Raw genomic sequence first — 205,097 nt, 5'->3', positions numbered from 1 at the left:
ACTGGCCTCTCTAGGCCCCTGCTTGGGATGTGAAATCCAACCGGATTTATCATTCATGTGCTCATGCAATATGCTTTTGTGCGATTTGCAAAGGAACATCACAGATCCTCCCTTTGAAAGGCTAATGGTTGCAACAGTAGGTCAGGAGAATGTGTGCATGCCAGGAGCAGCAAAAGTGGGACGTTCTGAGGGCAAAAACAGGAGCAGAGGTTCAAGTATGTGGGACTAAACTGGGCTGAGAGGAGAGATAGAACTTTAAAAAGAGGGGTAGGAAACAGCAGGTCAACCTTCCCAGCTGGGTTCCTCGGGCTTCAGACCACAGTCACCCGAGGTGTGAGAAGCAACGGTGAAAACTAAACTTGCACTAGTACGAGGGAGGATCTTCAGGCTACACACGGAATCTGTTTAAGCACCTGGAGGACAATAAAGGCCTTTGGCAAAGTGCACACTTACACTAGTAAATGCAGAAAGACGAAGGAATGGCAAGAGGAGAGAGTTCACGCCTAGAGACTATGCAAGAGGGTGGTCCACAGGTCCAATCGAAGCAAAGGGAGTGGAAAAAGGGCGACTAAACGAGTCATCGGGCCTTGAACTCTAGGTGTGGGGAAGACAGTGGGAACACCTCTTGAGTCAGAGCTCCCCACTCGGAGGGGCACCAGGAGGAGCCAAAGTTATAAACACCTCCTCCAGTGACGCCAGGTGGTCGGCTGTGCCTTCCGATTAGCCACTCCGGCCGCCAATCCCGCAGGAGGCGGTGCTGTCCGGGCCGCTCGGGGCTCCGAGTGCGGCTGGCGCGGGCTGAGAGCCCGGGAAGCCGGCGGAGCCGGGTGGCAGGCGAGCCGGGACATCGGGCGCCGCCGCAGAGGTGGGCAGGTAGGCAGTGCGCCGGGTCTAACGGCCTGGGAGGCCGAGCCTCCCCGGTCCCTCACCCCGGGAACCATGCAGTCCCGGGTCCGAGCGGCCGGTCCGGCTGAGCGGGACCGGGGATGCAGCGCTGAACGCCGCGCGCCTGGCTCGGCCCGGGTCCCGGGTGGCCCGCACGAGCTGGCTGGGGACGGCTCTACGTACCCTGGGCTCCTGTGACGTTCTGTTATAAAAGCGGGGCCCGGACTTGTGGCACTGTCGGGGGTCGTCGGGCAGGGGAGCTGCGGGGCAGCCCCGCGTCCCCGCGCGCCGTGGGTCCCATAGGCGATGCTACTGTTTGGCCTGCGCTTCTGAGGAGTCGTACTGTGAGGGGACCCCGGGACCAGCTTTTCATTTTTAACACCTCCGCTTGCCCGATCGTCCGACCGCCCGACCGCCCGACCGCCCGACGCCAGAGCGCCCTAAGGTGACATGCCCCGAAATGAAGCTGCCCCCGGAGGAGTTGAGGCATTCTGCCTTGCAAAAACTCTCCTCCTGCCGGACTACGTGCGGGTCACTGGCTTCTTTTTGGAAGTGCCAGTCTTTCCAAGCCTGGACCTCACGGCCCTGAGTGTGTGTGTGTGTGTGTGTGTGTGTGTGTGTGTGTGTCCAGGAGGAGTGTGGAACGAGGAGTAGGCTGTTCAGGGCAGTGCCACAGAAGGGCAGGGATGGCCCAAGTAGGGCTAGGTGGTGGTAAGGTTCTTTAAACAAGGCATGCTTCAGTCTAGTTACGAAAGACATCTTTTCTGCATTAGGGGGGAAAAAGACATAACCCACAGCCCAAACTGTTATAGAGAATATATGGGGTTTAAGGGTTTGTCGAAATTTCAACAGTGTGAGCCTAGGTAGTATCCTTCTTTCCTCCCTGTCTCCCTCCCTCTCTCTTTGCTTCTCTCTCTCCCTCCCTAGGACTTTCCTCTTTTTAAACCTCCCCCCACCCCCTTTTAGGATTTGGAAAAGAAACAGGAAGTCAGAGATTCAGAGAAAAGAGCGTTCACTCCACAACTATAAACAGTTTATTTTGTGCCAGTAAATATTTCTGAAGTCACTGGAGGTCTTTGGAAAACCTCAGCTTTTGTCTGCCCCCTGCAGAGAAGGTAGATCCCCTTAGAGTTCAAAATTTAGGACATTTTTAGGAGTGGATTATAGCCCCAAAGCCATTCGTAACCAGCCAGGTGGTGCTCTGCTGTGGTACAGCTGCCTTCCACATAGTTACAGAATTGCAGAGTGACCCAGGATATCTCCTGCCTAGACCTGGAGCCATCACAAAACCAAACTCAAGTTTTGAATTTCTTTTATTATGACTTAATTATTGGGCACCAAAGATGTCAAATGTGTGTTTGGTAATCTTAAAGCTTTTCTATTTCATCATAAACATATGTAGCCACCACAGCTAAAGACAAATAGATGTATTTCATTTTGAATTTTCTTGTATCATTTTCGTAGCAAAGCTCTAAGTAAGAGATGTGCACTGTACTTTCATAGGTGAGGTTAACAGTTACTTCTCTATTATTTATCGGTGAGATTCCTGGCAGGGATAATGACTAATAATAAATGGTTAAATCTGTAAATGTGGTCTTAGCATATACCCATTCTTTGTTTGTATATGCTTTTAATTGAGATACAATTCACAAACCATAAAAGCGACCTTTAATGCTGTATAGCTTAGGGAATTTGGGCATATGTGCAAGGTTGTGCAGTCGTCACTCTCCAGTTCTAGAATAGTTCTTCCTCCCCACCAAGAAACTCTAGACCAGTGCTTCTCAACCTGTGGGTCCGAGACCCCTTTGAGGCAGAATGAACCTTTCACAGGGGTCACCTAAGAGCATCAGAAAACACAGATATTTATATTATGATTCATAACGGTGGCAAAATTGTAGTTATAAGTAGCAATAGAAATAATTTTATGGTTGGGAGTCACCACAACATGAGGAATTATATTGAAGGGTCGCAGTTTTAGGAAGGATGAGAACCACTGCTCAAAGCCTGTTGGTAGTCACAATTGCCTTCTCATCTCCTTGGCAACCATTGACCTGCGTTTTGTCTTTGGATTTGTCTGTTCTGGACATTTCATACACTGTTTCCTGGAAGTGTGGACCATAACATAACCTGAAACCTCTGAGGAACATCTGTTTGACTATTTCCAATGTAGCTATGACATTTTAGAGCACCAGTGATATGCAGGAGTTCCGCTCTCTGCACGGTCTCATCAGTCCTTGTTGGTCCATGTTCTTTTCTGCCTCATGTTGAGCCAGATGGGGTGAAGTGGAGTGACATCATGACTTGATTTTTACTTACTCTCTGAGTTTTTTTCTCGTAGTTAAAGATACAGAGAAGTTTTTGTGTGCTTATTGACCATTTATAGATTTCCTTTGGAGAGCTTCTGTTCTCATTGTGCGTTCATGCACATGTTCATGTCTGCACGTGTGTGTGTGTGTGTGTGTGTGTGTGTGTGTGTGTGTGGTGTGTGCACATGCGTGTTTGTACTAGTTAGCTTTATATTGCTGTGATAATTACTATATCCAAAAACAGCTTGGGGGAGGAGAGGGTTTATTTTAGCTTACGGTTATAGTCCATCATGAAGAAGAGTCAGGACAGGAACTCAGGCAGGCAGGAACCTGTGGAGCAGGAACTAAAGTACAGACCAAAGAGGAAAACCTCATCGTGGCATTCTCATGCTGTGCTCAGCCTGCTTTCTTTTCTTTCTTTTTTTTAACTTCTTTTTTCGGAGCTGGGGACCGAACCCAGGGCCTTGCGCTTGCTAGCCAAGCGCTCTACCACTGAACTAAATCCCCAACCCCTCAGACTGCTTTCTTGTACAATTCAGGAACTGTCCAGAGGTAGCACAGCTCCCTGTGGGCTGGGCACACACATTTTTTTTTTTTTTTGGTCAACCCAACACAAAACCACATCACTACTAAACCAAGGCCTTTCCTCTCTTGCCTCCACCCACCATGGATAAAGAAAACGCCCCACAGACTTGCCTCCAGGCAGTCTGTTCGGGGTCAGTTTTCTCAGGTGAAGTTCCTCTTCCCAGATAACTCGGCCTTGTCTCAACTTGACAAAACTCAAGAACCCAGTTAACGCCTTGTCAAATTGACACAAAACACATCACCATTAAACCATAACCTTTTCTCTCTTGTCTCCAAGATGTCATGTTACTATTAAAATGAAACATCCCCACTTCTAAATGTCCCATAGTCTTTAAAATATTTCAACACTTAAAATTCCAAAGTCTCTAAAATTTTCAGTCACTCCAAAAACAAACAAACAAACATCCCAAAGTCCTTTAACTGTAGGTACCTATAAAATAAAAAATGTTATGCACTTTCTTACTCCAAGAAGGGAGAACAGTCACATTCAATTCACACCAAACCACAGTCAAACCATGTAAAGCTCTGTATCAGGCATGTGTCACTCAGCACGTGTCACTCACAATCTTCTGGGCTCCAGAGGGCATCAGCAGCTCTCCCTCTGTGGCTCTGCCGTTCACACCTCATGAAGCACGGTTCAGGTTGAGGCCAGTTCACAGCCGCTGCTGTTCCTTGGTAGTTGCCCCTTAGCACAGCCGTCTCCAGTAGTCTGCTGCAACAAGCACAAGCCTCGCCCAGCTTGTCTCCACGAAGACTTCAATTCTGGTGCTTCTGCTGCAGCTGACGCTGCACCTTGGCAAGGACCTCTCGTGTCTTCTCCCAGTGCCCCGCCTCAGCTGCTCTCCCTGACCCCTCAGCCTTCAAAACCAGCACTATCTGGGTGACTCTTTATACATTACCATGTCTGCCAGCATGAGTGGCAGCCCTGACCTTCTTTGGACCACAGCTTCGGTGCGCTGAACCTAAGGAAATATTCCCGGAAAATTTTACCTCAGTAATGCTGGTGTCTTCATCACTAGTAAGAGCCTCAGCTCTAGCTAACCAGCATTGATTGTCCAAGTAAAGCAAAGGTTTCACTTCGGTGGTTCTGGTCCTTTCTATCACAGCTGATTCTTCAACCCCAGCTGCCCAGATTCTTAATCCAAAGTATTGAATGGCCCCAATGAAGTTTTTAAGGTATTCTGATAGTTGCAATTTATAAATGTTTGTTGCAGTTTTCCTCTTAACCCAGGAGCTCCCAAATAATTGAGACTTGACTATTATATTTATATGACAATTTTTTTTCTTTTTTTCGGAGCTGAGGACCGAACCCAGGGCCTTGCGTTTGCTAGGCAAGCGCTCTACCACTGAGCTAAATCCCCAACCCCTATATGACAAGTTTTAAGGGCACATCAACTAGGCAATATTGCTCTATTTTAATCCTTTAAAATAATCAGGCTTTCTGTCAAAATTCCAATGATACTTGTATTTTAGTACTGATCAGGCTCTTTAGGCTCTCAGCGTTTTCTCATGGCATCTCCTGAACTCTCTCCCTACTTTCTGTTCCCTCCTCCCTTCACTGGGAAGAAGTCCAGCCCCATTTTCTCCCCTGCTCAGTCATTGGCTGATCATCTTTTTCATTGACCAATCAGGGAACAAATGGGGAGCAATGCCTATACAACATTCAGGCACCAGATACTTAGAATAAGGATTGTAACCAGATATGGGGCCCAGAGATCCGCATTTGAATGATACAAGGATAATTTTAACACAGGGCACAACAACGCCATGCCTACTGTACTCTCAAACTTCCGTCTGGAACTGCACAAGCCAGGCCTGCGCTCAATGGCTTTTCCAAACTCCTTGCACGATCCTCCTTTAAAAAACAAAGAACAAAAAACCAAAAACCAAACCTGTGTAGCTTAGAAGCAAAGAACCACCAGGCCAAACTCAGCCCCGAAGGAGAGGAGTCAGAAGGTTTGTAGGGAGCAGAGGGGTCAAGGACACCACAAGATCACAGCCCACATAATCAACTAGGCAGGGCTTTTAGAGGCTCTCAGAGACCAACAATCAGGGAACCCGCGCGAGTCTGAGCAAGGTCCTCTCCATGTATGTTTCAGTTGTATAGCTTGGTCTTCTTGCAGACTCCTAACAGTGGGAGCAGGAGGGTGTCTCTGTCTCTTTCAGCTGCTCCTAGGACCCCTTTCCTTCTCCTGGGTTGCCTTGTCCAGCCTTTATATAAAGATATACACCCAGTCTTATTGTAACTTATTATGCATGTTCCATTAATGTCCCTGTGAGCCTGCTCTTTTCCGAAGGGAAACGGAGGAGGAGGAGTGGATCTGGGAAGGTGGAGGAAGAACTGGGAGTGGAGGGAGAAGATACTGCAATTGGGATATAATATATGAAAGAAAAGATAAATTGAAAATATATGACCGCGTCGATCATAGCAATAGTCCACGCTCTGGTCCAATTTCTGTCTACCTGTCTATTGCTGTGATAAAACACTGTGACTGAAGGCAACTTGGGGAGGAAAGGATTTTTTTCAGCCAACAGTAGAGAGATCATACAATCTGTCTCTGAGGAGCCTGGAGATAGGACTGAAGCAGAGGCCATGAAGGAATATGGTTTGTTCCTCATAGTTTGCTCAGACTGGCCTCTTATACAGCTCAGGACCACCAGGGTGACCTTGCCCCACCCCCATGGCCTGAGCCCACCCATGTCAGTCATCAGCCCAGAAAATATCCTACTGCTGGCCTACTGATCTAGGCATTTTCTCGTTTGAGGTTTGAATCAGCTTCTCAGGCCTGCAGGGCAAGCACTTGGGCAAGCAAACCATCTTCCCAGACCCTGATTTTGCCAGCTTTTGGGATCCTTTTTTTTTCCTCACACTGAGTTGCCTCATCTAGTCTTAATGAGTGGAAGTGCTTACAACTTGATAGGTCTTACTACAATTTGCTATGCCAAGTTTGGTTGATATCCAGGCGAGGCTTGCCCTTTTCTGAAGAGAAATGGAGGAGTGGGTTTAGGGAGAGGCAGAGGAAAGGGGAAGAGAAAAAGTGGGGGAAGGGCTGGGAGGAGACAAAGGGAGAGGCAAATGCAGTCTCAGATGTATAAAGTAATAATAATAAAAATTAAAATTAGATTGTCCTTTTTTATTACTTTTTTTTTATTAACTTAAGTATTTCTTATTTACATTTCGAGTGTTATTCCCTTTCCCGGTTTCTGGGCCAATAGATTGTCCTTTTTGGTTTTGATTTTGAGACAGGGTTTTAAAAGCTCTATAACTCTGTCTGTCCCGGAACTCCCTCTATAGACCAGGCTGGCCTTGAACTCACAGAGATCTGCCTGCTTCTGCCTCCTCCGTGCGGGGATTTAAAGGCATGTGCCACTAAATCTGGAAGATTGTTTTTGTTGTTAAGTTGTTTGGATCATTTCCATATTCTGCACATGTTTTGACTTTTCTCACATGTTTGACTTTCAGAAATCTGTCCGTAGGCTATTTTTTTTTCTTTTTTCTTTTTTTCAGAGCTGGGGACTGAACACAGGGCCTTGTGCTTGCGCTCTACCAATGAGCTAAATCCCCAACCCCCGTAGGCTATTTTTCTACAAGTTCTTCATAGTGTCCTTAGAGGCACACAATTCCCAAATCTCGATGATGTATCATGTATCTATTTTCTGAGTTCTTAGAGCTTTGGGTTACATTTAAGCCTTTGATACATTCTATGCTAATTTGTGTATCTGGGATGAGGGAGCAGAGACTACATTCACTTTTCAGCATCTGGAGTTTTAGTTGCACCACATCCTATGTTGAAAACACTATTGCCTTTCCTGTTCAATGGCCTTGGTACTCTTTCAGAAACAGGTTGATTGTGATCACGAAGTTGTATTTCTGGGTTCAACCTTAATCTGCTAATGTCTTTCTTCACGTAACTGTCTTGGGTACTGTATTGAGTTTTGAAGTCTGGATATGGGACTCTTTAAGCCCTTCTAGATTGTTAGGTGCCCTTAACTTCCTAGGTGGATTTCAGGATGCCCTGCCAGTCCCCTCCCTCAGGTCAGTCGGAATATTCAGTTACTGTGTTACTCAACCATTTGCAAGTCCTGCCATCTGCAGATTACAGTCCACAAACACTCCATTCCTTCAGTTCTTCAGACCCGACATATATAACAACATTGCTGCCCTTGTAGAACCATTCGTTTGTTTCTAAATCACGGGATGATAATTTCATTATTAAGGTGAAAGCTATCATAAGCACAAATCATTTATTTTTGTGCTTAAGGAAAACAGTTGTCAAGCTGGTCTTTTGTAGGTTGCAGGATTTTTGTTTGTTAGTTTTGTGGGTTTTCTTTTGAGATGGTCTATCTATGTAGTCTTGGCTGGCCTGGAACCCGGAACTTACAGTGTAGCCCAGGAGGGCCTTGAATAGGCTATAACCTTCCTGCCTCAGCCTGTCCCATGCCAGGATTCCAAAGGGAGCTTGCAGTGCAGGTTTTACGATTTGGCATATGCTTAGGGAACGGGCTATATTTCAGTCAATACTGGGGAATTCTGGGTATTCGTGATCATGTGTTCTCCTAGACTGGGGGCTTGGTTCCTTTGGGAAATCCATTCCTAATGCAGATTTCATCACTTCATGGCAAAGGTCATTCAGAAATACAATTAGGCCCCAAACCGTTAAGAAGTGTCCAGGTTGCTGATGTCAGCAGTCCTTCAGACTTGCAAGATAGCTTCCCTGACCTAGATCTGCCTCCCTCTGAAATTAACCTCCTTCAAAATGACAGGTGATGGGGGTTGGGGATTTAGCTCAGTGGTAGAGCGCTTGCCTAGGAAGCGCAAGGCCCTGGGTTCGGTCCCCAGCTCCGAAAAAAAGAACCAAAAAAAAAAAAATGACAGGTGATATAGAAAACACTGAGTCAGCCAGATAGACTGTGCAGGTGGCACATGCTTTTGATCCCAGCACTCGGGAGGCAGAGGCAGGTGGATACCTGAATTTGAGGCCAGCTTTGTCTAGAGAGTGAGTTCCAGGACAGCTAAAGGTTTTTCTTGGAAAAAAAACCAAAACCAAACCAAGCCAAACCACTACGTCCAGATTTACTAAATGCAGATGATTCTAATTTTCATCTTTATCCGTTTCCTCTTTCTCCCTGAAATGAAAATGTACTTGTCAGATCTCTAATAACTTCCCTGGTTAGATAAGCGAGAGGCTTTCTGGCCTGAGAGACTTCGCCTGGGCCCAGACAAATCCAAAGTGGTACCAGGTTATCACTCTAGTGCAAATCTAAACCATAATTCTAGCTCATGGATGGTCTTTCCATAGGTTATTTTGTCCTATTACCAACACGTTATGGTATGTCTGCAAATCGGAGAGCGAGTGTGAATTATGAGTGGATAGTTTGTCTTCCGTTGGGAAGAGTTATGCACAATAGTCTGTGTCTGGGCTGTGCTCTCGCAGGCCAGAGTTCTACTGGAAGCAATGCCGTCTCAGAACCTAAGACTTGTGTGTGGGGGCTGGGGATTTAGCACATTGGTAAGGTCCTGGGTTCGGTCCCCAGCTCCGAAAAAAAGAAAAAAAAAAAAAAGAAAAAAAAAAAAAAGAAAGAAAGACTTGTGTGTGGACGGCGTTCAGTACATTGGGTCATTTCTTGCATTATCTTCAAGAATAATGTGTGTATTGACTGTTCTCTCTCTCTCTCTCTCTCTCTCTCTCTCTCTCTCTCTCTCTCTCTCTCTCTCTCTCTCAGAACTATGGAGGAGTCCTCTGAGCCGGAAAGACCCATAGATTGGAAAGAACGCTGTGTAGCTCTGGAGGCTCAACTAATGAAATTCCGAGTTCAAGCAAGCAAGATCCGAGAGCTCCTAGCAGACAAAGTAAGCCTTCCCCAGAGTTTTCACTACTGTTGGTTATCGAATCCCTGTTTAATGTGCATTAAGTGACCTCATTATTCCTGGGAGGGCAACACTTTTAAAAATAATGAACGTAGTTTAACTTTTTATGAAGTATTTGAAGCTACACTTGGTCCAGTCTTTCACCAAATATGGGACAAAAAAACCCCCATTTGTTTGTGACCACCAGTTGAATATGGGAATATTACATGTTTGATGAATACAGAGTTGATTCATTCCAGAGAGAAAGCTATAATTCATTTGATTTATTAAAGGAATTTAATAGCATTTTGATCTGCTTTCTGTTGAAGAATACTTTTAAGCCTGGTACAGTGCCACAAGCTCGTAATCCCAACACGGAGGCGGGAAGGTCACACGCTTAAGGCCGGCCTGAGCCACACAGCAAAATACCATCTCAGTAAAACAGAGCAGACAAAAACGATTTAAAAGTAATTATAGACGAAAACTCTCCACTGACAGTAAAATGTGCTTATAATATACGTGAAAGAATTCACCTGCCTAGGAATTTCTAATTATATCTTAAAAAATTATCATTGGAGCTTGAACTGAGTGTAGTATACTCATATTCTTCTATTAATAGTAATATAATTAGATTTTTGTCACTATATTTTATACATAAATACATACACATGCGCGCGCGTGCACACATACACACACACACACACACACACACACACACACACACGTCTCTGATTCCTGGGAACTTGGATTCTAGACTTTGCTGTCTGAAATAATACTGATTTCCTTTCTAATGCTATGATGAACACCATTGCCAAGAGCAAAGTAGGGAGGAAAGGGTTCATTTTGTTTGTGTCTGGATCCAAGTCCATCACTGAGGGAAGTCAGGGCAGGAATTCAAGCAGGAACAGGCAGGGACCACGGAGAACTGGGACTTCCTGGCCTGCTTCAGGTTCACGTCCAGTTACCTTTCTTATTTCCCAGGGCTACCTGACCAAGGTGGCACTGCCCTTGGTTGGCTTGGGCCCTCACATTAATCAACCTGCCTATATGCAATCTGATGGGGACAGTTCCTCACTGAGATCCCCTCCTCTCAGAACAGTTTGTGTCAAGCTGACAAAACAAATCAGTGCAGATATGCGTGCCACATGTGACTGCGGAACATTTTGACTAGGTTTGTTCAAACTCAAGGATGTAGCAAATGTAAAATACACTGTGGGTTTCAGAGATTTTACATGGGGAAAAAAAAGATAAAACGGTTTATCGATAATGATTATATTGACTGTGTTGAAAGTATTTTGAATATTGAGTTACTTGAGCAATATTATATTTTCTTTGGCTCTGTATTGCATGTTCTGGAGAATTTAAAACCAACATGTGATTCTCATATTTCTAGATAATGTTATCTCTCTATCTATCTAGATATTCCTAGTAACTGATTGGGAGAATTTACAAGTGTTTTTCGTCTGTTTGTTTTTAAGATTTTAAAAAATTTTATGTATGTGAATGTTTTATCTGCATGCACATCTGTCTGTGCACCAGAAGAGGACATCTGATCCCCTGAGACTCCAGTTAGAGATGGCTGTGAGCCACCATGTGGGTGCCGGGAATCGAACCCAAGAGTAGCCAGTGCTCTTAACCTTTGGGCTAACTCTCCAGACCCACAGGGGTTGTTTTAATCTTGACTTCACATTGTTTTCGGATAGAGACTGGCACTTGTGTCACTTCTCCATCAAAGCCTTAAATCTTGGTTTCCTGCTAGGCAGGCATCCCTTAGAAGTGTCTTAAAAAAGTCCAGTGGAACACCTTTCTGTTGAAACCTTTCCATTTCTTTTTTTTTCCCCCCCACCCCGGAGCTAGGGACCAAACCCAGGGCCTTACGCTTGTTAGGCAAGCACTCTACCACTGAGCTAAATCCCCAACCCTAACCTTTCCATTTCTTATCCTTAGCCTCTCTCAGGTGGAAAGACTAAAGTGCCCTCCTCAGCCCTGTTCACAGACGACCCAGTGACAGGCTCCATGGAATGGGTCCTCAATGTTAATGTTGTCTCTTGTTAATTTTAGGGTAAAGATTAAGGCTTGAAAAGATTCCAGTTTGAATATCTATAGCTAAGGGAAACTTAACTCAAAAGTTGATTATCATTCACGGGGTGTTATTTTTTTTCTCGTTTTGATATAAGAATCATTTCTCATGTTGAAAGGTAATTTATATAGTATTCTCCACAAGCCCAACTACCTAGACATGATTTTGTTTACCTTATCAGTGATTTCCTGGGACTAACCCTTGTCTTCCTAGTTGTTACCTTTGACATCTGACCTGCTAACCAACGGACTAAATAGAAGTTCTGTTTGTTGGTCTCAATTAGTTAACCTTATATTTAATTTGTATAGCAATTTTTGTTCCCCCACCACCCACTTTGTGTGTGTGTGTGTGTGTGTGTGTGTGTGTGCGCGTGCTCACTCGCGCGCGCGTGCACATGTGCGTGTGCATGGAGGCCAGAGAACAACCTCAGATTCACAACCCGTGGAGTATGACCCCATTGGGGTTGCATATCAGATGCCTGCATATCAGATATTTACGTTATGATTCATGACAGTAGCAAAATTACAGTTTTGAAGTAGCAACGAAATAATTTGGGGAATCACAGCATGAGGAACTGTATTAAGGGGTCACAGCATTAAGAAGGTTGAGAACCACAGATCTCTCAGCCTTGTTTTTCTGAGACAGGATCTCTTCACTGGGATCTGGAGCCTACTGACTATTTTTGCTGGATGGCCATGGAACCCCAAGGGTCTTCTGGCCTCTCGCTCCCAGGTGCTGGGGTTATAGAGCACACCAGCACACCGCCAGCTTTTTATGTGGATTTGCTGGACCAAATTCAGGTCTTCTTGATTGCATAGCAAGCATTGAGCTATCTCCCCAGCCCCTATTTTGTACTTTTAAAAGCCATTACAGCAAGGTCCTTATGAAGATTTTTTTAAAAAGATTTATTCATTTATTATATATAAGTACACTGTAGCTGTCTTCAGATACATCAGAAGAGGGCATCGGATCTCTTTATAGATGGTTGTGAGCCACCATGTGGTTGCTGGGAATTGAACTCATGACCTCTGGAAGAGCAGTCGGGTGCTCTTAACCGCTGAGCCATCTCTCCAGCCCCCATGAAGATATTTTTTAAATGTATAAAGGTATTGTTTTCTCTGTAAGTACGGTTATAAATTGTTCTTTTGATTATCTGTATACTATTATATTTACTTTTTAATGAATGATTATTAAAAGAAGCATTGGTTTAAAATCACCGTCCTTTAAAAACAGTGTCTAATTTATAACTCTGGCTTCAGATCCAGGAGATGGACTCACTCAGAGGTGTTTTCCTCTACTTTTTTTTTTTCTTTTTTTTTTCGGAGCTGGGGACTGAACCCAGGGCCTTGTGCTTGCTAGGCAAGCGCTCTACCACTGAGCTATACCCCAGCCCCCTACTCAGAGGTGTTTTATACATTGGAAAATGACTGAGTACCAGTAACTCTTGGCTCCCAGTAATCACACTCAACACTACAGTGAGACTAAAAACTTTCACAGTGTTTCTTTTTGTTCTTATATTCCATTATGAAATATTATTCTCAGGTTTAAAAACTATTTTTGATATCCATTTAAATTAAAATGCCAACTATTTATTGACTTATGTGCTGAATATTTTATAGGTAAAGTGTACCAAATTCATCTGGCAACTTGCGAAGGTTTAGATTTTGTCTCTATTTTATGGATTGGACAACTGATGCTTAATATGGCCCACGTTTATCCTAAGTAATTTATATCTTTAATCTTTGCAATAATTTATTTTCACTGTGAAATAGGTTTTAATATTACCCACACTTGTACAAGGGGATAATTAGATATAAAAAGTTACTTAGCTTGCCTGAATTTATATCAGAAAGAAAGTGATAAAGCCAATATTTAAACCCAGATTTTCTGTCTTTTAAGCCTGAAGTGAGTTATGTGTCAACTTGGGTTGCTTTCTGGTCTGTCTGCCAACTCTTCATTCCCCCGTACAACAGATGTAGCCATCTCTCGGTGTTGGATGTTTATGTGTTTGCAGCATTTGCCATTTATGGAACAGTCCACATTTTTAAAGTAAGCCCCGTGGCATCGTGGGTAAGTGCCAGAGAGAGTCAGATGTTGCATTCCTGAGGCTTGTCCTCTCCACCTACATCTTTAGCTTTGCGTTGGGACGTGTGCTCAGAGCTCCTCCCTCACAGGTCTCCATACCTTCTCCCCTCATGGAGGTAGCCCCAAGGCTGAAGATTCTTGAGAGAATACTAATTTGTTTCTTTAGATCTTTGCCAGAAGTCGTAGCCAACTTTCTCCTGGAACAATGCTTGTTCTTAGCTTTCTTTCTTTGTCTGTGGCATACAAGCAGCCAACTCTTACACTAACCGTGGTTCCCAAGCTTTGACTACGGCCTTGAGCTTGTTTAAACCCTACAGGAAGTCTATGGCGGTGACTGTCATTGGCTCTAATCTAAGGGTGCAAACATTGGGGGCTTGGAATAAATGGTTGGCCTGTTCGCTGACACATAGCTAACCAATGGTGAGCTGTCTTCAAATCATGCACCTTTCAGATCTGTCCTGATACAACTCAGAGTATTTGGTGCATGGAAATAGCCTGCTGTTGCTTTCTCCCATCTTCCCCTCTGTCCCCTTCCTTGTCCTGTTGAGGATTGAACCCAGGACCCTGCAATGTTCAGAGCTCTGCTGTTGAACTAAGCCCCTACCTCCCTTAATCTCTATGAACAGATTATACTTGTGACATTCAGGAAGACATTCAGGTAATTACAGATCAATACCAAACTCATTTCTGAATTTTTTAGAGGAACGGTCTGAGACAATTCAGAGTGTTATATGTAAGTGAATAGAATACAATATGTGAGAGGTTTTCTTTTTTTAAGAAAGATTTTTTGGCACCTATTTTTTAAATCACGATTTTCAAGTAACTTAGAATATTGAAGCTTGAGAAGGAAAATAGCCTTATTGAAGTCTTGGGCAAGTGCTGCTGTAAACGGGAGAGGTCTTTAGAGGAATGTAAGGAATGGTGTTGGAAATATCCTTAGTATGCCAAATATAAACTCTTCAGAGAAGCTGAGGCGGAACCAGCTTCCCCGCTTACAAGTTCGTTTTCTGAGGCGGGGAGGGAAAGGACAAGTTTGTCTCTGAGTTAAAGTGAAATGCTACTTTCTATGAATTAGTTTCTCAGTGAAAAGGGAGGAGAGACTATGAAGTGGTTCCCCTTTAGACATCACCATGGCAACTGCCTCCTGCTCTAACCTGACGTAGCTCCAGCGTCTGGCATCTCCCGACAACGGTGGCTTTCTTTTCTTGAGTGGGATTCCCCTGAAGCAGTTTAGGACCTTCTAGGATTGAGGAGTCACCAAACATCAGAGCACATCCAGGACAGTGCTGCCAGCAAAACCATTTAAATAAGACACCCACGATGGCACCTCACGATGCACAATGCTGACTGGAAATTCCACATGTGATAGTGAGGCTTCCTAGGCCATTTTAAATGTCACTCTTCAGGGCTGTTGGATGAAGATGCTATGAGAAATAAAAATGTTTAGTGATAGTCTTTAATGAATTTTATAGGGAAAACCCGGAAGACGCCTGCTGAGAAATTGTGTCCATATCATTACGTGTGGACCCCTAAAGCATCCTGCCTGAATTAGTTTGTGGGGCCATTTTATTCGTTCACAGGCCTATAACAGAGAGGACTGCTGTATGTGTGGCTCCAAGTTTAATGGCAAGATTCTTGTCTGCTACTTGTTGCTAAGATCACTGTGGCTACAAAGAACGGTTTTTGAGTAATAAATCAAGCACAAAGCTTAGAATTTGATGCCAGTTTATAAAATGTTTAACCGTATTTTCAGTAAAACTTTATATGGGGAAATCTGATCATCTCATACTGGCTTGGTATGTGTTGAGTGGACTTGACTAAGGATTACATTAGGATTTACACCATGAAAGTAAAATCGGTTGTGAACGTGTCCTGTGGGTTTTAAGTATTCTGCAACATTATTTCCCAGCTCAAATGATTATAAAAATGAAATAGGCAACACGAAACTGTTTCTGTCAGTTTACTACTGTGTTTGAACCGGCTTTGAGTAGATTGGACATATATATACATATATACATATATATATATATGTTAGTGAAATGTGAAGTGTTAGGTACTTATGGTCCATAATTTAAATTCTGAATATTAGCAATTGCTTTTTGTAAAAGTTTATCCTTAGTTCTAAACCATTTTGAAAATTCTATCATTCCCTTTGTTCATTATTAAGCAAACACTTCTTAATGTTTTGGGGTAATATTCATTATCTTTGCCTTAGCCATTATTGTATAAATATATAAATATATGCAATAGAGTGGGGCAGAGGTGGGGGGGAGAGAGAGAGACAGAGAGAGAGAGAGACAGAGAGAGAGAGAGAGAGAGAGAGAGAGAGAGAGAGAGCGCTAGCCAAAACTATTAGATTATAAATGTAGGTTTGAGTTCTAGGACAGCTAGGGCTACACAGAGAAACCCGGGTTGTATCTCTATCCTTCTGTTCTTTCTGTGAGCGATTCCCTGATATATAACTTATAATTCTTTCTATTGGGAAGATGACGCCAGTAAAGTTACTTGCTGTGCAAGTATGAGGACTGAAATTTGGATCCCTAGCGCCCATATAAAAGTTGGGGGTGGGGAGATCAGAGCTAGACACATCCCTGGAGCTCACTGGCCAACAGGCCTAGCCATTCAGTAAGAGACCACATCCCAAAAGATAAGATGGAGAATGAATGAGGGAGACACCTGTTTACATCTGGCCTTCACAAGCATGTGCATTTATGCATGCACACACACACTCACTTACACACACACACACAACTATACCAACAAGTATGTACACCACACACACACACACACACAACTAAACCAACAAGTATATACACCACACACACTAACACACACACACATACACAACTAAACCAACAAGTATGTACACCACACACACTAACACACACACACATACACACACATACACACACATACACACACACACACACACACAACTAAACCAATAACTATATACACCACACACACTTAATTATCCCTGCCGTCGCGTGACTGAAGGTTACTTTATTATTTGCTTTGCTGTGATAAAACACCATGACGTAGAGGAGAGATTATTTGGCTTGTGGCTCCAGTGTTGTAAGACCATGACGGTGGGGTGCAGTCATAGCGACAGGCAGCAGGCATGGTGGCAGAGACGGGAAGCTGAGCATTGTCATGTCAGAGTGCAAACATGAAGAAGAGACTGCGTGCAATGGGGGTAGCTCTTTGCTTTCCAAGTCTGACCCGGGTGGGTCTTTCTTCAGCCTGGCCACACCTCCTAAACCTCCCCAAGCAACAGCATCGACTGGGAACCATGTGTTGAAATGTCCGAGATTGAGTGGGACATTTCTCAAACCAGCACAGTTTACCAGTGAAGAGTTCCTAGGCTCAAGGCATCATGCAGGATAGAAGTAAATGCTAATGGTTTCGGTTACGATCCGTATGGGTTTAGGCTTGGCAGCGTTTTCCTGTGGTTCTGCATTACTCTGTATTGTGTGGGCGGTTGATGTACAGCTGCGGTTCAACCAGGGAGTGGGAATAAAAAACTGATTGCCAGCACCACTACCAGCTAGAAGTGTGATTCTGCACACAGCGAGCTCACTCTAAATGCAAGCTCCTGTTTCTTGCTGGGAACACTTTCCACTCCGTACAGTGACTGCAGCACCGTGTATTTGAAAGTTCTTGCTTCTTCAACATTTTTAGCATTTCTAAAACGTCCTCTGGAGTCCCTTATCTGTCTTTCCTCTGAGATTATTTCCCTCTTTCTGTGGTTGTTGCTTTTTCAAGAGGCAAGCTCTTCCCATGTGTTGGCTGATCTTTGGTGGTCTGTTTACATTTAAGAGCGGGACATCTGGGAACCTCTCTGACAGCTGTGTATACAAGGCTGCTGCTGGTCCACTCTCGACTTTGTTTTCTGGTCAGTGTTAGGACACTGCTGTGAGCTCGTAAATGTGACAGTTGTTGCACGAATACGCTTCAAACAATTTATTCAACTTTGTAAGGGAAGAAAGTTTTAGTTGTTTTTTTCTTTTTAAACAGGAAATGAATCCTTAGTTGATGGATGTTTGGTATACGTGAGTCAGTGAGACATCTAAGCAGTCACATGTCTTCATGAATACACCCTCTTTATCAGCACGATACATATTTTCTCTCTAGTCATTGCAGGGTTCTAAGGAGCTGATGGCCTTCAGGAGGCTCAGGACCCTCAAATCTAGGCTGTTTTGCATCATTCCGCTTCATACTTTCAGGGAAACAAGCAGGTAGCCTAGAGAGGACCAGGAACTGGAAGCCTTTTAAGCTTCTCAGAGGCAGCATTAGACGATAAAAAACCAAAACACACACACACACACACACACACACACACACACACACACACACACACATATCATGGTGCATATGCTGAGGTCAGCAATTAATTGCTTGCAACAATCAACTAGTATTCTCCTTCAAGCATGTGAGAGCTGGGGAGAAAGTTGACTGAAAGTACCTTTATCTACCGAACCATATTCCCCCAAATATGAATCTTGTCTGAGAGGTCACAGGATATTTTTAACACATGTTGCATCACATGTAACCATTCTGAGAGACTTCAGGAGAATGGGTCCCATTAAAAGGAGGAAGTAAACTCAGGCTCCAGATGACAGAGTACAGGGAGCAGGTGACCCAGGGCAGAAGAAAGTGACAGACAACTCTTTCAAAAAGACAGTTGGGCCCAGACCGAGGCTAATGTTCACACTGGCACGTTCAGAGGCTTTGGGTGTGGCTTCAGAAGAAGTGTAGAAATCCAAGATCTGAGTGAGCTCTTTGAGACATAGCTGGGACGGTGGTGGGAATTTGGAAGTTTCATTTTAAGGACTACGTAAAGAAAAAAATAACTCATCAAATTCTAGGAGAAAGGCTATTTAGTAAAAGTAAGTACCTCGGTGACGCGTGGCTGAATGTCACATCAGTCACATGCGTGCTATGGCTCTCATTCACTGAAACCATGACAAGGATCTCAGAGTGCGCTTTAAATAAGGGACCGCATGAAGAAGCAGAGGCAACAGGAGACGTGATGTGGATCTAGACTGATGGCAAGAAATCTTTATTTTCCATTAAGGAAATAAGTGGGAAATCATTTTTAAGAAGGAAGGTCAACAGAAATAGAAGTGTGCTATTTAGAACATGTGGCAACTATGAAAAGAATTGGCTAAAAATGTCCACTGTGCTTATTAATAAGCCTTTTGGAATTAGTTGATGTATTTGTATATTTATAGCCTTGATAAACAGAAAAGTAAACAGAAAAACCAAGTTGTGAAGTAAATAGATGTGTTTAGTCTTTTGATGGGAAATCTGAATATTTCCAAGGATATTTCCTTGGAAATTATTATTTAAACACAATCATTTCTTCTGACTTCTCAAAATATTTGAACAAAAATAAAACCTACGTGACAGTTTTACACATCATATATAGTATACACACACAATACACACACACCATACATATACACATTCACACACTTTCACACATACCATACACACACACACCACACACCACACACACACACACAATACACACATTCACACACACAATACACACATTCACACACACACACTACACACATTCACACACACATATACACACACATCCACACACACACACTACACACATTCACACACACACACACTACACACATTCACACACACATATACACACACATTCACACACACACAATACACACATTCACACACACACAATACACACACACACCACACACACACACACTATACACATTCACACACACAATACACACATTCACACACACACACTACACACATTCACACACACATATACACACACATTCACACACTTTCACACATACCATACACACACACCACACACCACACACACACAATACACACATTCACACACACAATACACACATTCACACACACAATACACACACACACACCACACCACACACACACACACACACTACACACATTCACACACACACTACACACATTCACACACACACACTACACACATTCACACACACATATACACACACATTCACACACTTTCACACATACCATACACACACACCACACACCACACACACACACAATACACACATTCATACACACAATACACACATTCACACACACACACACTACACACATTCACACACACATATACACACACATTCACACACTTTCACACATACCATACACACACACCACACACCACACACACACACAATACACACATTCACACACACAATACACACATTCACACACACACACTACACACATTCACACACACATATACACACACATTCACACACTTACACACATCACACACACACACAGCTTTCCCCTGGCTGGGGATGGAACCCCAGTCTCATACTTTATTAGTCTCATACTTTATAAGTATTTGCTTTACCACTAATTCCACCCCAGCTCTCCTGTATATGTTTTGATTTTTGAACACTTAGAATTATGATTGTTATATTTTCTTTTTTTTTCAAGATATATTTATTTTATTTATATGAGTACACTGTAGCTGTCTTCAGACACACCAGAAGAGGGCATCAGATCTCATTACAGATGGTTGTGAGCCACCATGTGGTTGCTGGGAATTGAACTCAGGACCTCTGGAAGAGCAGTCAGTGCTCTTAACCACTGAGCCATCTCTCCAGCCCCATGATTGTTATATTTTCTTGATGAATTATTCCATTCATAACTTATCCTATTACTCATAAAACTTTGGCACAGAAATCTCCATTTTTAAAATATTCTTGGTAAGTTTTTCATCCTTTTACTTACATCTGTAGCTGTCTTCAGATACACCAGAAAAGGGGCATCAAATCCCATTACAGATGGTTGTGAGCCACCGTGTGGTCCCTGGGAATTGAACTCAGGACCTCTGGAAGAGCAGCCAGTGCTCTTAACCACTGAGCCATCTCTCCAGCCTTACAACATCTTTGTAACATTTTATTTGTTTGTTTAAGACAGGGTTTCTCTATACCTTGGCTATTCTGGAACTCACTCTGTAGAACCAGGCTTGCCTCAAACTCACAGAGATCTTTCTGACTTTGCCTTCCAAGTGCTGGGATGAAAGGCAAGTGCCGCCAGGCCTGGCCCATGATACTTATCTGAGGTATCATCTTTAAGCATCTCTTTAAATATGTCTGAAATTATTATAAATGTGCCTTATTTTTCTTTATCTCCCTTTATGTTTAACAGCTGCCAGCATAAGCAGTAGATGAGGAACTGGTCTGACAAGGAGATACTGGGGAGTTGGCTTATGATTAACAACTTGGCAGAGCACCACATTGGGGCTGATACTGGGTGCGGGGTGGAGATCCAGAGGGATGGAAGGATCCAGAGAGCTGCTGGAACCGTTAGGATGGTCACTAGCCACTTGTTTGCTAGAAAGCCCTCTTCAGGAACTGAATGGATTTCCAGAACAAAGACTAGTCCTCAGAATTTAGGTAATGCTGTGGCTTTGTTGGGAACTAGAAGATACTGTACGTTTAAGCCCATTCAAAGCCATAGAATGGGAAAACGCCAAGCAACGAGACTTGCTTTAGCTGTCTTGCCTTCAAGAAAACTAGTAGTTTTTTCCAGTGTTACCACAAAACCACGGGCTTTGAAAGACTGTGGCGTGTGGGGGTGGGCTGGAGTAGGCACAGTGAGATGAGCGAACACAACTGGCTGTCTTCCCTTTGGAGAATAATTCACCCACAACAACTCTTCGGGCTACCTTGGCTTTGCAACAGCAAGACTAGGGGTCTGGGGTGTGCACGGACTTGCGGATGCCAGCGATCGACATCAGCTTCTTTATCACCCTCTGAAGTGGAAACCGAGGGGTTCTTTGGAATGTCAGTTGTGTTGGATGGTGTTTTTTTAGGACAAACATGTGAAGGGACGTTTCCTTGAAGCGGACACAGGTGAAAGACTACGGCAGACTCGTGAAGGAATGTTTCACTGAAGTAGACAGGGAGAAAGAGTGTTCTGCTCAAGCACACAGGCGAAAGGACACATGGTGAAGGATTCTTTGCTGACAGCACACAAGTATTGGTCCACCTTACACTGGGTAATTGAGCTCTATTTGTCAGGATTCCACAGAGAGAAACGCACCAAAAACTTTTGGTGGCATGCTACAGTTTCTTGTCACTGCCTCAGACTCAGGCTGATTGACAGAGTGATGCAACCGAGACAGACGCACAGGCTGAGGAGGACATGTGATGTTGGAGGGAGTCTAAAAAGGACTTGACAGACAGTGGTGGAGACTGAGCTTAACTTGCTTACAGAGCTAGCTATTCAGTGCTTGCTGCTCTCACTTCTTCGTTGATCTGCGTTTAGCTGAGAGACACACGGCCGAGAACTTTCCCGAGGATTCCTGTTGGCCCTGGTCCCTCCTGTGGACCCATGGTCAGGCTGAGGCCTGGCTGTCTCTGCTAAGTGGTGCCACCACTGTTAACTTGCGTTTACTATCTCATCTCTACCGAACTAGACTTTTGGTGTAGCTACAAAGTGTTTGCGAGTGGATCAAGCTTGTCACTGTTGACCTGTGAACTGAACGGTCAATTTTCAGACAACACAGATGGGAATTATTCTAAAGAACCTTTCTAAGCAGGTCCCTTTCCCCCATATCCTTTCTTTTCTACTACCTCTGGTGGTTGGCGGGTTAAAAGGGAGATTAAAATGTTTAAGAACCATCAATAAGAGTAGACTTTTAAAAAAAATTAAGGTTCCAACCCTCCATCTTCTTTCTTTGAACTGGCCTCTTCATTCAACCTGGAAGTCACCAATCCTGTTATTGTCTGGCTATCGAAGTCTGGGAAGCATCCTACCTCCACTCAGACCCCAGGCATGGAGCTGCAGATACCTACAGGCCCACCCCTCTCTTAAATTGCTCAAGGTCCGAACTCAGGCCCTCACACCTGCATGGCAAACACTCCACTCACCGAGTCATTGCTCAGCGTACGTACAAAAAGAAAACGTATAGATGGTCTTTCAGTAAACTCTTCAGGGCTGGAGAGATGGTTGAGTGGTAAAAAAAATACTTAACTCATCTTGTAGAGGATTCTGGGTTGTTTCCCAGCTCCCACACCACACAGCTCACAACTTCCTGTAACTCCAGATCCATGATTTCCAACACTCTCTGACCTGCATGGACACATACATGCATGTGGTACATATGTGCTCACACAGCCACACATACATATCCATAACAAGCAAATCATAATTTTTTTTAAAAAAAAAGAAAACTGTTGACATTAACTTATAATAGTATTATCAGTAGTTATCATATGTTTAGCCTGGAATGCATCCTGATGACTTAACCTAACATTTTTTTTAAAGATTTATTTATTTATTATATATAAGTGCACAGTAGCTGTCTTCAGACACAGCAGAAGAGGACATCAGATCCCATTACAGATGGTTGTGAGCCACCATGTGGTTGCTGGGAATTGAACTCAGGATCTCTGGAAGAGCAGTCAGTGCTCTTAACCACTGAGCCATCTCTCCAGCCCTTAACCTAACATTTTTAACCATCAAAAAAAGCACTTATATGAGGAGGAAAGTAGACATGAGGTTCCACCCCTTACCAAAAAGCTATTTGTAATTGATAGCCACTGGCAAAGGGAAAATACATGTTCTCCAGTGGAGTGCTGTTAGATTCGGCCTGTGTCCAGTAGTCATTGACCAACACAAAATGAACCCCATTTTTTTTGGACTTTTGTTACGTTTTTGCCTTTTTTTTGTCTCATTGATATTTTACTTGTTTGTATTGATCTTTCTTTCTTTCTTCCTCTCTTTTTTTTTTTTTTTGGTTGTTTGGTTGTTTGAGTTTTTGGGGTTTTTTTTTTGTTTTTTGTTTTTTGCTTTTTGAGAGACAATACAAAGTTGGGTGAGTAGGGAGTTGGGTAGAGTTTGGGAGGAGTTGGAAGAGGGGAAAGATCATGATGAGACTGAATTGTGTGAGATAATGTTTAAATAAAAAACTTCTAAAGAGAAGAGGAGAAAGAGCACCTGCAGCTCTTCTTAATCCACTGATCTGGGGGCCTCTCTGTATGAATAAATTTTATGGACTGGAGAATTGGGAGAGCTCTGTGATTTTCATGATTATACTTGAAGCTGAAACATTACTTTCTTTATACCACACACGTTACTGTAACTTTTATTCTCCTTAGTTAATTGTCATCTCTGAGGTTTATTACCTCTATCTGCTAACCTAGGCCTAGTTCTGGAAGGTTCTAGCTTCTACACATTGTTATCTAGGCCTAGAATGTTTTCCGCCTCTGAGACTTGCTACTGAGTAAGCCCACCATTTCTTGTTCTGTATGAACTCTGGCTGGCTGGTTCAACTCCGCTCTTTTGGCTCAAGATTCCTCTCCAAGCTGATTGATCAATCTGGCTTCTCTCTCGGCCTCTCTCTCTCTCTGACTTTTTGCTCTGCTTGGCCTCAAATTAATTTTTGCAATCTGTTCTGATCCTCTGGCTCCTTCTCATTCTCTGCCTCCTTCTATCGTCGTCTGTGTCTAGATTGTTCTCTCTGCAGCCTGTCGGTGTACAACTGTCTTCCCCTCTCCTTATGCGCTGTTCCTCTTATGTTGCCTCTCTTTTCTCTCTCTTCTCACAGAGTTGGGCATTTCCTATTTGTCGAATCTTTCTCTGATCGTCCCCCCACCGACTCCCGTGTGTGTGTGTGTGTGTGTGTGTGTGTGTGTGTGTGTGTGTGTGTAGGTAAGTAGTTGATATGAGTATAGGTCCCTCTGAGGTCAGAGGAGTCATCCCCCTGGAGCTAGAGTTATTGAAAGTTGTGAGGTTCTCTGGAAAAGCAGTGTGGGCATAACCACTGAGCCATCTTTCCGGTCCTGTAAATATAATTTTTATCAATTAAGAAAGATTTCAGTGGTTTTATAAGAGCATTTGTTTATGGTTCTATTGTTGGTCTTAGACTGTTTGCTGTATAATAGGGTCTCTCATGTAACAGCATTCACTTGCAGATAAACTAGAACTAGGGTTCAGCAAGGACACAGACATGACAGCTGGCTGGTATGTTCAAGATCTACATACCTGACACTGAGTTGGTTGTAGCAGAGTAACTAGACACAGGTGCCTCCCTCTCTCCCTTTCTCTCTGCAGCAAGGTAGCTGCATCTTTTCCCATGATGCTCCGGGGTTCTAAGAACAGCTCAAAGCTTCAGGGCCAGCCTCGGCAGATACAGTGTTCTAATGGAGTCAGCTGCCAAGCAGCCAGTGTTAACAGAAGGAACTAGTCCATGCCTCATGGAAGAGAAGGTACACCTGAGACAGGAGCGACCCGACCACCTTCTGAATACAGCCTTGTCTGCCTGTCTGTCTGTCATCAGTCTGTTGGAAACTGAATTTCTTTTCACCTTTGCTTTCTCATCTAGTCTACTCTGAAGGCTGCTGTCTGAACTTTAAGAAAATGAACCCATTTCTGGGGAAGTTGGTGTCTCCATGTATTCTGCGTCACACTGGAAGATGCTAGGCAGAGTGGCTGGGGTGGGCCAGGTTTCGGTTGATGTTTTGGATGTGTTTTTAAAATACCACTCACGTATCTCTCTTCTGTAATATGCACCGTCGTTTCTACTTTTCTGTTTAACACACATACGTGACATGAATTACATAGCCATTCAGTATCATTTCCTTCCTCACGAACAAAGGACTTTACAGTCACTCAGCTCCTTACTGAACACCTCTCCCACTCCCCCTAGACTAACATCTTCAATTTCTGTTCATCTCTTAAAAAGCAAAGCACTCAGCTTTAAGGTTACTCTGGGAGGGCTGGAGAGATGGCTCAGCGGTTAAGAGCACTGGCTGCTCTTCCAGAGGTCCTGAGTTCAAATCCCAGCAACCACATGGTGGCTCACAACCATCTGTAATGGGATCCGAAGCCCTCTTCTGGTGTGTCTGAGGACAGCGACAGTGTGTTCATATAAAATAAATAAATCTCTAAAAAAGATTACTCTGTACGGCACGGGGCATGACTGTGAAATGCCATCGTGCTACTTCTCCTAGTGACTCTCTTCTTTCTCCCTCATTCACCTTCTTCTGTTACCTCCATTACTCTGGAGCCCCATCTGCACATATTTTCGCCCTCTTTTGCCTTAAACTTTACTTCCCATGTTGCATGCGTTCTTTTCTTCTGGTGCATACTTTATTATGTCTGCCTTTACATATCTATTTCGTGTCGACAAATCACTCCAAACTTTCAAACACTACAGACACTCATTATCTCGCATAGTTTCTAAGTGTCAGAGACCGTGGGAGTAAATTAGCTCATCCCTCTGGTGAAGCTGAGTCAGCGTGTTGGTCAGGCTTGCCGGCAGCTGACGGTTTGAATGGAGCTGCCAAAAGAGTTTACTCGATGGTTGTTGGGAAATTGGCTGGTGGTAGGAAGCCTCAGCTGGTCAGCCTTGGAGACACCTCAGCATGGCTACCTGAGAGCAGCGAAGGTAATCCAGGCGAGTTCAAGGTGGAAGACACGGTGTCTTTTATGACATAGGCTCAGAAGTGAGTCTCCATCATTCCACAGGAACCTGTCATCACAAGGGTTAGCCCCATGTAGTAAGGAAAGGAGCCAGATAACCACAAGGTGAGGCTGTTGTGGGGCCGTACGAAGGCTGGCTTCTGACCACCTACTCGGTTTTGAATTATTTTCCTACCCATTTAGTCTTTAACCTCTCCCTACACCTTTTAAAGTTACTGTCCTTTTTTTTTTTTCCCCCGGAGCTGGGGACCGAACCCAGGGCCTTGCGCTTCCTAGGTAAGCGCTCTACCACTGAGCTAAATCCCCAGCCCCTACTGTCCTTCTAATAATAGATTCTATTCCCACTTAATCTCTAACTACCCTGCACGTAGTCTGAGGTTTCTCACACAGTATTTCCATGTTTACATTTGTCTAACATTTTTTATTGGATATTTTATTTATTTACATTTCAAATGTTATCCCCTTTCCTGGTTTTCACTCCACAAACTCCCTATCACATTTTTCCTCCCCCTGCTTCTATGGGTGCTTCCCATTCCCACCTCACCACCCTGGCATTACCCTACAGTGGGGCATCACGGGACCAAGGGCCTCTCCAAGGCCATCCTCTGCCACATATGCAGCTGAAGCCATGGGTTCCCCCGTGTGTAATTTTTGGTTGGTGGTTTAGTCCCTGGGAGCTCTGGGGGCTCTGATTGGTTGATATCGTTGTTGTTCATATGGGGTTGCAAACCCCTTCTGCTCCTTCAGTCCTTTCTCTAACTCCTCCATTGGAGATCCGGTTCTCAATTCAGTGGTTGGCTGTGAGCATCCGCCTCTGTATTTGTCAGGCTCTGGCAGAGCCTCTCAGGCTTTATCAGGCTCCTGTCAACAAGCACTTCTTGGCATCCATAATAGTGTCTGGATTTGGTGTCTGTATATAGGATGGTTCTAACATTGCTTTTGTTACATTGTTATAAAATTGTTACATTGTAACATTGTTACAGTGGTAACACTGGATTGTCTAAATCAATTCAAAACATTGATTTTTGCTAGCTGACTTCACGACTTCTTTGTATGTTTTAGAGTTTGAGGCTATTTGATATTTAAATGGGGGGGATCAGCTTGATATACATATGGTAAAAATACACACCCAGTCTCAACCTGGAGACGTTTCCTGTATGTTATCTCAGTTTCCTCCCCACATTCTAAGTCCTAGAAGCCACTTGTCTGCCTTCTCATCCATGACAGGCAAGAATGCTAACTTCACCATATATATCTAGATTTGATCTGTCAATATTTTATTAAGGATTTCTGGCATTGTACCCATGAAGATATTATTGTTTTGGTTTTGGTTTTGATTGTGGTTGTTTGGTTTCATTTGCTTTTGGTTTTGAGTGGGAACACAATAGAGAGGTGGGGGGACTTGAGGGGTGGGGAGGAATTGGAAGAGGGGAAAGTTCGTTAGGAGAATGAATTGTATGAGATAATTTTTTTTTGGTTCTTTTTTTCGGAGCTGGGGACCGAACCCAGGGCCTTGTGCTTCCTAGGCAAGCGCTCTACCACTGAGCTAAATCCCCAACCGAGATAATTTTTAAATAAAAAAATCAAAAAAGAGAAAAACAGCACCCGTGACTCTTTTAAATACATTTATTTGAGGACCTATGTGTAATGTATATAATTTATGGAATGGAGAGTTGCAAAAGGTCTCTGATGTTCATTATTATACTTGAAGCTGACCACCTGTTTCTTTCTATAACACATACAGACTGGGAGCTAAGCGAAAATAGCATTCCTGTAGCTGGTCTGGTAAAGTGCACTGGGAAGCAGTAGCCTCTTAAAGAGGGTTGTTTAGTTTTGAGTTTGTTTTCGTTCTTAGACACACCTTTACTAGCAAAGCTATGCACTCTTGGAGTTTTCCTTTTGTAATGTTTTAAATAGTCTGATGCATTCCTTAGAGACAAGACCATTAAGCTAACATTTCTCCCTAATCTTTGCAATTGTATGTCCCTAAAAAAGATTGCATGTTTCAGCCAAGCTGTCCAATTATTTTTGCTCACAATATTGTTATTTCTGCCCCCCAAGTTCTGTTCTATATTTGGGCCCTTTGTAGGCTTAGATTTTAAAAAGCTCCTTTTAATAAAGGGTTTCAAAGACGTTGACCCCTCTTCTAGCCCCCTGTCCAAAGGTAGGGGAGAAAAGATGGAGAGCAGGACAAGGGGATGTGGACCTGTTTAGAAGTTGTTCTTTGGAGGTGATTCTGATCTCTGTTTGTCAGGACCCCAGCTGTCCAGTTCAGTAGTGTCAGGATACCAAACAGGAATCAGCAGCAGTGGCCTGATCCAGCAGAAACAGCCAGGCCCCTGCCAAATCGGCACGAGTTAGCTGGAGCGACCAGAACCAGCAGGGATTCAAGGACACCAAGAGAAGTTCTCTGCTGTGCCTCCCTCAATGAAGTGAAAATCAGTGAAGACTCAGACCAATGAAGTGTTGCAAGGCTAGCAATGCAAGCACCCCATCACTGTCCATTGAGTCCTATTTATCTCTTCAAACATCACAGGCCCTCCCATGGGTCTGCTTCAACAAAACACCACGTGAGTCTGTATCACATGACACAACCAGAAACCTACTCTTGAGCCCTTCTTGAGTTCCTGACATCGGTCATTTGTGGTTTTGATGTGTTTGCTTTATCAGTTGTATTCTTCTATGAACGGTTCCTGACTGTATTGTCTTTGCCTTTTCTCTCCCCACTGTAGTCTTTACCAGATTTCCCTGTTTTGTTGGCCTTAGAGTTTACTTTGCTCCTCTTCCTGGTTAATTTAGTGTGCATAGACTCTGGGTTATAAATAGTTACCTTGCTGTGATCTCACAGAGATTACCGTGACCTCATAATCCTCAGTGGTGTCATCCCAGGTGGTATCTGAGGTGCCCCACCACTCAGTCCTTTTCTCTGTGTGCATTATCCATTTACGCTTTAGTCCCATGAAACAGTTCAGAATCTTTTTCAATTGTCTACTTTCTCTGAAGCAGCAAAGTTACCCAAAGGTAATTAAAGCCATTACAAGTAACTGTTGTTTCTAATGCAAGGTACTTCTGTCTTTTCCAGTATACTTTTTTTTGTCTTTAGTAATGAACTCTGCTATGTAAAATAGCTGAACACCATGTCCATCCTACATACCAATGCTTGTGCGGCCATGTTCCTGGAGAAACTGCACACTCAACCCAACAAAACATGTCCTGGCAATCATCCAAATATCTGCATCCCGTATCCATTAGCAACGGTGTTTTCTTTGGTAGATGATGATGAAGATGGTGATGATGATGATGGTGGTGGTGGTGGTGGTGGTGATTTCTATTTTGACAGTGTCCCCTCCCTCCCATCCTCCCGATCAGCCTATCATCAGAGAGGCTTCTTCCAGCAACTGATGGAAACAGATACAGCACAGGGGCAGGAGTCAAAGGGGTCAAGAACACCACAAGGAACCCACAGAATCAACTCCCCTGGGCTCACCTGGGCTCAGAAACTGAAGCACCAACCAGGGAGCATGCTTGGGACTGACTGAGGCCCTCAGCATGCGCGCGCGCACGCGTGTGTGTGTGTGTGTGTGTGTGTGTGTGTGTGTGTGTTACAGTTGTGTAGTTTGTTCTCCTTGGACTCCTAACACCGGAAGGAGGGGCTGCCTCTCACTCTTTACCTGGCTTTAGGGACCTGAGTCCCCATACTGAGTTGGCTCCTCCAGCCTTAATTTGAGGAAGGTGCCTAGTGTGATTGCAACTTGATCTGCCATGTTTGGTTGATGCCCCTGCATACCCTCTTCCGAAGAGAAATGGAGGAGTGATGGGGAGGGCATTATACTCTATTAAAATGGAATTAACTCCCCATTACTCATCCCTTGAGACACAAATTACGTGACTCACAATTCTATTATATAAATATGGACAACTAGACAGCTCCTGGGTATGTGTATCTCATTCCATAAAATCAAACACACATTTTTCCTATATAAATAAAATTAAAATATTCATTAACTTTTTTTTTTACAGACTTTCCCAGTAACATTATTTACAGGTCATTCCATATATAATTTATATCTGTCTCTTCTTTGTGGCTGGGAATCAAACCCAAACCATTCGGTATGCTAGCTGAGCTCTCTACCACAGACACAGGCACTCTGCCCCTGCTTTGTCTTTAAATATGTCACGGATACCTTTTCACATAGATGCTTAAAAGTTCTTATTGGAGATATGTTTTCAAACGCACGGAAGTGTGGCTCATATGTGTATCATCTAGATTTAATGCTTATCAGCCAATCCATCTGCACACAGATCTGTAGCTCCCAGAGTATAAAATTTCATCCATCTACACAATTTATAGTATCTGTGTGAATGTGTTACTATTTATATATATAGTTAGAGAAAAATTCCTCGTTTTTAGGCAGATCTCTTTCCTCCTTTCTCTATTCCCCTTTCCTTGGGGTGCGTGCGTGCGTGCATGCGTGCGTGTGTGTGTCATTGGAAGTTAAACCTAAGGCCTATGCATCCTAGGTAAATATTCTGTCATTGAACTGTACCCTCAAGCTGGACACCATCATTTTTGTCTTTCAAAGTATAACATTGCAAACGCTATAATCATGGGTTGTTAGTTAGTTGTTTTTGTTTTTTTAAGGGGGTTAATTCTTTGAGACACGGTCTCTCGGTGTGGCTCTGGTTGTCTTAGAACTCTCTCTGTAGACCAGGCTGGCCTCAAACTCAGAGATCTGCCTGCCTCTGCCTCCCAAGTGCTGGGATTGAAGGTGTGTACCCCCACTGCCCGACAAACATGTTTTTTATTACTGAAAAACCTAACCCCCTTTCACATTGTGGTCACCTGTTCTCTTATTTTTAGCCCCCGCTTTGTAATAGAGAAGGTTGTACTATCACCATTTTACACATAGGAATTATAGAACCTAGAGGAAACTGTTGGGAAAGTAGTAAGAACTGAAACCCAGACCACTTGAGTGGACTTTGCTCGTTTGAACCTGAACCATCCCAACTTACGTTATTTGTAAAGCAATGTTAGTGTATGCTAGAAATGTAATGCTATAAAAGGTATTGTGTAAAAGTTGAACACATCCAATGTTATGCTAAATGTCTTGCCACTCAGTTTTTATATAAATATACTAGGATAAAAGTTATTCCTTTTTACTGACCAAGAATGCAAACTTGCTATATTAAAGAAATTACCTGTCACTACACCATTCATAGATAGTGGGATCTGGGTTCTAACTTAGATCTCGCCTCCAAATTCATTGCTTTTCCTCTTGTCCTTTCTACCTTTCCGCTAATATTTCATAGACTACTCTTTTGTTTAATTAAAAAATAACAGAAATGACCTTTGAACCTGTGGTTTTGCTTCATTCATTTAAAGACACATACATACATCTTTTCAAGCCTAGCAACAAAGCTTGCTGTTCTGGACCGCTTCCAAGTACTCTGAAGTGCTGAGTTTGTATGTGAGGGAGCGCAGTCCAACCGTCTCTGGAAGTAACTTCTCAGACACTAGTATGTTTCAGTAGTCTCCTTGGCGTATCTTTATCCAGTCACATTAACAATCAGAACTCACCATCACAGCCATTCTTTGAATACACATACTTACAGATCTTTGTCATTTCATCAATAATCCACGGCACTCGATGTCTACTGTGTATGAAGACTTGTCCTAGGTTCACAACAGTAGAGACTGAACTATGCCCTTCCCGTTATCACTAGAAAGCAATACTTCTTAGTGACTCTTTGTGGGGGTATACGTATGTATGTGATGCATGTGTATGTTGTCTGTATGATGTATGCATGCATGCTTGTAAGTGCAGATGTATGTGTACTCCAGTGGTTGGGTGGAGTTTCAGACCTTGTCTCCCATCTTGTTTGAGGTAGAGTCCTTTGTGTACCAGACTAGCCACACCAAAAGCTTATGTCTGCCTCTCATCTCCCTGTAGGATCACTGTGCCCAGCTTTACATGGGTATCGGGATTTCTTTTGAAATGTTGAGGCCGTGGCTGGGAAGTGGGCGAAGGTCTTCTGAGAGACCCCATGTTAAATGTGAATCTGGATAAAGCCCAGAAAATGGTCCCAGTCAACGGACCCTTTAAGAACGGAGTGTTGCTGGCTCATGCCGTGCTCCTGAGGTTGAGAATCTTTAGTGGGGTGGATAGGAAGCGTGGGATGAAGGCTGGTTTGGGCTGACTGACCCCTCTAGCCAGACAGACACTTCTCGGTGTTGCCGGGAGAGGGTGGGGCTGGCTGCCTGGTCCTCCAGGGTCCGCCTGGGGGTGCGGAGAGTTGGAAGTTAATCCTGAGATCTGGACATCCGAACCAACAGTCCTGGAAAAGAGTGAAAGTGAGCTCAGACTGAACAACAAACCGCTCTAAACTTGGTCAAACTACGGCCTCTAGAGAGAAAGACTTGAATTTCACCTCGTGGCTGTGTATTCAACACCTGGCACACACATTCCTTAATCACTACCGGATCTTCTGAGACTTTTATATTGTACTTTCTGTATTTATTTAGGTATTTGTGTTTACTACTCTTTCCATCCATCTAGAAGACTACGTACAGGCTGCCACAGCCTTGACTTAAATATACCATCCAGTGAGGTTGTGAGAATGTGTGCTTTCCCGGTTTGATGGTGGCTTTATTTTAAAACAAACGAAACAAAACAAAGCAAAAAACCAAGCCCTGTCTAGTAACGCATTCTGTCTTTTTATTGTTCTTAATGTGTATGGACCAGTGACTTTCTATCCATTGACGAACACTCTTGTATATAAACTACCAATATTGAAGAAGGAAAACGTGAATGATACCAATTCTGCGAACTAACAAACAACCCTCACTCAGCCCCCAGTTAGTGGGCTGCAGTGTTCAAAGTACGAAGACTTGGGCAGTTCATCAACTTTTATTATCAAGTGCTTTTGGATGTTGCTAATTGTAATTTATATACAGTGAACTACTTCGTTTATTTTTAAGAGTTGATGACATTGTGGGATTTAAAGTCTTTCCCCAAAAGATAAATATAAATATTTGTGTATTTTATCCCCACCCCTACAGATGCAACAATTGGAGAGACAAGTCATCGATGCAGAACGCCAAGCAGAAAGGGCTTTTCAAGAGGTAGAGTACACGTCAATCTTTCCCTGCCTGCATGCATACAAAGATGGTTTAGTCAAGACAAAATAGGATAGCCGTCGACCTTCCTGGATATTTTATAATTTTGTTCAAGAGCTCGATTCATAGAGTGGAAAAATGTATTCTGTTCCGCTCCTATATAGACTTTTCCTAGAGGGAGAAAAGGATTTTGATAGATTTTAGAAAGTCATTTTTAGAAAGTCAAATGTGACTGTTGACGGGAATCCTAACAGCAATTAGATTTTCTATGTGTCCATACCCACATCCATTTTATGTGTAGTAATAAAGGGCTGAAAATTATGTGAATCCTGTATTGTAGAAAAATGAATGGGTAAACGTAAGGCCATGAACAGCACTCGCTCCAAAACACTATTTCAAATCCTTTTACTGAAAATGAATAGAGAAACTTGCTTATAATTAGTAAAAATATGTACAAAATTAATATTTTATATACTAATGTTTATGGGTAAGGAAAGTCAAATCCAGAAGTTTAAGATTAGTCTGAGAGGAAACTGCAAATCTGTTTGAGTTGTGGTGTTAAGATGAACAGGTTCTTTTGTACTTTGATTTTTTTAATATTGCTCTGACCCTTTGGATGGTGATTTGCTAAGTCACGTGGCCCTCTCTGGGCCTTGAGAACAGTGAAGTGGACGGCGTGGGTGAGCACACTCAGCCTGGGAGTTGGTGGACGGCTTGTATGCACACTCCCAGTTCTTCACTGTTATTAAATCTACAGCTTCTCATTCGATGGAAGATCCTTATCACAGTTGCTCAAAGCCACAGTTTCCAAAAGCAAAAACCTCCAATGCAAAATTCTTTCTCAGAAATGCATAGTATAGCCGAGGAGGTGGCTCAGAGGCTAAGAGCACTGGCTGCTCTTCCAGAGGACCCAGGTTCAATTCCCAGCACCCACATGACAGCTCACAACTGTCTGTACCTCAAGTTTCACAAGATCCAATATCCTGACAGACAAACATGCAGACAAAAGACCAACACCAATACACATAAAAATAAATAAGTCACTCATACACATACACATACACATATGTATGTGCATACACACACAGAGAAGGAGGGAGGGAGGGAGAGAGAGAGAGAGAGAGGCATAGTGGCATAGTATGGCAGCGTACGGTTTTTAGCTCCGCCATCTGTCTTTGGTGTCTTTTCCTTGCTTTAGTGGTACCAAGCAAGTTTCCTCCTTTAAGCTCGAGACTAGATTAGATTTCACATAGCAAATTGTTAAGAGTGGCTTAACAGATTTCTGAGCAATACCAATTTTATTTATATTTGATTTCTTATTTATATTTGATAAGAAATCTTAAAATTCTATGAATGAAACTTCCACCACATATAAGAGTAGAGAAAATAGCCTAACAGAGTCTCTCGGGAGTCTGTTAACCTGCAGTTTGTCTTATCTATAGTCACTTGATCCCTCCACTTGCCCCTACACTGGATTATTTTGAGGAAGCCAATACCAGATATCATACAATCGTACCCGTGAGTTGAGTGAAATCAAAGCAACTAATCTAAAGGACTGTTACAAATCCCAACCACACTACCATCGCCGTGTCAAAAACATTAGCAAAGGCTTCTCAGTATGTCACAGAACCAGATACCATTCGAAATTCTCCAAGTATCTCATTGTCGCTGCTGGTTTTGTTTTTTAATATTAATTTCATTTGTGTGTGTGTGTGTGTGTGTGTGTGTGTCTGTGTCTGTGTCTGTGTCTGTGTGTGTCTCTCTCTGTGTGTGTGTGTGTGTGTGTGTGTGTGTGTGCGCGTGCGTGTTTGCTGGTGCCCCCAGAGACCAGAGCTGTTAGAGCTGGCTGTTGTGAGTGCTGGAACCTGAACTGGAGTCCTCCGGGAAAATAGTATAGTCTACTGGCTGCTACCATCATCTCTCTAGCCCTGCGTTTCTGGTTTTTAGTTGGGTGAAGTTTGTATAATATAAGGCTATTATTTAGGACAGATAATTCACAGCTATCACGTAATCAGCATCTCTGTTTAGCTCCATTGATTATTGCCACCTTTCACAATGAAGCCTGTCACTGTCACTCCCTCTGCCCTCTGCCCTCTGCCCTGGCAGTCACAGACCACACTCTGTGTTTGTGAGTTTACCCACCTCGCATAGAAAGGTGAGGCCCTGCTAGTGGTCCAGACTGGCCTTAAACTTATAGTCCTCCCGCCCACATATCATCACAGGTATGTGCCACCACACCTAGATTGGCTATTTCTTACAGAATTATTCTTATGTTATCTTTGTGTTTGACTTCTTGTATTTAGTAGGATAATTTGAACATGTTCCATATATGTGTGTGTGTGTGTGTGTGTGTGTGTGTGTGTGTGAGTGTGTGTTGCATTTTTGTTTATTCAACTATACATGGGCATTTCAGTTGCCTCGACCTTTTGGTCAGTAGGACAAGAGGGCATGCACATGTATTTGAGTATTTGTTTTTATTCCTTACTATATTACTTATATATATAATATGATATATGATGTAATATTTATATACAATGCATTATAATATAATAAGAATATTATTAAATTAATAAACCAAAATTTTAACTATTAAATTATATTTATATGATTTGTATTATGTTCTATATTTATGTATGATATAATATTTAAAGTAGCATATATGTATATGCTGATTTTTTCATTTCTAATGATTGCCTCAAGTTGAGATCAGAAGTAAATTGACACATTTCACTTGCAACTTAGACTTTATTCTGTGTGGTTCTTTTTCTGTCCTTTGTTTCAGTATTTGTTGGAGAGATTTGTTGGTGAAGTTTTTCCTTTCAAGCTTTCTGCCTCCCACATTTTCCTTCCCATGGTGCTATTAAACATGCTCTTCTGTGTCGTTTCCTCTCCAATATAATTAAATCTAAACACTTACCCTCACTCTTGGCTCACCTTTTTCGTTCTTCCTCTCTTGGTTCCAATACCAGCTCTTGGGTGGTGTTGCACACCCGTGTCAGAGGCACACAATGTCTACCTCTCTTTCTCTGTGATATTAAGGGTTTGCATACTTACACGTCTGTGGATGTGTTCTTAGTTTCTTATTCCTATGTCAGCAGTTGGCTAGTAGTCCCTTTAGTAAAAGGCGGCAGAGGAAGTCTAGCCGATGTGTCAGACAGCATGCCCGCTGGCAGTGGATGAGAATTCTAAATGCCAGCAAGGCCAGCATTTGGCTTCGCTAATTCATTTTAACTAGCTACCCCTGCTTTGTTAATCTGGGAAGAATTGTAATCTGAATTCTCATCACTGGCTTAATAAATAACCAAACATACATACTCCAGCTCCCTAAGTCAAATCCATCGTGTTTGGAACTTAATCTCTTGATATTTCATAATGGACCTTGCCTATAAAGTAAATAAATGTAGCCCATTGACTGTCAAGATAGGAGAGGATGAGGATGGGCCGACCCATGAGAAAGGCCAGTGTGACACCATTATAGACACTCCTGTACCATTGTGATCCAGGTTGGTGCAGAGACTAGTTCTAACTCAGTTGTTCTTCACAATTCATGGAGAACTGTTACCTCAATTTACGTACAACAGTGTCGTAAACACAGTGAAAACTCAGGGTTTGAGGTGAGCAGTTTCCCTCTCTTCCCCTCCTCCCTCCTCCCAGAGACAGTGGGAAAGAGGTGGGGGAATATGAGACCAGAGTTTGCCAAGGAGAATCTGTACGGTCAGAAGGAGATACAGAGGGAGTTCATGGTTCTCTGCCTTGGAATCAGACTTAAGTGTCTGACTGGGTTGAAATCCAACATTGTGACTGTAAACCTTTCTTGATTAGAGTATCAGGTTTATCACTTATAACATGCAGCTAATATTGACGGCTGACAGCTTCTGGTGGACCTCGAGGTTTATGGCAGATTGATTGAAGAACACAGACTCTGGAGTCAAACTGTTGGGTTCAGTCAGCTCTCACCTCTGACTGCCTCGTGTCAGCTTTCTGTCTATGAAATGTGTACAGTCGTGCGCCTGTCTCAGGATTGTGTAGACATTGAGTAGGTTGCTAGATGTAAAGTACTTGGAATATTTCCGAGCACATATTAGTGCCCAGTAGGAGTTCGCTATTGTGAAGATTGAAGTTGATGTAATTGATGTGCCTGGCAGTCAGCCCACGGTGGATGACAGTGGCAGAAGCAGTATTAGCAGTGCATGGGTTTGTGTGCCTTCCATATAGTAGGATGATAAAAATAGCACTGGGAGTTATGGGTGGCTCCCCAAACTACCCTCGAGTTCAAGTCACGATTGGAAGCATTTATAGGACGCAAGAAAAACAAAAAACAAAAAACAAACCACGTTACACTTGCGGTTATGGTTATATGCAGGGAAAGGAAACATTTAAAATCCATTTTTTAAAAAAGGGCACCACAGACACTGTCCAGGAGCACTGGTCCAAGTTTCCAGTTACTGTCTTCCAGTGACATCACTGTCTTCCAGTGACATCACTGTCTTCCAGTGACATCAGCAGGGATATGCTTGCTCTTCCCATCAAGGGTGCATGGGCAAGATTTGCAAAGCACTGTCCATGCCCAAACCACAAAGCTTGGTGTATGGGATCAGCCTGAAGTACTCATGCGACGGATCTTAGTTTCTAAGACTCTAGCTTTTCCCATTCCTCTACCCCTGTCATACTGGTATTGTGTGGCTGAGACCCTGTGTGAATAGCAATAGATATTCACCACGTAATGATTTGAGTGAGCCTATGCACCCATTTGAACAGTTGGTTCTGGGTTGGTGATGCTGTTAGTGGAGGCTTAGGAGGTATGGCCTTCCTGAAGGAGATATGTCACTTGCAGTGGGCACTGAGACATTAAGACCTCAGGATACACACACACACACACACACACACACACACACACACACACACACACACACACACTTTATGTTTTCAGTTCTAGATGTGAGCTCTCAGATTACTACTCCAGTCACCATGGCTGGTGTCACGTCTCCATGTTGTCATGGCGATGGACTCATGCCCTTTGGAACCATAAGCCCAAATAAACCCTTCTTTGTATAACTTGCTGTGGGTGTGGAGTTTATCACAGTGATAGAAAAGTAACTGGTAGCACCCAGCAAGCACGCTGTTGACTCTAATGTTCTGATGCACAAGATGGCCGGGGCCAAGGTGCTTTTATTTATAAGGATGTCTGTCCCAGGGCTCAGAGGTTCCTTTGCCTCAGACCAGTCAGAGCCCGGCCCCGTCTTTGGGAACTGAGCAGTTCAAGTCTGCTTAAGGTAGTTCTTGATGAAGAGTAGCTTAGGGATTTCAGGAGCTAAGAGGTTTAGGGGAAGGTCGAAGGACATAATGAGAGTAAGCAACTAGGAACTTACCTGAAGGAAAAGAGAAAAGTCCCCTGAAAGCAGGGTGTATGTGTAGATGTTTGCCTGGGTTCGTTTAAGCTAGTCTGCATTTGTCGGTGTTTTTCTAAACAACTGATTTATTTTTATTTTGCGTGCATTAGTGTTTGCCTGTGTGTCTGTGTGAGGAGGTATGTCGTGTGAGGATGGCAGATCCCCTGGAACTGAAGTTACAGACAGTTGTGAGCTGCCATGTGGGTGCTGGGAGTTGAACCGGGTCCTCTGGAAGAGCAGTCAGTGCTCTTAACCTCTGAGCCCTGTCTCCTCAGTCGGTGTTTGTTACTGGTCAGTCTGAGTAGCTGAAATTCTTGTATGGTTAAGGTTAAATGAATGGAAAAAGAACCGGGCTGTTTTCCGTGTGCTTGTGGTAGGATATTTTAAAAGATGGCTTGTTTCTTCTGTAAACTCTTAGCATCCTGTAGACATCTTATTCATAGTGATTACCAAGGAAGGCTGGGAACCCTGGTCGTAACAGGGCCAGCTGGCAGGCCGGATGCTGGAGACTATTTTGTGATTCTTTAAGAGACTTTGCGCATTTGCCAATATTTTTCTTGCCTCAGGAAGTTGTTTATCCAAAAGTAATAGTCACCTGAAAAGAGTTTCAGATGACAACAGTTCAAGGATCTCTGTCATGTTCGTGCATAACACCAGAACACCTTCTGTGGTTCCAGGAACTGGCTGTCCAGAGCTATAGGAATATGTAATTAACCTTCCCTAAGTAATGAAAGGGCAGTTTCATGTGACATCTAAGTGTGGTCGCTCTGACTTAATAAAAGCCTGTCTCTGTTCTCACATGGTTCTGGGTGCTCAGACCTTGCATTGCTGTGACAGAAAACCTGCGAGCAACTGTTTTCAGGAGAAAGGTCATTTTTGGCTCATGGCTTCAGTCTGTGGTCAGCTGGCTCCCAAGATGAGGCAAACAGCATGACGGGGTGCGGGTGACAAACAGAGATGTTTATGGTATAGCGAGGAAGGGGACAGGCCGTGGGGTCGAGGAGGAGATAGCAGGGAGGGGCTGAGGGCAGAGCAGAGACAGACACACAGGGAACAAGAGCTTCAGATCCTTGCTCTCTGATGAGCCTTGCTCCAGCCATGGCCTAACTTTCCACAATAACGCCATCAGATTCCTCTCCCATCAATGGCTTAATCCATTACTGAAGTTAGAGCTCTCAGGATCAACCACATCGCAATGGCTGGGTCTGGGGTTAGACCAAGCCTTCTCTAGATGAACATTTTGGGAGATACTTTTTATCTAAACTGTAACTGTACTCACTTCATATTTCCCCTCTTTCTGGTATATGTACATCCCATGTGTGGGTGTGTGTGTGCGTATGTGTGCATGTGCGTGCATGTGTGTGTGTGTGTTCGTGTGTGTATGTGCATGTGCGTGTGTGTGTGTGTGCATTTGTGTGTGTGTTCGTGTGTGTGTATGTGTGTGTGCATGTGTGTGTTTGCATGTGGAAACAGAAGGTCAATCAATGTCAGGTGTCTTACTCAATTACTCTCTTCCTTTAAATTTTTTTTTTTTTGGTTCTTTTTTTCGGAGCTGGGGACCGAACCCAGGGCCTTGCGCTTCCTAGGCAAGCGCTCTACCACTGAGCTAAATCCCCAGCCCCTCCTTTAAATTTTTTAAAAATGTGTTCTTCAGTAGTTTATAGATACACGTGTGGTTAGATCATGTCCACCCATCCCTACTTCCCAATTCCAGTGTCTCCTGGGCCTCCTTCAATAACCCCTCCCCTAACTCCATCATGTCTCCTCGCCCCCCTCCTTCTTTTCCTTCTCCCACTCTCTGTCCAGTTAGTCCAATGACACACGTGGACCACAGGCATCCACCCATGGAATCCACACATGGAAAACTGACTTTCCATCTCCTAGTGGCCGCCAGCTGTTAGTAGTCACTCAGCTAAAGGTGGAGTCTAGTATAGCTCTTGGCTCTCCACATTAGACGGTTGCCTGACTTGATCTTGGGGCAGCAGCCACAGCAGCTATGGCAGGAGTTAATGAGTCTGAGGCATAGTCCTGCCCAGAGGACACATCTCACTCACAGCCATCTTCCAGGAGCTCTGCGCTTGCCATCCTCCCTGCCCTCTGAGCCTCGGGAGGAGGGAGGGTGTATAGACGCCCACTTAAGGCTGCACACTCTACAGTTACTCCCTGCATAGTCGTGAGTCTCTTAATCTCAGGCCACTGCATAAAGAGGTTTCTTTGATGGGGTTGACCTTGTTTTTGGAAAGAGTCTCTCATCGAACCCACAGCACATGGATTTGGCTAAACTGGTGGGCAGTGAGCTCCTGGGATCTACCTTTGACCTCTTCCAAGCACTGGGAGCTGCCCTGCCCAGCCTTTATGTGGGCGCTGGGATCCGAACTCAAGTCTTCATGCTTGGGCAGCAGGCACTCAGCTGACTGAAGCTCTAACCCATGGCCTTTCTTGAGGTCTACCTTCTATTACTTTATTCTCAGAGAGGGGCTGACATTTTAGGCGCTACTCTCTTCAACTCCAAGAGCTACAGAATTTCCTGCTAATAACTGGAAAAACTGTTCAGAGATCGAGTGTTTGCTGTGTATTTTCCTCCTTCTGAACTATTTTTCATGGCAGAACTGTTAGGTAAACCTTTATCATTGGTATGAATCTTTATGGCTCATCCAAAACCAAACCAAACCAAACAAAAAAGATCACTGCTTTGTGTTAGTTCTTAAAGCATCTAAACCTAAGGCCACTTAAATTATTTAAAAAGAATGTTTTCTGCCTCTGCTTTTGTTTTCAAAGTTTCCTGCTGTGTATGTGTGTGAGAATATATATATATATATATTGCCATATATAGTGTGTGTGTATGTAGTATATGTGTGTAAGTGAATATGTGCAGATGTGCTGTATTTGTATACGAATGTATGTGTATGTGCGTGTGTGAGAGTGTGTATGTGTGTGGTGTATGTGTATATGTGAGTGTATGTATGTATGTGTCTCTTTCTCTGTGTATGTGTACTGCATGTGTGTCTGTGTGTGTGGTATGTGTCTAAGCTTGTGTATGTGTATATGTAAGTGTGGTATGTGTATATGTGTGTGTTTGTGTATGTGTATGTATATGTGTCTGTGTTTGTATGTGTGAGTGTGTGTTTCTATGTGTATGTTTACTCCATGTATGTGTGTGCTGTGTGTATATGTGTGTGTGATGTATAGTATGTGTGTATATGTATGTGGTGTGTGTGTATGTGTGAGTGTATGAGTACTCCATATGTGTGTGTTGTGTGTATATGTGGGTGTGGTGTGTGTATTTGTGTCTTTGTCTATGTGTCTGTGTCTGTGAGTGTACGTGTTCTCTGTGTATATGTGCTGCATGTGTGTCTGTGTGTGTGTAAGAGAGTGTATGTGAACATGTATGTGTGTGTATGTATGTGTGGTGTATATATAAATGTGTGAGTGTGTATGTGTGCATGTGTCTGTTTGTGAGTGTACGTGTCTGTGTATATGTGCTGCATGTGTGTCTGTGTGTGTGTATAAGAGAGTATGTGAACATGTGTGTGTATATATGTGTGGTGTATATATGTGTGAGTGTGTGTGTATGTGTGTGTTTGTGTGTATGTGTCTGTCTGTCCGTGTGTGCATCTGTTATTTAATTAGAGCAATTTTGGCATCTGATTCCTAGTTACACATGTCCAAATGGCAGCTGACTTTAAGGACTCATTACAGTTTTCCCTGATGTTATTAAAATGACGGAAAGATTTGTTATGTATGAATTATCAGCTACAATTTCTCACATTCTTCTTTTTCTTTATGTCTATAATCATTGAGCTTCTGATAAAATAACTTCTTACCTATTTTTGAATATTATGCTATTTATTTCTAGAATATTGTATGAACACCTTCCTTATTTAGACCCTCCTGAAGTCTCAGGTGAAGCTTCCAATACGTTAGGCTCTCGACCATGCAAGAATTGGGTTTGTGATCTGCAGAAAAAGGACAGGGCCAGTTAGAAGGTGGTGACAGTAAGTAGACTTCACTGAGTTGGGGAGATTCACAGTGTGTGGGGGTGAGCAGACACTACACACGCGTCCTCTGAAGAATCCTTACGTGTCAGTGTTCTCTGCAGAAGACGTAAGCAGAGTCTGTCCGTTTTAGACATTAATGTCGCTCGCCCACCTGGCTCGCACGTTACTGTTACTAACCATATATGTACTGCTGAATCATACAGTCTGTTACACTTACTGCCTCTTGTTTCCACTAGACTGTAGCTTGTATGCAGGAAGGGATTTGAGCGTCTGTTTCATGCACTGATGCCTTCCTAGCCTGGAACTGGAGAACATTAGCAAATAAACAATGAGCCCCCATTGAATTCTTTCGACTGCCTGTATCTGGTCTGGACTTACATTGTGTTGTTGGTGTTTTCTTTTTAATGATTTTGCTATTTGGGCTTTAAGTTTCTTTGGTTTTCTTTTTTCTTCTATTGTGTTTCTTTTCTTTCCTTTTCGTTTTTCTTTTCTTTTCTGTAAGCACAGTTTTCTCCCCAAAATGTGTTCATCTCCAGGCCATCTAATTGGAATCTTATCTTACACTATCTTTCTTTGTATTCTTTCCTTGCCTACATATGGAGGGACAGCTAGAGGCCTTTGCTTCCATACGGACACTTTGCACGCTGTCATTGCTCTAGTAGACATGTGCTTTACCCTGTGTAACTGCAGCAGTCTGATGATCTCTTGTGCCCGTCCTGAAGGTAACACCGCCTTGTTAAATAGTCTTCATATTTTGTAATCACCCCAATACATTACACCTTACTGTTTATTTAATATTTTCAGTTTGTGATATGATTTAAGAGCCTAATGTTAAAGTACAATTCTAAGCTTGAAACTGACAAATTAAGTCCGGTACAATGGCATAATTTACCCTCTGAATTTAGGTACAAGTTATGGAAGAGAAACTAAAAGCAGCTAACATTCAAACCAGTGAGTCAGAGACACGGCTATACAAGAAGTGTCAAGATCTGGAGTCTGTGATGCAGGAGAAGGATGACCTCATTCAGAACTTGGCTCTGCGGCTTGAAGAGCAGGTTAGGAAACTGAATTGCCCATCTTATTAATGTGTGCTCATTGCTGTGTAGTTTAAAACAAGGCTTAGATATGGTACTCTGGAGACTTTTACTCACAGGATTATGTCACATGTGTTGGTAAGAGGTACAGAAAAAAGGTCTTGGGTAACTCAAGGCAAGATCTAGTACTTTTTTATTATGTGTGAGCTCATGCGTGTGTGTATGTGTGTGCACACAAGTGCATGTATGTGTGCATGTGCGAATGTTCATGTGTATGTGCATGTGTGTGTGCACATGAGTATGCATGTGTGAGTGTTCATTGTGTATGTGTGTGCGAGTGCACATATGTTGCTATGTCAGAGGGCACTTATAGGAGTTGGCTCTCTCCTTCCACCACATGGTCCTGGTGATAGAACCCACGACATCAGACATAGTGACACATGCCTTTACCCATGGGCTGTCTCTCTGGCCCCTATCTAGTAGTTTTTTAGATGCATGGATGTTCTTTAACATTCAGACTTTAGGGTTTAAATGTGATGTTTTTCATTTGGAAATACTCAGTTTATAACAATCATAAAATATTTGCAACCAAAGTGGGTATGGTGGTCCATGCCTGTAATCTCAGAATCCTGGAAGCTGACACTGGAGGATCATTAGTATGAGGCCAGTCGGGACAACATTTAAGACTATATTTAAAAAAAGTTAAATTGTACATATTTGTGTGTGATCTGATCCTCCTGCCCAGAAGTATTCAGTTTTCAGCTGCTCCTTATGACCAAGTAGAGTACTGTCAGTTGTGTGGCAAAAATTCACCAGGAGTGGGGTGTAATCATCCCCATCATCCCAGCATTTGAGAGGCTGATGCAGGAGGATTGCCATGAGTTTGAGGCTAATCGGGCTACATACTGAATCAAAGCCAGCCTGGGTTACAGAGTGAGACCTTGTCTCCAGAATAAATGACATTCAAGTAGCCATTTAATGTGACTGCTATGTGTGTTAAATGCATTAACATTTTCATTTCTTTTGCCCTTCTCTGTGGGCTCAGTGCTTTAGGACAGTGGTTTTCAGCATCCTAACAGCCCAGTCCCCAGCCGATGTGACTTACGTGCTATTCACATTCTTTGAAGTTTTGTGACCAGAGCCAGGTTTTAAGGTTGTTAAATGTAACAAACTAGAATTTCTCTGTGTTTGTTTTTCTGGTTTTGCTTGAAGGAGAAAATAACCCTGCTCCTAAGCAGATTCACGTTCTCTACCTGACTTAGTAGATCCAATTCTCCTGGTCCAGAAATAGTTCGTTTTGTTGATAAATTCAGAGGCTTCACTTCAGTGTAGGAGTATCTGGGAAGCAGGGGAGAGGGGTAGCAGGGTATCTGGGAAGCGGGAGGTGGGGGGACCCTGCTGCTGGAATGAACAATGCTTGTGGTACTAGGTAGGTACTTTGTCTTGCTTCAACAAAATACCTGACAGAAGCCACACAAGGAAGGAAGGGTTTATTTTACTGACAATTTCAGCGTACAGCCATCACCACAGGGAAGACATGAGGCAGGGATGAGGCAGCTGCTCACCTTGTGTCCACAGTCAGGAAGGAGAGAGATGAATGGTTGTTCAAGACCCCAGCCCATGGAAGTATGCCTTCTGCATTTAAGGTCGAACTGCCTACATCAATCAACCCAGTGTAGAAAAATCCCTCAGTCACGCCCAGAGGCTTGTTTCCTTGGAGCTCTTACATCTTGTGAAAATGTCCGCCCGGTTATTGCCACATCTGCATGGCCACATCTGCATGTGCCTTTTGGTTTCTTTCTCTACTGAACAAAATCCTTTCTTCCCCTCCCCCTCTCGTCTTTCTGTTTTAACAAGATCTATTGTTCATGCTGGTCCACACCCTATGATCTTCCTGCCTCAGCCTCCAGTGGCTAGGATTACAGACATGTACCACTATGCCGGGCAATTTGGGCTTTGAAAAATCTGCTTGATTACTTGGAGGTAAATGTATTAACCCAGAAACAGGTTTTAAGTAGATTTGGCTTCTAGATTTTATGATACAATGTCTCCAAGCCAAGGCACTCACGTTTAAACTAACCGGCTGTTGATGTTATTTCAGAAACAAGTGAGGATAAAAGAAGCTAAAACAATAGAAGAAAAAGCAGCTAAGATCAAAGAATGGGTAACAGTTAAATTAAACGAGGTATTTACTGCTACATTTTCTCTTATTATTTACTTATTATTAATTAATGTTTATAATATACCACCCACCCTGAGTGAGACCATAAGTCCTGACCAGTTGGTTATTGTCCTGTGTTTTGATAAACTCGTGATAGACTGCTTTGATATTAATATCCATTACACTCATGATGATGTACACAGCCACATTGTAATGGGTTGCTTCTAAATAATTATGAATATTACATGTATATGTCATAAAGTTAATAGGTTTAGTATCTAAGAAACACAGACTAAATGCTGAAACAGTTGTCTTAAAAACAATTTTTTTAAATTATTTTGCAGTGGGGATGAAAACTTTTAGCTCTGAGCAAATAAATATTGATGACATAATTGTTAAGGGTGATAGCCAATGCTAATAAGATCACCATCTTGGGGCTGGGGATTTAGCTCAGTGGTAGAGTGCTTGCCTAGGAAGCGCAAGGCCCTGGGTTCGGTCCCCAGCTCCGAAAAAAAGAACCAAAAAAAAAAAAATCACCATCTTGCACACAGAGTAATATATATATTACTATATATATATATAGTATAATTATATATTGCTATTTTCTAAATTGTGTAATTTATTGATGAATTTAAAAATTATTATTTTATATTAAAGAATATTATTCTGCTCTTTTATTTAGCTAGAAGTAGAGAATCAGAATCTTCGTTTCATCAACCAAACCCAGACCGAAGAGCTAAGAGCAATACAGTCAAAATTGCAAGGTACAGATATTTTCACTAAGATGGGATCGGGGCTGTGCTGGTTGTATAGGAGTTTCCCATTAGTGTTTCCATAAGGTTCTGATTATGAATATCATGTAAGATGCTCACTTACTGTCAGTAAATGAAGAGAATTTCTCCATCCAAAGAGAAGGTGGGCTGAGGAGTCACAGGCAAAGAGACAAGTGATAAAATATTAATTTATCAAAGTGACTATTCCATAGGTCAGAGAAAGATGACTGCATGGTAGTTTTGCCTCCCTCTCCTAACGAGCAATCCATTTAAAGTCCAAAGAATCCAATCTGCTAAAACTACTACCCGTTAATGTCAGCCTTGAAGTTCAGAGATCATAGGCAGCAGGTCCGGTCTGCAGCAGGTCCGGTCTGCAGTAGGTCCGGTCTGCAGCAGTAACGGCATCTTGGTTCTTCCCAGCAATGTAGTACTACATCTCTGTATCGTGATGGAACACAGAGGGGAGTATGAAGCCAAAGGGTAGAAGTATTTGTACCAGAGGTTTCTTCTTCAGTATTCTGCGACTTGAACATGAAAGAGAATAGATGCCTTTAGTGGGGGTTAAAATGTACATAGTTGCACCTGTGTTGAGGGCTTTCATGGCTCCTTGGCGTCATGCATTCTGAACACGCCCCTGAATTTGGGGGTTTCTTGAAGGCAGCTGCAGGATGTTTCTGTGGATTCCCCAGTGCCTCCTCTGGTTGTGGCAAATGCCACACAACTCAATTCATTCATACGTTGTCAGTGCCCTAGCCTTCCTGGGACCAAGTCTTCCGGAAGAGGATATGAATTGTGCCAAATGGAGTACCCATCAATAACCCCAGGATGTCTGCAGTAGGTCTGACCTATTTTTAAAAGGATTCAAAGGCTGGGGTTTCAGTTCAGTGCTAGGGTGCTTGCACAGCACGTATGAGAGGTCCCGTCTCAGCCCCAGCACCACAAACATATGAAAAGATGTTTCCTCAGAGTTCTTTAGAAAACCTGGCTTCTTCCTGCATTGAAGAAAGTGATGTCACCAGCCATCTATGACCACTGACAGTAACGGACTGAACTTAAGCTGTCTACTCAATAGACTTTAGTTTAGTTTCAGTAGGTTTACAATTCTAGAGGAAGTCTAGACTTAGTCCGCCATGTCCTACAGATACAACTAAATGTTATTGAATAATCAAAACATGGTAATGGTGATTTCAGTATTTAATTTCAGATAGTTTTGCTTTAGAAAAGAAAATCAGTTGCTACTTTCAATTTTTTGAAATTTTCTTTTTGAAAGTTATCTTTTCTACATTTTGTGTGTGTGTCAGAGCACTCCCATGGCCGTGTAGATCTCAGAGGTCAACTTCCTGTCTCTTCTTTTATCACCTTTACCTTATTTCTGAGACAGCCTCTCCCACAGAACCTGGGGCTCACGAACGTGGTTAGCCAGGTTGGCTAAGGGCTCTGGATCCTACCTGTGTCTGCCCTCCCACCCAGGCCGGGGGTTAAAGGTTTGTGTACCACATTTGGCTTTTCTGTAGACACTGGGGATCCACACTTGGACACTCAGGCTCAGCAAGCACTTTACCCACTAAGCCAGCCTACCAGCTTCCTGTCTCACGTTTCTTGGCTGTCCTAGAAACTCACAGCCTGGACATTGCCCTTTGTGTAGTTGTCATGACAGAGAGTTCTGTAGACACTGTCCTGGTGGTAACCACTCAGTTGCACACTTGGATGAAGACAGGGTGACTCCATAGGGGTGCGTGCGTGCGTGCGTGTGTGTCTGTGTGTGTGTGTGTCTGTGTGTGTGTGTGTCTGTGTGTGTGTCTGTGTGTGCATGTGTGTGTCTGTGCGTGTGTGTCTGTGTGTGTGTCCGTGTGTGTCTGTGTGTGTGTCCGTGTGTGTATGCATGTGTGTCTGTGTGTGCATGTGTGTCTGTATGTGTGTGCGTGTCTGTGTGTGTGTGTCTGTGTGTGTGTCTGTGTGTGTGTGTCTGTGTGTGTGTCTGTGTGTGTGTCTGTGTGTGTGTGTCTGTGTGTGTGTCTGTGTGTGTGTGTCTGTGTATGTGTGTCCGTGTGTGTGTGTGTGTGTGTGTGTGTGCGTGTGTCTGTGTGTGTGTGTGTCTGTGTGTGTGTGTGTCTGTGTGTGTGTCTGTGTGTGCATGTGTGTGTCTGTGCGTGTGTGTCTGTGTGTGTGTCCGTGTGTGTCTGTGTGTGTGTCCGTGTGTGTGTGTCTGTGTGTGTGTGCATGTGTGTCTGTGTGTGCATGTGTGTCTGTATGTGTGTGCGTGTCTGTGTGTGTGTCTGTGTGTGTGTGTCTGTGTGTGTGTCTGTGTGTGTCTGTGTGTGTGTGTCTGTGTGTGTGTCTGTGTGTGTGTGTCTGTGTGTGTGTGTGTCTGTGTGTGTGTGTCTGTGTATGTGTGTCCGTGTGTGTGTGTGTGTGTGTGCGTGTGTGTGTGTTGTGCTTACTCGGCTTGTGCACAGATTAGACTAGCTCAAAGCTCTACTACGTGATGGTCCTCAGCTCTGCAGACTCAGCCTCCCCATTTCTTTGTATCCTCAAAACCACAGTGCACTAAGAACAAACTGGTGTGGCTGGAAGAACATGACTTTTGGTTTCTTAGAGGCTTTCTCTGTGTAGCCCAGGCTGTCCTGGAAGTATCTCTGTAGACCAGGCTAGCCTCAAACTCAGAGATCTGCCTGTCTCTGCCTCCCAAGTGCTGGGATTAAAGGCATGTGCCACCATGCCCAGCTGAAGGGCAATAAATTGAAGACAATTTTAATGACCTACTTAATAGTAACCATGTTATAACTCCAGAATATTTAATATCCTTATATTAATAATGTTGTGATTGTGACAGCAGCACTGCTTTCCCAAAGCAATATATAAAGTTTTTGATTGACAGGCTCTCTCTCGCTGTGTAGAGCAGGCTGTTCTGGAACTCACTTATGTAGCCCAGGCTACATCTTCCTTCTCAGCCTCTTGAGTGCTGAGATTACAGGTCCACATATAGAATTAAGGCTTCCTGTTTTCATGACACTCGCCGTCACTGAAGTAGGTTGGATGTACCATTTCTATTTCTAAAAGATTGTCTCTTTCTCTGCTATCTCCGGCTTGCAGTTCTAGCCTTCAGTAACAGTCTCTTGGGTGTTAGACCTAAGTGGAAACTAGGCTTAGACTGGAGCAGACATACCATACAAATGTCAGATTTAGTGTGCTTACAAAATATATATGGATACATTATAAACTACATACTCTATGTATTGTACACATAATACAAGATATATGTATATATTATACACATACATATACACACTCATTCAGACATACATACACACACATGCAGTTGTTTTTAGGACTGAGACTCCGATCCCCACAAATGCCAAAGTCGAGGATGTCCCAGGTCCTTCAATAAAATGGCCCAGGGACTGCGTACAATACGATGGCCTGCACACTCTCACCTGTGAGCATCTTCAGGTTACTATAATGCTAAGTGATAGGTAAACATTGTATAAACATTTGTTAGACTATTTTTAGAGATCCATAGTAAAATATCTGTATACATTCAGTAGAGACAGGTTTTTTCTTTTCCTAAATATTTTTGATTCACCATTTGACTCCACAGATGCAGAATCCGTGGAATTGAGGACCAATGGGACATAATTAAAACTATATTATTGTGCATCCGTTATGTGGTGGGTGATCAGCATAACATATTGGAAGATAGCTCTGAGGAAACATTTGTCCTCACTGTCAGTTACTATTTAGGGTGACCCACCTCACCTTCTGTTGTTTACCTAGTGCCCTGAGGTTAATTCCTCAGGAACTTTTCTTCCTAGGACCTCCATGCTCTGGACCTCACAAGCAACAATGCCAATTATTCTGAAGACGGACTAAACCCATAGTTAGCGATCTTCGGCCTGAACCCAGGTCACCAGGATTGACAGCAGACACCTTTACCCACTGATCCACTCCCGACCACGCCCTGCACCGTCCACACACCAGATGTAGGGTTCTATGCTTGATGCAGGGTTTCCATTTACTTATGTATAATAAGTGTAAGAGGAATCTTTTTTTCCCTGGTATTAAGGGTGGTTTATTTAAGTCCTTTCATGCTTTTGTTCATCTGATAAACCGCTATAAAAAAATTCAACTCCATTTTGCTTGATGACCTAACAGAACTCCAAGAGAAGAAAGTATCCTGTGTCTCCAGCCCAAAGCCCTCAGAAGGGCAGCGTCTGAGCAGTTTGACGTTTGGATGCTTCTTGTCCCGAGCAAAGAGTCCGCCTTGTGCAGTAAGGTCCGAGGAAGCGAGCAAGATGGCCTCAAGCGAACCTGAGTTCGCCGAAGCAAGATGCGTAGAAGGTACTTAGAGCGACAGCAGTCTACTTCGGCGTTTTGAAAAAAGCAAAACCATCATTCACTAAGATCGATCAGAATTTACCTTGATTTTCCCCAATACCCCAATGCCTCGTGGGAATATTTAATAAGAGTCTTACAGCACTGAACTTTCTAATAGTTATGTTGTGTCTTATGTAGGTTTGTGCCGGTGGGGGGAGGGTGCAGAGGAAACATTGATTATCTACATGTTTTTCCCTACAGCAGGTGGGAAAGAGATTTAAAATATTAAGGTTATCATCCTAACTACGGGTTACACATTTTGGCTCAGTTTCAAATGGGAACTCTGCATTTGTATTCATAGCTTCTTGAAAATGTTTTACATTACCCAATATTAAACATGAAATTAATACTGGCCTACCAAACACATAAAAAAAATGAACACTTGGTTGGGGACACTTTGATAACTACTTTGATTCTTTGTTACTTCAGAGAAGGAACTGCTGCCTTACATGACCCAGCCCTGGGTGTGTGAAGATTTCTGCTCGGCATTTTTACAGCCTCCCTCTAAATTTTGCGCGCTGGCGCAGCCTGGTGGCAACACGTCAAGGACAACCTTGTTTGTTGACTTTTTCCAAAAGTTCTAGGGAAGCTTGGGTTTGCAACTTACCTACATCCTGTGCTAGTTTCCTTCCAAGGCCTGAGAAAAATGACGGAGGTAAAAGCTGCCTCTCAGCTGGGTTTTTGACATTCTGAAAACTACCCAGTGCTTTTCCAGTGGAAGGCTGCCTTGTTACCTAGTCCTTGTTGTTACTCACATTTTGTTACTTTTCTAAGAAACCTTTTCAGTGGTCGGCTCAGCACCACTGAGTTTGCCTGTGCCGAAGCTCAGCGCTTGAAAATGTAACCAATCCTGACCCATAACCTTGAAAATGTAACCAATCCCTGCAACAGAAACCTTGAAAATATAACCAATCCTGACTGCATAACCTTGAAAATGTAACCAATCCCTGCTACAGAAACCTTGAAAATATAACCAATCCTGACTGCATAACCTTGAAAATGTAACCAATCCCTCCTACAGAAACCTTGAAAATGTTACCACTCCTCGCTGCAGGACTTGAGAGCTCTTTCTTCCGCCCTTAGTTGTGAGGTTCATATTTATTGTTTTCAGAGTTCCTTTTCTTGTCAATCTGGAGTTTTAAGTCATCATTTATGACGCTGTTGGTGTGTTCCATTTCTCACAGTGCTAACGGATGGAATCCGTATCTAAAGGCATTAAAGAGGTTGTTCTTATTAAAGCACATGGTAGTTATAGATAGAGTAGAAGAAAGCTTTTTCTGTGATTTTTTTTTTTTACATATATCCTGTATTGAAGCGTGAACACAAACATGGCTTCTGAAATTACGGTTTTGTGTTTCTGTTTAGGCTTACATTATGATAATTTTGAAGGTTGGGGGGGGAGGGTTGTCATTTTCTTTACTTTTAAAATGGAAGTAATGTGCTCATGTTGTTGGCGGCTTCTTTCTTTGACGGTCAAATTCATCCTTCTTCACACTGCGCTCTGTCTCTCTTTAGGTTGTTGCCAACTTTCATTCCCTAACATACTTATTAGTAAAAGGCAATTTGCTTTGATACAATGAAATTGAAACGTCAGGATTATCTGTTTTTTATAACCCCTGCAGTTTTCAAACGTGCGTCAGAAGGCATAAAGCCAACAGAGAATAAATAGTATGATCTGACCTTATTCACATGACATGGCCAGCGTAGTTACTCCAGGCAGCGCAAATGCACACATGCCGTGAAGTTCTGTCATTTTAAAAGGCAACCTGCCAATGTGCTGTGTCTTCCTCTAGAGATGGAAATTGCAGAGAAGCCTGCTGACAACCAAGTGCAAGAGAACAGCAGGAGCCAGAGAAAGTTGCTCGAGACCTCTTGTGGCTCAGAACACAACCGGAAAACGGGAGCAAGCTTTGTAGCGGATGGTGGGACCCCCGAGCATTCTGGGCTTCCAGTGAGTGACTGGAGTTCAGACGATGACGACGGAAGCAAGGGCAGATCTAAGTCCAGGTGCACGTCCACTCTTTCCAGCCACACGTCTGAGGAGGGTGGCCAGTGTGGCAGGCCGGGCAGCGAAGCTTATCTCACAGCATCCGATGACAGTAGTTCTATATTCGAGGAAGAGACTTTTGATGCTAACAGACCACAGCACAAGAAGCTGTATTCTTGGCAGCAGAAGGCACCATGGAAAGCTCCCAGTAACCTTGCAAAGGGAAGTTCTCAGTCAGAAGTTAAGGAGCGAGATAGTTCCTCAGATGAACTGAATAAGAAATTTCAGTCCCAGAGACTGGATTATTCATCCTCATCAAGCGAGGCCAACACCCCAAGCCCTATTTTAACCCCAGCTTTAACCCCCAAGCACCCTAACTCACTCCCTGGAAAAGGAACACCATTAGTGCCTCCACCATTCCTGCCACCCCCAAAGCTGAGGATCCCCAACGTCTTCAGTATAAGTGTGGCACTGACCAAAAGGCACCTGAGCCAACCACAGTTATGTTCGGACCGGATGTTTGGCATGAACCGGAATGCCATCAGCATGATCCGGCCTCTGAGGCCTCAGGAAACGGACCTTGATATGGTTGATGGTGATAGGGCGGAAGCCGTGGACATCATGGACACGGGCTGCGGTGACTTATTTTCCTATGACTCCCAGGATCCTCCTTCTGCAGAAGACCCGGAAAACAGCGAGGCCACAAAGAAGGCCTCGTGCAGCAAACCCCCCACTCCTCCTTTGCACCGCTTCCCCTCTTGGGTAATTACATCCGGGTGCAGCATGCACTCAGGGGCCTTTTCTCCGCACACCCCGCCCCCGCCCCCCGCTCCCGCCCCCGTTTCTTTTCAAATCCAGCATTTTCAGAATTCAGTTTCCCCTTCTCTTCCCCAACCATGTTCTGAACAATTGAGAAACAAAACAGATGGGAATTCAAAATACGGGTGGGGATGGATTGGGGGGCGGGGGTGAGCTTTTCAATAGTAGAGTTATATTTGTTCGCTTAGGCCCAAGCTGGAGCTGGATAATTGTGACTACCTCATGGGGGAAGCGAGGCCAGGGCCCCTCTAACTCATCCAATATGAAGACAGATGTCTGTTTTCTGTGAGAGATGATCCTCTAGAGATAGGAGAGAGGGATGGGGCTGGGCTGTGCAAACTACGGAAGAAGAGTGAATGTGGAAGGCAGGAGTGTTCAGTGCCTGGAGGCCCATGACACCGGTCACATGATGGGGTGGGAGATAGGGTTTGTTTCCTCAACAACTGCACTGGAGTGCTTCTGAAGCCACACTTCGGTCTTTCTTACCGCTCACCGCTCTGCGCTTCCCTTCACGCTTGATTAACAGGTTTTGCTTTACTTGTCGTGAACTTACACATCCATTCCTTCAGCTAAATTAGCTTCCTACTGACCTAGAAGAGACTTTGGAAACATTGACTGTGACGACAAAACCAACCTGTCACTGATTTGATATTTCTTAGAAGTATCCATTGCCTGATTTAAAAAACAACAACAACAACAACAAAAAAAAAACAAACTCTTTAAGCTTTCACACGCATGTACTAACGGGAGGGGCGAGCATGCTACAGTGTACACGTGGAGGTCAGAGGACAACCTGTAGGGAGTCTTCCCCACCATGCAGGTTCTTAGGCTCAAGCTCAGTTTATCACCCTAACCTGTAGCCACTGAGCCATCCCACCAGCCCGGATAGTCCACCTTTAAAATTAAGCGAATTGCTCTGTTTTGTAGACTTGTGGTTTCCTTCCCAGATTGGGAGCATTTAACCTCTCGATTCAGAAGAAACATCTGGGTTACCAGGTACTTTGGGTTTTGGAGTCGTGCTATTTTACTGTTGTTGTGGTTATTTAATTTGGTAGCTGCTGTCACTGTAAGCGAATTACAATGGCCACGGCTTTCCTGATATAAATCCAGACTTAAAGATGTATCTGCTTGGGGTTGGGGATTTAGCTCAGCGGCAGAGCGCTTGCCAAGAAGCGCAAGGCCCTGGGTTCGGTCCCCAGCTCCGAAAAAAAGAACCAAAAAAAAAAAAAAAAGATGTATCTGCTTTTTATTTACTTTAAAGAGAACATTTTTTTTCCTTTCGGTTTCCACATGAAACCGCCTCTTGTTTATTGCTAAATTCTTCACTGCACAAAAAAGTAGAAGCAAATGGTGCGTGGCTCTCTGGAATTCTAGTTATGCTAGCTTTAGGCAGTAAGATGCCGAGATTTGGTCTGCTGCTGCTGCTGCTGCTGCTGCTGCTGCTGCTGCTGCTGCTGCTGCTGCTGCTGCTGCTGTTACGTTGAAGATCTTCAGAAATTGATGTTAAGCTTTCAAGTTCATTTTATTTGACAGTTTTACCTTTTCCTTATTTTCTTCTTTTTAAGCTTTTGGTCCTGCAAAAGTAGAATGCTTCTCAGACTTCTAATGTACTGACCCTGGGCAAAGGTTCAAAGGTTTATATTTTCAGGTTTTCGGGAGATGTTCTAGCTAACTCAGTCAGTCAGTAAGATGCTATTCTAAAGCAAGCCTACCCTGGTTGAATTAGAGTTTCATGCAGAATAATAGTCACTCTGGTGGGACAAGCTCTGACCCAGCGCTACTTCTAATGACCTGCTTTCTAAGTGCCCTGGCTTGTCTTCTCATCTGTGCTGACTCTCCGATTTCCTTCCTGCTTCCAGCTCTGTCTCGTGCTCACATGGACTCCAGCAGCCATGAAGCTCCTGCTTACACTGCCTTAGCACTGACCTCTGCAGTTCATCTCTGTGTGTAAATCCCTTCAAAGAAAGCAGTCCACTCTATTTGACACTAGCCCATCGAACAGGCCCCCTCATCAGTGTCATCAGTGATCTCGTGCCAGTTACTGTTGCCACTGGCCAGCCCAGTAGAAGAGCGTGACATCCGCTGCCTTCCGTGTTCTGGTCCAGGCAACTATGTTCAAGTCTAGACCTTTCATAAAAGGCAGGGCACAATGATAGATGTACTGGGAACCATTGGATCCTCCTTCTCGTTAGCCAGTGATGCTACCCTTGCAGTAACCATTTCAGAGATCTTTCTGGAGAAGAGGAGGAAATGTAATACGCTACTTTTGGAACAAGATAATCATTCCCACACAATTCTCGAATACAATTTTTATTCGACCCAAAGTCTTTTATTCTACTAAAATGTACATTGAAATAAGAAGGCAATAACATTTAGTGCTCTGCTGGGATTCTGAACGTACTTTTTTTTTTCTGTTTTTATCCTAGTTGTGGTGACAGATATTACAGATGGTGTCAGTGTGTAATTAGTGACTGTAAAAAGTTGGCTTCATGCTACAGCTAGCCATGGTTTCTCCCTTTAACCACATGTAGAATGTTACAATGTTGAAGAAGGGGTTTACCTAAAATCAGTGCTCGCCAGTAAGCTCTCCCAGGCTTGCTCTTATAACGCCTAAAGTCAAGATACCAGGCCCAAGTTTGGGGACCAAAACAAATAATAGAACAACTGCGGAATGAGGGGAAAATCTCTACAAGCTATTCACGGTGGTGCGTTTTATCAGCACTGACGAGTTCTGTGCTAACTAGAATTTTGCACTCTAGTAGATGTCTGAAGAACAAAGGGAGCGTGTTGTGTTCACTGTAATCATTTCATGGCTGTAAGCACCTGGTGCAATCTCTCTTTTATATTAGGAGAGCAGGATTTATGCAGTAGCCAAATCAGGCATCCGAGTGTCTGAGGCCTTCAATATGGAGAATGCTAATAAAAGTAAGTGCCTTCTTTGCATGTTGTCATGCGGGTGAACCTTCAGGACGGGGACGCCTGAGAGAAGAATGGGATGCAGCCACAGAGAGGCAGGAGCACGTGATTCTGTTAATGAATTCATTAAAGCAGTGAATAGCAGAGACAGTGTAGGCTGATGCTCAACGGGGAGCTGGGAAATTGGGGGAGGGAGGATGCTCTTTAGTGGGCACAAAATTTCAGAAGAAAAGTTGTAGAGGTCTCTTTTACAGCAAGGTGAATAAACTCTACCCTAGCAAATTATACACTTAAAATGCTTAAGACGGTAAGTTTTACTGTTTATAACTTTAAAAAACTATAATAAAAAGTTTTTTTTAAAACTACATGGTTTTTTATTGATCTTTCACTAAGCAAGACCTTCTAAATAGCTAATATTATTAGAATAATGGAAATATGTAAGTGTTCAGGAAATGCTTGGGGATTTGTGTTAAAACTGATGTTTATTTTATTTAGGATAAAGGCATGAATATATTCAGTCCTGATGTAGAAAGTACTTTACTGTTTTTAATCCCCGCAAGGCAAAGTAGAAAGACATGGGCATTTTATCTGTTTAAAGCTACAAAAATTATAAAAATATTAGTTTGCATATTGTTTTCCCCCTTTCCTTCAAAGAATTATCATAGAAATAGTCATTCTTACTATAGAAAATATAAGGCCAACACTTGGTAGGACGAGACAAGAGGATCTAGAGCTAAAGGCTAGCCTCAGCTACTAGTAGGTTCAAGGCTAGCCTGGGTTACATGAGACCCTGTCTCAAAATCATAAAACAAAATAACTCACACAGAATTGTCTAGAATAAGAAAAGAAATAATTCCGGTGGTTCCTTCTACTTCCCACCTGTCTGACGTCCAACTGGTTCATCTAGAGAGGTAGCACTGATGTTTTTAGTTGCTTTCTCTTCTTAATAGTCAATAAAGTATATTCTAACCCATCAACACTTGGGTCTCCTGACAGGGCTTAAGAATGAGGTTTTAGCACCAAGTCAGAGACAGGGGTCCAAATCCTCAGACAGCATCTTCAAAGGGACCACTTACAGAATCAGCCAGTGGTCCTTTTTGCTTGGCACTGCATGGCTAAGCACAGCGGAGAGGCTAAAGACGTAAAAAGCACGAGTCTTGTGTCAAAGAGCTTGCAGTTGGGGAGCTGGCACGTGTGACCCATAAAAAACAATATCTGTGCTGGGTATGTGGCTTCCAATGCCAGCAATCAGGAGCCTAGGCAGGACGATCCCCACTACTTTAGTGCTAGCCTAGGCTCCACAGAAAAACCCCATCGCAAATAAAGAGACCAAAAAAGTGTAGATACAGGTCTAGAAATGTCATAACTCACAAAGCAGAGTAATATTAATAACCAGCGCCTGTTAATCTGACTTCTTTTTAGTACATTTTCATAGGGAACAGACCAGTGTACTAGCTGGAAGGAACTTCTTTAATGTTGTTTTCTGTTTCAGATGCTGCAAGCTTACTTTCCCACTCTGTAGCAGGCCCTTACATGTCTCTCATATACAAGAATGTGACGACCCCTGTGTACACAACGTTGAAGGGGGTAATGAACGCATTTCTCGCTGTCAGACATATGGTTCTCCTCAGGATAGTCAGGGAAGCTTTCTTCAAGCTGCAGATTCCACTCTTGACATTTTTACATCAAGTGCCCCCTTTGTAGAGCTTTAAAAGGTCACATTAATATATCATAAAAAAAGAAGAAATGGGGAGGCCTGGAGAAGAAGAGTATGATGTGGTTTTCCTCACCCTCGCCCCGGGCCATTAGCTTATTATTAATGATGCAATGGAAACTCCTAATTTAGAAACGTCCTTGTGTTCCTGCCAGGGTCCCCTTCTTTGCCAGAAGAACCTAATTAAAACAAGGATTGTCAGATATTGACAGTCGCATGTTTTCAGGAATCTTTTGTAATTCAGAAATTCCTAGCTAATTAAAATCTAAGGTTTTGAAGAGAGGTTTTCATGATGTCAAAATACGCCATTTTCTTTCTTTTAAAATATGCACCAGTGACCAATTTCTGTAAAGCATTACATGTGTAGAGAGGACAGCGACTTTAGAGGTGGATTCAGGGGCTCTTTTGGTTTTCTTTAGAAGGCGACACAAATAAGTACCAGCCCTTTCCTGGATGATTCTTCTGGCTCAGATGAAGAGGACGGTTCTAGGGCCAGCTCCCGGAGTCAGTCGGAGTCAGAAACGCGCAGCCGCAGTGGACCGAACAGTCCCAGAGCCATGAAGCGAGGTGAGCGAAATGCGTATGTGCGGGAGGCAGCGCTAGCACGCTGTGAAAGTTGGTTCAATACTGATCTCAGCAGGATTTCTAAGACTACAAACCGTAGTGAAATGGACATTAGCCTAGGACAGAGACATTTATATTCTAGTGGTAATTTTCCACTCCATTCTTGAATCCACACAAGCCACTCTTTCTTTGTAATCTTATTGCTGATATTGTTATCAGAAGTAGTGTATGATATTATTATAAAAAGAAATAATTGGCCAAAATGAGGTTGGTTTTTACATGCCTTGTGGCATGTTGTCTAATTTGTGGGAAGATGTATTTACAATTCTTTCTTTTTCTTTTTTTTTCTTTTTCTTTTTTTTTTTTTCAGAGCTGGGGACCGAACCCAGGGCCTTGCATTTGCTAGGCAAGTGCTCTACCACTGAGCTAAATCCCCAACCCCTACAATTCTTTTTTATTTTTTATTTTTTATTTTCGGAGCTGGGGACCGAACCCAGGGCCTTGCACTTGTTAGGGAAGCGCTCTACCACTGAGCTAAATCCCCAAGCCCTCTACAATTCTTAAATGTCAGAAAACACCTACATTTTGTGTCGGTTACTCTGATATTAATGTAGAAAACAGCTGCAGCTTTACTTCACGCATACGTATAGCTTTTAAGAAAAATTTAAAACTTGTATTGTGCATATGTGCTTACTGCACATGTGTGAAACTCAGAGGACAGCTTCAGTGTTGTCCCACTGTGAGACAAGGTATGCTATTGGTTAGGCTTTCCACACGAGCTCGCTGGCCCATTTGTTTCTGGGAGCCTCTTGTCTCTTACTCCCATCTTGTGCTGGAATCACAGAATCACTCCCGTGTCTGGGTTTATATGGATTTGAGGATCTGAACGCGGGTCCTTGTGCTTGTGTGTACTTTGTCCTTTGTGCTGGCCCCCCAGCCCGGCCTTGAGTGAGCTGTGTGCAGAGAGAGGTTACAAAGAGATCTGATCTCAGTAAGGGGCTGGATATGTATTGATTTTCAAACTGCTGCATGGGACTGCTGCCATCTTCAAAGTCATGGGCTTCAGCCAGAGCCGCCAAGCTGTCTGTGGGTCCGCCAAGCTGTCTGTGGGTCCGCCAAGCTGTCTGTGGGTCCGCCAAGCTGTCTGTGGGTCCGCCAAGCTGTCTGTGGGTCCGCCAAGCTGTCTGTGGGTCCGCCAAGCTGTCTGTGGGTCCGCCAAGCTGTCTGTGGGTCCGCTAAGTTGTCTGGGGTCCGCTAAGCTGTCTGTGGGTCCGCTAAGTTGTCTGGGGTCCGCTAAGCTGTCTGTGGGTCCGCTAAGCTGTCTGTGGGTCCGCTAAGCTGTCTGTGAGTCCGCTAAGCTGTCTGTGAGTCCGCTAAGCTGTCTGTGGGTCCGCCAAGCTGTCTGTGGGTCCGCCAAGCTGTCTGTGGGTCCGCCAAGCTGTCTGTGGGTCCGCCAAGCTGTCTGTGGGTCCGCCAAACTGTCTGTGGGTCCGTTAAGTTGTCTGTGGGTCCGCCAAGCTGTCTGTGGGTCCGCTAAGTTGTCTGGGGTCCGCTAAGCTGTCTGTGGGTCCGCTAAGCTGTCTGGGGTCCGCTAAGCTGTCTGTGGATCCGCTAAGCTGTCTGTGGGTCCGCCAAGCTGGCTGTGGGTCCGTGTTTGGGCTTTCTCCGGTTTCCTTGCTCTAACTCGGTTATGTCACAAACAGCTGCTAGTGTTTCCATCCCCTCCTCTTCCCTTGGTCAGGGCTGACCTGACTGACCCTCTTTACAGACTTTTTTGAATGCCATTTTGTTTTGAGGCAGGGTCTCATGTAGCCCAGACTAACCTTGAATTTGCTCTGAGGCCCACATTGGCCTTCTGCTGCCCATCCTGCTACATCCCTCTCCTGAGCGTATTTATATGTGTGTACCATCATGCTTGACGCCCATGTTTGCATACCTGATCCTGCTCATGGCTCTGCTCAGACATGGCTGGCATCCACCCTGGCCAAGCTGTTCGGATGGTTGTCCTTGTCATTCCTTGGTGGCCTGCTCTTCCCACACGCTTTAGTCTGCTCCGTATCTCATTTTTTGTTGCATTTACCTATTGGGCGTCTGTTTCCCTTCACCGGACCCTGTTGCAAGAGGACTCAGACATTTCTTTTGTGTGTCACAGCCCTAGCACCTCAGACAGGGCTTGTGCATTCGTCCTAGGCTTGGAACCTGAGCTTTGCCCTCCAAAATCACCCCTGGCTAAAAATAAATAAATTAAATCAATCAATCAATCAATCACTTGGCTGCATAAATCCTGCCATCTCTGGATCTTTCTCTGCTTAAACAAGGAGGCATGAGCCAGGGTGACCTCTGAGGTTCTGTATGTCTGATGTCTGTATCAGACACAAATAAGCAAAGCCTGATACTATCTGAGTGACCTTTAGGAACCGTTGTTTTTACGTGCATATTGGCCTATGTTCTTGACTTCACTTAGTGTTTGTAAATCTCCACTCGTACTTACTATCTATATATGGCCTATAGCTTACAAGAAACTTTGTCGAGAGTCAGCTACTGTGAAGATGTTCCACTGCGTTTTGCTCCATAGCTGTTGGATGCATGAATAGCATGTTTGCGTCTTTGAGGCTTACGGCATATCCTTCGTGAAGGGTTTTTAAAGCCAGTAAGCTGACGAATAGTTTACTGGACTTTCATTAAAAAATCCTATTGAGGTTCAGCATCTGTTTGTCTGTGATCAATATCTGAATGAATATGCATATTCTAAATCTTTTAGTAAGACACACTAGTAAACTTGGGTGATATTTGATGTATGTGACAGAACTCACCACTCCAATCAGACCAAAATATCATTTATGTTCTTTTTGACGTTCATGGAAGTGCGTGTGACAGGTCCAACCCTTTAGTTCTGTTCCTTGCATTCAAGTTATCCATGGCTAGAAGAATGGGAATAAATCTCGTGACGGAGGTTTATGATGTAGGAGTTGGTTGCTGTCTGCAGGGGAACTCACGGCTGCTGTTGGCCGGCACCAGCACGAAGTAGTGACTTGGTTTCTGCTTTCCTAGGCGTGTCCGACTCTTCTGAGGGTGACTACGCCATCCCTCCGGATGCCTACTCCATAGACACGGAGTGCTCGCAGCCTGAGCAGAAACTCCTGAAAACCTGCTCGACGTCCAGTGACAACGGGAAAAGTGTAAATGTTGGGTCGGACTTTGAATAACAATAAATCTGTTAGTTTGACTTCCCAGAAGGGAACGAAATCTCATTTTTGATTGTTTCCTTTTTTTGTTAGGAGCTATTAGAAAAATCTGGCTACCTACTAAAAATGAGCGGACGACTCAAGACTTGGAGGCGGAGGTGGTTTGTTCTTAAAGGCGGAGAACTACTTTACTACAGGTCTCCAGTGAGTGGACAGGGCTCCATGTTGGGGACGCTCCTGCTCGCGGTTCTTGCCACTGGGGCCTGAATTCCTCACACCGTAAAACGGACTGCAAACTGTTTTTTTTTCCCTGTCATAAAAACATTAATTATGGGGTCGGCAGAGATAGCTCAGCACTGGCTGCTTCTGCAGAGCACCCTGGTGTCACTCCCAACACTGACACGGTGGACTCATGGCCGTGCGTAATTCCAGTTCCAAGGGATCTGACAGCCCCTCTAGGTCACACAGCCACTGCATGCTCATGATATAAAGACATAGGTGCGGGGTTGGGGATTTAGCTCAGCGGTAGAGCGCTTGCCTAGGAAGCGCAAGGCCCTGGGTTCGATCCCCAGCTCCGAAAAAAAAGAACCAAAAAAAAAAAAAAGAGTTCAAGGTTATCCCCAACTACAAACGACCTTGGAGGTAACCTAGGCTACATAAAGACATAGGTGCAAGCAAGACATGCATACACAAAAGATAAAAATGCAGGTTAAAAAATTAACGATGGATTAATGACACAAAACATCTCCTGTAGTTGCTATTATAGCTGCCAATCTCTCTCTCTTTTTTTTCCTCCTTTTGTACAGAGCGATGTAATTCGGAAACCCCAGGGCCACATTGAACTTAGTGCATCCTGCAGTATTTTACGGGGAGATAACAAGCAAACGGTTCAGGTACCTGTCTTTTCAGTTCATTGTTCTTCTGGTACCGTAAGAAAACAATTCTCAGTTGAGATTAGATTGTTAGGTACAGTTTTATTCAGTTTAGAATTAGTTTGATGCAAAGGACTGTAATAACCTGTTATTTTTTAGCTAACCCCGTATTTCAGACCGAATATGGGTATTTCCCACCACCACCTTGTTCCTTTTCTCCCCGAGTTCTTATTTAATCTCCTGAGCATTCCCAGCTCTCAAAATATCAGGCTGCTAGGGGCAGTTTATCCAGTAAATGAATTTCTGAGGTGTTTGTAACATAACGTACTATTGAATGCAAGAACCCCTGTATTCTAGTATAGAATCGGACAGTGACAGTGAGCTCGCCAGTGAACTTCAAAGAGGGGAAGCTATTGAATACAGAGACACTATATTGCCAAGTGTTATCAAAGGTGGCTGGTGCCCGTCTCACTCACACATAAATCTGCTAAATTTAAAACAGGCTCTTGAGATACTCTAAATTGGGACACTTTGCTTCTGAAATGTCTTAATAACAGTTGTTGCTGGTGGTGGTGGTGGGGGGGGAGTTGTTTGCTTGTTCTTTTGAGACGGGTTTTTCTGATAGCCCTGGAACTCGCTTTATAGACCAGGCTGGCCTCAAACTCAGATCTGCCTGCTTCTGCCTCATGTGCGGGGTTTAAAGTTGTGAACCCCACTGCTGGGCACCCAGAGTATTATTCTTGTTATCCTATGATTTTGTCTTGTTCCTCTGAAGGGTAAAAATTTGTCTAGAAGGTTCATGGTCGATGCTCTTATTGGAGCGGGGAAGCCTGAGGTTAAATGAGTGAATCAAGGAAAGCTTTGTGGAGAGCATGACTATAAAGAATTGAGTGTAAATCCTTGAAATATTGGGGAAATCGTCAACGCAGCTAATTTGAGACTGGAATATTGTGAGTTCTTGGCAAATGGTCATGTGTAGCACCAGGAATTGGTGCAAAATTCTTCTCATCCATTGCTTCACTTCTCTCCGTGAAAATCCCCTCTCGCACTGTTAGCTGTGCGTGCGTTCACCGTCATCTTCAGTCTTTCTGTTCCACAGCCTAGAGCTTGTCACACTGAGGGGAGAGAGGGAACGTGTGGCAATTACAGATATAAAACCACAACCCTAGATTTAATAGTATGAACGGTGTCAGACCCCCGTGAAAAGGATTTTAACTCACTGGCCGCCATTCTCACACACAGTGGCTAAAGGATTCTACATTTCCTCAAAACCAGACTCTAGGCGAACCATGTGCACTTCCCTGTCAGTAATGATGCTTAAGTGGACAGGACTAAGTCATCATTAGAGCCTCTCCTTATCCCCTTCCAGCTGACCACAGAGAAACACACATACTACCTGACAGCAGATTCTCCCAATATACTGGAAGAATGGATCAAAGTGTTCCAGAATGTTCTGCGAGTACAAGCTGCTAACCCTCTTTGCCTGCAGCCCGAGGGCAAACCCACAGTAAAGGGCCTGCTCACCAAGGTAAGGCCTTGTCCTCAGCAGCATCCTAGGCAGCCGCTTCTGTAAGCTCATGCACGCATCATGAACAGTGAAGCCCAGATAATACCTGTATTTAATAATTTGTTTGGGGGTAAGATGGCTGAACAGATAAAAGTGTTTTCTGCCTGAAGGCCTGGTGTGTGTATGTGCATGACTCTGTGTGTGTGTGTGTGTGTGTGTGTGTGCATGAGTGTGTGTGTGTGCATGAGTGTGTGTGTGTGTGCATGAGTGTGTGTGTGCGTGTGTTAGAGAGAGAGAGAGAGAGAGAGAGAGAGTTTGTGTTGGAGAGGCCTAACAGTACATCATGACATACTCCTATTGCACTAAATACTTACTGTGGGAGACAGTTCTCTCCTTTAACCTGTGGGTTCTGAGCTTAAGTGCAGACTTGGAGGTAAGCACCTTTACCCACTGAGCCATAGCACCGGCCTTCAATTTGTTCTTTGAGACAGAGGTTTACTAGGCTAGCTGGCCAGAGGCCCAAGGGATCCTCTTCCACACACTGGGATTAAAAGCACACACCACAGCGCCTGGCTTTTTCTGCGGATGCCGGAATGAACTTAGGTCCTCATGTTTAATAACAAGCACTTCATCTTCTGTGCTTGCTTCCCCAGCCCAAATATCAAATATTTTAGATATATTTCTTTTTTTTTTCCCGGAGCTGAGGACCGAACCCAGGGCCTTGCGCTTGCTAGGCAAGCGCTCTACCACTGAGCTAAATCCCCAACCCCTCAAACATTTTAAAAGCACAGCTATTTGGTGGCTTGGAAGATGACAGCTCAGCAGATAAGCATGAAGCCCAATGCCTTGGGTGTCATCTCTGGTATGCAGAGAACAGATTCCCACAAATTGTCCTCTGACCTTCACACATGTATTGTAGCATGTGTTTATCCGTCCAGACAGACAGACAGATAAATGATTTTTAAACATGTATAAAACATTTTATTGGAAGAATCTATCTTTAGAAGTCTTAATTTGCAAAGGACTATAGGGAGTTACAAAGATTGGAGTCCTGTACTGTTTTAAATGTTTTAAACATCCTCTTGGTCACTTTTGAGAATTCACAGTAAAATATTTATACATTCATAGTAATGTGCTTGAGTTCTGTTAAGAGGTGAACATTGTGTAGAATATTGTATATATACTACACTGTCACTTGTATCTAATGATAACATGGAAACATGGGTGGGCACTATTCAGTAATATTTATAAAATGTGATAGACTATGGTAACACTCAGCACCAAAAGTAACAATTCACCAGCATATTCAACAGGGACATATGCCAAAGTTGTGTGTCTGTGTGTCTGTGTGTGTATGTATGTATCTGAGTATGTATGAGTGGTGTGTGTGAATGTGTGTATGAGTGTGTGTGTATGGTGTTTGAGTATGTATGTATATATGTATGTATGAATGTATGTATGTATATGTGAGTGTGTGTATGTAAATGTGTATATGTGTATGAGTGTGTGTATGTATAGTGTGTGGTGTGTAAGTATATGTATATATATGTGAGTGTATGTATATGTGAGTTTGTGTGTATGTGTGAATGTGTATATGTGTGAGTGTGTGTCTGTGTCTGTGTGTGTATGTATGTATATGAGTATGTGTGAGTGTGGTGTGTGTGAATGTATGTATGTGTATGAGTGTACATGTATGGTGTGTATATATGTATTATGTATGTATTATGTATGTATATATGTATGTATGTGTGTATGTGTGAATATGTATATGTATGAGTGTGTGTATATACATGTGTGTGGTGTGTAAGTATATATATGTATATGTGAGTGTATGTATATGTGAGTTTGTGTGTATGTGTGAATGTGTATGAGTGTGTGAGTGTGAGTGTGTGACTGTGTGGGGTGTGTGTGTGGGGTGTGTGGTATGTGGTGAATGTGTATATGTATATGTGTGCGGTGTGTGAGTATGTATGTATATGTGAGTGTGTATAAATGTGTGTATGAGTGTGTTAGTGTGGGGTGTGTGTGTGCGTGTGTGTGTGTGTGAGTTAGAAGTTCAGGTCAAGTGTCTTCCTCAAGCGCTCTCCACCTTGCTTGTTTGTTTCTCTCACTGAGCCTGGAGCCAACAGGAGCCTAGACTGTCTGACTAGCAAGCTTTGGGGAAGTTCCTGTGTCTGTACCGCTAGCACTGGGATTTATGTGGCTTCTGGGATCCTTCAGCAGGGTCAGACACATGCAGCAAACACCTCCACTCAGTAAGCCAACACTCCAGCCCATGCCTGCGTTTTAAATGAGCTTAAATGACGTAGTTAATAACCGAGCCATCTGTGCTGATGGACAGGCTGCCTCTCAGATCTCTCTCCTGGTGCTTAGGATTGCTTTTTCGGGCAGGGTCTCTCTGTGTAGCCCTGGGGTCCTGTAACTCACTACGTAGACGGCTGGCCTTGAACTCACAGAGATGCACCTGTTTCTGTCTTCCATGTGCTCAGAATAGAGGCATGTGCCATTTCTGGCACCGAAGAATGTTTTTATTGAGACTAAAGCATAACAATTAACATGATCAATATTAGATGCGTACTGTGACGACATCTACGAAGAACTTGACTGTTTTAATTTTGACCTTGTCCTTGGCATGTTCGTGCTAATGTGTAAGAAGAACATTCCCTCTGCAATTTCTCTAAGAGTCCTCGGGGTTTTGTGCTGGGCATGTGGACATACGCATGCTGTTGACAGCTTGCTCGCCAAGGGCGATGAACTTATAGGAGGCGTGGTCTAGGAACAGCTGAAGTCATCCTGGACATGAGGCTCTGAACTGTCGTGGGAAACGAAACGGGAGGATGCGTTTAAGTGGGGGCCAGCAGTAAAACCAGTTTGTTTGGATTGGGGTTAGGAAGCAGACAGGATTTTATAAGTATCCAGATGAAAGATGGGACTAGGAAAGAACACTGGTGAGAAAGGGACAGGCTTCAGGAGATGCACAGGCTGGTTATTTTTGGGTCCCATAAAGACATCTCACCTAAGAAGCGTCACAGGCTAGCAAGATTGCGCAGCCGGTGAAGGTGCTTGCCACATGAACCTGCAACCAGAGTTCCATCCTTGGAGACCAGGTAGAGGTGGAAATTACCTCACGCAGTTGTCCTGTCATCTCCTGGTGGACAACACAACATAGTGTACTTAGGAGGAGAGAACTGGCTGAGAAAGGACAGCTTGGGGATTTGGCACCATTTAAGTGACTGTTAGAACAATGAAAATGAGCAAAAAGGACATACTGTAGGTCTTCAGAGTAGGGAGTAGAGACCGGCATACTCTACCATGGAGGACTGTAGAGGCATAGATGAAAAACCCTGAGACCAAGAAAACTGCGGACTGGAACCCTTGAGCAGGACGGTGGGGGTCTTTGGGTCATGCCTGACACGCTCCAGGAAGAGAGCACATTGCAGTGGGGTTGAGGGAAAGTGGGAGGCCAGTGTAGAGTGTGAGTTTATGGGCCGTCTAGACTCTCCAGTCCATCAGAAGGAATCCAGCTGGGGGGACGTGGAGTCAGAGAGAATGGGAAAGACCTGCGCCCGGATTTACAGGGAGGGAAGAAGCCAGGAGACTTGGGAGATTAAGATCTGGAAGTGAGCAGGTGGGAATCAGGGAAGGGCACAGTGGAAGGACTTGAGGAGAGCTGCAGACGGACATCTGCATTGGAGGGACGTGGAATGATGTCACTTCTAATGTCATTGGTTTTCTTGCTCTCCCTAAGACAAAAGTGGGAATAGGATTGCTTGTAATCACTAGAAATGTGGTGAGACACGTGGGACTTACACACATTACTAAGGGCTCACTGGACTGTAACGGTTGGAGTCCATGTCAGTTATTTTTCTCTGGTATCTCCAATCAGTGCACATGCTAGAAGCAGAAGCATTTTCGTGTAGGGTCAGGGGCATCTTATTTTATTAAATATGAAATATATTTGGAAGAATTTCTTCAGCAAACACCCATATTTCCATCATCTGAATTCCACAATTAAGTTTTTCCCTTGCTTTACTGCCTGCCTGTCGAGGCGGTGGTTTGAAGTGTGAGTTTTCAATGATAGAATTTCAAATATACAAAAATAAAGGACGTGAAGTCGCTTCACAGATTCACCATGCACTTCCACAGTCACTAACGATGGCTAATACTGTTTCCGGATACCCACCTACCACAGCTTCCTCCTTTCTCATATCCTCCACTGGGCTATTTAAAGGCGCGTGGAGGTGAAGTCTTGTTGAATGGATTTGTTAGAAACATAGGAATGCAATTTGGTCATGGGCCCTGGAGCAAGAATTGTTTTATGATCAAATCCCAGGTTGGCAGAGAGGGAGGAGAGACCAAGCAGGAAAGGAGACACTAGAAGACAGTCAAGTCAGGGGCCCTGAGACAGGAAGGTCAGAGAATAGCAACAGTGTGAGCTTGAGGGCCCGGGACTGGGAGGCTGTGGTGGATGGTGGCTGCAGGATGTAAGTTACAGAAGTGAATCCTTTCCCAGTGCAGAAGAAAGACAGGGTGTGAAGAGAAGGGCTGGGTGGGAGATGTGGGAGATGGCAAAGTTTATTGGAAATAGAAAGAACGCAGCTGAAGAGACACTACCGCTGAGGCAGCCAGAGGAAGAACCAGTGAGCCACACTGCCTAGGCACAACTTGTGTGAGCCCGATTAAATTACTGACAGGCCCCGTGTCTCAGTGTTCGCAACTGTGAAACGGGAGGTAGTCATAGTGACCCCCGGGGCTTAGAAATTTGAAAGATATTTCGTTTAAACGTGCAAAGCATGTTCAGGCAAAAGCACTCAGAAATGTGAGGTTTGTCCTCAGAGTTTCTTATAGATACTAAAGTCAGTCAGACAGGATTTCTATTGCAGATGCTATAGGGATAAGATGACAGGAAGGGAGGGGACCAGGGAAGCTTGTGTTTGTGTGTTGACAGAGGATTAGGGTAAAATCTATTTTAACACCAACGATATGGAAAGCCTTTATTATCCAAGGGCAAAATTCGGGTTTTAAATTGTTTGATTTGCCAAACCTTTGAGGTCCCCTTTACATCTCCATGGGGATTTGTTAAAGTGCTTTAGGATCCAGAGTTTGAAGACATCCGATATAAGATGTATGCATCTGGATGGTCTGTGCTTGCATTTGAAAAGCAAGCTTTGTAGTAGTGATAAAGGCTCCCACTTCTGGTCTAGGTGCAGTCATTGTTCTATTTTAAAAATAAGTCATTTCCAAAGTACACGAATTATGCTCCTGTTTTGAGGAACCTTCTTTTTAAAGAAAGAGGAAACGGCCCTGCAGCGTACTATTTAAAAGCCCAGGATATTCCTCTGTAAATATATGTTTCCAAATTTAATTAAACTGAGGGGTGCCTTGCCAAATGCATCTTTTTGTTGTTGCTGTTTCTTAAGGAACATTCAAAAGCCATCAAAGCATTAGGCAGAGTTATTTGTTTAAACCACAGCGTCGAATGCCACAAGGCTAGTTGGTTTTGTGGTTTTAAGAGAGGACATGCATTTGACTCTTTATATAGTGAGGAAGGAAGCATTTATTGTGGTCACTATTATATTTTGATTTTATGTGTTGTCTCTTGGTCAAAAGATAGCCCAGGGAGGTATACAATAATCCTACGTTGTGACAGGGTAGCTGGGTAAGTCACTTGCCTGAGGACACCAGAGCATGAATTTGTGTGTGTGTGTGTGTGTGTGTGTGTGTGTGTGTGTCTGTGTCTCTGTGTGTCTGTGTGTCTGTGTGTGTCTCTGTCTCTGCATGTGTCTGTCTCTGTGTGAATCTGTGTCCCTGTGTGTCTGTGTGTGTCTCTGTCTCTGCATGTGTCTGTCTCTGTCTCTGTGTGAATCTGTGTCTCTGTGTCTCTGTGTGTTTGTGTCATTGTGTCTCTGTCTCTGTGCGTGTCTGTCTCTGTCTCTGTGTGAATCTGTCTCTGTGTGTTTGTGTCATTGTGTCTCTGTCTCTGTGTGTGTGTATCTGTGTCTCTGTTTCTGTCTCTCTCTGTATGTGTCTGTGTCTCTGTCTCTGTGTGTGTATGTGTGTGTGTGTCTGTGTCTCTGTCTCTGTAGGTGTATGTGTGTCTGTGTCTGTGTGTGTATGTGTATATGTGCCTGTGTGTGTCCATGTCTCTGTCTCTGTATGTGTGTGTGTCTGTGTTTGTGTGTGTGTGTCTGTATCTATGTGTATGTGTGTGTGTGTCTGTGTCTCTGTGTGTGTGTGTCTATGTGTGTATCTGTGTCTCTGTTTTTCTCTCTCTCTCTCTCTGTGTCTCTGTGTGTGTCTGTGTCTCTGTGTGTGTGTGTGTCTGTGTGTCTGTGTCTGTGTATGTGTGTGTCTGTGTGTGTGTGTGTCTGTGTGTGTGTGTGTCTGTGTGTGTGTGTGTCTGTGTGTGTGGCTGTGTCTATGTGTATGTGTGTGTGTGTCTGTGTCTATGTGTATGTGTGTGTGTGTCTGTGTCTGTGTCTCTGCCCTTGTGTGTGTGTGTCTATGTGTGTATCTGTGTCTCTGTTTCTCTCTCTCTCTCTCTCTCTCTCTGTGTCTGTGTGTGTGTGTGTCTGTGTGCCTGTGTTTGCACACAAAATACTCTGGAATGGGAATAATGGAGCTTCATTTTAGGTTTGCCTACTGTTGGGACTGGGTTTCTTCATGTGCTTATACAATGGAGGATGTGGTGGGTGTAGACCTTGAATGCCTGTGCCGAGCATGTCTAGTGCAGATGGGAACGCCCAGTCGAGAGCTAAGGTCACCAGGTTCTGACCCTCACAGTACTCACCTGATCTGCCCCTTACCCTAATCCAGTGACCCTTTAGATTAGTTCCTTATTGTGGGGTGACCCCAACCATAAAGTTATCTTCATTGCTACTTCATAACTGTAACTTTGCTACTGTTATGAATCATAACATAAATATCTGATATGAAGGATATTCAACCCCTATGAAAGGGTCTTTTGACCACCCCCAGTAATAACCTGCAGGTTGAGAACCTCTGTTCTGGCCTGGAGCTTCACGTGAGACACACAGCAGACTCTCAGGAAGCGTTGCCTGGTTCACTGTGGAGCTTTGGGTCTGTGCTGTGCTGTCAGCTGCTGTCACAGGCAAACTTGGGCAGCGTTTGAGCAGTCTGCCCAGATTATCTGTCTTGAGCCAGCACCGGTAGAGCCTCACAGAGAATGGACAAAACTATACTGCAATTTTCCAGACTTCTGAACTACACTTTAATGCATTGAAATATAATTTCAGGTAAAACACGGCTACTCTAAGAGAGTCTGGTGCACGCTTGTTGGAAAGTGCTTGTATTATTTTCGGAGTCAGGAGGATAAGGTATGTACCCTTCTTAGCATCCCGAGGAGGAAAAGAATTTTGCTTGTGTTAGCTTGAAAAGCCTTTCTTTTTTACTTTTCTGTTGCTAGGGAAAACTAGAATTTTTGGTAACTAAGTGTCATTCCTTGGCCTTTATTTTAAATTTTATTGTAGTAGCCTGCACCTAATGCACCTTCTAAGAACTGGAAGAACAAATCCTTGATTTACTGCTAACGTTCACTTAGACGCTCTTCCCAGGGTTCTGACCAATTGGGAAAGCTACAAGATGTGAGCAGCTTGGGGCCGGGGAGTGGGGGGATTCACGCTCTTGGGTCTCGATGCCTGGGGGTCTCTTACCGGTCTGTCCACTTGCACATGATATCCTGTCTACTCATTTTTAAACTAATATCCCCCTCACTCCCAGGAGCTGGAGTACTCTTCACTTTGAAAGTAGAAAGATAGGCCCTCCACCAAAGGTGAAATGGTCGCCCGTCGATGAGGACACTCAGTCACCTTGGAATTTAGCCAATATCCACGAGCCTTAAGCTTGTGCAAGAGGATCGTGTCAGCAGCCTGAGGCTGCTTCCTTAATGACCCTAGACTCCATCCAGTGACCGTGTGGGTCAGTTACTTCCCTTTTCTCTGGCTGTCCTCTCAGGTCTACCAGCTGGATTTAACATTCGGGCCATTGCTCTCATGTGGCGGGTGGCATGGGAGTTAGCAGTCGCAGCCGTTAGAAGGGCTCTGTCCAGAGGAACTGGGAAGAGCTTGTATGACAGCGCTGCCTGCAGCTTTAGGTCTCGGCCCAGAGCACAGCAGCGTTCAGCATTCCCTGCTCAGCCGATGCTCAGAAAAATGGGCAGTGAAGTTCTGATACAGAATTAGGGGCACAGTTTTAGAAAGGTTCAGTAAGTGAGTTCATCTTGAACATAAATTAGGGTGTTAGAGGTCAGGCACTGGATACTCTTCAAGAGAGAACCAGTTTTGGTTCAGTTCCCAACACCCACATTGAGACAGATGCTCACAAACCTGGAACTCCAGTTCCAGGGAATCTGACAACCTCTTCTGGCCTCTTCTGGAGCTACAGACATGTGGCATACACAAAGAGAGACAAACACATGCATATAAAATAAAAACGACTTTTAAAAAGTCAAATACGGGGTTGGGGATTTAGCTCAGTGGTAGAGCGCTTGCCTGGGAAGCGCAAGGCCCTGGGTTCGGTCCCCAGCTCCGGGAAAAAAAGAACCAAAAAAAAAAAAAAAAGTCAAATACATTTCATGTATGTTTGATTAAGTAATCCTTATTATTAACCAGCCACCAGGGAGACAGAGCACAAAATAATCTTTATTTATTAAGGTGTCTTTGGTGTGCTATGTTCTCCAGCTTTTACTCAGAGTGAGACAAGACACACTGGAGGATTTTAAGCAGGGCCTCCATAGTCTCACCCTCTTTAACAGGAACCATGAGCCTTCTATTTAGGAACAGACCGGAGAGAACAGGGAAGAGTCTAATCAGGAGACAGCTGTGGTTGGTGGAGGTGATGGCTACCACATATTCTGGAGGTCTTGTTGACGGAATTTATGTCAGCAAAGCATGATGTCAACACTTTTGGCCCAAACTTTTGGAAAGATGAAGTCATTGAGGGCAGTGGGGACAGCTGGGAGGAGCAGGTGGCTAAGGTAGACGTGCGGAAAGGAGCTTGAGTGGCTGCTCGACATCAGAGTCCAGATCATGAGTCTGGAGTTAGGCATCTGGGAGCAGCTAGCGTAGGCTGGGACTTAAGCCATGAGCTTGGATGAGATCACCCACCGTGCGTGTAGGTGGTCAGGACAGGGAGTCCAAGCACAGAGTCTTGGAATGCACCGTGGAAATGGATGAGAGCACATGTCTTTGTGGTTCGGATGGGCTTTTTCAAAGAATCGTAGCCAGTACTCAAGAAGCTGATGCAGGGGGATGACTGCAGTACCTATATATAGTAAGGCATTAAAAAGGCAATCCCTGCAAACATTTGCAAATATTTGAGAAGCTATATATCTGGAGAATGCTCTGCAATGCCCTTAGCTAGCGTAAAAGTCTAAATACACATCTACTAAATGACTAACAGGGAGGACATGTTTATGTTGGTAAAAGAAGAAACTTTAAGAAAGTAAACTGTAGGACAGTTTGCTTGCCTTTCGATTGCCATGGAAAGAACCACCGCCTTTCCCAGGAATGTGTGACACACTTTGATAAATGCCTGAGAACACTGGACACTAACGGGGGTTTGAGCTGGCCAGTCTGTGAGGAAGACAGTCCACTGAGTATTTTGGCTAAAATATACCTATATCCTGAACTAGGAATTCGTCACTTGAGTGCATTCTTCTTGTTGTTGACCCTGATGTTAAATGTCCAGTGTTCACTTGGTGGTTTTATAGCAGTTAGGGTTTTGCTGATGTTACGTTGTAACAACATGAACACTTAGCGTTCAGCATGCCTTTTAAAGGGGAAGAGGCAAGGGCCACGGTAACTTCTACAGGAGAGACAGACTTCGCCTTCACTATCATCACTGGCCTCTGCTTCAGTTCCCTCTAGGTCAGATCAAACTCTGGGAGGCTAAGGTGGAGGAGGTGGACAGGTCATGTGACTCGGATGAGGACTATGAGACCAGTGGGCGCTGTCTGTTGTCCACTCACTACACCATCATTGTCCACCCCAAGGACCAGGGCCCTACTTACCTGCTCATCGGATCTAAGCACGAAAAGGTATTTCACTTCTTTGTGGTTCGTCTAAAGTGACCCATACGTTATACTTCGGGTACCGAGGGTCTCAGGACAATTTTATGGAAATAAGAACAGATTTTTTGGGGAGAAAAAGAAAGCCTTTTAGTTTGTGTTTTCTGCGAGTTTTACCCCTGGAAATAAGCCTCATCTAAACACGCCAGACTTCAATCTGTTGGCAAAAGTTGTGTCAAGATCAAAACTAATGGTGAACTGTGGGGACAGAAGCTCCTGTGTAGAGGTGTGAGCCTCACAGGCTAGGCACGTCTGTGAGTGTAAGGCCTCCGACAGCTTTTGTTTTTGTTTTTTTGTTTGTCTTTTTTTTGTTTGTTTGTTTTTCAGTAAATCTTTGGTTTAGAGACAACAAAAAGTGAAAAGTTATATTTGCTCTATGTGTACAACCACGTGTGATACAGGAAGAATCACAAATTCATGGGAAATGAATTGTGTGTTTATTATATGCACTATTATGTTTATTGTATTTTGATGAAATTAGCTATTAAGGAAACCGTAATTTTTCATTTTTACATAGTTGTCAAAAATTAATTTCTGGATGAATTTAAAGGGCTAAAAGAATTTAACGAATTTTTCTTTTAAAAGCTTTTTTAAAATATCTTTTTTAAGAAGTGCTTTTTTAAAAAAAAGACACAATGTAAGGAAATACAGTGGCAGCGGTGGAGAAAGTTTTAAAAATCTCAAACCCAGGGCTCGGCAGCAAGACTCTTGCACAGGACCCAGTTTGGGTTCTCAGCATCCACACAGAAGCTCACAACCCTCACAGCCATCTGTAATTCCAATTTCAGGGGCTCCAACGCCATCTCCACGGACATGAGGCACACAAGGGGTGCACTTACATACATGCAAGTAAAATGCTCATGCACATAAAATAAACAAGCATTTATTAAAATCCTTTATATCAAATAAGATTATAAATGCAATTAGGTTACTCAAAAACTCAAAATACTCCATGTGTGGCTACTGTGTCTTGAACATACAAACAATCATGTCTTAGTGTTAGTGGTTGTGTTTGAACTTGTGTATCAGGCAAAGTCCTCTGTAGATGCCTTTATCTTTACATTTACTCTTGTAGGAGATGGTTTTATTTCCACTTACAGAGAGAAAGACAGAAACACTTGCCTGCTGAGATTTGGACCCATTTCTCTGACTCCAAAATCCAGGCTCCCAAACATATGCATTTATTGTTTCCTGTTTGATTAAAAAAATTATATTTCCAATTGAAAAATGAGAAAAAGCTCACTTAAAGACTTACTAAGGCAGCTAATCATGAATAAATAGAATTTTGATTTTTGTAATCAAAGAGATGGAAAGTGTGAAAAATGACAGATTTTCAAATCACCAAAGATTTAAAGACTTTGGTGAGACCCCCTGGAGTGGGGAAAGCAGACACTCAGTGCTGGAGGGAGCACCTGGGAAGTTCCTGCAGCACCCACTAGACACCTTTCTGCCAGTCCCTAGAGAGTTCCTCATCGAGACCGGATTTACTTTCCAAGACTCTTCACTAGGGAGGCCACTGGTGCAGCTTGGTGGCAGACTGCTCGCCACACATGTGCAAGGACTGGATTTGATCCCAGAAGTTTCTTCAAAAGCAATATTATACAAAGAAAATTATCATAAATTAATCGGCTATATTATTTTAAAATCTTTATTTCAGAAATATTTTTAAAAGATAGAAAAAATATAACAAATGCCCCCCTTAACTAACAGGAATTAGGTGGGACAATATCTTTTATCTGAAAAGTTAATAATGCTAAGTATTAATAAATGCAGAAATTATAAGTCTGTTTCAGTATAGTATCAACTATTATAAACATTTAGTCTACATGCCAGGCGGTGGTGGCACACGCCTTTAATCCCAGCATTTGGTATGTAAAGGCAGGCAGATCTCTAAGTTTGAGGTCATCCAGGCCTACAGAGTGAATTCCAGGGCAGCCAGGATCAAACAGAGAAACCCTGTCTCGAAAAACGAAAGTAAAAAATAAATCAGTCTATACATGTATTTCTACAGAGGATAAACAGAAGTTGAAAAATTAGGTATTACTTTATTCATTAATTTTATTTTTACTTCTTCAGTATTTTGTATATCCTACTTTGGTAGTGAGATTTTAAATTAGCTAGACTTTGTTGTATTTCTTAGAATACAAGAATTTTACAACCTAAAATAACTTTAATTAGCTCTATTTATTCTAGACTCTTAAATTGTATTACACTCCTTAATTTTATCGTGCTTTTCTAAGAAGCCTGTAAAGAACAGTGAAAACTGAGTATGCCTTAAAAGAGTGAGCCCTCCTTGGAAGCTGGGAGCATGCCTTTTGTGCACACATGTGTGTCATGCCCCCACACACACATTCACACACACACACACACACACACACACATACACACACACACACACACTCTAAAATGTACAAATTAAAATTTGAAGAAAGTGGTTTCTTTTCTGTTTGTTGTTGTTGGTTGGGTTTTTTTTTTGTTTGTTTGTTTTGTTCTGTTTACTGTTTTTGCAGTTGTTCCTTCTGGTGAAATGAACAGGACATCTTGGCTAACATTTCTGTTAACATGTTCTCTTTTGAAGGAGGCGTGGCTTTATCACCTCACTGTTGCGGCTGGAAGCAACAATGTAAATGTTGGATCCGAATTTGAACAACTGGTTTGCAAACTGCTAAATATAGAAGGAGAGCCCTGTAAGTTCATAAGCCCATAGGCTTTGGAGTTTGTGAAGCTGATCCCAAACCTAATGGGGGCTTCACATTATGGGTTACTCTTTCCCTGTGGCCTGGCCACCTCGTCCCTGGCTTTGCTTGGAATGGGCCAGAGCTCTCAGGCTCCGGGAGCATTCCCAACCTTCATGCTCTGCTCTGTCATGCCCTCTGCCTCTGCTTGCATTGCTCCCCTTGTCTGGGGTGCCCCACCCTGGCACCCCTCTCTAACATGATGAAATCCTGGTTAGCCTTAGATCCCTCAGCTAGCCCATTCAGTGACTCTCAGAAGGTGCTTCATCGGTGTTGAAATTAAGGCCAGCTCGTCTCTCCATTTAACCCTTTTATAGCATTTGTAGCATTGTGCTGGCATTAATTTTACAGCTATGGTGTATTACATTATTACTACTGTGATCAACTTCTTGACAAGCAGCTAAGTGCTTCATTAGGTAGGAAGGTAAGGGAGGAAGTTACTTTGGGCCTGCACCTTGAGGGCACACAGCCTTGAGGTGCGGAAGGCACTGTGACAGGATGATGAGGTGACTACTGATCATATAGATTTCTCCTTTTTATTCACTCTAGACCCCCAGCCTGTGGAGTAGTGAGGCCCAGTGTTCAGAGTGGGTCTCCCTTCTCTGTTAAGCCATCTGGAAATGCCTCACAGATTTCTGAATCGTCCCATTAGGGTTGAAGATTAGCTGTCCTGTAAGGTGTCCGTTGAGATGCTAGATTCTGTCCCTTGATTTGCATACAGAGACCACATTCCATCCATGCTGACGAGTATTTAGGCAGTGATAGTTCGGGGTGGAGTTCGGGGCCTGCTGCATGCGCACCACATACTCTTCCACCGAGCTGCACACCCAGCCGCAGTGCTGGGATTTAAGAAGTTTTGGTTTCAGGAGTGACTCCATGTTCCTGTCTTCGTATCTCCTCCTGCTTGGCTTCTCTCTGGATCCTTTCCGAGATCCTTGTTGTTAAAGTTACTTTTCTAGCCGGCTCATCACCTACTGGCATGTGCAAGCAACATGATGCCATGTAGAATTGTGAAAGTCCAGTCAGTCAGGATGCACTCTTCTGCATTCTCTCTGCCAGAAGAGAAACATGGGGACCACAGGGGCCATGGGTGACAGAGAACAGCATTGCTTGGGGGGTTGGTTTTGGTTTTTTTATTTTGTTTATTTTTTTTCTGACACTTGGGAGAAAGTGAGCCAGGCCCGAATGAACTGAAGGATCATGAACCTGAATGTATGAATCCTCCTGCTCTGCTCATGTGTGCTCTGCTCATGTGTGTGCTCTGCTCATGTGTGTGCTCTGCTCATGTGTGTGCTCTGCTCATGTGTGTGCCCTGCTCATGTGTGCTCTGCTCATGTGTGCGCTCTGCTCATGTGTGCTCTGCTCATGTGTGCCCTCTGCTCATGTGTGCTCTGCTCATGTGTGTGCCCTGCTCATGTGTGTGCTCTGCTCATGTGTGCACTCTGCTCATGTGTGTGCTCTGCTCATGTGCTCTTCTGTGTTCAGCCTCCCAGATATGGAGACACCCCATGCTGTGTCACAGCAAAGAAGGAATCCTGTGCCCTCTGACCTCACTGCCTTCGGAAGCCCTGCAGACAGAGGCCATTAAGCTGTTTAAGGTAAAATTGTTACTTGTTGGCAAATTGTGTAATCATTTGTTATAATGTTTGATTCTAAGAAAATTCAGGCTGTGATGTGATGGTGGTGGTGGTGGTGGTGATGATGGTGGTGGTGGTGATGATGGTGGTGGTGGTGATGATGGTGGTGGTGGTGGTGATGGTGGTGGTGGTGGTGATGATGGTGGTGGTGGTGGTGATGGTGGTGGCGGTGGTGATGATGGTGACTGACAGTGAGAGAAGTGGACATCTTCCTCTGAGCTGTGTCCCCCAGCCTCGCTGGCTTTTGGAGAACATGTAGGATGAAGCTCCATCAGGAGGCTACTGTACTGTGGTAAAGGAAAGCATGGGCATTTTAAGGAGGGCAATGTTAAGTATTTAACAGGCCCAAGTAGAGCTTTAGCATGAAAATGTGAGGGTTAAAATGAATGGCCGACCTTTGAGGTAGATGTGTTTCAAAGCTGTTCTTAAAGAACACAGTGTAATTGTTGTGTCTTCCAGACCAAGTGATGCCTTCACCATTATAAAGTGACCCTCTTTGTCTTTTGGCAAAATCCTTCTGCTCTGAGCTCTGCTCGGTCTGCTATTATAGTAGCCACTCTGGATTTCTTTTGATTGGAGTTATCATAATACATCTTTTTTCATTGTTTTGGACAAAAAAACCTACCACTTAAAAAAAATTAGAAAGGCTGTGACTTGTGCAAAGTAAGCCCAGTCTTTTCTCAGTCCGCTGTATCCTCTTCCATTCAGACCTGCCAGCTCTTTATCAACGCTGTGGTGGACTCCCCCGCCATCGACTACCATATCTCTCTGGCTCAGAGCGCTCTGCAGGTCTGCCTGACACATCCCGAGCTGCAGAGTGAAATTTGCTGTCAGCTTATTAAGCAGACCAGGCGAAGACAGCAGCAGAATCAGGCCGGACCACTGCAGGTGTGTATTGATGCGTGTGCATGCAGTGTGTATTGATGGGTGTGCATGCGGTGTGTATTGATGCATGTGCATGCGGTGTGTATTGATGCGTGTGCATGCAATGTCAAATAATTCCTTCTGACCATAAGAATGATGTGCATTCAGTACTGACATCTGCAAATACCGACAGTAGGAACAGAAGATAACTACTGATATTACGATGTATATCCTTTGGGTTCACTTGTCTTATCATATGCTTCTATAGAAGTGTATATAGAGGGCTGGAGAGATGGCTCAGTGGTTAAGAGCACTGACTGCTCTTCCAGAGGTCCTGAGTTCAATTCCCAGCAACCACATGGTGGCTCACAACCATCTGTAATGGGATCTGATGCCCTCTTCTGGTGTGTCTGAAGACAGCTACAGTGTACACAGTATATAGAAATATAAGAAATAAATCTTTAAAAATAAATTTTTAAAAAATGAAAACACTTTTTTAAAAAAAAAAGTGTATATACATCATAAACTCCCTTGGGAGCATACTGTGCACATTACCTTCTAAAATCACAGAATATAATCACTTCTCCATGTCATTAAACATGCTTCAGAAAGTAAAAAGGTTTTAGTGGTCACGTTAGGGTTATAGAGGTGGTTTGGAGTATAGACTGCTTTTCCAGAGGACCAGAGTTCAGTTCCCAGCACTCGCTGAGGGCAGGTCACAAGCACCTCCAGTGGCTTTGGGAGCTGAAGGGCAGAATCTGATGCCAGGAGCATTCTCGCCCTGCTCCCTCAGCAGTGAACAAGTGGCCCACCCTCCTGAGCAGTGGAGGAGCCGCAGCCTGCCCTGTCCAGCAGGCACACGTGTCTTGTGCTGCTTCCACGGTCAGTCCCTGGCAAGGTCCCTCTTGGATCCCTCTCTTCCTTTCTACTTTAAATCATCCCAAACTATATCCTCTCAGGAAATCTTTTTTGGGCCCCCAGCCATTGCCTGAATGTCATAAAAGATTAATTCGTGATGTTATCTTTCCTTATAATTTTCTGTGGGTTTATATAAGTTCTTCCTACTAATTTAGATTTCTCAGGGATAAGACCCATATTTCTCTCCTTTTCAATGTATGATTCCTAAAAATACTGATGTTATACTTGTTTAATGAGGAAAAATACATAGAAAGGAGCACAGAAAAGTGAGGAAAGGGGCAAAAAAAAATCACACATGACCCTGTTACCCAAATCAATCTGTCAGTATTTTATACTTTGCTCTTATATATGTATGTATAATAAGATGTATGTATAATAAGAGATGTGGGTAGAGTGTATGGCTTTTATTTTTAGCTTTTTGCTATTTTGTAATCCACTTTTCTCAAAGTTATGTCAAATGGATACGTAAAACCTACAAGAGCAATAGAGAGTGAGGTCCCCAGTCTTTGTGTGTGACGTCAGAGAGAGCTGCTGAACCTATTAGTAAGCTTCCGTGCTGCAGCTGTAGACAGGAGGCACGACTGGGTGCGTCATGGGCACCGTTAACTGCCATGCCTTTAATGTAAATGCTCTGAAGAGAGTGTGTGTATGTGGCTGGGGCACACTGTGAGGACAAGGAGAGCTGTTCACAGCTCATCCCCTCCCACCCTCTGCCAGGCACACGGCTCCGATGTGTCCGTGTAGCTGGCACGGTCTCTAACGAACGATCCTTCTCCTCACGCAGGGCTGGCAGCTCTTGGCGCTCTGCGTTGGACTCTTCCTTCCCCACCACCCTTTCCTGTGGCTCCTCCAGGTCCATCTGCAGAGGAGTGCGGATTCCAGGTGTGCAGAACACGGCCCAGCGGAACTAGTTCTCTGGCCTTGAAAGTCTATGAAAAGCAGAAGTATTTAATAACCTGCCAGGCATAGCCTCCAAAGAATGCGCCAAGCAAATACTGGGACAGGAAGCCTTTTGCTATCATTTTTTGCAGAGCCTGGGAAACGTCCCCTTTGTTATGCTAAATGTCTTATGCGTGACTGCTAGGACAGCTTGAAGATGTGACAAAGAACATTCTTAAGAGAAGAGATTGTGTACGTTGCAAGTGTAGATGTCTCGCATCCCTGGGTAAAGCAGCTGGTTGCTTTCTGAGTCTCCCCTTTTCACCAGTTTATCCCAATTGGATTGTGTGTGTGTGTGTGTGTGTGTGTGTGTGTGTGTGTGTGTGTGTGTGTGTGTGTAAGTCTTCCCTCTTGGTCTTCTTTTGTTTTGAAATTGTATTCAAATTGCTTCTGTTTTTGTTTTGTTCGTGTTGGTATTATTGTGTTATTCTCTTAAAAAGATATTCAAGGGCTGGAGAGATGGCTCAGCGGTTAAGAGCACTGACTGCTCTTCCAGAGGTCCTGAGTTCAATTCCCAGCAACCACATGGTGGCTCACAACCATCTGTAATGAGATCTGATGCCCTCTTCTGGTGCGTCTGCAGACAGCTACAGTGTATTCATATAAATAATAAATAAATAAATCTTTTTAGAAAAAAAAGACATTCAAGTTCCATTATCAGCATGATCTTTTTAGCCCAGGGGCCAAGGCAGTTGGCTAAGGCTTTCCCAGGTTAATCTTGTCATCTCAGAGAGACTTATGGAGGTGACTTTGTTTGCTCAGCCGGTGGTGCTGGGGATCAAACCCAGGGCCATGTTGAATGCTGTGTGAGCGCTCTACCAACTGAAGTTCACCCCAGCCCGAGAGGTTCCGGTTAGTGTGAGAACAGACCTGGTGAACAGCACAAGCAAACACAGACAAGGAGGATACCCCTTAGTCCATAATACATTCTAGAGAAGCTGTGACCAAGGTCATGGACTATTGTGACTGAGCTGAGCTGCTGAGCTGCTGGCTAATGGTGGCACCATTGAGTCTGTCCCTTAAGAGCACTTGAGTGTAAGTGTATTTAGAAATGCCATTTCCTAGGAACAAAATAAAACTCGTGTTTAATTTTATGCTGAATATAAATAAGGGCAGATAAAACCTTGATCCCACTTTTCCACTCATGTCCTTGAATGTCTTTGCTCCGTGTACCGTTAATAGGGTGTGAGTTCTTGCATGAAGGCATTTTTCTTAACTTGTTCATCAGTGAAACAATCTTCATGCTCTTCAAAAGAGATTGCTCGAACAGCAGCAGGTGGGACTTAGAGGGAGAGTGCTTGCCTGCTGTGCCTGAGGCCTGGGGTCAATGTGGAGAACTCTGCCCTGCAGTTTTGCTATGACATATTATTCTTTATGCATTATCTTTCACTTTGTTAGCACAGTGACTATATGTTACCGTATAATTACTGGTGATTTAAAATTCAGCGTGTGAGTACAGCAGTGCAGAAAGATTGAGGAAAAACCTTCATGAGGATGTCAGAGTCTATTGCAAAAATTAAAAGAAACTGGAGGGGCTGGGGATTTAGCTCAGTGGTAGAGCGCTTACCTAGGAAGCGCAAGGCCCTGGGTTCGGTCCCCAGCTCCAAAAAAAAAAAAAAAAAAAAAAAAAAAAAAAAAGAAACTGGACTCCAGTAACCAGATATTACTATGAAAGCTGTATACATTAGAGCGTCTTAATTAGATCTATTCTTAGATTTTTATCCTAAGTTTTGTCTTACAGAACAGAATTTGGAAAATATGCCATTTACTGCCAGCGGTGTGTGGAAAGAACACTGCAAAACGGAGACCGAGAGGCCAGACCTTCCAGGATGGAGATCCTCTCCACCCTTCTTCGAAACCCCTACCATCATTCTCGGCCCTTCAGCATTCCCGTGCACTTCATGAACGGGATCTACCAGGTGAGTGCACCTTCAAAGAGACCCGGTCTCTGAAACAGAGAATGGCTCGAGAAACAAATCCGTGTGATCCAAACCCGAGACTGCTTTGGTGAAGTTTCCCCCATCTGTGGGCCTGCAGCTTAGTGAACTGGTCACTGACAAGGCATAGGCAAGTTTCTCCTCTTAGGGTCTTCAGATCTCAGGAATTACCTGGTAGTACTTCCGAGGCTCTCCCAGTCCTCTGGTCCAGATGTTCATTTGTTACGTTACATGTTACAAAGTTAGCAATTACTCGGCCTACCCATAAACCTTCATCCTGAGTTCAATCCCTAGACCACACAGTTACAAGTTGTTCTCTTACGGCCACACAACTTGTCATGTCACATGCCAGATACACACACACACACACACACACACACACACACACACACACACACATCAAATAAAAAATTAAATGGTTTTATATATAAAGAATAAACATTAAATACACAAAGGTGCTCACTGATTTAAATGAATGTACTTTCCGTCATCTACTTACTGACTGAATATTGTACTGTATTTCTTAGCTTACTTCCGATGGGAAAGCTTGACTAATGTCCCTACACTGTATTTGGAGCTGTCAAATTTAGCTTTGAATTTCTCTCTGTCTGTTGGCTGAAGCTGAAATTTCTGAACTCTTAGAGCAAGCTGACTACTTAAGTCGCCTTCTTTCTTTTCTCCAGCAGAGCGCTGGACGAAAAGTTAAAAGCGCCCACAGAGCACACTACCATTGGTCACGCATCGCGCGGGCCCTGCTTCCCCCAAGCCCGCTCAGTGGGTATGGTTTTCATTAAGAGTCTCGCTCCCTTTGGCTAGGTAGTTGGGTTCGACGCGTCCACCACGGTGGAAGAATTTTTGAACACTTTGAACCAGGACACAGGAATGAGGAAGCCAGCACAGTCCGGGTTCGCACTGTTCACAGATGACCCTTCTGGCAGAGACCTGGAACACTGTCTTCAGGGGAATATCAAGGTGAGACTTAGTCCTGCAAGGGAGCCACACTGAGCAGACAGCAAAAGACTCACTAGTCTGTGCACGTTTAGTGCAGGAATTTTCCAGAAATGTAAGAAACCTGATCAGCATATTTTTAAAAAATTGCCAAGCTTTGGCAAAGCTGTAGAATTCTTTTCTTTTCTTTTTTTTTTCCTTTTTTGGGAGGTTGGGCATAGAATTCTTTTCTTTTTTTTTTTTTTTTTTTTTTTTTTTTTTGGTTCTTTTTTTCGGAGCTGGGGACCGAACCCAGGGCCTTGCGCTTCCTAGGTAAGCGCTCTACCACTGTGCTAAATCCCCAGCCCCAGAATTCTTAAGATGCCACCTGTGCATAAAACTCTGCGTTAACAGAAGAAAAGGAGCTATAATGGTTATGATACTCTGAGTATTAGAATGGTGAGTCAGCAAGATGGCTCGTGGGTGAAGTTGTTTGTGTCCAAACCTGGCAAACCCTGAGGTGGATCCCTGGAACTCACATGGTGGAAGGAGAGAACTGGCTCCCACAAGATGCCCTTTGACCTCCGTGCATGTATATAGGTACAAATACAAAAAGATGAAGATGCGGGAGGCCCCTCCCTCTTCATCACTATTTCACAGTGGATTTCAGTATCCTGAGGGCTAAGTGGGATCCTGGGGGTGGGGGGGGAGACACGGACAGGCAGGACAGGACAGGACAGGACAGGACAGGACAGGACAGGGGGTGTTGGGCATGACACCGATAAGGCTTCTGCTTAAAGGGATCTTCAGTTTGCTTAGAAAAGAACAGATTTATATTATGATAATCTTACCACAAATTGACGGTGGCAAGTGCTTTAAGAGGTTTGTGACCCTTTGCTTAGAGGGGGATTTCAGCGTTGGGCCTATGGGAAGATCTGAACTGCAGTCAGGTAGGAAAAGAACCAATGAAAATAAATAGATGCTTTAAACATCCTTTTTAGCTCCTGGTATAAAACAAAACCCACAAGGTTTTCATGAAGTGATGACACCAGGTAGAAATATGGAATTACTCAACCAAGGGACCTCAGAGACATTGGCCCTTATTTCCCAACTGAGGAGACAGAGGGAGAAAGGTCTTCCCTGCTCTGAGCAGCCAGCCCCAAGTGGCAAGCACTCTTATCTCAGACTTCTTTGGGGTACCTTGTTGTTCCAATCTTGATAAATTCACAAGGTGGAAAAATTGCTTCTTCAGAGACCAAATCATGAAAAAAAAAATCCCTGGAATCTCTTTGTTTCCAGCCCCATGCAGTACTGCCTTAAGATTCCTTTCTGGGTAAAAATGCTTGGCCACAGTCCAAAGTTAATGTGTGTCCAACTCTAAAGCAGACCAAAGAAACAATGTATAATTAAGTCCTAAACTCAGAGCTCTTCGAAGCTAAAACTAAAAACAGTGGAGCGAGTGTGGTTGGTTTGTACTAACGGGAAGTTTTCGACCCCACAGATGTGCTAGTCTTTTCAAAGTGTTGCTTTTTAAAATTCCTGTGGATCTCAGATTTCTATTTCCTTTCTAGATCTGCGATATCATTTCTAAATGGGAGCAGGCATCCAAAGAACTGCAGCCCGGGAAGTGTGAGGGCAGCAGGACTGTCCGTCTGACTTACAAAAACAGGTGTGCAATGTAGGATTTGAGCGCCAGAGCTGAGCGTGAGGCTGTGGCCCGACCACAGGCCCTCGGGCTGGTCTCCTCCTCACTGGCCTTGAAGGCATAATATTCACATGTGTGCTTTTCTATAAGGAATAGCTGTTCTGGGAGAAACTACCACATGAGATTTTGTTTCTAATTCTTGTTCTTTCCTAGTCTCTCTCTCTTCTCTGGGTTCTCTTTCCTCCACCCTCTCCCATTCACCCCTTTACGTGTAAGCTGGTCGCTTAGATAAATGCTCAAGGTAAAATGGTGTAAAGTGGTGTTAGGAACAGACATGGAGCCAGTCTCTGACCTTTTGGGATTTCCTAGTTAGTAAGGATGACAGTGGCTAAGCATGGGTTCCCTCTAGTAAATCGATCACTGTGCATTGAGTAGAAAAAGCGGAGGACACAGAGTCACACCTAGGCTGGAGCCATCTGCAGTGTTGATGCTAAGGGGCTGACAGTGGAAACTCTAAAAACTGTATCCAGAGGGGTGGTTAGCGTCCACGGAGGGAGGCTCATGGTCTGTGTCAAGAAAGCACGAGCCCTCTCAGCAGATGAAATTATAACACACTTTGGCATGTGGTCAGAAACCCCATTTTCTTTCTTTTTCCAATACTTTTCCTTAACCTTTTCTTGGCAGAAGATGGCACTGAACTGTCCGCCTTACATTAAAATGGACCTCCAAAAAAGATGTTTTTCTATTTTTTTAATCTCATAGCTCATAAATTAATCTATAAAACATCAGGCCAAGAACCTGGTGGAATTACTGGCATAATGTTGAATTCTTTCAGAATTGCTTTTGGAAGATCTTCAGAGACTCGACATTGGAATGTAAAAAGTGGAGGCTTTATATAATATAGAAAGAACATAACAACCTTTCATCTGGTTCAGTATTTCTTTTTCTGATAATTTACCCTACAGAAAAAGCCACAAAAAATGGACAGAATATTCCAGTGTGACCCAGAGTCTTCTTTCCATAATTTTAGAATAGCGAAAAATAATGAGGGCTTGAATATTCATCAATGAGAGAATGGTTGGATTAAGGTGATGAATTCATATTTTAGACTGCACCACGCATACTCACCCTCCAAGGGCTCACTTGAGCAGACTTCTGTGACATGGCCAGTGCTGGCTGGAGTCTGTCAGAGCCTCTTCACGCAGCAGCTTGTGAGCAGCGATGTTTGCTCATCTCATCTCTCACAGGGTCTAGCTCAGTCGCCCAGGGATGTCACCACACAGAGGGCTGCACCCTCCTACAGCAATTAGCAATGAAGAAAAATGCCTGGCCATGCTCAGACCAGGTTTTCTCTTTGAGGTGTTTGACAACCAAGATTAGCCATCGCAATTGATATCCATAGTCTTAGGGCACCCATTCCTAGAGTTCAGCAGTATCCTTTGAATAAACGCATGAACGGCTTTTGTTGAGATCAAGCTGATGCCTGCCCTGAGTTACTCCATATTGTGTAAGATACTTTCCCAGGATGTCCCTTGTCCATTTTGCAAGTAGCTATTGACTCTAGTTTGAGGGTGTAAGATGTTTGCACCCTTGAGTGGATCCTCAGACCTCATGCACCCAGCACCACCCGCACAGCACAGGCTGATAAATGACTGCTTCCTGGGAATACGGAGGGTGCCCCTGGGAGTTTACTGAGGTGAATTGAGACTTTTGGGTATATTAAAATCCTATCACGATGGTTCTACTGATGCTTCTCTGGATGGCAGCCTTCATATATGGCTGTTTAGGGACTGGCAAAAGCAGCAGGCTAGGTGACCGCTAAAGCCTCCTGAAGTCTGCATTTTAGCAGCATCCTGGATAATCCATATACCCCTTAAGCCTGAGAAGGACCCATCTGAAGGTCCACATTTTGCCTTCTCCCCATCTGTTGATCTCTTTGTGGCTATGTCGAAATTCATTTTGACTTTGTTAGAACAAAATGGGAAGACCACCATGTCTAAGACAGTTCCTAATAATTAATACCTTAGGGTTGATTAGCACATTCTAATTCTAGTTATAAGGACCACAGCTGGGACAAAAATGAAATTTAGGTGAAATGGACAAAGGCGTTTGAAATACCTACAGATAAGAATAATGCCTTTAAAGCCTCATCACTAGAAAAGACCAAGACCAAGGTGGTAGCATGAGGAAGCCACATTGTTTAAACAACAGACAACTCCAATCAAGAGGATTGGTGCTTACACAGTCCGCAGAGCCCGGAGAGCCATGGCTATGAGAAAGAACACTGCTTCTGAACATGGCCACGCTTGGGCAGGTTTATAAATAGCTTAGACAATGAGCCCTAATTTCCAGTGACACAATCGAGAGGGAACTAGCTGTGATCTGTCCTGCCGCCAGGGATCTAATTCTTCCCCTGCCAACTTGCTTTGTAATGACTAAAATACTGATTTTTCCTTCGTCATGGAATCTTAAGTTTATATTTAGCAAGTTATGGAATTTTAATTATTTGGACTCAGGGGTCAAAAGTCTAATTAACTGCCTTTGAACATGCTCTCAGACACGACCACTTGGAAACTAGCATTTGAATTCTAACTTGCATGAAAAGACTCTTACTTAATTTGCTTTCTTGCTGCGTGCTTGCAAAAGTCAAGGTGTGGTGTTTTTTACAAAGCAAATTGGCAAGGGTCCTTCCTGCAGGGAATACTCTTCTTTTTCCTCCTTGAAATCAAAGCTTATTTTTGGTAACTGTCGGTTGCTGTTTTCTGGAAGATAGTCCGACATTCCCTGTTCCACAGTGAGCTAACCTTAGAGCACGCGCGTCCAGTGGCTCCTAAGGTGAAGGGGTCTTGAGAGACCATCTAGCTTGCCCTGTTTCACATTTTAAAGATCCTCGAATCAAGGATTTTTCTTACTGCTGGGATCTCAATGTGTAGGCCCTGACTCAACGTGCGCATGTCTACTGAGTGCAGGGATTGCAGGTGTGACACCCCCATGGCTGGCCTTCTTGCTTCGACATGCAGGCTCCTCTTGCTCACCTTTGCAATGCTTTCCTTGTTCTCCAGAGCTTTGCTTGGCTGTTGGGGCCCAGGCTGTTTCTCATAGGAGTCTGAGCCTGCCCTTCCTACATGCTGCATTCTTGGACTGCTCATGTCTAACCTTCCTAAATGCTGTGTTCCCGGACTGCGCATGTCTGCCCTCCTACGTGCTGCGTTCTCTGACTGCGCATGTCTGCCCTTCCTACATGCTGCGTTCCGGGATTGTGCTTTCCTGGGATGGGTTTCCCTGCTTTGCTAAAGCATTTCACTTTTCTTTCCCCGCTGGACACTTGCGAGCATGCTGGAAACTGTAGAAAATGCACCTGTCCCTTTCTCCCTGTGAACGTAACGCATTCCCGTTGTATTAAACTCCTGGTGATCACACTTTCCTTGTGGGCCATGGGAACAAATTGTGGCGTTTCCTACTTCAACTGAGGAAATGAGCCCAGTGTAAAGGCTTTGATTTTCCATCTCTTGGTGTCACACCACTGTCCTGGTGACGTTTTGCACTTATTGCCTCTGTCTGTTGCCTGGCTACATCCTTCTGTCTGCTTAACTACCCTATGTGTTTTGTGGATGGAAAGGGGGCCATGGATGATTTCTAGAAACAGCTATGATTGTCAGCCCGGCTTGGCAGGAAGATGATCAGAACTGGGTAGGATGACCCTAGCAGAGAATGCCCACCATGTTTCTCCAGATTGCAACCCTTCGCCCTCTCCTTCCCTGTTGTCCAGAGAAAGTTGCCATAACTAAGGGATATAACCTCTCCTGGACACACACACACACACACACACACACACACACACACACACACACTTAACAACTACTCTGCCAAGTGTCTCTTTCCCACCATTGTATTGTCACAGCAGCGTCAGGCTTCTTAGGGTGTTGCTTAACTGCCCCATCACCTGGGCACTTTGAGCGTCCTAATAGTTGTGGCTTATTCAGAAACCAGAACCCCACAGCACAGCCAGCATCACACCAGGCAAACAAAAGCCAAGTCCTAAGCCAGGCATGGTGGAGCGTACTTGTCTTAGCTACTTAGAAGGGTGAGATGGGAATGTCACTTGAGGCCACTCAAGATCAGATTCAGCAACAGAGTCCCCAACCCCCATCTCAAAACAAACAAAAGACTATGTCCTGCTTCCACAAGGACATGGTCTCTTTCTAAAGATGCTCATATGCATGTGACCAAACAAAAAACAAAACCAAAAACTCAAAACAGACCTGAATATACAATATTATCTTTTAGACATAAGCCTCCCTTGATGTTTGATGTTAATTAGAGTTGATGTTTTAATTAAAATCCTCATGTCCTATTTAGCATGTCCAAGATGTAAAAAACGATTGTGTGTTGAAAGCTGGGTTTATTCAATTCGCTGGAATGAAGCATTTGTTGCATCCTGCTTCCCTTATAGGGATAAATTTGATGTCCTTTGGCGTCCTATGCCCTTTGTAGGACTGGCTTAATTACTGTCCCGTGCTGAAAGACACCATGACCAAGGCAGCTCTTATAAAAAGAAAACATTTAATTAGGAGCTGGTTTATAGTTTCAGAGGCTTAGTTCATTGTCAAGATGGCAGGGGGCATGGCTACAGGTGTTGTGTCAGGGAAGTAATTGAAAGCAACATCTTTATCCTCCAGAAGCAGTGAGGAGGGAGAAGGGGGAACAAACCCAGGCACCTCGGCTTGGCATACATTTTTGAAACTTCAAAGTCCACCCTCAGTGACACATGTCCTCCAATAAGACCCCACCTCCTCCACATCCTTCTAATCCTTTCAAACAGTGCCACTCCCTGGTGACTAAGGATTCAGATGGATGAGCCTGTGGGGGCCATTTTTTACTATAAATACAAAGGTTCTTCTACTTCAAAGCAGTCTGCCCTGTGTGCTCCAGATGGCAGTGGTTCGCTTGTATCATGTAGTGGGATGGTAAAACTGTGTGGTGTATTTTCATTGTCTTCATGTGGTACAGCTCAGTGGTTGAGCATCCGCCTAGCTTGTGCCTGGTTCTGTTTCTGTCATAGATAAAAGGGGACAGTGAGGTCACACACACACACACACACACACATGCTCCCACACTTACTCACACATACGTATACATACACACACATTCACACTCACATACACACATGCACATATACACACATACACTCACATATACATGCATACACTCACACACATATACATACACACATGCATACACTCACACACATATATACTCACAAACATATTCGCACAATGCACACACTCTCACACTTTCACACATGTATAATCATTCATACATACATATATACTCACATATACACACATTCACACACTCACATACATATACATACACACATACACTCAAATACATATACATTTACACTCATGCACAAATGTAGAATTTTTTTAATCAAAAAATTAAAACACCATGAGACATTTTTCCTTTTTTTCCAGACTATATTTTTCAATGCAAGCTCGTGGAGAGACTGACAGAGAGAAGCTGCTGCTGCTGTATCAGACAAATGAGCAAATCATAAATGGTCTTTTCCCTCTCAACAAGGATCTGGCGTTAGAAATGGCAGCGCTCTTGGCTCAGGTAACTTCCGTGTTGTCTAAAATAGCTCAAAGAAAGGGAACGGTGCTGGTTTCCTCAGTTAAAAGCAGTAAAACAGGATACCTTCGGCGAGCCTGAGAATTGATTTTCCTGTGATTAAGAAGACATTAGGAACTGCAGGCATAAGTACTACATTATTATTTGACCCCTAACAATGCACTGGCATAGAACGAGACACTGCGTTCCATAAAGGGAAACACATTTCCTGGTTCTTTTGAAAGTGTTGCAGTTAATGAAAGGACCCAAGGGACCCGTGGTGGCACCAAAGACGTTTTGTGCAGCTGTCAATTGGATGGGAGAGCGCTTGGATAAAGCCAGAGCACTTTCTTTTGTATATCTATCGTACCAATTAGGAGCAAGTTTGGACTTCTTTAACACATACACACAAATGAGTAATAGTGAATTAACCGAACAGAAAAGTGTTTTATTCTGAGTGTGGTGAATACGTGCCGGTACCTGGGCACTTGGGAAACTGAAGTCATGCATTGAAGGCCAACCTGGGCTACCTTAGCAAGAGCCTATCCCAAAAGAAAAAGAAAGAAAACGTTTAAAGGTAAACATGTATCCTGATACCTCGGCAGAGCCGTCAGGACTTTGTCCTTCTACCCACTCTGCCACCCATGGGTGTCATCCCCATGGTCCTGGGGTGGGGGGGGCGTTAGGGTCCCAGGATATTCCAGGATGGCGGACTGAGATGGGCGTACCTTCCTAACTTAAACAGCCCTTTCCGGGGTTGGGGATTTAGCTCAGTGGTAGAGCGCTTGCCTAGGAAGCGCAAGGCCCTGGGTTCGGTCCCCAGCTCCGAAAAAAAAAAAAGAACCAAAAAAAAAAAAAAAAAAAAAAAAAAAAACAGCCCTTTCCATTTAAGCCCCGGATTATAACTGGAACCCACGGTCTCGCCTGCCTATGCGGGAGGCCAGGAAGTAGTCCCTGCCAGCCAGCAATGTGCCTAGAGCATTAAAGTCTTCATCCTCAAGACGAGGTTGTAAAATAAACACCGAGTCTGCCGAGGGGAGCGTAGAAGCTTCCCCAGGAAGTGCCACGTGGACAGATGCTTGGCCCTGAGTGTTGGCATTCTGTCTAAGCTCCACCCCCACAGCTACCTGGGAACAGCCAGCTATGCTCCGCCCCACAGTTGCCTGGCAACAGCCAGCTGTGCCTGACACTATAAAAGGGGCTGCTTGGCCCCTTCTCTTCCTTTTCCTCCCCTCTTACCCCCTCTTGCTCTTTGTCCTTCTCTGTTCTGGCCTCCATACTCCCCTCCATGTGCCCATGTCCGGCCGCCTTTCTGCTCTTCTACTCTTCTCTCATTAAACTTCTCCACGTGGAACCATAGTGTCTGGGTGTGCTCTGTCCCTGCACAGCCCCGATTTAAAACCTAACATTGGTACTGAAACCCGGGATGGAACCAGGAACCCTAAGCCATGGGACTTAAAACCTAACACCGATTCTATAGACAATGGATTCTCACCCGGCACATCATCCAATACATCATTCATTCATTAGCTCGTCCATGGGAGATGATTCCCATGTCTTCGCACTCCAGTTCATACCTGTCTAACGGCCATTGCAAACTCCTCCCCTTCGCTACATTCTGCGCCTTCATCATGTCCCCCCAGTCCTCCGGGGGGCTTCCACTCCAGCAATCCCCACTGCCTTTTCCTGTTCTCTCTCCCTTACCTCTTCTTTCCACTTTGACCTCATAGTTCTTCCTCTACTCACCCCTCTATTCGACCTCCATGGCTGTGGTTCAGACCTGCCTCACGTCCTTTGCTCCCCAACTACCGTGCATCCCTCCGTTGTGGTCCCCCACAAAGTTACCCTTCACACAGGTGCTCGAGGGATTTTCCCAGTTATCCCCTGATGCCTAACAAGTGATCTGAAGTTGAGGGTGGTGATGACTGCCTGTAGCTGATCATCCTAGCTCTTGAGAGGCAAAGGCAGAAAGATCACAAGTTCAGGGAAAGCCTGGGCTACATACATACAGAGACCTTATCACAAAACAAAGGGAAAAGGCACACCGCAACAATAATTAAAAGCTCCAAAAATAATTCGAGGAGATATGCTAGAGGAATTTAGTCTGTGTTCTGTGGCTCCAGCTAGCTTAGCCTGGGGACAGCTGTGCCACAAGGGTGAGGGCTGCAGTCACTGGCAAGTTCATTTATTTACATGTCTGCCTGCGATGCAGGCTCACAGCTGAGATTTCTGCAAGGACCATCCAGTCTACGGTGTTATACGCCATAAACACTACATGTATTCCCTTCGAGGAACTGTTTGAGCTTCCAACCAGGATGGTGATTGAATGGCAAAAGCTGTGCCCCAAAAGAGACATGAAGGGAAACCCGTTTTTTTCCTCAGGCCTCAGACCGGAGGCTGGCACAGTGACACTCCGTCTATGGCCAGTTGTTTACACTGTCTCTATGGCAAAGAGACAGAGCAAAGAAAGGTGTTGTTCACACCTAAGGCCATTCTTGATCTGCCCTGGCAGCTGCCTCCACAGCCCCAGCACCCTTAACTATCCCTACCTGGAGCTTGGGTCGCTGCAAACTCCTGGACTTGTTCACGGCTTCTGCTTCGCTGATACCGATACGATCTTTCTGGTTTGCCTCAGATTCTGGAATGGCTCTGCCTCTGCTCTGTCACTTGCTAATTTCATCCTGCCCTTTAGTTTCCCTTGTATCTATACTAGGGAACCTTTCTGAATCCTTCCGACTGGCTCCACTGGCCCTCTGGGGAGTTTCTGCAATGTGTCACACGTGTGTGTCCTGACGATGGTGGCTCATAATGACTCGTGGTTCTGCTTTCCATCAGTGACTGGGGCCTCCCCAAGGGCCACCACTGTGCCTGACCCTCCCACTTAGCAGTCTTTCCCAGGAGCAGTTTTCCCCACTGTTCTCAGAAGAATGGACACTTAGTAACTGAGTTACTTTTAGTGTATTTTTAAATCATCTGTCCTTGAAATCTTGCTTGCAGTACTCAGTGTTCTTTTGCTACAGATGGTAAAGAGGAGGGAAGGGACAGCCCTTATCTTCTAGACAATCAGAGAGATTCCATACTGCTGGCCGTTCTAGGTGTCACCTTTCCAGAGGCATAAATTCTCCATGAAAGTCACTCTTGTCTTTACTAGCGTTTAAGTTATCTTCCTCCCTTAGCTTTCAGTTTAGTAAAAAAAAAAACTTCTCTAAGAAAAATTAAATCGAATTTTTGAGATTTTGCTTTTTTATTTCATGCGTGTGACGGTCTGCCTGAATGTTATGTCTGTGTGCACCTCATGCATGACATGTCCCAGGAGACCACAAGAGGGCATCAGATCTTCTGGGGATGGAGTTACAGCTGTCTGTAAGCCACCATGTAGATGCTTGGGATTAAACCCTGGTTCTCTGGAAGAACAGTCAAAGAATGCTCTTAAAGTCTGAGCTGTCTCTCCAGCCCTAAATCCACCTCTTACAGATGTGTATTTTGGACATTTCTTAAATGGGTCAGAGAGATGAGACCATACACCACGAACACTTGGAGCGTATGAATAACAGGAAAAAGTATAATGTGTATAAAGAAAATTAAATACGTCCATCTTTCCTCAGAGCATTGTTTTTGGAAGGAGATGAGTTTATTGAGTACACATAAGGGCAGTGGCTGGGCAGCAAAGAGAGTGCTATCTGAAGTCACCTCCAATTTTTTTTGAAAGATTGAAACGTAATAAGGGGAGGGGGGCTGAGTTCAATTCCCAGCAACTGAATGGTGGCTCGCAACCATCTGTAATGAGATCTGATGCCCTCTTCTGGTGTGTTGAAGAGAGTGGCAGTGTACTCATAACGTAAAATTAAAATTAAAACAAAACATAGTAAGCAAGATAAGCAGTGTTGACGAATTACTTATTCTATTGCATACCCGACTCTGGGGAGATCTCATCGATGCTGCGTGGCTTTTAGAAAACTAAAACGTTGACTGAGAGAGTGAGTCAGAAGACAATTGGCAAGAGTTGGTTCTCGACTCCTACCAAGTGGGGCCAGGTGATAGGGGCCAGGTCATAGTAAAGGCCCTTACCCACTGAGCCATCTTACCATCTTACCATAGCTCAGTGATGCAGTTCTTGGAGTCCATCTCTGTGCTGGCTGATTTCAGGTCAACTTGTACAAGGCAGAGTCATCAGAGAGGAGGGAACTTCAGTTGAGAAAATGACTCTGGCAGATCCAGCATTTCTAAAATTAGTAATCGATGGGGGAGGGCCCAGCCCCTTGTGGGTGGTGCCATCCCTGAGCTGAGGTCCTGGGTTCTATAAGGAGGCATGCTGAGTAAGCCATAGGGAGCAAGCCAGTAAGCCACACCCCTGCCTCAGCTCCTGCCTCCAGGATCTTGTCCTGACTTCCTTTGGTGATGGACTGTGATGTGGAAGTGTAAGCTAAATAAACCCTCCTCCCTCCCCCAATGTGCTTTTTGGTTTGTGGTGTTTTGTGGCAGCAGCAGAAATCCTAAGACAATCTCTCAGTTGCTATAGCGTCAAGTGAAGCACATCTTGTGTGGGATGTAGAGGTTTTCTGAGTTGACTGTGTCCAAACACTAACTGTATTTGTTCCCTGCCATCTGGTATGTCTCCTAGATAGGGAGATCCTGAGCTTGAACAAGCCACAGAAGGCTCCCTAAGTAGTAGGTTGCCTTGAATGGTTTACTACTGCTGGCAGCTATTGTCAGAGGCTATAGGGCTGGTCTAGTTTTGCAGGTGACTGTGTGAATGCTTCCTGCTGATAGGCAGGGCAATGTACAATCCTTGTTGGGAAGCACTGTGGGTAGGATGCCTAGTAGGGCATCAGCCAAATGAAACCCATCCCATCTTTCTCTTTGAGCACCCTTTGGTACCCTATACAAGGCATTAGTTATAGTTTATCAGAGTGTTATGCCTCCTCCCAGACGGTAAAGGCATAGAAGGTGGAGGCGATCCTCAGCCTTTCCTCTCTCAGCATTACTGTAGCACCCGACCCACGGTGGAGTCTGGATTTAGTTTTGGGTGCAGGGATTGGTAGGTGAATTAGAAGAGTTGTGGGGCAGATAAGTAGGTTTCAGAGATGGCTGTTGTGGTCTATAACAGCTGAACACTTCGTCAAGGGAGAGCAGGGGATGAAGAGCTGTATTCCTCAGAGTATTGAGCTAACAGGAAGCCTTGGTGGGTTCAGAAACATTGACCGAGAAAACCTCAGGGAGCACAGTGAGCCTGTGTAGCCCTCACTGCCACCATATTCAAAGAGACCCTTACGGAATCCAACTGATATTGTTGCAAATTCCCTTAGTCTTTCTCCACTTGTACTTTAACTGGTATTTCACTGTATTTCCTAGTGATTAGATTAGCCCGTTACAATAAAAGGCTGCCCTGCGTTATACTCAGTAATAGGCTTGTTTTTCTCCTAGCAAACACTGCTAAGGAGGTTGTTAGTTTCTTTTCTCTTGCTGCGATAGAATACGCTGATAAAAGTGACATAAGGGAAGAAGGCTTCACTGGGCTCACAGGTCACATGACCACCACACTCCACCCATGGATGTCACGTGACCGCCGTGGCTTCCCTACTACGGTGGACTGTAAGACAGTACTAACTACCAGCCAAAGTAAACCCTTCTCTCTTAAGTGGCCATCACCAGAGTGTCCTCACAGCAACATGGAAAGAATCTTAGGACAGGAGTTCCAAATGGAAACGGGGCTGAAATGTTTGTCAGAGTTAAGTTAGATTTCAAGTGAAATTTGTACTTAAAACAGCAGCTCAGATGTGTGGTTATAAATTTGACAGTCGTACAATCATGACACACACGTAGACTTTTGTTTTACAGACACAAAGGATGTCTCGAAAAAGCAGAATGATTTTCCTTCCTGAACACTGTTCTCACTGTCCTGTGTTTTCTCCTCTGGGGATTTCCTCCCAGGTGGATATCGGGGATTTTGAGAGACCGTTCTCAACTCCAGCTGGGCATGTGACCAACCAGTGCAAGGCAAACCAAACCCTCAAACAAGTCGTGGAGAAGTTTTACCCTAAAAGGTACCGAGAAGGGTGCTCTGAAGAACAGTTAAGGTAAGACGGTGCTTCTGGCTTTGTACGGGGTGGGGTTGCCTTAGGAATTCGGTAAGGATTTCTGGATCCTTTCTTAGAACATTTAATTCCAATGTATCCCAAGAGGTTTTACATATATTATGGTGACATAAATAAGTTTGCATGGCTTTTTCTTTTGGAGGCCCAGGCTAGCCTCAAACCACGTATGAGCCTGAGATGACCCTAACTCCTGATCTCCTGCTCATACGTGGTTGAAATTACAGAAGTGTACCAGTAATTATCTAGTTTTCAAACAACTCTTTGAATAAAAATGACCGGGTTGGGGATTTAGCTCAGTGGTAGAGCCCTTGCCTAGGAAGCTCAAGGCCCTGGGTTCGGTCCCCAGCTCTGGAAAAAAAAGAACCAAAATAAATAAATAAATAAATAAATAAATAAATAAATAAATAAATTTTAAAAAATGACCGTAATTTAGACCGCCATTTTGTCTGACCTCAATCCTGGATTAATTCTGATCATAAAGAAGGTTTTAGCTATATAGCAGAGGTAGCTGGCCCTCGGTTCAGGCTGAGAATAATTGCAGTCAGCATTCCTCCAGACTGTACCATTAGTACACCAGTAGTGTTGAATTTTGAAAAATGAAAATATTCTCTGGAGGAATGACCTGGCCTCCTGACTTAGGCTGAGGTCTGGTGTTAGCCGAGTAGGTGATAAAGATTGACTTGCCAGCTTGTGTTGATTGAGCACCTCTGTGTCTCAGGAGAATTTGGTGAAAATTTTCCAGAAAGATGAGAGGGGTGGATCAAAGGGCTTTGCAAGGATGACACTCTACTCACGGTTTTGTTTTCGTGTCTTGTTTTTGTTCATTTTCTCTTTTTAGGCAACTTTACCAGAGACTCTCGACCAGATGGATGGCCCTCCGGGGACACAGCACAACTGACTGCATTCGCATTTACTTGACAGTAGCCAGGAAGTGGCCATTCTTTGGCGCCAAGTTATTCTTGGCCAAAGTAAGAGAGAATGGGAATAGGACTTGTAATAAAACCCCATGTACACGTCTGGCCACATTTACCCTGATACTCCACACTTGGTCTCATTTAAAAATGAGGAAATTCCCAGCAATTGAAGCCAGTGAAGAATGCTGGGAAATCATGTCCCTTCTCTCGTCCTCCCCCCCCCCAACCCCACACTGACCCATTTTGGGAGTCATCAGGGCAGTCTGTCAGGAGAGCTAGCTGAACTCCCTTACTACCCTCCACTCACGCCCCATTTACTCACTAACTGTATCACTAAATGGCTGAATTATGTGATGCGTGTTTACTGAGTCCTGCTTGGCAACCCTTGAGATAAACTCCAGGGACCCATAAAGCCCAGGGTTTGCAATGAGCTGTACCGGACTCAGGGCTTTTCTCAGCTTAGCCCCATGTTGCAACAGGCCTGTAAACAAGGCCCTGTGTGGGAAGTACCCTTTGAGAGAGCCGAGGAGAGCTGCAGAAGTACTGGGCGCTGACAGCCCAGCCTGGGAGGCAACTGGCCAGTGCCGAGGAAAAGCCTTTACCTTTTTTGGGGGGTCAGTTTGGCTTTCCGTTTTGGTGCTGGGCATTGAAGCCAGGTCTACTCTCCCCTCCAGCCATACAACCAGCCCCAAACTCTGCCTTGTACTTCTTTTCCTTTCCCTGTAAACGGCACCACTCGGGACTCTGGCTCCGAAGATGCATCCACCCTGTCTTGCGTTCTTTCTTTTTTTTTTGGTTCTTTTTTTCGGCGCGTTCTTTCTTACTAGTGCATGCGCACTCCAGAGAGTGAGCCCACAGATCTCCTCTGGTGCTCACCACCAGGGTTTGAAGTAATTATCACTTTATAAATACTTGCTAGACCTGGGTTCTGCTGGGCAGATTGGTCAAACTAAGTCTTCTCATTTTTTTAACAAACAGCGTGGGTAGAAAATTCAATTCCCAGGAAGCTTCTTTCACTGGCTGTGAAGGTCAGAAATTACTTTTGCTACCGGAACTAGAAGCCACGAACCAAGATGACAGAAAAATTATACCTGTTAGGATCATAACATCTATACAGTATATTTGCAGGGAATTCAAGGGAATTCATTCTCATTCTCACTTTCAACATGAAGAGTAAGCCTAGTATGGTGCTACACTCCTTAGTCCCAGCTACTCAGGCGCCTGATGCAGGGTTGAGAATGGTAATAAGAGACCAGCCTACATAACAGAATGAAACCATGCCGAGAAACAGACAGATAATTAATTGACTTGAGATGTGAAGTGTTTTATAATGACTTTTAACCCAACTTCAGCATGGGAAGTGCTGCTCACACACACACACACACACACACACACACACACACACATAGAGACACACGCACAGACACACAGACACACACATGCACACACACACATACATACAAACACACTCACACATACAGACACATGGACACACACACTCACATATACATACAAACATTCATACACACACACATACATACACATACACACTAACATACACACACTCTCACACATACATACACACGCACACACAGTTGCACACATATATCCACACATACATACAAAGACACTCATATACACACTCATACATATACACACATACACACACATATATACACACATTCACACACACATACACACATACATATACACACACACATGCACACACTTTCACACATACATACACTCACATACACACACACATACAAACACTTTCACATACATACATACATACACACACATACAAATAGACTTTCACACACATACACACAGACACACAAATAGACTTACACACACACACACACACACACACACAGTGCTCTTTCCTGGGCCATCATTAGCTATGGCGCGGTGTTTGATGTTACAGGACCAGCGTTTGTCTATCTTTAGACCAGGGAAGCACTTCCTGTCTGCTTCATGGTGCCCCTCCCCCCACTTTTCATAATTGTGGGAAAAATACACATGACAAATAATGGATAATCTACCCATATAGCAATTTTAAAAGGATGGCACTCCACTGTTAAGTACATCTCACTGCATCACAGCTATCCTGCCTCTGTAGCCCTGGCTGGCCTGGAACTCAGTGATCCACCTGCCTCAGCCTCCCCAGTTCTGGGATTAGAGGTGTGACCCACTGCCGCCTGCCTCTGAAACCGTTTTATCTTCCATCCTAACACTCTATGCCCATTAAATATTTGACTTTCCATGCACTCCCCCTCGCTACCCTGAAGGGCACCGTCCAGTTTCTATGAATTTGTCTTCTCCAGGAACCACAGATTACAAATTATTTTGTACTTAGGTAATGCCTTCAAGATACATCAGTGATATAATATATATCAAAATTTTCTTTCTTTTCAAGGACTGAATAATATTCCCTCACATGCCCACACCATACACCACACTTTGTTTATCCATCTGTCAGTGGAGCCTTAATCAAGAAGAAATCACAATCTTCCAAAACAATCTACTGTCTGCCTTTGTTTTATGGTGCTGGAGATTGACCCAGAGCCCTGTACACCCCACCAAGCTACCCTCCTTCTGAAGCCAGCTGTCATTCGAAAGCACCCTCAGTAGAGACAGTGGTACCCCTATAGCTGAGATCTACTGGATCTTCATACTTAAGATCTATTATGTACAACATAAGGTCCAGTCCCCTCCCCATCCACAGTCTTGACTCTCTTCTCTAAGACTTAACAGAAGTAGTGTTACAATTTTACTTGTTAATCAAGTAAAACAATCACTATAAAAATGCTCAAAAGCATGCTTGGATTTTGACTAGGTTTCTCTGATGGGAGATTTTTTTTTAATTAATAAAATGTTATTGTTTTGGGCCATAAAAACTTTATAGAAATTCCAGTACTTCTTGTTCCCATTAATCACACAGTTTTCTTCTTTCCTCTTTTTTTCTGTTTCTGTTGACATCGAGTATCAGGAAAAGTAAGCGTGTGTCACCACATCCTTCACGCCTCCTAGCGTGAGCACCTTAGAAATACTGGTGCTGTTTCTCTATGAGTGTGGTCACCACAAAGACCCTAAAATTGTAACAACTGTATAATTCATGAAACAAAATGATGTAAAAAAAATAGTGTTCTTGTGTGAGAGATGAGAAAACTGAGTCCCGTGGTACAAGAAGTTTGTCCAAATGCACACATTGCTAAATAAAGATTCAAGCCTGCAAGCCAGCTGGCCTAAAACAAATCCACTGCGCCCTTCAGTGCACCATACTGCCCTCGCTCCAGCAGAGACTTTCAGTGTTTCTGCTGGGTTTTAAAATGGCAGATCTTGGGGCTGGGGATTTAGCTCAGTGGTAGAGCGCTTACCTAGGAAGCGCAAGGCCCTGGGTTCGGTCCCCAGCTCCGAACAAAAGAACCAAAAATAAATAAATAAATAAAAAAAATAAAATAAAATGGTAGATCTTACATGCATTTAGATTATAAAATATAGCTGTGATTTTGCATGTATAATATAGAATATTTTCACTTCTCCGTAGCCCATAACACCGTCATCACTTGGCAATAATTTTATCTGGCTGGCTGTCCATGAAAACGGGTTGAGCATCCTAGAATACACCTCCATGGTAAGATCAAGCCTGATATCTGTAATTGAATCTTTGATTTTCACTGCTCAGGGTACAGTAAGCAAAAGGTAATGCTATTCTGAATGGCTATGTTCTGATTTTCCTCTGCGCTTAGAAAATAGTTTTCCTAATACTCTCTAACAAAGTCACTTTACAGGTACAATTATGTTACAGTCTAGGGTTTCAGAACAAGATGAGACGGGCTATGCTGAGTATGGAAAGCACTAAGGTGCTAAGGTTAAGTTACAATCATGGTTCTGGGGCATGTGTGTATATGTGTGTGTGTGCATGAGCATGCGAGAGAGAGAGGGGGGAGAGAGAGGGAGAGGGAAGGAGGGAGAGAGAGGGAGGGAGGGAGGGAGAGAGGGGTGGAGAGAGAGGGAGAGGGAGAGGGAGGGAGATGGGGGGAGAGAGGGAGAGGGGGGAGAGAGAGGGAAAGGGAGAGGGAGGGAGAGAGAGAGAGGAAGAGAGAGGGGGAGAGAGGGAGAGAGAGGGAGGGAGGGAGAGAGAGAGAGAGAGAGAGAGAGAGAGAGAGAGAAAGGAGAGTCAAGGGGAGGTCAGAGGATGACTTGCTGGAGTCAGTTCTCCTTCCACTCTGTGGGTCCCAAGGATCAAACTCAAGTGGCCAGTGTGGCAAGTGCTTGTACCCTTTGAGCCATAGAACTGGCCTCCTACAGTTTTTTTCTGTATAAAATAGGAATGTTTATGTTATTAAAAAGTAGAAACTTTACTTTTAAAGTTTACATTTTTAGTTTCATTTAAGTTTCTGTAGCATAACTTGTCTAATTTTCAGTAATGTCACCAATTTTACTCACATCCAGGTTACATAGCTACTAAACCTTAAGAGTACATGGTTTAAAATGTGGCACATGCTGGTACTTCCTGTCTCAGCAGGCACTGAGACAGGAAGGTTGCAAGTTCAAGGGCAGTCTGGGCTACATAGCAAGATCCTGTCAATTTTTCAAGATAGAAAAAAGCCCATCAACTATTCCTTTTGTGTTCATTTATTTATGTGAAATTATCATTTTCTAAATTTTATGGGCTATTTGGTAATTTTTATTGTACTGGGACCTCACACATGCTTGTGTCCTCACAATAAGCTACAAGCCAGTCTGGTGGGTAGTTATTGTGGCTTTAAAGATAGTGTGGGAGCTCTTTACCCTGCAACAGTCAGAGAACACTGAAAATTTCTTGTTTTTATTTTATTTTTGAAATAAAAATATAATTACATCATATCCCCTTTTCCTTTTGCTTCTTCTTTTTTTTTTTTTTTTCTTTTTTCTTTTTTTCGGATTGGGGACCAAACCCAGGGCCTTGCACTTGCTAGGCAAGTTCTTTACCACTGAGCTAAATCCCCAACCCCTTTTGCTTCTTCTAACCCCTCCCGTGGACCCACACCACCACTTTCTCACTCAAATTCATGGCCTCTGGCCTTTTTCTTCAGTTGTTGTTACACACTCATGAGTGTGCTTGAGCGAGCATGTACACACACGCGCGCGCACACACACACACATGCATGCATGTATGCACATGCACACACACACAGCACATTAGTTAAGGTAGCAACAGAATGGTTTAGCTTTTGAGCAGCCAGAGGGCAACTGTTGAACGTGATTTTCCACGCGTCCAGCTGTTGCCCCAGGAAGATGGTCTGGAGTGTTTTGAAGCACAATGCTGGGTACTGTGGATGATGCTGTTCTGTTTGTATCAAAGTCTGCCTACCAGGGGAAACATGGATCTGTCAATACAGTATTTGATCATTTGGGTCTTAAAATGATCAGTCTACTTTGGATCAACCTTATAGAGAAAAATAAGGGAATATATAAAAATATAGTAACAATGATTTTTCTTCTGGGTGCTGTGAATGCAAGAGTTGATAGTTTTCTAACTTGAGTTTCTCAGGGTCAAATGTATACTTGATTGTATAGGTTGATGATCCCTAAATTAACTTAATATGACTATTACTTACATTAATTGAAATAGATTGGATCTGAGAAAAAATTGTTTACATTTGCTGTAATGTATCAGAATCTCGTCACCTTTTTCAGTGGTACCATAAATAGCTCTCTTCTCTTCTCTTTGAAGAGGTTAGTGACTGGCTATGTGTACAAGAGTGTGATGACCTTTGGAGGCTATCAAGAGGATTTTATGGTAGTCATTAGTACACAGGCAAAAGACCGGCCAACAGAGAAGTTACTTTTCGCCATGGCAAAACCCAAGGTGAGTGGAACCCTTTCTGCCAGCTTCTTAGCCAGCTGCTTTTTCATGGGAAGACACTTTCTTACACATAGAGCATTCCAGGTAGAAACAGGCATTACTCAACCAATCCTGAGATCAAGTCCTAGCTTGTTTGATCTAAGTTCCCTTTTCTTTCTCTAATGTGGCCTGATACTACCTGCTTCTTTTAGCTTAAGAACTAAGTGAAAGCCAGGCGTGTTGGCACTTGCCTTTAACTCCAGTCCTCGGGAGGCAGAGGCAGGCCATCTCTGTGAGTTCGAAGCCAGCCTGCTGTACATAGTTCTAGGAAAGCCAGGGCTGCAGAAAGACCCTGTTTCAAAAGAAGACAAACCCAAAATAACTAAGTGAAATTTTCCAAGTGGGCCAATGCCTGGTGAAGGGGTGGGGTTGGGATGGGGTGTGGGGGTGTGTGTGTGAGGGGGTAGTGGTTCAATGGTTGCTAGTGTTCAGGAGTGAGATCAGGAGGGGTGGAGTTCACAGCAGCAAGGTTACTTAAGATCCCTGTCTCAAAAAAGCATGTGGGGGGAGTAGGTCAGGTGACTTATCTACTTGGGATTCTTTTACCAACTCATCACAATGTGGCAGAGTGGTCTCCTTAAGATGCTCCTGTTCCTTTGTTATATGTAACACAGTGTAGTTTCAATGTCTCTAAGTAAAGCAGCTTTTTAAAAGGCTGCACCCTCAAATGTCATTCAGCTCTGAGGGGGGAGCTCAGTGGGGGAGGAATGGGATTTAAGCTCTAGTACTGAAAAAACATCTAACTTTAGAAAAAAAAGATAAATTGCTTTTCCTAGAACTTTCTTTTTTTTATTTTTTTTATTTTTTTTATTAACTTGAGTATTTCTTATATACATTTCGAGTGTTATTCCCTTTCCCGGTTTCCGGGCAAACATCCCCCTCCCCCCTCCCCTTCCTTATGGGTGTTCCCCTCCCAACCCTCCCCCCATTGCCGCCCTCCCCCCATAGACTAGTTCACTGGGGGTTCAGTCTTAGCAGGACCCAGGGCTTCCCCTTCCACTGGTGCTCTTACTAGGATATTCATTGCTACCTATGGGGTCAGAGTCCAGGGTCAGTCCATGTATAGTCTTTAGGTAGTGGCTTAGTCTCTGGAAGCTCTGGTTGCTTGGCATTGTTGTACTTTTGGGGTCTCGAGCCCCTTCAAGCTCTTCCAGTTCTTTCTCTGATTCCTTCAACGGGGGACCTATTCTCAGTTCAGTGGTTTGCTGCTGGCATTCGCCTCTGTATTTGCTGTATTCTGGCTGTGTCTCTCAGGAGCGATCTACATCCGGCTCCTGTCGGTCTGCACTTCTTTGCTTCATCCATCTTGTCTAATTGGGTGGCTGTATATGTATGGGCCACATGTGGGGCAGGCTCTGAATGGGTGTTCCTTCAGTCTCTGTTTTAATCTTTGCCTCTCCCTTCCCTGCCAAGGGTATTCTTTTTCCTCATTTAAAGAAGGAGTGAAGCATTCACATTTTGATCATCCGTCTTGAGTTTCGTTTGTTCTAGGGATCTAGGGTAATTCAAGCATTTGGGCTAATAGCCACTTATCAATGAGTGCATACCATGTATGTCTTTCTGTGATTGGGTTAGCTCACTCAGGATGATATTTTCCAGTTCCAACCATTTGCCTACGAATTTCATAAACTCGTTGTTTTTGATAGCTGAGTAATATTCCATTGTGTAGATGTACCACATTTTCTGTATCCATTCCTCTGCTGAAGGGCATCTGGGTTCTTTCCATTTTCTGGCTATTATAAATAAGGCTGCGATGAACATAGTGGAGCACGTGTCTCTTTTATATGTTGAGGCATCTTTTGGGTATATGCCCAAGAGAGGTATAGCTGGATCCTCAGGCAGTTCAATGTCCAATTTTCTGAGGAACCTCCAGACTGATTTCCAGAATGGTTTTACCAGTCTGCAACCCCACCAACAATGGAGGAGTGTTCCTCTTTCTCCACATCCTCGCCAGCATCTGCTGTCACCTGAGTTTTTGATCTTAGCCAATCGCACTGGTGTGAGGTGAAATCTCAGGGTTGTTTTGATTTGCATTTCCCTTATGACTAAAGATGTTGAACATTTCTTTAGGTGTTTCTCAGCCATTCGGCATTCCTCAGCTGTGAATTCTTTGTTTAGCTCTGAACCCCATTTTTTAATAGGGTTATTTGTTTCCCTGCGGTCTAACTTCTTGAGTTCTTTGTATATTTTGGATATAAGGCCTCTATCTGTTGTAGGATTGGTAAAGATCTTTTCCCAATCTGTTGGTTGCCGTTTTGTCCTAACCACAGTGTCCTTTGCCTTACAGAAGCTTTGCAGTTTTATGAGATCCCATTTGTCGATTCTTGATCTTAGAGCATAAGCCATTGGTGTTTTGTTCAGGAAATTTTTTCCAGTGCCCATGTGTTCCAGATGCTTCCCTAGTTTTTCTTCTATTAGTTTGAGTGTGTCTGGTTTGATGTGGAGGTCCTTGATCCACTTGGACTTAAGCTTTGTACAGGGTGATAAGCATGGATCGATCTGCATTCTTCTACATGTTGCCCTCCAGTTGAACCAGCACCATTTGCTGAAAATGCTATCTTTTTTCCATTGGATGGTTTTGGCTCCTTTGTCAAAAATCAAGTGACCATAGGTGTGTGGGTTCATTTCTGGGTCTTCAATTCTATTCCATTGGTCTATCTGTCTGTCTCTGTACCAATACCATGCAGTTTTTATCACTATTGCTCTGTAATACTGCTTGAGTTCAGGGATAGTGATTCCCCCTGAAGTCCTTTTATTGTTGAGGATAGCTTTAGCTATCCTGGGTTTTTTGTTATTCCAGATGAATTTGCAAATTGTTCTGTCTAACTCTTTGAAGAAATGGATTGGTATTTTGATGGGGATTGCATTGAATCTGTAGATTGCTTTTGGTAAAATGGCCATTTTTACTATATTAATCCTGCCAATCCATGAGCATGGGAGATCTTTCCATCTTCCGAGGTCTTCTTCAATTTCTTTCCTCAGTGTCTTGAAGTTCTTATTGTACATATCTTTTACTTGCTTGGTTAAAGTCACACCGAGGTACTTTATATTATTTGGGTCTATTATGAAGGGTGTCGTTTCCCTAATTTCTTTCTCGGCTTGTTTCTCTTTTGTATAGAGGAAGGCAACTGATTTATTTGAGTTAATTTTATACCCAGCCACTTTGCTGAAGTTGTTTATCAGCTTTAGTAGTTCTCTGGTGGAACTTTTGGGATCACTTAAATATACTATCATGTCATCTGCAAATAGTGATATTTTGACCTCTTCTTTTCCGATCTGTATCCCTTTGATCTCCTTTTGTTGTCTGATTGCTCTGGCTAGAACTTCAAGAACTATATTGAATAAGTAGGGAGAGAGTGGGCAGCCTTGTCTAGTCCCTGATTTTAGTGGGATTGCTTCAAGTTTCTCTCCATTTAGTTTAATGTTAGCAATTCCTAGAACTTTCAACTTGAAAAATATGTTATGACATTTATTTATGTTGTGTGTGCCTATGTGCATGCCACAGCACAAGTGAGGAAGGACAGCTAGGGGGAGCCGGGTGGGTCCTGGGGATCCGACTCTAATCACCAGGGTCAGCAGCAGTACCTCTACCCTCTGGGCCACTTCTCAAGCCAGAGACATGTCTTTGTTCACAGTAGTTATCTTCGCTAACTAGGTCTGTGCTTTAAGTGAGAGCGGCTAACCACCGAGTGCCAAAGACCATGGCTCCTCAGCGTATTCATTTCAATAGAATTGATACAATGCTCTAACTCTCTAAATGCCAACCGTCATGTTTCCTAGCGTTGTCACTGAGCTTGACTGAACTTTGAGAGTCATGCTCACTGCTAACTGGAGTAACAGAAGAATGTCATGGTGGCTTCATGGTACCAGGCTCTCTAAACCTTTGATCTAGAGCAGAGGTTCTCAGCCTTCCTGGTGCTGCAACCCTTTAATAGAGTTCCTCATGCTGTGGTGACCTCCAGCCTCAAAATTATTTCCTTTCTACTTCATAGCTGTAATTTTGCTACTATTATGAATGCAATGTAATAATTCCATAATGTAAGTATCTGGTATGCAGAATATCTGACATGTGACATCCCCCCCAAAGGAGTCAAGCCCCTCAGGTTGAGAAGCTGCGCCCAGGTTGAGAAGAGCATGGAGCTAGGCTGACTGAATACAAATGAATCACCCACGGACAGTGGAGAGAAGTTCTCAGGAGCCTAATGGTGTTTTTTTTTTCTTCTTTTAGATTCTTGAAATTACCCTTCTGATCGCCAGTTACATCAACAACTTCTATCAGCAGAAGGCAGCATTTCACCACCTGTCTGCCCCGGCACTGCTCTCAGCCAAGGTTCAGGAGCCCCAAGCCAAGGCCATGGGCAGCCAGCCCCTTCTGTCCAACAACAGACCTACCAAAGGCCCCACCTTACTCTGAAGCTCCTGAGCCTGAACCTTCACTCCTTCTCCACTGCATGGCTGCATCCGCTGCAAATAAGTGTTTACACCCCACCGACATGGTGCATACACCAGCACTCCAGACTTTAGCAGTAATGGGTTACTCTCTTATCTGACTCCTAATATTTAGATAACAATAAACAAAAATGTGTCAACACACTCATTGTGTCTTAGACAAAGTAGGTTAGAATTTGCTCCCCCTCCCCCCAATCTCCGTTCTTGGCCTTCAGACATTGTGCAATAAGGCTTCCTACTTTGCCTTTAAGTACCTTGGCAATCTTTGGAAAGGGAGATTCCAAACTCTCATTTGGTAAACCAGTTGACTATCTGGAAAAGCTCACTGCCAAAGAATGCAAGTACTGTAATCAAATGTGCCTTTAGCTAATGAAGTGGCCTTTAGGGGAAGACTGAGGTTTAGCATAGGAATCAGCTGTGGGAACAAATGCAGGGGGTAAATTCTTACAGCAAGTGCAATTAATCATCTGAGGCTATGCGTCATTAATGAGACGACAGACCGCTAACCAGAGCCGCCTCAGTGGGGTTAGGAAGCATGTGCCCTGCCACCTCTGCGGATCACTGGACTGTCTTATTTAAAATGAGGTGGTGAGTCCTGTTAGCATCGCCTGAGATCACTGGAATGGCATCCCACATTCAAATGTGTTTAATGCTAGCTCAGCTTGATCTTACGTTGTTATAAATAGTGTCCTTGGGAACAGAGATGACCCTTAAAGCTTTGTTTTCACAAGTCTTCTCTGATCCGAGTTTAAAAAAATATATTCCAAAGTAAATTCTAATAGAAAATACTTCGGCCGAAGGAAGTACATTTGGAGTTGAAGTTGTCTCGAGATGCTGTAGTTATCCCATTGCAGTGGCAGAATACTTGGCAAAAATTGCTTAAGCCAGACATGATTGTTTCTGCTGTTTTAGAGAGGTCTATCCCTAATGGCTTGGCCCTGTGCAGTTTGGTGTCAGGACCATGTGCATAAGAGGTTTCTTCAACTCATAGTGGATAGGAAGCAGAAAGCAAGAAAGGTACCAGAGAGAGAGAGATAGATGCTAACTTCAAAAGCATGTCCCCGGTGACTCAGTTCCTCTATGTTCCAACTAAAAATTTCTACCACCTTTCAAACTAGTACTCCATCTGCGGTCCAAGTGTTTGACACATGAACCTCTGGGATCATTTCATAGTTAAATCATAATGTAAGTGGCCAATACATTTCAAGCTGTGTCAAGGTGATGTAATTAGTATTCCTGATAACATGAAACTGTGATAAGATATGAAAATTCTATTTTAAAAATGTTTAACCACAAGTCTACCTAACTTTATATTTATGTGTAGAATACTTGTATTTATTTTTAGACATATATTTATCACTTTGTGTGCTGTATTTTTTTAAGTCAATTTGAGAAAATGCTAGGTGCCCAATGAATTAATTGGCAGACCCCTGTGTCTTCCTCTTTGCTGTGGCAGTGTCCCGTTCCCACACTAAGCCTTTTAAACATGCTCTGCCCTTGGGAGCAAAGTCAGGAAACATGTTGCTCCAGCTGTACTGTACTGTCTTGGTAATGACAAAAATGCTTTTCAAGCCCCATAGAAGTGGCCTGCAAGTGGCAGTTCACCCTTCCATCTCTGAACCACAACCGCTCACTAAATGAACAGATTCATTTTTAAAGTGATTAACAATTTGGGGTGACCTTCAGAGTGTGTTTGACTGGGATAAAGTATTTTTGAATGCCCATAAGGCCACTTAATAATCATTAGTGGGTGAGCCAGAGGCTGGGACAGAGCTCTGACTTACATGTGAGAACTTTATTCTCAGCCAACAGCTCCTTCACCAACTGGTAAGCAGTCCCACCTGCCATATCCTGAGGTTTAAAAATAGTGAGTGCTCATCTTAAACCACGGTACCTTAGGCTTTGCACTTGTTTTTGGTAGAGCAGGAATAAAATATTTTGATGAAAAGAAGTCAGTTTTATGTAACCAGTGATGTGAAAAATTGATCTCCTGGGAAACTCCTTATATAGCCATTTTTAAATGCAAATATATTATTATGATTGGTTACAAGAGATTAGCGTTTCGTGTTTAATTGTAATATTTCTCACCTACCCTCTTCTTTCCTCTCAGTTATATCATTTATCAGTAAATGAGTGTTTTACGAGTCCCATTTTGAACATTATCTTTTGAATATTCTATAAAACATACCTAATGGTTTCGTTGTCAGCTGAGGCATACTGTGGAAGGAGAGGCAGTCGCTGCCCCCTGGTGCCTTCATTCTGTCTTCAGTGTGGCTCTGCTTCAGTCACCTCAAAAGAAGGTGCTTAGACCATCTGTAATTTTAATATGTGTGCATTTGGATACATATAGACTATGTAAAGAGAGAGGTAAATGGATTTATGTTTTCCAGTGATTTCATAATAAATCCCTTAAGAGAGCTTATTTCATTTAAGTGACTTTAGTGGATTGTGTTCTTAAAAATTAATTTAGGAGTTGGGGATTTAGCTCAGTGGTAGAGCGCTTGCCTAGGAAGCGCAAGGCCCTGGGTTCGGTCCCCAGCTCCGAAAAAATGAAAAGAAAAAAATTAATTTAACATGTTTCACTGTGTGTGTGTGTGTGCATGTGTGTGTCATGCGTGAGCACATGTGCGTGCATGCGTGCTCCCTAACAGTCAAAATGTGTTTCTGAGTCAATTGTTTGACCTCTTTTTCCATAGAGAAAAATACGGTGAGCAGGTTCCTAGAACAGTTCAGCTTTGACTGTTAATCAAACTGCAATATGTCCATGAAGAACTAACTGTCAAGCGTTACCTGTACCTTTGCAGTGGAGGCTGGTTCTGTGGGGCCCAGTGTGGGGAGGCCCAGGAAGGAGCATGAGGAGATGCTTCTAGGCTCCTGGTCAGCACAGAAGCTGAGATCACACATAGATATTTAGGGTGACGTGAACTGCGTCCGTATTTTTAAATCTTACCAAAGCGTTTTAGGCCATTTAAGTTAGAAGGTGGGCTCCACAACCAGGAGTTGATAGGACAAGGCCTGAAGTTGGCATGAGATGAGATGCCACTTGCTCCAAACTGTGCAATGTTTGCCAGATGTATTTACCTAAGTTGAATGTGGTGACGGTGCTCCTAGGGAGTGGGCGGCTGTCATCAGCCATGTCCCCTATTCTACATAAGGTAATCTTGACCTTATCCAGTGGTCCCTCGTGGGCCACCGGGTGCTCTCAAATTTACGTGCCCTCTGAACCTGGTTCTCTTCCTCTGTGCTGGCAGCTGGCTAGCAGGATTCCCATTCATCTGCTCCCCAAGAGAGAGGAGTTAACTTTTCTGCTTTCCAAAGCCCAACTCTAAGCTGTAGCAACTATATTAGATAGTTTAGGGTAAATTTCTAAAATTAGACTTTAACTAATTCAGAAAACAATGAGAAAGCATGCTTTTACCAATTCCATTACAAAGATACTAGGATGCCTCAAATAACTGAAAACAAAGGACTAAGAGAAAGACACAGAGGGCCGTTGGGAAGACCCTAGGGAACTTGGATCAGGACTTCTGTTCATAGCAATGTGACTGATTCGTGCTCTTCAACTACATTTAGCAGAACATGTGGTAATTTTCTCCGCAAGGGAATGGCTGCATTTTCCGACCATAGTTTGAAGAATCTCAGGGAAAGGCTCTGATTAGCCCAATTTACAGTTCATGCTTGGGCAGAGTCAACTCCACATAGAATGGGTGCCAAAAGAAATGATGGCGAAGAATCTCACGGCAGAAGAGCATGCGGCCAGCAAGTCCTCGTGCCATGAGTTTGTAACTGATTAAGTGGAAATACTCGCCTCAAATTCAGACTTTAACCACAGCGCAGGCTTAACTCCAAGAAAAATAACTAGATGATATACGGTATCAACATGTCGAACGCTTATTTCTTCTGGGTAAACTTACTTCACCAATCTTCTTACCCACTTTTTCATTTCACCTTTTCTTTTCTTTGTTCTTTCTCTTTCTAAGTGCTAGGGACTCAACACAAGACTTTCAACATACTGGATGAGAATTCCAGCACTGATCCTGCAACCTCTGTTCTCCGTGTGTGTGTGTGTGTGTGTGTGTGTGTGTGTGTGTGTGTGTGTGTGTGTGTGTGTGTGTGTGTGCGCGCGTGCGCACGCATGTTTCCTGTATATCAGTATACCAGTTTTTCCTGCGAGAAGCTTACATAACACTGAAAACAAAGGAGACATAAGAGCTCTGTCACTTTCCTGTCTGCTGTTGTTAATAGTCTCCATATGGCCTTCTAGGTTCCCCTCCCCCCCCCCAATCCTCCACACAGCTGCAAACAATTATGTCACTGAAGCACAGGACCAGTCACGGCCTGTTTTAAAGTCTTATGTGGCTTCTTACAACCAGCACAGGCGAACCCAGACTCTAAGACCCTTCCCAGCACTCCAGTCTACCTGCCCAGTGTGCACTTCCACCTCAGTTCCCCAGGCACTTTCTATCCTCCCAGACCATGCATAACTCTCCAAGCAGTTCCCACACGCGCCTAGGTTTACTGGAGTGGGCAGTGTAAAACATGCTCCTTTGTCACCACCAACTTCAAAGTCCTTGAGCCTTCCTGACGTGACGCAGAAACGGGCTCAAATCTTTTTGTTCCATTTTCTCTCTATTACTGTGACAAGGACCACGAGCAAACACAACCCGGGGAGGAAAGGGTTAATTTGGATTATCTATCCAATCACCGTTTAATCACTGATGGAAGTCAGGGCAGGAAGTCAAGCACAGCAGGAACCTGGAAGCAGGAGCTGATGCAGAAGCCATGGAGGAGTGCTTGCTCATTACTTTCTTAAACCACTCAGGACTACCTGCCCAGGGACAGCTCGTCCTATAGTCTGGGGCCTTTCACATCAATCATTAATCAAGACAAATGCCACCGACTTGCCTATGGGTTGATCTAATGAAGACTGTCCTTCAAGTAAGGTTTCCTCCCAGCAGATGGTCCTAGCTTCTATCAAGATGGTAAAAATCTAACCAGTACACTTTGCTATTGTGGTATTTTTAAATGAGAGGTCCTCCATAGTCTCGGGCATTTGAGTACTTGGTGCCCCATAGGCAAAGTACATTGTTTGGAGAGGTTTAATAGGTGCCGTCTTGGTGAAGGAAGATTACCTCCGGGAACAGTTTGGAGAGTTTAAAGACTCTGACCCCTGCAGTTCACTCTCTGCCCTGTGCTTTAGGGGTAAGGCGTGTGAGCTCTTAGCTCTCTGTTCCTGTCCCTTTGCCTGCGGCTAATTCCCGTGCCCCGCCCCCACTGGACTCCAACCCTCCGGACCTGTAAGCCAAAATAAACTAGTTCTTCTATAAGTTGACCTGGTCTTGATATTTTATCCTCACAGAAAGTAATGAATACAGCCTTGCACTTAAGGACAATTTCCATCTGTATGGGAAGGTTACTTCTTTGCCCAACTATGAAACCTCGGTACAAAATCAGCTGCCCAGTCAGATCACTGAATCCACCTTGAGTTAATGCAGGCGATCAAGGCCCAGACAGCTCACCCTTGACCAGTGGCTCTCAACCTTCCTGTTCTGTGTCCCCTTTAATACACCCCCTCATGTTGTGGTGATCCCCCAACCATAAAGTTATCTCATCACATGCTCGCTTCTGCAGTGCCCACTCTAAAATCTGAACAATACAGACAGAATTAGCATGGCCCCTGCACAGGGATGACACAGAACTTCATGAAACATTCCTTATTTTTCTATGTCCAGTCCTACAGTGACTTTATGCACCAGGATGCATTGGTACCCAAGGGGGCCTCCCTGTGCTCAGAAGGACAGAGGGACATGCTGGGGATGGGGGGCTGGGAGGAGAAGGGCAGCTGGGATGGGGATGTAAAGTGATTAAGTAGTGGAAGGAAATTATTTCGCTGCTACTTCATAACTGTGACTTTGCTCCTGTTAGGAGCCGTGGTGTAAATATCTGGAATGCAGGACATCTGATATGTGACTCCTGTGAAGAGGTCGTTTGTCCTTCCACAGGGCTTACAACCCACAGATCGAGAAGCACTACCCTAGATCTTCCCTCCTCCAGACTCCCTCCTCCAACCATCTCTCCTGGTTAACCAAGTACAGTCTCCAAGTACTAGTGGTGCCTGGCAAGCCATACTTAGGAAAAACCACTAGCCATCAAAGTTGTTACCGCGATGGTTATTAATACCTACCTAACTTCCTAAACAGCACGGTAAACCCAGAAACAGATGCTAAACCCAGGATCTCAAGTCATTACAGCAACAGTAGTTCACAAGCCACCAGCTGGCTGATGTCGGAGTACAGAGGGCAAAGCAGTGTGTCAGCCTTCTTTGAAAGCATCCTTCCTCTGCTGAACACTTTCACGTCGGCCCTCCTAGTGGCACAGCAGTACCTCCTGGCACCACAGTGTCGGGGAGATTTTGTTCCCAAGGCCTTTATCTGAATGGATGCTCTTTTACCAGCATTTTGCTTAATTTGCAGGAATTTATTCCTCCTGTCTCTCCATTCAAATCTGCCAACAGGGCTGAGGTTGTAACTCATGGTGTAAAACACTTGCCTGGCTTGCAGGAGACCTTGGGTTCAATCTTCTGCATGCTGGGAATTGAATCTCAGCTCATCTTATTTCAAACCCCATGTTCTTAAACATCGCACTGTAGAAACTGAGCCCAAAGGCTTGGAGAGAGTTTCCTTCAAACATTCAGGGATTTGGGGCCGAAATGTAGTCTATTTGGTCAAATAGCAAACCTGCAACGAATGTTTGGCCAACTGCTTCAGCTGTGGTAACTTTGTACCTCTCCTCCAACAGCTTGATTTCCCCGAGGTAAGATTACAATTAGCTAGCTACATCTGTTTTAAAAGTGTCCATATATCATATCTTACTCTGCACAAGGCCTTTCTTGTATATAGAAATAGTCTATATAATTTTGTGGCTATCTATAAAGAGCCCACAAAGTTCAAACAAGTATAATCTCCCTGCATAAAGCATGTTAAGTATGTAAGAGAGGCACGTGCTTCGTTGACTTAATAAATTATGCATTCCTTCAGAAAACACGACACCGCCAAATGCTAAGTAAAGGACACAAAGTTTGCACACCTTGTTTTGATTCCAATGGTTGAATTTTTTTTCTTCTAGTACTTATTAGGTAACAGCTCAACATTGTTTCAGCTTCTATTTCCAAATCATGGCAGAAAAGGTAAAAATGAAAGAGTAGAGGCCCTTGGCATACCGTCGGCACTCTATATAAATAAAAAATAAAAAACCTTCAAGCCCCAGCATTTTCATTCTAGATGCACGAGTAAGTTCACCATATCCTCTGGCATCCTAAGGGTTGGAGCTGAAAAGTGAGATGTAAGCCGAAGGTCGAGAACTACACTTCCCATGAGGCTGCTCTTCCGCACGCAACCCCGGCCCTGACGTCGCTGCCATGGCAACCAAGGAGCCTGCGTTCTCTGGGCCCAACTAGGAGCTTGCAGCCCCATCCGGCCTGGGTCAGGGTTGTCCCCCACGCGGAGCCCAGAACATCTGGGGCGGCGCAGTCACCATGCCCAGGTATTGCTGAACCGGCCTGCGGTCCACAACCTCCCCTCCTTCCCACCAGGATAGGGAAGGGGCACAAAAGGGTGGAGCGGAGGTACCCAGCCCTGTCGCTGTGAGCGAGACTGTGGGTCTGGACGGCAGCAGTGCCTCGCAGTGATCACCCCCCATCCCTATCTCACCTGCTACCCCAAACCTCCCAGAACCTCCCAGACCTAGGGCTTAGGGATTTTGTCACAAACTAGAAAAGTAAGCTATTAGGAATGATCTTCCAACTCCATCCACTCGCTGATTGCAGTGAAGTGTTATGAGAGCCACATGCTGTTGCTGGCTGGGGCATGCATAGTGGTGAACCGGACCACAGAGCCTCTTCCCCAGGGGCCCCTGCCTGGTGGTGCAGGGCTTCTGTACTTCAGAGGAAAGGGTAACATCTCCTTGAAGGCGCAGAGTTGGGGATCTTGATGGCTTGTGGAATACATTTGAACTCTTCATCTCTACAAGGTCCCTTTAAAGTACCTGAACCTCCGAATGGTCTACAAGATGTCAGGGAGAGGGCCAAGGGTCTACCATGGAACCGCATAGATCTTTCGCCCCTTTCTGGGTCAGAGGGATGAGCTACAGTAGAGTTTATGCAGTTCAGAATGGAACTGAGTCAGCTTTGCACCGGTTACTGTAGTTAAGCTATGGGCGCCAGGGTTTCGTTCGTTTGTTTTTGGCAGATTGAAGAACCCGTTCCTTCTACGGGGTACTCGAGAGACAGATAATCATATTTGGGGGAGTGGTGTGTAAACAGAGCAAGCAATGGACACAGAATTCCTGACCTATGAAATAAAAGAGTTCAGTTCATCGGGGATCTCGGTTTTGACTTTGTTTTCCTGTTTTGAAATTTTAAAGCACTCTGGTTTTGTTTGTGGGCTCTGGAAATTGAACATCCTAGGCAGTAACTGTTTTAACTTTATCACCAGCCCTGATTCGGGTCCTAGTCCGGTAATAATTATAGACCACCAATAGCTTCTCTAGTTTAAAGGGGCTTCTGTAGTTTAAAAACTAGATGAACAGTGACATCGTAACAAGCACTATGGCCCCCAAAGCAGATATTCTTTTTTCTTTTAATTGACATTTCAGAGACAAAGAAACAGACTGGAGTATGAGGATTAGCATAGAGGCTTGCGTGTGTTAACTTGCCCAGCAAGTACTTAGGACTGGAAGACGCCTCGGTACATAAAGTGCTTGATGTTCAAGCACCAGGATCTGAGTTGGTAAACGTAGGGTGTGGTGCACATGTCTGTAAACTCAGAGAGGAGAGGGAGGGGTGAAGACAGGAGAATCCCTAGAGCTTGGGGACAGCTGGACCCCTGGGGTGACTAGCTGAGACAAGCTGCTGCTGCCTTAACCCACCGCTTGCCATGAGTCCTGGAATGATGAAGCAAATGCATCCTTGCCAGTTGGGGTGTTGACCACGGCAGAGGGATGGATGCTGGGGCACTCAGTTTATAAATGTCAGTACTCGTCACGAACCATTTCCAGGTGAAGAGAGTTAGAAAAGAATCCTTTAGTTACTTAGCTATTGACTCAGGAAATAGTATTTTTATCAATCTTACTGAAGTAAAATTTCTCTGCCGGAAATAAACATTTCTAAGGACTCCTTTCATTTCTCTGCCGTTTGTGTTTCCTACTTATGCAGTGAAACTCTCTGGGAAATCGCGAAGGCCGAGGTAGAGAAACGGAGATGCCATGGAAGTGACGGGGATGGAATGGAGATCGGAGAAAAATCTGTTTTCTTCATTGGCAGTAAAAATGGGGTAATGCTTTTAATATTCTTCAGTTTTCACAGCTTAGCAAGGGACAAGTTTTACCATGATACATTGATAAAATTTACATATCTTTAATCAAATGTTCACCTCGATTTAGCATAAACTAGAACGGGCTAATTATTGATTGGGGGAAGGTTATAACCATGAACAAAATGTTGGAAGATTTTCGACTATTTTTATGTCATAATTCAACATATTTGTGCCTTCTACTTTGATTGTATACAAAGGCCAGGGTTCTCCAACGTCTCCGAGTCAGCACCTCAGTAAATCAGTGTCTTAATGGCGTTCACCATGCAGACTCAGTGATTTTGCTTTTAGGAATCTCTATGAAGGAATGATTGACTTGTGTTAGTGATATTATTAGAGACTTAGTCGTTGTGGAAGGTGTGCGGAAAATGAGGTGGTACTCCCCATCCTCTGTGAGGTCAACCAAGGGTACAGAAAATGTGGGATGTGGCCACCCAACAAGAGCAGGCCTGTCATGTCCGTGTATAGAATTCCTGCATTCCAGGAAAAGCTACTAGCAACATTATCTACAAAGGATCAAGGCTTTCAAGCTTCCAGATACTAGAGCCTGTGTAGCATCAGGGTGGTTTCTCTTTGGAGTTAGAGTTACTATTCATTCTCTGAGCTTCATGCTTGCACATGAGGGCACTGACAGGAAGAAAGTAAGTTCTGAACCGGTGAGGGCAGCCTGAGAACCCCTTTTCTCAGCACCTCCTCAGAATTGCCTGCAGAACACCAGATATCCCCACTTGGAGTTTTCATCTTCATTATTATATTCATTATACTTACTGGCATAGATGATCATATAACAAGAAATAAGTTGGGGCTGAAGAAATGGCTGAAAAGCATTGGCTGCTCTTCCGGAGGAGCTGGGTCTGAGTTCTATCACCCACATGGCAGCTTTTAACTAACTAGCTGCTACTCCAGTCCCAAGGGCTCTTCTCAGGCAACAGGCTTGCATGTGTATAGATATACATGCACGCAACACCCACATACATCTAAAAACCATAAATAAACAAATAAAAATGAAATTAAAAATTAAAAAAATGTGTTTTGGAAGAAACTAATGTAAATTAAAATAAGCAGGATACAAATTTTATATATAATTTGATCTGTTGTATTAATGTGTTATACATTAATTAGTATGTAAAAGATAAACAATTTATGATAGTAAATGTTTAATCATTGTATTTTCATTTTATTTTTTATTTCTGTTCTTTCTGAATGTTTTCTTATTGGCTCACTCACTGCAGTTTTTAATTTAAATCTGAACATGCACACATAAACACATACATCAGAACACACAGACACATAAGTAAAATTCTTATGGGAATTACTTATCTTTATAGTTTTTAACCCAACATGCTATATGAGTATCTCATGGATTTGCTGTTGTGAGCAGGCTTTCAAGCTTCCAGATACTAGAGCCTGTGTAGCATCAGGTTTTCTTTCTTTTTAATATTTTTAATTTAAAGAATGTTTTGTTTTGTTTGGAGACTGTCTCCACTACATGTAGCCTAGGCTAGCCTTGACCATGCTTTCACTTCCCAGGAGCTGGAATTACCACACCAGTGGCTTTAATACTTGAAGAGTTTCCTGTTAGGACAGATACATATAGATTAACCAGTACTAGTCCGTGATCCAGATAAACCGTGTCACATAAGACCTTCTGAATAAAGACTATCAGGAAGGGCTCTGCTAACACCACTCCCACACTGAGTGCCCACACCCTGACATCTTCCACTCTCTGCAGGTGGTAGCAATAAGTGACCTATGTAAACCAGTTTTTGTTCTTTTTCCCTAATGTAAATTTAAGTGAGATTTTTCTTTTGAAGTCTTAGGAACACCTCCAGGGGCCAGAAGTTTCACAGATAGCGTTCTGTGAATAAACACCTGGCTCTGGGGGTATTTTGTGAATAGATAAACATCTGACTAGTTTGTTTTGAAAGCTAAAGAGAAGAAGTAAATGCTTCTCTTGTTCTACTAACAGTGATCACCCTTTCTCAAAGTAGCAGATGAGAATGCCTTTCGGCCTTGTGTGGCTCCTTGTTCTCCTTCCAGCCACACCCTCATTCAGCAGCAAGTCTCTGCTGAACGCCTTCTGCACCAGCTGTGCAGGAGTGAAGGGCACAGTCTCTCCTGTGAGGGACTTGGTGGTAGTGTTTATACACCACACATGGAAACAGAGACAGTAGGGTTGGGGATTTAGCTCAGTGGTAGAGCGCTTGCCTAGCAAGCACAAGGCCCTGGGTTTGGTCCCCAGCTCTGGAAAAAAAGAAAAAGAAAAAAGAAAAGAAAAACAGATAGTGGAAAAAAAAAAAAAAGACAGAGACAGTGAAATGGGGAAGACCAAGAACGAGACTCAGCCATTGAGGCCGAGAGACCTTGGAAGCCTCCATGATCGTTTCTGTTTCCTACTGTCATCAACTCCCTGACAGTTGGGCTCATGTTTCAGAGAGTTCAGTCATCATGGTGGGGAGGGCACAGTGGAACAGAGAAGTTCACGTCATGGCACCAGGAGCTAGAAAGAAGGAAATACAGAAGGGGACAAAGGGGCATGCCCGGATCTACTTCTCCAGTCAGGCGCTCCGCCTCCTTTTCACAGCCTCCTAAGAAAGCCATCGTGTGATGACCCCACCAGGGGAGTCATCCATCCAGTGTCAGTCATTGACCCAAACTCTGCCAGTTGGCAATCAGGCCCCCAATACCTGAGGCCAGGGGAAACATATCATCCGAACCATGTCAGCACCTTAGAGAGAGCGAGGGCGAATGCTTGAGGGACAAGAAATAATGAAAATCATTGATTCAGACGAAGGGGTCAGGGCGGGTCCTGAGCATCCAGAACAGGAGTGGATCAGAGAGGGAGCGAGCTCGAGTGTGGTCTTCATGGTGGAGAGGAAGGTGAGGCATCTGGTGAGCATCACGCACTTGAGGGGATGCAGGCACCAAGGGGGTTGGCCGAGTTCCTCTAGAGTGTGTGCCACTCACATCATAGTGAACAGTTGCTGCTGCCGCCTTGAGAACAGAGGGGGCTGACGGTTTTGAAAGCCTGGTAGAGGACACACCCCAGGGTCAGCGGGTTTTTAAGACCTCTCCTAAGGTTGGGGAGGCTGAGGTGATTTCCTAGAGAATGGGAGTGGCCGGAGAATGTTTTGCATCTACAATGTGGGGAATGGATTCAAGATAAAACTCTGGACATGACGTGCAGCTGACACAGGGAGAGGAAACTGCAAACCTGTCCATTAGAAACACGTGTAACATGGTTATGTCCATCAGTGTATGCACCTGTGCGTGTGTAGACATGACACGTGTGTGCGTGTGTGTGTGTGTGTGTGTGTGTGTGTGTGTGTGTGTGTGTGTGTGTGTGGGAGGAAGCAGGAGGAGGCATTTCCAAATTGACCCCTTACCATGTAAATGTAGTTCTACATTACTGTACATAATAGCTGTATAGTCCTTGTGTGACTTGTCTTAATTTGTCTGCTACATCGAGGTTTCCAGTGTTTCAGCATTGACCATACTCAGTGTGTATGTGTGTTTTATAGTATTACGAAAAGGTATTCGATCTCACCGTATTGCACATATACTCTAGAGTGGTTTATTATGTAGCCTGTTTAGGAAGGAGCAGGGGAGGGGAGAAGAAGGGGGAAAGAAGAGAGAGGGAGAGAGAGAGAGAGAGAGAGAGAGAGAGAGAGAGTCTCTGTCGTCTTTTGCAAGTTTTCCAAACTTTTCCTTGGAGCCCAGGGACTTTCTGCTGTGGGGCTGCCCCTGCCGCTCTGCTCACACCGCTTCTTCCCAAGGGGTCATTTACTGTTTTTTCTCCACTGAACCAGTCTCTGGGTAGGATGTGGGTTTTGTTTCACAGTTAGTGGCCAGAGCCTATATTTCTTGACTCCTAAAAAGGAAGTTGGAACCAACACATCCTCTAGAATTGAAATCAAGTGCTCTAGCAGGATGTCTGAGCTGTCAGCCTCCAGAGTTCCTACTGCACATCCTGTGTTTGTGTGCGAGCTTTTGTCTTTTTTTCCACTTCAACAATTAGGATGGAAACATTTTAGAACACTCTCATCAGACTAACTAGTAATTAGCATTGCTGAGTAAAGACGGTTAAGACAGCTGTCAGGTGACCACGAGCGTGAGCTGTGATTTGCGGATGTTTGTCATCTCTGGACTTGATAATTATAACAGGAGCGGTGTGGTTACTCTGTGATAGAAAGTTGACAGCTCACTTCCCCCGTATCAAACTTTGACACAATTCTGAAAGTTTCTAGTTTTTCCTTTCCAGGTGATTTATCATTCAAATCATTTTAAAAGCTATTTTGGGCCACAGTTACAAACACTAATAAAGTTTTACATGTAGGTGGCATTAACACAGTGTTCTTTCTTTCTTGATTTCTAGGGAAAGACTACGATTATTCTACGGTGTCTTGACAGGTAAGTGTTCTGTCAACCTCTCTTACACCCCATTCACGTTTGGTCCAGCCGCAACAGAGCAAGTTAGGCATCCAAAGACGTGGAATAAAGAATAATTTTGAGACTCAATATATCCAATTCCCAATCTTAATTACAACTCTAAAGATAGTCTGATCTCGAATACAACCTTTAAGAGTACCTTTAAAGATAAGAAGGCCAAAAGCATTCAGGGCAATGCTGGGTTGTCCTGCTTGCAGAAGACATGTCACCACAGCAACACAACCTCCAAAGGCACTCGTTCTCTGGGGCGGGGCCGCTTTGGTATGTGAGGTCTTTTTATTCTGCCTAATCGATGAGCAGTGATTGTAATGAGTGTTCCCTATACTAAATCATCCAGTGTGACACTAGTTTAAGATAAAGAGCCACCAGCTGCGACAGTAGTAGAAATTGTTCATTTAAGCTCTCTTGTAGTGTACCCAAAAACGGGACAATTTGTCAAATTGTGGCTTAACCATGTTAGATGTTTTATTTTAGAAGAAGCATCTTACTTCCTAAAAGAGCTATATCTTTAAGGAAATATAACTAAATAATGCTTTGTGTGTATACCAAGAGTATCTGCCAAGATAAAGTTCAAAATGCTCAACAAATAGAAATATATAGGTCACAGGTTTTAAATGTGTGGTCTTTGTTCTCCTAGCTTGAACTAATTATAATATTATTCAGCCTCAAAGGAAAGAAATCCAGCACAGGACAGAGCCTGCTTCTCTTGCAGAGAACCCAGGGTTGCTCCCCAACATCTACATGGTAGCTCACAACTGTCTGTAACTCCAAGGAATCCAGATCCTCTGACCTCCACAGGCGCCTGGCATGCACATGGTGCTCACACATGCATGCATGCTACACACACATGCACATGGTACACACACATGCACATGATACACACAGATATACATGGTGCACATGCATGCATGCTTATGATACACACACATGTTCATGGTATACACATGTGCTCATGGTACACACACATGCATGCATGGTGCACACACATGCACCTGGCACACACACATGTACATGGTGCACACATATACATGCATGCAGGCCCTACTCATCTACATAAAATAAGGAAATCTTTAATTAAAAAAGGAAATAAATTCTGTCATATTCTACAATGTATGTGAACTTTGAGGATACTGTGCTATGTGAACTAGGCCTATCAACAGACAAAGCTGTCCAATTGCTTCTGTATGGGAAGCAGTTAGAAGCAGAAGGAGAGTGGAGAAGCTGGGAGGAGGGGGCATGGGACATTGTTCAATGCATATGGAGTTGTGAAGTCGCAAGGATTAGTTCCACAGCAGTATGAACGAAGATGCCTCACACTGCAAACTACACACTTAAAAGGGTATGCCAGTAAGATTTAGTTCATATATTTCTTACAACATTTAAAACAAATATATACCACAAATTGCTTTCCAAACAATTTAAACTTGCTTAAGTAATTTATTAAATCATTTAAATATTTTTCCAAATCGTCTGTTGGCTTTATGCCCTTGTTCATATATTTTTTTTCAACTCTCCTTTTTGACTGAGATTTGAAATAAAGGACGACATAGAAATTTCCCACATGGTGTCCCCAGAGAGCTGGGGACAGAGAGCATGGCCCTTGGTGCTGTCAGCTCACTGCCTCTCCGCTGGCCCTGCAAAGCGCCCATCCATTCAGGCAGCGATATTCACTGCTGCCCCTGCACTACAGCCCCAGGACAGCATTTGAAGGGCGTGTTTATGTCTTGTGGAATAACGCCATTATAGCTTTACCTCAGTGCTAGTATGCATTATTAGCATACTAATAAATGTATTAATGTGATTAATAAAGTGCTTAAGAGGAAGTGAAAATGGGTAGTTGTAGCTATGGAAACCAGTGCACCACCATGCTAATAATGTCTGCCCTTCTTGTACAGGGATGAGCCGGCAAAGCCGACCTTAGCTCTGGAATACACGTACGGAAGGAAAACCAAGGGGCATAACACAGTGAGTCCACTTGGAGTCCTGTCTCAGGCCTTCGGCGGGAGGCCAGGGTGCCGAGACGGCCTGTGTCAGTACAGCAGTAAGCAGGCCAGAGGCGCACGGCACAGATGCGGGCTTTAACTTCATCCGCAGCTCAGCTGACGGGAAACCCACCTAATCTGTGGACACATTTTGGCATTCTCTTTTCTATCTTAAAGTGTTGAAAAAATTATTTGCAATTTTTGTACAGTTCTTTGGCCTACTTATGCCAGTTTAATAGTGAGTTCCTTGTATTATATGTGGTGCTTTTGCTTTGGGGTTTGGGGGATTGGGGGCTTCAGTTCAGTTTTGGGTTTTTTTTCCACTGTGTATCTCAGACTGGCCTGAAACTCATTATGAACCCCAAGATGGCCCCAAATTTGGAATCCTTATGAGTATCGCCAAGTTGTGTTAAGTTATAGACACATGACAACAGGCCCAGCGTGCAGTGAGAGTTCTTTGGAGTTTGATGGTATAGGGTTCTTTGCCTACTTACAATACAGATGGCCCTTTTTCTATTTTTCAAATAAAAATAACACTATTACTGCTGCCATTCTTTTTTTTTTTTCTTTTCCTTTTTTCGGAGCTGGGGACCGAACCCAGGGCCTTGTACTTGCTAAGCAAGCGCTCTACCACTGAGCTAAATCCCTAACCCCCTACTGCTGCCATTCTTATAATTTTAAAATTATTTTTAAATTTGTCATATGATACATTTTGAACATACTTTCCTTTCTCCAAGCCCTCCCAGATCCTTCCTACTTCTCCACTCACCCAGATTCATATTCTTTCTCTCTCTTAAAGGGGAGGGGGGGAGACTGAAGCAAACAAAACCAAGACAAGAAGACAAAAGACACCAACCCATAACTTAACAACAAGAGGCACACAGGAAAACATGGAGTCATTCTGCATTTGTCCACTCCGCTCTGGAGCATGAGGCCTGCCGGGAGTGTGGCTGATGTACCTACCCAGTGGCACTGCATTGGCTCTAAGAACTCATCTTCCCTCTCCCAGCAACTGCAAACAGTGTCTCAGTCAGGAACCTGGTGCCCCTTCCCTGCCCCGTGCTGGGGTTTTCTCTAGCTTGAACTTGTGCGGTCCTGGTACATCCCATCATGGTCCCTGTGAGCTCATGTGTTCATCAGCCAGCCCTCTTGTGTCTGGAAGATGTTTCCGTGGGGTCATCCACTATTCCTGGCTCGTAGCCATCCTTCCACCTCTTCAACATAGATCCCTGAGCCTTTCCTGAGAGGTTTAATAGAGAGCCACTTGGGGCTGAGTGCCTAGGTCTCTCACTGTCTACATTGCCCAGGAGGTACCCACCATGACACAGTAGGTCTCTGCTGCTAGAAGCTTCTCTGGTGGGATCTGGGCAGTGCACTAACCTGTGGCTATAACTGTTGTTAGGAGCCATGGTTTTGCTGTGTTCACACAGAAGAATAAGAGTAGCAGGCTTTCCCCAAGCCTGTGATCTGTCTCAGGTTAATGTCCTCATTAATAGTCTGACATGGGGTCTACCTCATGGAGGAGGCCATAAATCCAATTAAAAAGTGGTTGGTTGCTCCCATAACCTTCGTGCCAGTTTTGCAGCAGTGTATCTCACAGGCAAGTCGCTGTTGTTGAGTTTGTAGCTGGGTGATATGACGGTTGTTATTTTCTTCTGATACACTATGAACACTAATCCGAAGGCATGAGACCTTAGGTTGAGCACAAGTTAAATTCTCCATGTTTGATGACATGGGGCCCTAACATCCAGTCGTGGGGGGTAAACAGTGACAGTGTCAAAGCCTGCGAAGTTTGATCATTGTGGAGGTGGTCTGTGGGAAGTCTGTGGCCAATAACTCAACAAAATGTAACCCATTTCTAGAGTGAAGGTTTTCCTTGGTAGCACATAATCTCTAGTGGAATTTGCTTCCCTCCCTCATATGGTAACTCCCAGTGTCTTGTTTTAATGATGTGTTTGCATGTGTATCTTTGTGTGGGTATTCGCAGGAGTCAGGTGCCTGTAGAGACGAGAAGGCACTGGCTTGCCAAGAACTGGAGCTACAGGCATTCGGAGCTGCCGGATGTGGATGCTCAGAACAGAGGCAGGGTCTTCTACAAAGGCCATGAGCACTCTTAGCTCTGAGCTCCACCCCTTGGTGCTTCTGTTTTATTTTAGGGACAGGTTGGTCTCTCACCCCAGAATGGCCTTGAGTTCGCACTCCCCCTGCCTCAGACCTTCTGAGGGATGATATTAGAGGTGTAAATCACCATGTCCACATTAGAATAGCTTGCACTAAATTATTAGTGGTTTTCGCTTTTTGTTTTTAAATAGAGTTGGGATTGTAGCTCAAAGTTAGAGGACTTGCCTAGAATTCTTTACTCCTGAATTCAACCTCTAGATTGTTGGGAGGGAAAAACTATAAAGTGGTAGCACTTCTGGAGACCACAGGCCTAATTGAGTCTGTTTTCTACCTGTTTTAATATCTGTTCAGAAGATGTTAGAAACTGTTCAGCAGAGGGGAAGAACACAGAGTAATATATGGTATGGTATGGGACAGAAATTCCTAAGTGAAAATTGCTTTTGGATGTCTCACAGCCAAGGTCGTTTCTTAGGTGTGTGAAGGACAGTGTGAGCAGAAGGGTCTATTACCTCCATACAACAGCACATTCGTATAGAATGATCTAGTTCAAATGTTTGCTCACTAGAGGGTGAATTAAAGGGTTGTATGGCAGGACAGATCCACGATCCCAGCACTCAGGAAGTGGAAGCAGGTGGATCTTGGTGAGTTCAAAGTCAGCCTAGTCTATGTAGTAAGTTCCAGTCCAACCAGAACTGTGTAGTGAGACCTTGTCTCACAAAATAGAAAAGAAAGAAAGAATTTTATGACGGATGTAAATGTACAAGAATCAAAAGTGCCTGCGATTGCTTTCTGGATCTACCAACGAAAGTGGGTTATTAAAACCGAGAAATTAAAAAGAAAAGAACACACTGAGATCCAGGAGAATCTCATTTTTGTGACTCACGTGGATTATGACGTGAGCTATCTTTTTTATGGGAAACTTGAAACTGCTCTCACAAACTTAACTTCTGAGAAAGGCTGTAAAACTTTGCTTTGTGACATTGTGAAGCAAGAGAGATTTTCCAGTGAAAACTGACTCATTCCACAAACATTAGTGATTCAGTATCAACAATAGTAAAACGGTTTTAGAGATTACGAGAATTGTCCCGATGAAAGGAAAATAACAAATATTCCTCTAAAATGCGCTTAACTGCCATTTGCCATCTGTGTTCATGGTAGCAGGTCATGAAAGCCCAGATGACAACTGCCTGGCACCTGTGTTCCCTCTAAACTTTGGACCATGGCGCAGGGATTTTCTAAATCTGTTCTCAGAGCATCACATCTTTGTCGATGAAATGTTTCATTATGAGTTCTAGATGGAGGCAAACTGTTGCCCCGTACAGGACAAAGTGCTTGCTCCTCAGAGCCTTTGTTGACGATGGCGAGACGCCCCAGTGAGCAGTCCTGAGCTGGGCCTGGATCACACTGGTTAAAACTGCATGGCTAGCTGGCCTTGTCAGTCCCCTCTTAGCTGAAGAGTCCTCCAAATGGAGAGGTGTGGCTAGCCTTTCCCAGAACGGTTTTGCTCAGGCCTAGGTTAGCTTAGGCCCTACCTGTGTAGCTCACTCGTGAGCATCTGCATTTTTAGATCAGAATGCTCTGCCTCCCTGCTATATGTCCATGGAGAATCCCAAGTGTGCTAAACTGAATAATTATACCTAAATTTTATTTAAGTGCATATTTTGTGTGATATTGTTATTTATAAAGCCGGGAGCACTGTGTATACTTTCTATAAGGTATAAACAGAGTTGGTATTTATTTCACAGAAAAATGTGTATCGCTGACAGTTCCTTTGTTCTTTGGAATGTATTTGCTGTATTTCAAGGTATGAATAGAGGAAAGAAGAGTTTCCAGGATAAAGAAAGGGTTCATGAGGGCAGAATATTTTGTATCTATAATTATTACTGATAGGTGCTAATAAAGTATAACAGAATACTTAAAAGTTTAAAATTGAGTATTTCTTAAACCCTCTATTTTCTTTCAGCCAAAAGACATTGCTCACTTTTGGGAGCTGGGTGGAGGAACCTCGTTACTGGACTTAATCAGCATCCCAATTACAGTCGACACCTTAAGGTGAGTGGAAGTCACAGGCTTCCTTCGGTGAGACAGTTTTATATTGTCTGGGGTGACTGCAGCCCCTTCCTTCTCATGAGCTCGGACTGCACCACTTCCAGATAAGTCCTGAAGGACCCGAGGCTCCGGCCAGGGCTGAGTGAGGCTTGTCCTGCCAGCCGCGTACTTTACAAACCTGCCTGCAGGGGAAAATGTCGAATAGTATTTGGTGATGAATTCATTTTCAAAAGTACGAAAAGCTTGATTCTTTCCAATCGTCTTAGTGTGAGTTAACTCAGTGGGATTCGTCTTCAGCTGGCTGGTGTCAGCCTCCCGTGGAATTTAACACCAGTGTTACCGGCCTCCATCCAAAGGATGCCTGTGTTGAAGAGGAGAGGTCTCTCTACTGACTTTTAAGAATCAAGGCCAAGGGGTAAACTCCAAACCCACAGACACTCCCACACATTGGCCATATCAGATGTGGAAACTTGTGACATTCTGTGTTGCTGGGGCCTGATCCTAGCCAAGAAAAAAAATAAATCGAGTTTGGAATATTTCTTATTAGAGATGAACACAAACCCTTGCTCTTGCCTGAACCAAATACAGAGGACCCAGCAAGTCTTTGTCACGCTTCAGGCATGAAGAGCCCTAGGGACCAAATCACAACTTCTTTCCAAGACAGTTGCATGTCCAAAGTTATCTGGATACAGGTCAGACTGGCTTTACTTAACCAGCAGTGTCTTCCTTTTAGTGAAATGCAGTTTATTCTCATTCGTTTTGAGATAGAGTCTAACAATATTGCCCCAGTAGCTTCCAACTCACAGAGCTCCACCTGAATGCCTTCTGAGTACTAGGATTAAAAGCATGCATTATCACGTGTGGTGTTTGTGTGCGTGTAGGTGTGCACGTGTGTGCCTGTGTATCTGCGTACGTGTATGTGTGTGCGCACATGGGGTGTGCACACAAGTGCGTGTGTTGTGTATATGTGTATGCACATGTGTATCCGAGTGATCCTGGAGACCAGAAGAGAGCATCAGATCTCCCAGAGCTGGAGGCATCAATATGGCCTGGGGCTCCACAAACTAGAGTCTTCTTGTCAGCAGGCTTCCTTACCGTTAGGCTGTGCAGCGAGGGGCAGGAAGCGGATGTCTCCGCTGCTGTTGAGTAGATGCTGGCACCCTGAGAAGTAGGCTCTAGTGCCAGTGAAGAAATGGATCTGCTAGCAAGAGTAAGAGCAAGCAGACAGAGAGCCAGCTTCTCTCTCATGCCTTTGATAGGTTGGCAGCAGATGATGCGGCCCAGGTTAAAGGTGGATCTTCCACCTCAGGGATTTAGATTTAAAACAATCTCGAACGAGCTCATCCAGCTACTTGGGTTTTAGTTCATTCCAATTGTAGTCAAGTTGACTAAGAACAGTCATCACAGGCTCCATTGGACGAGACTGAGTTGTCATTTGTAAGGTTATAGCAGCTTTCAGTCCCGTGTGGTGCAGACCCATGCAGCCCTGTGAGTGCTGCCTCAGGCTCTGTGAGTTCATATGTGCACAGAGCCGCTGACTTCGGGGCCTCATTTCCTCAGCTTCTTCTGTCCCCTCTGCCTCCTCTTCAGCAGGGTTCCCTGAGCCCTGAGGGAGGAGGTGTTCAATAGAGACAGTGAGTTAGGCCTGAGTGACCTAAGGACTCTCACTCAGGGCATAATGTCTGGTTGTGGGTCTGTGTGTCTGGCTGTGGGTCTGTGTGTCTGGCTGTGGGTCTCTGTGTATCCTGAACTGTTTAGTCTCGGGTTCTTGGATATGCAGACATTGTTGGGTTGGGCTCCATCGTCCACAGTGGGCACTAAATTAAATCAGATATCAGTTATTCCTCTTACAGGCTTTGTGTACTGCTGCACCAGCGTGTCTTGTAGGCAGGACACCGTTGTACGTAGAAGTACTGAGTTCGTCTTGCGTTTCTCCTTTGGTAGTGTGCAGAGTGCCTTGCTCTGAAGACGCTAGCCCATGGGGTGAAGGCTCTGTGTAGTCACCAGTTGATTTCTCCGTGTTCAACGAGTTGTGTAGATGCTGTCTTCAGCAATGTTGCCAGTGCGTGGAGAGCAGCCTACAGTCTTGACAACAGCCAGGCTGTTTGGGGTTCCCATGGGACCCCATTGGCCAACAACTCATTTAGATGTAACCTGTTCCCAGTACTACATTTGGTGGCAAGATGTTCAGTTAGGCTTTATATATACATGGAGGTCCCTGGTTTCTGCTTATAAATCCCTTTTCCCTGGGACATTAAGGTGTTGTGGGGTTTTGTTTGTTTGTTTCTTTGGTTTTGCTTTGTTTTGTTTTCTTTTTTTGGGTTGATTGGTTTGTTAAAAAACTTTACAACTACAGAGTTTTACATTTGACTTTGCTGTTGTTCCTCTTCTTCCCCTCCCCCTCCTCCTCTTCCTTTCCTCCTCTTCCTCTTCTTCCTCCTCCTTCTTTCTTCTTTTTCCCAGACAGGATTTCTCTGTGCATTCCTAGCTCCCCTGGAACTCTAGTCCATGCTGGTCTCAAACTCAGAGCTTCCCTCTGCCTTCTGAGTGCTGTGATCAAAGCTGTCACTTTCTTTAATGGCGATAAGCAAAGCTTACTAGGAATTAGTATGGTTTGTAGGTGACCTTTGAGAAGAGGCGGTAAGAGTGGAAATAATGAGAGTAGGGAGGAGCTGAAGGCCCGCTGTCACCTTGTGTGGCCAAGAGGCTGGAAGACTGCAAACAGAGGCCCACTTTTCCTGTACGAGGCCAGACTTGCACTCAACCTTACTCTTCCTCACGTAATCTGAGACGGGGCCAGACAGACTTTCGGAAATTTGGGGTTCTACAAGAAGTGAAAACCTTGCATGTTTCTTTACCCCACTGTGTCAGGTCTGAGATGTTCTGTCCCAGGACAGCAGGAGCCAGTTTTGGAAGAGGAAAAGGACCCAGGTTATAATGAATTAAGCCCAGGTCTGGGTCCAAAGTCAGTTAGTGAGGATCTCACTTCATGTAGTTGCTAACCACAGAGAATTTTTAAACTGGAATTAGTTTGACACATAATTTCCTTGTTTTGAGTTAACTCCAGCAAACTGAGAAACTGATATATTGCCACACGCAATTAGATATTGTTTACCCTTGACATAATGTTTCTAGAACAGAATGTTTCCACAGGCTTTGTTACCGGTCCACGATTCACTGAATCCTGTCCCAGGATTCAGATAGCGTGTAAACACAAAGGATGTTTTATTCTGCAGAGTCCAGCATGCTGGGGTCTCCCATCACCAAGATAGAGAGACACCCAAGTGAGCTTGCAGGCCTGGTTTAAAGCACATTAGGGAACTCTGGGGTAGGTGACCTCTATGTTAATCTGTTGGGTCCATCACCACAGACATTCCATCACTGGGGTGTGGGGGCTGGGAACTGTTGCTGACCCATTGACCTTGCCGCAGGCTAGATGGTGTGGCAGCTCCTGAGGCCTGGACTTGTCTAGAATTGCCCAGTTCTTGGAAATAGAGATCTAGGCCTAGTCTCCTTAACTGCTGATTTGAAGCCTTCTCAGATTAACTTGCAGATTTAAATGCTCTAGCAATTCCTGTGGTCTGGTCTCACTTTAAGAATTGCTAAGCTGTGACCTTAGCTAACATTTGCCATGAAGAAGGCACAGAGCAATACAGTACTAGAAACAAAAAGTTAGCTAATCCGTTTCTGTTCTGCCTATTTTCAGGGTTAATTCAGGATTAGTATGATTTTTATATTGTACTACTTGACCATAGTACAAGAGTTCACAAGTCTTTTAAAAAACAAAAACTCTTTTAGCTTTATGCTAAAGCTCTAAAAGTAAAATTAGTAAAACTTCTTTACTACTACACACTACACACTTAGTATATGACTCCACAGAGAGGCAGACATTTATAAACTTAATCAGTGACATAGAAATGACAAGAATTTTACAGATATGTTTGATAACTAGTATCTAAAGGATCCTTACTAAACTGAGACCACAGGGACAGAATTTAGATACTGTTTTGTGTGAATTACCCAAAATACCGGGTTGACTGACCCCACAAAAATCCTGAATAGCATCATTTTGTGTCCTCTCGGAATATTTGCCTGTTGAGTAGGGGTGCTGTACCTGAGCTGGGTGTGAGGGTGCACAACTCTGATGCTAGCACCTGAGAGGCAGACACAGGCGTCTCTCTGTCACCACTCCATTTTTTAAATTTTTAAAAACTTTCTATCGGTGCACCTCATGCCTGCAGTACCTACAGCGGCCAGCAGAGGGTGTCTGTTCCCCCCCTCCCCCCCAGGAACTAGAGTCAGATGTTTGTGAGCCAGGGACTTGAACCTTCTCGCTTTCTGGAAGAACAGCCAGGGCTAACTGCTGAGCCATCCCTCCATTCCTTTTATTTTCCCCTTGGCCAATAGCATAGCTCTTTGGAGTTATTGGAGTCTTTTTGTAATGGGTTATTTTGTTGTAGAGATTAGATTCAGATTTGTTTAATATGTCGGAGTGGAGTCCACGGCTTGTGGCGATGGCAGCGTCCTCTGCTAATAGAGTTGTGCTGTCCAAGAGACAGAGCAGTATAGTCTGGAAGACAGACGACTTTGATTTAAAGACCCTTCTTCAGTTACTAGCTATATAGATATATGCTTCTATTTTCAGATCCATAAAATGGGACACATCTTCTAGGGAGGCTGCCTAGGAAAAGCTTAAGTAAACCCGTTGGTTTCCCAGTGAGGCTCGTCAGTGTGTCCGTTCCCCTCTGTTTATATCGCATTGCTGCTGACCGTGGCATTGAGATCATTTTTGCCCCTCTTCTGTGGAGCACCAGGTAAAATTAGGTCTAAACATGGCATCGCCGGAGCGGTTTGAGTTCAGCTTCTCTGTCTGAACTGGATGGTTCTTAGCTGTAAGAACAAGCAGTGAGCACCAGTAGGGTAGGACAGCAGAGCACAGCAGGCTGTGAGCGAGTTCTCACTCCATCTTGGAATAATGGCATGCTGGGTATTTTTACACATTAGATAAATTTCAGGACAGTCGTGGCTCAAAACAGTCACCTTGGGACTCTCTTTGTTTAAAGCTGTTTTAATCTCTTTAGGACGTTTTCTATTGTTCTTGTTTTGGATCTTTCCAAACCTAATGATCTTTGGCCCACCATGGAAAATCTGTTGCAAGCCACAAAAAGCCACGTAGACAAGGTGACAATGAAGCTGGGCAAGGCCAACTCGAAGGCCTCGTCTGAGATGAGGCAGAGGATGTGGAGCGTCATGCAGAAGGACCATCCGGTGAGCTCTCTGCCTCGCTCTGGCCTCGGCACCACAGAGTGGCGAAGGCTTTGCGATGCAACCTCTTTCATTTTCTGCACCACTTAACATTTGTTTGATGTAAATGAACCGATTTACCGGAAAATGAGGGAATTTTATAAAGCTCAGTAAGAGCGGCAGTAAGAGAAGATCCAGACGACGATGTCTCCTTGTTTACTGCTGTGTGTCTTACCTCAAGAGAAGTGGAGTTCAGAGTAGAATCTTGATATGGATTTTATAATCCCTGTAAGAGGAAGAATGAAAATCCAGGTTGAGCTGGGGAGGACTGAAGCTGCAGACTGAAGCAGGAGCAGAGGTTCTGTTGCCTCCCAGCGCCGTAGGTTAGAAACTCCTTAGCGTCATAGGTAAACCAGGTAGGAAAGGCAGGTGGAGGTGGCAACCACCCCTGATCCCAGCACTTGGGAGGCAGAGGCAGGCAGATCAGAGTTCGAGGTCAGCCTGGGCTACAAAACAAGTTCCAGGACAGCCACGGCTACACAGAGAAACCCTGCCTTGGTAAAAACCAAAACAACCCAGAATAGCAGGCCACGGAAGTGAATGAGTACCGTGAATTAGGATAATTGCCATCTCTGGCTTTACACTTAAAATATAGCACAAAGTGAAAGTTAATGTCATAGCAAACTCTATGACAGAAAGTATGGTCAACATCAGTGAAGTGAGAAGAGGTTTTCTGAAATAAATAGAGATTCCAAAGAGACTAGCAATACACAGCTAAAATCAGGTATATGTGTTTATTAACAGGATCGTGAATTAATTGACCCATTTCCAATACCTCTGGTCATTATTGGAAGTAAATATGACATTTTCCAGGTAAGTGCTTCCACGTCTAGCTGTTTATTGGGCGTGTGTAGCTACGCTTTTATGGGGAGGCATGAAAATGACGCAATGAGAAAATTAGCTCTGGAAGGGACCGGCTCAGAGCCCCCCTCTAAAAGGTTGTAGAGAGGACAATGTGGTGCGGACACCCCAAGGAGGTGAAGAAAATGAGCCGTTGGTTAGAACGGGGTGAGGCAGAAGACTTAAACAAATCTTGAGCGCTGAGGGAGAAGATTTCCTTCCCAACTTTAAATTGAGGAAAGTAGGAAATTAGTTTCTTCTTATCTTGGCTTGTCAGAGAGTCCTTAGGGTATTGCGCAGGATGAAATGTGTGCCTCCATCTGGGCTCTCTGAAGCCAGCGCTTAAACAGATCTGATAGCAGCGGGAGGCCGCGGCTTGTTCAGTCTCCTGACGTGAACGTGGGGGTGACCGAGCCGGACTCCTCAGGGTGGGGATTTAAAAACAAACAATGTGTTTCTCCCCGAGTGAGCTGGCGAGACCTCTGGCTTATTTTTCCTTTTAATAATTTCCTTCCACAGGATTTTGACCCTGAGAAGAGAAAGGTGATCTGTAAGACCCTGCGCTTTGTGGCGCATTACTACGGAGCCTCGCTGATGGTCAGTGCTCCCCGTCCTCTGGGCTCGCACGCACGGAGAGGAAGGAGTGTAGGAAGGAGACAGAAGGCTGCACAGACGGAATAAGATGCTAGGCTCACCCTGCCCCCGTCCTTCCGACTTCCAAAGCTCTGCTCTCTCCTGCAGGCCCTTAGACAGGGCATCTGCAGAACACTCTGCCCATGGCCTCTCCTCCCTCCATGGCTTGTATCTGTAAGCCCAGTCGAGCGTCAGAGAGACATTGGTGTGTTCACACATTTTTATTTTTATCTTCAAGAATTAGAGTCTATATTCCCTCAAAGGAAGGGTGGAAGGGAGGAACTTTAATAGGATGCTGTTTTTATGTAGAAACAATGCTGTGTAGAGGTTAAAACCACAACTTTTGCAGTCGAACTGCCCAGATCATTGTCAGGGTGACCGACCCCTTATTAGACACATAATTAGGCAACCCACTTCTGCCTCCTCTCCTCTCAGATAAACACGGATGGGAACAGTGCCTGCCTGCTTCATGCAGAGCAGCGAAGGGGTGTGCGGGGTGTGAGGGGTGTGAGGGGTGTGAAGGGTGTGAGGGGTGTGAAGGGTGTGAGGGGTGTGAGGGGTGTGTGGGGTGTGAGGGGTGTGTGGGGTGTGAAGGGTGTGTGGGGTGTGAGGGGTGCGTGGGGTATGAGGGGTGTGAAGGGTGTGAGGGGTGTGAGGGGTGTGTGGGGTGTGCGGGGTGTGTGGGGTGTGAGGGGTGTGTGGGGTGTGAGGGGTGTGTGGGGTATGAGGGGTGTGAAGGGTGTGTGGGGTGTGAGGGGTGTGAAGGGTGTGTGGGGTGTGTGGGGTGTGAGGGGTGTGAGGGGTATGTGGGGTGTGAAGGGTGTGTGGGGTGTGTGGGGTGTGAGGAGTGTGAGGGGTGTGTGGGGTGTGAAGGGTGTGAGGGGTGTGAGGGGTGTGTGGGGTGTGTGGGGTGTGAGGGGTGTGTGGGGTGTGAGGGGTGTGTGGGGTGTGTGGGGTGTGAGGGGTGTGTGGGGTGTGAGGGGTGTGTGGGGTGTGAGGGGTGTGTGGGGTATGAGGGGTGTGAGGGGTGTGAGGGGTGTGTGGGGTGTGAGGGGTGTGAGGTGTGTGAGGGGTGTGTGGGGTGTGCGGGGTGTGTGGGGTGTGCGGGGTGTGAGGGGTGTGTGGGGTGTGAGGGGTGTGTGGGGTGTGAGGGGTGTGTGGGGTATGAGGGGTGTGAGGGGTGTGTGGGGTGTGAGGTGTGTGAGGGGTGTGTGGGGTGTGAGGGGTGTGTGAGGTGTGCGGGGTGTGAGGGGTGTGAGGGGTGTGTGGGGTGTGTGGGGTGTGTGGGGTGTGAGGGGTGTGTGGGGTGTGAGGGGTGTGTGGGGTATGAGGGGTGTGAGGTGTGTGAGGGGTGTGTGGGGTGTGAGGGGTGTGTGGGGTGTGCGGGGTGTGAGGGGTGTGAGGGGTGTGTGGGGTGTGAGGGGTGTGTGGGGTGTGAGGGGTGTGAGGGGTGTGAGGGGTGTGTGGGGTGTGAGGGGTGTGAGGTGTGTGAGGGGTGTGTGGGGTGTGAGGGGTGTGTGGGGTGTGCGGGGTGTGCGGGGTGTGAGGGGTGTGAGGGGTGTGTGGGGTGTGTGGGGTGTGAGGGGTGTGTGGGGTGTGAGGGGTGTGTGGGGTGTGTGGGGTGTGAGGGGTGTGTGGGGTATGAGGGGTGTGAGGGGTGTGCGGGGTGTGAGGGGTGTGAGGGGTGTGAGGGGTGTGTGGGGTATGAGGGGTGTGAGGGTGTGAGGGGTGTGAGGGGTGTGTGGGGTGTGAGGGGTGTGAGGGGTGTGTGGGGTGTGAGGGGTGTGTGGGGTATGAGGGGTGTGCGGGGTGTGAGGGGTGTGAGGGGTGTGTGGGGTGTGAGGGGTGTGAGGGGTGTGAGGGGTGTGTGGGGTGTGAGGGGTGTGAGAGGTGTGTGGGGTGTGAGGGGTGTGAGGGGTGTGTGGGGTGTGAGGGGTGTGAAGGGTGTGTGGGGTGTGAGGGGTGTGAGGGGTGTGTGGGGTATGAGGGGTGTGAAGGGTGTGTGGGATGTGAGGGGTGTGTGGGGTGTGCGGGGCGCTTAGTGTAGGGTCTGAAACATGGACTTAGCAAAGGTGGGAAGAGCGGGACACACTCAAGAGGTGGGGCAGGAGGCCCTCAAGTGCATGCAATCCAAGTCATGCAGTAAGACCCTGTCTCAAAAACACGGAACTGTAATTCTCTTCTGGGGTAGGCCAGATCTTGCTTATCCTTTAAACAAAAGATTAAATATAAAATAATTTTGCTGAAAAATACCTTAATTTCTGAACTGCTTTTGCTAAGCAAACTTAAAATATCCATTAAAAGATTAGTTGTGGGACTTAAAATAGTCTACCTTTTTCAGGCCTGTATAATGAGACCCTGTCTCAAAAAACAAAAACGAAGCTACCCTAGCTTTTGTGGAAATAGCTGGTGAACTCCTTTCCTCTGAGTCAAGCACTAAGAGAAATGTACAGACGCCATGGTGGGGGCGGAGCCTTCTGCTTCCACAGCTGAAGTGCTGTGCATTCTGTTTAATTTCGATTTCCAAGCCTCTAAAGCACTTCACATTCCTTATGTGTCAGCCTGATGGAAGGCTTGGAAAGCCTTTCAGCCATTTTGAAAAGAACCAATGGGGAGGAAGTTTCTAGTTAGAACATCTCTGCTAATGAGTGGAGAGGCGCATCGGAACCGGCCATGGTCTAAAAGTGGAAGGGGTGGCTCTGGGTGGGGACAGGCGGGTCCCACACTGAGCTGACTCAGGAGCACCCACTGTGTGTGGAGGGGTTTGAGAGGCAGCAGGTGAAGAGTTAATGAGAAAGCTCGAATGCTCTCCCACCCCTCCATCCAGGGAAACATTTGTGCTTAGGTTTTCTCCTTGCCCATATAATAAAAACAAAATATTACAAAGTTATAGTTTAAATCAGTAACAATATATTAATTATATAATTAATTATATAATAATATATTAATTAAGTAATAATATATAATTTCTTAGTAAAACTAAGTACAACAATCTTTTTAAGTTAAAAACCTCCCTATTTTTAAATATCACATGATAAACGTGAGCATTATTGAATTCTTTGTTTTAAATGAGTGGTCTGAATGAATTTGTACCCCCTTACATACTTCCTCTGTGAGCCTTTTCTTATGCCAGAGTTAAAGTTGTCTCGTGACTGCCACGGGAACGAGAAAGCTGGCATCTTTACTTTAGATCACACAGCTGAGCCACTCTCCTTGCCTTTGAATGGCAAGGGATTGGAGGCAAACAGGGACCAGCAGTCTGCAGAGAAAGCTCGAATGTCTGCTTACACTGCATCAGAGCCTAACTCTTGGTGGCAGGACCTCCTTTCACCGACCTGAAATGCTGCCGTTTGGTCCTCTTAGATCTACCCGGAGAGGATTCACTAGTTCTTTTTTTTCAGGCTCTACAGGCAACTCAGAAAAGAAGCTAAAAAGTCAATTCAGGCAGCACCAGTGTGACTGTCCCCACCCGCAGCTGCCACAGCCACCTTGTTGGCAGCAGGGTGCCTGCAGATGCCACAGTTACCTTTACTATACGCCTCTCGTTGTCTAACCAACCCAGTTAGATCGGGGGAGTTTTTCTTTTAGAGCATAGTAAGACTGCTCATGTCAACACACACCACAAACATTTCAGCAAACACAAATGTACAAACTAAAAACAAATTCTGATTGTTGAAGTGGTGAAATGATTGGTGGGCTCACAGGGGTCCTTTCCACACCACGCACTCATGAACTCTGGGTACCGAGGCAAGCTTACCGCGCTCGCTTAAAGAGCTTCTGTTTTGTGTACTCAGATGTAAGTGTTTTGAGGAAAGACGTTGCTCTGGTTCAAAGCTGCGCTTTACTGTTAGAGGATGAGAAAGCAGAGTGTGATTTATCTCCCGTTTGTCTCTAAGTTTACCAGCAAATCAGAAGCTCTGCTACTGAAGATGCGCGGTGTCATCAACCAGTTGGCATTCGGTATTGATAAGAGGTATTGGTACATATTTTCCAATCAGTTCCCCCGTTCCCGGGTGTCTTGTCTTCCGCCACCACTTTCCTCTGCTTGTGATTTTCCTCTATTAATTTTTAGCACGTGTCTTTTCTGGCTTTGTCCTGCTCGTGGTTTGAGCTGGCTGTGGTGTTTGTCTGTCACAACCAGTGTTATTGGCCCATTTGGGTCATTGCTTTTATCCGTGACCTAACTGAATGTGTCCTTGTATTTACACTAGAGCATGGCAGCATATTCAATTGATGAACTAAATTACAATCTTTTTCTTTGCCATACAGCAAATCAATGTGTGTGGATCAAAATAAACCACTGTTTATCACAGCAGGATTGGATTCTTTATGTCAAATAGGTTGGTGAACTTATTAATATTGCTTAATCTTTTTAAGTTGCTTATTGATTTTCTCCTCCTGCCTCCTTGGTCTCCAGCACACCACCATTTCTGGCTTCGTTTTCTGACAGTTATCTGCATATTCATTTATCGTATACCCAGAATTGATGACGCTTCCAGCACACTTGTGATAGAAGGCAGGACACTGCATGGAGACAAACCACTCTCTATTCTACTAAAATATATGTACATACACACACATACCACACACACACACCACACACACACACCACACACACACACCACACACACACACCACACACACACACACCACACACACACACACACCACACACACACACACACCACACACACACATACATACACACATACCACACATACTTCTGGATTCTAGTTCCCCAAGTTTAGAAGACATTAGGAGTCCAGGGTGGTCAGAGAACTCTGGAGCATGTAATGATTAATCAGATATATGAGACCGAAGTGATGGGATGAACTGAGAACATTAGATGCACCCTAATTCTCCGATATAAGCCCGCCTTTCAGTTGGGTGCAGTGGTGTGTCTTATAACCCTAGCACTAGGGAGACCAAGGGAGGGAGATTGCCTAAACCTCAAAGCCAGACAGACTGGGCTGTACAACAAGACCCTCTTTCAAAATTTAAGGAAATAAAAAGAGTGAATAGTTTGCTTCAGGGCTGGAGAGATGGCTCAGTGGTTAAGAGCACTGACTGCTCTTCCAGAGGTCCTGAGTTCAATTCCCAGCAACCACATGGTGGCTCACAACCTTCCGTAACGGGAATCCAATGCCCTCTTCTGGTGTGTCTGAAGACAGCTACAGTGTACTCATGCATAAAATAAATGAATAAATCTTTTTAAAAAAATAGTTTGCTACAGCTACTGAGCTGTATTTTCTAAACTCCCAGATTCCATAGTCCAGTTATCAAGCCTCGTCTCTTCCCCAGAGAGCTATTTCCTGTGTGAAGCCCTTTGGGTGTGGTTTGATTTCTCACAGGGTAACAGCAGACCTTTCCACCCTGGCTTACTCTTGGGAGCTAAGGGTGCCCGGCTTTAACTGTGGGCACCTTTAGCCGTGAGCATAGAGTTTGAACACAAAGGGTGGATGTTGCCTAACGAATGGTTGTGTAAACCGATTGGCATCTTTTTTATTAGTGCCGGCTTAATCTCAGGAACACTGAGGAACACTGTGTGTGCTAATAGGTAACACATGCTTGGGATTCTCCTCTGAGAGAACAGTTGGCCAGAAGGGCTTGCTAATTTAAGTAAAAGCTGGAACTGAGACGTGGCTCAGCAATTAAGAACACTTGCTACTGTTCCAGAGGACCCAGGTTTAGTTCTCAACACCAGTATTAAATACACACACACACACACACACCACACACACACCACACACACACACCACACACACACCACACACACACACCACACACACACCACACACACACACACCACACACACACACACCACACACACACCACACACACATACTCACACACACACTCACACACACACCACACACGCACACACGCGCACACACACACACATACACACACTCAAGTAGCAAGTCAGTACTTTCACACCAAGATGGTAAGGGAGCCCTTGGAGGTTAACAGTTGAACATTTTGGGGTTAAATAAAGATGTTACAAAGGCTGAAAATTTCAGGTTAAAGATTGAACATTGCCAGAAACTAATTTTAAAATTTTTTCAAATTAATTTAAATATTGAAGTTATAAATACATTATCTTCATTAAAATAGTAGGGACTGACTGGGACTGTAGCTCAGTGGTGAGGGGCCCTCACATAAACGAGGCTCTTGGTACAATCCAGCACTGCCAGGCAGGAGAGGAAGTGGAGCCTCGTGTGTGTGCGCACGCATGTGTGCACGTGCGTGCGTGCAGGATCTCTCACATGTCTCTCCGGTACTCTGTGTTTACACATGTGTGTGTGTGTGGTGTAGAAACTTTACCAGTCTGTACTCTATATGCTTTAGTGGGCTTTCAATGTATATTCTCCTACAGTTCTAATTAATATTTGAACTTTTCCTGGTTATGGAACGTAGCCATACTTACTGCAGTTTATTATCCTCTAGGAATGAGCTTCTGGGTAGTGATCAGTTTCACGTAAAACAAGCGGTGCCACTGCATAAAATTAACACTCCATACATGCATATTTCTATTGTGAACACCGAGATCTGGAGTTACTGTTAACAAGGCACCAGTGGAGGGTGTGGGAAATCAGTTATAGCTCACCTGTTATGTCTTTCTGTCTGTAACATGGAGATGGAAAGTGAGTGACCTAGGATTGGTGCTTTAATAAACGCCATCTGCTTTATTAATAGTAATTTAATCTTTGTAGTCAATTGGGGCAAACTTTTCATTTTAGGGTCTCCTCCTGTTCCTGATAGTGACATTGGAAAGCTTCAGGCCCACTCACCTATGGAGCTGTGGAAAAAGGTGTATGAAAAGCTCTTCCCACCAAAGGTACATGCTTTCATCGAGGGGAGCTGGCCGGGTGACGGGATGCCAGGAGATAACTCCTCTCCTCCCATAACTGTAATTCCAGAGTACCAGCACCCTGAAGGCCATCCAGGACCCAGCCCGGGACCCACAGTATGCAGAAAGTGAAGTGGACGAGATGAGGGTTCAGAAGGATCAGGTATTCTCAAACCCAGTTTCACCAAAGTGTGGTATTCATTGGGAATTCATACATTTTCTTAGTTTTTTTTTTTACTTGTAAAATTATTTAAGTATAGAAAAAATTCTGACATGCAGTTAAAAGAAACTTGAAAATCACCCACCATTTCAGCACCCAAAGATAATGTAAATGTTCACACAGATCCTTTCCAATGTTAAGATGGGCCCTGGCTCCCACCCACGCTGCTGGGGAGACACGGAACATACTCTTGCTTGTAAGAGCCTTTGAAGGCGTTTGTTTCTTATTCCCTCCTTAGACATAGCTATGCCTCCCTTGTGCTAGGGAAGTTACCTTGTCCAGTTGAGGATTCTACCCTTTCAGACCAAGCCACATAGGCACACCTGACAGACTCTGGATCTCTGAAGAAAGGGCTTAGAAGTAGACAGGGCAGGGCACCCCGTTTCAGGAGGCCAGTCTCAAGAAAGAATACAGGGGTTGGGGAATTCCACCAGGGCACAAGTACTGGACATAGATTTTCAGACCTCCTTTTACTGTCATAAAATGAGATGCCACGTCATCTGTCCTTGTATGAGGACACGCTTGCGTAGCACACTCTGCAAGCTGGGAGCATGACCACATCTGGGCGGGTGTGCCGAACGTTGCAACTGGGACAGTCGCACTGTCACAGGGGTTACTTGGAGACACCTGTCTACTGTTCCAACACCAATAGTCGCTGGGACTGGTGACCAAGGCTCACCCTTTGCCTAAGACATCATAGAATTAAGTAAGCAAAATGTTTTATCTAAACACATTCCAGACAACTTGAGAATATGCTGTGGATATTTAAATGGCTTTGCAGCTGTAGGAAGGCACGATGCAGGGGCAATGAAGCGACCTAATGTAACCCTTACTGTATGTGAACCTTGGCTAGAGAGTTTACTGGAGGTCACTTCCCAATGGGTATTCAAGTGAATTATTAACTGTTATTATCTGTTTCTATGGCATCGTGACTACTTTAATAAAGTCACATGCACAGGGTTAGTAATATGCTGATGTACTTGGAACTCTGAACGTACACTTTGGAATTACATCACTTCTGACTTCACGTTGGATACAGTGGAGCGTCCATCCTCAACACTGTGTTCAGCCAACGCATCAGAGCAGCTAGATTCTCTTAGCTGACACTTTTTTTTAAAACTTACCTAAAAAACATTATAATATCTTCATTTTGCCAGTTTTATTTGTATGGTCCTGGTAGATAAATTACACAGATTTCAGATGCCAATATAGAATCTTCATAAGGTTTATACTTTTGCTGTAAAGGTACCACAATGATTGTCATTTAATGCTTGATTACTTAATTAATATTTGATTCTAAAGATTGATATCTAAAGGTAGATAAGTAGATAGATAGATAGATAGACGGACGGATGGTAGATAGATGTTAGATATATGAATAGATGGTAGATGAGATTGGGAGAGAAAATAGAAAACCTCTAAGCTTAAGGTGGAAGTCTCGCCAGTTGTCTAGACCTTTGTCTTGATGCTGTCTCCTCTGTCTTTTGATGACTATGGACTGCTGGGTAGCATTTGCCCCTTGAAAGTAGCATTGCAGTCCTTAGATCTGAGTTGACACTGAATGATAATATATTCATTTAAAAGAAAAGAGCTCAGCTGCTTCTGACTTAAATATGCTCTTAGGATTTGCCTTCAGCTATGTCACTGCTAAGAGCAACCTGCAGGCTCTCAGGACAGTGTGGCCTGGCTGCTCTAACACCTCTGACCCAGCACTTGCTCAGTCCTCTTCTGGGAAGAGATGACCTCCTATATCATCTAATTACAGTGCAGCTGCCTATGAGCGAGGGCTAGCTCTGCACCACAGGACATTAGACTTGACCTTCCTCTTGTCTTCTTCCCCATCCCAGCCGTTAGGCCTGAACAGAAAGTGAAACTCACTCATGCATGTGCAGTTAAGTTAGAGCACAACAGTTTTAGGATGGAGAAACAAACTCACGAATCCATTCAGATCCACCAGGAAAGCCCCGCTCTCACTCTTTCTATAAATAACCCCACCACCACATCCCACAATGCCTCGCTGGAAGTCTTTGTGACAAAGTACTTCTTTTATGGTAGCTGTTCAAATAAAACTCTTTTTGATGGTCTCATTCTGTAGCTCAGACTGGTCTTGCACAGACAATCCTGCAACCTCATCTCCCCAGAGGAATTATGGGAATATGCCACTGTGCTGTCTGCTTATATGTCAATTTCACACAAGCTAGAGCCATATGCGAGAGAGAACCTCAATTGAAAAAATGCCTCAGTAATATTGGGCTATTGACTGACAGGAGGGATGGCCCAGGAGCTAAGAACACTTCACTGTTCCTCCAGAGGTCCTGAGTTCAATTCCCAGCACTCACATGGTTACTCACAACCATCTGCAATGGGATCCCATTACCTTCTGATGTGCATAAAGACAGAACGCTGAACTCATATACATAAAATACATGAATACATAAATCTTTAAAAAAAAAAAAAAGGCCTGGGCTGCAGCTAAGCCTGTGGAGTGCTTTCTTTGCTGGTGTCCCAAGAGCAGTAACAAAGCAGACCGAGAAAGCTGTGGAGAGCAAGCCGGTCAGCAGCACCCCTCCATGGCCTCTGCGTCAGCTCTTGCCTCCAGGTTCCTGCCCTGACTTCCCTCACTGATGAATGGATGTACACATGCAGATACATATGTAAGTTAAAATAAACCCTTTTCCCCTCTAAGTTTCCTTTGGTCATGGTGTCTTATCACAAAATAAGGAGAACAGCACCAAGCATGGCCTTCAGTATCTGTCTTGAACCTAGTCCTTCCCCATACAGTGACGCCCTGTAGCCTGTGACACCAGCCCACACTGATCAGAGGATGTGTAGAAGACCACAGGTTTCCTGCAGACACGGTGTTTACAGATTAGCAGTCTTTTCTCTTATGGCCCAAATGTCTCTCCTGTCAGATTGCACATGGGCGCCATGGGCACCATGGGCACTGGGCCCGCTGCCTCGGTATTCTGCCGCCGTGCCTTTGCTGTCCTCAAGCTCTGCCATTCCTGACTGTAGGAATTGTGAACGTGCTACCTTAGTCCCTCACCTCTTCTCATTGTTTTTGTTAGAGGGACTGTCTGAGCCATGGTTACAGTTGCTGTGATGAAAGGCCATGACCAAAGCAAGCTGGGGAGGGAAGGGTTTATTCAGCTTACACTTCCACATCACTGTTCATCACCAAAGGAAGTCAGGGCAGGAATTCAAGCAGGGCAGGAAGCTGGAGGCAGGAGCTGGTGCAGAGGCCATGGAGGATGCTGCTTACTGAACTGTTCTACAATGCTTGCTCAGCCTGCTTTCTTATAGAACCCAGGACCACCAGCCTAGAGGTGGCCCCACCCACGTGGCCTGGGCCCTCCCCCATTGAGAAAATGCCTTACTAGATCTCACTGGCATTTCCTCAAGGGAGGCTCCTTCCTTTCTGATGACTCTAAACCACCAGGACAGGAAAATGACCATGCTGATATGTGATTTTAATCCCAGCCCTGGAGGCTGGGGTCTGCATAGGGAGTTGCAGGCTAGCCCCAGCTACACATGGAGACCATGTCCTTTAAAGCAGGAGCTGAGGGAGGGAGATTTCCCATTAAGGTCTTCTTGTTTAAATCCCCAGTTTAAAACATGCTGCTTGCTCCTAGGGCTAAGCTTTTATTAAGCACACTGACAACTGAGTCACATGGTTAAAGAAGAGCCATGTTAACATGTCCTAGTCTATAAGCACAGTCATCACAAAACCATAGGCCCTATGTCTTCAGAACCTTCAGGGCTTCGTAAGAGAGCTGGGGTGGATAGAGGTGAGCCTGGGTGGCAGCTTCCTGGGTTTGCTTTTTAATGGCTCTAGAAGCAGACACAGAATCTGTGTAAAGAAAACTCTGATGACCTTTCAAACACGGTTGTACTACTTCATCCGATGGCAACATCGAAACTCCTGTGACTGTTCGGGGTCCTGAATCAACTAATTACAGCTTCCCCTTCTTTGGCACGAAGGTGCGTTCTTTTCTCTATAATGTCATGTGCAAATTGTATATCACAGCCAGCAAAGAACTGCAAAGCAGTTGCCTTCCCTTGGTCTTGGTAAAAACAACCAAGCGATTCCAGTTAAAGACGAAGGTTGCAGTACGTCTTTCATAAATTCTGTTTTGTTTGTTTTGTTTTGTTTTGTTTTGTTTTGTTTTGTTTTGTTTTGAGACAAGGTCTAGCTGTGTAGTTATGGCTGGTCTGGAACAAATTATGTAGACCAGGCTGTACCCACACACCTAGAGCTCCCCTCTGCCTCCTGAGGGCTGAGGTTAGAAGTTGGTGCCACCACACCCAGTTATCCACTTTCTATGAGTTATCCCAATCTTCAGTGGTGTAAGTAGAAATTAACTGGCTAACTGGATTGGAGACTCTCAACCATAAGCCACGCTGAAGACTGGCACAGAGTTAGTATCATAAAAGTGTTCTAAAGTGTACACACAGCTTTGGAAGTCTACGGCAGCTCAGTTTTTATAACTTAAAGAATAACCATGAAGGATAACTGGCACTTCCTATGAGCACAGCCATGGATTTTGCTCGGAGCCACTGTGACCGTTAGTAACCTCAGCCAGTGGACAGTGCTCACCTATCTCCCAGAACAACCACACTTGTTGATCCAGAACCGTGACACCCTTTGTACAGTTGCTTATACAGTCGCCAGCACAGTGGCTGCCCGGAGATAACCCTTGGTGATTCCCTTTTGAGTGCTACTGTCCACCCACGGCTTCTCCTTCTGCTGTCAAATGAACTTATTTTAAAGATGTAGAAATCTAGGGGTTGGGGATTTAGCTCAGTGGTAGAGCGCTTGCCTAGCAAGTGCAAGGCCCTGGGTTCGGTCCCCAGCTCCAGAAAAAAAAAAAAAGAAAAAGAAAAAGAAAAAAAAAAGATGTAGAAATCTAGAGGAGAGAGCAGAGCTCTCCCGTCTTCTTCCCACGGTTGTTCTTCTGATGGGGCACATATGTCTAACACTGGTTTCACTAGGCTGCCCTAGACTGATTTCTTAATCAGTCCTTTCTGCAGACAGCTAGAGTTCCAGTGTGGAGACTTCACAGGGGCATCTGTCTGTCCACAGCCTACGTCCTTCATGGTTCTCGTTTTGTTTGTTGTTCTTTTTGATGTGGGGATTTGAACTCAGGTCTTAAGCTCTCAGGACAAACTCTCCACTGAGCCATCTCCAAAGCCATGTCTGTTAGTTTCTCTGGTCTTTAAGAAAGCCAGTGGTGGTGCAGGCCTTTAATCCTAGCAACTAGGAGGCAGAGGGAGGCAAATCTGTCAGTCTGAGACCAGCCTGGTGTGCAGAGCAAGTTCCAGGACAGCCGGGGCTACACAGTGAGCCTGTGTCTTGAAGAATCAAAACAAACAAATGAGTTTTGGGCTTGAGGGTTTTGTTTGTTGTTTGTTTAAGTTGGGGTCTTGTTGTGCAGTTCCCTATGTAGGCCAGGCTGACCTCTGCTGCTCTTGCCTCCCAGGGCCTGGAATTAAAGGCGTTTGCCACCATACCTGACACTACGATTTGTCTTCTCTGTGATGGGAAGAAGTGCATTGCTAGATAAGCACTCTACTCCTGAGTGACAGCCCCAGTCCTTGAGATCTTACTGTGACACCCAGGCCAACCTTAAACCTAAGGTTCTCCCACTCGCTGCCTCCCAACGCTGGCCTTCAGATGTGCACCAACACACCCAGCTCAATATGCCCAAAAGTTTCTTTTTAATTTATTCTCATTATTTTATTTTATGTGTGGTTGTTTACCTGCATGTATTCTGTGTACTCTATGCGTTCAGAGACAGAAGAGGGCACTGGATCCCCTGAAACTGCAGTTAGAAACATTCATGAGACACCCTGTGACAGCTGGAATCAAACCCAGGTCCTCTAGAAGAGCAGCCTGTGCCCTAGTACGACAGCATTCTTAAAAGCAAAAGCACTGTATTGAAGAATATCTACATCTCAAATATTGATAATCTGCTAACTTCAAACTAACTTTAGGAAAGAGTGAGCTTCACTTTCAAATATGGCTACTTTTAAATCTTGGCGATATAAATGCTTCCTTTGGCTAATTGAAAAGTCACTGCATATTCTGTGTAGGAAATAGTTCATGTCTGAGTGCTGCTTGGTCTGCCCGGAATCCCTAGGGCAGTCCTCTAGAAGACAAGCTCTCAGTGCAATCAGTCAGTGCAGGAAGCCTTGAGAAGTCTGGAAAGGCTGCTCTCTGTGGCTAACGGGGACTTACCTGAAATTATGTTTGTCTTAAAGTGATGCAAATCTTTGTTTCAGGAACTAGAGCAATACAAGAGAAGTTCCTCCAAGACCTGGAAACAAATCGAGCTGGACTCCTGAGCCTGCTACACTGTTGTGGGTTATGACTTCCTTCCCAAGTTCAAGGAAGATTATTTTCTTACCTTCTATGGCAACATGTGAAGAAAGTTGAGACATATAATCTGTTAGGGAAAACCTATTTCTTGTTCTGGTACAACTTCCTGATTATTCTGAAGTCCTTTAGAAGGCAAATATTCACTGTGTCATTCTTTTCTAAATAAAAGATTTTTCTATCACTTAGCATCTAGGTAGTATAAGTTTGTTTGGTGTGTGTACGTGTCTGCTCTTATTCTTTAGCATTATGAATCAAGGGTGTTTGTTACCAGCTTTTCTTACCTACTTATTTATCCTGTGTGTCCATGGTATGTTTATGGAGGTCAAAGGAAAACTTTCAAGACTCCTCTTACCATTTGGATTCTGACTATCAAACTCAGAGCAGCAAGCTTGGCGGCAGATGCCTTTAACCACTGAGCCATTTTGTTGGCTGTGGTAGCACTTTCCATATAAAGGTGGGTGCCCATGTTGGACACTGCCCTTCTGGAAGGTGTACTCAGATGCATCTGGCAGGACACCAGAAAGGAGTTCTCTGTTGTCATGGTCTCACTTCAACAGAGAGGCATGGGAAGCACCCTCAGGGGCTGTGTAAATGCACAGGAAGTCCTCACACCCAGACTCCAGCTGTCTAGAACCACTTAAAGCGACAACCTCCATCCTCACCTCTCCCCTCATCAGCCATTGAGACTGTCATGTTCGATTTAAATATCACCTTTTAAAGAACACATAGGGGCTGACATGTCACTAAGCTGGCCAGAACTTCATGAGATGAGAATTATATCCAGAATGACCTCCAGGTGGGTATGGCACGTAAGTCAGTTCTGAGTGAGTGTGGCCATTCCCACTAGTCAGGAAACCTGCGTGTCTCTTCACACACTATGGGCACAGTTCAAATAATCAACAGGGAGGCGGGTGAGGAGCATGTGGGTAGGGAGCCGCCGTCCGGTCCTTTTGATGGAAGAGAAGTCTGTCGGCTGTTTGTCTTGCTTAGGGTTCTGACATGAGAATAGTGTTCAGTGGGTTTCCGACCCACTCTGTGCTGTGAAGAAAGCCCTTCTGTTGCCAGCACCTTGATGGCACAAACAGCCCAGGCCATAACATTGATAGTGATGCTCGTTCTGTAAGTCTCTCGCATCACTGTCCATTTTGTGACTTGAGACCCAGGCTGTCACGTGTGGAAAGCCAGCGTGTTTCTAGGATGCTATCACTAACACTCAATAGCTTGAAGTCTCACACAATGTCAGCTTTCCAGATGTTTCTGAACTAGAATGAAATTCATCTGCATGTGAATAACAGAGCTCCTTGCACTTCCTCCCATCTTCAGTAAGTTGAAATCAGTGACTTCAAAGGGGGTTCCTGTGGGACTCTGAACTGCTTGACTAGATTACCGTCTCTCAGGCTGCCTATAACCGATGTGACACACATAATCTGTAGGACATTGTGTAACTATTATACCATAATCATCGGTGTCACAGACCTTTTATAAAAATTGACAACATTATACTGGTAATGTACCAACGCCACAGATGCTTAAATGCAGCTCTAAGCACTAGGCTTCCACTGTGGCTTCCTTCATTCTATAATGGGAGACATTTCAAGTGCTATAATTTATCATCCTTTACAAGCTAGGTCACAGTAACGGGACAAGTTCATGTGCTCTCTCTCAGAGCCTTGCTCACGGTTACCATGGTAACATTGAGAGAATTAAATTTAAGACTTGTTCATGAATTACTTGCAGATCAATGAGGAGGACAACCAGTCATTTAGCAGAGAATTCACTTCTTAGAGCCCACACCCAGCATCTCATTCCTGGACGGACGTTCTGAGGATGCGTGTCCGCCCTTATCGGCATCCTTCCTCTCCACGACACGGGACCATGGATTCCTGGTGCAGCCTGTTCTCCTGGCCAGGGGTGTTGTGCCTCTTGATTAGTTTTCTATCCGGACATTGCATAGCAGCTGGTCTCCAGACTACATAGCTCATTTCTCTCACACGCTTCCTTTTAAAGAGCAAACTACGCTAAAAGTGAAGAACAGCCAACATTTCTTCACTGATACGTGGAGTTCAACATTCATCCTCTTCCTGGTTTCATCAGCTACCTGATGCAGTGAGGTGACCCAGCCCTGTCGTGTAGAGCAGCATGTGGGGCAAGAGTGGGGTGCGGGGGCAGGGGTGGGGGAGGGGTGGTAAGCAGCAGTGGAAGCTCCTTACCCTCTTCTGTAGGAGGCTTTCTCAGTCAAACCCAGAACAGTCAGTAATCATACACATTTATTGTACTTTTATCAAATTCTTTATCAAATGTAAACATAATTTTTTCAAACAGGCTTATTTTTTCTGTGTCTAGAAAAAGCACATAGTGAAGCTCTAATGTCCTTTGGTTTCTGAATTATTATTAGTATTATTTACATCATTGGACCAGTTCAGTCACAATGTCCATGCACCACACTGCCCCATAAGCTGGACTAGCAAAGGACGGTGAGTTCTCGGAGCCCTTGAGGCTCTGCATAGATGCCAGGGTCACAGATGGAACCATGATGATTAGAAGACAGTATTTCTCTGTACTCCACAGCGGGCGAGCCTGCCCATTAACCCTTTCCTGCCTGCCATCTTACCTATCTGCTAATCAGGTAGTCCCGGACTTTAAAGACCACCATCCCCAGGATGACAAGAGTCGGGATGAACGAGTACAAGATCAGGAAGTTTGTCGTGAATCTGGACGTGGCCCCTGGGCAGGTTTTCTCAATGAATTGGATCCCTTGGGTCATGGAACACATTGGGTTATTTGGCACAGAAGTGTTGGAGCCACCTGCCAAGGAGAAGGACAGGGTCAGCCCTCAGGCACTTCAGGTACTAACTCACAAATACTTCCCTGATGCTGAGAAAGTGTTCAGAACTCTGAGTAGCCCTCTTCATGAAAGACAGGAATGCAGGATTAACAGTGGAGTGGAGCAAGAGTGAGTCCTGGCTTGTTTTAAAGACAGAAAAATATTCTCATCAAAATGAGAATAGATTCATTATTTTATTCCTGGTCTTCAAATATCCCTCCTGTCAATGTCCTAGTCCCTGGCGTTGTTAGCTGGAGACTATTAACCCCTGCACTCTGCTAGGCACCGGGATTTCCAGTGACCAAGGGACATGTGTTCTCAGTGGCCAGTCATAGATCGGAGGTTGACTTTTGTCATAAAAAAATGGGTTTACTCGTCTGTAATCTATACACACTTTAGGGGACAGAGGCCACATTAGCTTGCTGTGGTGTGTTCCGCAGACAAGGACTCAGCCTGTTCAGAATATACTAGCAATTACATAGGCCTATCATTTTCTAAGAATATCAAAGTGCCCCTAAGCTATTGACTACTGACCAGAGACTAACTTGACCTCTGAATATTTTCCTTTGAAAATCAGAGAAAATGGGGTGCTGCTGGAGAGATGGCTCACAGCGAGAGCACCGTTTACTCTTGTAGAGGACGTGTGTTTGCTCCCTAGCATCCACTCCACTGCTTACAACTGTCTGTGACTCCAGTTCCAAGGGATCTTGGCACCCTCTTTGGCCTCCACCAGCCACTAGGTACTTGCACAACATGCATACATACGTAAATGGAGACAAAACATTCACAGACAAAATAAATATAGTTTAAAATGCCTTAAATCAGAAAAAATGGTGGGGTTTGTTTCAAATCAAGGTTTAAAGTGCTTTTACTATGAAAATACAACATTTCAGGGGTTTGGGATGATAACATAGTCAGTAAAGTGACTGCCACAGAAGCAAGAAGACCTGAGTTTGATTTGCTCACACAAAATGCTGGGCATGGTGACACGTATCCAGGGGAGGAAAATGTCCCTGTCCCTTGCTGTCCAGCCAGCCCAGCCTAGTCAGAGACCCTAGGTCTCACCGAGAGACTGTGTCAAACAACAAATGGGCAACTATGAAGGAACAAAACCCAAGAAAATCCAAGGTTGTATTCTGACCTACACACACACTCACACACAGACACACACTCACACACAGACACTCATACACATTCACACTCATACACAGACACACATACTCACACACACATTCACACACAGACACACTCATACACATTCACACTCATACACAGACACACATACTCACACACACATTCACACACAGACACACTCATACACATTCACACTCATACACAGACACACATACTCACACATTCACACACAGACACACTCATACACATTCACACTCATACACAGACACATACTCACACACACATTCACACACAGACACACTCATACACATTCACACTCATACACAGACACACATACTCACACATTCACACACAGACACACACTCACACACTCACACACAGACACACACTCACAAAGAGACACTAATACACATTCACACTCATACACAGACACACATACACACAGACACACTCATACACAGACACACATACTCACACATTCACACACAGACACACACTCACACACTCACACACAGACACACACTCACAAAGAGACACTAATACACATTCACACTCATACACAGACACACATACTCACACACAGACACACTCATACACATTCACACTCATACACAGACACACATACTCACACATTCACACACAGACACACACTCACACACTCACACAGAGACACTCATACACACACACACTCACACAGACACTCATACACATTCACACTCATACACAGAACACACTCACACAAAGACACTAATACACATTCACACTCACACACACACACACACACACACACACACACACACACACACACACACAGCATTTCTTCCAAACATACATTTCCCTGGGAAATCGCTTACTTAGAGCAGCATGCGGAATATTGTAAAATAGGATACTTACCACAAGTGAAGTTCAGGCAATAGAACTCATTGACCACAAGAATCTCACAACAGTACTTTTGGAAGGTAAAGTAACCCAGGATTTTTAAAGGAATGGGCATTTCTTCTATGTTTCTTAAGAAAGAGAAACAAGAGGAAGAAAATTCAGTGGGCTCTAGTAAACAGAGTCACTAACTGGAAAGGGTACGTCTTTATGCGTTCTAATCTAAACGTAATCCTCCAGCTCTATTGCAAAGATGATCCTTACAGTGAAATCACCCAATAACACGGAAAGCTGTAAGCAAACACCATCACCCAGAAACGACTGCTGACATTTTGGTGATATGGAGTAATGTGTGTTCATGAAACTCACACCGTGTAGAACCACACTGTTTATCCTCTTGGTGATCCCACAGACCCCAGTCATCCCTCCATGTCAGTGAGCCTGGTGCTCTGTCATCTCAGTCTGACAGCCATTTCAGTAGCCTCTCGTGACTGTGGGTAGTGTGCTCTCTCTCTCTCTCTCTCTCTCTCTCTCTCTCTCTCTCTCTCTCTCTCTCTCTCTCCCCCTCCCCCCCGCCCCGTTACTTGAATAAACACACAAGAAACCATACACCTAGCACACACTACATCGGGGAAGACTGTCTGGCATCGGACTAAGCAGATATCTGAAGGTCCTCAGGGTGATTTGAGAACCAGGTTGGAATATAAGGAGTCTGGCAGTGGTGGAGCACACCCTTAATCCCAGCACTCAGGAGGCAGAGACAGGCGGGTCTCTGTGTGAGTTCGAGGTCAGCCTGGTCTACAGTGTTCAGTTCAGGACAGCCAGGACTACACAAACACACACAAACCCTGTTTCAAAAAAAACAAAACAAACAAACTAGGAGGGGAAAAGCTGAGCCTGTGTCAGAGGTTCTTGGTTTGGGTTTGGGTGGCCCCCTGCCCCTCCCCTCGTTCCATTCTTTATCCTTGTGAAAACAGCTCCTCTCCTGTTTGTCTTAGGAGGAATTTCCTACCAACACTGGTTCCCTCTTGGAACACTATATGGTTTGTATCGGTGATATTGTTTTATGGGACCGGTGAGATGGCTTAGTTTAGAGCAGTTTTTGCTATTATAGAGGACCTGGGTTCAAATCCAGCACCTACATGAGGGTCCACAACCACCTGTGACTCCAGTTGCAGAAGGCACAACGGCCTCCTCTGACTTCCTCAGGCACCAGATACACATGTGGTACACAGACATACACACAAGTAAAACATTCATAAATTAAATATATTAAATAATTTCTCTTTATAAGACAATTCTAAGTACTTAGGGATTCTCTGTATGGTCCTGGCTGTCCTGGAACTACCTCTGTAGGCCAGGCTGGCCTCAAACTCACAGAGATGGACCTGCCTCTGCCTCCCAAGGGCTGGGGTTAAAGGTGTTAAAAGCAGGCTCCACTGCCTGGCATTTCGGGGTATTTTTTTTTTTGGTTCTTTTTTTCGGAGCTGGGGACCGAACCCAGGGCCTTGCGCTTCCTAGGCAAGCGCTCTACCACTGAGCTAAATCCCCAGCCCTAGGGGTATTTTTAAGTATCCTATCCCTAAAGAACTCACAGTGCAGTTGGGCACATAGACTGTGCGTCCTCAATGCTACAGTAATACATGAGAGCACACCAACGACCAATGCTACGTGTCCATCACACCCTTACAGTTCATACTTGTCTTCCCTGGTCGGGGGGGGGGGGGTAGCCAGCCCCAGCCCTTTCAGCTACAGGCAGCTTCCAATATGGGAAGCTGTGGACTGGAGAGGGTTGGGGAGGAAATTACAGAGGAGAAAGAACACTGGACGGAGGACGGGAAGTGGGAGCCCAGGGAGATGAGCTTGGAATGACCGTGGAAACAGTAGGTTGGGGCCTTGAAAGGAGTTGACACTGAATAACCATGGAAACAATCAAGGTGTTTTAAGGAAGTGGATGCAGCACCAACAGGTAGAATGGAGCAGAGTGGGGGTGTGTGACTACGACGGTAAAGAAGGGGGAGCAGGCTGTGGCAAAAGATCAAGCGTGAGATGACAAAGACCTGGACAGGACGGTGGCCCCCAGCGGGGCTGCCCTGCTGTGTGCTGCTGCTTTGAGGTCAGAAGTGTGCCCTCATCTCTCCTCATGCCCAAGGAAAGTCATCCATTTATCCATTCAATCTAACCAGTGATTTTTGCTTAATTGGCTGTAGGTCCTGGGCTGGTCACTAAGAAAGACTGTAGTGGTGAACGGCGGATTGCCGCTCTCAGGGATATCAGTCTTAAGTATTAAAGAAAGAATGCGGCAGCAGCTCTCTGCTCCCAGACCCGGTGAGAGAGAGACCCAACCGCCTGGTCAGGTGGGCACTCCTGAGGCTGCAGAGCGGAAGAGACCACCAACACTGCTCACCCCAGCCCACATCCCTGGCCCAAGAGGAAACTGTATAAGGCCTCTGGGCTCCCGTGGGGGAGGGCCCAGGAGCGACAGGACCCCGCCGGACCCTGAAGGAAACAGACCGGATAAACAGTTCCCTGCACCCAAATCCCGTGGGAGGGAGAGCTAAACCTTCAGAGAGGCGGACAAGCCTGGGAAACCAGAAGAGACTGCTCCCTGCACACACATCTCGGACGCCAGAGGAAAAAGCCAAAGACCATCTGGAACCCTGGTGCACTGAAGCTCCCGGAAGGGGCGGCACAGGTCTTCCTGGTTGCTGCCGCTGCAGAGAGCCCCTGGGCAGCACCCCACGAGCAAACCTGAGCCTCGGGACCACAGGTAAGACCAAATTTTCTGCTGCAAGAAAGCTGCCTGGTGACCTCAAGACACAGGCCCACAGGAACAGCTGAAGACCTGTAGAGAGGAAAAACTACACGCCCGAAAGCAGAACACTCTGTCCCCATAACTGACTGACAGAGAGGAAAACAGGTCTACAGCACTCCTGACACACAGGCTTATAGGACAGTCTAGCCACTGTCAGAAACAGCAAAACAAAGTAACACTAGAGATAATCTGATGGCGAGAGGCAAGCGCAGGAACCCAAGCAACAGAAACCAAGACTACATGCCATCATCGGAGCCCAATTCTCCCACCAAAACAAACATGGAATATCCAAACACACCAGAAAAGCAAGATCTAGTTTCAAAATCATATTTGATCATGATGCTGGAGGACTTCAAGAAAGACATGAACACACTTAGGGAAGCACAGGAAAACATTAATAAACAAGTAAAAGCCTACAGAGAGGAATCGCAAAAATCCCTGAAAGAATTCCAGGAAAACACAATCAAACAGTTGAAGGAATTAAAAATGGAAATAGAAGCAATCAAGAAAGAACACATGGAAACAACCCTGGATATAGAAAACCAAAAGAAGAGACAAGGAGCTGTAGATACAAGCTTCACCAACAGAATACAAGAGATGGAAGAGAGAATCTCAGGAGCAGAAGATTCCATAGAAATCATTGACTCAACTGTCAAAGATAATGTAAAGCGGAAAAAGCTACTGGTCCAAAACATACAGGAAATCCAGGACTCAATGAGAAGATCAAACCTAAGGATAATAGGTATAGAAGAGAGTGAAGACTCCCAGCTCAAAGGACCAGTAAATATCTTCAACAAAATCATAGAAGAAAACTTCCCTAACCTAAAAAAAGAGATACCCATAGACATACAAGAAGCCTACAGAACTCCAAATAGATTGGACCAGAAAAGAAACACCTCCCGTCACATAATTGTCAAAACACCAAACGCACAAAATAAAGAAAGAATATTAAAAGCAGTAAGGGAAAAAGGTCAAGTAACATATAAAGGGAGACCTATCAGAATCACACCAGACTTCTCGCCAGAAACTATGAAGGCCAGAAGATCCTGGACTGATGTCATACAGACACTAAGAGAACACAAATGCCAGCCCAGGTTACTGTATCCAGCAAAACTCTCAATTAACATTGATGGAGAAACCAAGATATTCCATGACAAAACCAAATTTACACAATATCTTTCTACAAATCCAGCACTACAAAGGATAATAAATGGTAAAACCCAACATAAGGAGGCAAGCTATACCCTAGAAGAAGCAAGAAACTAATCGTCTTGGCAACAAAACAAAGAGAATGAAAGCACACAAACATAACCTCACATCCAAATATGAATATAACGGGAAGCAATAATCACTATTCCTTAATATCTCTCAATATCAATGGCCTCAACTCCCCAATAAAAAGACATAGATTAACAAACTGGATACGCAACAAGGACCCTGCATTCTGCTGCCTACAGGAAACACACCTCAGAGACAAAGACAGACACTACCTCAGAGTGAAAGGCTGGAAAACAACTTTCCAAGCAAATGGTCAGAAGAAGCAAGCTGGAGTAGCCATTCTAATATCAAATAAAATCAATTTCCAACTAAAAGTCATCAAAAAAGATAAGGAAGGACACTTCATATTCATCAAAGGAAAAATCAACCAAGATGAACTCTCAATCCTAAATATCTATGCCCCAAATACAAGGGCACCTACATATGTAAAAGAAACCTTACTAAAGCTCAAAACACACATTGCACCTCACACAATAATAGTGGGAGATTTCAACACCCCACTCTCATCAATGGACAGATCATGGAAACAGAAATTAAACAGTGATGTAGACAGACTAAGAGAAGTCATGAGCCAAATGGACTTAACGGATATTTATAGAACATTCTATCCTAAAGCAAAAGGATATACCTTCTTCTCAGCTCCTCATGGTACTTTCTCCAAAATTGACCATATAATTGGTCAAAAAACGGGCCTCAACAGGTACAGAAAGATAGAAATAATCCCATGCGTGCTATCGGACCACCACGGCCTAAAACTGGTCTTCAATAACAATAAGGGAAGAATGCCCACATATACGTGGAAATTGAACAATGCTCTACTCAATGATAACCTGGTCAAGGAAGAAATAAAGAAAGAAATTAAAAACTTTTTAGAATTTAATGAAAATGAAGATACAACATACTCAAACTTATGGGACACAATGAAAGCTGTGCTAAGAGGAAAACTCATAGCGCTGAGTGCCTGCAGAAAGAAACAGGAAAGAGCATATGTCAGCAGCTTGACAGCACACCTAAAAGCTCTAGAACAAAAAGAAGCAAATACACCCAGGAGGAGTAGAAGGCAGGAAATAATCAAACTCAGAGCTGAAATCAACCAAGTAGAAACAAAAAGGACCATAGAAAGAATCAACAGAACCAAAAGTTGGTTCTTCGAGAAAATCAACAAGATAGATAAACCCTTAGCCAGACTAACGAGAGGACACAGAGAGTGTGTCCAAATTAACAAAATCAGAAATGAAAAGGGAGACATAACTACAGATTCGGAGGAAATTCAAAAAATCATCAGATCTTACTATAAAAACCTATATTCAACAAAATTTGAAAATCTTCAGGAAATGGACAATTTCCTAGACAGATACCAGGTATCGAAGTTAAATCAGGAACAGATAAACCAGTTAAACAACCCCATAACTCCTAAGGAAATAGAAGCAGTCATTAAAGGTCTCCCAACCAAAAAGAGCCCAGGTCCAGACGGGTTTAGTGCAGAATTCTATCAAACCTTCATAGAAGACCTCATACCAATATTATCCAAACTATTCCACAAAATTGAAACAGATGGAGCCCTACCGAATTCCTTCTATGAAGCCACAATTACTCTTATACCTAAACCACACAAAGACACAACAAAGAAAGAGAACTTCAGACCAATTTCCCTTATGAATATCGACGCAAAAATACTCAATAAAATTCTGGCAAACCGAATTCAAGAGCACATCAAAACAATCATCCACCATGATCAAGTAGGCTTCATCCCAGGCATGCAGGGATGGTTTAATATACGGAAAACCATCAACGTGATCCATTATATAAACAAACTGAAAGAACAGAACCACATGATCATTTCATTAGATGCTGAGAAAGCATTTGACAAAATTCAACACCCCTTCATGATAAAAGTCCTGGAAAGAATAGGAATTCAAGGCCCATACCTAAACATAGTAAAAGCCATATACAGCAAACCAGTTGCTAACATTAAACTAAATGGAGAGAAACTTGAAGCAATCCCACTAAAATCAGGGACTAGACAAGGCTGCCCACTCTCTCCCTACTTATTCAATATAGTTCTTGAAGTTCTAGCCAGAGCAATCAGACAACAAAAGGAGATCAAAGGGATACAGATCGGAAAAGAAGAGGTCAAAATATCACTATTTGCAGATGACATGATAGTATATTTAAGTGATCCCAAAAGTTCCACCAGAGAACTACTAAAGCTGATAAACAACTTCAGCAAAGTGGCTGGGTATAAAATTAACTCAAATAAATCAGTTGCCTTCCTCTATACAAAAGAGAAACAAGCCGAGAAAGAAATTAGGGAAACGACACCCTTCATAATAGACCCAAATAATATAAAGTACCTCGGTGTGACTTTAACCAAGCAAGTAAAAGATCTGTACAATAAGAACTTCAAGACACTGAGGAAAGAAATTGAAGAAGACCTCAGAAGATGGAAAGATCTCCCATGCTCATGGATTGGCAGGATTAATATAGTAAAAATGGCCATTTTACCAAAAGCAATCTACAGATTCAATGCAATCCCCATCAAAATACCAATCCAATTCTTCAAAGAGTTAGACAGAACAATTTGCAAATTCATCTGGAATAACAAAAAACCCAGGATAGCTAAAGCTATCCTCAACAATAAAAGGACTTCAGGGGGAATCACTATCCCTGAACTCAAGCAGTATTACAGAGCAATAGTGATAAAAACTGCATGGTATTGGTACAGAGACAGACAGATAGACCAATGGAATAGAATTGAAGACCCAGAAATGAACCCACACACCTATGGTCACTTGATTTTTGACAAAGGAGCCAAAACCATCCAATGGAAAAAAGATAGCATTTTCAGCAAATGGTGCTGGTTCAACTGGAGGGCAACATGTAGAAGAATGCAGATCGATCCATGCTTATCACCCTGTACAAAGCTTAAGTCCAAGTGGATCAAGGACCTCCACATCAAACCAGACACACTCAAACTAATAGAAGAAAAACTAGGGAAGCATCTGGAACACATGGGCACTGGAAAAAATTTCCTGAACAAAACACCAATGGCTTATGCTCTAAGATCAAGAATCGACAAATGGGATCTCATAAAACTGCAAAGCTTCTGTAAGGCAAAGGACACTGTGGTTAGGACAAAACGGCAACCAACAGATTGGGAAAAGATCTTTACCAATCCTACAACAGATAGAGGCCTTATATCCAAAATATACAAAGAACTCAAGAAGTTAGACCGCAGGGAAACAAATAACCCTATTAAAAAATGGGGTTCAGAGCTAAACAAAGAATTCACAGCTGAGGAATGCCGAATGGCTGAGAAACACCTAAAGAAATGTTCAACATCTTTAGTCATAAGGGAAATGCAAATCAAAACAACCCTGAGATTTCACCTCACACCAGTGCGATTGGCTAAGATCAAAAACTCAGGTGACAGCAGATGCTGGCGAGGATGTGGAGAAAGAGGAACACTCCTCCATTGTTGGTGGGATTGCAGACTGGTAAAACCATTCTGGAAATCAGTCTGGAGGTTCCTCAGAAAATTGGACATTGAACTGCCTGAGGATCCAGCTATACCTCTCTTGGGCATATACCCAAAAGATGCCTCAACATATAAAAGAGACACGTGCTCCACTATGTTCATCGCAGCCTTATTTATAATAGCCAGAAAATGGAAAGAACCCAGATGCCCTTCAACAGAGGAATGGATACAGAAAATGTGGTACATCTACACAATGGAATATTACTCAGCTATCAAAAACAACGAGTTTATGAAATTCGTAGGCAAATGGTTGGAACTGGAAAATATCATCCTGAGTGAGCTAACCCAATCACAGAAAGACATACATGGTATGCACTCATTGATAAGTGGCTATTAGCCCAAATGCTTGAATTACCCTAGATCCCTAGAACAAACGAAACTCAAGACGGATGATCAAAATGTGAATGCTTCACTCCTTCTTTAAATGAGGAAAAAGAATACCCTTGGCAGGGAAGGGAGAGGCAAAGATTAAAACAGAGACTGAACGAACACCCATTCAGAGCCTGCCCCACATGTGGCCCATACATATACAGCCACCCAATTAGACAAGATGGATGAAGCAAAGAAGTGCAGACCGACAGGAGCCGGATGTAGATCGCTCCTGAGAGACACAGCCAGAATACAGCAAACATAGAGGCGAATGCCAGCAGCAAACCACTGAACTGAGAATAGGTCCCCTATTGAAGGAATCAGAGAAAGAACTGGAAGAGCTTGAAGGGACTCGAGACCCCAAAAGTACAACAATGCCAAGCAACCAGAGCTTCCAGGGACTAAGCCACTACCTAAAGACTATACATGGACTGACCCTGGACTCTGACCCCATAGGTAGCAATGAATATCCTAGTAAGAGCACCAGTGGAAGGGGAAGCCCTGGGTCCTGCTAAGACTGAACCCCCAGTGAACTAGTCTATGGGGGGAGGGCGGCAATGGGGGGAGGTTTTGGAGGGGAACACCCATAAGGAAGGGGAGGGGGGAGGGGGATGTTTGCCCGGAAACCGGGAAAGGGAATAACACTCGAAATGTATATAAGAAATACTCAAGTTAATAAAAAAAATAAAAAAAAAAAAAAAGAAAGAATGCAGTGTAAGGTGGCCTTAATGGGCCGTGTGTGTGTGTGTGTGTGTGTGCGTGTGTGTGCGTGCGTGTGCGTGTGTGTGCATGCATGTGTGTGTGTGTGTTTGTGTATATGTGTATATGTGAATGTGAGTGGGGTGTGTGTGTATGTGAGTGTGTGTGTGATGTGGTGTGTGTGTGAATGTGTGTGGGGTGTATGTGTGTGTCTGTGTGTGCGAATGTGTGTGTGTGTGTGTGTGTGTGTGAATGTGTGGTGTGTGTGTGTGTGTTTCAGAGAGAGCCTCTTCAGCCTTGGGGCCAGAGGGTAGATCTTGTACAGGTGACAGGGACAAATTGGAGAGCTCAAGAAGGAATCTTGGATTGCTTTCAAGGAGGGCCCAAGTGTTGTGACTGACACATGGCTGTCTGCACTGTGTCGTTAAACAGGAACAAAGTATGCATATGTGTCTCATCTGACACAGTGTATGATCTTATTGTTGTTTTTTTATTTATTTTTAAAATAGCAGGATACAGTCCGGCCTGTGGCTGTTCGGGTGACACTTGCTTTCCTCCTATTCTATAGTTTGCTGTGTGAGGAGCTGTAACACCAAAGCCATTTATTTCCCTGTGTGTCTAAGCAAGAGGGAGCCAGCGGCCAGATGCTGCTGGCAGTTCAGTCAGGAAAGATGGTGCCGTGAAGGGAGAGCAGGGCAGGGTCCAAGCAGTCTTGTAATGTGGCGACTTTGCCAAGAGCATGAGAACATTTGCCAACGGTGGCCACGGCATCCCTCTTAAGAACATTCGTACCCCAAACCCCAGTGTGTCAAATAGCACCAGACTGCCTACCACTGCAGAGATCTGACTGTATGAAGGAGTGGACGGTGCCCATGCTACCTTGTTGGCCTGATTCTGAACCTTTGGCCTGACTTGCACAGTTTTCAGAGATGCTACCAACCCCCGTCAGCAGCAGAGACAAACACAGCGTAATATAAAGACTGCCCTTTATGATGAAACCTAGCTGCTTGGCTCAGAAGTAGCTTGTCTTTCTATAGTCTAGTGTGGACATCTTGTAGCATGCGCTCTGGTGGATTATCCCATTAACCCCTTCTGATCTGAAGAAGTAGCTTCTTGTTTGGAGATTTAAATCAGGAAACCAGTTTCGACAGGGGAAAAAAGTGACTTGTTCAAGGTCAAGAGGCAGCAAGGCAGTAGAGGAAGCTTCTGGTGTCCACCTGGCCCTCTCCGGGGAATATGTGCACTCTGGCCATGCTCCAAGAGGTAGGCCCCAACCAGTCAAGTCCAAGCCCAGCTTCTTACTTGTAAAAAAATTACTCCAAACTGAATCATGAATGGGGTTAAATTTAAATAGATGCCCACTTTTTTTTGTTGCTTCTTGCTTGATTTTGTTGTATGTAAGGTTATGTGTGTGTGTGTGTGTGTGCGTGTGTGTGCGTGTGTGTGCATGCATGTGTGTGTGTTTGTGTATATGTGTATATGTGAATGTGAGTGGGGTGTGTGTGTGTGTGTGTGTGCGCGCGCGCACACGTGCACGCGCGCTTATGAGCACACATGGGGAACCCAGAGGAGGATGCCATACATTCTCTGTGTGTCTCCATCCTAGTCTAGTGAGACAGGGTCTCTACTGAACCTGAAGTTTGTGATTTGGGGGCTAGGCTGGTTCCAGCAATCCCCCTGTCTCTGCTAGGGCTACAGGCCATGCCTTTTGTGTGGGTGTGGGTAGCCCATACTTGGGTTCTCATGCTTGTAGAGCAGCCATCTTCCCTCCAAGCCCCCCACCAGCCCTTTAAGCTGAGTAAACAAAGCCATCACAATTCCCTTACCTGCTGGTCCCACATGTAGCGTGGCCCGGACGAATTTAACTCTTTACATTTTTAGACCCTTTCTGTGACTAATTGTAGAACATGTGTGCATTGCACATGTATGTTCTTGATTATAAAGTAATACATGATAGGGAAATTATAAAGTAAATGTGATAAGAAATTAAATATCATCCAGAGATTCTCAGTGTTGACCTTTGGAACGTGTCCACTAATCTTTATTCTCTCTTGAATAGAAACTTTATCCTATTGGCTCTTTCCTTACTTCGCTGATTTTCATTTCAGAGCACCCATCCTGCTTCCTTGCTGGCTAGTGGGCAAGCCACAGTCCCCCCAGTTAGGGTACAGGGCTCTAAAGAGACGGCTTAGCAATATCTAAGAGCACTGGCTGCTCTTGCAGAGGTCCTGGGTTCATTTCCCACCACCTACATGGTGGCTCACGACCATCTGTAATTCCAGTTTCAGGGGAACTTCTGCCTTCATCCGGCCTTTGTAGGCACCAACACGTACATGGTGCACATACATATGTGCAGGCCCTTGCACATACACATACATAAAAATAAATATGTTTAACATGGGAATTGAGAGCTCACATCAGTTGTACCAGTTAGATGTGAGCTAAAGTTTGGCTGTAAGTTAAGCTTTGAGTCTCCTAGAGAATCCTGATTGCTTCCTGTCTTTTGTTTTACTAGCTGGTTACATGTGAGTCCCATCAGTAACTGTTGTGTCCTGACTTCTACTAAAAAGACATCTTGCTAACAAGCTGACCAGTTCAAAGGCTAAGGCGATAATGATTGGCGGGCAATAGGAACATCCCAGACTACAAGGTGACGTTGAGCCACTGCCACTCGGCCCTCTGGGTTTGCTTTATGACAGTCATCATCAGTTGACCCTTGACCACAAGTTCTGCCAGACTAAATCTTTCAAATCATTTCTTCTTACCTGATAAATCCAGATCCAATGAGCAACCCAGAAATACTCAGCAGAGCCACTATGCTGTTGACAATATTGGGGTTTTGGACCATACCAAGCAGCACAAGTGTCAGAAATTCTCCAATTAAGTGAGGGGCCAACAGAGCGGCAGAGAAGTATCCAAATCTGGCGACCTCGGGATACAAGCCCAGAGTCCTAGAAAAACACGAGCTCTTTAGTTCTCTCTCCGCACACTATCACTTAAGGAAAAGACCACATTTCCTCCTGTGACTGAGCCCTTGCTGGCTGGCAGGAGGCGGACTTAGCAGTGTGAGCCCCATTCCCCTTCGCCAGCCTTCTTAGGAACAAAGCCAACATTTGAGTCTGCTCATTACCGCAGTTGTTCCTACTGCCTTCAACTCAGTGTGCAGTGCTGTTAAAACCCCTTTAGCTCGCACGGTAAATATTAAATTGCTTAGGCAACAGCCTCCCGGGCTGGCGTGAACAGGGCCGTCGAATCCCCCTGATCTCTTCATGAATAACTGCTCTTCCTGCCATTCCCACCCCAACGCGCCGCCGTGCTACCCTGACCCCATCCTTATTCTGTAGGATTATTGCCAGCACGCAGTCGTTCACGGTCCACCCATTACCCTCCCGACCATCTCTCTACCGTCGTTTATTCTAAGAGCCTCGGTTTTACCTCCGTGTCCTTGTAAGCTAACCTGTATCTGAGCTCTTTCCTGGTACACGTCTTCCATCCCATTGTTCTCACCCCTGACGACAGTGTGTCTTTATCTGAATACCACTCAGGAAAGTTGAACTTTCGGATCGTCATGGCAGTCAATGTTCTGCTGTGCTGCGTATTGAACCCAGGGCTTTGTGCAAGCTAGGCAAACCCACACTCTACCTTGGGCCACATCCCCAGCCCTGATAGTGTGTCTTAAACTCTCAGTAGACGAAGGGGCCATCAGTCCACTTTGCCTGCACTCTCCAACTCTTGAAGGTTCTCCTTTCCCTCGCCCAAATCACCATGGGTTTTTATTGCATTTATTTTCCTCTCCAGCGTAGTCTTGTGGCTCCTAAAACATTCTGTTGCCTTTAACATTCTTATAATATGAAGGCAGGGATCATTCTCCACTCCGATCTTTCCCCTCAAAGTCTTGGAACTTTCCTGATAAGCCATTGCAGATGCGTCTCTAGTCAGCTGGTCTCCAGCGCGTAGCCTCGGTGGTCACCCATGCTGCCTTACACTCTAGAGCTCTCAGAATTTTCTCCAAAACTTCAGCCTGAAGTCTCCAAGTGTGGCCTCTCCCCCTTCGTCCCCAGGCCTCTCTGAAGCCATCCTTGCTCGTTCTGCACCACTGTCTAGGAGCCCTGCTCAGTACGGGGGGCAGAAGTGAGCATGGCATTGTTGTGCCAACCAGATCCACTCTTCCACATTGCCACTTTGCCTTAGCTGCCTAAGGTTTTCTCTTTACATCTTGGAGTCCAGTGGGAGATCATCATGGTGTGTTTTAAGCTGTATTTTAAATTACTTTCTCTCTCAGTTCCCCAATTTCATTCTCTTCTGCATTCTCAGAAAGAGAACTTACATTCTATTCTGTCTGTCTATCTATTTAATTATGTATCTATCTAATCTCTCTGCCTCTCTCTGTATCTGTCTGTGTCTGTCTGTCTGTTTCTCTCTCTCTCTCTCTCTCTCTCTCTCTCTCTCTCTCTCTCTCTCCCTGTGTGTGTGTGTGTGTGTGTGTGTGTGTGTGTGTGTGTGTGTTCCCCTCCATCTTTGCTCAGTGTGGCGAGGTCTTCTTGCACCCATGATGCCATGCCACTCTGACTTGCCTGTGTATGTGACTGGGCATGACTACGTTGAGTGGAATGTTCATCAGCTCACAATCTGTTTGCACGCATGCTGGAGAATCTAATCCAGGGCTCTAGGAAAGCCTTCTATCATGGAGCTACACCCCAAATCCTCGCATGGTTTTTGATGGTTTTTTTCCTTACCATATTCTAAGACAACCATTCCTTAAACCCAGCAGCCATGGGACTCATGCTGATTTCTTTTCTTGCTCTCCAAATGGACTGGTGGATGCTGCCCATCCCCCCCCCCCAACCTAATAAGAGTTTAAGACACTGTCACTGGTCCAGCTCATATCCTCACTGCTCCCGTCAGCTCATGCCCTGCACCCCACTACACTCTTGATACCAATGAGCCAATGACCTCATGTCACGCCTTATTTCCTTCAACCTGTCTTGATCCTGAACACGCTTATAGCGCATACGCCTCACCTCTGTCGTTCTCTGAGTAACTATGTCTTCTGAGAAGGTGCACCAAGCCCTGCAAACCCTTCATTCTGGAGCCTAAGCCAGCACCCCCTGGGTTATCTCGCACTTGCATACATGTAGCTTAGGAAAACAGTTGCTGTTGCATGGGATGGGGTTTGCAGAGGTTGCAGTTAGGAGCATCTGCAGAGGACACAGGCAGTGAAGGACAGTGTCTCAAAGACCTGTCTGGAGTCCTCTCGACCTTGTCATTCATGGAGTCAGGACAAGCCCACTTGTGTGCTCCATGGCTTCCTACAGCAGAGCCACATGGGGAAGGGACATGACAGAGACGGATGGGGAACCCTTTCTAAGCTCTAAGAAATAGAAAACCCCACAGAAGTGATATGGCTTCTTCCTGTAGTCACTCTCTTTGCTGAAACCCTCTGCACCCACCCAACTGTGATGTCCAGGTCCATCAGCAAAGCTTCAGGCTGAGGAGCTGCTACAACCTGGGGAGGCTGTGGGCTCCTGCACCTGTGTCCCAGCTCCTGTGAGCACTTCTGTAGCTCAGACCCTCAGAGCATGAGACATACTGCTTCCTGACCCAGACATGCTGGCTGCTCCAGGGTCCCCAGGCAGCACGCACTGGGGTTGCTCATAATAAGTTGGCCATCAAGGCATAGATGGAAGGGTTCACCCATAGCTGCTGTAAATGTGTCCCAACACCCCCACGACCCCACGAGGAGCCTGACCCAGGGGAACTGAATACTCCTGGACACCACCTTACCAGTAACACACGCTGCTGAAAATCACCGTGGCAACGATGCTGAAGGGGAGAGCATGCAGCACATAGGCGAGCAGCATCTGCCACTTCTGGTACAGGCCATCCTGACTCTCCTGGTCGCTGACAGCTCTCAGCATGGGAACTGGCATGGAAGGCATGTTCCGAAGCAGTCAGTCACCACACTGCTGAGGGACGAAAGGCTACCCAAGCTGAACTTGAGGTCAGCCAAGATGGCTGGCGGCCAGAATCATGGAAGGACAATAAATGCTCCCACCTCTAAAATCTACACACTACCTGGGGACAGTGTGGCGGCAAAACCCGGCACTTTACTCTCATTTCTAAAGTAATAAAGCACACAGAAGGGGGGTGTGAGTGAGTGACCTGAAGCCCCTTGTCCTCTCCTACAGGACCTGGTCCCCACAGCAGCCAGGACATTGGTTCTCAGAGGCCAGAGACGCCTTACCCTCCTCCCCAACTTTCCAAAGCACCAGTCTTCCCTCTTCCCTGCACTTGCTGCTCCTCCAATGCCTGTTTTTCTGAGGCAAACTGCAGTGCCAGGCAGGACAGTGTTGCCTCTGGGTTGGCACAATTAGGTGTTGTATTTCCAAAATAGGATTCAGCGTGATAGTCGAGTCTACACCACTGAAAGTCCTAGTCAACAAGAGTGAGCTGGGGTTGGGGATTTAGCTCAGTGGTAGAGCGTTTGCCTAGGAAGTGCAAGGCCCTGGGTTCGGTCCCCAGCTCCGGAAAAAAAAGAACCAAAAAAAAAAAAAAAAAAAAAAAGAGAGTGAGCTGTTGAAAAACCTTTTCAAATTCTGCACTACCAACGCCCCACCACCTTGTGTTTCTGAGTCCTTCAACCCTCAGAGATGTCCATTGGTGAACTCACATCAAGGGGACCCTACAGTGAATTGCCTTTCCTTGGAGAATTGGGGGAAGGGCATGTTTTTCTTAGAGAAATTCCTTTTTAATGGCCAGCTTTTGGGAGGCAACATTCGGATCAGATAGATGTGGGGGAGAGAGCCGCACCTCCAACACAGGCACTTACAGAGGTTCACAGCGTTGAGCATGCCGGTGTACGGGGTGGCACCCACGAGCTGGTACAACAGCCCTACACGGTCCTGAACAGCGCCCTTCAGCATGTTGTTCTGGACTCGGAGAAGGTAGAAAATGAGGAACAGACCCATGATCAGATTCTGAACAAGACGCATAATCACCACCTGCTTATTCCTCATTAGGTTTCTCGTTACTCTCCTGAAAACCAAACGAGCCGTTTTCATTTATTCGTTTAATTTTGTTATTGTAAATGAGCATGAAGAGCCAAGCCAGCTCTTGGCTGTATTTCCAAGGCTCTTACCTCAGGAGAACGCCGAGCTTGCAGAACATTCCGGGAGGATTTTTCGTTTTGAAAGGAACCATGGGTAAGGTTTTCAGGTGTCTTGTTCTTTCAATGTTCTCCAGGATTTTGTGACAGATGTCCGATTGCCTGAAGGCAGATTCCAGCATCTGGACTCGCTTGTACGTCTCTATCTCTCGCTCTCTGCTTTGGGTGTCCACCGATGTCAAGTCCACTAAAAGTTTCCCCCAAAAGATATGAGTTTCTAAATACACGTGCACACACACAGAATGGACACTCATACTAGATTCATCATCACTCTTCGCCCTATCTCAACGGAGACGCTCCTGTCACTAATGACTGTCTGGTACACAGAAATGTTTAAAGCTACCCAGAAAGGCCATGAGAATCCTGGATCGACTGCCTGGGAGGATTTCAAAGTCAACTAGTTTTCCCTGACCGTGAGAGAGAGAAAGTCAACTAGTTTTCCCTGACACCTCTCTGCTCTGCTAAGTCAGTAGAGGCAGGTTAACTGACCTGCCAAATTAACTCCTTGAAAAATAAGAGAACATCAAAACAGACAAATGCAAAAGTAAATCTTAGCAAAACAAAAGCCTAGAAGAGCCCGTGTCATCCATGCCGAAATCAAACCTAAGGAAGATTTAGGGCTGGCACCATGGCTCAGCAGGTAAAGGCACTTGGCAACAAAACCTGATGACCTGACTTTGATCCCTGGAACCCACACGGTAACCATGGTAACCATCTTCTCTGGGTGGCTGTCCTCTGACGACTACATGTAGACTATAGCACAAATGTGTGTGCAGGCACAGGGACACACACACACACACACACACACACACACACAATAAAAAAATTACAATTAAAAAAGATTTCCAAAAAGCCCTGATAGTAAATACTTTTTTAAAAATGCACTTACTGTAGAAATCAAAGGGATTGGAATGTTCAGGACAGGGGTAACCACAGTTATTGAAGAAACCGAGCATCTCCTCTGGCGTGCCACAGAACACCAACTCTCCGTAAGTCAGAATGGCAATTTTGTCGAAGTGCTGATTGGACCACAGATGGTGTTAGTGTGTGCTTCCCAGCCCGGGTTACCCCAGTGTGTGGGTGTTGCCTCTGAGCCCCAGCATCACTCTTGGGCCACTGAGAGAGTGACTGTGAGGTGCTCTGTGTGTTGCTTGGGTTTGAAAGATTAAGTTTTCATCTATCGACAAACAAACAAATACTGGCTAACTAAAAGGATGCCGTGGGTATCAAATGAGGTTTTGAGGGATAAAATCTATAATGTTGTGATGAAATGGGGCTTTGGCGGCTAGCTAGGTCATGATGCCACTGCCAGGTGCCTCCCCTCTTTGTGTGTGTGTGTGTGTGTGTGTGTGTGTGTGTGTGTGTGTGTGTGACACACCAACATCACGTGTCTTCCTTAATTATTCTTCCCCTTGTTTTTGAGACAGTGTTCCTTACTGAACCTGACACTTGTGGGTTCAGCTAGACAGAAAGGCCAGCAAATCCCAGAAATCTTCCTGCCTCTGCCTCCCTAGCACTGGGTCCCAGCATGCACTTCTGTGCCCAGCTTTTACAGGCATGGGGAATCCAAACGCACAGCAAGCACGTTACCAACAAAGCCATCTCTCCAAGCTGCCACTGGCAGCATTTTACCGACTGGCTCCATTTTGAGTCATTTCTAATTTATACCCCACTCCCTTTTCAAGTACGCACGTGGATGCGTGGCCCCAGGATTGCCTTGCGGACTACATGATTGCGGCTCGAATGGGCTGGTGTACAGAAGGTGCTCGGCACGCGTTAGGTACTGAGTAAATCAGCCCTTTGCTCCTTCATCACTGGCGTGTGCTCTTTACCCTGCCCTGCCATTCCTGGCTCAAGACCCCATGCTCCTCCTGTCGAGTGGGATGAGATGTTGAGTCGAGCGGGACGAGAGGGGTGTTCCCTTACGTGGAAGAGCTCAGAGCGAGGCTGGTGGATGGTGACGATTACAATGCGGTTCCTGCGAGCCAGCTCGACCAAGAGGAGGACGATATGATTTGCAGTCATGCAGTCCAGTCCTGTGGTTGGCTCGTCAAGCATCATGACCTCTGCCAGCAAAGAAGGGTCAGATGTCTGAACCATTGCCTAGCATGCTCTGCGCTTTAACTCAGTATTCTGATTGGTCCTTTCCTGAGATGCCACGCCCCTTCCAAACTGTGTGGAGAGAGGCAGCCATGTAGAAACTGGCTTTCACCCTGAGCCCAGAAGAAAGCACCTGACCTGGGAGGGCCCAGCTCTCAGCTCTGGAGCACACCTGGGACAGGAGAGAGACCATATCAGGTCTCTGTACTCTGGACTATGTGAGCTCCATGTCTAGGATGCTGGTAGAGACCAGGGCTAGCAGGCAGGCTTCGGGAGGGTAAGAAAGTGGCTAACGTTTACCTAGCCCAACCCTGTGTCATATCAGAGCACTTTGAAGCATTAATGAGGTCTGCTCTTTGCACAGAGGAAGAAAGAAACAAGGTCTGAAGTGTCCGTGGATGCGCAGGCATTGGCTGGGTGCTTTAGAGGCTTTAACTGCATCCCATGTCTAACCAAGAAGTGAGAGGGCTTTTATTATCTCCTGACCAAGCACCATCAGAACAGACAGGCTTATCCTAGTACAGGCAGATGCAAAATACCCTCTCACAGGTACACATAAGTGCTGAGGTCTGTCAGATTGGGAGAATGACCAAACCAGGCGAGGGAGGGGAGGGGAGGGGAGGCAGAGGACTAGCTACCTCACCTTGATGACCTCTTCCCCATGGTAGTATATACACTCAGTCAACTCTAGTCATTCCAGAACCCATTGGCCTTCCCCATAGGGCAAAACACTCCTGTTCTCATTAGTCAGGATGGACAGGGCAGGCCTCATATTCATGGAAGGCTCTGGTGGACCACAGAGACACAAACAGGACACTCTTAAGAGATGTTCAGTGCAGATGGTCTTTGTGATAGTCGCCCTAACTCTGAATAACCCGGGAACACCGTGGCTAAGGGAAAACACTGTAGGGCCAGTCATCTCCCCTCATGGGCTCACTGCTGCTACCCAGCATTGCGAGGGAATGTGCTACCACTTATCATTAGTCTGAGAAAGGATCAAAGTTCAAAGTCCAGTTGAGCATGTATCACTTTATTACCATAAGGGTGAACTGTGATAAGTTGGAGGACTGTCTCCCAAATTACAGACCCTCATCAGGAAATGACATATGCAAACTGCACATAGCATTTCCCAAAATCAGGGCCTCGAATTTTCGAAACCGCAGGGATATCAATCCCACACAAGCCATTTCTCACTGGAAACTGAGAGGAAAGCGTCCAAAGCACCCGGGAACACATGGAGGATATCCTGCCAGCATCTGGTAATGGTTTGTGTCCCACTTACTGGGGTCCTGAAGGAGTTGGGCTGCGATGGACACTCGGCGCCGCTCGCCACTGGAAATCCCCCCAAAATTATAGTTGCCGATCATTTGGTCTGCCACGTGGCTCAGACTCAGCTCTGTCAGGACTGCCTCTACCTGTAAGAGACACAACACCCAAGGGCTGCTGCTGTCTCCATGACTGATACCTCAGTTTATGGACTGGTGATGACCCCGGAGAGAGAATGCTTTTCTAGAGAACAAGGGCCACTTTCAAACTCGCCATACCCTGGGGAGAAAAGTCCATTACAGTAAAATCCACCTTGGTTTAATATATAATACATAGGTCAGACTTAAATAAAAGTTTTAAGTCCCTGGAGAGAAAAAAAATGGTTTATTCTTGCAACAGAAAAATGACCCAAAGGCATAATTATGACATAGATTATGTTAAGAATTTGGGTTTTGAAATTTTATTGTTATAAACATTTTCTGTGCTTTTAAAAAAAAAAAACCAATTTGGTTTGAAGTGGCCCCTTTGTAGCCCAAGTAAGTCCTGGAGGCTCAAGTGGCCAATCACAATGTGGTTTTACATCAAAGGAATATAATCCAGCTTCCAGAAGTAATTAAAAGCCTTTCTAATCTTTACTCAAATCTCTCCAAGAAACTTCAAAGAGTCCCCAGCATATAATGCTCAGCTCTGCACCCAGGCTTCTAATTCCCTACCGATCTCTCCATTCTCCTACCCTGCAGCTCCCTGCAGTCCGAATTATTCCTGACTCTCCACGCCATCACATTCCAAAACAATCCTGATTGACTTGCTAAGAAGGCTGGCCTTTCTCCCCTCTCCCTTTCTGGGCTTACTGCAGCCCCCAGAGACCTTTGGGAAATCTCTACTTCTACCTCTCCCCTTCCTCTCTCCCTGAGTCTGCAGGAAACCCTGGGGGGGAAGCAGAGACAAGACTGAAACAATACAGAAGAGACTTTGTCCCCAGCTGCCTTTAATGAGGTTGTGTCCCTTTCGAAATGGAAAAAGAAAAGAAGAAAAAAAGAAAGAAAGGAAGGAAGGAAGAGAGAGAGAGAGAGAGAGAGAGAGAGAGAAAGAAAGAAAGAAAGAAAGAAAGAAAGAAAGAAAGAAAGAAAGAGACTGACACATTTCTTTATGGTTTCAGGAAAGAGGAAACTTTTTGAGCAGAGTTCCAGAGGCCAGGGGACAGAGTCTGAATGAAGCCCTGGTCTACAGAAGATGTGAAGAAGAAATGAGGCTAGGCTGTGTCAGAAAGCCAGTAAGATCAGATCTGGAAAGAACCATCTCCTCTTGGAATCAGATCGAAGGAACCTAGAACTGAGCTTTGCTTGACTTGTGGGAGATCTAACTCGAACCCTGGTTGCTCCTCTGAAAAAGCAGGCAGTGGTCTTAACCACAGAGCCATCTCTCCGGCTCCCTTCTCCAAAATTCCTAAGTGGGATTTCTCACCATTTTAGATTTTAAGAAATTACTAAAGCAAACAGAGAGACCGCCACAGAGGGTCTACATAGCTGGTCCCTTCCTTTGTCACTTGGCTAGGTCCACCAAGCCATGTGAACACGTTATTGCACACCCATCTCCCAGGAGAGTACAGGTGTCCTCTCAGACTAGGATTCCCAAGAAAGTATGGAGTTAGAGGGAGTGGATTTTTCCCACAGGGTGGAGACAAAGCTCCCCTCCCCCGGCTAATATTAGATATTAGCAAGATAATATTAATATTAGTGAGATATTGTATTTGCACAAGCCTGCTGAATGCCAGCCAGAGAAGACACCAGAGGCAGGACCCATGTCATACCCCTGAGCTCTCTGGGTAACCTTAGTGGGAGAGACAGCTGAGGCATCTCTGGGGGGGGCAGGGGGCACCTACAGCTAACTGCCTCCCGGAGTTGTCCGGGATTCTCAAATGAAAGCAGTCTGCTCGCTTTCCCAAGAGCCTGGTAAGATGCCTACCTACTTCCCAGGAAGCTGTGCCGTGACAGGTGACAGCGCTGCCTGTTGCTGTTTTTTTCTCAGGTGGTTCGCAGGCCTTCACAGTCCAGACCGAACCAAGCAATGTTTCCAACTAAGGTCAAGGTGGGTTTATTTGCGGCTACTTCCAAAATGGGTGTGGTCAACAAACAAACCTAGCCGGAGTGAGGACTCCATAGTTTCTTCCTTAATGGAAGAAACTTAGTCTACTTTGCATGAGGCCCCATAAAGACAAGACAAATAAGTGGGTAACGGCACGGACCACCTGAATCCGATCCTCTGAAACCACATGATGGAAGGATGAGACCGGAGGCATCATAGCAAACCAGGCTTAGGTTGGAGAGGTCACGTTTCAGATGTTTACACAGGTCGTGTAGCTGTCACTTAGGAAGGCAGAGGTGGAAGAGTGTGAAAGCAAAGATAAAAGCGGGAGGACCAGGAGGTGCTCAGAGGAGGAGCTGCTGAGGCACCTGATCTCCCTCAGGGAATTGGCCTCCACACTGCTTTAACTAAAAGTACCTTCTTGTCGTAGAAGTCCGCGGAGCTGCTGCGGAGAGCCAGCATCGCCGTGTATCTCAGCGTCTCCCGCACCGTGAGGCTGCTCAGAAAGACATCGCTCTGCAGGAAAGGGGACATCAGGGTCGTGGGAGCCCCGGGGGTGGGGGCCAGAGCCCAGGCAGGCCAGGCCCGGGGACACGCCCACCTGCAGGAGGTAGGAGACGCAGTCTTGGAACTGGTCCCTGCGCAGCTCGCAGCCGTTCACAAACACTTCCCCTTCCAAGGTCCCTGTGCGCCGCAGCCTCCCAGAGATGGCGTCCAGCAGCGTGGTTTTCCCTGAGCCTAGGGGCGACAAGAGAAGGCCCTGGAGGAGCCTCCACACGGTGAGAATGGGGGCACTTTTCCAGACCCTTTATGCCTCAACGGGACCCTGACTGAACCTCTCAATGGCCCCCCGGGGTCAAAATCCCAGGGTCTAAATAAATCTTTCCAGTTTATCCTCTGAATGAACTGGGAGGAGTCTAGTAAAAGAGGCCAAACACCGCATGGAGGTGTCTTCTGGATTTGGTGACTAGAAAGTAGTTCCCTTGCCCTTGGCAGTGGCAGACCTGGGATCCAAGTCTGAAGAACCCCTGTATGTGCTCTTCAGAGAGTAAGCGTGCTTGCAGCCAAGCCTGAGGACCCGAGCTCAGTCCTAGAGGTGGAGGGAGAGACTGAATTACCAGATGTTGTCCTCTGACTTTCCACATACATGCCATGGCATGCATTCGACCATGCGTATACACACTTGCAAAAATAAACACAGTGGGGAAATTCGAGTTGGGAAAATGCAGGTGGCTGGGCAGTGTTGGCTCACGCCCTAAATCCCAGCACTAGGGGGGCCAGCCTGACTGCAGAGTGAGTTCCTGGACAGCCAGGGCTACACAAAGAAACTCTGTGTCAAAAAAACAATGAGAGAGAGAGAGAGAGAGAGAGAGAGAGAGAGAGAGAGAGAGAGAGAGAGAGAGAAGCTCTGAATAGAAAAGCCAGGGACGGCTGTTGGAAACATTTGGCTCCTGGGACTTAAATTTCTTTTTGTAATCCCCTAGGCCTGTCCAGCTCTACCTGAATCTAGATAACATTGCTAGAGCCTTCTGACTCATGACTGAGATGTAGACTCCCAGACCTACTGAGTGTTAGAGTTTGAGGGGCACTGCTTTAGTGGTCTTTGGGGAAAGCAACCTCAGTTTGTACTCAAGAGTCTTGGCTATAGCCAGTTACTGCCCCAAACATTCCTGCGGAGTTCTTCAGAAGCGACTGCCTGGTACTTGAAGTGACAGAGGAAGGTGCGTCTCTGTTTTGTTTTGTTTTGTTTTGTTTTCCCGAGGTCACATCGTACACAAGTTAGCCTGGGTCCCAGAACCCCTGGAGACAGGACAGACTTTTCCCTTCGATGCCTACACAAGGGCTGCCAAGCAGGCTTACTAACAAGAACACAGGCGAGAGGCTTTGAACCACCTGAGAGAGCGAGGGAGCTCTGCCAGGCTGAGCAGCTCACGCAGGACCAGACAGAACATCTGTCCAAGGGTTTTGTAGAACCTGCTTTTGCTATGAGGGATCCAAATATGAGTTCCTACAGCAGTCACCATCGTGTCTAAACCACGTCTGACCAAACTCAGGATTAGCACTCATGTTCAGGCAGTGTAGAACAGGAAGGAGAATGAGCGTGTCCTTTGAAAGGAGTGGGCTTCCGGATGTCATCGTTTGTGGTGTGCGTCCTGAAAATGTTGATAACGCCCTGTTTATTATGCTTCACCGTTCACCAGGCTTGCTCCGCAGCTTCTCTGCCCACACGGTTTGTGTGGGCTGCTTGCATTGTTTTTCCTTGACATTGAAAGAATAGTTCATGTGGAGAAACGTTAGCAGTTGTCATCTCCCCACCTGTGTTTATGGGTGTTAGCTCAACTGCCTCTCTATAGAAAAGTCTTATTAGCACAGTCAGTGTATTTGTAAACTGTCTGAAATAAAAGTGTAGGCATAAAACCATTTTCTCGTATTAAGAGAAAAAAATAAATTGTGGGCTGGGGAATGGCTCCGTTGTAGAGCACTTGGTTGAACTTCCTCTACCACTGTCCCCCTCACACACACACACACAAACACACACACACACACACACACACACACACACACACAGAGGAAGGGGGGAGGAAAAAGGAGAAGAGGAGGAAAGAAGGAGAAGGAAGAAAAGAAGGAGGACAGTGACCCTCAATGGGATTTACGACCTGACTTCCCAGCCATGAGCCCTGCCCTTCAGGTGCAGAGCCTCAACTCTACAAGGTAGCTCGATCCTGCCACCCCTCCTCGGTGCTTGCTCCTGCTGCCTGCCCTTTCTGTCTGTCTGTCCCTGCAGCTCCCCAGCCTCACACAGAGACCCTCGGGGTTCTCCCTGGCCTTCTCTTCTCTCCAGGTCTCACTATCGAAGACCAACTTACTACGTAAGCATGGCTGCACAGGCGGATGCCTCTGTGGAGGTAGAGTCTTAGTCACACACACGCCTTCAGGCGACCGAAGCGATATAGGAAGCATGTCGTAAGCCGAGTTAGTGTACTTAGGGAAGAGGCTGAGGGGCAGGGAGATGGTTCAGCCGGAAAACTGTCCATTATATAAACATGAAGACTGGAGTTAAAACCCCAGAGCCTTGTAGGCCAGCATGGCGATGCGTATTTGTAACCCTGGTACCGGTGAGGCAGAAACAAGAGCATCTCTGGGGTTCACTGGCTTCCTTGCAGCCTCTCTGAATCAGTAAGTTCCAGGTAAAACCGGGAGACTTTGTCTCAGGAAACAAGATGGGAAGCACGTAACTTTAAGCCCAGAACTCCGGAGGCAGAAGCAGGCAGATCTCTGAGTTTGAGAGCAGGTTGGTCTGCGTTGCAACTTCCAGACCAGCAAGAGCTAAACAGCAAGACCCTATCTCAAAAACCAGTCATTTCCACCACAGCAGCCATCTTCTGGTAACTCACCAAAATGATTAACACAAAAGGAAAGAGGAGAGGTACTCGGTATATGTTCTCTAGACCTTTTAGGAAACATGGAGTCATTCCTTTGGCCACATACATGCGAGTCTACAAGAAGGGTGATATTGTAGACATCAAGGGAATGGGCACTGTTCAAAAAGGAATGCCCCATAAGTGTTACTACGGCAAAACCGGAAGAGTCTACAATGTCACCCAGCATGCCGTGGGCGTCATTGTAAACAAGCAAGTTAAAGGCAAGATTCTGGCCAAGAGGATCAATGTGCGGATTGAGCACACCAAGCACTCGAAGAGCAGAGACGGCTTCCTGAAGCGGGGGAAGGAGAACGATCAGAAGAAAGAGGAAGCCAAAGAGAAGCATCTGGGTTCAGCTGAAGCGCCAGCCTGTGCCACTCACTTTGTGAGGACTAGGAAAGGAGCCTGAGCTGCTGGAGCCCATTCTATATGGATTCACAGCCTAATGTACACAAAGGAAATAAAGGACCGAGACTGCAAAGTGAAAACAAACAAACAAACAAAAACTAATCAAACGAACACACACACACATACACACACACACACACACACACACACACACACACACACACACACAAATAAAAATCTACCCACAAACAAAAAATACAAGCACAAAAAGAAGACACCCCGGTTGATTCCAGGTTCACACACATGTGCACCTGCATATACACACACACACACACAGAGTAATTTAATTAATTAACTTGGGAGAAATCCACTATGTGAGTTAAAGCCAGACAGTAACTGCTTCTGAAGAAGCCAGCTGTTATGACTTGAATATAAAATGCCCCTCCCTGCCTCAGCCTCTTAGATGCCCAGCTGCTGGTGCTGCTTGTGGAGATTCTGGAAGCTTTAAGAGGTGCTGACGAACTGGGAGAAGTAGGTCACTGAAGTGCTCCTCGGGGTGCTCCTCAGGGGGTGCTCCTCAGGGGTGCTCCTCAGGGGTGCTCTTCAGGGGTGCTCCTCGGGGGTTCCCCTCAGGGGTGCTCCTCAGGGGTGCTCCTCGGGGGTTCCCCTCAGGGGTGTTCCTCGGGGGTGCCCCTCAGGGGTGCTCCTCAGGGGTGCTCCTCAGGGGTGCTCCTCGGGGGTTTCCCTCAGGGGTGCTACTCAGGGGTGCTCCTCGGGGGGTTCCCCTCAGGGGTGCTCCTCAGGGGTGCTCCTCAGGGGTTCCCCTCAGGGGTGCTCCTCAGGGGTGCTCCTCAGGGGTGCTCCTCTGGTGTATCTTTTTCTGACTCTTCTCTCCATCAGGATATGATCGCTCTGCCATCCTCTCACCGTGATGGGCTGAACTCTCAGAAACCATGAGCCAAAACACATCTCTCCTCTTTAAAGCGTGGCCAAGTGTTGCCCACGATGACAAACAACTAGTCCCCAGCCCTCGCCGCAGACCAGCTCTGTCAGGCCTTTGATCTTGACTGTCAGCCTCTTCAAGTGTGAGGAACACATGCTCTTGGTCTTAAGTCACCTAGTATGTGATTATTTTCTTACAGTAACTCAATTAGACAGTCAGTGAAACACTTGTCATTATTAGTGTTGCTGCTGTCATTTCTCTAATCGTCAACTAATGTCATATATAGCTGTGCTCGGATGAATGCTCATGATTTGATTTGAGGCTGGAGCTCTTAATCTATTTTGTATTAATATAGGAAAACGCCTGAGACTGGTCGCCTGAGGCCGAGTAATTGTAGAAGTGTGTGTGTGAGCGTGTGTGTATGTGTGTGTGTGTGTATCTGTCTGTGTGATGTGTGTCTGTCTGTGTGGTGTATGTCTGTGTGTGGTGTGTGTATGGTGTATGTGTCTGTGTGTATGTGTGGTGTGTGTATATGGTGTGTCTGTCTGTGAGGTGTGTGTGTGTGTGTGCATAATGTATGTGTGTCTGTCTGTGTGGTGTGTGTCTGTGTGTGGTGTGTGTATGGTGTATGTGTCTGTGTGGTGTGTGTATATGGTGTGTCTGTCTGTGAGGTGTGTGTGTGTGTGTGTGTGTGTGCATGATGTATGTGTTTCTGTCTGTGTGGGGTGTGTCTGTGTGTGTTGTATGTATGGTGTGTCTGTCTGTGTGCTGTCTGTGTGCATGTATGTCTGTGTGTGTGTCTGTCTGTATGACCCACAGTCTTACAGACTTAGAGTTCAAACAGGATAGCCTCATCTGTTCTGCAGCGCATCATGGATGGCATCATTGTGAGACAATGGGTACCGAGCTGCTGCAGGATGAGATGGGAGCTGGGATTCAGGCATCAGGCCATCTTTTATATCAACTCTCTCTGCTGAGAACCATTTTGGACACTGTCTGAACTACACTCACCCCACGGACCTCCACCCTCTCTAGAGCCTCTCATTCCCACAGGAAACACAAACTTCTGTCCCACTCATCCCCACGCCTGGCTCTCACCACAGAGAGCACTGCCTGTTTCTAGGAAGAGCAAGGCAAGGGGACAGTAAATGCCGGCAACTTACAAGCAACTCGAACAAGAGGGTTATGTGAGTCTAATATGTCAGAATCTTAAATGAATATAATCAGGATCACCCAGTGCTGTGGACACTGAGACATGCCACCCAGAGCCTGTCTTCTGAACCAGCGTACCCCTCCCCAGATACTGGAACCAGCAGGATTTACAGCTATAGGCTTTCCAGGGGCAGGGAAGGAAACCCCTCCTGGGATAATGACTGGTTAGCGGAGGAACACAAAACAAGCATGAAAGTCACATTCAAAGGTTAAAATCTCTCCTGGGAAGAGGAGCGAGACATGGGGAATACACACAGGTCGTCTCAGTGCAGTGTGTGTGATCCTTAACTCCTGAAGAGAGGGGCTTAAAGAAAACACGGTGTGCTTGGGAAGACTTGATAGTAACATGAATTCTTTTTTGGTGGTCTCCATTCTCAACTGTGTGTCTGATGAAATCATAATGAAAAGACAGTTAGAGTCAGGAATAGAAGTCCTGACCGACAACACCTTGACAAGAGCTTTCCAGATGTGAATTAAAAATACAGCTGAGTGGCAGGCCTCGAAGGGGACAGGGACTTCACAGGAAGACCAACAGAGTCAACTAACCTGGACCCTTAGGGCTCTCAGATCCTGAACCAGCAACCAAAGAACATGCATGGGATGGGGGAAAAGATTGCTGGAGGGGGTGACCAGGAGGATGGCAGTGAGCAGGATGCAAAGTGAATAAGAAAGAGAACGAGAGAGAGAGAGAGAGAGAGAGAGAGAGAGAGAGAGAGAGAGAGAGAGAGAGAGAAGCTGCGGTTGGGGCTCTGTGGCAGAGGGCTTACTTAGGATGCCTGAGGCTCTGATCTCCAGCACCACAGTCAATCAAACAAGCACAGAAAGTCCTTACACGTCAGGCAGGACTTCCCACTTTCTCCAGATACTTTTCCTAAGGTTTCACTTTGATACCAGGTTCTATTCACAGTCACTAGATTTTGTTCAAATGCTAAATGCATAGCCTTTTCTCTCCAACTTAAACTCATTTCTTTTTTTTTTTTTTTTGTTTTTTTTTTCAGGTATGTGAGTTTATTTCTGGATCTGCAGTCCCATTCCATTGATCAACCTGTCTATTTCTATATAAATATCATGGGTTTTTATCACTGTTGCTTTGTTTTTTTTGGGGGGGGGGGTTTTTTTATTAACTTGAGTATTTCTTATATACATTTCAAGTGTTATTCCCTTTCCCGGTTTCCGGGCAAACATCCCCTTCCTTATGGGTGTTCCCCTCCCAATTAAACTCATTTCTTAAACACCGAGCTTAGACCGAGCCCCAGCCTCCCAGAGTCTGCCTTACAAGTGCAGGACCCCTCGAGGCGCTTACCTGAGCTACCTAAGATGCACATGGTCTGGCCACTCTCGATGTACAAGGAGACATCTTTGAGGATTTTCCTGTCCCACTTCTGCTGGCATGATTTGATGTTCCACCAGGGCCCGACACGGTTGCTTTAAAGAAATCCCACATGAACAAAAGGCAGAGTAGGACCCTTGAAGGTGCCAGACCCCTGTTTCCCAGCCCCACACCCAGACCAACCCCATCCCAGGTCCTCCTGTGCAAGATGACAACTCTATTTCAGCCTTGCATCACACTATGTGGTCCTTGGAGGTGTAATGACAAGTTGGCCACCACCCAAGGAACGTGCCTCCCTTTGGCTGCTCTGATTACTGGATCTCTGTCTGGCTGTGAGATGGTAACATGTACACTTTATTCTGAGGTGAACCCTGCATTCCTCCATCAGGGTTCATTCCACCTTGTGTCCCAGCACCCCCACTTCCCAAGCCTTCTCCATCTACAGAGGGCAGGTGATGGACCAGCCAAGGAAAGGGTAGAGCAGAAATCTATGAGAAGCAGCAGCGGCTTCAGGCAGGGTGTGTTTCAATGTTCAGGATCTGCTCTGGGCAGGGGGAGGAGCCACTCACTGTTGCAACGAACTGTCCACTTCCACCCTGATCTGCTAGACAGGCAGCCCAAAGCCCACAGGCCCACCCACCCACCTTGGTGTGAAAAGGCATCAGATAGGGTGGGAAGCCTAGCTCTTCGCTGTGGGGTCCCCTTACCTGACGCTGAAGGACACATTCAGGACACCTAAGCTGTGCCGAGCCTCTGAGCCTGTAACTGAGCCTTCCTCCAGGGAGCTCTGAGACCCTCTGTTGTTGTGAGGCCCTCTGGCTCCCTCTGGACTCAGAAAGGGCAGCTCACTCATGGCCAGCGGGAAGCAAATGTGAGTGAATCCTCTGGTGTCCTGTCTGGCTTCAGAGCAACTTTAACTGAGGAGCCAATGGGAGTGCCCTGTCAGATCCTATCCAGCCCGAGAGTCCTCGTGAGACAACAGTTCACCGATTTGGCCAACGATGCCATTATCTGATGTACCTTTAGCCAGAGTGTCCTTATCTCGACAATAGGCAGAACACACAGTGTGTTTATAGGAGGGCTTGCCAGAGAGGAATGCTGGGAGAAAGGCTGGTGCCAGGAAGGAGGACTCAAGTGCCCTAGCTCTAAGGAGCAAAGACAGAAAGAATCCTGGCCTAGCCAACAGCAGGGGAGGCCTCAGGAGCCACACAAAGGGCACAACACCGCAGGTCATGGCTGAGAAGACCAAAGAGGAGACCCAGCTGTGGAACGGGACTGTACTCCAGGATGCTTCAGTGAGTGACCTAGTCCCAGGGTGGAGGCAAGATGAAACTGACCTTTCTTTCCTACCACAGAATTAGTCCTAGTTCACCACCCCGACTTCAAGTAGAATGTCTCCTCCATGTTGATAGGCTGAGGGGAGCAGGTTCAGAAGCCAGGAGGCCTCTGAGGTCACTTCCCACCCGGCGACATGCTCCTAAAGGGAGATGATGCTCTCGTGAGTGACCGGGATTGATGGTTTTCAAATGACATTCCATCACAGAGCATTGGCCCATGTGACCGTCAGGCCAAGGATCTCAGTGGTAGTCAAGAGACAGAGGTGAGGTAACAACAGATCGCTATTTTGGGAGCGTCAGAAATGTATTCTTGCAGTCTTATGATCTGAGAGAGAGATGGGGCGAACAGAGAGCAGCCGGGCGACCAGGGAGTGAAGTTCCTAGGCTTCCTTCCTCATCTACCCAGAGAAATGTTTGCTTGGTAAATGGCCTTTGACTGGAGCTGTGGGCAGGCTTTAAGGCAGAAGGCAAGATGGGAAGATAGAGCAGAGAAGATCTCCACCCCAGCTTCTACCCCACGCCAACTTTTCTGGAGAGAACAGGATGGCCCACATCTGACAGGGAAGCCCCTGTTCTAGGTGAGACAAGGTTGCCTGGGATTGAGCAAGTCCTACTACCACAGTGACAGCCAACTCTGCTGTCAGAATTCCCCGAAAGGCAGACATCTATGGGGAAATAACTCCTACTACATCTGTCCCTTGGGACCTTGATGCTCACTTCCTGAATAGGATATAAAACCAGTGGTAGTGTTGGAGTCTTTGACCCTTCTGGTCACCACAGCTAAAGAGGCAACGAGCTGTCAGAATTCTACATCCAAAAGTGTGCCTAGGTCCTGCCATTTACAAGTTCCTCCTGGGAGGTCCCACTGTTGTGTGTGCCCTGGGATGGCCCGCCACTGACAACTGTGGGGCTTGGGAAATTTGATACTGATGTGTCCTGTGCTCCCATATTTAAAAGCTGTCAGTCAATCTACATGACTCACCTCTAGATGCAAATTTAGAAAACTTAGGAGCTGGCTTCCGGTCCATGCCCTGCCTATCTTCTCTGCCCAACCAGCATCTCACTCTACAAAGAACTTGTGCAGCGGCCACACATGTTGTCTATTCATATTCTTCTTAGGCCGTCTCCAGAGACCTGCACTGTCCATACTCAGAAAGTGGCCTGGGAGAAGGGAGGAGATTGGGGGCATCTACACAGGGAATTCTGGCATTGAGTACCAGGGCAGCAGGGCCTATGGTCCGGTCTCCTCACACTTCGGACAGGGACAGGGATAGAAAGCCTGAGCCCTCAGCAGAGGCAGGTGAGCTCATGTCTGGAGGCGCCAACAGAGGGCCAGGCATGTGCCTTGGGCTGGAGACTTGCTATTTTTGTCCCTGCCAGCCACCGTTTTCTGCAGATTTCTCCCCTTTTGTGTCCTCTGGATTTTCCCACTTGTCTGTGCTTCTGACTCAGGAATTTAACCAGAAGTTAATACAAGGAGACATTACACTGTAGCCCAGCAGGAGCCATGCTGGTTACCTACAAATAAACCAGCTTTTACTTTTTAAGGGTGTCACTTGTCACAAATTCAAATGATGTTCTGACAGTCATGCTCATTAAGGTGTCAGCTGAATAGATATTTAAGGATTTGAAAAATAGAGAGAATTTGTCAAAACCTCAGGAAGAGTCTAACAAATCCTTCCTGGATGCCAAGGAAAATATTTTAAAATGGAACAGAAGTCATCCACAAGCCAGACAGGATTGTTTTTCCTTCCGGAAGGTGAGCTGTCTGCGAGGCTCCTGGAAAGCCAGACTCTCCACGTGGGCAGGGTCAGTGGGCTTGGGCGAGTTAGTGTTGAGCTCGGAACTAATCAACTGCATCCCTGTGTTCCACTTTGTCCTTTCTGTCTAAATCCCAGGGTCCTCACATCTCTTTAGTCACAGTAGCACAGTAACTGAGAGCTCTCCTCCCTCAGCAGCCCCTCCACCCCTGAAGCCAACGGAAACTTTGTATCAGCGCAAGTATCTAAGAACAGATTCCTATCCCTTTCAAGTAACTAAGATCTGAGACCTCAGGGACTCGGGATGTGGTCTCGGGGTTCTGTCAGTACCGTGATTGGTCTAGCATATTTGATGCCATGGATTTGAGTCCCTAACACACATGCACGCGTACACACTCGCGTACACACACGCGTACACACACACACACACACACACACACACACACACACACACACGGTTTCTCCAATATATTCCTACTTCAGAGAGATGAACTACATTAAGGGACAGGTGGCAGTCAAATCCTGGGCATCAAAATGAGATAGGAGACACAAATTCTAGTGTTCCTGAAGCACAGTGGGGTGACCATAGTTTATACCATTGTTATTATATTTTTTAAAATAAAGATCAGAGAATGGGCTGGAGAGATGCTCAAATATTAAGAGCACCCGAGACTACCTGGGTCCCATTCCCACCACACATAGATGGTTCACAACAACCCATAACTCCAGGTCCAGAGGACCCAGTGACCTCTTTTGACCTCTGAGGGTACCAGGTATGTGTGTGGTGCACATACATGCGTGCAGGCAAACAGTCATACACACAAAATAAAATAAAAGGTTTACTTTCAAAACAAAACGACCAGAAGAGAAGAATTTGTTTCCAATGCAAAGAAATGACAAATGGGGAAGGCGCTTGCTGCATTTGGCCCCTACCTGCTGACTACATGTATCAAATGCTCACACTTGCAACACAAATATAACGACAGAATTATAGTCTTTTGGAGATGATGGTAACGTTGATGATGATGACGATGGTGATGGCAGAGCTTCCTCCAAAATGTCCCCAAAGGCTTTCAAGGGCTTTGTGGCACAGAGTTCTTTTATCATCATATGATCAAACTTCCCTGGGGGAGACATCTTCACAGACACTCGAGTTAACCTACTGTGGTCTGTCTCTTTCTCACGTTGTGTCTATTTGACACTAATTAGGTCATTAATCCGGCCAGATTCAGAAATGGAAGTCACTTCTCAAGGATGTCGTGGCTCTCAGCTCAGATCTCCCCACTGGAATCTGGGGATCACCCATCTTAAACAGCTTAGATTCAGGAACCAGCCTGAGGCTGCAGGTCTCTGAGGCTGAAGCTGTCCTAGAAAAGCCTGGGGCCACCCCTGTCAATGTCCTGCTTTTCTCAGAGCCCTGGTGTACACCTGCATGATCCACTTCCTGTCAGTGTGGGATCTCAAGCACAAGGCCAGCAGCTGCCCGTGCCTGTCTCGTACCCTCCTGTCTGCTTCTCTGCCCCTCACCTGTCTGTCTCCCAGCAGAGCCTCCAGGACAGCGTGTTCTCCTCTGAAAGTGACAACAGCCTCTACTTCACCTACAGTGGTCAGTCCAACACTCTGGAGGTCAGAGATCTCACCTACCAGGTAGGGGCACATGCCTGGGTCCAGGGGAGAAGAGTGATCAGGTAATAGAATGTTCAGGGGTGGGGGGTTGGGGATTTAGCTCAGTGGTAGAGCGCTTGCCTAGCAAGCACAAGGCCCTGGGTTCGGTTCCCAGCTCCAAAAAAAGAACCAAAAAAAAAAAAAAAAAAGAATGTTCAGGGGGAGGAAGGGTGAGCCTGTCCTGTAGGTTCTCTAACCCCAAAGATAAAGTTCAGTCTACCCTGGGTACAAGCCCCACCTGCAGCTAGAGGTTTGGGAAAGGGTAGAACCCTTGTGAGGAGTTCACTGTGAAGGTATGTGGAGAATATCTCTGGAACACAAAACTCATATATATATATATATATATATACACATATATATACATATATATGGGGTGTGTATACATTCATACACACATATTTATGTTTATAACATTATATGTTTATCAATACATAAGATATATGTCTTTGTATATACAAACATATATATACAACTATACAATGTATGACATATATGAACATATTATATATCTGTATTGGATGACAGAGATCAAAGGGGCTAGGGAGATGGCCCACTCGGTGCCTGAGCTCCGATATCCAGAATCCACAGAAAACAATCTGCTCTAGGGTGGCACATGTCTGCGGTCCTGGGGACAGGAGGATCCTCACATGTCACTCGGCCTATCTGAATCTGTGAGTTCCCGGTTCAGCAAGAGACCAGGTCTCAAAAGTAAAGTAGAAGATATTGAAGGAAGACAGTGGTGCCATTTACTGCTGGATTACACACACACACATGTGCAAGGTGCATTTACACACACACGTGCATGAACATGCCTGTAGAAAACACACGTAGCAAAACAGAGTGTTTGTGGAGACACTCTGTTGGGCTTCCCTTGAAGTCACATCTGGCAAACGACATAGTAATTATCAAAACTAGGACATGAACAACGTGCTGTTAAGTAAATGACCATTTATTCAGATTTCACCCACTCAGATCTACCATCATTATCCATCATCCATCATCTATCTATCTATCTATCTATCTATCTATCTATCTATCTATCTAACATCTATCCATCCATGTATCACCCATCCATCTATCCATTCAACTATCTATCATTTATCTATCTATCCAAGTACCTACATGGTTTATTTTTATAAAAATATGTTGTCCTGCTGCTGATAAAAACATGCAGGATGCCACCTGGAGGCCACCATGGAGGGTCTCAGAAATGCCCTTGTCAGAAGTCAGTGATCCCCCAAGCCCCCATTTCCCCAGGGGCAGACCACATGCTGCCCAAGTGGATGTTGAACTTCAGAGCCCCAAGCCCTCTTGTGCTTGTGAACTAAACAAAGGAATGAGCCGCTTTGCAACCCCTCTCTGCTCTACCACGTACTGCAAACTGTAGGAGCGTGAGTAAATTCCTTAATTGCTTTGAACTGGTCAGTAGACAGTGGTACCCACGCCATATGTTTGCAATGAACAGTAGATGGGATAATGATAGAACGTGATTATTGTGATGACTTGCAGCTGGGAAACACTTGCTGGTTTTCTGGTATGTCATGTGCTTTCTGGTCACTCACCCCCCCCCCCCTCAGCTCTAGACTTGAACCGGATGGTGGGGATCTCACTGCCATGTTTGGTAGGACTGGGGTGTGGGATGCCTCAAGATGTATTATGTATCAGTACTGGGGTGTCTCCTGGGAGAGGAGTTACACATTAGAAGCTGCTGAAGCCCTCTGAATGGCTCAGCTTCCCAGGGACTCGATAACCTCTCCCCACAGGTGGACATGGCCTCTCAGGTGCCTTGGTTTGAGCAGCTGGCTCAGTTCAAGTTACCGTGGAGGTCTCGCGGCAGCCAGGACTCCTGGGATCTGGGCATCCGAAATCTGAGCTTCAAAGTGAGGAGTGGACAGATGCTGGCTATCATAGGGAGCGCAGGTACCACAGAGACCATCAGGGGACAATGGTTTTTCACCCGTACGATACAGAACAGCCTTCAGTCATGGATGCTGCATGCACAACTCTGGACTAAGAAAGTAACGTGACTGAGATCACAGGCTCTGAGTCGGGCAGACGTGGGTTAAAATGTCCCCTCCTGCACCCACCAACTCCTGGATGTAGCTGCTGAGGTGGACCTGAGTGAGACTCCAGTCTCCCTGCAGCTCTGGCCACAGTGTCTGCTTGCAGTTCACACTGGCCTAAGACGATACCCAAGCAGCTTTAGAACATGGTGTTCTTTTCAGAGACTCCCCCAACCATAGGAGCCTGCTCAGCCAGAGTCAGGTCATGGTCAGACAATGACTCGGCAGGTCCAAGTCACCACTGTCCCCTCCACAGTCCTAGCATAACCTCCGACTGCCTGCAAAGAGCCAGGTTCTCGGAGTGTCTCAGGCCATCACTTTCACAGGTCAAACCTGAAGTTACAGAACCTTGCAGATGAGAGGGGCTTGGAGAATGGTTTGTTTCCCATGTTGGATTCTGCCTTACACCCTTCCTGTCTGGAGGCATATCAGGAAGAAGATTTTACAATCATCTGGTCCTGCACAATTCTAGTGTTCTTTGTGAGCACACATGGCACACACGCGCACGCGTGCGCGCGCGCGCGCGCACACACACACACACACACACACACACACACACACACACACACTCATTCTGAGTGAGTCTCCCAAAGACAGGAATTTAACTAGTGCCAGATCTTACACTTGTGTCTGATTCTTCCTGGGACTCCTTTACACGGGATTAGAGGGCGTACTTTATACCTTTTAATTAATCATTTCCAGAAGGAAAAATTGCCCAACACTTCGAACATCTGTTCCAAACTTTTACACTCTTCTGATAGAGCTGTTTACTGTCTAACCAAAGATCAAACAAGCCACAATATGTAAGCGCACTTTGTAACTGAGACAACATGCACACTCATTCAGCCCCTGGCCCTGACCTGTGATGCCGTTCTAAACAAGCAAAGGGTAGCTGGACTTACAATGTCTGACAGTCTCTCCTGTTCGCTATGTCTTTTGGGGGCACCTAAGAGGCATAGGAGCCACTGCTCAGTCCTGACGCTGAATATTGATGGATTTGTATTCACAGGGCTCTCTAGCCAGCAGTGGCCATGATTTTTAAGTAGAAAGTGCAGTCCCGGAGCCTCAGCAGGATTTACCCTGAGTAACATCCAGGTTCATCTTCACTCGGCTTCAAGATTACGTGACTGAAATGATTGACGCTTTCTTAGGAAGACCTAGTCACTGCACATCCCGTGACGTTAATTACTTTAAATGCTATCACACAGGAACATGAATATGCACACTAGCCATTACAATAATTTTAAAAAATTATTCTAAAACATTAGCTCCGAGCATTTACTTGATCCGTAGACTCAGCCATATGAAAGGATTTTGAAGTTGATAAGGTTCCTGGTGAGGAGACAGCGGCCGCAAGACAAGGCTCTTGAGTGCCCTGGCTGTTCAGAGAGATTTGCCCAAGAGCACCAGGCACTCTTGGCTAGAAAGTCTGCCACTACCTTTGCCACAGTTTTGCTTAGGAAATGTGATCTTCCTGCCCTCTAACTAGGGATCCCTGGTACCTGTGAATGCTGGCATAGTCCCCTGCGCTCGCAAAATCGGTGTCTGAGGCTGAACAGTGAGCAGGGCTGAGCGCTCTCTTTCTCTCTCTCTCTCTCTCTCTCTCTCTCTCTCTCTCTCTCTCTCTCTCCAACAAGCAGTCTGCTCTCTAAGCCTTTGGACAGTAAGCAAGGGGGTTGTAGATGAAGGTCCTTGGGTTTGTTTGGCTATGGCAGGCAGCATGTGGCATATGTCAAGGAGGATTTGTCACATATTGTCTATAGGCATTTGCCTTGTTTACAAGAGGGGGAAAAAAGCTATTAATTCCACAAACCGTACACAGTGGGGAAACCAACATCTTGTCTGAACCAGACAGACTTTGTCTCCAGCTTGAACACAGGAGGGTGTTCTCCAAGCTTGAGGCAGGTTCACACCCACAGTTAAAATAGTTAATAGGAGAGCCAGGTATAGCGGTGCACACCTTGAATCCCAGCACTTGGGAGGCAGAGGCAGGGGGCAGGGCGATCTCAGTACATTGGAGCCAGCCTGGTCTGCATAGTGAGTTTCAGGACAACTGGGACTGTATAGTGAGACCCTGTCACAAAACAACAAAATTAGTTACAGGAGGGAGAGCCCCATCAAATGCATACAATGCTCACTTTTCCAAATTAACAAGCATTGTTCCGTTGTTAAGTTGTGAATGAAGGGATGATGTTTCTTTGAAAGTAGAGGAAAAAAAAGACACTGACTTTTACAATGAGAGGAGGGTATGGATGTTTGGGAGCCTACACATCGCTTGTTGATTATTTTTCTCAAATAGGTTGTAGGATTTTTTTTCGTTTGGTTGTTTTGTTTGGGGGCTTGTTTTTTTTTTTTTTGGATTTGTTTTGTTTTGGGGGCTTGCTTGGTTTTTGGGGGAGGGGATTTGTTTGTTGTTTTGTTTTGGTTGGTTGACTGGTTTGGTTTGGTTTTAGGTTTTGGGTTTGTTTTTTGGTTTGGTTGTTTGATGGTTTTTTGTTTGTTTTTGAGACAAGGTCTCTCGGCCTAGTCCTGGCTGTCCTAGAACTCACTCTTTAGACCAGGTTGGCCTCAAATTCACAGAGATTATCTGCCTCTGCCTCGCAAGTGCTGGCATTAAAGGTTAGTGCCACCACCAAACGGCTAGGTTGTAGTTTTGGATTCTTTAACGACAGGCTACGAACGCTTCAAATTAATCATTCCCACAAAGCCGCGCTGGAGCCAAAAGATGAATGAGATGCTGCCAAGGTTTTTTTCTACCAAAAAATAGCTACACTTTGTAGTGTAATTAGCCTCAACTTGGAGAAAGCCATTGGTTAGTAGTGGGAGAGGGAAAGTGTACCAGGTACAGCAGCTTGTAGCAGTCAGGACTCCAGCCTTCTACCAGAAACCTCTTTGTCCCCACCCACGAAAGTTGGATGTGGAAAAAAAAAGTCTGACCATGCACCTGCTGTGCTGTCCCATCCAAATCTAAGAACAGTGTGGGCTTCCCTTGAGCTCGGTCGCTTCTGAAGAGCAATCCTGGTGTTTCGAGAGAGGGCTGTGGAGGGGAAGTAGTTGGCAGGTAAGCCCTGCAGAAACCCTGCCCTCAGGAATGTTTCTGGGTTTGCAGGCTGCGGGAGAGCCACATTACTCGACGTTATCACAGGCAGAGACCATGGTGGCAAGATGAAATCAGGACAAATCTGGATAAACGGGCAACCCAGCACGCCTCAGCTGATACAGAAGTGTGTGGCACATGTGCGCCAGCAAGACCAGCTGCTCCCCAATCTGACTGTCAGAGAGACCCTGACTTTCATCGCCCAGATGCGCCTGCCCAAGACCTTCTCTCAGGCCCAGCGAGACAAACGGGTAACCAGTGGGCTGGTTGGTGTCCCTGGTGTCTGAGACTTCCCTGATTTATCCGAAGACCCAGTTCAGCTGGATAGTTTAACCAACCCAACCTACATGCTGGTGTATTTAAAAGTTAGCGTCAGGGGTTCACTTCCCAGACCTTGTCAAGTGAGTGTTTATTTGTGTAAGGTTTTCTGGTGCTTCACGCGAGTGGGGAGCCAATTATCTGGTCTGATTCCTAGCTTGGAACCAGGGGACAGGGGGACAAAGGTGGGGGTGGGGGTGGGGGTGGGGGTGGGGGTGGGGGAGTTCGCCAAACAATGCTGCAGGGAAATGAAGTGCAGAAGAAGCCTTCCTTGGCATTAAGTGAAGAAGTTGCCCCTGGACGCTCGTAATGCTCAGCCTGCCCTCAGGTGGAAGACGTGATTGCGGAGCTGCGGCTGCGGCAGTGCGCCAACACCCGCGTGGGCAACACATACGTACGCGGGGTGTCCGGGGGCGAGCGCCGAAGAGTGAGCATCGGGGTGCAGCTCCTGTGGAACCCAGGTGAGGCCTGGGAACCTGAGGGGCGAGGACCTGAGCCTACAACCTGTCCGGCGTGGTCACTGGGCTCCCTGTGCGATACCCCCCAGGAATCCTCATCCTGGATGAACCCACTTCCGGCCTCGACAGCTTCACCGCTCACAACCTGGTGAGAACTTTGTCCCGCCTGGCCAAAGGCAACAGGCTGGTGCTCATCTCCCTCCACCAGCCTCGCTCTGACATCTTCAGGCTATTTGACCTGGTCCTTCTGATGACGTCTGGCACCCCTATCTACCTGGGGGTGGCACAGCACATGGTGCAGTACTTTACATCAATTGGCTACCCTTGTCCTCGCTACAGCAACCCTGCTGACTTCTACGGTGAGTGAGTAAAGACAGCGACCTGGAGCCTGGACACAGTCATTTGCTGTCACCTCCTCCTCCTCCTCCTCCTCCTCCTCCTCCTCCTCCTCCTCCTCCTCCTCCTCCTCCTCCTCCTCATCCTCCTCCTCCTCCCCCTCCTCTTCCTCCTCCAAACAAACAAAACAAAGCAACACACACACACACACACTCGTGCACACTCACACACAGACACATACACTCGTGCAGACACACACACTCACACACACACTCACACACAGACACACATACAAACAGACACACACACTCCTGCACACACACAGACACACACACACTCACACACATACACACTCACACACAGACACACACACTCCTGCACACACACACAGACACACACACTCACACACATACACACTCACACACAGACAACACTTGTGCACACACACACATACACACAATACTAGAAAGCTCTAGGATACTGTTATGCACGCTCCCCGAGGAGGAGGAGGAGGCAGGACCGAGTGGTAGCATGCAAAATGGGAAACTGTTCGGTTTGCCAGCGTCAAATGCAAGGCACGAGTACTGCAGTCTTCTGACAAATTGTCCCTCCATACAGGAAAGGACAGGAAGGGGTAGATGTTTGCAGACGGATGGGATGGGGACATACTCCAGGAGATCTTAGATTCATTTGTATACCTGCAGTCTTTATGCAGACTGTAGGAAGCTCTGTGTGTGTGTGTGTGTGTGTGTGTGTGTGCATGCGTGTGTGTGCATGTGTGTGCGTGTGTACACACGCGTGCATGCCTTTGTGCTCTACAGAGGCAGGTTGTATAGGTAAAGGGGCCCAGGACAGGGCCAATGAGTCTCTGAATACAGACTGCTCGATAGGTCACTGCCCTAGCTTTCTTTGGAGTCTCAGGTACTCAATCTTTCATGCAGAACACCTTAAACTACTTCATTCAGGGGGAACAGTGGCTTTTTCAGGGCACCTGCCTGTAAAACCCATCAAGGGTGCTAAGGAATACCATCAAACAAGTGGCTGATTATACCTGAGCCTGGGAAGCAGTGGCCAGCACTCATCCAGTCCCTAGGTGACTCGGATGGCAGAGTGCTGACCTTCATGGGGTCCTGTCAGGTCAAGGTCAGCTTTGCAGATTAGCCGAGGAGCCTCAGCCCTGGCCTACCGTGCTCTAACACAACTGTGGGAGCAGATCCAGAGCTCCCGTTTGCATGCCTGGCCCTCAGCCTTGACTCTAGGCCATTCCACCCACGCTGTCACCCCAGCATCCTCCTCTATCCCAGGAGGAAAGGCTCCTGGCTCGTTTCCCTGCACCGTGAACTCATGTGCTCAATGAACTCCCATACAGGTCACCTTTCATGCTCAGGTTGCCATCCCGACTTCTGTGTGTCACACTCTGGCCAGTGTCCTCAGATAAGGGGGCAGAGGACAGTTGCCAACCTGGCTACCAGGAGAAATCTGAATGAGCCTGGGAGGGCTGCCCAAAATCAAGTAACCATGGCAGACACAAAGACTTTCTTTTTCTGTTTTCGTTTGGAGGGAGTAGGGTTGGGCCCTTGTCTACTAGCCCCAAGGCAGGTGGCTGTCACTAATATGGGGTGCAGGAGTTGCTCTCGTGGAACACAGGGTGCCCAGAAAATGTAACATTTGAGCTATACCCTGCACAAAGGGGTCCTGTGTGGTTTATAAACCCCCCCCCAAAGCTTGTCTCTTGTGCAATGCAGACCGATGAGGGAACACGATGGGAGAACAGCCCAGTTACACATGGCCCTGGAGTCTCCAGGGGATAGCAGTGCCCTGGCTGTGACCGGCGGGCCTGGTGCTTTCTGGCATTGCGGGGACATTAGAAGGAAGGCAGATCCCATTCTCATAACTGCAGGGTGGGACTGCCAAATGCAGGTTGGCAACGTCTCAGATCCCTCAGTAACCTGGTCCCTCAGCTAGGTGGACTGCCCTAGCCTCCCCTGGGGCAAAACTTAGCATGGGCAGTGAACACTGTATGTGGCTGGTCCCCAGCACCCTGGTCACTTGGGAGACCAAATTGTTAATTCACAACACCAGGCAAATGTATATACAGCGGAAATTAGAACTAGTGTATACATGTGGTGACATATCCAGCTCTGAAGGCACCTGCCATCTGTGTGGGTGGGGTAGGGCTGGGTCCTCTGCTCTTGGCCACTTCCTGATCTATGGCCCACCCAAGGCATCTCTATATGTGCTTAGATCAGGCAGAGTCAGGGACTAACCAGGTCTCTGCCTTTCTGCTCTGAGCATGGCACCAGCTCCTTCCCAGAGGGTGGGGAGAGCTCCAGGGACCAGGTTGCCTATGGCCCTGCATCTTCTGCTTGCAGTGGACTTGACGAGCATTGACAGGCGCAGCAAAGAACAGGAGGTGGCCACCATGGAGAAGGCTCGATTACTTGCAGCCTTGTTCCTAGAAAAAGTGCAAGGCTTTGACGACTTTCTGTGGAAAGCTGAGGCAAAGAGTCTCGACACAGGCACCTATGCAGTCAGGTACTGAGAGAAGCCCAAAGACTGCCTGATGGGAAGATCTGGTGGTGTGCCCCAGCCTGACCACATACTGTTCCCAACAGCCAGACCCTCACACAGGACACCAACTGTGGAACTGCTGCTGAGCTGCCCGGGATGATACAGCAGTTTACCACCCTGATCCGGTAAATCAACCTCTCTCTGTCTCTCTGTCTCTCTGTCTCTCTGTCTCTCTGTCTCTATCTCTGTCTCTCTGTCTCTGTCTCTCTGTCTCTGTCTCTCTCTGTCTCTCTGTCTCTGTCTCTCTGTCTCTGTCTCTCTCTGTCTCTGTCTTCTGCCTCTATCTCTGTCTCTCTCTGTCTCTCTGTCTCTGTCTCTCTCTGTCTCTCTGTCTGTCTCTCTCTGTCTCTGTCTCTCTGTCTCTCTTTCTCTCTCTGTCTCTATCTCTCTGTCTCTGTCTTTCTGTCTCTCTCTTCTGTCTGTCTCTGTCTTTGTCTCTCTCTGTCTCTGTCTTTCTATCTCTGTCTCTCTCTGTCTCTGTCTTCTGTTTCTCTCTCTCTCTCTCTCTCTCTCTCTCTCTCTCTCATCCCCATCTTCTATGCCTCCGAGTATCAAAGCAAAGCATTCTGACCAGAGGGGAATCTGAGTGGAGGAGCAGCAAGTGGCGACATTGAAAGCCAGTATCCCTAGGACCAGCCTAGCCCTCCTGAGTCACCACTGATGCTCTTATCCTGTAAACAAGAATGAAATTGCATTAGCATCAATGATCATGGAAATCGTCATGTAGGACGCTCAGACCTGGGAAGGGCAGATGCTCAACAAAGGCTACGTGCACCTGCCGCACTCGGGCTTTCTGGGGGTCTGCACATGCAGAGACCTGGGACCAGCTCTATGGTTTAGTAGCTATTTAACCTAAGCATCATGTCTCTGCCTCCTCTCTGATCGGAGCTCTCCAGCTTAGTTAAACGTCATTTAGTCTAGTCCATTTGGATGGCCACCTTACTTGGAGGCTTTTACCTTTACGGGACACACCATGGCCAACCTCTTTATGACACACTTGGTTTTCCTCTGTAAGTGAAACCATTACTGGTGGTAAAAACTCATCATTTGCTGTTTGTGCCAGCCAGAGATGCCAGTGCTGGGGAGAAGACGAGACAAGAGGATCTCAAGTTCAGTGCCACCCTGGGCTACATAGCTCCAGACCCCACCCAAAACCAAAACAAGAAAGACAGCTGCAAACGAGGGTCATATAGTCAGCACCCACTTTCGTCACAGAGACTCTATGGTGGGATTTCAGTCCACATTGTACACGTGAGGAAATAAGGCTTCGGGTGATAAGGTCACAGAGTTTTATATGTTGTTCCTTTGACATTTCTTTTTTCTCATCCTTCCTTTCTTTCAGTCGTCAGATTTCCAATGACTTCCGGGACTTGCCCACCCTGTTCATCCATGGAGCAGAAGCCTGCCTGATGTCTCTCATCATTGGCTTCCTTTACTACGGCCACGCAGACAAGCCGCTCTCCTTCATGGACATGGCAGCCCTCCTGTTCATGATAGGAGCACTCATTCCTTTTAATGTCATTCTGGATGTCGTCTCCAAATGTGAGTGTCACCTGCCCTCCTCACCAGACTTCGGGACAGTGGGACAGCCTCCCTGGGCACTGCACTGAGGCCAACCTCTGCTTCCGCTGGCACCCACGGCATTACAAGAGATGCGACCTCAGTAACACTCTTCGCTCATTCACCTCCCTCTCCCCCATCTCCAGGTCACTCGGAGCGGTCGCTGCTGTACTATGAACTGGAGGACGGACTGTACACTGCTGGTCCTTATTTCTTTGCCAAGGTCAGGGCCAGGAGCAAATCCCGTGGGGCACTGCACACGCTGCAGCAAAGAGATTTACGGAAACACTCAGCCATGCAGTCTCTAGAAGAGGTTCAGAGACTTGCTAGTCATTAAACTATTCCCAGATGTGCTCGCTTCGGCAGCACATATACTAAACTATTCCCAGAAAGCCCAGGGCTATGCAGCAGAAAGGGTACTTTTCTGGGCGGCCAGAACTAAGAGAGGAAGAAGCGGGCAACATCAAGCAATGCTTACTGCCCTGAGCGAGCCAGGCAAGTGTTTCCAGGAAGAGGCTCGGGAGGTTTATGCCTCTTGTAAAACCACAAGGCTGCTAGGTCTGGGCAGGAAGGGTGGGCATCCAGCTGGGTATACCTCCATGGAGCACAGCTCTGGAATGCTCCTGCAGTGGCAGCTTGGTGAGAGGTCAGGGACAGAGGTCTTCCCTGCCACCCCGTCACCGAGCAGGAGCGCCGGCATCCTCTTTAAAACATCTTCAGACGATAGCAAGCACTGGTGTCGGCTCCATGTCCCAGCGAAGGCTGTGCTTTGCAGGTCCTCGGTGAGCTGCCAGAGCACTGTGCCTATGTCATCATCTATGGGATGCCCATCTACTGGCTGACCAACCTGCGGCCAGGGCCTGAGCTCTTCCTCCTGCACTTCATGCTTCTGTGGCTGGTGGTGTTCTGCTGCAGGACCATGGCCCTGGCCGCCTCTGCCATGCTGCCCACCTTCCACATGTCCTCCTTCTGCTGCAACGCTCTCTACAACTCCTTCTACCTTACGGCTGGCTTCATGATAAACTTGAACAACCTGTGGATAGGTGAGGCCTGCCCCCTCTTTGCTTAGCCAGGCCTCTGTAGGCCTCAGTGGCTGCTTAAGTCTTCATCTGTCAGGCCTCTCCAGGCCTTTGCCCGCTGTCACTTCCTCACAGCCCGTCACGCACACCCAGAGGTCTCTTGACTCCCTCCCATCACAGTGACCAATGAGCCAGGCCTAAATGCTCCCTCTGTTTCATCCCAGCCCCGCCCTCATCATTGAACCCAGAGCCACTGACACCATCTGGTCTTTTGGTGGCCTTTGCAGTGTTCACCTATTCAGAGCGAGCTTTCTGAAGGACAAGTTCCTGTCCTCTCCTTGTTCAAAGCCTCTCAGAGCTGTTAGTTCCCAATGCCTCCCAAACCCCAGCTCTTATAAAGCCTCCAGCCCCTTCTTACTGTGTTGCCCATGAGGCTGTTTTCTGGCTTTGAAACCAGCCTTTGCCGACATCTGGGCAGGCCTTGCAGCTTCCTCCTTTCCCAGCAGAGTGCTCCCCAGGATCAGAGTCCTCCTCTCCCAGTAGAGTGCTCCCCAGTGTCAGGGTCCTCCTCTCCCAGCAGAGTGCTCCCCAGTGTCAGGGTCCTCCTCTCCCAGCAGAGTGCTCCCCAGTGTCAGGGTCCTCCCCTCCCAGCAGAGTGCTCCCCAGGATCAGAGTCCTCCTCTCCCAGCAGACTGCTCCCCAGGATCAGAGTCCTCCTCTCCCAGCAGAGTGCTCCCCAGTGTCAGGGTCCTCCCCTCCCAGCAGAGTGCTCCCCAGTGTCAGGGTCCTCCCCTCCCAGCAGAGTGCTCCCCAGTGTCAGGGTCCTCCTCTCCCAGCAGAGTGCTCCCCAGGGTCAAGGTCTCTGGTGTGGTGTTGTCTGAGTACCCTGTGAAGCTGAGCACACGCAGTGTATAGCATATGACTGTCCAGATTAGGTAGCAATCCAACATGGAAGTCACCCGTCCTCGGCCTCCTCAGCACAGTGTCCCCAGCCACAGCTGTTACTCCTTGTCTCTTTTGCTCCTTGGTCCTTAAAGGACTCTACTGGCCACAGCCGGAATGACTCTTCTCTCCAGGAGCAGTCCGAGACTTGCTCAGGGCAGCAGAGACCATGCGACTAACACTTGGAATAACATAACTCTTGCTGTCTTCAGTACCTGCATGGATTTCCAAGATGTCGTTCCTCCGGTGGTGCTTCTCAGGGCTGATGCAGATTCAGTTTAATGGACACATTTACACCACGCAGATCGGCAACCTCACCTTCTCCGTCCCCGGAGACGCGGTACGTAGCGAGGGCTGGGAGTTCTCAATCCAAGTGCTGCTGAGGGGACAGCATCCTTGGGCGCTCACCAAATGTCTGTGTCCGCAGATGGTCACTGCCATGGACCTGAACTCACATCCTCTTTATGCGATCTACCTCATCGTCATTGGCATCAGCTGTGGCTTCCTGTCCCTGTATTATCTGTCCTTGAAGTTCATCAAACAGAAGTCAATTCAAGATTGGTGATGTTCAGCCTTGCTTCCACTGGTGGGACCCTTCTGCCTGGGCTGGCCGCCTCCTGAGGAGCCCGACTGAGGACAATGATCCCACAGATCTCAAGCAGCATTGGCGTCTTGGTGCTGCAGTGGCACAGGTCAGCCACAGGATGGCAGTAGAATAAAGACAGTTGAGAGGTTTCTGCTCACAGGCCTGGGCTTGTGAAACAGGTACTTCGTGAACCTGTAACGTTGCTCATTCATTTTATATCTCTATATAAACAACCCAGTATGGAATGGGAACCAATTATTTATGAATTGAGTAGCTAGGCTATGCAGAGACTTGTGGAACCCCGAGAGGATAGTGGTCTGTAGCAAAACATTTAGCTTTCTCCACCAATCTCACCCTGTTAAGCCGCTCCCGATACAGAGGGTGACCTAAAACTGACTAGAAATGTCCTCTCTTATCTCTGTGTGGCTCCATGGACTTCCAGAGTCGGACAGCTGAGAGCTAAGAGTATCTACTCCATGGTGGGTGTGATATAAAGAGTAGTGTGTGGCTACTGTCGTTTCTTCAACCCACTGATAGCGGGCACCCTGCCATATCGGTGCCACACCGTGGCAAAGACTAATCCAGTTGTCTTAGCTTACAAGCTGCTTTGTGGTGGAATCAAAAAGACCTCGAGGCCTCTGGGAGTTACAGAGCAAAAGATCGGGCCTGAGATGTTTCTAGAAACAGTTTGCCGTTTGTGTGAGCTCTGCGTCCTCAGAGTTGCACCCCCTAGCTGGGGCTCAGGATGAGCTTTGAACCTTCCACAGTGGCTGGTGGATGGGCTGCCGCACATCCAGGTTGAATGGTTCATGCCTGTGTCGAGGACCCACTGACTCAAAGCACAGAGCTGGGAGGGGCTGGTTCCCAGAGGAAAACGAGTCTGGAACTGAAAGAAACAGCAGAGGGGGGGGGGGTATTTGAGGCTGGGAGTGATGTTCTCCACTGGTTCCCCAGGTCCTGACTGCATCCAGTGTAGTTCCTGGCAGCTTCATGACATCACTGGATGCCGATGAGGGAGGCAGAATCCCAGGCCTGCCCAGACTCAGGGACTCAGTGTCCGAGTGTCCAGATTACACTGGTGACTAGAGTGCAGGCCCCAGTGTGAGCAGCGGCTCCTTAGCACACTGTCCTTTCCCTGCTCCCTGGCCTCAGGAAGTCTACACAGCTCTGTTGCCACCATCCATTACACAGATGTCACTCAAGAGCCACAGAAGCCTCATCCAGAGCAGAGTCAAAAGTACCCTCCGATTGTTTCTTTCGGTTTGGAATAGTTAGCTCCTCAGAGCCCCCTGACTTTCTAAGGTAGCTTTCAGTTTGGATTTATCTGGTGCATTTCTCAATAGAATCCAGACTGGGTCCCCTTTGCTCAGAATATCCAGAAATGGAATTGGTTTTTCCCTGAGTGCGTCCTGTCAGGTGGCCCATGGTTTCCACTTGCTGCACTAACGACTTTGACTGCCTGACAGAAAGCAGGTCTGCTGGGCCCCTCCACGTTCCTCTGTTCCCTCTTTTTATAATTAATAAAGCTTTGGATTCCTGGAGACCATGCCTTGCTCATTCCTTACCCACCCTCCATACTCCCTGAGTTGGTGCTATATATAAATGACACACTTGTGGAATCCCCTTTTAATTTAGCAAGTTGCAATCCGTTGCTCTCATTAGTTTCGGTGCTTGAATTGTTCCTGACTTAGCCAGTGGGATACTCAAGTTGGCTTCTATATCTTCCTAGTCACGTTCCTGTCATCACTGGGGACTCCGACAAAACAAAGTATTTGGGGATCATCCCGAATTTTCCCAGCTCAGCCCTGGGATTGAATGCGTCTCTGTAGAATCTTTTTAGTGGGAGAAAGATAGTTTGAAGCCCAGATGTGACTGAGTCTGCTCTGCTGCTGTACATTGCTGCTTCAGGACTCTCAGTGGGCAGTGAGTGACCACGTGTGCATATGTGCATGTGTGTACTCAGTCCTAACTGCATATATGCTCATGTACACACTCTGTAGTTCACCCGGGTGACCACGTGTGCATATGTGCATGTGTGTACTCAGTCCTAACTGCATATATGCTCATGTACACACTCTGTAGTTCACCCGGCACTCACTCTAACAGCTCTGTCTTCCCCAGTCTGTGAGGGACACCTGCCTTCTGTGTCTGTTCCTCTTCTGCTGAGTCCTGCTGGTCTACCTTTGGTTCCTTTCTCACATGTGACTGTCCCAGCATCCATCCGCAGGGCCTCCAGCCCACCCCGTACTCCCTCCCCAGATCCTGGCTCTATTTTGGTAACCCACTATCTTTAGGCCTGGATGGAGAAGTGTGGAAGAGAAGGAAGGTTGGCAGCCATCTGCCTTTGTAAATTCGTCACTTGTGCTGTGGTACCGAAACCCAGGCAGTTGCTGGTTCTTCAGAGTTTGTCCCCAGAGCAGTTCTCCATCACATCATCGCTGGTGTTGATGCACCCTAGACTCTAACTCCATGGGTTCGTTTGGTTGAAAAGTGTTCTTTAGAGCACACAAGGCCTGGGAAGAGTAAGACCCAACACTAGGGGCACCAATACTATCCAGTGCTCCTTATTCTTCGCTGCAAAGGAGCAGAATTTTCTTGTGGGTTGTAAATTTTTGCTGTTAAGGATAAATATTTTAGGCTGTCATAGCCATAGAACCTGTCAGTACGCTGTGCTGGTGTGAAAACTGCCCCAACCACAGTAGAATGTGGAGGATGTGGGTATGCTTCAATAAAACGACTTACAGAAGCATTCAGCTCCTGGACTTGGCCTGAGGCTGCAGCTTGCAGACTCTTGATCCAAAGATGAAGGTTTTAAAATGTGCACTGTAAACTCCAAGTTCAAGTTGCACTATTGATGGGAGACTAACACTGAAACTGGAAATAACCACCTATGTCGACTCCAATATTTCTTGTAATATTTCTAATCTGTTCTTGCTTTTAAAAAGATTACTTAAGACATGATCTTTTCCTGGGTTGAGCCCGTCTACAGGGGTAGATATCCTGCTTGCTTTTTTTACTCACTCATTCTTAAAAATCTTCTCTTGATCTTAGATTAAACCACGCACACAGGGAGAACAGACTGAAAATTATGTCAAATAATAGTAGCAGACCTGTGCCCAAGGGTCCCTCCAACACTCAAATTACTTAGCAGAGAACCCTGACTTGGCATAGGGGATCCAGCTTACTCCGGCAGAGCTGCCGTGAGGCACAGGGAGGGAGCCGGCTGCAAGCCCTTGGATATTTTGCTGCTGACACAGGTGTATTTGGACAACATAGTGTGCATGCCTGAAAACGGCCTTGTTTGCAAATAGTCATCTCCAATCTCATCTCAGAAATTACTTGTGTCTGATAAATTGGTCCAGGTGAACAGGGGTGAAGGGCTTGGTGGCAGAGAAGGTATTAAGGAATCCTTTTTGATCCTGTTAACTTCATTTCTTCAGCACCGAATCTCTACTGGGCTAGGTCTGACTTCAGACCACAGTTGAAAGGTTGCCCCCTCCTCTACCGACAGAAACAACTGTTTGAGGTCACCAACTTACAGATCTCAAATCATGATCAGTTGGCCTCACTGACAAAGCTTTTGGTTTCTGAGAACTCCTTGGGCCTCAGATCCACTCTCTCAACTGAGTCACACTTTGGGGACCAAAGAATAGGACATGGGAAGGAACTGTCTAATGTACAAACGGGGCATTTCGTAAACAGAGCTTGCAAGCAGCACATGCGGCCTTAAATCCATGGAAGTCATTCCATGAAACCTACTGTGAACGCACCAGGTAAGTCTGCAGAACACGAGACCCCGGCCCTTGGAAATACCTAAGGGAGGAAGGACGGTCCCCAGCGGCTGCCCAGGGCAGGGTTAGTGTGCTACAGATGGATTTCAGCTCCAGCTGCCGCCCAAAGCCGCTTGCAGGAGCAGGAAGTCTGGAGTCTGGTCTGTCTTACCTGGTGCTGATGTTCCCATTCTTTATACAAAAGAGAAGTACCTGCTTTGAATTTGCTAATGCAGCCATTTTCTTTATTTGTACCAAGGCTGCATAATGTGGGCTTTGTAAAGTCGGCTGGCCTGAAAGCAGGATACATTTCTAATGGAAACACTCCCACGCACGATTGTACAACAGCAAAGCGATAAATTACCGTGATTTTGGACCTCCTGTGGTTATCAGTTCCACCACACTTGAGGAAATGTTGCTTTTGCTTAGAAATTCTACAAATATTTTTTTTCAGAAAGGCAAATATTCAATGAAAATTGTGCTGAAAGCCATGAGGGAAAGTGTGCAGAATGTATACACTGCAGACTGGAGGCTCGAATTATACCAGAAAGTGATTTCCAACATAAAGCTTGTTTATAATTTGCTGAGACTCTTAAACTTGATTATACTGAGCACTGGCTCTTGGATTAAATGGAATAAAATGTTTTCCAGTGTAAGGTGTCCAGAGACTGGGAC

The 205,097-nt window shown here is 45.3% G+C and overlaps 5 protein-coding genes, 1 long non-coding RNA gene and 1 other non-coding gene across 20 annotated transcripts; 4 read left to right on the top strand and 3 right to left on the bottom strand.

Annotated features, from left to right (window-relative positions):
• Positions 1-577: 577 nt before the first annotated feature.
• LOC148005051 (uncharacterized) lies at positions 578-1,375 on the bottom strand. The gene is given in 6 exon segments (XM_087555188.1): positions 578-840; positions 843-956; positions 959-1,108; positions 1,111-1,173; positions 1,176-1,194; positions 1,268-1,375. Coding segments are annotated over 6 exon segments (717 nt in total).
• Positions 801-111,769, top strand: Plekhh2 (pleckstrin homology, MyTH4 and FERM domain containing H2). Of its 12 annotated transcripts, none has more exons than XM_087553042.1 (31): positions 801-865; positions 9,501-9,627; positions 33,339-33,401; positions 43,392-43,505; positions 43,689-43,838; positions 45,919-46,002; positions 46,661-46,742; positions 50,904-51,089; positions 52,919-53,874; positions 56,781-56,856; positions 58,340-58,434; positions 58,981-59,128; positions 62,177-62,304; positions 62,404-62,514; positions 63,117-63,203; positions 64,552-64,710; positions 71,946-72,026; positions 74,567-74,746; positions 77,355-77,463; positions 78,997-79,109; positions 79,857-80,036; positions 81,715-81,812; positions 83,611-83,788; positions 84,623-84,778; positions 86,305-86,402; positions 91,856-91,997; positions 97,923-98,068; positions 98,925-99,054; positions 102,551-102,637; positions 104,723-104,857; positions 109,122-111,769. In XM_087553042.1, exons 5-31 carry the CDS (start codon positions 43,698-43,700, stop codon positions 109,305-109,307), a joined length of 4,272 nt encoding a protein of 1,423 aa, XP_087409168.1. In that variant the 5' UTR covers positions 801-865; positions 9,501-9,627; positions 33,339-33,401; positions 43,392-43,505; positions 43,689-43,697; the 3' UTR covers positions 109,308-111,769.
• LOC134479315 (uncharacterized) lies at positions 91,877-94,757 on the bottom strand. The gene is made up of 2 exons (XR_015622700.1): positions 94,541-94,757; positions 91,877-92,105 (listed from the first exon to the last, which is right to left on the bottom strand). It is a non-coding gene; the product is annotated as an uncharacterized LOC134479315 (long non-coding RNA).
• A 3,190-nt stretch (positions 111,770-114,959) lies between the features above and the next one.
• LOC120093294 (U6 spliceosomal RNA) lies at positions 114,960-115,064 on the top strand. The gene has a single exon (XR_015623652.1). It is a non-coding gene; the product is annotated as a U6 spliceosomal RNA (small nuclear RNA).
• A 1,711-nt stretch (positions 115,065-116,775) lies between these two features.
• Dync2li1 (dynein cytoplasmic 2 light intermediate chain 1) lies at positions 116,776-149,724 on the top strand. Of its 2 annotated transcripts, NM_001395083.1 has the most exon segments (13): positions 116,776-116,884; positions 118,554-118,671; positions 123,086-123,120; positions 125,055-125,124; positions 129,226-129,314; positions 134,393-134,579; positions 135,360-135,428; positions 135,975-136,052; positions 139,985-140,061; positions 140,358-140,428; positions 142,828-142,925; positions 143,008-143,100; positions 149,440-149,724. In NM_001395083.1, coding segments are annotated over 13 exon segments (1,056 nt in total). In that variant the 5' UTR covers positions 116,776-116,876; the 3' UTR covers positions 149,503-149,724.
• A 1,976-nt stretch (positions 149,725-151,700) lies between these two features.
• On the bottom strand, positions 151,701-183,984 carry Abcg5 (ATP binding cassette subfamily G member 5). 2 transcript variants are annotated; one of them, NM_053754.2, is given in 13 exon segments: positions 151,701-152,341; positions 154,389-154,501; positions 165,835-166,020; positions 168,854-168,992; positions 169,899-170,104; positions 170,208-170,421; positions 171,124-171,253; positions 172,161-172,300; positions 173,617-173,749; positions 176,103-176,201; positions 176,287-176,423; positions 182,914-183,035; positions 183,648-183,857. In NM_053754.2, coding segments are annotated over 13 exon segments (1,959 nt in total). In that variant the 5' UTR covers positions 183,794-183,857; the 3' UTR covers positions 151,701-152,147.
• Positions 183,985-184,062: 78 nt separating this feature from the next.
• On the top strand, positions 184,063-203,479 carry Abcg8 (ATP binding cassette subfamily G member 8). The gene is given in 14 exon segments (NM_130414.2): positions 184,063-184,235; positions 187,583-187,684; positions 189,466-189,622; positions 192,875-193,113; positions 193,509-193,641; positions 193,728-193,997; positions 196,347-196,509; positions 196,590-196,670; positions 197,888-198,087; positions 198,252-198,328; positions 198,881-199,148; positions 200,279-200,406; positions 200,494-202,733; positions 202,877-203,479. Coding segments are annotated over 13 exon segments (2,019 nt in total). The 5' UTR covers positions 184,063-184,172; the 3' UTR covers positions 200,632-202,733; positions 202,877-203,479.
• Positions 203,480-205,097: the final 1,618 nt, after the last annotated feature.

The sequence above is a fragment of the Rattus norvegicus genome, chromosome 6 (assembly GCF_021556685.1).
Source record: "Rattus norvegicus strain SHRSP/BbbUtx chromosome 6, alternate assembly SHRSP_T2T, whole genome shotgun sequence".
In the NCBI taxonomy this organism is placed as follows: domain Eukaryota; kingdom Metazoa; phylum Chordata; class Mammalia; order Rodentia; family Muridae; genus Rattus; species Rattus norvegicus.
This window is presented reverse-complemented; position numbering and strand designations above follow the sequence as displayed.

What these genes read in the sequence shown, in the direction of transcription:
- Plekhh2 (XM_087553039.1), top strand. Translation starts at nt 9,505, where the DNA reads ATGGAGGAGTCCTCTGAGCCGGAAAGACCCATAGATTGGAAAGAACGC. An exon ending in TAACAGTTAAATTAAACGAG is followed by an intron (nt 46,003 to 46,660) that starts GTATTTACTGCT and finishes TCTTTTATTTAG; the next exon opens with CTAGAAGTAGAGAATCAGAA. An exon ending in TGTACACAACGTTGAAGGGG is followed by an intron (nt 58,435 to 58,980) that starts GTAATGAACGCA and finishes GGTTTTCTTTAG; the next exon opens with AAGGCGACACAAATAAGTAC.
- Dync2li1 (XM_087552481.1), top strand. Translation starts at nt 134,451, where the DNA reads ATGGAAAATCTGTTGCAAGCCACAAAAAGCCACGTAGACAAGGTGACA. An exon ending in TCATGCAGAAGGACCATCCG is followed by an intron (nt 134,580 to 135,359) that starts GTGAGCTCTCTG and finishes GTTTATTAACAG; the next exon opens with GATCGTGAATTAATTGACCC. An exon ending in GGATTCTTTATGTCAAATAG is followed by an intron (nt 140,429 to 142,827) that starts GTTGGTGAACTT and finishes TTTTCATTTTAG; the next exon opens with GGTCTCCTCCTGTTCCTGAT.
- Abcg5 (XM_087551976.1), bottom strand. Translation starts at nt 183,793, where the DNA reads ATGAGTGAGCTGCCCTTTCTGAGTCCAGAGGGAGCCAGAGGGCCTCAC. An exon ending in AATGTGTCCTTCAGCGTCAG is followed by an intron (nt 183,036 to 183,647) that starts GTAAGGGGACCC and finishes ATTTCTTTAAAG; the next exon opens with CAACCGTGTCGGGCCCTGGT. An exon ending in ATTGGATCTGGATTTATCAG is followed by an intron (nt 154,502 to 165,834) that starts GTAAGAAGAAAT and finishes CTCTTTCTTAAG; the next exon opens with AAACATAGAAGAAATGCCCA.